Source organism: Neoarius graeffei, chromosome 4, assembly GCF_027579695.1.
Source record: "Neoarius graeffei isolate fNeoGra1 chromosome 4, fNeoGra1.pri, whole genome shotgun sequence".
Lineage (NCBI taxonomy): Eukaryota > Metazoa > Chordata > Actinopteri > Siluriformes > Ariidae > Neoarius > Neoarius graeffei.
In genome coordinates, this window is record NC_083572.1 from 51,710,270 (window position 1) to 51,998,627 (window position 288,358).

The 288,358-nt window shown below is 42.2% G+C and overlaps 7 protein-coding genes and 1 non-coding gene across 13 annotated transcripts in view; 4 read left to right on the forward strand and 4 right to left on the reverse strand.

Annotated features, from left to right (window-relative positions):
* The first annotated feature begins 7,096 nt into the window (after window positions 1-7,096).
* Window positions 7,097-145,378, forward strand: LOC132884404 (synaptotagmin-2-like). Of its 5 annotated transcripts, none has more exons than XM_060918247.1 (9): window positions 7,097-7,477; window positions 102,225-102,455; window positions 105,961-106,121; window positions 108,720-108,851; window positions 115,295-115,462; window positions 127,924-128,091; window positions 128,367-128,484; window positions 128,833-128,966; window positions 143,312-145,378. In XM_060918247.1, exons 2-9 carry the CDS (start codon window positions 102,251-102,253, stop codon window positions 143,525-143,527), a joined length of 1,302 nt encoding a protein of 433 aa, XP_060774230.1. In that variant the 5' UTR covers window positions 7,097-7,477; window positions 102,225-102,250; the 3' UTR covers window positions 143,528-145,378. The 5 variants fall into 5 exon arrangements, with proteins under 5 accessions (XP_060774230.1, XP_060774228.1, XP_060774231.1 ...); XM_060918245.1 differs by having other exon boundaries at window positions 7,097-7,436; XM_060918248.1 differs by lacking the exon at window positions 7,097-7,477 and adding an exon at window positions 62,465-62,597.
* A 45,648-nt stretch (window positions 145,379-191,026) lies between these two features.
* Window positions 191,027-203,660, forward strand: manbal (mannosidase beta like). Its single transcript, XM_060919345.1, has 3 exons — window positions 191,027-191,131; window positions 191,409-191,573; window positions 203,234-203,660. The coding sequence occupies exons 1-3, from the start codon at window positions 191,066-191,068 to the stop codon at window positions 203,345-203,347; spliced, it is 345 nt and encodes a 114-aa protein (XP_060775328.1). The 5' UTR covers window positions 191,027-191,065; the 3' UTR covers window positions 203,348-203,660.
* Window positions 203,661-215,831: 12,171 nt separating this feature from the next.
* On the reverse strand, window positions 215,832-230,062 carry LOC132885070 (nuclear factor of activated T-cells, cytoplasmic 2). Of its 2 annotated transcripts, none has more exons than XM_060919346.1 (10): window positions 229,662-230,062; window positions 228,323-229,241; window positions 227,871-228,039; window positions 225,047-225,249; window positions 224,545-224,717; window positions 223,213-223,353; window positions 222,043-222,098; window positions 221,817-221,949; window positions 218,369-218,941; window positions 215,832-217,236 (listed from the first exon to the last, which is right to left on the reverse strand). In XM_060919346.1, the coding sequence occupies exons 1-10, from the start codon at window positions 229,786-229,788 to the stop codon at window positions 217,187-217,189; spliced, it is 2,544 nt and encodes an 847-aa protein (XP_060775329.1). In that variant the 5' UTR covers window positions 229,789-230,062; the 3' UTR covers window positions 215,832-217,186. The 2 variants fall into 2 exon arrangements, with proteins under 2 accessions (XP_060775329.1, XP_060775330.1); XM_060919347.1 differs by having other exon boundaries at window positions 228,323-229,238; window positions 229,662-230,061.
* Window positions 230,063-260,811: 30,749 nt separating this feature from the next.
* Window positions 260,812-261,632, forward strand: LOC132884405 (E3 ubiquitin-protein ligase RNF182). The gene has a single exon (XM_060918249.1). The coding sequence runs from the start codon at window positions 260,812-260,814 to the stop codon at window positions 261,571-261,573; it is 762 nt and encodes a 253-aa protein (XP_060774232.1). The 3' UTR covers window positions 261,574-261,632.
* Window positions 261,633-266,674: 5,042 nt separating this feature from the next.
* On the forward strand, window positions 266,675-270,371 carry zgc:109913 (regulator of G-protein signaling 9-binding protein). The gene is made up of 2 exons (XM_060918250.1): window positions 266,675-266,876; window positions 269,845-270,371. The coding sequence occupies exons 1-2, from the start codon at window positions 266,675-266,677 to the stop codon at window positions 270,369-270,371; spliced, it is 729 nt and encodes a 242-aa protein (XP_060774233.1).
* A 3,925-nt stretch (window positions 270,372-274,296) lies between these two features.
* ube2c (ubiquitin-conjugating enzyme E2C) lies at window positions 274,297-287,186 on the reverse strand. Its single transcript, XM_060918251.1, has 7 exons — window positions 287,110-287,186; window positions 284,654-284,764; window positions 276,070-276,097; window positions 275,881-275,967; window positions 275,173-275,377; window positions 274,609-274,668; window positions 274,297-274,477 (listed from the first exon to the last, which is right to left on the reverse strand). The coding sequence occupies exons 2-7, from the start codon at window positions 284,752-284,754 to the stop codon at window positions 274,440-274,442; spliced, it is 519 nt and encodes a 172-aa protein (XP_060774234.1). The 5' UTR covers window positions 284,755-284,764; window positions 287,110-287,186; the 3' UTR covers window positions 274,297-274,439.
* Window positions 283,282-283,472, reverse strand: LOC132885561 (U2 spliceosomal RNA). Its single transcript, XR_009654610.1, has one exon. It is a non-coding gene; the product is annotated as a U2 spliceosomal RNA (small nuclear RNA).
* A 320-nt stretch (window positions 287,187-287,506) lies between the features above and the next one.
* Window positions 287,507-288,358, reverse strand: part of LOC132885071 (deoxynucleotidyltransferase terminal-interacting protein 1) — a 44,470-nt gene continuing 43,618 nt past the window's right edge. The window contains exon 13 of the mRNA XM_060919348.1: window positions 287,507-288,358. This exon is cut by the window's right edge and continues 1,301 nt beyond it. The gene's annotated coding sequence lies outside the window, so the exon portion shown is untranslated.

Here is a 288,358-nt window from a genome sequence, read left to right on the forward strand (position 1 = left end):
GGCTAGTGTTATAATGCACAGCAGGTTTCACTGCTATTACACCAGCAAATTAGACTTCTTGCAGCTACTCATTTGTTTCTTAGCAGTTTTAGTAGTTAGTCACAAATACCAGTGTCTCCCTTAGCTTTTTCTTTCGTGATCAGCATAGGATCATGTCAGTTGAATTACTACTGCCTACGTCATTTTTACTCTTTATATATGTTTACATCTGGAAATGTATCAGTGGGCTCTATGAAGTATCTCAAACCAGACTATTTTTAAGTGTATGTATTTTGTCAGAGGTGGCACGGTGGTGTAGTGGTTAGCACTGTCACCTCACAGCAAGAAGGTCCTGGGTTCGAGCCCAGCGGCCGGCGAGGGCCTTTCTGTGCGGAGTTTGCATGTTCTCCCCGTGTCTGTGTGGGTTTCCTCCGGGTGCTCCGGTTTGCCCCACAGTCCAAAAACATGCAGGTGAGGCTAATTGGTGGCTCTAAATTGACCGTAGGTGTGAATGTGAGTGTGAATGGTTGTTGGTCTCTTTGTGTCAGCCCTGAGATGACTTGGCGACTTGTCCAGGGTGTACCCCGCCTCTTGCCCATAGTCAGCTGGGATAGGCTCCAGCTTGTCCATGAGCCTGTATAGGATTAGCGGTTATGGATAATGGATGGATGGATGGATTTTGTGAGCTGACATCTACATAAAAATGCAAATGGAAAAAAACTGCTCATTGACATTTCCCGACAGTTTAAATGCAATTTAAATGAGCCAATTAAGCTCTGTTTATATTTAATATGATGTGATTTAATATTTGTGACAGGACATTAACAGAAAAGGTTACACCTAGAGAAAAATAGAACTGATGAAGAGAGCTGATGCACTGTAGGTCCTGCTCAGACTGGAACTACGGCTCCCTCTGCTGTGTGCAATTACAAGGACAAGTAATTAGAAACATTCAGGAGACAGTTTATGTACAACAACAGCAAGAAACAAGAAGACAGAGACAGCTATATCCCCCACCCTATATACCAACTATATACCAAGTTTCAAGATATTATTTGTCACATTTTTCAAGTTCTACTGCAGGAAACCAACCCTACCTCTTTACACTGACCTCAGCAGCCCATGGCATAAGCCCACCAGACCGTCGGTCCAGGTGAGCTAAAAATTTAAATTTCTCACATTTCTTGGTATCAAAAGTCACATATACATTACTTAATCAACACATGTACCAACTTTCAAGACCATACCACTCATAGTTTTCAAGTTCTGCTCCGGAAACAAAACCTACCCCTAAGACTAATCTGAGAGACTAAGTCTGAAATTGTTTCCATGGAAACATTAAAAATTTAAATTTCTCAAATGTCTTAGTATGAAAAGGCACATCTACATCACCTTGTTAACATGTATACCAAGTTTCAAATCCGTATCACGAATAGTTTTGGATATATGCTCTGGAAACAAACATTGCTCTTAGAAACTAAATCAAAAATCTATTTTTTATGTAAAAATTTGAAAAATCCTTTTTTTCCCAAAATCCAAAATAACAAAAGACACCAGTTCACATGTTGCTTGATATGTATACAAAGTTTCATGAAGATACCTTCAGTAGTTTTAAAGATATGGCCCAGAAATGAAAATGTGACCGGACGGACAGAACCCGTTTCTATATCCCCCACCAAACTTTGTTTGGGCGGGGGATAAAAAAAACCTCACATGACAATAGGCCTACTGGACTATATGGTCAAAAGTTTGTGGACATCTGACCATTACAGTCATGAACATCCCATTCCAGATTTAGTCCCCTATTACAGCCAAATGTATGTGTCCTGTGTTTTATTTGCACATTTATCCCTATTTTATATACCCCACCCTTGGGTGGCCTGATGGGGCACATCACACTCCACCACTGACCCAAATATACCACACAAAAGCATCATTAAAACAATCAAATCCATGGGCTTTATTAACAAAAAGACATACAAACAACCACAACACAAAACCAAATCCCAGGCTTAAGAGGCAGCATGACCAGAGGTTCCCGGCTAACAGCCTCTCTCTGCAACCTCATCCACCAATCAGGTGTAGCACAACCTGGGCGGAGTTACAGAAAGAGGGAAGAAAGCACAATGAAAACACAGGACACATATTTGGCCGGGGGCGGCACGGTGGTGTAGTGGTTAGCGCTGTCGCCTCACAGCAAGAAGGAAAGGGTTCGAGCCCCATGGCCAGCGAGAGCCTTTCTGTGTGGAGTTTGCATGTTCTCCCCGTGTCCGTGTGGGTTTCCTCCGGGTGCTCCGGTTTCCCCACAGTCCAAAGACATGCAGGTTAGGTTAACTGGTGACTCTAAATTGACCGTAGGTGTGAATATGAGTGTGAATGGTTGTCTGTGTCTATGTGTCAGCCCTGTGATGACCTGGCAACTTGTCCAGGGTGTACCCCGCCTTTCGCCCATAGTCGGCTGGGATAGGCTCCAGCTTGCCTGCAACCCTGTAGAACAAGATAAAGCGGCTAGAGATAATGAGATGAGATGAGACATATTTGGCCATATCATTCCGCTTTGCTGTTTTAATAACATCCACTCTTCTGAGAAAGCTTTATACTAGATCTTGGATCGTGACCGTGGGGATTTGTGCTCATTCAGCCACAAGAGCATTAATGAAGTCAGGTACTGATGTCAGGTGAGGAGGCCTGGGGTGCAGTCGGTGTTCCAGTTCATCCTAAAGGTGTTGAGTGGGGTTGAGATCAGGGCTCCGTGCAGGATACTCGAGTTCTTCCACTCCAACCTTGGTGAATCATGTCTTCATGGGTCTCACTTGGTCATGCTGGAACAGGTTTGGGCCCCGTAGGTACAGTGACGGAACTAAGGCATCATATACAAATGTGTGCTTCCAATTTTGTGGCACCAGTTTGAGGAAGGCCTACATATGGATGTGATGTGTCCACATAGCAGGTGTCCAGTCATACTTTTGTGTGTGGCTTTCTGTTTTGACATCCTCTATTTTGAATTTCAGTGAAATGATAGCTGGTTCAGTGATAAAATGATTAAATGAATTTATCACTTGAGTTCTTTTTTATATGTCCATACACACTGGGTTTGTTGATGGTGAAGTAGCTGGCTGCTTTATTTCCCAGGGCTCCCTTATGTCTGTGTCACCTTCTGGCTCTCTCTTTTAGTTATGCTGTCATAGTTAGTTTTACCAGAGTCCCTGCTTGCACTCAGTGCAAAATGTATACTGTTCTTAACCATTAAGTGACACTGGGCATACCTAACAACCTTCTATCTCTCTTGTCTCTCACTCTGTCTGTCTCTCTCTGTCGAGTTACATGTCGATCCTGAGACATCACTGATGCTGACCTCTTTTGCTCTTCAGACCTGCCTGATCCATCCTGATGCCCTACTTCTGGCTGGAGTCTCATTACGTCACTCCTATGAAAGATGGCCCCATATGGGCAGTCTAAAGACGCACTTGAAAGACGGCTCTGGACACTTACAGTTTTGCTATGATGGCTGAGGGCTACATTAGTCATGATAACTTTAGGACTGCAGTTGTCATGAACAGCTTTGCACTCAAGTCTCCATCAACGAACAGTTGATAACTTCAACAAAATAGACTTCATGTTAAAACTATAATACATTTCCTGGTTACACAGTTATACTTTGTGACTCTATAGGACACTGTTATAGAAGGGAGTTATTTATAATCATGTTGTCTGTTATCACCCAGACGAGGATGGGTTCCCTTTTGAGTCTGGTTCCTCTCAAGGTTTCTATCTCATGGTGTCTGAGGGAGTTTTTCCTTGCTAACGTAGCCTCAGGCTTACTCCATCCATCATCTGTAGCCGCTTATCCTGTTCTACAGGGTCGCAGGCAAGCTGGAGCCTATCCCAGCTGACTACGGGCGAAAGGCGGGGTACACCCTGGACAAGTCGCCAGATCATCGCAGGGCTGACACATAGACACAAACAACCATTCACACCTACGGTCAATTTAGAGTCACCAGTTAACCTAACCTGCACATCTTTGGACTGTGGAGGAAACCAGAGCACCCGGAGGAAACCCACACAGACACGGGGAGAACATGCAAACTCCACACAGAAAGGCCCTCGCCGGCCACAGGGCTCGAACCTGGACCTTCTTGCTGTGAGGCGACAGGGCTAACCACTACACCATCGTGCTGCCCACTCAGGCTTACTCATTAAGGATAAATCAATTTATTAGGGATAAAATGAGTTTATATGTTTAAAGTCTTTATTTTCCTGTAAAGCTGCTTTGCAACAATGTCTGCTGCTAAATCTGCTATATAAATAAACTGACTTGACAGTGCATACCAGTGATGAGTTGTGAAGTGCATGTAGAGTTTACAAGTACACAGATTGAAATAATTTTGCTGCACTGGAAGGGAAGGGGGAAAAAACCAAGAAGCTGAGTGGACTAGAATATCCAACATTCTAATATCTGACACTTCTTTTTTTTTTTATTATAACAATAATTAGGCTTACCATCAGCTCAGTTGTGGAGACCCATGAGACCAGCACAGTTTGAAGTTTGCCATGCTACTTATCATACCTGATCAGCTAATTATCAATGATAATAAGCCATGCATATGATAGAACAAGTGTGTTAGCAGGATGGAGTTAATGCCTGCGTTAAAGTGTAAGCCAGGGAAGTCCAACTTTATCCATGAAGGGCCTGTGTAGATGTCGGTTTTAATTCAAATCAGGCAGGAGCTTTCCACTTTCACTGCATCAGCTGTTTTCTGTTTTGAGACAGATGATGAGTTATATCAGGGATGTTCTTGGTAAACCTGCAGGCACTGACCTTTTGCGGATAATACTAGACATCCCAGGAGTAGGCATCCCAGGAGGTAGCTAATGGAGTACAAACATCCCGAACCAGAATTTCATTGTCATTCCATTAGCAAACAATTACTTTTTATTGTTTGCATCAGTTAGGACATTGTGGAAGGATGAAATAGATCTGATCAGGTTTTGGGTGCATGTCATTCGTTGCTATTGTGTCAAGCCAGCTGAGCAAACAAATGACGCTCTGTGTCACATACACCTGAAAGCAAGTACAGGATTCGAAAGCTTAATACGAGATAAGGAAATGCATTTATATTTGCTGCACCAAAATGGCCACAGAAACTATCCACTGTTTGCTGAGTTGGTGTGGTGTGGTGTGTGTTTTATTGTTTATAAGGCACATTCATTGAGCCTGGGAGGAAAAATAACTGCCAAAACTATGTCCGAGTGGCGCCCCCCCCAACTTACATCCTGCTTGAATTTCACCTTTAAATTATAAGATGTCTGCCTAAAGCCAAAACCTGCAGTGCCAAAAATTTCTCCACATGCAGAGGAACAACACCATTTGGATGTCTGTTTCTCTCTAAAAGGCTTTTTTTTTTTTTTTACTGCTGCCTCACTCTCTGATCAATCTAATCATAGACTCACTTTTGGGTTTGTGTGTCCATTTGACATTCAGAGACACAAGTCGTATCCCAGATGTTATTAGAGCATTGATTTCCCAACAGACGTCCTCCCATCACACAGTGGTGTAGTGGTTAGTCACAGTCGCCTCACAAAAAGAAGGTCCGGGTTTGAGCCCCATGGCCGGCGAGGGCCTTTCTGTGTGGAGTTTGCATGTTCTCCCCGTGTCCGCGTGGGTTTCCTCCGGGTGCTCCGGTTTCCCCCACAGTCCAAAGACATGCAGGTTAGGTTAACTGGTGACTCTAAATTGGCCGTAGGTGTGAATGTGAGTGTGAATGGTTGTCTGTGTCTATGTGTCAGCCCTGTGATGACCTGGCGACTTGTCCAGGGTGTACCCCGCCTTTCGCCCGTAGTCAGCTGGGATAGGCTCCAGCTTGCCTGCGACCCTGTAGAACAGGATAAAGCGGCTGGAGATAATGAGATGAGATGAGTCCTCCCATCAGTTACAAATACTGAAATAGCTGCTTCTGTGTTACGGCTTTACAACCCTTTCAAGAAAGAACACGTGTGTTAATTCTTTGAAATCAAGAATGATCAGCAAAGAGCAAAATAAATGTTATCGGTATTAATCAGGTGTAGGCTCTAGTTAGTGCGTCACAGGGAATTTCTACTCCATAAACTCATTTGTAGCTCGGTCCAGGAAGTTCTGCCTTTATTTGATTGATTTCAGATGCAGATCAAGTACATTTCATTAGAGCTGAGGCACCACACAGCAAATCAGAAGAAAGGAGCTGAGAAACATCCCTGGATTTTTATCCGACTAAGAGAAACGAAACGTATCCGAGCCTTACAGACAAATTTTATATATGCCCTTCAACAAATACATATACTGTACACACATGCTGGGAACAGACTCTTGTACCAAGGCTGATGAAAGAGAGCAGAAAGCGCATTATGGTGCAGTGGCTGTGCTGTAGTGAGAGAGAGAGAATGAGAGAGAGAGAGAGAGAGAGAGAGAGAGAGAGAGAGAGTGACAGTGAGTAATGAGGTTGCTGATGAAGCCAATTGGTAGTGTTATTCTGGAGTTTCTGACTGCAAACCCTTGAAGTCTACGGGCTGTTCTTGTGAGTTCACTACAGTGTTGAATAATTTACACATGGCACATTACCTACATGCTGCTCTCAACAAAAAGCACAGGCAGACTGGGCTAGTGGTACTGCAGAACTACTGAAAAACACCTTCTTCTCCATCTCCCTCCCTCCCTGTCTCACACTACACACTACACACTGGGATGCTGAGTGAGCAAGGGAATCTGCAGCCAGTCTCCCAGCAGCCCCCACCTCCTACACACACACACACACACACACACTGCTCACTTCCAGCTGGAGTCTAATCTGATATGTCTCAAAAACCCCACAGTAGCATTCTAATTAGTGTGTCTGAACAGTATGCTTTAATAATGGCGCAGTTTATGATATAGTGTTTACTATGGTAGCTACCCTGCGGTTTGGGATGTGACCCAAGCTCCATATTGACTAATATAGTATGCATATGAACTACTGTATAAGAAGAAAAGGGGCGGGGCCACTTCGGAGCGCGTGCGGCGGAAAAAAAAGATCGGAGAGGCCAATCAGAGGCAAGGATAGTTTTGGTTGGCCAATCAGAGCGCGCTGCCGCGAAATACAGCAGCGAAACACCGGAGGCTGAGACGCTAAGAGAAGATTGCGGTGTGTGTGTGCAGAGAGAGTGAAAATGTGTGTATCTGAGCATCCGCCGGTCCCAACACTGAACACCGTGAGGCCACTGCTTTCCGGAGTGTGTGAATATGTGTGAGAGAACGTGGGGGACCTTAAGAGAAGAAACATCTTGAAGAAGAGGAAGAAAAAACACTACAACAAGCTATTCTTTCTTTATTTCTTTCTTGTTTTAAATAAGGAACATAAAGAAGACAAAGTGCTCAGCATCCTGCGGCATTTGGTGAAGTTTTCTGTCCGCACTGCCTCCTGGTGCAGAGTCCGCCTCAGCCCGGGGTGAGCTCCGTCCAACCCTGATCACTACTGTGTCTTATACAGTATGTTCTGTTCTATTTTGTTTTTCTTTCAAGGTGATGCTTTGAGCTGTTCAGGTTTTATTGCGGTTCATTAGAGAAATCGTTATTAGTTGTTGTCTTTTCCTCTTTCTGTTTTTAAGTTAATAATAAACAGTGAAAACACTCTGTACAGGATGAAGTGGTGCAGGGATGCGGGTGATGTGGGGAAACGGAAGGGGCGGGGCTTCGCTACAGTCCAACTTTGTGGCCCCGCCCAGGTGAAGTCTGCTCTCTGCAGTGTCTGATTACATAAGAGCGGCCGGTGTGTGGAGGGAATGTAAAATAAGGCTTGGACTGAGTGGAAGTGCTCAGTAACTACTGAACCAACCCTTCAGTTAGACATAATATAATATAATATAATATAATATAATATAATATAATATAATATAATATAATATGAGGTTAGGAGGCACACATGGCAGGCTGCATTATAGCCGCATTGTCGGTGAGGGCCTGAGAGTGTAGCCTGTTCATGTTTATTATTTACCTCAGGATTAGCATAACACTACTGAAACTATTCGCCTCTCCAAAATATAAAGTTACCTCATCAAATATACTGAACTCCAACTGATACCTGATTATATACAACAGAAAGTCTATATCTATCTATCTATCTATCTATCTATCTATCTATCTATCTATCTATCAACTATTCGCCTCTCCAAAATATAGTTACCTCATCAAATATACTGAACTTCAACTGATACCTGATTATATACAGCAGAAAGTCTATCTATCTATCTATCTATCTATCTATCTATCTATCTATCTATCTATCTATCTATCAACTATTCGCCTCTCCAAAATATAGTTACCTCATCAAATATACTGAACTTCAACTGATACCTGATTATATACAGCAGAAAGTCTATCTATCTATCTATCTATCTATCTATCTATCTATCTATCTATCTATCTATCTATCTATCTATCTATCATGCAACTATTCGCCTCTCCAAAATATACTAGCTACCTCATCAAATATACTGAACTCCAACTGATACCTGATTATATACAGCAGAAAGTCTATCTATCTATCTATCTATCTATCTATCTATCTATCTATCTATCTATCTATCTATCTATCTATCTATCTATCTATCTAGCAACTATTCGCCTCTCCAAAATATAGTTACCTCATCAAATATACTGAACTCCAACTGATACCTGATTATATACAGCAGAAAGTCTATCTATCTATCTATCTATCTATCTATCTATCTATCTATCTATCTATCTATCTATCTATCTATCTATCTATCTATCTATCTATCTATCATGCAACTATTCGCCTCTCCAAAATATAGTTACCTCATCAAATATACTGAACTTCAACTGATACCTGATTATATACAACAGAAAGTCTATCTATCTATCTATCTATCTATCTATCTATCTATCTATCTATCTATCTATCTATCTATCTATCTATCTATCTATCTATCATGCAACTATTCGCCTCTCCAAAATATACTAGCTACCTCATCAAATATACTGAACTCCAACTGATACCTGATTATATACAGCAGAAAGTCTATCTATCTATCTATCTATCTATCTATCTATCTATCTATCTATCTATCTATCTATCTATCTATCTAGCAACTATTCGCCTCTCCAAAATATAGTTACCTCATCAAATATACTGAACTTCAACTGATACCTGATTATATACAGCAGAAAGTCTATCTATCTATCTATCTATCTATCTATCTATCTATCTATCTATCTATCTATCTATCTATCTATCTATCTATCATGCAACTATTCGCCTCTCCAAAATATAGTTACCTCATCAAATATACTGAACTTCAACTGATACCTGATTATATACAACAGAAAGTCTATCTATCTATCTATCTATCTATCTATCTATCTATCTATCTATCTATCTATCTATCTATCTATCTATCTATCATGCAACTATTCGCCTCTCCAAAATATACTAGCTACCTCATCAAATATACTGAACTCCAACTGATACCTGATTATATACAGCAGAAAATCTATCTATCTATCTATCTATCTATCTATCTATCTATCTATCTATCTATCTATCTATCTATCTATCTATCTATCTATCATGAAGATGAAGCTAGCTTAGCCCTTTTTGCTGAGACAGCTCTTCTGAGCAGCACTCGCACAGATGAGCTTCAGTTTCCCATCAGTCTTCTTCCACTGAAATGTGCCTCTCAGTGAGAAAATGTGGTGTGAAAGAAGCGAAAAATCTTTCAATTCTGAATATAAATGTGTATATATATATATATATATATATATATATATATATATATATATATATATATATATATATATACATTATCTTGTATGTGTGGTGGGAGTTGTTGATTGAGCTGCTCTTGTTGAACGCTGGTGAAAGCACACTGGTCTGAGGTGAACGATAAGCAGTCACCAGCATTGTGCATCCGATTCAATAAATCTCTCGGCGCTGCCACATGTAGAAATTCCCTCCCAGCACAATGGGATCTGCAGTGGTGTGATGAAAAAAGGAAAGCAATTCAGCAGGTAATCTCATCGATTGCAGGGGATCAGGGAGAACAGAGTGAGGCAAGGTATCGGGCCGGGGGTGCGAGGGGCGCGTATGTATTGTATGTTTCAGTTCTATCCTTGTGGGCAAAGCGTAATGAAGGAACTTGCTGAGATATAAAGCAGAGCCCCTTTAGAGAGGCATCACAGACATATATATATAATCTACTGGAATCTGAATAGAGCTGGCCAGATGGTATTCTGTGTGTGTGCATGCGCAGGACACTGAGGGGAAACAGCTCATCCACAGTATGTCTTAAAAGTGAAAAGTGAATATCTAGTTGATGGCTCATGAAATTGAATCGGGTATCCCTGCTGTAATAATGCTGCATTTCACACTGTGTATCAGGGTCTTTCATGTGTGTCATTCACAATTACCACAGAGAGAATAAATACTGTTATACAAAAAAAAAATCATTATAGAACGGTAACATAAGGATGGCATGTTGGTGCAGTGGGTAGCATTGTCACTTCACAGCTCCAGGTTCCCTGGATCGATACCGAGCTCGGGTTACTGTCTGTGCGGCATTTCAGACGTTCTCTCGTGACTGTAGTATGCGTTTCTTTTGGGTTCTCCGGTTTCCTCCCACCTCACATCCAGCATGCTTTTCTGACTCATGTCTGGCGTAGCCAGGATCTGAATCCACCATCACTGTGAACAAGATAAAGAAAGAATGATAAAGGAAAAGGAAATGAAAACGGACACCGATCAGCCATAAGGTAAAGTGAATTACATTGATTTTGCTGTTATAATGGCACCTGTCAAGGGGGTGGGATATATCAGGCAGCAAGAGAACAGTCAGTTCTTGAAGTTGATGTGTTGGAAGCATGAAAAATGGGCAAAAGTAAGGATCTGAGTGACTTTGACAAGGGCCAAATTGTGATTGCTAGATGACTGGGTCTGAGCATCTCCAAAGTGGCACATCTTGTAGGATGTTTCTGGTATGCAGTGGTTAATACAGACCAAAAGTGGTCCAAGGAAGGATAACTGGTGAACCAAAGACAGGGTCATGGGTGTCGAAGGCTCATTGATTCGCATGGGGCAGGAAGGCTAGCCCACATGGTCCAATCCCACAGAAGAGTGACTGTAGCACAGACTGCTGAAAAAGTTAATGCTGGCTAAAACAGAAAGGTGTCAGCATTAACTTTTTCAGATAAATCAATAAGTGTGGACAATTTTTGTTTCGTTTCCCATAATTGCATTTTTGCGGATGTCATGGTTGGAGGTGGAGTAGCTGCTTCATTCTTTACCTGAAATATCAACTTGATTAGCCAGCATTACTCCAAATGTAGACGAATTGTCAGTTTGACAATGGCAATAAAATACAACTTGACATTAAGCGATTTTAATTTGCACCCAGTATCTAATATAATGCAGTATAATCAAGCTTTGAATTATACCAGCTTTTGTTGTAGTTTGGGGAAATAGTGCTTTGATATTAAAATGTCACGAGGAGCCGGGTTTCCATTGCAGTGTTGTGCAAAATAGAAGCAATTAAAGAAAGAAAAACAAATGATATGTGTTTCTCCCCTCACTATAGTCATGCGGATCTGACATTTGGAACGGGATTTTGATCGCGTCCACCATAGTAGCCAGGTTAGTGTTGATTTGAATGCGAAATCTGTGTTTTCATTTCAGTTTTGTGAAATGTTGCTTTGTTGGATCATCGGAAAAACCACTTAAGGCGAGCGTATAAACTTCATGTGACATTTGAGAGTTTTTTTTTTTTTTGAAAACTCACGTGCTTCCATTACGCTTTTTTTAGTTCCCAGTTTTAGATTGTGTATTAAGCAGGTTAATGGAAACCTGGCTACTGACTAATTGTTGCAAGCTTAAAAGAAATTATGGTTCATGACGTGTTATATGGGCGGCATGGTGGTGTAGTGGTTAGCGCTGTCACCTCACAGCAAGAAGGTCCTGGGTTTGAGCCCAGTGGCCGACGAGGGCCTTTCTGTGCGGAGTTTGCATGTTCTCCCCGTATCCACGTTAGCCTGGGAAATCCCATGCTGCTTTGCACAATCGTTCCGATCTGAAAAGACAGCATGGAAACTATGGTCTAAAGGCTCGCCTGAGTTAGGGAGCCAATCAGAGAGTGGGGAGGGGTGGAAAGACGGTGACGCGTACTACTAGACAAACGGAAGCTAGTAGTTTATTTGGGACTGTTTACGGATCACATTTAACATGGCGGCGAGCGATACGAACCAAACTTTCGATCAAGCTTTAGACACTGTTCTGAATAGTTTAGAGCAAAAGTTTGTTTTAAAAAAAGAACAGCGTTTGGCGTTACAGTCTTTCTTCGCCTCTTCGTCTTCTTCATCGCTCTAACTACGTCACCGGGTACAACTGCCATGATTGGCCATGGGCTACGTATACGCCAAATGATAGACATTCGCAACGTCCAATAAACGGCCGTTGACAATCGTAAACCACACCTCCTCTACGAGAAATTCAATAGGCGGATTCCAGACCATATTTCACTTGTGATATGGTCTGGTGTTAACCAGACTATATCCGCGTGGGTTTCCTCTGGGTGCTCCGGTTTCCCCCACAGTCCAAAGACATGCAGGTTAGGTTAACTGGTGACTCTAAATTGACCGTAGGTGTGAATGTGAGTGTGAATGGTTGTCTGTGTCTATGTGTCAGCCCTGTGATGACCTGGCGACTTGTCCAGGGTGTACCCCGCCTTTCGCCCATAGTCAGCTGGGATAGGATCCAGGTTGCAGGTAGGACAGGATAAGCGGCTACAGATAATGGATGGATGGACGTGTTATATTTATGGAATATATATATTTGTGTCCTTGATTCAGCTTTATATTTCACTCTGCATGCTGATGTTGTTCACTGCCGTTCCATGTAGGACGTTTAATTCCTGTCCTTTCTTCAAGTCTCTCTGTTGTCACTCTAACAACGCTTTCACGTCCCCATGTCTTCTGTCTCATCGATCAGCTCCTCACGTCACAGCGTCCTAAACTCAGTAGCTCTGTGATGCACCATGCCAGAGTTTCCATATTCCTAATAACTGCACTAAAACAGCACTGGCTTGAAATCCAGAAGGCCTTTTATGATATTTACTGCTCGATCACTTTCACTCATGATTATTTGTAGATGTCCGTGACGTGAAGGCTGTAAGGAAGGCGGGGCTGTGGCACGTCATTTACTGATTGTTTATTGCCTGGAGGCTGGAGGAATTTTCTGCTGACCAACAGAAAATTGGTGTGTGTGTATGTCAGTGTGTGTGTGTGCTCCTGAATCTGTTGATGATCGTAGTCTACAGCAGCTCAGCCTGGCACAGGCACCTTGTTACACACGGCTGTTGGTGCAGTGTGTACCCGCTGAGTAGGTGCAACACACACACACACACACATACAGGCACACTGCACTGGCAGAACCTCCTTGCACTGCTGCCAGATGCCTCAGCGGAATCATACATTTAATTGACTGGTTTTGAATTATACCACGTTACTGTGTGTGTGCGAGAGGCACGGAGGGAGGAAAAACACGAATGCTGCTGTGTGGTGATTATAAACGAGGGTGGAAGGAGAAATGAATCAATGCTGTAGAGAACGAACGAAACCAGGCTCGACGAAACGGGTCCATTTACAGCCTGAAGACATTTATTTTTTTTCCTCCCCAGTCTCATTTCCTTCTGCTCCCCTTTAACCGCTCGAAAACTAGTCGGTGTGCTTTTCGATCTCTAAACTAGTACCGTACCCGTAGCCATGTTTTGTGCAAAATGTGTGAACATTGTGGAGCTGATATTAGTATGCATTGCTGAAACAGTTGAACTAAAGGAGAATTAGATCAGCATAAAAAAATGCCGTAGCGTTTGCGGGGGGGGAATGAGTCGGCGTCGAAGGAGCTGGCCATATGCTACTAAACTGCAGAGATCATGAGGAATCAGTAAAGGAATAATCAACGCAGGAGCTTTAGTGCTGCGTGAAAAGCTGAGGAAATGTATTTATAGCCAATGTGCTGTGTTTTCTTTTTACATTCAAGGCTTTAAAAGTGCTGTGGTGGAATTGTGAAGCTAACAAGAGATAACCGGAATCAGGCTACGTTATTGCCCATTAAACGTGCATAAAATGGAAAATTGTCTTTGGCATGGAAAATTGGCATGGAAGACAAAAACAAATACATTTGACAAAACAATAGACAATAAGGACAGTACATTACAATAAAATACTGTGAAATAAGCAGTCAGCTCCAGTTTAGTCGAAAAAGCAATAAATAAATAGGAATAAAAGAGATAAAATAACAATAAGGCCAATAATGACATGGATAAACTGGACAGCTATTAAGGGAAGATTTGCCACTATTATTTGCCACTTTGTTTAGATTTTCCTTTGCTGCACATTAATGAGCGTGCAAAATGGTGTAAGAGTAAGCCTTTTAAAAGTATTAGCAGCAAGTAATTAAAAAGAAAACAAACAAGGAAGGACAGAAGGAAGACGCTATAACCGTGGAGGGAACATGGCGCAAAGCTATAGAACTCCAGCTGATTCTCATTCGAACTAACTTGTGTTTTTGAATGTGTAGCTATTCACTGACATACTACTGCCACATTAAAACATACACACACACACAAGGATATAAGACTTATTCATCCATCCATCCACCCATTATCTGTAGCCGCTTTATCCTGTTCTACAGGGTCGCAGGCAAGCTGGAGCCTATCCCAGCTGACTACGGGCGAAAGGCGGGGTACACCCTGGACAAGTCGCCAGGTCATCACAGGGCTGACACATAGACACAGACAACCATTCACACTCACATTCACACCTACGCTCAATTTAGAGTCACCAGTTAACCTAACCTGCATGTCTTTGGACTGTGGGGGAAACCGGAGCACCCGGAGGAAACCCACGCGGACACGGGGAGAACATGCAAACTCTGCACAGAAAGGCCCTCGTTGGCTGCTGGGCTCGAACCCGGACCTTCTTGCTGTGAGGCAACAGTACTAACCACTACACCACCCCTATAAGGCTTATTCTTTTGGCATATTTTTCCTGCTGCGTTCTTAGTGGACTCCTTCCATGTCTAATTTTGACTTTTCTGCTGTGAGAACATCTGTGAGATCACATTCTGAACCCAATTTGAATTATTGACAACGTCTGAAAAAAATGTTTAGGCCGGATCAAAATATGGAAAAGCAGGAACATTAAGGGCAAAACAAAATATCGTATCATTCCATCACAGGAAGTTTGCCCGAGTAAAATTTACTCAAATTGAAGAAAGTTTTACTCTACGCCGGATAACGTTTGGTCGCTCTCGAAAAAGAGTGAAAGTTACTCTTTTGATAGAGCTGGGCTTTTTTCCCCCAGAGTCAATTCTCAATTCTGTGTTAATATTTTACTCTTTGTGGTGGTATTTGATTTTGTTCAGTGTGTCTTGAAATGAACTCTCGAACTATTTTACTCGACCGCGAGTTGGCCTCATGGTTAACGTGTCCGCCTCTCGACCGGGAGATCGCGAGTTCTACTTGCAGTCGGGTCATACCAAAGACCATCATAAAAATGGTACCTACTACCGTCTGGCAAGGCACGCTGGAATACAGATGCGAGTAGGGAGTCAAACTCTCGCAGTTACCAGAGGACTAGCCCCCCACTGTAACCCTAGCCGTATAGAGTATCGAAACGGAGATCGGCACCGCCCCCATACGCCTTAAAGAGTTGGTTAGTACTGGGACAGGAGACTGCCTGGGAAGACCAGATTCTGGCGTGAGAGGGACTTTGACTCGACTATTTTACTCAGTTCAGAGCCACAACCTACTCTGTTACACAGTTCCTCTGTAATTTTGCTCCCACTCCAACTTTTACTCTCTAAACTCCGAATAGAGCAAAATTAACTATCCATCCATCATCCGTAGCCGCTTTATCCTGTTCTACAGGGTCGCAGGCAAGCTGGAGCCTATCCCAGCTGACTACGGGCGAAAGGCGGGGTACACCCTGGACAAGTCGCCAGGTCATCACAGGGCTGACACATAGACACAGACAACCATTCACACTCACATTCACACCTACGGTCAATTTAGAGTCACCAGTTAACCTAACCTGCATGTCTTTGGACTGTGGGGGAAACCGGAGCACCCGGAGGAAACCCACGCGGACACGGGGAGAACATGCAAACTCCGCACAGAAAGGCCCTTGCCGGCCATGGGGCTCGAACCCGGACCTTCTTGCTGTGAAGCGACTGCGCTAACCACTACACCACCGTGCCACCAAGGAAATAAGCAATACTTTTTATTAAAATACATTTTAGACATAAACTGGATTAAAACTTAGGAATGGACAATCATGGCTCATACAATAGTCTTTACTGATTACAGTCATTCATTCATTCATGTTCAGTAAGCACTTTATCCTGGTCAGAGTGGTGGCGGCTCCGAAGCCTATCCCGCTAACACTGGGTGTGGGAAACCCTGGATGCCAGTCCATCACAAGGCATCACACTAGGGCTGTGCTCACAACTTGCGATACTCGATCATGCACGATTTTCGGGGGTACGATCCGATATCGTTTACTCACTTGAAAATCGAAAATCCCATATATGACATATTTCATGCATATCTCCCGGTTCTGTAGCAGGTTGTCATCAATTTTCACTTGATTTAAAGCATGTTTCATACCAGAAATCGACAGAAACTCATGCTTGCAACCTGTTCCAACCAAAAACGTTTTTATTTACAAATGGCACTTCCAGTTACTCAGGGCATGCGCACTAGAAATTAGGCGCTCTGCTTCAATGCGCTCTGCTACAGACGCTGCAAGCCGCTAATTACGTCCCCCATGTCTCCATGGCCTCGTCTCGAGACTCATTGATTGAATAATTTTGGCGCCAAACGTATTCGCGCCCTCTGCTTACGATACATTAAAGACATTGTTTAACTCAATATATCGCGATATATATGGTACGATATCGTGAGCAACTGATGGCAAACGAGCACAGCCCTACATCACACACACACACTCTGGTTGAAGCAAATTAGTCACTGCTGTATTCAACTAAAGGTTGTAAGTCTTATTTTATGTCCGACTACAAAACTGTGGCCTTCAACTCAAGCTTCCTACTTGGGAATTAGGGATGGACTCCTCAACTCCAAGTTCAGCAAGTGATGTCAACTCAAAAGAGTTTAAATGAGTTATACTGTATATGCAAGTATTTACTTTAGATTAATCAACCTACACCGATCAGCCATAGCATTAAAAACACTGACGAGTGAAGTGAATAACATTGATTATCTCATTACAGTGGCACCTGTCAAGGGGTGGGATATTAGGCAGCAAGAGAACAGTCAGTTCTTGAAGTTGGTGTCCTGGAAGCAGGAAAAATGGGCGAGTGTAAGGATCTGAGGGCCAAACTGTGATGGCTAGATGACTGGGTCTGAGCGTCTCCAAAATGGCGCATCTTGTGGGGTGTTCCTGGTATGCAGTGGTCAGTACTGACCAAAAGTGGTCCAAGGAAGGAGACCCAGTGACAGGGTCATGGGGGTTGAAGTCTCAAACAGAAAGGTGTCAGCATTCACTTTTTCAGCAGTTTGTGCTACAGTAACTCTTCCGTGGGATTGGACCCTATGGACTAGCCTTCGTGCCCCATGTGAATCAGTGAGCCTTTGACACCCATGACCCTGTTGCTGGTTCACTGGTTCTCCTTCCTTGGACCACTTTTGGTAGGTACGAACCACCACGTACCAGGAACACCCCACAAGATGTGCCATTTTGGAGACGCTCAGACCCAGTCATCTCGCCATCACAATTTGGCCTTCAGATCCTTGCGCTTGCCCATTTTTCCTGCTTCCAACACATCAACTTCAAGAACTGACTGTTCTCTTGCTGTCTGATATATCCCACCCCTTGACAGGTGCCACTGTAATGAGATAATCAATGTCATGTCAGTGTTTTTAACTTTAAGGCTGATCGGTGTATATCAGCTCGTTAAATCTAAAAAATTGCCTATACAGTTGTCTGTAATGCTATACATCACTCATTACAGTTAGCTGGCTACGTTGCTGCTAAGAAAACACGAACACGGAGGCGTCTAAGGTTTCGATTCCCACAAGCCTCTCAGACACGAAGAGGACATGCAAAACTCCACACAGATAATAACCTTTATTTGCATCATTTACATTATAAAGCATCAACGGTCTTATTTCTATCAGATTCGTTAAACAAAGAAGGACGGACGGACGGATGGCATAACAGTATGCGTCCATCCAGACTGAATCGATAATGATCAATAAGCCACGTCAGCCAATGAAGTTGACCAACATCTCAGTAGATTACGTTCAATTAATTAAAATAGATTAATTACACGTCTCTATATTCCTTTAAATGCAATAACGAGAAGCAAAATGGCCCATGTCCGAGTAGTTTCCTAAATGAGTCTAATTTAAGAAACAAATGAATATCAGCTTAGCAGAATCACTCAGGTATGTTCTCTGCCAGTCTTAGCTGCATTTCACCTACAAACAGGGAACATAAACAGTAAGAAAGTTAAATAACATAGTTAACACACAAAGCTAGTTCAGATAGGTTCGGTGATTTCGGGACAAAAGACAAACCTCTCCCATAACTCTCTATACGTTCTCTTTTTCTAGTTTCATGCCAAGACGTAATGCATTATTCAGCGATTTAATAATTTTTATGATTATGTTGTTTTGCCTTGAATGGCAGCCTGGAAGCCATATCCATAAATACCCCACTACAATTTGTGTTACTGTTTATGCAGATCATTTGCATATTTGTCCTTATTTATAACCTCTGGGGTATTTAAAAAAAAAAAAAGCATTGTGGATTTTACCACGCAATTCTCTTTCATATTAAATAATTCATCCCCAAAGCACTGAGCGCAAGACGGGTTCAGTATGCCTACAATAAATTCAAAATAAATCTGAACCACCTACAGGACTCGCTTCAATAATGTATAACTTCCTCTATAAGCTTCCCGTCTGCGTGCGTGCCAGTCCCCGTGCCTCTGCAGAGAAGCGCTGCTCTGCATTCTGATTCAGCCATTTGGCATTTGCTTCTGTTGTCGACTCATTAACGTGTGATTGATGATGCGTGCGAACACCACAATCAAATTACCAGCTCAAACCATGAGCCAATAAAGTCAGGAGACCAGCTGCAGGAGTCTATAAGTTGCTGAACGGTCAGTCATACAAGCCTGCTGCCCTCTTCTGGTATTTCGCTATTAAAAGACAAGCGAATGCTGAGAAACGCCTTGAGCGTCCTTTCTCAATCTGCTGATTCTGAAACATTTTCCTTTTTTTTTTTTTCCCTCTCGGCTTAAAAGCTGCTCACAGGACATGTGAATTTCATAACTAAGAATAGCTCTGATAACCGTAGAGGTATTATTCTTGCATAACGCTCTGAATGTGTAGTCGCGGGTTTGGTTCTCTGCTGCAGATGAAAAACCTGCTCTTTTTTTAAACTTCCAGCTAAATAGGTATGAAATGGTCTTTCTGTGGCCCCAGCCTTTTGCAGGGCGTTCAGTCAAACCGACCCAGATCTAGATACTCTAGACGCTCTGACTCGGGGGTTGATAAAGTGTCTCCTACCTTCCTACCTACAGTATCCCCAGACCACCTGAGTATACTATTTTGGGTGTCTGAAAAGGTACCAGAGTAAGTGTGTGTGACAGAGCATGTGTGTGTGTGTGTGTGTGTGTGTGTGTGTGTGTGTGTGTGTGTGTGTGTGTGTGTGTGTGTCACAGAGCCATGTAGAGTGTTCGAAAGAGTACATGTGGGCCAGGGTGCCTGACTGGCCTAATTTGTTCGACCTTCGTGCAAAAGGGAAAAAAAAAAGAAAAAAAAACGCACTGCAGAGGAGAACGCAGCCTAATTTGTGATACACCCTTCTGCCACTAAGAGGCCACGACTCTTCCAGAACAATCCTAACAACTCCCTGGCCTCTCCAATCAGCTCCAGCCAAGGTGATCTGTGCAGCTACTCGTGAAATAACACAACTCCATCACACCTTAACTGCAGTGCTGGTATTGATTGGCGTTACTTTTAAGGGGGGGGGTGAGGCACTTTTCTTTGCAAGGGCTGATGAGTGCTTTCAAGGACCAGCGATGTCTCAGGCTTTAGTCATTTCTGGGGGTTTTTTTCTTACACGACTAGGCCTGTTAGAGTGATTTCATGTTTGCCGATTAGATCACACAATGCTGACTGCATTTTCGCAGAATAATTACCTGCTTTCTGTTGCAACAAACATACACTCACCGGCCACTTTATTAGGAGCACCCATCCACCCGCCTGCTGTCTGATGCAGTTCAGTAATCAGCCAATCCCTCGACAGCAGCACAACGCATAAAATCATCTCATCTCATCTCATCTCATTATCTGTAGCCACTTTATCCTGTTCTACAGGGTCGCAGGCAAGCTGGAGCCTATCCCAGCTGACTACGGGCGAAAGGCGGGGTACACCCTGGACAAGTCGCCAGGTCATCACAGGGCTGACACATAGACACAGACAACCATTCACACTCACATTCACACCTACGGTCAATTTAGAGTCACCAGTTAACCTAACCTGCATGTCTTTGGACTGTGGGGGAAACCGGAGCACCCGGAGGAAACCTACGCGGACACGGGGAGAACATGCAAACTCCGCACAGAAAGGCCCTCGCCGGCCACGGGGCTCGAACCCGGACCTTCTTGCGACAGCGCTAACCACTACACCACCGTGCCACCCGCATAAAATCATGCAGATACAAATCAAGAGCTTCAGCTAACATTCACTTCGAACACCAGAACGGGAAAAGTTGTGATCTCAAAGTGTGACTTTCACTGTGGCATGGGTGTTGGTGCCAGATGGACTGGTTGGAGTATTTCAGAAACTGCTGATCTCCCGGGGTTTTCACACACAGCAGTCTCTCGTCGTCGTCGTCATCATCGGCGGCGGCTGTCCATCAGTAGCGATGATGACTGCTTCATTAGGATGCGCAGAAACGTAGATGGGCCGTGCGTAATTCTCCTCTCCTAACGAAGCGCCTTGCACAGTAAGGTAAGACAAATGATGTTGTGCCCCCATCGTGTTGTCTCTTTGGACCTCCAGACCTGATCCCAAGTGATACACAAAAGTGCCACAGACCTGACGGGTATGGAAGTTGCCCTGCAGTGACAACTGGCTTGCCGAGTGATGCCATCTGTTGGCCATTTGAGTGGCTCTTCCGCATGCCATCTGGTGGTGTGCCATTGACCCTGTTGGGTTCATCTGCCACATTGCACCGAAAAGCGGCCTGCTGCCAGCACCTTATTGGTGATGTAATATTTAACCCCATAGCTGGAACCCAGGCAGGTGCTACCACTCCGGGTCAGAGCGGACCTGGGAGCAATGGTGATTAAGGGGTAACTCCACTTTCCCCAATACTCAAGTCCTCCCGGACCTGAGACACAACCATTTGCAGTTTAAAGTCCTACCCAGGACTAAGAATGACCGTATAATGCATTATGGATAGAAATAGAGAATAGAATAGGATAGAGTAGGATAACGTAGGCGAGAACAGAATAGAATATGACAAATTAGTATATATTAAGATAGAACAGAGAATGGAATGCATGTGCACAGAACAGAAGAGAACACAACAATAAAAAAAAATATAGAATAGGATGGATATTAGGACAGTATAATAGAGTTATATTAAGATACAGAACAGAACACTCATTATGAAGACACAGAACACACATTATGAAGATACAGAACACGACAGTCTCTAGAGTTTACACAGAATGGTGTGAAAACCAAAAAAACCATTGAGTGAGTGACAGTTCTGTGGGTGGAAATGCCTTGTTGATAAGAGAGGTCAAAGGGAAACGGCCAGATTGGTTCGAGCTGCCAGGAAGGATATAGCAACTCTTTACAACCGTGCTGAGCAGAAAAGCATCTCAGCACGCAACAGCAGAAGAGCACATTGGGTTCCACTCCTGCAGCTAAGAACAGGGATCTTAGGATCAAGAACAAGTTCCTATTAAAGTGGCCGGTGAGTGAAATGTTCATTGAGAGCATTTCCATTAGTAAAGCAGGAGCATATTATCTGTCTTCCTCATGCAAGCTTGCTGCACTCTGCCTTACTGCTGTCGGGTATGCTCTTTTATTTTTTTCATTCATTCATCTTCAGTAAGGGTGAAGGTAAATCCTGTCCTGCACTTACAGTGGTGCTTGAAAGTTTGTGAACCCTTTAGAATTTTCTATATTTCTGCATAAATATGAACTAAAACATCATCAGATTTTCACACAAGTCCTAAAAGTAGATAAAGAGAACCCAGTTAAACAAATGAGACAAAAAATATTATACTTGGTCATTTATTTATTGAGGAAAATGATCCAATATTACATATCTGGGGCGGTAAGGTGGTGTAGTGGTTAGCGCTGTCGCCTCACAGCAAGAAGGTCCAAGTTCGAGCCCCGTGGCCGGCGAGGGCCTTTCTGTGTGGAGTTTGCATGTTCTCCCCGTGTCCGCGTGTGTTTCCTCCAGGTGCTCCGGTTTCCCCCACAGTCCAAAGACATGCAGGTTAGGTTAACTGGTGACTCTAAATTGACCGTAGGTGTGAATGTGAGTGTGAATGGTTGTCTGTGTCTATGTGTCGGCCCTGTGATGACCTGGCGACTTGTCCAGGGTGTACCCCGCCTTTCGCCCGTAGTCAGCTGGGATAGGCTCCAGCTTGCCTGCGACCCTGTAGAACAGGATAAAGCGGCTAGAGATAATGAGATGAGATTACATATCTGTGAGTGGCAAAAGTATGTGAACCTCTAGAATTAACAGTTAATTTGAAGATGAAATTAGAGTCGGGTGTTTTCAATCAATGGGATGACAATCAGGTGTGAGTGGGCACCCTGTTTTATTTAAAGAACAGGGATCTATCAAAGTCTGATCTTCACAACACATGTTTGTGGAAGTGTATCATGGCACAAACAAAGGAGATTTCTGAGGACCTCAGAAAAAGCATTGTTGATGCTCATCAGGCTGGAAAAGGTTACAAAACCATCTCTAAAGAGTTTGAACTCCACCAATCCACAGTCAGACAGATTGTGTACAAATGGAGGAAATTCAAGACCATTGTTACCCTCCCCAGGAGTGGTCGACCAACAAAGATCACTCCAAGAGCAAGGCGTGTAGTAGTCGGCGAGGTTACAAAGGACCCCAGGGTAACTTCTAAGCAACTGAAAGCCTCTCTCACATTGGCTAATGTTCATGAGTCCACCATCAGGAGAACACTGAACAACAATGGTGTGCATGGCAGGGTTGCAAGGAGAAAGCCACTGCTCTCCAAAAAGAACATTGCTGCTCATCTGCAGTTTGCTAAAGATCACGTGGACAAGCCAGAAGGCTACTGGAAAAATGTTTTGTGGACGGACGAGACCAAACTAGAACTTTTAGGTTTAAATGAGAAGCGTTATGTTTGGAGAAAGGAACACACTGCATTCCAGCATAAGAACCTTATCCCATCTGTGAAACATGGTGGTGGTAGTATCATGGTTTGGGCCTGTTTTGCTGCGTCTGTGCCAGGACGGCTTGCCATCATTGATGGAACAATAAATTCTGAATTGTACCAGCGGATTCTAAAGGAAAATGTCAGGACATCTGTCCATGAACTGAATCTCAAGAGAAGGTGGGTCATGCAGCAAGACAACGACCCTAAGCACACAAGTCATTCTACCAAAGAATGGTTAAAGAAGAATAAAGTTAATGTTTTGGAATGGCCAAGTCAAAGTCCTGACCTTAATCCAATGGAAATGTTGTGGAAGGACCTGAAGTGAGCAGTTCATGTGAGGAAACCCACCAACATCCCAGAGTTGAAGCTGTTCTGTACGGAGGAATGGGCTAAAATTCCTCCAAGCCGGTGTGCAGGACTGATCAACAGTTACCGGAAACGTTTAGTTGCAGTTATTGCTGCACAAGGGGGTCACACCAGATACTGAAAGCAAAGGTTCACATACTTTTGCCACTCACAGGTATGTAATATTGGCTCATTTTCCTCAATAAATAAATGAACAAGTATAATATTTTTGTCTCATTTGTTTAACTGGGTTCTCTTTATCTACTTTTAGGACTTGTGTGAAAATCTGATGATGTTTTAGATCATATTTATGCAGAAATACAGAAAATTCTGAAGGGTTCACAAACTTTCAAGCACCACTGTACAGATATACACTAGGGATGGTAAGATTCACCAGTTTGCATCGGTGCACCAGGAGAAAAGTTCATGATGCGATTGCCCCAATTAAAAAACTGTGCACCGGATACGATTTGGTATGAACTCGGAATGCATCGTTTCTAACATCTTTTCATCTGTAACACCTGTTTTTTTAGTTAATTTGCGATTGGCTGTCTGCTTAAAAAGAACCAAATAAATAAAATCAAACTATATGTACCATATTGAATTGCATAGCATCATATTCCTTTGCACCACATCGTATCATGTCGAATCACACTGAATCATCAGTTGCTTCATCTGTATTTTTAGTGTATCGTCTCGTTTTACAATGCATCAAGATGTGCATCGCATCGGCCTCCGTGATGGAGAGGCACGTCCCTAATGCCCAGTTATTCACATTTCGGGGTAATCTATCTTTGTCATTCCACCGACCCATGATTTTGGGAGGTGTGATGAACGCAGAGAACCTGGAGGAAACCCACACAGACAGAAAGCACTAACCTGAGTTTAGGATCTTACCAGGGACACGAGCTGTGATGCAGTAACACTACTCACTCAACCATCATGCTTCCCATGTCAGATCATATAGTAATATACCGTCGTGTCCATTGCACATGGACAGAGTTATTGTTATCTTAGTTGTCTCCTACAGTATTAAGTAACGAAGATGAAATCCTTTGCAGTCAATGAGTGCCTGAAATCTGAAATCCATAGACATCACCAGATGCTGGCTTTCTTTTCTGGTGATGCTGTTCTGCCTGGCCTTTATAGGGTGGTGTGGTGGTTAGCACGGTCGCTTCACAGCAAGAAGGTTCCGGGTTCGATCCCCGTGGCCGGCGAGGGCCTTTCTGTGTGGAGTTTGCATGTTCTCCCCATATCTGCGTGGGTTTCCTCTTGGTGCTCCGGTTTCCCCCACAGTCCAAAGACATGCAGTTCTCCATAATTTAGTCATGGCCAATTCCTACCCACCAGACGTGGGGTGGCCTTGGGCTGAGGTGCCCTTGAGCAAGGTACCTGACCCCTGACTGCTCCCCGGTCGCTCTAGTGTGGCTGCCCACTGCTCTGGGTGTGTGCCCGCGTGTGTTCACTGCTTCAGATGGGTTAAATGCAGAGGATGAATTTCACTGTGCTTGTAGTGTGCATGTGACAAATAAAGGTTTCTTCTTCTTCTTTACTGCAGCTCTCCTCGGTTTCAGCTTGTTTTTCAGGCATTTAGCCTTCAGCAAGTGAAATGCATCCTCGATTGGATTCAGGTCAGGTGACTGATTTTCATTATTTCATTTCAACTCTATTGTGTCACAGAGAGCTTAAATAACAATAACTTTTCACTGTCCAAATGTATGTATTTCTTGCTGATGGCGTTGAGACACAAGCAGGCCACTGTAATGCCTTAATAACTAGTAGAAACTCTTTTAGAAGCAGAAGCTGCTACATTCAACCCATATGAAGCGGTGAACACACACATAGATACCCAGAGCCAGAGCAGTGGGCAGCTATGCTACAACACCCAGGGAGCAGTTGAGGGTTAGGAGCCTTCCTCAAGGGCACTTCAGCCATGATACAGAGGGAGGGGAACGTGCTGTTTATTCACTCAACTCCCCTCACATTTTTCCTGCCAGGAATCAAACCAGCAACCCTTTGGGCCCAAGGCTGCTTCTCTAACCTTCAGGCCACGGCTGCCCCCATCCTTTACAAAGGCAAAAGTGTGTTTAACAGAAACCCATTTCAAAGAAACTAGATCAGGCAATTTCAGTGGCTTTCCTGTAGGAAAAGCTTTCAACACACCCACCTGACCCACTGTTTTGTCCCCCCCCCCCCCAGTTTTCTCCATAATTTAGTCATGGCCAATTCCCACCCACCAGACAGGTCTCCCCTGTCACATGAGACCTACCAACCAGGGAGGGTGAGGATCATCACGTGCTTCCTCTGTGACATGATGCCAGCCGACCGCATCTTTTCAAACTACAGTGCCTTGAAAAAGTATTCATACCCCTTGAACTTTTTCACATTTTTCCACCTTACAACCACAAACTTAAAAGTTTTTTATTGAGATTTTATGTGATAGACCAACACAGAGTAGCACATCATTGTGAAGTGAAACGAAAATGATAAATGGTCTTCAAAATTTTAAACAGATAAAAATCTGAAAAATGTGGTGTGCATTAGTATTCAGCCCCCTGTACTCTGATACCTCTAAATATAATCCAGTGCAATCAATTGCCTTCAGAAGTCATCTAATTAGTTAATAGAGTCCTACTGTGTGTAATTTACTCTCAGCATAAATACACTTGTTCTGTGAAGGCCTCAGTGGTTTGTTAGAGAACACTGAAGAACAAACAGCATCATGAAGACCAAAGAACTCACCAGACAGGTCAGGGATAAAGTTCTGGAGAAGTTTAAAGCAGGGTTAGGTTATAAAAAAATATCCCAAGCTCTGAACATCTCAAGAAGCACTGTTCAATCCATCATTCAAAAATGGAAAAAGTATGGCACAACCGCAAACCTACCAAGACATGGCCGTCCACCTAAACTGACAGAGCGAGCAAGGAGAGCACTGGTCAGAGAAGCAGCCAAGAGGCCCATGATCACTCTGGAGGAGCTGCAGAAATCCACAGCTCAGGTGGGAGAATCTGTGCACAGGACAACTAGAAGTCGTACACTCCACAAATCTGGCCTTTTTGGAAGAGTGGCAAGAAGGAAGCCATTGTTGAAAGACAGGCATAAGAAACCATGTAGGGGACACAGCAAACATGTGGAAGAAGGTGCTTTGGTCAGATGAGACCAAAGTTGAACTTTTTGGCCTAAATGCAAAGCGCTATATGTGGCAGAAAACTAACACTGCTCATCACCCTGCACATACCATCCCCACTGTGAAACATGGTGGTGGCAGCATCATGCTATGGGGATGCTTTTCTTCAGCAGGGACAGGGAAGCTGGTCAGAGTTGATGGGAAGATGGATGGAGCTAAATACAGGGCAATCCTGGAAGAAAACCTGTTGGAGGCTGCAAGACTTGACACTGGGAAGGAGATTCACCTTCCAGCAAGACAATGACCCTAAACATACAGCCAGAGCTCCAATGGAATGGTTTAGATCAAAGAATATTCATGTGTTAGAATTGCCCAGTCAAAGTCCAGACCTAAATCCCATTGAGCATCTGTGGCAAGACTTGAAATTTGCTGTTCACAGACGCTCTCCATCCAATCTGGCTGAGCTTGAGCTATTTTGCAAAGAAGAATGGGCAAAAATTTCAGTGTCTAGATGTGCAAAGCTGGTAGAGACATACCACAAAAGACTTGCAGCTGTAATTGCAGCAAAAGGTGGCTGTACAAAGTATTGACGCAGGGGAGCTGAATACTAATGCATGCCAAATTTTTAAGATTTTTATTTGTTTAAAATTTTGAAGACCATTTATCATTTTCGTTTCACTTCACAATTATGTGCTACTCTGTGTTCGTCTATCACATAAAATCTCAATAAAAAACTTTTAAGTTCGTGGTTGTAAGGTGGAAAAATGTGAAAAAGTTCAAGGGGTATGAATACTTTTTCAAGGCACTGTACTGCCCATGCAACGTTGGGGCGGAATACACACTCAGGGAAAAAGTGATATCCACCCATTTCTGTGTGTATGAGTTCACAGACGCCCATGATTGGTTAGTGTCACTGTAATTGACAGGGGAGAGTATGCCACCCCTCCCTTCCTGAGAACATAAGCCAGTTTCGCTCTATTAGGCTCACGGCCACGGATGAAATTTTGCTATTTTGAAGTTTGGTTCACATTCAAATAAGTCACATTGACTGGAAGTAAAGCGTGTACATGCTATTTTAGTCTTTTTTTGATATCCTGACACGCAGCATTACTGTGGGAATTCAGCAATAAAAAATGGAAACATTAATCCATCCATCTATCTCGGGGGTTCCTTAATGACACTTTTTAAAAAAGTCTCATTCATATATACACTATATTGCCAAAAGTATTTGCTCACCCATCCAAATTATCGGAATCAGGTGTTCCAATCACTTCCATGGCCACAGGTGTATAAAATCAAGCACCTAGGCATGCAGACTGTTTTTACAGTTTGGAGCTGGCCCCTTCCTCTTCCAACATGACTGCACCAGTGCACAAAGCAAGGTCCATAAAGACATGGATGACAGAGTCTGGTGTGGATGAACTTGACTGGCCTGCACAGAGTCCTGACCTCAACCCGATAGAACACCTTTGGGATGAATTAGAGCGGAGACTGAGAGCCAGGCCTTCTCGTCCAACATCAGGGTATGACCTCACAAATGCGCTTCTGGAAGAATGGTCAAAAATTCCCATAAACACACTCCTAAACCTTGTGGACAGCCTTCCCAGAAGAGTTGAAGCTGTTCTAGCTACAAAGGGTGGACCGACGTCATATTGAACCCTATGGATTAGGAATGGGATGTCACTTAAGCTCATATGTGAGTCAAGGCAGGTGAGCGAATACTTTTGGCAATATAGTGTGTGTGTGTGTGTGTGTGTATATATATATATATATACACATACACACACACACACACACACACAGTTTGGTCAGAAGTTTACATACAGTGCATGAATGTCATCTTGGATATGAAGGTCATGGCAATATTTGGGCTTTCAGTAATTTCTTTGAACTGTTCTTTTTCTGTGGCGGAATGATTGTACAGCATACATCTTTAATTAAAAAAACACTAGAATTTGGTGCACAAGTTTTAATTTTCTTTGGGTTTTCTGAAATCAACACAAGCTCAAAATTATACATACAGGGTCAAAAATTTACATACGGTCACTTAGATTATTAATTCAGAGGTGCTGAAACTTCCAAAATGTCTCTTATCTTGCCAAGGCCGAGGTCTCTTAACTTCCTGTTAGTGATCATGATTGACTACAGCTGGTAGCTTCTCTGTGCCTTCATAAAAAGGGTTTGTTTACAGCACTCATTGGATTGACCAACACAGTAAAATGGGAAAGTCCAAGGAGCTCAGTGCAGATCTGAGAAAGAGGATCGCAGATATACACAACTCCGGAATGTCTCTTGGAGCCATTTCTGAACAACTGCAAATTCCAAGATCAGTTCAAACAATTGTATGCAAGTTATTGTGAGGTGTAGTCACTTTGCCAAGCCACTTTGCTTCAAGAAAACCCAAACTGTCACCCTCAGCTGAAAGGAAATTGGTTTGGACGGTCAGAAACAACCTGGGAACCACCATGGCACAGCCCTGCCATGAACTGGAAGCTGATGGATCACTGTCTACAGTTCAGATCACCATGGACTCATCATCATCATCGTTCTTCCCTCATGGCACACAATTAGGGGCCTTGGGGCGCTTCTGCTGGATTGAATTGAATGTCCAACAGTCGCATTAATTTTGCTTTATCCATCATCGTTCTTTTGATCTGATTTTCGTCCATTCCCAGAACTTTTTCCACTTTACTCCAGATCTTTTTGGGAGTTTTGAGGTCGAATAGGACTTGCTTTTGAAGTGTGTCATTTCTGAGTCTGCATATATGTCCAAGGTATTTCATGTTTTGGGAGTGGCAGAAATTTCGGATCGGTGTAGTTTTGGTCCGCTTCTGAAGTTCTTCATTTGAATTTATACCTCCAGTCTGCCTCTCCTACCACACTCTGACCTTTTGTTGGTGCATTCACACATTCGAACCCTCCTTTCACCATTTTCCTAAGAAATCCATGCCATATAACTTCAATTTTGTCAAGCTCTTTCTCCGTTAGTGACCACCCTTGAAAGGAGGCAAGATGTAAAGGAGGCGGGATCTCACACATGACGTAAGAAACATTACACGAGTTGGAAGCTTAATCCGGTTGTCAGTTAAGATATGTTTGAGTTCATTCCATTTTTGGTAAGCCGCTCCAATTCTAGCATATAGAAAATAAGATGGATTTGTGTCTACATTTGAAATTGTATATCCCAGATATTTAAATGATCATACATTCTTGATTTTGTTACTGTTGATGGTTATTAGGCTTTCCTGGTTTTTTATGTCATCATCAGTATTGAAAACCATCGTTTCTGTTTTACTGTATGACATTTTCAAGCCAAAGCATGAAAAGGTGTAGTCGTATATTTCCAGGATACTCCTTAGTTCTTCTACAGAGTTGGCAAATATAGCCTCGTCATCAGACTATAACAATTCTGTGATATATGTGGTTCCACGTGTTGTAGCCTTCATAAGGTATTCCCGTGGCGATACCTCATTTGGGATGCAGTACTCAACTTTTATTCCTGCCTCTGGATGTTTTTCCGATATTTCATGTCGAGCAACTCGCACAACAAAGTCCATGTAGATATTAAACAGGACGGGGGACTCTAACACACCCTGACGACAGCTTACTACAGTTACGCATCACACAAGTTGCAGACTAAGAGGCTGCTATCCAAGAAATAACCCCTTGCTCCAAAATTGACACCTTCAAACTTAACTAAAGTTTGAAACTGACCACACGGACAAAGAAAAAAGCCTTCTGGAGGAAAGCTTTATGGTCAGATGAGATAAAGATGGAGTTGTTTGGTCATATTGATCACCATGTACAGAGGGACACTGTACCAGCTGGTGTGGTGGTAGGATCATCATGCTCTGGGGCTGTTTTGCTGCCAGTGGAACTGGTTCATTGCACAAAGTGGATGGAATAATGAAGAAGGAGGACTACCTCAGAATTCTTCAGCATAAACCATCAGAAACTTGAACACGACTTGGGAGTTACAACAGGACAATGAACCCAAACACACATCAGAGCTGGTTGTGGAGGATAAAGCAGGCTAACATTAAGCTTAAAACAAGTCCTGACTTCAACCCTATTGAAAATATATGGACCGTGCTTATAAGTCGAGTCCATGCCAAGAAAAAAATAAAATAAAATTTAATCGAACTCTACCAATTCTACCATGAAGAGTCGTGAAATATCCAACCAGAATTCTGCCAGAAGCTTGTTCATGGTAAACAGAAATGTTTGGTCAAGGTGAATCTTCTAAAGAGAGATTTTACCCAAATATTAGGTGTGCTGTATGTATATTTTTGAGCCTGTGTTGATTTCAGAAAACCCAAAGAAAATTAAGACTTGTGCACCAAATTCTAGTGGTTTTTTTAATTAAAGATTTACGCTGTACAATCATTCTGCTGCAGAAAAAGAACAGTTCAAAGAAATTACTGAAAGCCCAAATATTGCCATGACGTTCATATCCAGGATGACATTCATGCCACTGTATGTAAACTTCTGACCACAACTCTGTGTATATATATATATATATATATATATATATATATATATATATATATATATATATATATATATATATTTGAGTGATTCCACGCTTATGGGTACTGAAATGGGGACATGAACTTATTTTTAAAAATTCACTTAAAACCATTTCTTTTTTTACCATCAGGTCACAAAACATGTAATCTTTAATGAATGATATGTTAAAAGATAACTTTAATTTTCTGAGATGTAATAAAAACATATTTATATGCCAAAGTCAGAACGTAACAGAAGTGTTGTGGACATATATATTCTCAATTTTAACAATGTAGAATTACTTTTTGAAACATAGGAAGGTGATGTTTTAGCAAATATAATTAATAAACATGTGTAGTAGAATAAACATGCACATTCTTTCAATAAGATTAACATGGTATATAGCTAGATTGTAATTAATTTGTAACAGACGCGAGATGGACAATCGTAACAGACATCATTTTGGAACTCATAGGCTTGACTTTGGCATATAAATATGTTTTTATTACATCTCAGAAAATTAAAGTTATCTTTTAACATATCATTCATTAAAGATTACATGTTTTGTGACCTGATGGTAAAAAAAGAAATGGCTTTAGGTGAATTTTTAAAAATAAGCTCATGTCCCCATTTCAGTACCCATAAGCGTGGAATCACTCAAATATATATATATATATATATTAGGGCTGGGAATATTAACGCGTTAATCGCGATTACATTAATGTAAATTGTGATCGCGAATATTTTTTTTAATCCCGATCAGAGTTTACCAGCATTTTCCGCACTTCTACCATCCACATGCAGCTCCTCTGGTTGTATTAATTAAACTCATTTTCGGTTAAACGCGCTATTTCGAGTTTGCTAGTCTTTTGTTCCTTCTACGCATCCGTAGGCAGCTCGAGCGGAAGCGTGTGGCTTCCATCGAGTCGTTGGCATTGGCATGGAAGGACACGCTGTTGTCTTCAGTTTAGTCCTCTTTTGTGATGGATAAGCAACGGTTTTCTGGACCTCTGCATGGTTTGTTTGAATTTAAGTTATGAAGTGCTTTGTATGGTTATTTATTTTTTTATGGTGACATTTTATTTTTGAAGAAGAGAGTGGCCTGACATTACATTGTTCATAGTCAAATCTGAAGTAGAGACAAGTGGGTCTACATGGCACTTTTTCTGATTTTTTTCTTGTGTTCATTTATTTACAATTTCTCCAAAGTAGCCAGTCATTCATTCTTAATACTTGTTTTCCTTTCTCTACACTCTTTTTGAAATAAAAAAGGCCAAAAGATAAATTCTGCTTTTGTCTCTGTCTTCATTTTATTCCAATTTAAGACACAATGCTCAGAAATACTTTGCATTGTGGGTTTAACTTTAGATTCGAACGGTCTTACTGCAAAATATCAATTTTACACATGCAAAGTAAATCAAGATTAATCGCGATTAACTATGAAATTTCTGAGATTAGTTGCGATCAAGAAAATTAATCTTTTGACAGCCCTAATATATATATATATATATATATATATATATATATATATATATATATATATATATATATATATATATATACACACACACAGGTGCTGGTCATATAATTAGAATATCATGAAAAAGTTGATTTATTTCAGTAATTCCATTCAAAAAGTGAAACTTGTACTGTATATTATATTCATTCATTCCACACAGACTGATATATTTCAAATGTTTATTTCTTTTAATTTTGATGATTATAACTGACAACTAATGAAAATCCCAAATTCAGTATCTCAGAAAATTAGAATATTGTGAAAAGGTTCAATATTGAAGACGCCTGGTGCCACACTCTAATCAGCTAATTAACTCAAAACCCTTGCAAAGGCCTTTAAATGGTCTCTCAGTCTAGTTCTGTAGGCGACACAATCATGGGGAAGACGGCTGACTTGACAGTTGTCCAAAAGACGACCACTGACACCTTGCACAAGGAGGGCAAGACACAAAAGGTCATTGCTAAAGAGGCTGGCTGTTCACAGAGCTCTGTGTCCAAGCACATTAATAGAGAGGCGAAGGGAAGGAAAAGATGTGGTAGAAAAAAGTGTACAGGCAATAGGGATAAGCACACCCTGGAGAGGATTGTGAAACAAAACCCATTCAAAAATGTGGGGGAGATTCACAAAGAGTGGACTGCAGCTGGAGTCAGTGCTTCAAGAACGCACAGATGTATGCAAGACATGGGTTTCAGCTGTCGCATTCCTTGTGTCAAGCCACTCTTGAACGAGAGACAGCGTCAGAAGCGTCTCGCCTGGGCTAAAGACAAAAACGACTGGACTGCTGCTGAGTGGTCCAAAGTTATGTTCTCTGATGAAAGTAAATTTTGCATTTCCTTTGGAAATCAAGGTCCCAGAGTCTGGAAGAAGAGAGGAGAGGCACAGAATCCACGTTGCTTGAGGTCCAGTGTAAAGTTTCCACAGTCAGTGATGGTTTGGGGTGCCATGTCATCTGCTGGTGTTGGTCCACTGTATTTTCTGAGGTCCAAGGTCAACACAGCCGTCTACTAGCAAGTTTTAGAGCACTTCATGCTTCCTGCTGGTGACCAACTTTATGGAGATGCAGATTTCATTTTCCAACAGGACTTGGCACCTGCATACAGTGCCAAAGCTACCAGTACCTGGTTTAAGGACCATGGTATCCCTGTTCTTAATTGGCCAGCAAACTCACCTGACCTTAACCCCATAGAAAATCTATAGGGTATTGTGAAGAGGAAGATGCGATACGCCAGACCCAACAATGCAGAAGAGCTGAAGGCCACTATCTGAGCAACCTGGGCTCTCATAACACCTGAACAGTGCCACAGACTGATCGACTCCATGCCACGCCGCATTGCTGCAGTAATTCAGGCAAAAGGAGCCCCAACTAAGTATTGAGTGCTGTACATGCTCATACTTTTCATGTTCATACTTTTCAGTTGGCCAACATTTCTAAAAATCCTTTTTTTGTATTGGTCTTAAGTAATATTCTAATTTTCTGAGATACTGAATTTGGGATTTTCATTAGTTGTCAGTTATAATCATCAAAATTAAAAGAAATTAAACACTTGAAATTTATCAGTCTGTGTGTAATGAATGAATATAATATACAAGTTTCACTTCTTGAATGGACTTACTGAAATAAATCAACTTTTTCATGATATTCTAATTATATGACCAGCACCTGTATGTGTTCCACGAAATCGAGTCGTACATGAGCTGACAGCTGTAAGCCATGTACTGTATGATGAGATTGACTGGAATAATTGTTCTATCCACACTCACTGGATTTTGAGAAACAGGGCATTTTTATTTTTTGCCAATTCGATAAATAAAAACTTTATACAAAACATCTGACCAAATAATTTCCACTTAGGCGGCGGACTATTTAAAAACCTATCAATGGCTGCACGAATTGACTTTAGTGTTGTTTTTTTGTAGAAAGTGCCGTCTTGCTGTCGTGCCAAGGTACAGAATAGTTTTAGACGTTTATTTAATTCTTCCTTGGACATTTCAGTTCTGTAATGTTCAAACTTCTTTGAGCTTTTGAACCGGTCTAAAAAAATTCAACAAATGTTAATGCTTAAAGATGAAGAATGTAAACAAACCGTTGAAATGACAGGAGCAATTTGTGAAAAACGCTATAATAATAATAATAATTCTTGAAAAATAGAAAAAGATATGTTCTTACCATCAAATACTTTCATTTCATATTTTGTTGCTTTTTTGTATTTTTTGGGCTTTTGTTTTCGAGTAGAGTTTTTATTTCTTCCTCGGCTGGTTCAGCAACACGCTCCACCATTTTGTTTTTCTGTACTCACAGTATATGAGCTGATAGACTAGTCATAGAGTAGCCAGTCAGAGCACGCGATTGCTCATAATTATAATTATATCCGTCCACGATTATCAGCCCTTGTGATTATCCACCTTTTGGTGAAGTAGCTTCATCGTACACTGGAAAAATAAGAAAACTCCAACCTTTAATTGAAATAAATGTATTCAGAGACAAACCGAATCCTTCATCAAGAAATAATTATTTTCAACAAAAACACATCAAAAATAAAGTGCCTTTTTGTGGTGATTTAGACCTCGCACATTAACCGGTGTTGGTTTTTAAAGTATAATAAATGTCTTATGGAATATCATCTTTTAATATGACTTTAATTAAAGTGTATAGTCACAGGAGGGACAGTGAATCTAGTTTGGTCTCCATTCCTCAGGGTATCAAAAATGTTTCAAGCAAATTAATAAAAGCCATCTTTATTGCTTCGAATTGAACCTGTCAGTTGTATCCTCTGAGCTATGGGAATCGGATATCTCATTCTCATCTCATTATCTCTAGCCGCTTTATCCTTCTACAGGGTCGCAGGCAAGCTGGAGCCTATCCCAGCTGACTACGGGCGAAAGGCGGGGTACACCCTGGACAAGTCGCCAGGTCATCACAGGGCTGACACATAGACACAGACAACCATTCACACTCACATTCACACCTACGCTCAATTTAGAGTCACCAGTTAACCTAACCTGCATGTCTTTGGACTGTGGGGGAAACCGGAGCACCCGGAGGAAACCCACGCGGACACGGGGAGAACATGCAAACTCCACACAGAAAGGCCCTCGCCGGCCACGGGGCTCGAACCCAGACCTTCTTGCTGTGAGGCAACAGCGCTAACCACTACACCACCGTGCCGCCGGAATCGGATATGATATGTTTATTTGGACTGTGTGTCGAGGTGTTTTGCTCACCTCGGCATGGAAAGCAAGCGTATATTCTTTCACCAGATAAACGTTGGTGGTTTTGGACAGAAGGTCATCGTCAAAAGCTAGTGAAAAGAATGAACATCTTTTGTGAAGATGCAAATGAAAAGCCGTCTGTTGTCAAGTTAAAAGTGTTTGTCGACGTTTGTGTGGCAGGTTTCCGCATATGACATTGAAACTGCTTTGTCACAGTTTAGAAATGCAGGTGTCCGTGTCTCACTAATATCCTCCAGACAACTGCTTCTACACAATGTTTCTTTAAACAACTGTGTAACTGTGTTTCTAAAAAGGATCTTGTGCTCTAAAGGGGACTCTGACCACTTCCTCATTATCTCTACATTCCCTTGGACATGATGTTCCCCTTTCGGCAAACTCCACGCCAGGTTACCTCCTACACACTATCTCATCTATACTACTGTCTGTTTTATCTGATCGTATCCTTATCTGAAGCCCAGAGCATTTCATCTTTTATATTTTGCAACCGCTGCTGCAGTCCCTGCTTATTTCACCATTATCCTCACTACCAGTCCAGCAAAGCAAGCAGGACAGAACCTTCTCGAAGAAACATTTCTGATACTGTCTCAATCCATACAAACTCTTGAGCCACACACTTTTCGAAAGGATGTGTTAAAACGGACACAAACTGTGTTAAATTCATGCACATCAATGGATGGGTTTGGGGACAGCACACTGTGTTAATGAGTTTCACACAGGGAACGTGTCAGGAAGGTTAACACGGAGATGTGTGTAAACGTGTAATGTGCTATATAAAGCAAATCACTCAACACATATTGCGTTGCATGTTGCAAACCAATACACTGTATGTGGTAATTTTAAAACCACACTTACCTATGTGGGCGGCACGGTGGTGTAGTGGGTCGCAAGAAGGTCCTGGATTCGAGCCCAGCAGCCGACAGGGCTCGAATCCAGGTAAAGGTAAAAAGCTGTACCTGTAAAAAAAAAAACAGGTAAAGGTAAAAAGCTTTTACATGTCTGAAACAAAAGAAAACTAATTATTTTGAGCCAACAGGGCCTTTCTGTGCGGAGTTCGCATGTTCTCCGGGTGCTCCGGTTTCCCCCACAGTCCAAAGACATGCAGGTTAGGTTAACTGGTGACTCTAAATTGAGCGTAGGTGTGAATGTGAGTGTGAATGGTTGTCTGTGTCTATGTGTCAGCCCTGTGATGACCTGGCGACTTGTCCAGGGTGTACCCCGCCTTTCGCCCGTAGTCAGCTGGGATAGGCTCCAGCTTGCCTGCGACCCTGTAGTACAGGATAAAGCGGCTAGAGATAATGAGATGAGATGACAAAGTGTGTCAACCAGTGTACTAGAGGCGGCAGCAGGAAGTTTTGGATGGAGGGGCGATGTGTCGCGCACCAAAGTCGCACCAAATCTAGGGGGGGTTCAGGGACATGCCCCCCCCCGGGGAAATTTTGGAACGTTTAACCCTCTAAAACGCTATTTCCCGCATTTTGAGAGGCAAATTTTGGTGGAGTAAAGCTAAGATTAATGTCTCTATTAGAGTACGTTTCATCCATGTATTTTTTCTATATGAAACAGAACCAATGATACTATAACGTAATTGCGTCTACTTAGTATCGTTGAGAGGATAACACCCTCTTACCGTGGGTTTGGTACTTTCTACTGTGTTTATATGTGAGTAAATACACATACAACGTTCAAATGTACCTTGCTTAATTGAAGGAACCAACGTAACGCATTCTCTCGTCATTGAAAGACGAGAAGGCAGCAGCAATAGGGGTCAAGTCCATGTTGCCCACGATATCTTTATGTACATGTAGCAGTGTACAGTTGTTAAATCGTTGTTTGGTCATCGAAGACCGAAGGTACGTCAACACCCTTTTCAAAATGGAAAAAGCTCTTTCAGATGCTGCGGAATGCCACCAGGATGAAGGGATGCAACGGGATTTCATAAGGGAAAACAAAGGCGTGCAGCAGGCTGTTTATTCACACTACTCTTTCTGTTTCTTCCTTGTAAATAGTCAAAGGACTCCCATCGTAACTGTGCCCCCCCAACATAATTTTAGGGGGGTCAGTCCCCCCGCTGCCGTTGCCACTGTACATATAATTTGTGTAATTTTTCTATACCTTCCCTCTAAGAGTGTGGCAACCACATTCCTTCAGATCCATTATTCCTCGAATTCTGTAATGTCTTATTAACTTTAAAAATCTCCATGATTACCGATCAGCAACAGTGTCTTGCAAAAGTATTCATCCCCCTTGGTGTTTGTCCTGTTTTGTTGCATTACAAGCTGGAATTAAAATGGATTTTTGGAGGCTAAGCACCATTTGATTTACGCAGCATGCCTACCACTTTAAAGGTGCAAATTGTTGTTTTATTGTGACACAAAAAATAATTAAGATGAAAAAACAGAAATCTGGAGTGTGCATAGGTATTCACCCCCCCAAGTCAATACTTTGTAGAGCCACCTTTTGCTGCAATTCCAGCTGCAAGTCTCTTGGGGTATGTCTCTATTAGTTTAGCACATCTAGCCACTGGGATTTTTGTCCATTCCTCAAGGCAAAACTGCTCCAACTCCTTCAAGTTAGATGGGTTGTGTTGGTGTACAGCAATCTTCAAGTTATGCCACAGATTCTCAATTGGATTGAGGTCTGGGCTTTGACTAGGCCATTCCAAGATATTTAAATGTTTCCCTTTAAACCACTCCAGTGTAGCTTTAGCAGTATGTTTAGGGTCATTGTCCTGCTAGAATGTGAACCTTCATCCCAGTCTCAAACCTCTGGCCGACTCAAACAGGTTTTCCTCCAGAATTGCCCTGTATTTAGTGCCATCCATCTTTCCTTCAGTCCTGACCAGCTTTCCTGTCCCTGCAGATGAAAAACATCCCCACAGCATGATGCTGCCACCACCATGCTTCACTGTAGGGATGGTGTTCTCAGGGTGTTGGGTTTGCGCCACACATGGCATTCCCTGTGATAGTCAAAAAGTTCAATTTTAGTCTCATTTGACCAGACAATCTTCTTCCATGTGTTTGGGGAGTCTGCCACACGCTGTTGGGCAAACTCCAAACGTGTTTTCTTAAGCAATGGCTTTTTTTCCTGGCCACTCTTCCATAAAGCCCCACTCTGTGGAGTGTACGGCTTAAAGTGGTCCTATGGACAGATACTCCCATCTCCGCTGTGGATTTTTGCAGCTCCTTCACTGCTATCTTTGGTGTCTTTGTTGCTTCTCTGATTAATGCCCTCCTTGCCCGGTCTGTGAGTTTTGGTGGGTGGCCTTCTCTTGTCAGGTTTGTAGTGGTGCCATATTCTTTCATTTTGCTATAATGAATTTAATGGTGCTCCCTGGGATATTCAAAGTTTGGGATATTTTTTTATAACCCAATCCTGATCCATACTTCTCCACAACTCTGTCTCTGACCTGTTTGGAGGCTCCTTGGTTTTCATGTTGCTTGCTTAGTAGTGTTGCAGAGTCAGGGTCCTTCCAGAACAGGTTGATTTATACAGACATCATGTGACAGATCATGTGACACTTTGATTGCACACAGGTGGATCTTAATCAACTAATTATGTGACTTATGAAGTGAATTGGTTGGACCAGCTCTTATTTAGGGGTTTCATATGAAAGGGGGTGAATACCTATGCACACTCCAGATTTCTGTTTTTTCATCTTAATTATTGTTTGTGTCGCAATAAAACAACAATTTGCACCTTTAAAGTGGGAGGCATGTTGTGTAAATCAAATGGTGCTAACCCTCCAAAAATCCGTTTTAATTCCAGCTTGTAATGAGCAATTCCAGCGTTATGGACGTGACACTTGAACTCAAAATGGCAACAAATGACCCAGTGCATGTTTTATTGTCTCCCAGTATTTAAACAGGTGTTGCATATTTTAAGGCTGTACCATACTGGAGAAGTGATAGAACAAGAACAATTCCCATAGTACATCTAGGGCATGCCAGAAAATGCCAATAAAAGATGCGTTATGGATGTGACAGAAAAAGTATCACTTTTCTTGGGGGACTGTACATTTTTATCAAACTCTGTGAAATTGTAAACCTAATGTCGAAATGGAGATATCCATTTGATAGAGGGGTCCAAGGTGAATATTAAAAAATCTTTGTTTAAAATATTTTATATTTCATGCAGAGTTTCGGAAGGAAAAGTCAGCGTTATGGATGTGACGAAATTCCGTTATGGATGTGACGCGTCTGAAATAGACATGGCATATGTTTAGAAAATCAGCAATTTAACCACCATAACCCTTTGAAAAACTCTTTAAATATCAGCTAAAACTATCAAAGTTCTTAAATAATATTTAGGATGGCTATTATATATATATATATATATATATATATATATATATATATATATATATATATATATATATATATATACACTTTATTGTTACAGACTCAAAGGTCCAAATAATACATATAAAAATACACACTTACAAAAAAAAAAAAAAAAAAACATTTAAGATAGGCCAACATAAAGTTGGCTTTTCCAATGTTTCCACATGTCAGAAATATATAAAATATCACTCTCCTTTATATTACACAAACTCATGATGATAACATTTCTAGATTCATATAACCTACACATAAATTTGTGCATAAGTTTCCTCATCAGAGCCTGAAATGTAGGAACCTTAGCATTTACAAACAAAGCACTTGCACTTTCCCACCTCGGGGCTTTAAGCAATATTCTCAGTGCATCATTATAAGCCACCTTAATCTTATTTATCTTTGCTTTGCTATAATTATACCAAAGCTGAGCTGTATCTATTGTTTTGCTGTTTTGTGGATTTTAGCATACATTTCTGTGGCTTGTGGCAATAATATAGAATTGTACATGATCAAAGTTGATTTTAGCTTGGGTTTTACATTATAAGAAAGAAAGACTGACGGTGACATATTAGGTGATCAAAATGTGACAAATTGGTTCAACTTATTCACATCTGTAAAATACAGGCCTAGGTGATATATCTGGGAGTGGTTTTGATGTATTACATGTTGCTTTATTTTTGCATGGTGAGGTTGACATTTACATGGAATTGCCCTAATGCAACAAATCAGGAAAAACACCAAGGGGGATGAATACTTTTGCAAGATACTGTAATTGCTGATCAATGAAGAGAGAGCACGTCACTATACTAATACTTGGTCGCACCTCCCTTTGCTTTCAAAACAGCCTCAGTTCTTCATGGCATGGACTCCACAAGATGTTGGAAACATTCCTTTGAGATTCTGGTCCATGTTAACATCAAGCAATTCCTTCAGATTTTTCAGATGTTCTTCTGGATTCCGATCCAGTGACTTGGAAGGAGCCCTGCGATGACCTGGTGACTTGTCCAGGGTGTACCCTGCCTCTTGCCCATAGTCAGCTGGGATAGGCTCCAGCTTGCCTGCGACCCTGTAGGACAGGATAAGCGGCTACAGATAATGGATGGATGGATGACTGGGAAGGCCAGTGAAGAACACCAAACTCATTGTCATGTTCATGTAACCAGTTTGATACAAATTTTTCTTTGTGGCATGGTGCATTATCGTGCTGGATGCAGCCATTAGAAGATGGTAAATCGTGACCATGAAGGGATGCACATGATCAGCAACAATACTCAAATGGTCTGTGGTATACAAGAGATAATTAATTGTTATTAACAGGTCCAAAGTGGGTGGCACGGTGGTGTAGTGGTTAGCGCTGTCGCCTCACAGCAAGAAGGTCCGGGTTCGAGCCCCGTGGCCAACGAGGGCCTTTCTGTGCAGAGTTTGCATGACACATGATTGGCTGATTGAATGAATGAGTCAGCATACATGTGTCCCTAACAAAGTGTTCATGAATGGATAAACCATGCCATCTGAATTTTAAGGTGCTCACAATCTCAAGTATGCGATTGCTTTGTTTTTGATAATTCATTTTGATTCCTGTCCATCAAATGGTTGCTTCATGCTTTTTCAGGAGATGTACATCCATCAATCCATCCATTATCTGTAGCCGCTTATCCTGTCCTACAGGGTCGCAGGCAAGCTGGAGCCTATCCCAGCTGACTACGGGCGAGAGGCGGGGTACACCCTGGACAAGTCGCCAGGTCATCACAGGGCTGACACATAGACACAGACAACCATTCACACTCACATTCACACCTACCGTCAATTTAGAGTCACCAGTTAACCTAACCTGCATGTCTTTGGACTGTGGTGGAAACCGGAGCACCCGGAGGAAACCCACGCGGACACGGGGAGAACATGCAAACTCCACACAGAAAGGCCCTCGTTGGCCGCTGGGCTCGAACCCAGGACCTTCTTGCTGTGAGGCAACAGTGCTAACCACTACACCATCGTGCCGCCCCTGTACATACATTAATTAGTGTTACGGAGTGGAAATTTTACACCACTCACCCATAAAATTAAAAACACTGACAGGTGAAGTGAGTTACATTGATTATGTTCTTCCAATGGCACCTGTCAAGGGGTGGGATATATTAGACAGCAAGACAACAGTCAGTTCTTGAAGTTGATGTGTTGGAAGCAGGAAAAATGGGCAAGCGTACGGATCTGAGCGACTTTGACAAGGCCCAAATTGTGATGGCTAGAAGACTGGGTCTGAGCATCTCCAAAATGGCACATCCTGTGGGGTGTTCCCAGTATGCAGGAGTTAGTACCGACCAAAAGTGGTCCAAGGAAGGACAACCGGTGAACCGGCGACAGGGTCATGGGGGTCGAAGGCTCATTGATTCACATCAGGCACAAAGGCTAGCCCATATGGTCCAATCCCACAGAAGAGTTACTGTAGCACAAACTGCTGAAAAAAGTGAATGCTGACACCTTTCTGTTTGAGCCTTCAACACCCTTAACCCTGTCACCGGTTTACCGGTTGTCCTTCCTTGGACCACTTTTGGTCGGTACTAACCACTGTATACACCCCACAAAATGCGCCATTTTTGAGACGCTCAGACCCAGTCATGTAGCATCACAATTTGGCCCTCAGATCCTTACACTTGCCCATTTTTCCTGCTTCCAACACATCAATGGTAATGAAATAATCAATGTAATTCACTTAACTTGTCAGTGTTTTTTAATTTTTTAATTGTAGCTCACAGATGAGCCAACATGTACACCTTCAAAACCTACAATCTGCATTGCTGTGACTCACTGATTGGTTGAACAGGGAGGAGGTTTGGACAGTGCTGGATTTATGACAAGATCCAAACAATGTTTTACCCAAACCAGGACTAACAGCAAAATAGAACCAGGACTTGACATTAAATTCGTGATGTGATCTGGGAAAGGGGGCAATGATTTGGAATCGTGCTTCCTGCCATTTTCATAATCTCTCTCTCTCCTTCGCCATTGTGCCTAGGTGGCACATAGTGCCTCCACCAAGATTTTCCAGTCTTCTCTGTTCTTTGCTTTCTTTTCAATCTCTCTCTCCAGGTATTTTGGATGCTCTTGAATTCTTTCTCGATGGTACACCTCCAGGTCTCTTTTGGTCTTCCTCTTTTCCTCTTTCCGTCATCAGGTGTCCACTTCAAAGCTTGTCTTGTTATATTCTCTGGATCTTTGCATATCACATGCCCTAACCATTTCCATCTTTTCCTTTTAACTTGTCATGATGATCAAGTTTTATTTATTTTCATAATGGCAGTGAAAAAAAATCCATTTTAAAAATGAATTAAACCTCCTGTAAAAATGTTACAGCTAGTGATTTAAGGAGGTTAAATGAGAAATGTACTGTACTTTGCAGTAAAACTGTTCTCAGCGCTTTTCAACTGTAATTTTCTGACTAAGAGGCTAAAAGGAAGCACTGTGCTAAAGGCTCATCCATTTGGAGCTCACAGTCTCTCAGGATAGCTATAAGAGGATGCATTCTGTTTCCTTTTCATCTGAATTCAAAATTTTTTAAAAATGTTTTGTTCTGTAAATCCATCAGCATTGGCGCTGACACATAAATGACAATGAGAACTATACTGATTTCAGGTTGGGCGGGGCCTGTGGTGCAGCGGCTAGTGTTATTGCCTCAGAGCTCCAGGATCCCTGATTTGGTGCTGAGATGTTTTGGTCACTTTCTGTATGGAGTTTTGCATGTTCTAACATATTTGCGGGGGGATTCCTCCAGAGCTTTTGGTTTCCTCCCACAAGCATGTACTGGAGGTGGATTGGCAACTCTAAACTGGTGTGCATAACTTTGTGTGGGTGTGTGTGGTGCACTGTGATAGACTGGTATTCCATCCAGTTCATAGGATAGGCTGTAGATTCATCGTGACCCTGTCAAAGATAAAGCAGTTAATGGAAACAAATGAATGAATGAATGAATGAAGGAGAAGTTTGCAATTTTAGAGTCTGTGAGCTGAAACATAGCATGAAGATGTGAGCGGTTATGCTTGGGCTAGGGGCGGGGCTTATTTTCAGGCTGGAGAATATAAACAGAAGTCTGAAAAGAGGCTGGTTTCAAAATGGCTGCTATTAACTGTTTGCTTGTTTTGTGCTTTTTAGTTAGTTTGGTGTTTTTTTAGCTATGTGAAGCTATGCAGTTTCACCTTTTTCAGTCTCAGAAACCACAAGATCAGACTTAAGTCCAGTGTTGTAGTCGAGTCACTCAACCTCGAGTCTGACTCCAGTCTCGAGTCCCCACTGTTCAAGTCCAAGTCATTAAAAAAAAATTTCGAGTCGAGTCTACTATTGCTCCGAGTCGAGTCCTAGAACAAGACTCCAACCGCACCGTTTGACGGTGGCGGTTTTGGCGCCATTAACATTATTTTGTTCCTGAACATGACGTATGAACAGGTGAATGTGCGTTCTGTTTGTCAGGGAGTGTGAAGTATTCTATCAGAGATGGTTGGGAGACGGATGTAAGTGCAGAAGGTGTGTTTATTAATACAAGTGAAGACATAAACAATCCAGAACGGCAGGCAAAATCGGAAAACAGTGAAACAGGCAGTAGGTCGAGAAACAGGAAACCAGGGATCAGGAAATCAAACAAGGAAGTAAGGCTCAGTAACGTGTCAGCAGCGCAACTCAATACTTCGCAAAGTAAGTGTGTTTTCACAGTTTTTATTTAGGCGTGCTGATTGTGCCTTAATCCTATGCCAGTGCAAGTCGTTTACGGCGTGCCAAGGCGCGTGGGTGTGACACTCTTGCACGAAATTATTGCAAAAACTAATATAGATATAAATATCTTATACCAAATTATTATGGAATGTTACAAAAAATAAAGAAAAAAATCCGAGTCCTCGTCTCCAATTTACGAGTCCCAGTGCAGTTAATGCACGAGTCCGAGTCATCAGCGCTCAAGTCCAAGTCAAGTCACGAGTCCTTCAAATCAGGGCATGAGTCGGACTCGAGTACTACAAGCCTGGCGAAGTCCGATTGAGATTATTATCTTCTGCACATTTGTGTGGTGATGTATGCAGGTTGCACAATGCTGGACTGGTCATAAGCTTTCTGAAATCATGAGCAACATTTGCATAATTGGAACTCAGGAATCAAGCAGAACACACCAAGATGCCATGATTGAAGAACCGCTTGCGTTCTCTTCAATGATAAAAGGAGGTTGAAAGAGTTTACTGCTTCAATTAGTAACGCTTTTCCTTTTACTCCAGTGTTCGATGCCAGTCACTGAAATGGTGCACTAAACCTGTGCATTATCACATTACACTCCTACTATAAGGAAGAATGCATCGTGTTTGCCCTCTGCGAGCAAGCACAAAAGAGAAAGTGCTGCCTGCGCCCTCTAGCTTCACATTTTCTTGTTAAACCCCTGCATTGCAGCAGTGCTTGCAGAAGGAGAGAGAGAGGGAGAGAGAGAGAGAGCAGCTTTTATCTCTCCTCCCCACACTCAGAGAGAAAATGAAGTGTGGCACAAATAACATCCATGAGAAGCTCAGGACACAAATGGCCTTCACCATGGCAAATTTCACTGTATCCCTTTAACCTCCATGTTTGTTCTGTGGCTGTTCTACACTCCGTCAAACAACAGCAGGATTTTGTGGACTTACCACTTAATACTCATATTAAATAGCAAAGCCACGACAAGGAATTTGCTCCTACAAATTTGGGTCTCAGAAACCCTGTGTGTGTGAGAGGAAGAGAGAGACAGAGCGACTTAGAATTGTGAATAATTCAGTGACCTTTCTGATTCAGACCCCTTCCATATGATCAAACACTGCAGCCTTTTACAGATTTCTCCACACGCTCAGTTACAGCACGTATCACCGACAGTCAACAGGAGACGACTGGTCAAGACAATGCATAATGCCAATGCCATAACAGACATTCTGATTTTGACCTCGGGAATTTCATATCGTGAAGAGAAACTCATGAAATCCCTGACAGTATCAGTGTAGAAAAGAAAATGGCTGTCATTTGGTTTTCAAGCGGGTTTCGAATAGCCCGGAATAAAATCTTACATATATTTAATCTCCGTCATGTTACAGTTTGGCTATGCCATTAGCCAGAGGCAGGAAAACCAGCTTGCTTTCAAAGGAAAATGTCAACAGAGCTTTAAAAAACAGGGAAATAAATCACGAGAGTATAACAGAAAGGTGTGACATTGTGTATTACACATATTACCGAGCAAATTGCATGGCATATAGTATTTGTATTACAACCCCGATTCCAAAAACGTTGGGACAAAGTACAAATTGTAAATAAAAACGGAATGCAATAATTTACAAATCTCAAAAACTGATATTGTATTCACAATAGAACATAGACAACATATCAAATGTCAAAAGTGAGACATTTTGAAATTTCATGCCAAATATTGGCTCATTTGAAATTTCATGACAGCAACACATCTCAAAAAAGTTGGGACAGGGGCAATAAGAGGCTGGAAAAGTTAAAGGTACAAAAAAGGAACAGCTGGAGGACCAAATTGCAACTCATTAGGTCAATTGGCAATAGGTCATTAACATGACTGGGTATAAAAAGAGCATCTTGGAGTGGCAGCGGCTCTCAGAAGTAAAGATGGGAAGAGGATCAACAATGCCCCTAATTCTGCGCCGACAAATAGTGGAGCAATATCAGAAAGGAGTTCGACAGTGTAAAATTGCAAAGAGTTTGAACATATCATCATCTACAGTGCATAATATCATCAAAAGATTCAGAGAATCTGGAAGAATCCCTGTGCGTAAGGGTCAAGGCCGGAAAACCATACTGGGTGCCCGTGATCTTCGGGCCCTTAGACGGCACTGCATCACATACAGGCATGCTTCTGTATTGGAAATCACAAAATGGGCTCAGGAATATTTCCAGAGAACATCAGCGCCACACAATGGATTCCTATTGCCACACAATCAGACTCGCGATTTTGAAAAAAAAAAAATCCGTTGCGTATCGTTCTGTTCATTCATATCCAGACCCTCCAGGATTTTGCGATGTTGCGATTTGCAACTTCAATGCAAATTCAACCAATCCCCGCGAATTCAGGGCGGTGCTGCAATTATATCCAATCACCACAACTTTCCCGCAAATTTGACCAATCGTTGGCGTCGTCTTGAGGTGACGTCGACAAACTACCTTCCGCCTTAGCAGCATGTGCGAGCAATGTTGCCAGATTGGGCGGTTTTAAGTGCATTTTGGCGGGTTTTGAACATATTTTGGGCTGGAAAACGTCAGCAGTATCTGGCAACACTGTGTGCGAGTCAGTGTTTATATAGGCTTAAATTCCCGGACTGCAAGTAGGCCATCCCTCCCCGTCTCTCTCCCGCTCATTTCCTGTCTCCACACTGTCCTATCCAATTAAAAGGTGAAAAAAGCCCCCAAAAAATAAAAATAACGCAGCCTTCCCGATTCGCCTTCTGACCCCTTATTTTAAAAGGTAGCCTACGTCGTGCTCGTGATGAGCTTTATCATAGCCTTCTTGGCTTACAGGAAACGGACATGCCTGAGTCAGGCTATAAACCAATTTTGATGCATACAGTAGCAGCTTGACGCGAGGAACCGGCCTTATTGCATTATCCCGTTTATCCCGCTTCAGCATTCATGCAAGTTATTAATAATGGCTTGATATTTGCAATAAATAAGGATTTCCCCCTAGCCTAAATAAAATGTTATACTCGCAGGGATGCCTAGTTGATGCTATCTGAAGCATAAAATCTGAATATTTTAAGAAACAATGCGGTAGTTGAGAGAGGCTACTGTAGGATGCCCATAGGCTAATAATAACTTCGTATTTATTTGACTATTATAATTTCATTGACTTTCAATGTTTGCTGCTTTTCTCAGCTGGGATTTCTCAGCTATGAATAGCGTAAGCACATAGAAATTCAGTATTCCTTTGTATATTTTTTTGATGTAATGGAAATTTTTAGTGTTTTGATGATGAAGAAAATGTACTTTTTTATCCATTGATTAAAACAGACCTCAGGAATAGGCTCCAAGGGGAACACCTGGCAGCCTGCTTACGAATCTCCATAAATGGTCCCGAACCCAATGACTTCCCTTACGATAGGGCACTTGAGTTTTTTTTTTTTTTTCAGGAAGCCATGCAGAATTAAATGTTCTGATAGGGCATGCAGGCTTTGCACCAATTAGGGTAATGCTTTTTCATTATTGTTAGTTGCCTTGGTGTTACCTTAAGTGGTTTCTTACATCTAATTATGATAATATTTTATTATTTTGTTGTTACATTATACTATTTATTTCATTTTAGTATTGGTTGAGGTAAGTGTTGAGTTCAATATTTAAAATAAAAACCTCCAGCTTGTTTTTTGCAATTTATTCCTTGAATGTCAACTAAAGAATGATTGCCACCAAAAAGGCAAAAAACTAAGGTAAAAAACTTCAATTTTGGTGAGTAATTTTCATAAATTTAAAGACAGGTTTTCCACCAACATCAAGCCCAGCAAACTGTAATGTAAAGTTTGGTCGAGGAATGAAACCAGGCAGGGTTTTGGTAAAAATTGTTTTAGCTGTCTTCTCTTAAAGAATTTAAAAGAATTTAGATTGAACTGAATAATCTCAAATGCTTCTTGTAGCTTTAAAATAGTCCCAGCAGGTGACTCTGAAGAAAAATACTGTGTGTTTGAACACCGCCCACTGTAAACACTTTGCATACACCCCAATGACCGACTCCACCGACCGCCACGACACCACCGCGCACGATTCCCTCATCGGCACAGTGGAGCACCACAAATTGCTACCTGGTCTGTGTGAAACACTGAACATTATCTGTGAACACAATTCACCGTGCCATCCGCCATTGCCAGCTAAAACTCTATAGTTCAAAGAAGAAGCCATAGCTAAACATGATCCAGAAGCGCAGACGTCTTCTCTGGGCCAAGGCTCATTTAAAATGGACTGCGGCAAAGTGGAAAACTGTTCTGTGGTCAGACGAATCAAAATTTGAAGTTCTTTATGGAAATCAGGGACGCCGTGTCATTCGGACTAAAGAGGAGAAGGACGACCCAAGTTGTTATCAGCGCTCAGTTCAGAAGCCTGCATCTCTGATGGTATGGGGTTGCATTAGTGCATGTGGCATGGGCAGCTTACACATCTGGAAAGACACCATCAATGCTGAAAGGTATATCCAGGTTCTAGAGCAACATATGCTTCCATCCAGATGACGTCTCTTTCAGGGAAGACCTTGCATTTTCCAACATGACAATGCCAAACCACATACTGCATCAATTACAGCATCATGGCTGCGTAGAAGAAGGGTCCGGGTACTGAACAGGCCAGCCTGCAGTCCAGATCTTTCACCCATAGAAAACATTTGGCGCATCATAAAACGGAAGATACGACAAAAAAGACCCAAGACAGTTGAGCAACTAGAATCCTACATTAGACAAGAATGGGTTAACATTCCTATCCCTAAACTTGAGCAACTTGTCTCCTCAGTCCCCAGACGTTTACAGACTGTTGTAAAGAGAAAAGGGGATGTCTCACAGTGGTAAACATGGCCTTGTCCCAACTTTTTTGAGATGTGTTGTTGTCATGAAATTTAAAATCACCTAATTTTTCTCTTTAAATGATACATTTTCTCAGTTTGAACATTTGATATGTCATCTATGTTCTATTCTGAATAAAATATGGAATTTTGAAACGTCCACATCATTGCATTCCATTTTTATTTACAATTTGTACTTTGTCCCAACTTTTTTGGAATCGTGGTTGTATATACATGTATATATTTGATATGTACATGCAATATGGATAAGTTCACTATGTTCCAGCATATATAACAAACTTGTCTTACTGTCATCTCACTTTCTTTTAACAATTAAAAGGTGTATGTTTGTGCGTACGCGCGCGCGTGTGTGTGTGTGTGTGTGTGTGTGTGTGTGTGTGTGTGTGAGAGAGAGAAAAAGATTTCGCAAACTGGGTCTAGACTCTATTTCCACAGTGAGACAATACGCCTGAAGCAGAGAAACATGCTCCCCGAAGACTCCTGCTTGAAACAAATGGTATCAATTAAGCTGACTTTGTGAAATATAATTGTCTTTCTGATTATGCTAGAGCATTAAGATTTCTTATTGGCCATTGAATAATAATAATAATAATAATAATAATAATAATGTGGGAAATAAGGAATTTTAAGCAGACTGTTACAGCACTGACAAGTCTGTCCGTCCAAATTTCAGCCTGTCCAAATGACAGACCAAAGGCCCGGAACAATGCAGCCAGGGGTCCGGGGCCCGCCTTAGGGACCTGAAAGCTGAAGGGCTTTAGATGCCTGGAGATGACTTCTCAGTTATTTCCAGGCACATTTTTGTGATCAAATTACACTAGACATTAGTTGCTAATTAGTCTACAAACTGAATATAATTTACAAGAAAATGTCAGAAGATTCAAGAAAAACATGCTTAAAGTTCAGCCCAAGAAAACAGGAGCACACACGGGTCAGTTCCAGGTCTAGAAAAAAATATGGAGGAGCAAGGATGTTCCAGTTGGTCATGACTTACTGGTCCTCATATACAGGTACTATAATAACTCATCTCATCTCATTATCTCTAGCTGCTTTATCCTGTTCTACAGGGTCGCAGGCAAGCTGGAGCCTATCCCAGCTGACTACGGGCGAAAGGCGGGGTACACCCTGGACAAGTCGCCAGGTCATCACAGGGCTGACACATAGACACAGACAACCATTCACACTCACATTCACACCTACGGTCAATTTAGAATCACCAGTTAACCTAACCTGCATGTCTTTGGACTGTGGGGGAAACCGGAGCACCCAGAGGAAACCCACACAGACATGGGGAGAACATGCAAACTCCACACAGAAAGGCCCTCGCCGGCCACCGGGCTCGAACCCGGACCTTCTTGCTGTGAGGCGACAGCGCTAACCACTTCACCACCGTGCCGCCCTCTATAATAACTCATGAAACATTATATCAGCAATGACTATTTTATACCATGTTTATAATAAGTCTATAAGGAATTTAGTAATTAACAATACAACTATTCTTACGTAACAGAGTTAAAAATTTTGATTACGAGTGTCCAAGTAACTTTGCAACAAAATGACTTTTAAAATGACTCAAAACTAGACATGGGAATATCACTTGGCCTTCAGACTAAAATCTGCTGAACTTATTGTTGGCATCCGTCAGTCAGCGATGACTGTGGGGTTGCGCTTTAGGAGGTACAACCTCTACTGTGGCTGTAGAGGCCGATCCTTGATCGGCACTGTCAATTGCAACGAGGATACATGAATGTTGCATTATTGATGGGCTGCTGTTGGAATTGCCTGTCCTTTCTTCTTTGGCGTTGTTCCGCTGCCTTGGCTCTCACGTTCCCCTCACTTTCAGTCAATCCGTGGCGCACCAGAGACCTCCAGACTGACCTGTCTGTTGCACGGGTCTCCCAGTTGTTGGTGTCGATGCCATACGCCTTCATGTTGCGTTTGCAGACGTCTGAGAAGCGAAGGAAGGGCCTGCCTGCCTTGCGCTTACCACTTGACAATTCCCCGTATAACAGGTCTTTGGGGATTCGCCTGTCGTCCATCCTGTGAACGTGGCCCAACCAGCGAAGACGTCGCTTGCGAAGCAAGGTGTACATGCTCGGTATGTCTGCTTTAGCTAGCACTTCGTTGTTGGTTACTTTGTCTTTCCAAGTGATGCCGAGAAGCCTACACAGACATCTCATGTGAAAAACATGAAGTTTCTTTTTGTGCCATGCATAAATGGTCCAGGACTCGCTACCGTAGAGCAGAGTACTTATGACGCAAGCTTGATAAACTTTGCTTTTGGTGGAGACAGTGAGGTGTTTGTTTTCCCAGACACGCTTTGATAATTTAGCCATCGTTGTTGAAGCTTTTCCGATACGTTTGTTGATTTCAACGTCCAACGAGAGTGTGTCGGTTGTAGTAGACCCAAGATATTGGAATTGGTGGACGACTTCTAAGTTTTCCCCATGAACTGTGATATTTGGTGGCGCTGGTGTTGCTTGGCCCATGATCTGCGTTTTCTTCTGGCTGATTCATAGACTGAACAGGTCACATGCACTAGAGAAATCATCCATTAGCCTCTGAAGACCTTCTTGAGAATGAGAGACGATGGCAGCAGCATCGGCAAACAAAATGTCTCTGATAGTGACTTTTCGCACCTTCGACTTGGCGTGCAAACGAGCAATGTTGTAGAGTTGGCCGTCTGATCTTGTGTGGAGAAAAACGCCATCGTTTGATGTATCGAAAGCATGTTTCAACAGAAGAGCAAAGAAAATGCCAAAGAGGGTTGGTGCTAGTACGCATCCTTGTTTCACCCCGCTTCTTACCCCAAACTCTTTGGAGATGCTGCCGTCGAACTGCACGGTACTCATCATGCCATCATGGAAGGATCGAATAAGACTGAGAAGTCTAGGCGGACAGCCAATAAGAGGCAGCATCTTGAACAGGCTGTCTCTACTCACTAGGTCAAAGGCCTTGGTCAGATCAATGAAGGCCAGATAGAGGGGTTGATTCTGCTCTCTACATTTTTCTTGGAGTTGACGTAGGGAAAAGATCATATCAACAGTAGATCTATTTGAGCGAAATCCGCACTGTGACTCGGGATATATTCTCTCTGCTAAGACTTGAAGTCTCACCAGAATGACGTGTGCGAACAATTTACCAACAATACTCAGAAATGAGATGCCTCTATAGTTGTTGCAGTCACTGCGGTCACCTTTGTTTTTGTAGAGTGTGATGATGTTGGCATCCCTCATATCTTGGGGGCACCTTCCTCCCAGCATTTAAGTAGTAGTTTGTGTAGCGGTTCTAGGAGGCAAGCTTTGCCGCTTTTGATGACTTCTCCAGGTATGCAGTCTTTGCCAGGAGCTTTTCCCGATGGAAGTTTATCTATTGCTTTGGAGACATCTTCTAACGATAGAGGTTCGTCTAGTTCGGTCAATGTAGGTAAGCGTTCTATGGCGTCAAGGGCGGTTTGACTAACTGTGTTTTCTGCCGAATAAAGTTCTGAGTAGTGTTCGACCCATCTTTCGAGTTGCTTTGTTTTGTCGGAAATCGCTTCACCTGATTTAGTTTTAAGGGGAGCTGTTTTGGCTATGGTGGGACCGATTGCTTTTTTAATTCCATCGTACATCGCTTTTATATTTCCTGTGTCTGATGCTTGTTGAACTGTGCTACTAAGGTTGATCCAGAACTTGTTCACACATTTTCTCACTGTGTGTTTAATGGTGTTCCTAGCTGATCTTAAAGATGCTAGTGTTGCTTGACTTGGATGATCTTTATAAGATTTCAGGGCATTACGTTTCGCTACAATGAAGGGTTTGAGTTTTCCTGAATTTTCCTCATACCAGTCATTTGTTTGCCTACTTTTTTTCTTTCCAAAAGCTGTGATAGCTGCGGAGTATGTAGCTGTCTTAAGACTGTTCCACAATGGATCTGAGGTCTGGTTGTCTGTGTTCTTGAATAGAGAGGTAAAGGTGGAAGTGAATTCTGCGACTTTGTCTGGATTTCCAGTTTTACTGACATCGACTTTTGATTTCCCTGGTTGCTTGGTACGATAAAATTTCTTCGGTCGAAGTTTGACTTTGCAGCACACTAGTGAATGATCTGTGTCACAGTCGGCGCTGTGGTACGTTCTGGTGATGGTGAAGCTGGGGAGGAAGTTTCTCCTAGTGAGGATAAGGTCTAGCTGGCGCCAGTGTTTCGATCTTGGGTGTCTCCACGAACCACGATGGTGATATTTTGTACAGAAGAAGGTGTTCATTATGCATAGATCGTGGAAGGCGCACAGTTCTAATAGCCGTTGTCCGTTGTCTTTGCATTTACCTATTCCAAATTGACCAAGGCAGTTTGGCCAAGCTTCGTTGCCGTTGCCTACCCGAGCATTAAAATCGCCTAAAATGATGAGATTTTCTTGTCTTCTGATGCCCTGGATGAATAATTCTAAGTCGCTATAGAATGTATCTTTCATTTCGTCGGATGCTATAAGTGTTGGTGCATATACGCATAGGAGATTGATTGGGCCATCGATAGTGTTTAAGATTATAGACATGAGGCGGTCTGTCGCTGAATGATCCAGCTGTACTTTGTCGAGTAGAGTGTTGCGCACGGTGAAACCAACACCATGCTGTCTTGGTTCGTCTTCTTTTTTACCCTGCCAGAAGAATGTGTAGTCGGACTCTTTAAGGCTACCTGAGTCCGCTAAACGGGTCTCTTGTAGTGCTGCTATATCTATTCCTAGACGTGAGAGCTCGCTGTTGATAATGGCAGTTTTTCGTAAGTCTGATACAGCTTGAACGTTGTCTGAAAGGCCTGTCAGCATTGTCCTGACATTCCAACACCCTAGCTTGAGTGTTGGTTTCTTTGAGTTGATAGTTCTGTCGCTTGGTGCAAATGTTACTGACCACTTTTCGGGGGAAACCTAAGTCCTACGCACCCAGTAAGACAAGTGACCAGTGGCGGGACAACACCCTATTGGCTGAGGGCTGCTCAGCTTAAGGCGGGCGGTAGCTGTCCAATGAAGTTAAATAACCTCTCCCACCGTCTGGATCGACCCCTGGCACCTAGCTCTACGCCAATTGAGCTGTGACTTAAAACCGGTAACTGCCGTTCCCCGCTTTGATTCTACAGTGTAGTTGTAGCTGAAGTTTGCCTCTCCAGGGCGCAAGCCTGGGCAGAATTGTGGAGAAACTGAGTTGCCCAAGCAGCAGAATCCCCCTCTCGGTCTTGCTGGTAGGAACCAGAGGAATGGACGGGCCGATACATCTGGGACCAGGTTGACTGCAGCAGATGCCAGAACAAGACTGAGTTCAGCTCTTGACTGCATGTGGGACTGCACTCCAGATTTTCTTACGGGGTTGACTCCCTTAGGTCAGTTTCCTTTGCTGGGATGAAGAGCCTGGCCTGCCCTTATGTTTTCTGTCAGGGTTGTCTCCCTTAGCCTTTGGCTCAAAAGCCTACCCGCAAGGCAGCGGACCCGGGGTTGGTGAGTAGCAGGGCGTGTCCATACGCCGATGGGCCTTACATACTGCACCTCTGGGGTCCCCGAGTACACCGAGATCCCTCACTGACTAGCCTGGGGCCGCTGGGTACCCAGTTACCATGTGTCACCACGAGGAGGTCCAGTGAGAGTCTTGATGTTGGAGAGGCTATGTACTGGCAGGGAAGACTTACGCACTCGGCTTCCTTTTCGGCTTGGGACCAAACCTAGCCAGCGGCGAGGACAGGTATGGACAGTACAAGACATACACATATGCTCAGTACACTCACACTTGCGCATCACAACACCCTGTGGCATAAGCCACACAACACACTGCTGAACTAGAACTTAGAAAATAGAAGAAAACAGCAAAAGAGAAACCAGTCAAATCCAAAAGAGTGAAAGTGATGATCATGCCGTTACCACGGGAACAGTCTTTAATGAATGCATAAGTGGGTGCTCAGCGCTCCGACTCTGGTGTGACTGAGTAAAGTGACAAGTTTTATGTTTCATCTAATTTAGGTAATTTAAAAAAATTTAATATTATTTGGGGGTGGCACGGTGGTGTAGTGGTTAGCACTGTCACCTCACAGCAAGAAGGTTTTGGGTTCGAGCTCAGCAGCCGACGGGAGCCTTTCTGTGCAGAGTTTGCACGTTCTCCCCGTGTCTGCGTGGGTTTCCTCCAGGTGCTCCAGTTTCCCCCACAGTCCAAAGACATGCAGGTTAGGTTAACTGGTGGCTCTAAATTGAGCGTAGGTGTGAATGTGAGTGTGAATGGTTGTCTGTGTCTATGTGTCAGCCCTGTGATGACCTGGCGACTTGTCCAGGGTGTACCCCGCCTTTCACCCGTAGTCAGCTGGGATAGGCTCCAGCTTGCCTGCGACCCTGTAGAACAGGATAAGCGGCTACAGATAATGAATGGTTGGATGTGATATTATTTGGCAGTGGGCACAGAGGAGAGTTTAAAGGTTCTGTCAATATGTTTATCATGCTTGTATGATAAAAACTCACAAAGATATTTATCCAAATACCTACTCATTCCAAACCTACCGAGCTTCGCCAGGGAAGCTCTTGACCCCAGAGGGTTCAAATGTGATGGAAAAAACGCTTTGTCACGGTCCAAAACCTGCAGTAGTCTATTTTCTTTTAACGTTCGTGGTAAACCTACCCAGCTGATGCCAGAGTGCACTCCTACTCGCTGATGAGAGGCGACTTGTCATTCATCGACAGCGTCTGCAATCAGCCAATCACAGGCTGTGTTACAACATGATGTATTCGCCCAGTGTAACATTTGGAAGAAAATTAGAAGTAGATTAGTCCCATAGCTTTACCATTTTTCATGGGACATCCGGTCTGATGCTTTTGAAATACAGACGGACAAATGCAGAAATTACCGGTCACTGTCTGCCAGTCCAGCCTGATTTCCCACACTGTAATAATAATAATAATAATAATAATAATGTATGAGGGTACTTCAAAAATTTCTCGGCCTCACACAGAAAACGTCACAGGAGAAGGATTGTTCTTGCATTATTTTTCAACATAGTCTCCTTTAACTTCGGTGCACTTGGTCCACCAATGTTCATGTTTCATTATCTCTTATCAGAACAAGGTCACATCTTGAGCCTCCAGATCCTCCTCAGCAGCATAGATGACTTCATCATCACTCTGCAAATGGCGACCACGCGAGTGGGATTTCAGTTTGGGAAACAGATAGAAGTCAGATGGTGCCAGGTCGGATGAGTAAGGTGCACAAGGCAACAGTTCAAAGCCACATTTGGCTGCTTCTGCCCCTGCCACCTGTGCTGTGTGGACGGGAGCATTGTCCTGGAGCAACAGCACGCCAGCTTGAAGCGTTCCTCTCTTTTCTTCTTTGATTGCTTCTTTCGTTTGGGTTTTTGTGGACTGTGATATAAGGCTTTGTCGTATACAGTTACGCCCCACCCCTTGTTTCCGGGTGAGGCCGAGAACTTTTTGAAGTATCCTTGTATTGCTGGTTATATCTTGTGTGGAGTTTCTTGTGTGGGTTCCTCTGTGTTGTGCCAGTCGGTGGATCGGTGACTAAACTGCCTTGAGGAACGAGTGAGTAAGTGTGTGAATGTCGGTGTATGGTGCCCCGTATAGGGGTGTAAGTCTCAGGCTTCCACACAGTCCAGTTTCAGTTCATAAGTTAACCTAAGTCGGCCTACCAGTGATTGATGAATGACGGTGTTGTGGAGAAGAACTATTCTAAAGCGTGTCATATTCATTGGCAAATTACTTTGCTAGTCTTTTTTACACATCTGTTTGAAAAGATCAGTTATGTTCAGCTCTAATCTACGTCTCAATCGTTTTCTTGAAAATCAGTTGTGTGATTGTTACACTCTCAGTGCTCTATGATAGACTGCAGTCCAATCCAGGTTGTATTCCTGTCTCCAGTGTTCCTGGGATTGGTTCTACAGGAACAGGTCATTTCTATTCTCACCCAGGTGATACTGTAGATAATGCACGGCAACAATATACACTCACCGGCCACTTCATTAGGAGCACCCATCCATCCACCTGCTGTTTGATGCAGTTCTCTAATCAACCAATCCCTCCACAGCAGCACAACGCATAAAATCATGCAGATACAAATCAGGAGCTTCAGTTAGCGTTCACTTCGAACATCAGAATGGGAAAATTTGTGATCTCACTTTCACTGTGGCATGGGTGTTGGTGCCAGGTGGCAGTGTTGTAGTCAAGTCACTAAACCTCAAGTCGGAATCCAGTCTCGAGTCCCCAGTGTTCAAGTCCAAATCATTAAAAAAAAAAAAATCGAATCGAGTCCAAGACTCCAACCGCACCGTTTGACGGTGGCTGTTTTGGCGCCATTAACATTTTGTTCCTGAACATGACGCATGAACAGGTGAATGTGTGTTCTGTTTGTCAGGGAGCGCGAAGTATTCTGTCAGAGATGGTTGGGAGACGGATGTACAGAAGGTGTGTTTATTAATACAAGTGAAGACATGAACAATCCAGAACGGCAGGCAAAATCGTAAAACAGTGAAACAGGCAATAGGTCGAGCAAGGCACAAACAGGCTACCCAGCAGGATCAAAGACGAGAAACAGGAAACCAAACAAGGAAGGAAATAAGGCTCAGAAATGTGTCAGCAACGCAACTCAATACTTCGCAAAGTACCGTGTGTTTTCACAGTTTTCATATAGGTGCGCTGATTACGCCTTAATCCTGTGCAGGTGCGAGTCATTTATGGCACGTGCACGAGAGTCCACTTGCTGTCTGGAAGACAGCACACGCTGTCTGGAGAGCAGCCTGAGAGTCTATCTGATGCACGAGCCAAGGCGCGCAGGTGTGACACTCTTGTACGAAATTAGTACAAAAATTAATGTAGATATAAACATCTTATGCCAAATTATTATGGCACGTTACAAAAAATAAAGAAAAATCCGAGTCCTCGTCTCCAATTTGCAAGTCTGAATGCAGTTAATGCACGAGTCCGAGCCCAAGTCCGAGTCAAGTCACGAGTCCTTAAAATGAGGGCACAAGTCCTGGACACGAGTACTACAAGCCTGCCAGGTGGACTGGTTTGAGTGTTTCAGAAACTGCTAATCTCCTGGGGTTTTCACACACAACAGTCTCTAGAGTTTACACAGAATGGTGCGAAAAACAAAAAACAGTGAGCGACAGTTCTGTGGGTGGAAACAAACGCCTTGTAGATAAGAGAGGGTCAGAGGGAAACGGCCAGATTGGTTCGAGCTGCCAGGAAGGATATACAGTTAGGTCCATATATATTTGGACACTGACACAAATTTTGTTTTTTTTACCTGTTTACTGAAACATATTCAGGTTATAGTTATATAATGGACATGGACATAAAGTCCAGACTTTCAGCTTTCATTTGAGGGTATCCACATTAAAACTGGATGAAGGGTTTACAGGGGCTTCAAAGTTTGGGAGAATAGCAGGGTACAAATAATTTACAGCAGGGTGCAAAATGGTAAAATGTCTGCCAGCGGCAGACATAATGCACGCAAAGCGTGCAGGGATGGATGGATAGATAGATAGATAGATAGATAGATAGATAGATAGATAGATAGATGCAAGTACGAATTTTTCATGGGGCGGGATGGTTTGGAACAGGCCATCTAAAATTGGGATAACATTTACCCGGGACGGGTATTTGAGGCGGGTCGTCTAGCTTAAGCTTGATTAGCGTTGTTATGCACGCCAGTGTTTCCCACAGAAATTTTGGAGACTATGGGGGCAAGCCATGGGGGAGGCGCGGGGGTTGTTTAAAATTGAGTGATATGTTAAATATTAAGTTATTACTGAAAAACTATTAATTAAAAAAACAGACACTGAGAAATGGTCTTATAAACAACTTTACCAATATAAAAGATTACCAGGACTACAAAAATGCAGAAAAATAGGCTTTACTTATCCAAATGCTCCTGTTGGTTCAAAAGTTAAAGTGCATAGAACCTCACAGCACAACATGAAGTTACCTTAAAATATAATATAAATGCCTCAGCTTTCATGTAAGAAAAAAAAAACTATTAATACTAGTACTGTGTGCAGTCAGTCTCTCCTGAAGACTAAATTAAACAATAATTATAAACTAATAAAATAAATGGCTCAGGCTTCATAGAAGAAAAAAACAATTTGAACAGAATCTCACAGTATGATGCTGAAGCTGCCTAAACAATGGAAAATAAAATACCATTTTGGCAAAAACATTGGCATCCATTAATTTCTTGTATTAAAGGAACAGTCCACCGTATTTCCATAATGAAATATGCTCTTATCTGAATTGAGAGGAGCTGCTCCGTACCTATCCGAGCTTTGCGCGACCTCCCAGTCAGTCAGACGCAGTCAGACGCGCTGTCACTCCTGTTAGCAATGTAGCTAGGCTCAGTATGGCCAACGGTATTTTTTGGGGCTGTAGTTAGATGCGACCAAACTCTTCCGCGTTTTTCCTGTTTACATAGGTTTATATGACCAGTGATATGAAACAAGTTCAGTTACACAAATTGAAATGTAGCGATTTTCTATGCTATGGAAAGTCCGCACTATAATGACAGGCGTACTAACACCTTCTGCGCGCTTCGGCAGCGCATTGGCGCGCAGAAGGTGTTAGTACGCCTGTCATTATAGTGCGGACTTTCCATAGCATAGAAAATCGCTACATTTCAATATATAAACACAATATATAAACACAATCTGGCAACACAGGGCAGTAATGGCTGCACTCGTGTCGAGGATGTAAACACAGTTGACGTGGCAACGGACATACATGACATAGTGGATGTAATTTACGTTCACAACTTTTTTTGCTGTCAGAAATATTTAATATTAAATTTTGTGACTCGGCTGACAATAGCCGGCGGCATAACAAGCCATAGCCGGCGATTTGCCGCTGGTGACCGGCTACTTTTGAGACCACTGGGTTTAGGAGTTTCAGCTCCTTAACATGTGCCACCCTGTTTTTAAAGGGACCAAAAGTAATTGGACAATTGACTCAAAGGCTATTTCATGGGCAGGTGTGGGCAATTCCTTCGTTATGTCATTCCCAATTAAGCAGATAAAAGGCCTGGAGTTGATTTGAGGTGTGGTGCTTGCATTTGGAAGATTTTGCTGTGAAGAAAACATGCGGTCAAAGGAGCTCTCCATGCAGGTGAAACAAGCCATCCTTAAGCTGCGAAAACAGAAAAAACCCATCCGAGAAATTGCTACAATATTAGGAGTGGCAAAATCTACAGTTTGGTACATCCTGAGAAAAAAAGAAAGCACTGGTGAACTCATCAATGCAAAAAGACCTGGACGCCCACAGAAGAGAACAGTGGTGGATGATCGCAGAATAATTTCCATTGTGAAGAGAAACCCCTTCACAACAGCCAACCAAGTGAACAACACTCTCCAGGAGGTAGGCGTATCAATATCCAAATCTACCATAAAGAGAAGACTGCATGAAAGTAAATACAGAGGGTTCACTGCACGGTGCAAGCCACTCATAAGCCTCAAGAATAAAAAGGCCAGATTGGACTTTGCTAAAAAACATCTAAAAAAGCCAGCACAGTTCTGGAAGAACATTCTTTGGACAGATGAAACCAAGATCAACCTCTACCAGAATGATGGCAAGAAAAAAGTATGGCGAAGGTGTGGTACAGCTCATGATCCAAAGCATACCACATCTGTAAAACACGGCGGAGGCAGTGTGATGGCTTGGGCATGCATGGCTGCCAATGGCACTGGGTCACTAGTGTTTATTGATGATGTGACACAGGACAGAAGCAGCTGGATGAATTCTGAGGTATTCAGAGACATACTGTGTGCTCAAATCCAGCCAAACTGATTGGTCGGTGTTTCATAATACAGATGGACAATGACCCAAAACATAAAGCCAAAGCAACCCAGGAGTTTATTAAAGCAAAGAAGTGGAATATTCTTGAATGGCCAAGTCAGTCACCTGATCTCAATCCAATTGAGCATGCATTTCACTTGTTAAAGACTAAACTTCAGACAGAAAGGCCCAAAAACAAACAGCAACTGAAAACCGCTGCAGTAAAGGCCTGGCAGAGCATTAAAAAGGAGGAAACACAGCGTCTGGTGATGTCCATGAGTTCAAGACTTCAGGCAGTCATTGCCAACAAAGGGTTTTCAACCAAGTATTAGAAATGAACATTTTATTTACAATTATTTAATTTGTCCAATTACTTTTGAGCCCCTGAAATGAAGGGATTGTGTTTTTAAAAAATGCTTTAGTTTCTCACATTTTTATGCAATCATTTTGTTCAATCCACTGAATTAAAGCTGAAAGTCTGAACTTCAACTGCATCTGAATTGTTTTGTTCACAATTCATTGTGGTAATGTACAGAACCAAAATTAGAAAAATGTTGTCTCTGTCCAAATATTTATGGACCTAACTGTAGCAACTCTGCAACCGTGGTGAGCAGAAAAGCATCTCAGCACGCAACAGCAGAAGACCACATTGGGTTCCACTCCTGCCAGCCAAGAACAGGAATCTTAGAATCAAGAATAAGTTCCTATTAAAGTGGCCGGTGAGTGTATTTCCTTGTTAGCTGTTTTTCTGTTAAAGCAAAAAGCAAAAAAGTAAAGCCTGTGCTTCATAGACTACTAGCTGTTTTTATTTGGATCTATAGTGTATATGTATACAGGCCCATCACACACCCAGGCACAGGCATAGACATAGACATACGTCTGGCTAAATAAAGAAGGCGCCCCATTTTGTGTAGAATAAATCATATACCAATCAATGAAAGAGTCTCGGTGCTGAGAGCTTTGGGCCTTGCTCATGATCGCAAATGTGATTGTGTCAGTGCTTCACAGCCCGGAGTCAAATGACTTCTCATCGAGAGGATGGAATATGTCTGAACATATAGTGCACGATAGAAGATATCATAATATCATTTCCTATAGATAGATAGATAGATAGATAGATAGATAGATAGATAGATAGATAGATAGATAGATAGATAGATAGATAGATAGATAGATAGTAAGTAATTAGGAAATGAAAGAATACATCAGATGTCTGCACACTCGATGTTAATTAATCAGTACACAAGTCTTTTCGTCAGAGAAAAAAAGTGGTCATGCCTCATAATTTCTGATGATTATTTATTCATAAAGATGTCTTACTACCAGACTACTCACGTTAATCCTGTTCCAAAATTAGACCTTTTCGCAGAGTTTTGGGTTAATTAGATGGAAGTGAGCACACACATTTATGCATTATACTCTATATAGGGCAAATGCAGATGTGGGTTATATTATCGTCCTTTTTGGTAGTGACTCAGAGCACGAAAGGATCGCATGCCACCGACTGAACATAATAAAGCGATACTCGATCACTATTCTTGACTTTCCTCACGTTTACCTCACCGATAGATCGTTGCATGATTCGGGAGCGTCGCCTCGTGTAAATTACAGTCGGAGAAGCAACACGGGAATAAGTGCGGCATATGAGCTGATGATTAACGTTGCCACTTTTGTTATTTTTGCCTTGTGTTCAGATCGGCTAATTGAATCAGGAGTGGCAAGCTCCACGTGGTGAAAGGTGATCCAGCTGAGTGGGCACCTTACGGCACAGTGCCAGCATAGCACTCTGCGTCTTTCCACCCTCCGACACACACACTGAGTTATCTCCTCAGCACTAGAGACAGACAAAGCTGTAACGTCACCCTGTGTAGCTTTTTAAGAGTGATTTCAAGTCTTGTACGCCACACTGATGAGTTCATATCCATGTGGATGTGAATTCTCTCTCCCTCTCTCTGTCTATCTGTCTTGTGTCTGCATCTTGTGCCTGAAGTTCTCCACTCCTCTAATAAATCATACACACTGTACTCTGCATAAATAAAACACTCCCTTTCACCATTATTTCCATTCACAAGGCAAGAAAATATATAGAGCACCAGTCAAAAGTTTGGACACACCGACGCATTCATAGATTTTTGTGTTTCTACACTGTAGAACAATACTGAAGTCATCAAAACTATGAAATAACATATGGATCATATATACTGTATATAGATTATTCAACGGTTGCGTGGAGATATGACGTTTATCTTCAAGCAGCGAATGTATATTTCACGAGTGAGTAAAGTGAACAAGTGAAATATTTTTCAACACGAGAACATAAACTTCATATCTTCGCACCACCGTGTAATGCTCTTTATATTATACGGACACAGCCACAAAAAATATATATATGCAAGTTAACCAAAAGAATTTTAATTTTGAACCGGTTCGCCATTTTAACAACACGCGTCTAGTCAGTGGGAAAACACTGGGAGTGACGTCATCGGAGTGAAATATCGGGAATTATTATCCATACAGGACACTTTTTCAATGGAATAAAAACAGGTGTTCTATTCCCTTCTAGTGGGTTTCATTCATTTGGTTTGATAGCATGCAATATTGTTAGCATGTCGCTTATCCTACATGTATTACGTCACTCTATCCAATGGAGAATGAGCGCTAAATATGGTTTGCGATATTGCATGGTTGTCAAGACAACATGACGTCACACGTCGGAGACGTAAAACTTCCGTGCTAGCGAGCGACTGTGACAATTTGTAAACAAACATGGCCGCCAGGTTTGCTTTGTTAAATACGGAAGATTTTGAGAGAATTTTGAAAGAGAAAGACGCGTTGAACACCCGAAAGGAATGTGTACATATTATAATAATAATAATAATAATAACGGCTTTTTTGTGGTATATCAGAGATATTCCATTCAGCGAGCATGATATTGAACGAGTTGAAGAATGGAATATATCTGATATACCACTTAACGCCAGCCAATATTATTTAATTTTTTTTTGCGGTGCGTTTTCCATCAAATCCTGTGCTCTGTTTGGATGGCGAGCGGGTCCGTATCCTACGCTACGGACCCCGGTTACGGACCTCTGGCGACTCTCTCATTCACAACAACAACAAACATAGTAGAATTTTTTGTCAACATTTATCTTTTTTTTAATAAGATTTATTTATAAGATTATCAAAAACCTTATAAATTTTTGCCAGCATTTCTCAGGAGAATAGCATTAATTTTACAGCATGGATAGCGATAACGATAGTGTTCACAGCGAAAGCGAGTTTTACTACCCTGAAGAAGAAATAAAAGACATTTCAGGAGAAAGCTAAAAACCTGTAGCTTGCTAACAGTTTGATCTCATTAGTTAATGAGGCCCATTTTGGACCATGTTATCCTAATACATAATATTACATTAGGTAAAAACTTGCAACCAGTACAATCTCTTCTTCAAAGTTTCACCAAATGGCTTTATTTATGCAATATAAAGGTCATAATAATGTATAACTTTGGTCGAGCAAAAACATGGTTGAATCCTGAATGACTAATTTTGTATAAATAGGGGACTACATAGGTGGCAAAATGTAGTTTTTTTTTTTTTTTTTTCCTGCCATGGAAGTGCACTTGTATACCGAGGAGGAAGCCATTTGCATTACAGCCGTGAATGAGGATTCAAAATGGCGGCTCGGCTCGGTTTTCCCTTTCGGGCGCTCTCGTTTTCTGTTAGAATTTGGTAAAGAAAAAAATAAATATATTATTTACCAGCTTAAGGTCGGTCCGTATGGTGAAATACAGTGACCTCGGCTTTGAATACTGACCTCGGCCCAGAGGGCCTCGCTCAGTACTTTCAAGACCTCGGTCACGGTATTTCACCATACGGACCTCCCAGATGGTAAATAACATATATACACATGTCACTCAGATCCGTGATGTATTTCATATGAAAAATGTGATTTTTCAACACGATAAACTGCATATCTTCAAGCCAACATGCCATTTTCTTTTTATTATATAAACACATTCACAAACAAGAAGCACCCAAATTTATCAAAACAATTAATCGATTTCCTCATGAGTGATATATAGAGATTTATGTCAAGGTTTTGGTTCTCCATGTCCCGGATGTAGCTCGTATGAAGAATACAAGTGGTGTATTTTCCAGTAAAACACTCATGTCAATATAATATATGGAATTACGTGGGAAACAAAAAAGTGTAAAGAAAACAAAGTATGTTTGATATTATAGATTCTTATAGATCAATCTTATAGATTAAATAACCGTATTCCACAACTGTAGTAATCCATATTATGTCAAGAAGCGCTCAACTAAGTAAAGAGAAACGACATCCATCATTACTTTAAGACATGAAGTGACTTTTAATGAATAAAAATCAAGAAAAAATATTGAGTTAGAGGCTGTGTCCAAACTTTTCACTGGCCCTGTGTTTACTTGATGGCTTATCTCGAATCTACATCCACTCCAGATGTTTTATACGCACTCTCAGTACTCACATTGCAAAGTTTAATTTTCAAAATTGCAATATGACCAACACATTTTACCACAAAAATCTGAGTGTACGTGGGCTGATATAATGTGCTCATTAATCCACCGCTTCTTGTAAAGCGTTCATTTTGATAAATGTCGACTCCCTGTGACTGCTTTGTCGCCTGCTTCTTCCTCTTGTATTATTAACAGCTCCATATCCTGAAATGACTGTTTTGGTCACTATTAAGAATATTTTCTGCAACACATGGAAAAAAAAATGAAATGTGTTTGTCCTGAACTAATTAGATGTTGGGATTTTATGACAGGCATAAATCTTATCGTTTCAGGCGAATGACTGTGGCAAGGAAACAAATGGGCTTTGAGATGGGCTGTGTAGTTTCAATTCCTCATAACATGGGGGTGTGCAGGGTTTTAATATATGCAGTGCAGATGGATTGTAACTCCCGTTTTTGATGGACATGTTCTGTTACTTTGTGTGCTTGAGGCCTGCCTGAAACCCAATTTAGTTGACAAGACGACGCAAGTAAACTGCACCACTTGGACATTTATACAACACCTGTCCCAAACTTTCGAATAGGAGTCATCTCATCTCATTATCTCTAGCCACTTTATCCTTCTACAGGGTTGCAGGCAAGCTGGACCCTATCCCAGCTGACTACGGGCGAAAGGCGGGGTACACCCTGGACAAGTCGCCAGGTCATCACAGGGCTGACACATAGACACAGACAACCATTCACACTCACATTCACACCTACGGTCAATTTAGAGTCACCAGTTAACCTAACCTGCATGTCTTTGGACTGTGGGGGAAACCGGAGCACCCGGAGGAAACCCATGCGGACACGGGGAGAATATGCAAACTCCACACAGAAAGGCCCTCGCCGGCCGCTGGGCTCAAACCTGGACCTTCTTGCTGTGAGGCGACAGCGCTAACCACTACACCAATGGGAGTCATAAGAAGAAAAAAAAATACACTTCAGCAGGAACACATGCTTGTCAGCCTGAACTAAAACAAAGCACTTGTCCCTCATCTGTTTCTCGTCGTACAATGGTTCAGGCTTTCACAAAAAAAACCTCCGTTTCATTTTGATCATAATTTTAAAACGAACCATTCAGACTTAAATACTTGGATCTAGAAGGTCAGTGTATGTGCTTTTAATGTAGCAGCTGTCTTTTTTTTTTCCCCAAATGTCTGTTCCTACAGACTCATTACCGTATATGCCCTATACTCACTGGCCAATCTATTAGAAACACCTGCACATTTATGCAATTAATGCAGAAAAAATGATACGTTTTTGTGATATTTTTCAACACGAGAAGGTAAACTTCTTATCTTCACGCCACTCCTTCTTCTTCTTCTTCTTCTGGCTGCTCCCGATTAGGGGTCGCCACAGCGGATCTTTTGTCTCCATTGCTCCCTGTCTTCCGCATCCTTCTCTACCACACCTGCCACTTTCATGTCGTCTCTCACCACATCCATGTATCTCCTCTTTGGCCTTCCTCATTTTCGCTTGCCTGGCAGCTCCATCCTCAACATTCTCCTTCCAACATGCTCTGCATCTCTTCTCAGGATGTGCCCATACCATCTCCGTCTCATCTCTCTTAGCTTAATTCCCAAGCTCTCCACATGTGCTGTTCCTCTGATGTGCTCGTTCCTTATCCTGTTTAACCTTGTTACTCCTATCATAAACCTTAACATCCTCCAACTTTGCCTCCTGTCTCTTCGTTAAGGGGACGGTCTCCAATCCATACATCACAGCTGGTCTCACTACTGTCTTATACATCTTACCTTTCACTTTTGCTGGGACTTTCCTATCACAAATGACTCTCGAAATCCTTCTCCAACTGCTCCACCCTGCCTGCGCTCTCTTTCTCACCTCACTATCGCAGCCCCCATTTTCCTGCACAGTTGACCCCAGGTACTTGAATTCACCAACTTTCTTTACGTCTACTCCTTGCATCTTCACTACACTCTCATCCCCATTCTCATTGATGCACAATCTTCACGCCACTCTGTAATATTATTTATATTATATGGATACATACACAAAAAATACACAAGTTAATCAAAAGAATTTAAATTTCGAACCGGTTCGCCATTGGGCGGCACGATGGTGTAGTGGTTAGCACTGTTGCCTCACAGCAAGAAGGTCCTGGGTTTGAGCCCAGTGGCCAGCGAGGGCCTTTCTGTGTGGAGTTTGCATGTTCTCCCCGTGTCCGCATGGGTTTCCTCTGAAGACATGCAGGTTAGGCTAATTGGTGGCTCTAAATTGACCGTAGGTGTGAATGGTTGTTTGTCTCTGTGTCAGCTTTGCGATGACCTGGCAACTTGTCCAGGGTGTACCCTGCCTTTCGCTTGTAGTCAGCTGGGATAGGCTCCAGCTTGCCTGTGACCCTGTAGAACAGGATAAGCGGCTACGAATGATGGATGGATGGTTCACCATTTTGACAACACTCGTCTAGTCAGCAAGAACACACTGGGAGTGACGACATCAGAGTGAAATATCGGGAATTATTATACATACAGGACACTTTTTCCATGGAATAAAAACATGTGTTGTATTCCCTTTTAGTTGGTTTATTGGTGGCAGGCAATATTGTTATCATATCGCTTATCCTCCGTGTATTACGCCACTCTGCCCAATGGAGAATGAGCGTGCAGTATTGTTACAATATTGCATGTTGTCTTGACATACATCGGAGTTCATGTGAAGATCCAATGACAAAACTTTTCCGCTGTGCATGCACAGAATCATTTCTTTGTCCACCAGGAAAGAGAGTAGATGGGGTTAATTCAGCGCTACTGCTCGGATTAAGCACCATATAAACTGAAAGCTGAAACTGAAAACGTGCTGAACACCCGAAAAGCTGCAAAATCTTCTTCGCGCATATTTACAAAAGAAAAACATACCAGCGGACATCGAAAAACTGGAAAAGAGACACGTCGGAGATGTAAAACTTCCGTGCCAGCGAATGACTGTGACAGTGTGTAAACAAACATGGCTGCCAGGTTTGCTTCACTAAAAGCAGAAGATTTTGAGAGAATTTTGGCTGCCAGGTCGCTTTGTTGTGTGTAGTTGTCGATATTGATTTTAAAAGTAACTAAGTAAATTACACAGGGAAAATAATAATAATATTCGTCTTGACTGCGATAGCATTGACCTTCGCTAAAGCTACTGCTACACCGGCTGGAAGGTAACGGGACTGCCATGCTAACAGCACTGAATCGCAGGTAAGCTAGCGTTGACCTTTGAGAATACTGATATGAAGAGTGTGTATGTCTCATCTCATTATCTGTAGCCACTTTATCCTGTTCTACAGGGTCGCAGGCAAGCTGGAGCCCATCCCAGCTGACTATGGGCGAAAGGCGGGGTACACCCTGGACAAGTCACCAGGTCATCACAGGGCTGACACATAGACACAGACAACCATTCACACTCACATTCACACCTACGGTCAATTTAGAGTCACCAGTTAACCTAACCTGCATGCCTTTGGACTGTGGGGGAAACCGGAGCACCCGGAGGAAACCCACACGGACACAGGGAGAACATGCAAACTCCACACAGAAAGGCCCTCGCCGGCCAGGGGGCTCGAACCCGGACTTTCTTGCTGTGAGGTGACAGCGCTAACCACTACACCACCGTGCCGCCGAGTGTGTACTGTATGTATAATAATAATAATAATATTGGCTGGCTTTTTTTCATGGTATATCAGATGTATTTCACTCAGGTAACATGATATTAAACAAGTTAAAGTTCAAAGTTACTTTCGTTCGTAGTTAATTGTTACATTGCCGTTGTTCCAGACAAAAGGGCTTTGCTGAGTGAAGTCCACGAGTGAAGTCCTCTTGTAAAAGTCTCCGTCACTTTTCCTCACCTCCAAGTAGAACTTTGACAATATTTCCGCTATTGCTCTCTTTTCCAGTTTTTCGGTGTCCGTTGGTCTGTTTTTCTCTTGTAAATACACGTGAAGAATATCCAGCGAAGTTTTGGGAGCCTTTCGGGTGTTCAGCGCGTCTTTCTCTTTAAATCTTCCGCTTTTAATGAAGTAAACCTCGCGGCCATATTTGTGTACAAACCGTCAGTCATTCACTAGTGCAGAAGTTTTACATCTCCGACGTGTCTCTTTTCCAGTTTTTTGATGTCCATTGGTATGTTTTTCTCCTTTAAATATGTGTGAAGAATATCCAGTGAAGTTTTGGGAGCCTTTCAGGTGTTCAGCGCGTCTTCAGTTTCAGTTTTCAGTTTATTCATTTCGTGCTCAAACCGAGCACCAAATTAACCCCATCTTCTCTCTCTCCCGGCCGACAAAGAAATGATGTGCGCATGCGCAGCAGCAAAGTTTCGTCATTGGATCTTCGCATGAGCTCCGGCGTGTGACGTCGTGTTGTCTTGACAACATGCAATATTATAACAATATTGCATGCTCAGTCTCCATTGGGCAGAGTGGCGTAATACATGAAGGATAAGCGATATGATAACAATGTTGCCTGCCATCAATAAACCCACTAGAAGGGAACAGAACACATGTTTTTATTCCATGGAAAAAGTGGCCCGTATGTATAATAATTGCACGTACAGTAGGAGTAGGCCTGCAGTAGGTGTTCAGTGTAAAGTGGCTAGTGGGTATACATTGCTGCATTACCGTATAACCGATGCATTTTTCAACAATCTATATTTATACAGTCGGGCCGAGTGAATAGTTTGCTTCGGAATGGTATCTGTCCTCTCCAGTGTTGGTGTGAGCACCCCGTCTGTCACCGCTGCTTCATTTCACTGGCTAAAACAGTACGGTCCCAAAGGGAGGAGGATTTTACATATTTATAATTTAAGATTGTCCTCCAGTACCCGTTTGGGCGTAGCTTTCTGCATGCAGCAGTGTGTGAGCAGCATCCTAAATGAGGAGAGAGAGAGAGGCAGAGACATGGGAAGTAAATGAGTATTAGAAAGGAATCAAGGGAGAGCATGTGTATATGTCAGCGTGATGGAGAGAATTGAGGATAGGTAATGAGACGGAGAGAGAGAGAGAGAGAGAGATGTGTGATAAAGGGTCTGGGTGGTGTGACAACATTGAGCGAGCTCTTGTGTGTGAGAGAGATGGGGGTTACTGTGTGCGCGCGCGTGTGTGTGTGTGTGTCAGCGAGCTCTGCTGCAGTAGAGGGAAGTGAGGGGCGCTGCAGTTTGCTCTGATGGAAGAGTCATTGGGGGATGTTACCTCACCAGTGAGGCATTAAGTCCACCACTTGTTTTGGATGGGTGGCTCAGACTGGAAGGATAGAACCATTGCCTGGTAAGGGATTTCCCCTTTTTTTCTTTCCTTCTCTCTCTCTCTCTCTCTCTCTCTCTCTCTCTCTCTCTCTCTCTCTCTTTCCAAACTCTAAGCTTGAATGCCACAGTTCCTTTGCATACTTCATACAAGATTTGCTTTATTCGCTTCTCAGATTATTTCATTTCGGACCAATACAGCATTGATTCTTTTTTCAAACTTGTGAATGAAATCATTGAATATTTGAAGCTCGAGTAGAATCGAAGCAATAAAGCTGTCACAGCTGATGCAGTAACACTGACAATGACAGTAATTAATTATGCAATTCACTAACGTAGCCGCAGTGCCATATCTCTAATAATGAGCCTGGTGCAAGTTGGGAGGATGTACTCACCACTACAAACTGTGCTGTCGGGACTGCACGTAAGTTATAAGTATTTTTTTCCCACGTACATTTCTCTTATATATGCACCAGGGCTCTGCATTAGAGTCAGTGAACAGTCTGAGCCTCAGTGTATAACCTCATAACATCACCCTGCTCTGGACGCTTTATGCCAATAGATTCCCCGTCTTCTTCTCTCAGTACTGGACAGTGCATTATAGGGGACACATATTGTACTATACGTGCTGTACTCTGAGAACACAGACGATCAGTGATGAAGCTGCATGTGAGGTCAGACCAAGACAAGCAGTCATACAGCCTTTAAAGTAACCTTAGTGCACATCCATATATACGCCAAACCATGTTTCTGAAAGTAACTCGAATGTAGTATGTGTTGATCATGTTTAATGGTTTTAGCAAAACCACTGCGATTGTGTCACGTACAATCATTTCAACTGTTAGGAATAAATGATTCTAACAATATATCTCCATTCATGACATCATCCCAACACCATGATTTTGCTGAAAGGTCTAATAATTGTTTCGGATGACTCATATCACCTGGATTAGTAACAAGATTAATAATAACTAATGCTACTAATAGATATTTAACAGCTATTCCACGAAACCGAGTCCTACCTGAGCTAGCGGCTCTAAGCCATGTACGACGAGATTGAGTGAGTGGAATAACGGTTTTATTCTGTTCACTGGATTTTGAGAAACAGAGCATTTTTCTCATCTCATCTCATTATCTCTAGCCGCTTTGTCCTTCTACAGGGTCGTAGGCAAGCTGGAGCCTATCCCAGCTGACTACAGGCGAAAGGCGGGGTACACCCTGGACAAGTCGCCAGGTCATCACAGGGCCGACACATAGACACAGACAACCATTCACACTCACATTCACACCTACGGTCAATTTAGAGTCACCAGTTAACCTAACCTGCATGTTTTTGGACTGTGGGGGAAACCGGAGCACCCGGAGGAAACCCACGCGGACACGGGGAGAACATGCAAACTCCACACAGAAAGGCCCTTGCCGGCCATGGGGCTCGAACCCGGACCTTCTTGCTGTGAGGCGACAGCGCTAACCACTACACCACCGTGCCGCCCAGAGCGTTTTTATTTTCATTTTTTTGCAAACTCGATAAACAAAAGCTTTATACAAAACGTCCAACAAAATCATTTCTGCTGAGAATGTAAACAAGCCGGCGAAATGACAGGAGCAATTTGTGAAAAATGCTCTAATAATAATTCTTGAAAATTTTTTAAAAAGGATACGTTCTTACCGTCAAACACTTTCATTCCGTACTTTGTCGCTTTTTTGTATTTTGGGGGTTTTGTTTTCAGGTAGAGTTATTATTTCATCCTTGGTTGGTTCAGCAACACGCTCTGCTATTTTCTTCTTCTTTAGGTTTTTTTTTTTGGTGGTTGGGAAACCAACTTAAAGGTACGTTACCGCCACTGACTGGGCTGGAGTGTGGAACAGGAGATATGGGGGTGCAAAAAAAAAACTATATTCTTTTAGCTATTTCTCCAGCCATTATCTGTAACCACTTATCCTGTGCAGGGTCACAGGCAAGCTGGAGCCTATCCCAGCTGACTATGGATGAGAGGTGGGGTACAACCTGGACAAGTTGCCAGATCATCACAGGGCTGACACACAGAGACAAACAACCAGCCACACTCACGGTCAATTTTGAGCCACCAATTAATCTTACCTGCATGTCTTTGGACTGTGGGGGAAACCCACGTAGACACGGGGAGAACATGCAAACTCCACACAGAAAGGCCCCTGTCAGCCACTGGGCTCGAACCCAGAACCTTCTTGCTGTGAGGCGACAGCGCTAACCACTACACCACCGTGCTGCCCTTAGCTACTTCTGTTTCTTTTAAATATTTGATAACAAAGTGATATATCTGACTTGATGCATTCCACCATTTTGGTTTTCTCTACTCACGGTATATGAGCTGATAGCCTAGTAGTAGAGTAGCCAATCGGAGTGCACGATTGCTCATATCCAGTGAATGTGAATAGAATAATATATCTTATGCTGTATTTGATGATAATTTCTTATTGATCCTACTATGGATATTGTATTTGTTAGTTTGTTGGGCAGCACGGTGGTGTAGTGGTTAGCACGGTCGCCTCACAACAAGAAGGTTCTGGGTTTGAACCCAGCAGTTGTCGAGGGCCTTTCTGTGTGGAGTTTGCATGTTCTCCCTGTGTCTGCGTGGGTTTCCTCCGGGTGCTCCGGTTTCCCCCACAGTCCAAAGACATGCAGGTTAGGTTAATACGGGACGGCCTTAGGCTGAGGTGCCTTTGAGCGAGGCACCTAACTCCCAACTGCTCCCCGGGTGCTGTTCGCATGGCTGCCCACTGCTCTGGGTATGTGTGTGTGCTCATTGCTCACGTATGTGTTCACTGCTTCAGACGGGTTAAATGCAGAGAGGAAATTTCACAAGTGTGTGATGAATAAAGTTGTTCTTCTTTTCTTTCTAAAGCACTGTTTTGTTTTGTTTGTCTTTTTTTTTTTTAAAGTATTTTTATGTATAGCGTAGAAGCTTTATCCATTTCACCGGTCTCTATTTTAACACGTAACAGATGATTTTATAACTTCCCCAATGTCCGTAGGACCCTCACTTATGTGTCACCTCTAGTGGTCATGTGCAAAACCTGAGCAAAAAACACTGCATTCTTCTGAATGGGGTCCATGTGAGCTGCATTGTGAGGCCTGCCGAATCGTCCAGTCATTATTATCTCCATTTTTTCCACTGTTCCACAGTCCCATCTCTGCAGCCATGGAAAACGGATTACTTAAATAGTGCACACTTAATTTACTGGAATAGTTTTACTTAAGCCTTTAGGTGACATGAAGTACAGTAAGTAATGAGCTCAGGCTTTGCCTACTCTTAAATACTACTTTTACAGAAAATGAGTTTCTTCACAAAAGCCTTTGTTTAGATCAGGGGTCATCAAACTACGGCCCGCGGGCCGACTCCGGCCCGCCACCCCCCTTTGACCGGCCCCCAGCCCCTCTGCCCCCCACCACTTGAACCGGCCCTATGAGGCAATCCCCAAAAGTGGTCATGGCCTATTTTTTTAAATTGCTTTTTGGCAAATAATAACATGTCTGCATCTTGTATTTTGTTGATTTTATCAATTAAAATTGATATTTCGTTATAAAATTAACTATTCATATTTTCCGAATTTTCATCATATGCTCGCGATCAAGCAGCGACAGGCAGCGCACGCGCAGAGAACTGTCAGTGTCCAGGACAGCAAAATGGCTAGCGGTAAACTAAAAGCTGACAGAGAGTGCAGAGTTTTTAAAGAACAGTGGACCACCGATTATTTTTTCGTTCAGTGTAAGGACTGTGCAGTTTGTCTTGTATGTAAAGAAAGTGTGTCGGTTTTCAAAGAATATAATCTGCATCGTCACTATGAAACCCGCCACAAACAGTATGCTAGTTTGCGAGGGCAAACAAGAGAAGACAGGATTCGGAGGATGAAACGCGGACTGGCTGCACAACAGAATGTATTCCTTTGCCAAACCCAGATCAACCAGGCTGCTGTCCGAGCTAGCTATAAGGTAGCTCACCTACTAGCTACCCATGGAAAGCCGTTTACTGATGGGGACTTTGTTAAAGTATGCATGCTTGCTAAGGCCGAGGAGGTGCGTCCCGACAAGAAGGATGCGCTCAACGCGGTGAGTCTCTCCGCACCTACTATGACCAGGCGAACCGAAGATTTGGGGGACAACGTGTATGGCCAGCTGAATGAGAGAGCGTCAGAATTTGAGTTTTTTGCTTTGGCCATGGATGAGAGCAATGACGTGCAGGACACAGCACAACTGCTGTGATCTATTGATCTATTGCTTATATTATTATAATTTCACTGTTTTTTAAAAATATATTTATTTTATAGGCCTATTTATTTGACCTTTATTAAGTGCTGCACACAATTATTATTAATATCAACAGGCCTACCTACAATTTATAATTTTTCACTCACCTTGGCCAGTGTCAATCACCTCAACTAGGCAGATGTTTCTTACCTTGACAGCTTTGATGTTATTTTTATTAGAAAATAAATAAATGGAATATCTGTGGTATTTCAAATTAAAATAGTGTGAAGACTCGATTACTACTTTTGCAAACCACTAGTAAAGATAAACAAAAATGTGCCAGGAATCAAGTGTTGATATAGTAGTATGGATATAGTAGTGGGGATGGCTGTGCCAGGCTAGTAATCTCTACTACACAATGAGGCCTGCTGGTGGTCATATTTGTCTGGGTCATACAATTCTATGTTATATAGCTGACCCAACCCCGGCCCCCCATCACAGTCAGGAACGACAATGTGGCCCCCAGAGAAAAAAGTTTGGTGACCCCTGGTTTAGATAGAGGACAGCATTGGACTTTTTTTTTTTTACCTCCCAATTTCCTCATCGAAAATTCCTACCCCCTAGCGCACAACAGCTACCAGACTTGGAGGGTGCAAGCTAGAAAGTGGTTTCTCCAACACATAAAGACAGATGATGTGTCTTTTTGAACTGCTTGTCATGTAACAGGAAGAGAGAAAAGACATCCTTCTCACGCGGACAGCTGGACCAATTATGCTCTCGTTTGCACTCCAGGCCATGGTTGGCTGTAATATCATCAGGATTTGAGCCTGCAATCTCCCAACGATCAGCCAAAAGCTTATCTGCGTCAATCCAAAACCTTTCATTAGGTTTTCATTTTGGTTTATTCCTTCACTTACAGACATTACTACATATACATGCATTTCCAATTGCTTTGTTTCTCCTTGTGCTTTAAGGTTCTTCTTGCAGTACTAGCCTGATGCTTAAAAACATCAAGAACAGTTATAACTGTTACAGACATACCTGCTGGATTAGGTAACCATGGAACAGAGATTATTAAAGACGGATTATTTAATTCCCTAACTCTTCAGCCACCTCTTCTCCCTCAAAAAAGCTAGAGCTTATTTATTTATTTATTTATTATTACCAAACTGACCCTGCATTGGAGTGAGTTCCTGAGAACCTCTGCCTTCAACAGAGAGTCTGGTACATTTTGTCAATAAACATGTCCAAGAACAACCTACTTTCACAGAAAGAGGCAACTGACCAACCACGAAGCATTTCCTAAATCCTGCTGGGAAACACACAAGATTACATGTCGCCAACAAAACTCTTTTATAGTTCAGCGACTATATCTGGTTCTGAACAGCTCATTGTGTGGCAATGTTCAGAAGTCTGGAAATTTCGTGAGCGCTTTAAAATTCTGGAACTCATAGCCATAAGTGTACAAAAGACATCAGACACTCAGTGGGCATTAGAGTGATGCTACTATTTCCATTACATCATGAATGTAAAATGTTGCCATGTCTACTCCCAATGAATGCAACATAAATTCAAATGATCCACACCTTACATGGAATTTCTTGCCTCACATAGATAGACAACTTTTACTCATAACCACACATCATCATCTTCCTTCTTTTTCCCATAGCCCGCAAGGGCACCACTGATGACATTTTAACATCCATCACTGGTATGTCTAGGGCATTTTAAACTTGGCAGAGTCCATCCCTCTCCAATGGACAGTTTAGAGTAGCCAGTTAACCTAACTGCATGTCTTTGGACCATGATGGAAACCAGAGCACCCGGAGGAAACTCACGCAGACATGCCGAGAACATGCAAACTCCACACAGAAAGGCCCCTTGTCGGCCATGAGATTCGAACCTGGCACCTTCTTGCTGTGACAGTGCTAACCACTGCACCACGGTGCTGCCCAGCCACACATGTAAGCCCCAAAAAAACAAATCAAAAGCAAGACTCTGCTGCAAATTTAAGAAGTCGAGTCTTTACAAGGTTAGCTTATCATATACCGGTATCCTTGCTTGATTGCTCTTTGCTGGCATATACACGTCTCACAAACATGCTCATGTGGAAAGTTTACTTACTCGCTGTGATGTGGGTATATGGACACCTGACCACATGTCCTTTTTGAACATCTCATTCCAGATTTAGTCCCCTGTAGCAAGTGTTCTAGGTGGGTGGAGCACAGAAGCACGACAGGCCAGAACTGAGTTCTCAAAACTCTTTTATTTTAGCTTTTCAGCTTTTAACTATACACGCACGCACACACACAGGTATCCAGGTCGGGAGTAGCCCCCTTCGTCCGCGCTCCCTGTCCTCTTATCGGGCACGGTCACTGGGGAAGACACACAAACACAGGTTAATTCCCGTCAGGTGCAGTGATTCCGCCACTTACCTTCCCTGACTCCGCCCTCCATTCACAGACCGACGCTTGACCATGCCCCCGCTGCCACATACCCCCACCGCCCGACTCAGGCCGGGCAGCCGTCCGGCCTGCAGCCGATTCCCCCCCCTTGACGGGAGAGGAAGTCCGCCACAACCATTTGCGCCCCCGGCCTGTGGACCACCTTGAACTTAAACGGCTGGAGTGCCAGATGCCAACGGGTGATCCGCGCGTTGGCATCCGTCATGTGGTGGAACCACTGCAGGGGCGCGTGGTCCAACCAGAGGGTGAAAGGGCGCCCCAGCAGATAGTAGCGGAGGGCGAGAACCGCCCACTTGATGGTGAGGCATTCCTTCTCTATGGTGCTGTACCTGCCCTCGCGCACCGACAGCTTGCGGCTGATGTACAGCACTGGACGGTCCTCCCCCTCCACCTTCTGGGACAGAACAGCCCCCAGCCCTCTGTCTGATGCGTCTGTCTGTAAAACAAAGGGGAGAGAAAAGTCAGGGGAGTGTAACAGTGGCCGCCCACACAGTGCAGCCTTTACCTTAGAGAAAGCCCGCTGGCATTGCTCCATCCACTGGACCGGATCTGGTGCCCCCTTTTTAGTGAGATCAGTCAGCGGGCTGGTGACATCCGAATAATTAGGTATAAACCTACGATAATAGCCAGCCAGCCCCAGGAACTGCCTCACCCCCTTTTTGGTCTTGGGCCTCGGGCAGGCCGCAATTGCTGCCGTCTTATTGATTTGGGGACGTAGTGGGCGCCCCAAACAGCCCAAACGGAAATGTGACGAACTAATGTAAGCCAAACGGTGTGGAAAAGGCCGTTTTCTCTCAGGATAGTGGAGTCAAGGGGATCTGCCAATATCCCTTTTTTAAATCCAGTGTCGAATAAAAACGAGCCGTGCCTAGTCGATCGAGCAACTCGTCAATACAAGGCATTGGGTATGTGTCAAATTTAGACACCGCCTTGACTTTTCTATAGTCCACACAGAACCGGACCGACCCGTCGGCCTTGGGAACCAAGACCACCAGACTGCTCCAGTCACTGTGGGACTCCTCGACAATGGCCATTTCGAGTATGGTCTCGAGTTCTTCCCGAACCACCTTTTTCTTGTGTTCGGGCAGTCTGTAAGGGCGGCTGCTCACTACCACCCCCGGGGGCGTCTCAATGTGGTGTTCTATGAGGTGGGTGAGGCCGGGCAGGGGCGAAAACACGTCAGAAAATTCTGTTTGCAACCGGGCGACCTCCACAAGGTGGGCTCCACAGGGGACCAGAGCGGTGGGTGATGCCAATTTTCCCTTTTGAACCTCCGGCCCTAGCTCCGCCTTCTCGGGAACCACCGACACCAGCGCCATGGGGACCTCCTCGCTCCAATGTTTTAACAGATTGAGGTGGTATACCTGTAACGCCCCACCCCTGTCCATTCGCCTCACCTCATAGTCGACGTCCCTGACTCGCCGTGTGACCTCAAAGGGTCCTTGCCACCTGGCAATTAATTTAGAGCTCGACGTGGGCAGTAACACGAGTACTTTGTCTCCTGGTGTGAATTCCCTAAGGCGCGTGCCCCTGTTGTACAGGCGGACTTGACGCTCTTGAGCCTGCCGCAAATTCTCCTGGGTTAGGTGTGTGAGTGTGTGGAGTTTTGCGCGCAGGTCAATAACGTATTGAATTTCGTTTTTGCACAGGGAAGGTCCCTCCTCCCAGTTTTCCCGCAGCACATCTAGGATGCCACACGGCTTACGCCCATATAATAATTCAAATGGGGAGAACCCCGTGGAGGCTTGTGGGACCTCTCGCACTGCGAAAAGCAGGGGTTCGAGCCATTTATCCCAGTTACGTGCGTCCTCGCTTACAAATTTTTTAATTATGTTTTTGAGGGTGCAATTAAACCGTTTGACTAAGCCGTCCGTTTGTGGGTGATAAACGCTGGTGCGGATCGGCTTGATTCCCAATAACCCATACAGTTCGCGCAGTGTGCGTGACATGAACGTAGTGCCTTGATCAGTCAGAATCTCTTTGGGGATTCCCACTCGGGAGATAACGTGGAAGAGCGCTTCCGCAATACTACGTGCGGAGATATTGCGGAGCAGCACCGCTTCCGGATATCGCGTTGCATAGTCCACCAGAACTAAAATAAAGCGATACCCTTGTGTTGACCGATCTAATGGCCCGACGAGATCCATCCCAATTCTTTCGAATGGGGTCTCGATTAATGGTAGAGGGTGCAAAGGCGCGTTTGGGATGGCCACTGGATTTACTAACTGGCATTCGCGGCATGCCGTACACCACCTATGGACATCGCCGCGAATCCCTAGCCAATAGAACCGGGCCATTATTCGGGCTAGTGTCTTATCCTGCCCTAAGTGTCCAGCCATGGGATTAAAGTGAGCCGCCTGGAATACCAATTCCCGGCAGCTCTTTGGGATCAAAAGTTGGGTTATTTGTTCCTTAGTTTGAGTGTTCTGCATCACTCGGTATAACCTATCCTTAATAATGGAAAAATAGGGGAAGGACGGGGTGGCGTTTGGCTGGAGCGTTTGACCATCGATTACTCTCACTTGGTCAAACGCATGCCGCAGAGACTCGTCTCGCAATTGCTCTAACGGAAAATCCGTGAGGGATTCCCTGAGAGAGGGAGGAGGAACCTGCTGCTCCTCACTCTGACGCGGTGATGACGTAGAAGGCTCTGTGATAGCTGCTCCTGCCAACGCCACTCTGGGACCTCCCCCCGCTAAACTACGGCAGGACCCACTCTTCACTAAGTGCGTCATTAAATCCTGAAATCCCGGCCAATCAGTCCCCAAAATTATAGAGTGGGTGAGGCGAGGATTAACCGCCGCCTGAACTCTAAATTTCTCCCCTCGAAACAGAATGTGGATCGACACTAAAGGATAGTTGTGAACATCCCCGTGCACAGACAACACCTTCACCAACTGTGCTCTCCCCAATGCCTCGTTTTGCACCAGGCTTTGGTGGATTGAGGTCTGATTACAGCCGGAATCTACCAAAGCCTGATACGTATCCCCTTCGATACTCACCAGTATGCGATACGCTCCGGCCCGATCGAGGGCGGTTCCTGGCGCGTCGGGGATCCGGACCCCCGTGCCCACCTCCATCGCCGAGCACTGATGCTGGTGGTGCCCCGGCTCCCCGCAGCACCAGCACACCGGCCCGGGCTCTCTCTCTGCACCGGTGTTCCGGATATCACTCACCTGGGGGGGGAAGACACAGACACGGAAGTAGGAAACGGTAGAACACCGCGGGTGCAGTGGGCCGGCTGGGGTGGAGCCAGCCCCCGCCTCCGTGGTGGGGGAATGGGGCGAGGGAGAGGAACAGAAGGGGAGAGGGAGAGGGGAGGCGAGAAAGGGAGACACGCTGTCCTGCTGTTGGAACAGCCGCCATATGGTCCTCCACCAGCTCAATGGCCTGATCCAGCGACGCCAGGCGATGGCACTGGACCCACTCCGCGGTTCCTTCTGGAAGTCGAGCGACGAACTGCTCCAGTGCCACCAGATCGATGATCTCCTCGGCGTCGCGGTTGTCGGCCCTCAGCCACCGGCGACAGGCGTCCCGGAGTTGCTGGCCCAACGCGAACGGCTGACCTCCTCCAGGCGCAGCGTGTGGAAGCGCTGCCGCTGCTGCTCCGGAGTGCGACCCACGCGCTGGAGGACGGCCCTGCGGAGGTCCGCGTAGACCAGCCGGCTGTCGGCGGGGAGCTGTAGCCCGGCCAGCTGTGCATCGCCCGTGAGCAGGGGGAGGAGGTGCGCCGCACGCTGTTCCACCGGCCAACCCCACGCCTCTGCTGCCTGCTCAAAGAGAGTGAGAAAGGCCTCGGGGTCATCGTGCGGGCCCATCTTCGTCAGGGTGAGGTGGGAAGGGCCCGCGGCGGTGGAGGTGGTGGACCCCGCCGACGCAAGTAGGTGCCGGAACGCCTGGCAATCTTCCTGCTGCGCCAGCACCAGGGCCTCAAACCTTTGCTCCTGTTCTTCCCAGAGGGCAACCAGCACCTGGTGCTGGCTCTGTTGGGCCGTGGCGAGGGCATGAATCAGGTCCTTGAAAGGGGAGGACTCCATGGGGCTGTTCTCTCCTGCGCTCCATCCCTGGTTACGGCACCACTGTAGCAAGTGTTCTAGGTGGGTGGAGCACAGAAGCACGACAGGCCAGAACTGAGTTCTCAAAACTCGTTTATTTTAGCTTTTCAGCTTTTAACTATACACGCACGCACACACACAGGTATCCAGGTCGGGAGTAGCCCCCTTCCTCCGCGCTCCCTCTCCTCTTATCGGGCACGGTCACTGGGGAAGACACACAAACACAGGTTAATTCCCGTCAGGTGCAGTGATTCCGCCACTTACCTTCCCTGACTCCGCCCTCCATTCACAGACCGACGCTTGACCACGCCCCCGCTGCCACATCCCCCTTTTGTGTTATAATAACCTCCAATAAGCCTACCACTTCTGGGAAGGCTTCCCACTAGATTTTGGAATGTGGCTGTGGGGATTTGCCCATTTAGCCACAAGAACATCAGCCGGCGTTCCAGTTCATCCCAAAGGTGTTCAGGCGTGTTGAGATCAGGGCTACTCAGGTTCTTCCTCTCCAACCTTGGTAAGCCATGTCTTTATGGAGCTCACTTTGTGTACAGGAACACTGTCATGCCGGAACATGTTTGGGCCTCTTAGTTCCAGTCAGGCTCGTAGTACTTGAGTCCGACTCGTGCCCTAATTTTAAGGACTTGTGACTCGACTTGGACTTGAGCACTGATGACTCGGACTTTGACTCAGACTCATGCATTAATTGCATTCAGACTTGTAAATTGGAGACAAGGACTCGGATTTTTTCTTTATTTTTTGTAACACGCCATAATAATTTGGCATATTTATATATACTTTAATTTTGTACTAATTTCGTGCAAGAGTGTCACACATGCGCCTTTGCGCATGCATCAGACAGACTCTCGGGCACGCGCACCAAGAGGATTCTCGCGTGCATGGCGTAAACGATTCGCACCTGCACAATCAGTGCGCCGATATAAAAACTGTGAAAACACACTTACTTTGCAAAGTATTGAGTTGCTGGCACGTTACTGGGCCTTATTTCCTTGTTTGCTTTCCTGATCCCTGATTTGCTGTTTCTCGTCTTTGATTCTGCCTCGTCTACGAAAGCCTGTTTGTGCCTCTCTCGACCTATTGCCTGTTTCACTGTTTTACGATTTTGCCTGCCGTTCTGGATTGTTTATGTCTTCACTTGTATTAATAAACACACCTTCTGGACTGACATCCGTCTCCCAACCATCTCTGACAGAATACTTCACACTCCCTGACAAACAGAATGCACATTCACCTGTTCATACGTCACGTTCAGGAACAAACTAATGTTAATGGCGCTAAAACAGCCACCGTCAAAAGGTGCGGTTGGAGTCTTGTTCTAGGACTCGACTCGGATCAATAGTGGACTTGACTCAAAATTTTTTAATGACTTGGACTTGACTCGGACTTCAAACAGCACCGGGGACTCGAGACTGGACTCGGACTCGAGGTTTAGTGACTCGACTGACACTGGTTCCAGTGAAGGGAAATTGTAATGTTACAGCACACAAAGACATTGTATGCAATTGCGTGTTTCCAACTTTGTGACAGTTTGGGGAAGACCTGCATATAGGTGTGATTGTCAGGTGTCCACAAACCTTTGGCCATATAGTGTCTCAGTCATTTTTGCTCAGGTGATGAAAGGAGCAGGTTGAGGGGAAATCGCAAGATGTTTTCTGTATCACAAAATAGTGAGAATATTCAGAGTGCAATATGTTGTCTTTGAAACAGAATATCCATCCATCCAGTCACCTGTCCATTTTCTACGCCGCTTAACCATCAGGGTTGTGGGTTAAGCTGGAGCCAATCTCAGCTGACTTCGGGCGAGGTGTGGGGTACACCCTGGACAGGTAGAAACAGAGTGTATTGTACATTTTAATATATATTTTCAGTATATTACAATATATTTGTATGACCACAAATCGAAGATATTGTCTACCATAAGCTTGTACAGACAAGTATAATAAAAGTCAGTAATTTTTCAGCAGAACAGTCTCGAGCAGGATTAAACACATTTGACTTTGAAAGACCAAAGCAGAGCTGCGAGCCAGAAAGGTAATTAGGAACAGCATGTCCTCTCTCCACTTGGTTTATGGTGGCCTTGCGTTTAAGAATTCTGTCTCGAAAGCTATCCCTGTTTTATATTGCTGCCAACTTTGGCTTTGTATCCTCTACTATGTTCTTCAGAGGAAAAAAGGACACTAGCTCAATTGTGTCTAGAACATGCTCTTGCTTTGGATAAGACAGAGTTTCTCAGTCAGAATGCCAGGGCCCCGCATACTGCACATATTTTGCTACCCCGATTTTAAAACATGATTCAACTGATTAATTTGAGTGCTTACGAATTCTTCCAAGAGTTACCATGTACAGTATGTGTAGATATGTAGATCAGGGACAAAAATAAAAACGTGCAATGCATGAAGTACGAAAACTGAGACTAGACTATTGGCATGGCATTTTATGAATTTCCAGGATGTTTCAAAGCCATGTTTTCCTTAAGCAGTTCCATAACAAGATTTAGTCATCCCATTTCATTTGAAAAATTGTTGTAGCGTGTATGCAATAACATGTTGTAGGTTTTGCAGGTAGACCTAGATGTAATCTTGTTGTGGAAATTGTGCTGTAGGCAGGAGGGAGTGTAGAGGTTCAGAAGACTCTCCGTATTACTGACTCCAGCTTGCTTTCTTATATAGTTTTCACAAAGGCTCATCTACCCCATGTGGAGAGGTTTTTTTTGGCAGCCCACAATTGTTATTGCCCAAAGACTTGATTGAAAATGTTTTTTTTTTTTTACAAAGTTTAGAAAGTATACTGTGCACTACATCAACAAAGAGATTTTCAGTATCCCATCTGTTCCACCAGAGCATAAAGGTTTGCTTTTCAAATGGAAAATGGAAAATTTGGTTGAATATGCATGACAAATTATATAATGAATATATTCACTAATTTTAGCTAAAATAATCAAACAGTTTTTGATTTCAGATTACTCATACACCTGGTCTGTCATGATTCAGACAAATATAAGGCAGTGAAATGTGCATCTCCTATCGAGAGATGTCAGGGTTAATGCCAGTGAGTTTGGCAGCCACATGGATCGGTTCTTTCCAATTGTCTTGCTTGATCATTTATCCGAGGCTGTGAAATTGCCTGTCTCCTAAATTCAGACAAATCACTTCTTCATCTCCCTGTCTCTCTGAGGGAGATTGAGAAACCAAGTGAAAGCTACATATGTTGCACACAGACTGTTGAGAGTACAGCTCAGAGCTGAGCTTTTCAGTATTGCTGGAGACAAAATTTAAGCAGAATGGTGCTTTTGTATTTGTAATGTAAGTTCTAATGCATGAGTCAGCCAGTTGAAACAGAAACATGGTCGACAGTAGGAAAGTAAATTTTTGTCTATATACAACCCCGATTCCAAAAACGTTGGGACAAAGTACAAAGTGTAAATAAAAACGGAATGCAATAATTTACAAATCTCAAAAACTGATATTGTATTCACAATAGAACATAGACAACATATCAAATATCAAAAGTGAGACATTTTGAAATTTCATGCCAAATATTGGCTCATTTGAAATTTCATGACAGCAACAAATTTCAAAAAAGTTGGGACAGGGGCAATAAGAGGCTGGAAAAGTTAAAGGTACAAAAAAGGAACAGCTGGAGGACCAAATTGCAACTCATTAGGTCAATTGGCAATAGGTCATTAACATGACTGGGTATAAAAAGAGCATCTTGGAGTGGCAGCGGCTCTCAGAAGTAAAGATGGGAAGAGGATCACCAATCCCCCTAATTCTGCGCCGACAAATAGAAGAGGATCACCAATCCCCCTAATTCTGCGCCGACAAATAGTGGAGCAATATCAGAAAGGAGTTCGACAGTGTAAAATTGCAAAGAGTTTGAACATATCATCTACAGTGCATAATATCATCAAAAGATTCAGAGAATCTGGAAGAATCTCTGTGCGTAAGGGTCAAGGCCGGAAAACCATACCGGGTGCCCGTGATCTTCGGGCCCTTAGACGGCACTGCATCACATACAGGCATGCTTCTGTATTGGAAATCACAAAATGGGCTCAGGAATATTTCCAGAGAACATTATCTGTGAACACAATTCACCATGCCATCCGCCGTTGCCAGCTAAAACTCTGTAGTTCAAAGAAGATGCCGTATCTAAACACGATCCAGAAGCGCAGACGTCTTCTCTGGGCCAAGGCTCATTTAAAATGGACTGTGGCAAAGTGGAAAACTGTTCTGTGGTCAGACGAATCAAAATTTGAAGTTCTTTATGGAAATCAGGGACGCCGTGTCATTCGGACTAAAAAGGAGAAGGACGACCCAAGTTGTTATTAGCGCTCAGTTCAGAAGTCTGCATCTCTGATGGTATGGGGTTGCATTAGTGCGTGTGGCATGGGCAGCTTACACATCTCACATCAACGCTGAAAGGTACATCCAGGTTCTAGAGCAACATATGCTCCCATCCAGATGATGTCTCTTTCAGGGAAGACCTTGCATTTTCCAACATGACAATGCCAAACCACATACTGCATCAATTACAGCGTCATGGCTGCGTAGAAGAAGGGTCCGGGTACTGAACTGGCCAGCCTGCAGTCCAGATCTTTCACCCATAGAAAACATTTGGCGCATCATAAAACGGAAGATACAACAAAAAAGACCTAAGACAGTTGAGCAACTAGAATCCTACATTAGACAATAATGGGTTAACATTCCTATCCCTAAACTTGAGCAACTTGTCTCCTCAGTCCCCAGACGTTTACAGACTGTTGTAAAGAGAAAAGGGGATGTCTCACAGTGGTAAACATGGCCTTGTCCCAACTTTTTTGAGATGTGTTGTTGGCATGAAATTTAAAATCACCTAATTTTTCTCTTTAAATGATACATTTTCTCAGTTTAAACATTTGATATGTCATCTACCCTTACAGAAAAACTACATGAACTTCACATGTGATTTCTCACATGTGAAATATGTGGAAAATGTGTTTTGCACATGGGAAACATGTGGTTTTGGCCCAATTTTATGTGAATCACATGTGGGAATGTTTTACACATGTGGTAACGTTTTCCACATGTGCTCTACATGGCAGAGATGGGACCAAGTCACACATGTGCAAGTCTCAAGTAAGTCTCAAGTCTTAACCTTCAAGTCCCAAGTAAGTCCCAAGTCTTCTTTGTCTTGGGCAAGTCAAGTCAAGTCACAGGCTATGTCAAGTCAAGTCAAGTCCTATAATAAGTCAAGTCAAGTCCAAGTCAAGTCACCTTAGGCATATTGGCGTAATTTTAGCAGCAGAATATGAATTTAATACATTGAAAAGGCAATACATAAGTAAATGTCAGTAAACATCCCTGGCACATGTGCCCAACCTGTTAAATATTTGCATTTTAAATACTCATGTTCTGTAAAATACATAAAACAAAGCAGTAATAATGTCACAAAGTTATTTATTGATGGCAAAATTGATTGCAAGATTGAAAGCCAACTAAGTTTCTCACATTGTCATCAGCCAACAAGAAAAATAAACAGAGAATTGGCATTCTGTTATGTGCGTAGTTAAAAGAGGGTAGGAAGACACCTTGGGTTAACAGTGGCATGAGCTCCAATCTCTAATCACGTCAGATGAGATGATTATTATTAATATGATACACGTGGAGAAACCTGAAGTGACTTCGATGTATGTTTGCGCCAGTAAAAAAAAAACCCCAAAGGATAGAGAAATGTGTCAGACATAATTTAGGTCTCAAAAAGAAGACCTGTTCGCCCGTGCAAAAGTGACATCATCTTACCCCATATGACAAGCTACAGAGGTGTGTGCAAAAGCGCTCTCTCTCTCGCTTTCTCCCTCTCCGAGGCTGCCTCAGCCTGTGTGGAGCGGGGACATATAGAACGACTTTGGCCCGGGAGTCTTGGTTCCCGCTATAATAGATTGTTACGAAAATAAATGTTAAATGAAATATGCATCCCGCGCATTCCTTTCCACAGGAACTTTGCTCACAACGTTTCGGTCGTGGCTAACGCACTGTACTCCTTACCATAAGTGCAACATTTCGGGAACAATACGGAAAGGACAGTGCGCAGGATTCATCTTTCCTTGAACAATTACCCAGAGACTTTTTAAATTACCTCACTGGGAAATATCCAATGCACCTGTTCAGTTACAGAGTTGTGCTCTCTAAATTGTAGTCATTCAAACCATTGTTTTGGCGGCCTGGTAGCCTGATATACTAAATGTAAATTCATGGTTTAAATGACTGCACAATTTATTTTCGTAACACTGTGTTACAGCGGGAACCAAGACTCCCGCGCACAGTCAGCCTATTTTGCAGAGTTTAGTATTGCTGCTATTCAAACAGCGAGTGGCATGCTGGTGAATCCAAATCGTGGCGCTTTTTTCAATAGTGCATGATAGGCAGTGGGACGGAGTTTTCTTTTCTTTTTTGATCGGGTAGTGTGACGGAAAAAAATGTGCAGGTTGCTGCACTGCTATTTCAAACGGCTCTGATAAACTCCCCTGCCTCTATGCCCTATGGACAGTCTGGCTAATGTACACGAACACACTTACACGAATTTGTACTGCTCATGAACGTGTACATGTTCACAAGCTGACCATTAGCTTAACCCTGAAACAGAACAACAGGGTAGGAAGCTGCTTATGTTATTCAGCATCACGACTGCAAAGTGCACAATCAACTTACTACTACTGATATACAATATCATTAAACTTGACGTAACTACATTGCTTACCAGCATTCACATAAGAATTTCACAATAATAAACTGAATCCCTAGCTACATCTGCAACGGCTAAAATCCTCCTACCGCTCACTCTCGTGGCTAACATTGGCTAACGAGGAGTTTAGCTGCTATCACCAAATAACAACACATTAATAAACTTACTGGGCAGAATGGATCTTCAAATGCCGGATGAAATTGGAGGTCGTGGTCTGGCTGTCAGAAATCGTCACGTTGCAAATCTTGCACTGCGCCGTTCGTCGTTTACCTTCTAGGCAGTAGCCCTTGAAGCCGAAAGTGATTACTGTTGGGATGGCTGACATGATGATATGATGTGAAATCTGTGAACACATCGTGGCATGGGGCGTGGTATATAGCCCACGCAGAGAGCGTGCCTGATGGACAGGGTGGTGACAATCCAACGGCAGTGCAATCAAAATTACTGAAGTATGTGCATATTACATTTTATTTTCACAATAAAAACACGATGGAAATAACACTCAAGTCACTCAAGTCATCGTGTGTCAAGTCAAGTCAAGTCCCGAGTCTTAAACTTCCAAGTCCGAGTCAAGTCTCAAGTATTTTCATGTTTTGTCAAGTCAAGTCACAAGTCATGAAAACAGTGACTCGAGTCAACTCGAGTCCAGGTCCCCAAGTCTCAAGTCCCCACCTCTGCTACATGGTAACACATGTTATAAAATCTGATACCATGTATTGCACATGTGGTTTTGCACATGGGAAACATGTTATTTGCACATGGGAAACATGTGGTTTTGGCCCAATTTTATGTGAATCACATGTGGGAATATTTTACACATGTCGTAACATGTTTTCCACATGTTACAAAATCTGATACCATGTAATCCACATGTGGTAACATGTGATCACATGTGAAATACATGGGAAATTCATGTGATTTTTTTCTGTAAAGGTATGTTCTATTCTGAATAAAATATGGAATTTTGAAACTTCCACATCATTGCATTCCATTTTTATTTACAATTTGTACTTTGTCCCAACTTTTTTGGAATCAGGGTTGTATATATTACATTACATTACATTTAGCAGATGCTCTTATCCAGAGCGACATACAAGGAGTGCACAAGTCAGGTACACAAAGTGCTGAACTTCAAGACAAGGAAGTTCTAGTGCCAACTGAAGAAGTGGCAGAATAATACTAAGTGTAATATCCTGTTGAAGTACCAATACTCAGCAAACAGCCAAGGAAACAAACCAACCATACAAAGTACAACTAAGTAGAGAACTCAAACAGCTAACCCCAGGCTAGACAGTACACAGCCTGGGTTGATCTAGACCGATACGCAGTTACATAGTGGGCAGGGGAGAGGTGCAGCCTGAAGAGGTGAGTCCTCAGTCTGCGCTTGAAGGTGTTCAGGGAGTCGGCAGTTCTGACCTCAATGGGAAGGTCATTCCACCAACGAGGAACCAGGACAGACAGCAGTCTTGAGGGTACTGGGCAGGAGCAGAGAGGAGGAAGGGCCACGCAACCAGTAGTCACAGAGCAGAGGGATCTGGCTGGTGTGTAGGAGTGGATCAGACTCTGGAGGTATGCTGACCCTAACCCTTTGACAGCCTGGTAGCTACATAGCACCAGTGTCTTAAATTTGATGCAAGCTGCAATAGGTAGCCAGGGCAGGTCGGCAAGCAGAGGGGTGACATGGGAAGAATGAAGGAGGTTGTAGACCAGGCGAGCTGCATTCTGGATGAGCTGCAGGGGTCTGATGGCAGATGCTGGAAGGCCAGCAAAGAGAGAGTTGCAGTAGTCCAAGTGGGAGAGGATCAGTGCTTGGACCAGGAGCTGAGTAGAGTAGGTGGTGAGAAAAAGGCAGATCCATTGGATGTTGTGGAGGAAGAATCTACATGTCTGGGTCACTGCGATGATGTTTGCTGAGGAAGAGAGTTTGTCGTCGAACACGACCCCGAAGTCCTTCACACTGGGTGAAGGTGACCTAGAGATGTCCCCCAGAGAGATGATGATGTCCAGGGGTGGAGAGGATGGAGCAGGAATGTAGAGTACCTCCGTCTTGCCTGGGTTGAGCTTCAGGTGATGGTTGTCCATCCAGCTCTGGATGTCGCACAGGAGATCTGTGTGTCAGAAGGAGGAAAAGACAGAAACAGTCGAGTCTCATCAGCATAGCAGTGGTAGGATAGACCATGAGCAGAGATAATCGTGCCGAGAGACTGGGTGTAGAGGGAGAAGAGAAGCGGACCAAAGACTGAACCTTGAGGGACACCAGTGGTAAGTGGGCATGGTGCTGATACAGGACCGGATCAGGTAACCTGGAAGAAGTGACCAGAGAGGTAGGACTTGAAACAGTCTAGGACTGTCCCACAGATCCCCATAGCTGATAAGGATGATGGCAGGATGGGGTGATCAACAGTGTCAGATGCAGCAGAAAGGTCAAGGAGAATCAGGACAGAGGAGAGGGAGGTGGCATGTGCTGTATGAAGTGCCTCACTGACGGAGAGAAGCGCAGTCTCAGTTGAGTGTCCAGCTCGGAAGCCGGACTGGTGAGGATCTAGGAGGTTGTTCCGTGAGAGAAAAGAGAAGAGTTGGTTAGCAACAGCACATTCAAGCGTCTTTGATAGGAAGTGGGGGGGAAGAGAAACGGGGCAGTAGTTCTGGATGACAGAGGGGTCTAGGGTGGGTTTTTTCAGCAGAGTCGAGATGTTGGCCCATTTGAAGCTGGAGGGAAAGTATCCACAGGACGAGGAGGAGTTGTTAAGGGAGGTGATAAATGGGAGGATGTCAGGAGTAATGGTCTGGAGGAGAGATGAGGGGAAAGGGTCAAGGGCACAGGTGGTTGGACATTGAGAGAGCAGGAGCTAGGAGACATCAGATGTGGAAAGAGGGGAAAAAGCAGAGTGCACGGGGGAAGAGACAGGGAGGGTGGGGAGGGGAATGCAGGCATGGTGAAGTAGTTGCGGATGGCCATGAGCTCATCTCATCTCATTATCTCTAGCCGCTTTATCCTGTTCTACAGGGTCGCAGGCAAGCTGGAGCCTATCCCAGCTGACTATGGGCGAAAGGCGGGGTACACCCTGGACAAGTCGCCAGGTCATCACAGGGCTGACACATAGACACAGGCAACCATTCACACTCACACCTACGCTCAATTTAGAGTCACCAGTTAACCTAACCTGCATGTCTTTGGACTGTGGGGGAAACCACGTGGACATGGGGAGAACATGCAAACTCCACACAGAAAGGCCCTCGCCGGCCACGGGGCTCGAACCCGGACCTTCTTGCTGTGAGGCAACAGCACTAACCATTACACCACCGTGCTGCCCTGGCCATGATCTTTTCCTCAAAAAAGACTGTGAAGTCCTCTGCAGTGATGGAGGACTGAGGTGCAGCTGGTGGTGAATTGAGGAGAGAAAAGAAAACAGAAAACAATTGAAGAGGGTTGGAGATGGCTGTGTGAATTTTGGAGTGATAAAACTTGATCTTGGCTGATTTGAGTGAAACTGTGAACTCGGCAAGGAAGGACTGGTAGTGAAACAGGTCAGTAGGGGCCCTGGATTTTCTCCACTTCCTTTCTGCTGTATATATATATATATATATATATATATATATATATATATATATATATATATATATATATATATATATAGCTGTATATATATACCTGCCTACTATACATTACAATCTTTTGGCCCATTTTTCGAATGCAGGGCAATAGATAAAAGCCAAACCCCTGGTCTGTCAGAAACACTTATATATGGGTCCGTCTCAGAAACTGGTCTCTCATTTGGGACATTATGGTCAAAAAATAAATTTTCTAATATTACTTTTTTTTTTTTTTGCATTTACCCAACACTCAATGTTTCTTTTGTCATGTTTAATAAGAATAAAGATAGTATCTTGCTTTATCTGGCCTCCACTGTGGAAAAATTTTTTGACTACAATTCAAATGCTTCTGTAAAATTGATTTACATATAAAATAACGGCGGCACGGTGGTGTAGTGGTTAGCGCTGTCGCCTCACAGCAAGAAGGTCCTGGGTTCGAGCCCTGGGGCCGGCGAGGGCCTTTCTGTGTGGAGTTTGCATGTTCTCCCCGTGTCCACGTGGGTTTCCTCCGGGTGCTCCGGTTTCCCCCACAGTCCAAAGACATGCAGGTTAGGTTAACTGGTGACTCTAAATTGACCGTAGGTGTGAGTGTGAATGGTTGTCTGTGTCTATGTGTCAGCCCTGTGATGACCTGGCGACTTGTCCAGGGTGTACCCCGCCTTTCGCCCGTAGTCAGCTGGGATAGGCTCCAGCTTGCCTGCGACCCTGTAGAAGGATAAAGCGGCTAGAGATAATGAGATGAGATGAGATATAAAATAACTACATCATGAAGAATTAAAGCCCCTCCTTCACAGATGAGTGAAAATATTGAATAAATTTCCTCCTTTTGATTGCTTGGGTTAAAAATGCCAAGTTATGATGACTGAATTGATTATTCACTTAAATATGAATAATATGATACATTTTGGGTATTTGATATGGCGAAATAGGACACAATGGAAAAATCAAGAACACACCGGAAAGATGAGAATAACGGCAGTGGTAAAAGAACAGCAACTGTGCCGGCTGAAGTTCGCGCGGGTCTCTGCTGCGGCACGTGAGCAACGGGACATCACTACCACACCGGACGGAGCGCAAGGCGGGGGGCGGGGCAAAATGACTGGCCGTAGATTCTATCAAAAGTTTGATCTAAATTGACCATGGTTGCAAAATATTGGCCAAAAATACACAAACACTACAAAATATGAAAGTAAGAATGAAAAGAAACATTCTATTGCCTTATACTGCAAGACTAAAACAAAATAAAACTGTCAAAACTTACCTTTTCAGTGATAACGTCCGAACAGATCACCCGCGTAACAGAGAGACCGCAAATGGAAGCGCGGTCAACTTCTAACTGTTGGAGTGGAAAATTCCATTCTTCACATGCAAATTGTTAATGTGTGTCCTTCCCCGCACACAAATAACACGCTATGGTAAAAAATAGACCACAACTCATTTTATAGCTCAGAAATTCATACAAGACCAGCTACCATCGTAGCATATTCTGTAAGAAACATATTCTATACCTAACTTTCAGCTTTCGTTTTAAAAAATAAAATCGCAGATTTATAACTAAATTTCTATATGGCGTAGTGATTTTAAGTTACTACTTTTGGTGAGGTAGTGACCTCGACCCTGAGGCTTTCCGTTTAGATCAAAACACACGATCGTATTGGTTTTGGGTCTGCGGAAAATGGAGTTACAACGGTGATCAAATATTTTGCATGATGTTTTATTACGGTTATGATTATTCTGTGAGCGCACCAATCCTTAGGTGTATAAAATTACAACTTAAAATACAATTAGTGATAACTGTAGACTGTTCAGTGGACTACAACCTTTTTAAGGGAATGCGATGTAGTCAACCATTTATCATGTTCCAGGTCAAGCCACCATTTTTCCACAAATTTGCAGAATTTTTGCCAAATTCTGAAGAGTATTCACATCAAAGATTTGTTTTATCTGTATTATTTCTTGCATTTTATTTCAAATTAAAACCAACATCACCATTGAAAACTGTATAGTTTATTGACTGCGAGTATATTTAGTGGGGTACCCCCACAGTACCCAGTTTCTGAGACAGAACCATATATATATATATATATATATATATATATATATATATATATATATATATCTCACAAGTCCAATCCAGTGAGAAGCATTCTAATAAGAATCTGAAGTGGCTGATGGGATGTGTGAGTGAAAAGGGCAGACTCATCATATTCCCTGTGCAGGCAGAATGGTTAAAATGATAGGACGTTGTCAATCAATACCTCAGCTAGAGAGCAAATATCAGTCTAATATGGCAAGGATGCCCTGGAACAGTGGTGAGTAAATAACAAGATCCTCAGTACATAGAAATGAGCAAGGGCCTTGTAAATATGATAAACGGAAACAGTTTAAAAAAAAAAAGTCTTACATTTTAAAATGGAAGCTTGTGCACTGTGCTTAGTGCATACATGTCCTGAATAAGGATCTTATGTTCTCATCTCATCTTATTATCTCTAGCCGCTTGAAGTTCATGTGAAGTTCATGTGGTTTTTCTGTAAGGGTAGATGACATATCAAATGTTTAAACTGAGAAAATGTATCATTTAAAGAGAAAAATTAGGTGATTTTAAATTTCATGCCAACAACACATCTCAAAAAAGTTGGGACAAGGCCATGTTTACCACTGTGAGACATCCCCTTTTCTCTTTACAACAGTCTGTAGACGTCTGGGGACTGAGGAGACAAGTTGCTCAATTTTAGGGATGGGAATGTTAACCCATTCTTGTCTAACGTAAGATTCTAGCTGCTCAACTGTCTTAGGTCTTTTTTGTCGTATCTTCCGTTTTATGATGCGCCAAATGTTTTCTATGGGTGAAAGATCTGGACTGCAGGCTGGCCAGTCCAGTACCCGGACCCTTCTTCTACGCAGCCATGATGCTGTAATTGATGCAGTATGTGGTTTGGCATTGTCATGTTGGAAAATGCAAGGTCTTCCCTGAAAGAGACGTCGTCTGGATGGGAGCATATGTTGCTCTAGAACCTGGATATACCTTTCAGTATTGATGGTGTCTTTCCAGATGTGTAAGCTGCCCATGCCACACGCACTAATGCAACCCCATACCATCAGAGATGCAGGCTTCTGAACTGAGCGCTGATAACAACTTGGGTCGTCCTTCTCCTCTTTAGTCCGAATGACACGGCGTCCCTGATTTCCATAAAGAACTTCAAATTTTGATTCGTCTGACCACAGAACAGTTTTCCACTTTGCCACAGTCCATTTTAAATGAGCCTTGGCCCAGAGAAGACTGCGCTTCTGGATCATGTTTAGATACGGTTTCTTCTTTGAACTATAGAGTTTTAGCTGGCAACAGCGGATGGCACGGTGAATTGTGTTCACAGATAATGTTCTCTGGAAATATTCCTGAGCCCATTTTGTGATTTCCAATACAGAAGCATGCCTGTATGTGATGCAGTGCCGTCTAAGGGCCCGAAGATCACGGGCACCCGGTATGGTTTTCCGGCCTTGACCCTTACGCACAGAGATTCTTCCAGATTCTCTGAATCTTTTGATGATATTATGCACTGTAGATGATGATATGTTCAAACTCTTTGCAATTTTACACTGTCGAACTCCTTTCTGATATTGCTCCACTATTTGTCAGCGCAGAATTAGGGGGATTGGTGATCCTCTTCCCATCTTTACTTCTGAGAGCCGCTGCCACTCCAAGATGCTCTTTTTATACCCAGTCATGTTAATGACCTATTGCCAATTGACCTAATGAGTTGCAATTTGGTCCTCCAACTGTTCCTTTTTTGTACCTTTAACTTTTCCAGCCTCTTATTGCCCCGTCCCAACTTTTTTGAAATGTTTTGTTGTCATGAAATTTCAAATGAGCCAATATTTGGCATGAAATTTCAAAATGTCTCACTTTTGACATTTGATATGTTGTCTATGTTCTATTGTGAATACAATATCGGTTTTTGAGATTTGTAAATTATTGCATTCCGTTTTTATTTACAATTTGTACGTTGTCCCAACTTTTTTGGAATCGGGTTTTTATACCTCTCTCCCTCTCTACTTTTTTCTTTTTATTATTATAATTTTTTACCTTTTTGTGCTTTTTATACTTTGGCTTAGCTGCTTTTTTTTGTGGCCGGCAGTGTTTAATATACACAGACCTGATTTGTACTGCTTAATATGTGCCCGCTTCACTTGAAATTTATACAGAAATAAATTGAGCTTATTAAAGCTATCTAAGTCTAGCAAGAAAGAGTGACTCATTAGGATTTAGCCATTGGCAATGTAGTAATAACACACTTATTCAATTATGTCAGTGTTGCAGCCAGCCTGTAACTTTGCCAGTTCTTCTTTTTACTTTGTGTATGTTAATATACACCGATCAGCCATAACATTAAAGCCACTGAGAGGTAAAGGGAATTACATTGATTTATGTTGTTTAACTGACACCTGTCAAGGGGTGGGATATATTAGGCAGCAAGCGAACAGTCTCGAAGTTGATGTGTTGGAAGCAGGAAAAATGGGCGAGCGTAATGATCTCAGCAACTTTGACAAGGGCCAACTTGTGATGGCTAGATGACTGGGTCTGCGCATCTCCAAAATGGCACATCCTGTGGGGTGTTCCCAGTATGCAGTGGTTCATACTTACCCTTTGATAAATGTGCAGTATTTTAACTGTGCAATAACCCCACATAACTTTCATTCCCCTCCCAAAATGTGCAATATTTCCATATAACTTTCCCCTCTTTTAATAATCCAGGAACAGCACTCAGGACTAGCCTTTTATTTTATTAATGTTATTTAACATTTGCCCTCTCCTTATGTTTAATACTTGTATTTAAAATTTTGAGCATATAACTCCCCCCCCCCCCCCACATATTGTATAGTGTTTCTATATTTTTATTATAGTGTTTTTATTTTCTAATCTGTTGACTGAGAGAGCCCTGCACAAAAATTCCAATGTGTCTGAACTGTTGGTTTATGCACAAATGGCAAATAAAAAAACCTTGAACCAATCATGGTCAAGGAAGAACAACCAGTGAACTGGCGACAGGGTCATGGGTGTCGAAGAGCATGGTTACCTTTTGCTGCTGCTGTGGTTCCATTTGAACTTTTCCAGTTTCCTGCAAACCATTTCATTAAGGTAAGTGAATTGGGGTTCCGTGTTTTTATTAAGTGCCCCTCGCAATAATATAGGCATATATTTTGTGTGACAGTATTGATATGTGCTTTGACACACGAGACGTGTCAAATAACACATACACTCACCGGCCACTTTAATAGGAACTTGTTCTTGATTCTAAGACTCCTGTTCTTGGCTGCAGGAGTGGAACCCAATGTGGTCTTTTGCTGTTGTGTGCTGAGATGCTTTTCTGCTCACCACGGTTGTAAAGAGTTGCTATGAGTTGCTATATCCTTCCTGGCAGCTCGAACCAATCTGGCCGTTTTCCTCTGACCCTCTCTTACATGGGTGCAAGTTTTCCGGCATGTGCCAGAAGCTCCGTTTTTTTTGGGTCTGAAAAAGTCATTTTTCCAAATCGTGTAAATCCGTTGAGATTTTCGGGGGCGGGGTGGCCCTCTCATACCCCTTTTCCACCAAATCAGTTCCAGGGCTGGTTCGGGGCCAGTGCTGGTGCTGGTTCACAACTCGTTCAACTTGCGAGCCATCTGAGAACCAGTTTGCTTTTCCATAGCTCGCAGTGCTAAGGGGAGCCACGTCAGTTACGTCGCTGTATACGTCAGTTACGTCGCTGTATACGTCAGTTACGTCGCTGTGTTTGCATAAACCTTGGTGCGAACATCGAAGCAACAACATGGAGAAGAAGAAGCAGCAGCAACAACAATAATAATGGATGACTTCGCGTTTGTACAGCTGCTGCTTCTCGTTGCTTAAAAATGGCGACCTTTCGCGGTCTTGCGATTGTTGTTGGTCTTAACAACTCTGCCCCCCTGCTGACGTAAGCGGTTCTTTCCTCTGGCCCAGCAGAGAGTTGGTGCTAGCCTGGAACCGGTTTTTCTGGCCCCAGAGCCAGTTCTTTGTCAGTGGAAACAGAAAACCCGGTTCCAAACTAAGCACTGGCCCCGAACCAGCCCTGGAACTGCTTTGGTGGAAAAGGGGCATCACTGTCTCACTCTCAGCGTATTACTGGGTTACCACGGTACAGTCTCTGCACGAGACAAATCTTTTCATCTCATCTTCGCCACAAACCTCATTCAATGTATACACCGCTCACCGACGAGCGGTCCTGACTAGCCCATTGTTTCACGGTGTTATACATGTGTGATATGTTTCACGCACATAGCACGTTGTTCGACCAAATCAACACAGCTATTCCCATGAGTCGCCGTTTCTTTTGGTGCAAGTTAGAACGGTGCTTTTGATTGGCTCACTGTTCACTGCCGTCCAATGAAACTTCAGCTTTTATAATAAGCCTTATTTCGCTTCCCTCCCTTGCGACAGATCCACGTGCTTTGCCTCTGGTTGCTGATCAAAATATGTCAAAATGAAGTTTTTATCGGAAGGCTCCAATACAAAAGAATTAGAAAAGACGTCTAGAAATAAATGGAGATGGGAATGGTTAAGCGAGTGTGACAAAAACGGTGACAAATGGGGAATATGGCTGAGAAAACCGGACGTCCCGGGAGTTGCGTATTGTGACTGCTGTTCAAAGACTGTCAAGTCCGGCTCCAGCGGGAAGAAGGGACTTAAAAGTCACGCCGATGAGACTAATCACTTTTTTTGTGCTATGTACCGTAGTAATAAGTGAATTCAAAACATTTATTGGTGATTTTAAATTGTCATCTGATATTGTGTGATGTGCAAATGCAATGTGCTTTCTTCTAGAATTGAAATTATTCATCACAAGTATCTGCTTTTATAAACGTTTTTTATTTTTTTTTTACATTTGATTACCTTTCAATTATTAAATAAAAGTAAGGTAGGTCTTGAAATAAGTTTGTTAGCTTTTTTATCATCTTTTCTAATGTGGTTGTTCGGTTGAAAACTCATTTGTAGTCAGTAATGGATTATGAAATATAGATATTTTTGTATATGGAAAAAGCTGAATCTTGTTATTTGCTAAAATCCAGGAGTTTCTGAGGACATCAAGACATGTGGCACCTTATTTTAACTCGAGCTGTGTATATATTATAAAAAAGGTATCACAGCAAAAGCATATTAAAAATGGTTGTTTCAACATTTAAATTAGTAGTTGCTAGATGTTTTGAAATATCAAGCCTTGTACTTGAAATATTATTTCAGATGAATTGATGAAATGTATTAAACATTTGATGTGAATATGCAAATCATAAAACTACAGTATTAATATTATAAATGATTGCATGAGAGACAACCATTTTAACTTGTAATTTAAATTTTTTTCGAGCCCTAAGGGGGGCTCACCCCCCCCCCCCCCCCCCTTTGTAACCCCCCCCCCCCCGCATGGCTGTGCCATGCACGTCTGACTTTGTCAGACTTTTCAGGTTTTTGAAAATTTTATACTTGCACCCATGCTCTTATCAACAAGGCGTTTCCACCCACAGCACTGTCGCTCACTCAGTGTTTTTTTGTTTTTCGTACCATTCTGTGTAAACTCTAGAGACTGTTGTGCGTGAAAACCCCAGGAGATCAGCAGTTTCTGAAATACTCAAACCAGTATTCATACCCATGCCACAGTGAAAGTCACACTTTGAGGTCACAGCTTTTCCCGTTCTGATGTGTGACGTGAACATTAACTGAGGATTTGTATCTGCATGATTTTATACATTGTGCTGCTGTCAAGGGATCGGCTGATTAGAGAACTGCATCAACCAGCAGGTGGTTGGGTGTTCCTAATAAAGTGACAGATGAGTGTAGTCATGGAAGTGGTAGCAGATTCTCATCTCATCTCATTATCCCTAGCCGCTTTATCCTTCTACAGGGTCGCAGGCAAGCTGGACCCTATCCCAGCTGACTACGGGCGAAAGGCGGGGTACACCCTGGACAAGTCGCCAGGTCATCACAGGGCTGACACATAGACACAGACAACCATTTACACCTACGGTCAATTTAGAGTCACCAGTTAACCTAACCTGCATGTCTTTGGACTGTGGGGGAAACCGGAGCACCCGGAGGAAACCCACGCGGACACGGGGAGAACATGCAAACTCCACACGGAAAGGCCCTCGCCGGCCACGGGGCTTGAACCCAGGACCTTCTTGCTGTGAGGCGACAGCGCTAACCACTACACCACCGTGCCGCCGGTAGCAGATTCTCCTGGACATAATTATACTAGTTGTATTGTACATAATAATAACTATAGATGACCTAATTTTTTTTTTTTTAATTAGCGTGAGAATATATCTTTTAGGGGTGGCACGGTGGTGTAGTGGTTAGCGCTGTCGCCTCACAGCAAGAAGGTCCTGGGTTCGAGCCCCGTGGCCGGCGAGGGCCATTCTGTGTGGAGTTTGCATGTTCTCCCCGTGTCCGCGTGGGTTTCCTCCGGGTGCTCCGGTTTCCCCCACAGTCCAAAGACATGCAGGTTAGGTTAACTGGTGGCTCTAAATTGACCGTAGGTGTGAATGTGAGTGTGAATGGTTGTCTGTGTCTATGTGTCAGCCCTGTGATGACCTGGTGACTTGTCCAGGGTGTACCCCGCCTTTCGCCCGTAGTCAGCTGGGATAGGCTCCAGCTTGCCAGCTTCCCTGTAGAACAGGATAAAGCGGCTAGAGATGAATGAGATGTAACTGTTTTCCCCCCTAAACTAATCTATTTAACATCCTGTGCGGCCAGATTTTGTAGTTTAAAGGATCAATTTCAGTGCATTGAAACCGAGGAAAGTTTAAAATGGAAATATTAAAGATGGAAGCCACTAACTGACGTATCCGCTAAAGTTTTTGGTATTGTCAAAAGAATCTCTTCAGATCAGATTCATGGATGAAAATTGTCAATCTCGAAATGGTAACTTAATAATGCACAGCTATTAAACAAGACAAGCCCTTTTAAGACAAATGTCTCTTGGCATTTGTGGTTGGAAAGCATCGTCCTGTTCGGCCTCTCTGTGGTTTTCAGCATCACCGTGTCCGTGTCACTGCTCTTGCATGGCTGCTTTGATACACATAGCCCAAAGCTCTGTCGCTGCACTTGTTTTTTGTTTCTCTTATCCCATTGTTTATATGCAGGCTCCACATTTAGTGATTAAAAAAAGAACCTTTGCCAGAAAGCACACTGTTGCCTGACTGTATATTTCGTTCTGCATTCTCAGTATTATTGATTCCAATGTCTTACTCGAGGCTTCCTGTAATATTATATCGCTAATCAATATGTTCCCCCCTACAGCCCATCCCCAAGCAGTAGGCCTCTTAGCTCTATAACAGCATATACTTTGTTAGAAGTGTCAATGTACCACGTTGATTCTTACAAGGCAGCCATTTGTGCTCCTGAATTTTCTAATTTTCCATCACATTAGTTTCTCATCATTTGTCGGTCCTTAATGATTGCGCTGTGTGTTTCTGTTCTCTCACAGGAACGCTGAGTGCCTAGCTGGAGATCATGAAGTGGAATCTCTTCAGGAAGAAACCAGAAGCCATGGTGGGTCCTGAGCCCACGGGTTTGGGGGGAACCCACCCACCCAGCACCATGACGATGGCCCCTGTTCTCTCCACTGCAGCAGACAACTCCACAGAGCCAGGAGGCTCGTCCATCTTTGAGAAGATCAAGAACAAATTCCTTAATGAGATTAACGATACAATCCCATGTAAGTTTATGAAGATGTATTTTTGCTGAGGTACGCACCATCTTATCTTTCAGTTAACTGAACCTGCTTACCGAATCCAATGTGCTGACCAAACTGTCTCGTTTCCAAAATACAAAGAAATGAATCGAAATCATGTGAAATGAAATCATCATTTTTCTTTTAGTAAAACAGGACAGAGATATGCCTTTTAACGGGAAGTTACTGTGACTGGACATACAGCGTCATCTTTAGGACTCACCTCAAGGGTGAGGGCTTTATTAGTTGATGGGAAATTTGCCTGGCATTTTTTAAATCTTATTGCTTAATTCATACCGAGTAGTCCACTGTGAAAGTGGCAGGGTTGGGATGGCTGATGAGTGGTGTCACATATGTACATCCTCATCGCTCACTGTTCTGAAACGGATTGTTTGCTTATATAATTACAAGACTGGGCCAATACTAATCATATTTTATATGTATGGAAACAAGTGTTTTACTGGGAAATACACCACTTATATTTTTCATACGCGCTACATCCGGGACATAACTCTGTATATGTCACTCATGAGGAAATCGATGAATTGTTTTGACAAATTTGGGTACTTTTTGTTTGTGAATGTGTTTATATAATAAAAAGAACATCACACGTTGGCTTGAAGATATGAAATTTATCTTCTCGTGTTGAAAAATCGCATTTTTCATACAAAATACATCACGGATCTGAGTGACATACTGTATTTAAATAATATTGGCTGGTCTGTCAGATATATTCCATTCAGCTAGAACGATATTGGACGAGTCAAAGACGAGTTGAATATCATGATCGCTGAATGGAATATCTCTGATATACTGTACCATGAAAAAAGACATTATTATTATTATTATTATTATTATACATACGCATTCCTTTCGGGTGTTCAACGCATCTTTGTCTTTCAAAATTCTCTCAAAATCTTCTGTATTTAACAAAGCAAACCTGACAGCCATGTTTGTTGACAAATTGTCACAGTCACTCGCTAGCACGGAAGTTTTACGTCTCCAACGTGTGACGTCATGTTGTCTTGACAACCATGCGATATCATAAACCATATTCAACACTCATCTCCACTGGGTAGAGTGACGTAATACACGTAGGATAAGCGACATGCTAACAATATTGCATGCTATCAAACCAAATGAATGAAAGCCGCTAGAAGGGAATAGAATACGTTTTTATTCCATTGAAAAAGTGTCCTGTATGGATAATAATTAAATAATATTGACTGGCATTGAGTGGTATATCAGATATATTCCATTCAGCTAGCATGATATTGAGTGAGTCGAAGACGAGTAGCTGAATGGAATATATCTGATATACCATGAAAAACCCAGCCAATATTATTATTATTATTATTATTATTATTATTATTATACATACGCGTTCGATGGAACAATGATAGATTTTACAAAAAGTTAAGAACAGGAGGGTAACTTACCAATATTGAATGCTGATTCTGATCGAATGTAATTCAATGTTCTGTCAACCCAATGTACTGTACAAAGTCAAAGTTCTAACAATAAAAATGGTACAAGTCCAAAAAGGCTGAACAACAACCCAACTTATATGCAAGCTATATACAGGTAGACAGTTCTAATTCAAAGTTACTTTCGGTCGTAGTTAATTGTTACATTGCCGTTGTTCCAGACAAAAGGGCTTTGCTGAGTGAAGTCCTCCTGTAAAAGTCTCTGTCACTTTTCCTCACCTCCAAGTAGAACTTTGACAGTATTTCCGCTATTGCTCTCTTTTCCAGTTTTTCAGTGTCCGTTGGTCTGTTTTTCTCTTGTAAATATGCGTGAAGAATATATAATGAAGTTTTGGGAGCCTTTTGGGTGTTCAGTCTTTAGTTTCAGTTTATTTATTTCGTGCTTAAACCTAGCACCGAATTAACCCCATCTTCTCTCTCTCCCAGCCGACAAAGAAATGATTGTGTGCATGCGCAGCAGCAAAGTTTCGTCATTGGATCTTCGCATGAGCTCCGACGTGTGACAACATGTTGTCTTGACAACTTGCAATATTATAACAATACTGCATGCTCATTCTCCATTGGGCAGAGTGGCGTAATACATGAAGGATAAGCGATATGATAACAATATTGCATGCTATCAATAAACCCACTAGAAGGGAATAGAACACGTTTTTATTCCATGGAAAAAGTGGCCCTTGTGCATAATAATTCCCGATATTTCACTCCGATGACGTCACTCCCAGTGTTTTCCCGCTGACTAGACCTGCTTTGACAAAATGGCGATCCGGTTCGAAATTAAATTTCTTTTGATTAACTTGCGTGTCGTTTTTTTTTTTTTGTGGATGTGAAGATATGAAGTTTTTCTTCTCATGCTGAAAATATTTTCACTTGTTCACTTGTGATATACTGTATACATTCACCACTCGAAAATAAACTTCATATCTTCACACAGCCATGTAATATCCTCTATTTATTTTTTTCGTGGTCCAGTTTCCATCAAATCCTGCGCTCTGATTGGCTGGCGAGCGGGTCCGTATCCTACGATACAGACCCTGGTTACGGACCTCTGGCGACTCGTTCGTTCACAACAACAACAAACATCGTAGCAATTTTTGTCAGCATTTATTTTCGCATTTCTCAGGAGAACAGCATTAATTTTACAGCATGGATAGCGATAACGACAGTGTTCACAGCGAAAGCGAGTTTTACTACCCTGAGGAAGACAAAATAAAAGAAAACATTTCAGGAGAAAGCTAAAAACCTGTAACTGTTGCGAACGCCGAGCAAAAACATGGCTGAATCCTGAATGACTCAATTTTGTATAAATAGGAGACGACATAGGCGGCAAAATATAGGTTTTTTTTCCCTGCCATGGAAGTGCACTTGTATACCGAGGAGGAAGCCATTTGCATTACAGCCGTGAATGAGGATTCAAAATGATGGCTCACCTCAGTTTTCCCTTTCAGGCGCTCTCGTTTTCTGTTAGAATTTGATAAAGAAAAAAATAAATATATTATTTACCAGCTTAAGGTCGGTCCGTATGGTGAAATACAGTGACCTCGGCCTTGAATACTGACCTCGGCCCAGAGGGCCTCGCTCAGTACTTTCAAGACCTCGGTCACGGTATTTCACCATATGGACCTCCCAGCTGTTAAATAACATATACGTATATATTCATTTATACCTACATTAAGAGCATTTGGGAGACACCTTGATCCAGAGCAACTTACAGAAGTGCTTTGTAGTCTCCTTCAAAAACATATCCCCATGCTAGTACAAATAGGTCAGGATCTAAGAATACTTTCAAACTAAAACACTGTTAGAGAGGAGTTAGTACAGCAATAAAAAAAAAACAGCATGGGTTGAGTTTTTGTTTCTTGTTTTTACATTAGTGTCCATGTAATGCTTAGCGAAAAGGTAAGTCTGTGCTCGCAGTTATATTTTTGTTGTCATTAATAACTACCTCTCTCTCTCTCTCTCTCTCTCTCTCTCTCTCTCTCCTTTGGTGTGATGCGTTTCAGTGCCTCCCTGGGCACTGATCGCGATCGCCGTAGTGGCGGCTCTTCTCATCGTCACTTGCTGCTTTTGCATCATCAAGAAATGCTGCTGCAAGAAAAAGAAGAACAAGAAAGGAAAGAAGGGCAAGGATGGCTTCAACATGAAGAATATGCAGGGTGGAGATGTATGTAAAACGAACTCGACTTAATGGATCCAACCACCAAACAGGCCACAATAAAGCTGCAATGTCTGTATGATGTGCTGGACAAGGAGCAACTACTTCTGCTCAAGTCCTGTTTCTGTATTCACAGAGCTTTACAGTGAATTGTACGAAAGTACACCAGTCTAGCTCAGTAGTTCTGCCCACATAAAAGCCTGATGTGAATGAAAATGATTTACAAATACTGCTGAGTTGACAGGAAATAAAGACAGATGTGTGTGAAAGAAAAAGTCCATCCAGTCATGTTTTTTTGCCGTTTCATTTCCCGTGTTTGTGAGTAACGTGGGTGTTGTATCTCATTGTGTTCTCTGACGAGGAAAGACACGCTGACAAAGCAGCAAAAGAGCGCCAAGTGATGCGATGGGAAAAATTCATTAAACACGTCTCGAACTTTTTGTCGGAACGAAAGCAATCGGGCTGAGTCGTCTAGTCCAGTGCTCAGCCTGAGGAACGTAACCAGAGTTCCTTTTGCGTAGCGTGTCTTTTCTCAAACTGGTGTTCTCGGTGTTGATGTGGCTCTCTCTACTGTCTCTCATTCTCTTCCTGGTGTGTCTCTTGAGTTCATCCTCTCCCTCTCTCTCCCTCTCTCTGCTCCCTTTCCTCCCGCTTTGTGTCTTGTGTGTGCGTGCCACTTTGCGTGGCGCTCATGGCTGGCGGCACTACGGTAGGTGAACGGACGAACGGCTCAGCTTTTTGGCCGCCGAGCGCTAAGCATATGCCGTGCGGGGCAGGGGCCGAATACCAAATGGCTCCCTGTTGAGCATTTAGTGCACTACGTGGTGCAGGTGCAGAAGCCCTGGCTGTGTACAAAGCTTCATACTACATGGTTTTGGACATAGCAAATAATTTCTGTAGTGTACTTTATTTCGAATAAGGAGCCATTTGGGATTTGGTCAGGGTTTGGCAGAATGGCCATTGTAAGTTCCTTGTTGTTGTTTTTTTTTTTTTTTTGCTGTCATTGCTTGACAAGAAAGCAAAGCAAGAAGAAAAAAAAAACACAGGAAAGTTACAATGCAAATGATTCCATGAACTGGACAATAATGACCAGAGTAACCTTTTGATATGCGAATGAAATAACTCACTAATACTGACAGGTTATGGATTCTTGAGTCAGGGGCAACCCATAATACTTCCAGTGGATGCATGTGTTAAAGGGCATAGCTGTTGTATGGGGAAATTATAAGCCTAACATTTGTTTGAGAATAACAGGCTGAAGAGGCTTCTTTTAAAGTCAGGATAAGGGGGGGGAGACAACAAGCAAATAAACAACATTACAATGTTTGAGGAAATTCAGCACGATGCTGTGCCCTTTAATTTGCTGCTATAGGGAGATTGTTAGGAATGGGCTTGAGACTTACAATTTTTTTTGGTGGCACTCTACTAGGAGCGCTCATCAACAGCAACAACAATCCTCTTCTGCTCAATTCACAGAGCACTCATATTCCCACGAAGAAATATCGAGATTTCATAACAGGTTCCTGATGGTTCCTTTTTGATTTTACACCTAAAATCCACACACGCACAACGTATGAATAATTTCCGATGGCGGGCCATTTAAGCGGACTTTCCACAATAGCCCGACCTACTCTTTCAAAAAAAGACGAGCTGATTTTGCTAGTAAAATGCTTTACGATATAAATCGACTAAATCTGCTTCAATTAAATAAAGATTTAAAATGTAACGATTAATTCACAGTATTTTAAAAAAAAGTTATTCATGTTCTTTTTCTGTATACGGTCACTGTATAAAAGATGAAAGGAAAAAAAAAGAAATAATAAAGAAAGAAAATCTCAAGTCAGCACTTTAAACATCCAGAAATAGCACGACTGCATCTATTTCACTAAAAAGCATTTTTGCTCACTGGTTTTTCCCGTGAGTATTACTGCATATCAGTGAATTAGATCATGCTCATGAGAAAATGGGCCAGGCAGGACTAAATTATACACAGCAATTTTGAACAGCACTTTCTGGACCTATTACCTTTAATTCGGTCTTGAAAACGTAATGATGTTGATGAATAATGAACATGAATATGAACAACAGCAACAAAAAACATCTTTCAGCATTGGCCGTAGGATTCGGCGAGTTTATAAATGGTGTAGAAGAATAAAACTGCATTGGCCGACCGATGGACATGATTACATGGATGAAATACATGTTTCAAAGTGTCAGTGATACAAATAAAATCTTAATACATCAACTGTGCTTATAATACATAAAAGCTCAGTGCTGTGCATGGTGAGCTGGAATTTGGATTCCTTAAACACTGAAGTGTGAAACGTCTGTGCGATTTCTACTGAACGTCCATGAAAAACGTGTCACCAAAAGAAATTGTGAGCTGAAGTCATTTGCAACACCCAGCCCTGAATGACTGCATTGGTACGAGGCTGCTGTGACAGGTGTATGGTTAGGTGTATAGAGGCCGGTAGGAGCACACTTACACCCTACTGCACTAAGAGGCTAACAGGAACCTTGAGCTTGTGGCATGCTGCAGACAGGAAGCATAAACATCTCCATCCAAAATCTTCCTCTGACACCATGTCTGTACACTTCCTCCTCCAGAAACACCAGGACGACGATGATGAAGATGGAGAAACAGGTTTGACTGAGGAAGAGAAAGAAGAAGAGGAAAAGGAACAGGAGAAACTGGGCAAGCTACAGTATTCTTTGGATTACGACTTTCAGGACAACAAGGTGCATTTGCTTCTCTCTTTCTTCACTAATGTTTTCACTTTTAAGTATCTCTTATTTGGCTTTTTCTTTAAGTCTTATCACACATTGAATTTTTGTACTGTATAACGCACATCTATAACAATTTTATATAGTTATACATCACCGATGAGGGGGCGGCACGGTGGTGTAGTGATTAGCGCTGTTGCCTCACAGCAAGAAGGTCCGGGTTCGAGCCCCGTGGCCGGCGAGGGCCTTTCTGTGCGGAGTTTGCATGTTCTCCCCGTGTCCGCGTGGGTTTCCCCCACAGTCCAAAGACATGCAGGTTAGGTTAACTGGTGACTCTAAATTGACCGTAGGTGTGAATGTGAGTGTGAATGTCTGTGTCAGCCCTGTGATGACCTGGCGACTTGTCCAGGGTGTACCCCGCCTTTCGCCCGTAGTCAGCTGGGATAGGCTCCAGCTTGCCTGCGACCCTGTAGAAGGATAAAGCGGCTAGAGATAATGAGATGAGATGAGATGAGATGAGATTTCCATCCATGCATCCTGGGAAGGGTGCTCAGCTCCTGAATTCAACTCCTCTCACAATTTGTGGAGGAATTTCACGAAACTTGACAAGAGGCATTGTTATATGTCGGTACTACGCATATTGTAATTTCGTTAAATTCGGTCACATTTTACCAGAGTTACAGCCCTTGGTTATTAACAAAATTATAATTTGGCAATTTCATGAGAGTGTGTTTTCCTTCTGAAATCAACTCCTCTCACAATTTGTGGAGGAATTTCACCAAACGTGGCAAAAGGCATTGTTACATGACAGTTATACGCATATTGAAATTTTATTTAATTTGGGCAGATTTTACCAGAGTTATGCCCTTGATTGTACTGCAAGTTGGCCTAGTGGTTAGCGTGTCCGCCTCTCGATCGGGAGATCGCAAGTTCTACTCGCGGTCAGGTCATACCAAAGACCATCATAAAAATGGTACCTACTGCCGTCTGGCAAGGCACGCTGTAATACAGATGCAAGTGGGGAGTCAAACTCTCACAGTTACCAGAGGACTAGCCCCCTACTGTAACCCTAGCGATGCGAGAGGCCGAGGGCTACAGAAACGGAGATCAGCACCGCCCTATGCGCCATATGGCATGGGAAGGGACTTTGATACCCTTGATTATTAACAAACTTGTACTTTGGCAATTTCATCAAGGTGTGCTTGCTTTCTGAAATCAACTTCCCTCACAATTTTTATTATCTCCCTCTGGCCGAAAGGGGGATTATGTCGTAGCAACGTCCGTCCGTCCATCTGTCCGTCCATCCCGGGAAGGGTACTCACCTTCTGAAATCAACTCCTCTCACAATTTGTGGATGAATTTCACAAAACTTGACAGGATTCTTTGTAAAATGTCGGTAATACGCATATTGCAATTTTGTTCAATTCAGTCGCATTTTACCAGAGTTATGGCCTAGTTGCCAGCGGGGGGTATTGTGCTCTCAGAGCACTCTCGTCTGTATTTGGACTCTTTTCTACACTGTAGAACAATACTGAAGACATCAAAACTATGAAATAATATATAGAACATAGATGGAATTATGTGGTAAACAAAAAAGTGTTTAAAATATATATATATATATATATATATATATATATATATATATATATATATATATATATATATATATTTCATATTTTAGATCCTTCAAAGTAGCCACCGTTTACCTTGATGACGCTTTGCACACTATCTGAATGCATATCAGGTGAAAATTCATGTTCAACCCGAATTGCTTGAAACTGCTCTCACTGAATTCAGAATTGAATACTGAACAATGTACTTTTTACAAAATTGAAATATGCTTATCCATTCTTGAAATATTATAAATCAAAGATTGAAGAAATGGCTTAATTTTTAGAAAACTGCCATAATATTCCGTATGAGGATCACATGGTCCAAAATGGGCCTCATTAGCAAATAAGATCAAATGTTTTTTCTTAATAACTTTTTTATTTTTCAAGATATTTACATGGAAATTGGCAGGCCCATAGATGGTTGTATACTGAATACAAAGTTTGAAAACTTAGTAAAAACTAATTATGCAAATTAGTATTTCATTAGTATTAATTATGCTAATCAGGTAAATATGTTAAATCGGTACACTCAGTAAAAAAGTAATAAAATAATATTTCTAATACCCTTTTTGTGCTCTGTAGGCCTTCATATTTCTCAAAAGTAGGGCCTACTAGTGTTTACATTAAAGAATATAAATGATAACATTCACAGCTTTCAAGACTAACCTTGAAAAAACTGTGTGATCCACATCCAGTAAACAATTCCAATTAATTGAACTGAAATTGGCACTCACGTTTCTGACTTCCGTTTTTTAAAATCTCATTCTAACCACTAAGATCTCAGTATTTTTCATCAAAGCAACTACATTTAAATTCTAAAATATTTATTTACATGAATCAGTTTGATTTGAAAAAAATAAGTAGGTAAAGCTATGAAAACTCACTTCAAAGCCTCCCGTGAATCATAACATCAAAACTAGCTGACGGAAAATTTTGCCGAATACTTCATCAAAAACTGAGAGCTAGAGAACTTCCTATAAAAGTTATCTGATTGATATTCATGAGTAATCCAGTTGGAAACCGATCAGAAGAGAGAGAGAGAGAGCCTGACCGCTTTCCCGTGACTCAAAAATCACCGGCAGTTTCCCGATGTCACGCGAGCAGAGAGTGAACTCTGTTGTAACAACTTCAATCTGCTGTTACTCCCAAAGTACTGAACAGACGAGATACATTTCTTTGGAAAGCAGAAATTATAAGTTTTGTTAATGATAGCATTTACGATAGACAATATTCAAGAGTTAAGCAATGACAGCTCTGGAAACTTAGATGAGCGTCTGCATGCAGAATTTTCACAGCACGACCAGCGAGCATCTGATATGCCTGATTCATGAGGTAGTCATCTGGAATGCTTTTCAATTAACAGGTGCCTCGTCAAAAGTTAATTAGTGCAATTTCTTGCCTTCTTAATGTGTTTGAGATCAAACAGTAAATAGTGAATAATAAAAATACCGTAAATAACCCTTTTCCACAACTGTAGTAATCCATATTATGTCAAGAAGCGCTCAACTAAGTAAAGAGAAACGACATCCATCATTACTTTAAGACATGAAGTGACTTTTAATTCATAAAATTAAAGAAAAAACATTGAATTAGAAGCTGTGTCCAAACTTTTCACTGGTACTGCACATACTGGCGAGTTTCAGAGGAACACCTGCTCATTCATGTAATTATCCAGTCAAGCCAGTCACTTGGCAACAGCACAATGCATAAAGCCTCACTCACAACCTGCCGTACGGGCTGCTACGGGCGAGCTACGGTAAAAAATTTGGCAAAACCGTGCTTAAGACTTGCGCGACACTTGCGTGTGTTCAGCGCCGTAGAAGGTCACAGACTGGCCATGGAGAATTTTGGTCCTGCACATGCAAATGCTACGGGTCTTGCGACAAATCAAGAACGCATACACTACGTACGGGACCTGTACTCCTTTTGTACGCCTGAACCAAGTCAGCAGCGCGGCTAGTAGGGGCTTTGCAATGACAGTAAGATGCACGAGTGACGCACGGTCATTGTACGAGTGACGTGCCTCGGAAGTACTACACAAGTACTCTACACTTGCTATTTGTGCGGCGCGCAAGACAGAAGTACATCTCACTTTCTACCCCTGTGTGTGGCGTGAATGCAGCACACGTGACATGAGGGGCAGGACTCTGGGTGTGTATATATATATATATATATATATATTGGGGAGAAACCAAGGAATCGATCATGTAGCGTGTAGCATTGTAGAAGGGAAGAAGATGGCTGTCGCCATACCGCCGCAACGACTGAGGGAGTTGGACCCTTATAGGCAGATGATAGAAGCTGAGGAGCAGCACGAAGTGATATTGTTCTTCAGCCAAAAGTTCTTCAGCTGAAAGCCTTTATTTGTCAAGCAGTGAACACACACACACAGAGCAGTGGGCAGCCACACTAGAACGCCCGGCGAGCAGTCAGGGGTTCACTACCTCACTCAAGGGCACTTCAGCCCAAGGCCACCCCACATTAACCTAACTGTATGTCTTTGGACTGTGGAGGAAACCCACACAGACATGGGGAGAACATGCAAACTCCACACAGAAAGGCCCTCGCCAGCAGCTGGGCTTGAACCCGGAACCTTCTTGCTGCGAGGCGACCGTGCTAACCACTATGCCGCCGTGAAAGACAGATGCAGAATGCTGCAGACACACTGGTTTTATACCCACTCCTGGCTTGCATCACATGCAAGTCATGAATGATTGTCATGTGCTAATCACGTGCGTCACACATGCTTCACAAGTGCGGCCCGAACTTGTAGCGCAGGAAACTGGTAAAATGCAAGTCATACACACTCACATGCATCAGATATATATTTTAAAGATATTTTTGGGGGCTTTTTATTGGATAGGACAGTGTAGAGACAGGAAATGGGGAGAGATCAGGAAATGACCTCGGGCCGGGTTCAAACCCAGGTCCCTGGATTTATGGTATGGCGCCTTATCCACCTGAGCCACATATACGCTTTCCATGGGCGAACGGTGCAATTCTTCCCACGCCTCAAGGAAGTTAGGCATGCAACTTGTACTTGACAAGTACTTTGCCCGTACTCCTCCCCCAAACTTTCCCCCGGGTTCACCACGACCCTGCAGCACAGCTGCAAGCTATCAAACCCTGCGACCCGTGTGTGTCCAAAACACTTACAGCGGGTTATGAGTGTGGCATAAGGTCATGCACAAACAGGTCAAAGTTCAAATCAAATATCATCCATCCATCCATTTTCTATACTGATTCATATGTCAGGGTTGCAGTGTAAGCTGGAGCCAATCCCAGCTGGCTCTAGGTGAGAGGTGGGGTACAACCTGGGCAAGTCATCAATCTATTGCAGGGTTACACAGAGATAAACATTCACACTCACATTCACATCTATGGGCAATTTAGAGTAAGCAGGTGATCTAATTGGCATGTGTTTGGACTGTGGGAGTATATCAGAACAGGGATTAATATCAGAAAAGGAAAAAAAAAAATCACCAAACCTCACAGTTTTTTCCAATTTTCAGCTGTCCAGTTTCAAGTTCCTGTGCCCACTATAGAATCTGATTCTTGTTCTTTGCTGACAGAAGTAGATCCTGATGTGGTCTTGATTTGACAATGATTTTCTGCTATCTATGGTTGTAAAGAGTGATGATGTGAGTACTTTAGCCTCCTAGTGAGCTTGGCCATTCTTCTCTGACCTCTCTCCTCAACAAGGTGCTTTCGCCCACAGAGCTTCTCTACACTGGATGGAGTTTTATTGTTGTTGTTTTTTTGCAACTTTTATGTGCACTTACTGGTCACTTACAAGTGCTGTTTCACGCAGTTATCTAATCAGCCAATCCGGGCGGCACGGTGGTGTAGTGGTTAGCACTGTCGCCTCACAGCAAGAAGGTTCTGGGTTCTGGGTTCGAGCCCAGCGGCCAATGGGATCTTTCTGTGTGGAGTTTGCATGTTCTCCCCGTGTCTGCGTGGGTTTCCTCCGGGTGCGCCGGTTTCCCCCAAAGACATGCAGGTTAGGTTAATCGGTGGCTCTAAATTGACCGTAGGTGTGAATGTGAGTGTGAATGGTTGTTTGTGTCTATGATGACGCGGTGACTTGTCCAGGGTGTATTCTGCCTCTCGCCCATAGTCAGCTGAGATAGGCTCCACCTTGCCCGTGACCCTGCACAGGATAAGCGGCTAGAGATAATGGATGGATGGATTTAATCAGCCAATCCATCAACAGCAGCACAATGCATAAAATCATGCAAATGCAAATCAAGAGCTTCAGTTCATGTTCACTTCAAACATCAGAACGGGAAAATTTGTGATTTCTGTGACATAGGTGTTGGTTTAAGCCAGATGGACTGGTTTGAATATTTCAGAAACTGCTGATCTCCTGGGGTTTTGCACCTTTATTGGATAGGACAGTGTAGAGACAGGAAATGAGCAGGGGAGAGACTGGGAAATGACCTCGGGCCGGAATCTAACCCGGGTCCCTGGATTTATGGTATGGCGCCTTATCCACCTGAGCCACGACGCCCCAGATCAGCAGTTTCTGAAATACTTACACCTGCCTGTCTGAAACCAACAACCATGCCATGGTCAAATTAATTGAGATCTGATGTTTGATATGAACATGAACTGAAACTCTTTGTGCATATCTGCATTATTTTATCCATTACACTGCTGCCACATGATTGGCTGATTAGACAACTAGATGAATGAGCAAATGTACAGGTGTTCCTAATAAAGTGAATATATATTGATGATCAATTTTATGTGTTGTGAAAGTATAGCAAACGGATCTGGGACTGTCCTTTCAACTCTGTCTCACAGTCTTGCTCTCTCTTTCTCTCTAACTGATTCATTTTCCAGCTGACAGTGGGGATCTTGCAGTGCGCTGACCTGATTTCCATGGACTCTGGAGGAACTTCAGACCCTTACGTTAAAGTCTTTCTCCTCCCTGACAAAAAGAAAAAGTTTGACACCAAGGTGCACAAAAAGACACTGAATCCTGTCTTCAACGAGACTTTTGTTTTCAAGGTATGTTCTTCTGAAACTTTTTTCCTAACAGTGAAAATCAACGTAAATTCTGCATTGGCTTGCTGCTCAAGGAATTTTTAATTTTTTTTCTAGAATCATAACATATAGACGTTAAGTCATGAAAAAACGCCATTGCACGTCGACATGTCCCAATTTCACCTTCATGACGTGTAATTACTAAATACGTATCATAAAATATAAGATTTGGGCAGACTAAGAGTAGATTTGCATGACTTTATAGCTATTATTGAATGGTGCTAAAGCAGTGAATTTAGCACCTGGAGAGCTTCCCATGCTCCTGAATGTCCTACAATAGAGGAGAACAGAAGCCTATAGACTTACTATGTATAGTGTGGAGTGCTTAAATTAGATGTGAATTTCCCAAAGCACCCTCCTATGAACATTCTGCAGATATACTGTATGTGTGGCAGCCTGGGAAATCCTTCCCGTAGTAAAAATTTCGACAGATTCTATAGACATGTATTGTTCTGAAAACTACAATATTTCCTGAAATGGAATAATGTTTCTTTTTTGCACATACAGTACCTTGCAAAAGTATTCATGCCCCTTGAACTTTTTCACATTTTTCCACCTTACAACCACGAACTTAAAAGTTTTTTATTGAGATTTTATGTGATAGACCAACACAGAGTAGCACATAATTGTGAAGTGAAACGAAAATGATAAATGGTCTTCAAAATTTTAAACAAATAAAAATCTGAAAAATGTGGTGTGCATTAGTATTCACCCCCCTGTACTCTGATACCTCTAAATACAATCCAGTGCAATCAATTGCCTTCAGAAGTCATCTAATTAGTTAATAGAGTCCTACTGTGTGTAATTTACTCTCAGCATAAATACACTTGTTCTGTGAAGGCCTCAGTGGTTTGTTAGAGAACACTAAAGAACATCATGAAGACCAAAGAACTCACCAGACAAGTCAGGGATAAAGTTCTGGAGAAGTTTAAAGCAGGGTTAGGTTATAAAAAAATATCCCAAGCTCTGAACATCTCAGGAAGCACTGTTCAATCCATCATTCAAAAATGGAAAAAGTATGGCACAACTGCAAACCTACCAAGACATGGCTGTCCACCTAAACTGACAGAGTGAGCAAGGAGAGCACTGGTCAGAGAAGCAGCCAAGAGGCCCATGATCACTCTGGAGGAGCTGCAGAAATCCACAGCTCAGGTGGGAGAATCTGTGCACAGGACAACTAGAAGTCGTACACTCCACAAATCTGGCCTTTTTGGAAGAGTGGCAAGAAGAAAGCCATTGTTGAAAGACAGGCATAAGAAGCCATGTAGGGGACACAGCAAACGTGGAAGAAGGTGCTTTGGTTAGATGAGACCAAAGTTGAACTTTTTGGCCTAAATGCAAAGCACTATGTGTGGCAGAAAACTAACACTGCTCATCACCCTGCACACACCATCCCCACTGTGAAACATGGTGGTGGCAGCATCATGCTATGGGGATGCTTTTCTTCAGCGGGGACAGGGAAGCTGGTCAGAGTTGATGGGAAGATGGATGGAGCTAAATACAGGGCAATCCTGGAAGAAAACCTGTTGGAGGCTGCAAAAGACTTGAGACTGGGAAGGAGATTCACCTTCCAGCAAGACAATGACCCTAAATATACAGCCAGAGCTCCAATGGAATGGTTTAGATCAAAGAATATTCATGTGTTAGAATGGCCCAGTCAAAGTCCAGACCTAAATCCCATTGACCATCTGTGGCAAGACTTGAAAATTGCTGTTCACAGACGCTCTCCATCCAATCTGGCTGAGCTTGAGCTATTTTGCAAAGAAGAATGGGCAAAAATTTCAGTGTCTAGATGTGCAAAGCTGGTAGAGACATACCACAAAAGACTTGCAGCTGTAATTGCAGCAAAAGGTGGCTGTACAAAGTATTGACGCAGGGGGGCTGAATACTAATGCACATCACATTTTTCAGATTTTTATTTGTTTAAAATTTTGAAGACCATGTATCATTTTCGTTTCACTTCACAATTATGTGCTACTCTGTGTTGGTCTATCACATAAAATCTCAATAAAAAGTTTGTGGTTGTAAGGTGGAAAAATGTGAAAAAGTTCAAGGGGTATGAATACTTTTGCAAGGCACTGTATCTCATCCAGAAATGACAAAAAAAATTGCCCCACCTACAGTGGTGCATGAAAGTTTGTGAACTGTTTAGAATTTTCTATATTTCTGCATAAATATGACCTAAAACATTATCAGATTTTCACACAAGTCCTAAAAGTAGATAAAGAGAACCCAGTTAAACAAATGAGACAAAAATATTATAATTGGTCATTTATTTATTGAGGAAAATGATCCAATATTACATATCTGTGAGTGGCAAAAGTATGTGAACCTCGAGAATTAGCAGTTAATTTGAAGGTGAAATTAGAGTCAGGTGTTTTTAATCAATGGGATGACAATCAGGTGTGAGTGGGCACCCTGTTTTATTTAAAGAACAGGGATCTATCAAAGTCTGATCTTCACAACACATGTTTGTGGAAGTGTATCATGGCATGAACAAAGGAGATTTCTGACGACCTCAGAAAAAGCGTTGTTGATGCTCATCAGGCTGGAAAAGGTTACAAAACCATCTCTAAAGAGTTTGGACTCCAGCAATCCACAGTCAGACAGATTGTGTACAAATGGAGGAAATTCAAGTCCATTGTTACCCTCCCCAGGATTGGTCGACCAACAAGGATCACTCCAAGAGCAAGGCGTGTAATAGTCGGCGAGGTCACAAAGGACCCCAGGGTAACTTCTAAGCAACTGAAGGCCTCGCTCACATTGGCTAATGTTAATGTTCATGAGTCCACCATCAGGAGAACACTGAACAACCATGGTGTGCATGGCAGGGTTACAAGGAGAAAGCCACTGCTCTCCAAAAAGAACATTGCTGCTCGTCTACAGTTTGCTAAAGACCACGTGGACAAGCCAGAAGGCTATTGGAAAAACATTTTGTGGACGGATGAGACCAAACTAGAATATACTGTCAGACTGCTGTTCCCGTTTACATTGTTCATTCTGTTTATATTGTCATTGGTCACATTTAAATTTATACTGTTAATTCTGTTCACACTGCCACATTTACCATATTTATACTTTCTGGATTGCCACTGTCTTTTCTTAGATAGCTTTAGCTTGTGTGTGTAAATAAACCCACCCCACCCCCTTTTTTTTTTAAGTTTATATCTCATCTCATCTCATTATCTCTAGCCGCTTTATCCTTCTACAGGGTCGCAGGCAAGCTGGAGCCCATCCCAGCTGACTACGGGCGAAAGGCGGGGCACACCCTGGACAAGTCGCCAGGTCATCACAGGGCTGACACATAGACACAGACAACCATTCACACTCACATTCACACCTACGGTCAATTTAGAGTCACCAGTTAACCTAACCTGCATGTCTTTGGACTGTGGGGGAAACCGGAGCACCCGGAGGAAACCCACGCGGACACGGGGAGAACATGCAAACTCCACACAGAAAGGCCCTCGCCGGACCCGGGGTTCGAACCCAGGACCTTCTTGCTGTGAGGCGACAGCGCTAACCACTACACCACCGTGCCGCCCTAAGTTTATATCGTGTACCTATATTTTATATTTCATGTTTATTACTGCGCTGTCGTCTCACAGCAAGAAGGTCTGGGTTCAAGCCCTGTGGCCGACGAGGGCCTTTCTGTGCGGAGTTTGCATGTTCTCCCCGTGTCTGCGTGGGTTTCCTCCAGGTGCGCCGGTTTCCCCCACAGTCCAAAGACATGCAGGTTAGGTTAACTGGTGACTCTAAATTGACCATAGGTGTGAATGTGAGTGTGAATGGTTGTCTGTGTCTATGTGTCAGCCCTGTGATGACCTGGTGACTTGTCCAGGGTGTACCCCGCCTTTCGCCCGTAGTCAGCTGGGATAGGCTCCAGCTTGCCTGCGACCCTGTAGAACAGGATAAAGCGGCTAGAGATGATGAGATGAGATGAGATGTTTATTACTGTTTGCACCACGGATAAGAGGGAAATGCAATTTCAATTCCTCGTATGTCCTGCACATATGGGATTAATGACAATAAAGTTGACTTGAACTTGAACTTTTTGGTTTAAATGAGAAGCGCTATGTTTGGAGAAAGGAAAACACTGCATTCCAGCATAAGAACCTTATCCCATCTGTGAAACATGGTGGTGGTAGTATCATGGTTTGGGCCTGTTTTGCTGTATCTGGGCCAGGATGGCTTGCCATTATTGATGGAACAATGAATTCTGAATTATACCAGCGAATTCTAAAGGAAAATGTCAGGAGATGGGTCATGGAGCAAGACAACAACTCTAAGCACACAAGTCGTTCTACCAAAGAATGGTTAAAGAAGAATAAAGTTAATGTTTTGGAATGGCCAAGTCAAAGTCCTGACCTTAATCCAATGGAAATGTTGTGGAAGGACCTGAAGCGAGCAGTTCATGTGAGGAAACCCACCAACATCCCAGAGTTGAAGCTGTTCCGTACGGAGGAATGGGCTAAAATTCCTCCAAGCCGGTGTACAGGACTGATCAACAGTCACCGGAAATGTTTAGTTGCAGTTATTGCTGCACAAGGGGGTCACACCAGATACTGAAAGCAACTGCATTCAGACTCATAAATTGGAGACGAGGACTCAGATTTTTTCTTTATTTTTTGTAACACACTATAATAATTTGGCATAAGATATTTATATCTACATTAATTTTGCACTAATTTCGTACAAGAGTGTCACACCTGCGCGCCTTGGCTCGTGCATCAGATCGACTCTCGGGTGCTCTCTGGACAGCACGCATGCCAAGTGGACTCTCTCGTGCACGCCGTAAATGACTCACACCTGCACAGGATTAAGGCGCAATCAGCACGCCAATATAAAAACTGTGAAAACACATTTACTTTGCGAAGTATTGAGTTGCATTGCTGACACATTACTGAGCCTTATTTCCTTCCTTGTTTGATTTCCTGTTTCTCGTCTTTCATTCTGCCTCATCTACGATAGCCTGTTTGTGCCTCGCTTGACCTATTGCTTGTTTCACTGTTTTATGATTTTGCCTGCCGTTCTGGATTGTTTATGTCTTCACTTGTATTAATAAACGCACCTTCTGCACTTACATCCGTCTCCCAACCATCTCTGACAGAATACTTCGCTCTCGCTGACAAAGAGAATGCACATTCACCTGGTCGTACGTCATGTTCAGGAACAAACTAATGTTAATAGCGCCAAAACAGCCACCGTCAAACGGTGCAGTTGGAGTCTCGGACTCGAATCGGATCAATAGTGGACTCGACTTGAAATTCTTTTTAATGACTTGGACTTGACTCGGACTTCAACACTGGGGACTCAAGACTGGACTCGGACTCGAGGTTTAGTGACTCGATTACAACACTGGTAGAAATACAGAGGTAACAAGTGTTGCCAGGCAAAACAAACCTCATCTGGTAGCATGTATGATGAATATGAAGGAAGATATTGTGAAAATACGATTTTGACCTTGATTTTGACCTTGTGTGTGAACATACTTGGCCAATAAACATGGTTCTGATTCTACCGCCTCTCTATGAACCAGTAGCCACAAAAACTTTGACCTTGACCTGATGTCCCCCAAAATTTTAGAGGTTCTATTTGAGACCAATGCCCATCTATCCTGAAAGTTTAATGAAGATTGGTCCAGCCGTTTCCCCGTAATATCATTAACAAAGAAACAAACAAACAAACCCGACCGAAAACAGTACCTCGCCCCCTGGTAGACTCTGTCCCGGGTGAGGTAATTATAGGAAATCACACTTGCTAATTGGTCGAGAAATTCAGACCATTTCAAAATAATCACCTTGAGTCACTCGGTAAAATGGCGGCCAAACATTTCGTCACCGTAAGTGAGGAAAAATTACAAATTATGAAAGAAAATGCTGTTCCTAAAAGCACTAAAGATGTTACGAAGTTTGATCTAAAACTTCCAAGGTAAGTTGGAATTGTGATTTGTTTTATCTATTTCAAAACAAAAGTATTTTATGTGACTCGACATAGATAAATGACACAAGTCTGCGCACGTTACATTTGCATGTTTGAAATAATCATTTATTTTTAATAAGATTTTTTAAAAATAATCACCCGTGTATTTACACTAAAACATTTATCCACCTCAGGCTCAGTTCATATCCCAAATTCACTTCGCCTTCAGCAAATAATTGTTAATTAGAATATCACTTTTAATATTATTATTAAATAGTATCATTTGTAGGCGGCACGGTGGTGTAGTGGTTAGCGCTGTCGCCTCACAGCAAGAAGGTCCGGGTTCGAGCCCCAGGGCTGGCGAGGGCCTTTCTGTGCGGAGTTTGCATGTTGTCCGCGTGGGTTTCCTCCGGGTGCTCCGGTTTCCCCCACAGTCCAAAGACATGCAGGTTAGGTTAACTGGTGACTCTAAATTGACCGTAGGTGTGAGTGTGAATGGTTGTCTGTGTCTATGTGTCAGCCCTGTGATGACCTGGCGACTTGTCCAGGGTGTACCCTGCCTTTCGCCCATAGTCAGCTGGGATAGGCTCCAGCTTGCCTGCGACCCTGTAGAAGGATAAAGCGGCTAGAGATAATGAGATGAGATGAGTATTATTTGTACATGCCTGTGATTTTTTTTTTTTCCACACAGGACCAAACTTTTACTAATGATGAGCAAATAAGCGCTGTAAATGCAATTGCATGTTAATGAACATGGTCTTTGTTTCTCCCACAAGCTCATGTACACCTATATGAAAGTAAGAACGTTCTGCTCCGGTAACTTTATTGTGTTCCACAGGACCCTAGTCCCGACAACCATATGTTAACCATATGCCCTTGTATTTGTATCTGTTTAGAATCCACTGTTCAATTCAAATAATGAACTTTATTGATCTGTTAGTGCTTACATCTACCTAGAAAGATTTTTAGACACCTTTAGGCAGACTAATTGCATTTGATAAACCGTCGCCTTACCTGACTTGAATTTTGCACACAGACGTCCATGGCGAGGATATTTAAAAAAAATTCCACGTCATTTTGGTTAAAAAAAAAAAACAAACAAACCAAAAAAAAAACCTAAATTTTTTTTGTCAAAACCAATGTTTTATATAGAAATTGATAAATCAGCAGCAAATACATGAAAGTGGTTATGCTGCATGCATGCATACATATTGTTCGTTTTCTTTTCTTTTTTACTTTTAAATCACATTGGTAAAACAAACCTAAAAATACCCTTGTGCCGATACAGTTCTCTGACTTTTTCAGCGCTACTGGCATTTGTCAACTTGGCTCAAAAAATGAGCTGTAGCTGCCTGTAGACACTAATTAGCTACACAGGGAACAGACGGGCCTCTGGTGATTGGCTGTGCAGCTCAAACTCACTGCCTCGCTTTGGGAGAATTGATCTGGGACAGCAACGATTCCGTCATCTTCTAAGCATTATTGAACAGCGAGAAAAGCTGACTGAACATATTAAAATACTCACATCCCAGCCTTGCATGTATGGCTGAAAGACAGAAAGCAAGAGAGAGAAAAATAAGAGTGTATGTGTAAAAAGACAGAGAGATTGGCTTCATTCGTTCACGTTAATATTTACAGTTCATGTACAGTATACATACAGTACAAGTCTTCATGGATGTTTTCTGTTCTCAGTGTTGCCCACCATCCATTACCTGTAGCCGCTTATCTTGTACAGGGTCGCAGGCAAGCTGGAGCCTATCCCAGCTGACTACGGGCGAAAGGCATGGTACACCCTGGACAAGTTGCCAGGTCATCACAGGGCTGACACATAGACACAGACAACCATTCACACTCACATTCACACCTACGGTCAATTTAGAGTCACCAGTTAACCTAACCTGCATGTCTTTGGACTGTGGGGGAAACCGGAGCACCCGGAGGAAACCCACACAGACATGGGGAGAACATGCAAACTCCGCACAGAAAGGCCCTCGCCGGCCACGGGGCTCGAACCCGGACCTTCTTGCTCTGAGGCAACAGTGCTAACCACTACACCACCGTGCCGCCCCACTATAAAGTCTCATCTCATCTCATCTCATTATCTCTAGCCGCTTTATGGATGGATTGTGGGGGAAACCAGAGCACCCGGAGGAAACCCATGCAGACACAGGGAGAACATGCAAACTCCACACAGGAAGGTCCTTGTCGGTTGCTGGGCTCAAACCCAGGACCTTCTTGCTGTGAGGCGACAGTGCTAACCACTACACCACCGTGCCACCCGAATATGCAGTCTTGATAGCAAAATACATTTTCTCCAGCCAAACAGGATAATAAGTTTAGGCTGAGTGAAGTTTAGTTGTATTTTTTTTGCCACAAAACAAACAATATCTAAATATCTGTAATTGCTTCTAAATGTAAGTGAAGCTTGTGAGTAGGAAATGGTAATAGTGTGCATCATTGAAGGAAAATAATCCCGAGTAAAATAAGCATTCAATTTCACTACTTCAAATACGCCAAAATATTAAAGGTGACATATTATACCCCTTTCCCCCAAGTTGACACCAGTTCCCTGAGATTTTAATTTGTGACGTTCTTTGGTCAAAATCCCACAAGAATAAAGCACCACAGTACACTTCTCACCCTAAGCCCTCAGCCTTGTTCAAGATGGCCGATTTGAGAGCCTGTTCCTTTAAATGATGATGAGACACTGCTCACCCCACCCCCTTTTCTGCCAGCCAGTCAGGTAGCACTTTACTCATGAATATTCATTCGCAAAGGCAGTTCTCAAGCTATGAGTGAAGATACTCAGATGAGGGGGCGGGATAATTCTAATCAGCTCCCCTTGTGACATAGAAGTGGGAGCCAACTCTGAACATGTTTTCTGAAACTGGCAACCCAAAATAAACTTACTGGGTTGTCTTATTTCAGAGTTTGTGGGTTGGTAGGCACTCCAAATACTCAAATGTGTGTGCACAAGCAATGAAAGAGTGAGTTTTTTATAATATGTCCTCCTTAAGCAAGCCATGAAGAAGAAGCCTTTATTTGTCACACATACACTCAAGCACAGACTCAAGCACACAGTAAAATGCCTCCTCTGCATTTAACCCATCTGAAGCAGCGAACCCACACATGCACACACAAGTGAGCCATGAGCACACACACGTACCCAAAGAAGTGGGCAGCTATGCTACAGTGTTCAGGTAGGAGTTGGGGGTTACGTGCCTCATTCAAGGGTACTTCAGCCCAAAGCTCATCTCATCTCATTATCTCTAGCCGCTTTATCCTTCTACAGGGTCGCAGGCAAGCTGGAGCCTATCCCAGCTGACTATGGGCGAAAGGCGGGGTACACCCTGGACAAGTCGCCAGGTCGTCACAGGGCCGACACATAGACACAGACAACCATTCACACTCACATTCATACCTACGGTCAATTTAGAGTCACCAGTTAACCTAACCTGCATGTCTTTGGACTGTGGGGGAAACCGGAGCACCCGGAGGAAACCCACGCGGACACAGGGAGAACATGCAAACTCCGCACAGAAAGGCCCTCGCCGGCCCCGGGGCTCGAACCCAGGACCTTCTTGCTGTGAGGCAACAGCACTAACCACTACACCACCGTGCCGCCCCACTTCAGCCCAAAGCTGCCCCATGTTAACCTAACCGCATGTCTTTGCACTGTGGGGGAAAATGGAGCACCCGGAGGAAACCCACATTGACAACATGCAAACTCCACACAGAAAGGCCCCTGTAGGCCACTGGGCTCGAACCCAGAACCTTCTTGCTGTGAGGTGACGGTGCTAACCACTACACCACCATGCTGCCCAACTACACTACTGAATGTAATATTCATTGGCCTAAAGCATAACATTCTCTGCAAAATGTAGTTTTTATTCATGTTTTAATAAATGATCATTGCCAAGGAATTCACTGGAGGTAAGGAAGAAAAATTGAACTAAAAGCCTGGCCTTGTGGTGCACCTGTGCAGATAATGAGAAAAGGTGACAGATAGAGGCCTGGAAAGCCCACGCAGATCCTGTTTTTCACACACAAGATTTGCTGAGCCATTTACAGATTGATGTGGTTATGACTTTTCTTCAGAAATAGTCGTGTATAATAGCAGTTAATATGGCCATTTGAAGGCATAACACCCTGACCTGCTGATCTAGCCTACAAGGTGAAAAGTGTCATGGACAGTTGAAAGGCATTAAATTTCACACAGGAAATTATTTTTCATTCAAACATTTTCGGTGATGATGATATTAATGGAAAGGACATAATTGTGAAGGCCAGTGGAGGAGATGTTACCAAAGTTTTGCAATTTTTATTTATTTATTTATTTATTTTTTACAACCCCAATTCCAAAAAAAAAGTTGGGACACTGTCTCATCTCATTATCTCTAGCCGCTTTATCCTGTACTACAGGGTCGCAGGCAAGCTGGAGCCTATCCCAGCTGACTATGGGCAAAAGGTGGGGTACACCCTGGACAAGTTGCCAGGTCATCACAGGGCTGACACATAGACACAGACAACCATTCACACCTACGGTCAATTTAGAGTCACCAGTTAACCTGCATGTCTTTGGGGGAAACCGGAGCAAACCCACACGGACAGAACATGCAAACTCCGCACAGAAAGGCCCTCGCCGGCCACAGGGCTCGAACCCGGACCTTCTTGCTGTGAGGCGACAGCGCTAACCACTACACCACCATGCTGCCCGTTGGGACACTGTGTAAAACATAAATAAAAACAATGTGAAGATTTGCAAATCATGGAAACCTTATATTTCATTAAAAATAGTATAAAGACAACATATCAGATGTTGAAACTGAGAAATGTTATTGTTTTTTGAAAAATATAAGCTCATTTTGAATTTGATGTCAGTAACATGTTTCAGAAAAGTTGGGACGGGGCAACAAAACACTGAAAAAGTTGTGTAGTGCGAACATAAAACTTATTTGGTTAATTGGCAGCAGGTCAGTAACATGATTGGGTATAATCAGAGCATCCCAGAGAGGCAGAGTCTCTCAGAAGTAAAGATGGGGAGGGGTTTACCGCTCTGTGAAAGACTGCATGGGCAAACAGTGCAACAATTTAAAAATAACATTCCTCAATATAAAATTGCAAAGAATTTGGGGATCAGATCATCTGTGGTACATAATATCATTAAAAGCTTCAGAGAATCTGGAGAAATCTCTGTATGCAAGAGACAAGGCTGAAAATAGATATTGGATGCCTGTGATCTTCAGGCCCTCAGGTGACACTGCATTAAAAGCAGACACGTGTCTGTAGTGGAAATCACTGTATGGGCTCAGGAACACTTCAGAAAACCATCGTCTGTGAAAACAGTTCATTACTGCATCCACAAATGCAAGTTAAAACCAGATATAAACAATATCCAGAAACACCACCACCTTCTCTGGGCCTGAGCTCTTTTACGATGGACTGAGGGAGAGTGGAAAACTGTCCCGAGGTCTGACGAATCAAGAGTAGAAATTCTTTTTAGAAATCATGGACACCACGTCCTCCAGGCTCAAGAGGAGAGGGGCCATCCGGCTTGTTATCAGTGCACAGTTCAAAAGCCAGCATCTGTGATGGTATGAGGGTGCATTAGTGCACATGACATGGGTAGCTTGTACATCTGGGAAGGCATCATTAATGCTGAATGATGTATACACGTTTCAGAGCAATATGCTGCCATCCAGACAAAATCTTTTTCAGGGAAGGCCTTCCTTCTTTCAGCAAGACAAACTGCTTTCTGCACATATTAAAACTGCATGGCTCCGTAGTAAAAGAGTCCAGGTGCTAAACTGGCCTGCCTGCAGTCCAGACCTGTCTCCCATTTAAAACATTTGGCACATTATGAAGCGCAAAATACAACAAAGGAGACCCCGAACTGTTGAGCAACCGAAATTGTATATCAGGCAAGAATGGGACAATATTTCTCTTTCAAAACTACAGCAACTGGTCTCCTCAGTTCCCAAACGTTGACAGTGTGTTGTTAAAAGTAGAGGTGATGCAACACAGTGGTAAACATGCTCCTGTCCCAACTTTTCTGAAACGTGTTGCTGACATCAAATTCAAAATGAGCATGCATTTTTCAAAAAACAAGAAAATTTCTCAGTTTCAACATTTGATGTGTTGTCTTTGTACGATTTTCAATGAAATATAGTGTTTCCCTGATTTGCAAATTATCGCATTCTGTTTTTATTTACAGTTTACACAACGTCCCAACTTTTTTTGAAACTGGGGGTGTGCATATTAACCCCAGACTTGAGTAAAACGTTGTCTGTCTAATGCATAAGTACATACACAAAAGGTTTATCATTACATTTCAAATTCTTGTTGCCTGCAGTATGTGAGCAATGAACTAACTGTTTGGTTTTGTTTGGCATTCAAGTTTGGTAATTTGGTACATATTTTGGTTCAGTTTGGCATAATTCCCTATGATTCTACTTGTCATGGGTTGAAATATATGGCCTTTTCTTGCTGGTTTTCCTCTTTAGGTCCCCTACCAGGAGCTGGGAGGAAAGACGCTGGTTATGTCTGTTTATGACTACGATCGCTTCTCCAAGCACGACATCATCGGTGAAGTCAAACTGCCCATGAACACAGTGGACTTGGGACAGCCCATTGAGGAATGGAGAGACCTGGAAAGTGCTGAGAAGGAAGAGGTGAATTGTCTAATCTGATGAAATGCTACTATGACCTTCTTTTGACATAAATTGAATTTCATACATTGAAAGTGAAATGAAGCTTCGATATTACTTTTATTCTACTACTTTTGTATTTTTGTTCATTCAGTTTCATTTACATCCATCATCTTTTACAAAGTTAGTGATTATATGTATCTAACAGCCCAGAAAGATAAGGATTAAAGACCCTCCTCCTTTCTTTAGTGTGTGTGTGCGCATCAAATATTCTTTTTCCTTCCCTTTTGTCTGTCTAGCCGGAGAAGCTTGGTGATATCTGCATTTCACTGCGGTATGTCCCCACTGCTGGTAAACTGACTGTCTGCATTCTGGAGGCCAAAAACCTGAAGAAAATGGATGTGGGTGGACTGTCTGGTAAGAAAAACCACCTAATCAGGAAAACTGACGGTAGACTGAAGGACATTACTTATATTGCCTTTATACAGATGCTGACTGGTCATTGTACGAGGAGTTTGTAATTACAGTTGTGAAGATAATTTCAAAATCGGCCTTCTGTTAAAGATTACTGATTGACTGGTGAAAACGTAATCATTAAAGAGCACTCGAATGGTTTCAGTAAATCGATGAAACTTTCTAATCACAGTTTATTACTTTCCAATTACTTTCCATTTGAAGGTAAGACAGTAAGTGGAAACGAATTCTAAAAAAAAAAATCAGACAATGCATTTAGTTAATAACGGTTTTGGATGAATCTCTGGGCAGATCCGTATGTGAAGATCCAACTGCTACAGAATGGCAAGCGTCTAAAGAAGAAGAAGACCACAGTGAAGAAGAATACACTGAACCCATACTACAACGAGTCCTTCAGCTTTGAGATCCCACTGGAGCAGATGCAGGTATGATCTTACAGTAAACTTTGTCTAAAGCACGCAGTACATTCATCTGTGGAATGAAATAGTCACTGTTTACTGATGGTTTTGATTAGCCCTGTCCACAATGATGCACTGCTCCTCTTAAAACATATGTACCACGTCACCAAGAACTGATGAAGTATAATAATAATAATAAGACTGTCAGTGATGGCGTAGCTCATTCCAGCCTCGTCTAGTCCAGAAGGAACGATCTAAAGTGGGCCACCTTGTGCAATAAATGTTGCAAGCTATATACACTATATACACCCTAGGAATACCGACCTATTTGCCAGAAAGAATCCAAAACAGCGAGGAATTGACTGAGAAGAAGCAATTTTTGTTGAACTGCTCATTAAAGCTTAATTAGTCCATGACTTCATGAATAATTGTAATGAAGCAAATCTGGGTAGAAGTTATATGCACCCTCGGTACCCCTACCTTCATGCCAGAAAGAATCAAAATCGGAAAAGAATTGAGGGAGAAGAAGCGATTTGTGTGGAAACTGTTCGTTAGGGCTTAATTACCCCATATCTTCATTATTAATTGCAATTATGCAAATTTGGGTAGAAGCCATATGCACCCCAGGCAGACCTACCTTCCTGCCAAAAGGAATAAAAATTGGTGAAGTGAGAGAGAAGAAATGATTTTCGTGAAATGTGGATGACGCCAGACGGACAACAGACGACACGTTGGCATAAGCTCATCGTCTGTCGGCCGGATGAGATGATGATAATAATAATAATAATAATAATAATTTGTTAAATTCACAAAGAATGATTCACAAACCTGAGTTGCTTTACAACAAACAGAAAAAAAACTGATGTTTAGAATAAGAACATAGGATTATTTTAAAAAAGAATAAATAAATAAATAATTTATAAATAAATCTCATCTCATCTCATTATCTCTAGCCGCTTTATCCTTCTACAGGGTCGCAGGCAAGCTGGAGCCTATCCCAGCTGACTATGGGTGAAAGGCGGGGTACACCCTGGACAAGTCGCCAGGTCTATTTAATTTATTGTTTAAAATAATATATACATTTAAAAATGAATAGATAGATGGACAGATGGATGGATGATGGGTGAAAGTGTTGAGAGAATAGAAACATGGCTGTATTCATAGTCCAAAAGATCTTGATTACAGATTTTCAATATTTAAGCATATTCAGAGTACAATTACACAGCTGATTATGTTGATTTTCTGGTTGCACCATCCAAATAATAAAAATTTTCTGCATGTATTTCAGGTCTGTGACATTTCTTTTTTTGAATCAGTGGTGTTTGGGATTGTTTTTGCAGTAGTGTCCAGATCACGGGTTCTCTGTGGTGTGCTGTAAGGCAAAGTGTCACTTATTTTATTTTTTTTTAACTTTTACAAGAATTTTTGAATATCTAAATCATCTTTCGTCCCATTTTCAGATTGATTTCAAAAATAAATTTAGGTCCGCTGAGAAGGATTATTATTGTAGTAACCGGAAAAGGCAAGTCGCTCTAATTGTGGTGAGCACAAAGGCTCATGGGACTGTTAATGTTTAAGTTTAGAGAGCATTCGGGGCTAAATAGCAGCCACCATGGCTGAGACTCCTGCAGTAATTAATCACCTCCAGCCAGCATTCATAATAGGCATGCATCATGTAATAAAATAAAACAACTTCTCCTAGATCAGGGCGATGTACAGAGCACAGGAGATTTCAGAAGAAGCTGAGCTCTCTGTCTCATGGCTCGTTTTTCGATGCATGCTTGCCACATTAGCACACTACCCATCAACACGGTTGCTAGAATATGTTACATAATCACAGTCACAGAATAATCAATAACTTCCTGATAATCAATAACCAGATTTATTGGTGTGTCTTGGCATTCTAGTTAGACATTAATCTGCCTTCGCCACAAAAAGGTTGAAAACCTCAGGTCTAGATCACAACCATTTGCCTTTAAGCCTGAAACATAAAATAAGGATTGAAGAAAGAAATATGATGAAATAAGTGATGAATAAACATCTAATAGGAGTCTGGAATATTACCAAAATATTGCTGCATGAATAGTCCTGATTGGAATGATCACAATACTCACATTATTAAAACGCAGGTTTGCTTTAGAGCTCAGGAAGGTCATTGTGGAGAAACCAGCAAGAGTACGCTAGATTTTGAAAGTCTCCAACCCAAAAAAAATCCCACCATCACCCTTCAGCCCTCCCTCCAAGGCCACTTCTCCAAAAGACATGAACATGCACTGCCAGTAGTTTTTTTTTTTTTATTGTCAGAGCATTTGATTTATTCATTGCTGTCGGGATTTAAAGAGAATTTCAAGAAATATAACAAATGCTCTTTTTTTTTAACTCTAGCTTTAATTTAGCAAAATGGCTTCCACCGTCTTTATTCAGCAGCTTATAAAATAGCACTTAATCCAGCACATCCTGTTATTTTATAGTCTTGGAGAGATTGAGGTAGTGTGTTTGAAGACGTTAGTTATCAGAAGGCTTGAGTGTATGTTTAGGGGTGTAGGGATGGAGCAGTTCAGAAAGGTAAGATGGAGCATGTCATGAGCAGGGATTTCGAATGGACGTTGGCTGAAATCAGTATCCAGTGTATGAGGGTGGGCTGAAAAGTTCATAGCCTGACTATGATGCAATGGTTGAATTTGACCAAATGTGGTTTATTTTTCAACATAGTCTCCCCTGCGTTCCACACACCTCCTCCATCGGTGTTGCAGCGCTTGGATCCCCATGGTATCTGATGCTCAAAAAAGTCCTCAACAGCAAATATGACCTCATCATCGGTCCGATACTGCTTCCCAGCCAAGTGTTTTTTCATGTTTGGGAACAGAAAATAGTCAGATGGGGCCAAATCAGGAGAATATGGAGGGTGATCCAGCAGTTCAAAGCCATAGTCATGCACAGCAGCCATTGCAACCACAGACTTGTGAGCAGGTGCATTGTCCTGGTGAAACAAGACCCCCTTTGTCAGTTTTCCAGGCCGTTTTGACTTGATTGCCTTTCGCAGCTGCCTCAGCAAGTTGGCATAATATTCTCCACTGATAGTTTGGCCTTTCTGAAAGTAGTCAATGAACACAATGCCCTTTGCATCCCAGAAGACGGAGGTCATCACCTTCCCTGCCGACGACACAACCTTGGCCTTCTTTGGAGGGGGAGAAGACGGGGTTTTCCACTGCATGGACTGCCATTTGGTCTCTGGCTCGAAGTGGTGGACCCAGCACTCATCTTGGGTGAGGAAACGTTCAAGAAAACTGGCTGGATCTGCTTCAAAAAGTGCCAAGTTTGCCTGCAACATGGCCAGTCTGGTGTGCTTTTGATCAGGCGTGAAAAGCTGTGACACCCACCGAGCGGAAACCTTCGACATCCCAAGTTCGTTATGCAAAATGTTCTCTACTCGTTCACAGGAGATGCCTACAGTATTAGCTAAATGATTAACAGTTAAACGTCTGTCATCCGTCACCATGTGCTGAACACAGTCGATGTTTCCTTGGGTGGTGGCTGTGGCAGGACGTCCGGACCTTGGATCATCTTCAAGGCTCTCCCTACCCCTCTTGAATTCAGCTGCCCACTTTTTCACAGTTGATAAAGCTGGAGCATCATCCCCTAATGTAGCAACCACGTCAGCATGAATGTCCTTGGGGGCTAACCCCTTTTTCTGCAGATATTTGATAACACCACAGTGCCAAATTTTATCCATATTCACAAAATGTCTCTTGTACTACTTTTCAAAGTCCTGAATTACTTGTCCAGTGTGGGTTTATCTGAAAATAAACAAAACAGTTAGTATCAGGAAAGGTTTATTTTAATGCATGCCAAGTTTCATTTCTAGAGCATAACTCCTTCTTCATCAGGCTATGAACTTTTCAGCCCTCCTTGTAGTTTATAGATTATAGGAGTGATATAAGCAGATTTTGCAGTATGGGAGAGTAAGCTGCTACAGTATATCTTCTAGCCAGGACACCAATAAAAACAGGAATTGCAATATTCAAAAGAAGTGGTAATGAAAGCAAGGATAAAGGTTTTAGCATGTTTTGCATTTTTAGTGAGTGCTCAAATGTCAAAACTAAGAGCGGGATCAAACGTAATGCCTAGAATCCACATTACAGATTAACGGTTAATAAGGATCCCGTCACTGTTAGAGACGAGGTCCAGATATTTGGCAGTAAGGATTTAGAACCAAAAATGATTCTCAGTGTTAAGCTTTAGAAGATTGGCGTTCATCCATAGTTCCATTTCTGGAGTACAATATACACTCACCTTCCACTTTATTACAAACACCCATCCACCTGCTGGTTGATGCAGTTCTCTAATCAGCCAATCCCTCGACAGCAGCACAATGCATAAAATCATGCAGATACAAATCAAGAGCTTCAGTTCATGTTCACTTCAAACATCAGAATGGGAAAAGTTGTGATCTCAATGTGTGACTTTCTCTGTGGTATGGGTGTTGGTGCCAGATGGACTGGTTTGAGTATTTCCGAAACTGCTGATCTCCCGGGGTTTTCACACACAACAGTCTCTAGAGTTTACACAGAATGGTGCGAAAAACAAAAAACATTGAGTGAGTGACAGTTCTGTGGGTGGAAATGTCTTGTTGATAAGAGAGGTCAGAGGGAAATGGCCAGATTGGTCCGAGTTGCCAGGAAGGATATACAGTTGTGGTCAGACGTTTACATACAGTGACATGAATGTCATCTTGGATATGAATGTCAATGGCAATATTTGGGCTTTCAGTAATTTCTTTGAACTGTTCTTTTACTGTGGCAGAATGATTGTACAGCATAAATCTGTAATTTAAAAAAACACTAGTATTTGGTGCACAAGTTTTAATTTTCTTTGGGTTTTCTGAAATCAACACAGGGTCAAAATTATACATACAGGGTCAAAAATATACATACAGCACACCTAATATTTGGGTAAAATGTCTCTTCATAGATTCGCCTTGACCAAACATTTTTGTTTACCATGAACAAGCTTCTGGCAGAATTCTGGTTGGATATTTCACGACTCTTCATGGTAGAATTGGTAGAGTTCAATTAAATTTGCTTTTGTTCTTGGCATGGACTCGACTTATAAGCACGGTCCATATATTTTCAATAGAGTTGAAGTCAGGACTTGGTTTAAGCTTAATGTTAGCCTGCTTTATCCTCCACAACCAGCTCTGATGTGTGTTTTGGGTTCATTGTCCTGTTGTAACTCCCAAGTCGTGTTCAAGTTTCTGATGGTTTATGCTGAAGAATTCTGAGGTAGTCCTCCTTCTTCATTATTCCATCCACTTTGTGCAATGAACCAGTTCCACTGACAGCAAAACAGCCCGAGAGCATGATGATCCTACCACCACACCAGCTGGTACAGTGTCCCTCTGTACATGGTGGTCATTGTGGCCAAACAACTCAATCTTTCTCATCTGACCACACAGCTATCCTCCAGAAGGCTTTTTCTTTGTCCGTGTGGTCAGCTTCAAACTTTAGTTAAACTTGAAGGTGTCAATTTTGGAGCAGGGGGTTATTTCTTGGATAGCAGCCTCTTAGTCCATGGTGATCTGAACTGTAGACAGTGATCCATCAGCTTCCAGTTCATGGCAGAGCTGTGCCATGGTGGTTCCCAGGTTGTTCCTGACCATCCAAGCCAATTTCCTTTCAGCTGAGGATGACAGTTTGGGTTTTCTTGAAGCAAAGTGGCTTGGCAATGTGACTACACCTCACAATAACTTGGATACAGTTGTTTGAACTGATCTTGGAATTTGCAGTTGTTTAGAAATGGCTCCAAGAGACATTCTGGAGTTGTGTATATCTGCAATCCTATTTCTCAAATCTGCACTGAGCTCCTTGGACTTTCCCATTTTACTGTGTGTTGGTCAATCCAATGAGTGCTGTAAACAAACCCTTTTTATGAAGGCACAGAGAAGCTACCAGCTGTAGTCAATCATGATCACTAACAGGAAGTGAAGAAGCCTTGGCCTTGGCAAGATAAGAGACATTTTGGAAGTTTCAGCACCTCTGAATTAATAATCTAAGTGAGCATATATAAATTTTTTACCCTGTGTTGATTTCAGAAACCCCAAAGAAAATTAAAACTTGTGCACCAAATTCTAGTGGGTTTTTTTTTTATTAAAGATGTATGCTGTACAATCATTCTGCCACAGAAAAAGAACAGTTCAGAGAAATTACTGAAAGCCCAAATATTGCCATGACATTCATATCCAAGATGACATTCATGTCACTGTATGTAAACTTCTGACCACAACTGTAGCAACTCGTAGCAACTCTTTACAACTGTGGTGAGCAGAAAAGCATCTCAGCATGGAGGAACAATGGGTTCCAGTCCTGCCAGCCAAGAACAGGAATCTTAGAATCAAGAACAAGTTCCTATTAAAGTGGTTGGCGAGTGTCTGTGGATGTGATGGATTAGAGAGACATAAATCTGTGTATCATCAGCAAAACACTAAAAACAGATTGTGACACTGTATAGCTAATGCTGTCCGTGTGTAACAAGTAAATAATGAAAAGGCCAAGGACTGATCCCTGGGGAACACCCTGACCTACAGTAGCAGTAACAGATTTGTGTTTGCTGATGGGAACAAAAAGTTGTTTGTTAATAAGACAAGATTTGAACCAGGCAAGAGCTATGTCTATAACACCAACAGCTGAGAGATGGGGGATGAGTGGGAAATGATGTGATGTACTGGACTAAAAACAGCACAGAGGTCATAAAGGTCCAGAATATTGATGACTTCAGAGTCGGCGGAGAAAAAGAGCAGTCCCAGTACTGTGTAATATCTGGAAGGCAGAGTGAAATGTTTCAGAAAGATTATTAGCATTTAGGAAGATTTGTGACTGTGAGGCTATAACCAGTTCCCACACTTTAGCCAGGAAAGGTCTATGGGGTGATAGCTTTCAAGTAAGGCAGAGTCAAGATGAAATTTCTTAATAATGGTTTTGACATTTGTGATTTTAATAGCAGTAGGGACATGCCCTGTTAATGAGATGACAGACGGATGTGGAGATGACAGAAACACTTCTGAAGGAATGGAGTGGGGGCAGGATCAAGTGGGCAGGAAGATGCATTAGGTGTAGTGATAAGATCGGAGATGGTGCTTGGCTCAGTAAAAGAAAAAAGCTATTAAGAGTTTATCTGGGGTTTTAAGCAGCATATCACTGTTTCTATGTGAAGTTGAGACTCCATGGAGACACTGATGAATATTGCTAATTCATTAAAGCTGAGAAAAGTGTCACAGTGCTCAGTTGAACTAGAGATTGCAGCTGGTGGAGGTTGAAGGAGTTTTTTTTTTTTTTAATGACAGCAAACAAGTTTTTGGTATTATTAAAAAAGAGTTTTGGGTGTGCGTCCAGTTCCACTGATTACAGAGGCAAAATTCAGCTTATACACTGATCAGCCATGTCATTATGATCACTGAGAGGTGAAGTGAATAACATCGATTATTTCAGTATACTGACACCTGTCAAGGGGTGGGATATATTAAGCAGCAAGAGAACAGTCAGTTCTTGAAGTTGGTGTGTTGGAAGCAGGAAAAATGAGCAAGCGTAAGGATCCGAGTGACTTTGACAAGGGCTAAATTGTGATGGCTAGATGACTGGGTCTGAGCATCTCCAAAATGGTACATCTTGTGGGGTGTTCCCAGTATGCAGTGGTTCATACCTACCAAAAGTGGTCCAAGGAAGGACAACTGGTGAACCAGCGACAGGGTCATGGGTGTCAAAGGCTCAGTGATTCGCACAGGGCATGAAGGCTAGCCCATATGGTCCAAACCCACAGAACAGCTACTGTAGCACAAACTGCTAAAAAAAGTTAAGACTGACACCTTTCTGTTTTAGCCAGCATTAACTTTTTCAGCAGTTTGTGCTACAGTAGCTCTTCTATGTTATTGGACCATATGGGCTAGCCTTCCTGTCCCATGTGAATCAAATAGCTATGGCCACCCATTCCCCTGTTGCTGGTTCACCGGTTGTCCTTCCTTGGACCATTTTTGGTTGGTACTAACCACTGCATACCGGGAACACCCCACAGGATGTGCCATTTTGGAGATGCTCAGACCCAGTCATCTAGCCATCACAATTTGGCCCTTGTTAAAGTTGCTCAGGCCTGAGTTTCCCAAAAGCATCGCCGCACAAAGATCATTGTTAAATAGTAGAGCGAGCAGCACAATGAACGCTCTGTCTCCAAGGTAAGCTGCTCTTAGTGTAAAGAGGCTTTTGGGAAACCCACCCCAGATCCTTACGCTTGCCCATTTTTCCTGCTTCCAGCACATCAACGTCAAGAATTGACTGTTCGCTTGCTGCCTAATATATCCCACCCCTTAACAGGTGCCATTGTAATGAGATAATCAATGTAATTCACTTTACCTGTCAGTGGTCATAATGTTATGGTTGATTGGTGTATAATTCAGGAGTACACTGTCACGGTATTGCAATAAGAAATTGAAATTTTCTTGGCAGCCTTGGTAATAAGAACACTGAAAAAAAGCAATGACTTTGATCAGAAACCTCAATTACAGAAGCAGAGACACAAACCAGTGAAGCATATTAAATGGAGTGTCTGAATGTGAGTCGGGAAATTAACATGCTGCATCACATTAAAACATAAATGGACATTATTTTTGGTTGACAAGTAATAGTTTGTATCAGAATTGATGTTAAATTCCTCGAGCACAAAGAGCAGTTTGCGAAATTCAGACTGAAGTTTTTGGGGTCGTCTTAGCAGTAGCAGTGAGTAGAAGAACAATATTTAGTGCCATTATTCAAATAAAACACACAGTGACTATTATTAAAGGAAAATTCTGGGATTTTTTTAAAACCTGAGCCCTATTTGGGTCCAGGTATTTACTAGGGACAAAAACGATTGCAATCAGTCCAGTACTGAGTTAGAACATTATAATCAGCAGCCACAAAACGGCTATACAATGTAATCCTACAGGGCAGTCATCCGCATCAAAGTAAACAGCTTGTTTTCTCCACTGACAGGGTCATAAGGTTATTATATGTGTCTGACAACATGGAAAAGATTCCTACAGAGATACACCTGTGTCTATTTACTTCAGTAACTGGAGTGTGTTTACAAACGGGATCCTTTCCATGTTGTCAGACACTCGTTCTTATTGTTGTAATCAGCTAAATATTCAGGCATTACTTTGGACATGGACTTCCTCACAAATTCTGCATGACTTCTCTTTTTGTAAACATCAATAATCAGCTACAGGCACTGAATGGGGTGCTGTGTCAGAGACCGGAAGAAGAGAAAGGTAAAACAATATCTGCAGAAACAGTAATCTATTTTCTATAGTTTCTGTACAGTTATTGAGCAAACAGGCACAGGTGTAGCTCTGTAGGGATCCTTTCCATGATGTTTACTTTGACACGGATGTTTGCCCAGTAGGATTACATTGGATAACAGTTTTGTAGTTGCAGGTTATAGTGTTCTAACACAGTACTGGGCCAGTTTCAATCGTTTTTGCCCCTGGTAAATAGTTGGACCCAAACAGATGGGAAAATAAGGCCCAGGTTAAAAAAAAAAAACTGGAATTTTCCTTTAAGGCCATTATTATAAATGACACTGAGTCTACTACCTGTTCCCTTCAACCTGAGTCTGGGTAGCTATCTGGACAGAGATGTGTATATTACATTACATTACATTACATTGCATGGTATTTAGCAGAAGCTGTTATCCAGAGCAACGTACAACAAGTGCAGAAGTCAGTTACATGAAGTGCTGAACTTGTAGGCAAGAAAGTTCTAGTACCAACTGAACAAATGACAACAATACATAGTGTAATATTCTGTTGAAGTATCAATACTCAAACAGCCAAGGAAATAAATCAATCATATAAAGTACAGCTAAATGGAGAACTCAAACGGCTAACCCCAGGCTAGACAGTATACAGCCTGTGTTGGTCTACACTGAAATGCAGTTACACAGTGGGCAGGGAAACAGGGGAGAGGTGCAGCCTGGAGAGGTGAGTCTTCAGTCTACGCTTGAAGATGGTCATGGAGTTGGCAGCTCTGACCTCAATGGGAAAGTCATTCCGCCAACAGGGAACCAGGACAGACAGCAGTCTTAAGCGAGCTGGGGAGGGGCCAGGTGAGCAGTAGTCACGGAGCATAGGGATCTGGCTGGCATGTAGGGGTGGATCAGACTCTAGAGGTATGCTGGCCATAACCCTTTGACAGCTTGGTAAGTTAGCACCAATGTCTTAAATTTGATATGGGCTGTGATAGGTAGCCAGTGCAGGTCAGCAAGCAGAGGGGTGACATGAGAACAACAAGAGATGTTGTAGACCAAGCAAGCTGCAGCATTCTGGAGGAGCTGCAGGGGTCTGATGGCAGATGTTGGAAGGCCAACAAGGAGAGAGTTGCAGTAGTCCAAGCAGGAGAGGATCAGTGCTTGGAGCAGGAGCTGAGTAGAGTAGGTGGTGAGAAAAGGGCAGGTCCTTCAGATGTTGCAGAGGAGGAACCTACACATCCGGGTTGCTGCAACGATGTTCACTGAGGAGGAGAGTTTGTCGCCAAACACGACCCCATGATTCTTTGCATGGGTAAAGATGACCTAGAGATGTCCCCCAGGGAGATGACGATGTCCAGGGGTGAAGATGACAGAGCAGGAATGTAGAATACCTCCATCTTGCCTGAGTTGAGCTTCAGGTGATGGTCGTCCATCCAGCTCTGGATGTCACGTAGGCAAGCAGAGATGCAAGTGGAGATTTGTGTGTCAGAAGGAGGAAAAGAGAGAAACAGTTGGGTGTCATCAGCATAGCAGTGGTAGGATAGACCATGAGCAGAGATAATCGGGCTGAGAGATTCTGGGTGTAGAGGGAGAAGAGAAGCGGGCCAAGGACTGAACCTTGAGGGACACCAGTGGTAAGTGGGCATGGTGCTGATACAGTACCAGACCAGGTAACCTGGAAGGAGCGACCGGAGAGGTAGGACTTGAACCAGTATAGGGCTGTCCCACAGATCCCTAGAGCTGATAAGGATGACAGGAGGATGAGGTGATCAACAGTGTCAAATACAGCAGAAAGGTCAAGTCATCTATGTGTATAGTCATCTCAGTGAGGGAAAAAAAACACATGCAGGGTTTTCTGTACCACCAATTTATTAAGTGGTGCTTTAGCTGAAAGAAAGTGACAGCTTAAGTGTCTTTGCAGTAGGTGCAGAAATGGTTAGGTGCTTTTGGGTAGGTTCCTGTGATGCGAATGGTTTAATTACAATGGGAATTTTAACAATGTCAAATAATGGGAATAGTCAAGTCAAAATCAGAAAATGCTACATACCTGCGAGTACAAGTATTAAATTTAGTATTTGACAACAAATACCAAGTATTCTCAGGCACTAAATTTTGTGATTGTACTTGTATGTATGTAGCATTGTCTGATTTTGACAAGATGGGTCCATTATCTGTAGCCGCTTATCCTGTTTTACAGGGTCGCAGGCAAGCTGGAGCCTATCCCAGCTGACTATGGGCGAGAGGTGGGGTACACCCTGGACAAGTCGCCAGGTCATCGCAGGGCTGACACACAGAGACAAACAACCATTCACACTCACAGTCACACTTACGGTCAATTTAGAGCCACCAATTAACCTAACCTGCATGTCTTTGGACTGTGGGGGAAACCCATGCAGACGCGGGGAGAACATGCAAACTCCACACAGAAAGGCCCTCGCTGGCCGCTGGGCTCGAACCCAGGACCTTCTTGCTGCGAGGCAACAGTGCTAACCACTACACCACCGTGCTGCCCACAAGATGGGTCAAGTACAGCTAATTCCTTGCATAAAGGGGGGAAAAAGAAGCACTGTTAGTCAGAGAATTACTGGATAAGAAAAACCCTAGACCACAACACCACACAGCACCATCTAACCTAGTGCCAGACTGCATGAGCCACACAGTAGCCACTCTCTAAACCTAGCAGCAAAACTGAGTGAAAGGGAAGCCAATAAACAACCACACAGCAATTAACTTTGGCAACAATAATTTATCAAGAGAACAACAGCTCACTCACTGCAAATGAGGTCGAAACGGTGAGGGTGGTAATGAGACAGCTTGGACAGGTAGGCAATAATAAGATCAGTCTGAGCTATGAGTTTAAGGATTATGATGAAACCGAGCAGACTTCTTCAGACTTTTGCAAAAATGTGAAAATATGCGTCTGGCTTTCATTCATCAACAACGCTTATCCATGAATGTGTGTGTATGGTAAATTGCATATGAACTTATTAACTTAAAGTGTGGGATTTATCAAACAGAGTGATTCTTCAGCTTTGACGATGTTGACCCAAAGCTCACATCAGTGAAAAACAATGCTGCGAGTGTCATGTGTTCAATCTGGAACTCTTTATATTGGAGCTTGTCAAATCCTGAGCCTGTACTGCTAAGACATTGAATTACCTTTGGAAGTTAGAGTGTTAAATACAAACAAGTCTGCATCATGACTTATCTCACTTTGTTGAAGGTTGTTGTTGCTCTTCATGAATTTTGGTGAGAGCACATTTTCAGGCTGGGGAATTTTATTTATTTATTTTTTTTTTCTGAAATCGCCCAGTGGCTTATCAGCAGAAGCTGATTCTCGAAACCAATACTGATAGATTTGTGCTATCTGCCAGGACGTAAACTGGAGAGGGAAATGATGCGCACAAATGCAATACCTGTGAAAGTCCTTTCAGCTATATGATTTTTGGCTACAGGCACATTTCAGAGTGATGCTTTGGATATAGCAGGTATGGCACAACCATCATTGAGAGGATTATACCTACAGCGTTGGATGCCATCATTTTTCTTGGCCCATCCTTTATCCATTTCCTGTACACCAGTGCACTGCAGACACATGTGAAACTACTTCCATGCAATCGCTGGCTTACTCAGCATCAGATGATTGAGGGATAGAAGTATTCTAATCACCACATGAATTCAGTTACAGCACCAGTCAAAATTTTGGACCCATTCATAGGTTTTTCTGTATTTTGACTCCTTTCTACACTGTAGAGCAATATTGAAGTCATCAAAACTATGAAATAACAAATGGAACATATATGAAATTATGTGGTAAACAAAAAAGTGTTAATAAACAAAATGTGTTCCATATTTTAGATTCTTCACTGTAGCCACCGTTTACCTTGATGACGCTTTTGCACACCATTAGCATTATCTTAACCAGCTTCATGAGGTAGTCACCTGGAATGCTTTTCAATTAACAGATGTGCCTCATCAAAAGTTAATTAGTGCAATTTCTTGCCTTTCTAATGCGTTCGAGACCAAACAGTAAATAGTAAATAATATAAATACAGCAAATAGCCCTATTCCACAACTGTAGCAATCTATATTATGTCAAGAAGTGCTCAACTAAGTAAAGAGAAACGACATCCATCATTACTTTAAGACATGAAGTGACTTTTAATGAATAAAAATCAAGAAAAAATATTGAGTTAGAAGCTGTGTCCAAACTTTTTAACTGGTACGGTCGATAAATCCCAGTGGTTTCTATTCTGTGAATCTCCAGCGTACACGTGTCATGTATTTGTTAATACTCAATCATTTTATTTAAAATTACAAACACACAGAAATATTAACTAGCACAACTCTCTGTTGAGCAAAAATCTAAATCTCTGCTTCAGAAAAAAAAAATTGATTTTGTTTGTCTGTTTCTACACGGCATGACAAAATACTTTCTTTTTTCGATACTATTAAAGTTACGCCTACACAACCCTGTACTGGTAATTGTCGTGTGTCTATTTAAATGAGCAGTGACTTGCACTTTTGTGTTCGAAACACATTAAATCCCAATTCCCCCAACCCCCCTCCCATTTTAAGCTCTCGCTCTCATATGAAAGCTACCAACTGAGAAGGGTGAAAGCTAACACATGCTTCCTCTCAGACACATCAATCCAGCCAGCTGCGTCTTTTTTGAACTGCATCACACACTTTTTGAGGAAAGCGCTGTCCATCGTCTGCTGCATACATGACCTCACAAATGCCCACGATTGGTTAGTGTCACTGTGATTGGCAGGGGAGAGAGAATAATACCATCGCTCCCATCCAGAAATCACAGGCAATCTTGTTCCCTTGGATCCTGGTCACAGACAGCTGTGGCATCATGTGGATTTGAACTCGTGAGCTCCTGACAATAAGGCGAATGTTTTTCTGTTGCACAATTTGAGAGCCATGAATCCCACTTTTATCGTGTTGTACATTTTGTGCATAAAAAGACATTTATAACCTTTTCTGTGGCATGTTGATAAAGCAAACATCTCACATCTTGCCTTGTTGTAAACAGACCACAAAACTGAACATTCTTGAATTACTTTTAATGTTGTCTTTGTCTTGCTACCTAGAAAATCCTTGTGGTGGTCACCGTCTTCGACTACGACAAGATTGGTAAGAATGACGCCATCGGAAAGATCTTTATTGGCAGCAAGGCCTCGGGCACAGAGCTGAAGCACTGGTCCGACATGCTGGCCAACCCACGCCGCCCTATCGCTCAATGGCACACCCTGAAAGAGGAAGAGGACATAGACGCCACGCTGGCTGCTCTCCATGCCAAGAAGTAACTCCATCTCTCTACAAATTCAACTAATCGACTAACCTCCCTCCTCAACCCATCCAACCCAGCCACCACTGCATGAAAGCCAACCAACCACCGCCCACGCCTACTCCAAATAATGTTCAGATTCATGTACTTGAAAGAGTCAACATTGCTGAATGTGAAAACTCCATGTGTCCCCAAAAACACCGTAGTTCATCCTGTAGTGTACACTGAGTGGAAGCGTGGTTGAAGAAGACACGTTTTGTCGTCCCAAAGCATTTTTCAAATTGTCATCCCATGCTCCTGCAACAGAAGGATATTTGCACATGGAGTCGTATAGCTTTCCTAACACAAACCTGTCATCTTCATCCTCGATGGTCAGTTACCATCAACATACCAAATTGATTCAATGAAATAATATCATTGCGTGTATATAAGAGAAAGAAAGTACTAAAAAAATTGGACTACCTGATAAAATATATTTAAATAGCACAGGAATATTATATGAACAATTCAATTCAATTATATTAAATTATATGGTATATTTTTCACACCCTATGTAACAACATTTACAGGTTTCAGGAAATGATGGCTATCCAACATGGTCGCATTTATCGACACAGCTCGAAAGTTGAAAAGCTTTCTACTGGTTCTGTGCACTGGGATTTGAAGCAAAATATAACTAATTCACAATTTACACAATCTAGCGATACACCTGGTACAAGTTATCAGCACCAACACGTCGCTCATGAATAGTAAGGCAAGTCTACGTGAAATACTTTACAAATGAAATTGTTTACAAACTGTACGTAAATCTTTAAGGCTGCTCGATATGAGTTGAGCTTTTAGAAATGTCAGTCTAAAGGTTAAATGCACTTTCGAGACGAAAGAAGAATCAGGGCTACAGTTTTTTGGAGCGGTTTACAGCGCTTTGTTAAAAAGGCAAAATTAGTCATAGTAGAAGACACTATCTGTAAACCCTTCAATCTGATCTCAATGCTACAGATGTTTATTTGTCAGAGGTTTCTGGAAGGGTTTAAAAAGATTATCCTGGTGGGATTGCCTTATGAAATACGGACTGAATTCGTTAATCTAAACCTACCATTTGTACCACACTTCAACTGACCATGACCGAGAATACTTTGTGAGAACAAATCGATCACCATTGATTAATTCGTAAGGCTATTAATTCACAGAAGCTTCCGAGCCATTTTCCATTCTCTCGATTCGTGTACATGTATAATATACAGTTCAAGCCTCTGGTTAGTTCACTGCCTTTGTTTGTTTGAAGGAACTTTGCCTACAACCACAAACAAACCCATTAAACACGATTCAATCAGAAGACATTTGAAATGCCAAAGTAATAATGCAGGTTTCATGGGAAGCAATGCAGTTCACTGGAGATGCGACAAACGTTGTCTCATCTCCATTCTTTTATGTTAGAAGGGACAAAAACGAGGCGATAGGCCAAACTTAGTTGAGTCCATCGAAGGGCACCTTCGCTCTTTCCCTCAGCTTTCCTCTAATCGTGCTGTACATATGCATTGATAAACTTTGTTTAATACAGCATGTGTCTATACCTTGATGTACATAGAAGCATGTTTTGAAGATAGAGCCTATATTGTGTATGTGTGGCATTTGTCATTTTGATAATAAAACGTAGAGGAAAAATACAATGACTGCACATTTTATTAAATTCCCCAGAGCGGGTGTTAGGAATTAACGTAAATCTTTAGCTGAAGATTTAAAGCCTATCAGGTTACTTTCTTTTCCTTTCGATCTGAGGAGTGCTACTCTGAGCTGTGTGTAAATTGTTTTCTTCAAATGTACCATATTATTATTATTATTGTGCTTACGTTTGTGACTTCTTTGTTTCTTTACGAGCTTATCATGCGTATCGTTTTTTTAATGCTCGTTTTATGTCCAGTCGATATTTCTTTGTTAACTTTTCTGTATTTGTTCTGTCTGTTGCTAATGTTATGTTTGTGAATACAATATTCTGATTTTTTTTTCTGGTTAAAAAAAATGTGTGTATTTACAGTAAGGAAAGCTAAGTCAGAAGCCATATGTGTGGTCCCTTTTCCACAAAAACTTCTAACCGTAGGACAAGAACGTGTACCTCAGTGACAAAAAAACCCAACAGATCACACACTCTTTGTATATCCCTCTGATTCAAAAGATGTGAAAGGAAACGTGAGTTTAAAAAAAAATAAGTAGCTGTCTGTTGAAAGGCAGTGTATTGTTTTATTTCTTTTAACGAACAGATCACAAAGAGGCAGGACTCGATTCATGCTCAAGCCAGTTCATGCACACATGTTGTTAGTCATAGAGTATTCGTATGTTAGTGATAGCGATCTCTGCATCAATGTAATCCAAAACAAGTTGATTTGGTGTTTCACATTAATCAGTACACAAATGCTTGCAAAAGTAGAACCAGTACAGTTCTAGTGATCCACATGTAACTGTGGCATGATTTTATTACGCACTGTGTGTCTATGTTAGTGTATGCCTGCGTGTGAGTGTGTGTGTTCGAAGTATTTACATTAATCAAGATTTGAAGTTTTGCCAGATGGCCAAAAGACGTTAATGAGTGTCTTATAATTGATGAGAAGAAAACCTGTCATTATAGATTATTAAAACAAAAATGTTGCTGTACAAGCCTGTAATTTAATGTGACGTGTGATCCTTTGTTTTGTTTGGTTTTGTTTTTCCTAACATCCAATGATTTGGTTCATGTAGGAGTTCTACCATGATGTGTGGGCTGTTTTACACGTTTAAAATGAGGACAGATTCCTGTCTGTCATTGGAGGGAAAGCTATGACTAGCTTACTGTGAATAAGCGTTTTCTTTTATTCCCAACTTGTGTGTATGAAGTGAGTACAAAACCTTGGACAGGTCTTGTCTTTGGTATCACACTTACATTATGAAAAGTCAAGCAATGGATTCCCCCCCATCTTGAATGTCTTGTTTTTCCAACGTTCTATCAAAGATGTGTTTTGTCTCTGGAACATTTGCTTGAGAGTGCTGTGTGCTTTTTAAGTCATGTCCAGCTGCCATGGACTTCTGTGCTGCTGCTTAGGACGTTGCAATAGGACCAATGAAGAAAAAAATTATGTCTTCATGGTTTTTTTTTTTTTTTTTTTCGTGTGTGACCAAGATTGAAAAGCTACAGGGGATGCTTACACCCCTGCCAAGCAGACAACAAAATCCCAGTCTTCCCTGGGACACTGGATGCCAGATGACTGGCCCCTTGCCCATGCTGAGATATTTAATTTCACCACCTGTCCAGCCCATACTAACGGCAAACACTTTGCCTACGCCATAAAGTCGACACATGCTTACTAACATGATCTAACACACTCGTTCTCTGTATTCATTTCATGGTGAAACCATGTAAAGACCTTTCCAAAGACCTGCTCGTCCTCGTCCACTGTGTCTCGTGTAGAGGTACCTGTGTCAGTGATTCCTTTTGTGGATGCTTTGGCATGCTTTTAGTCTCTTACAGAGGATCCCATTTACTATCAGAAGATAAGCCTTTGCTACTCCTGTAGGTTATTGTCATTCTGTAAACCAATAATGTCAGTACTTGAAGACATACCAGCCATTTAAAAAAAGGTCTACATGCAGATTCATCCATTGGTTATCAACTTAGCTAATCATATGAAATAAAGCCTTTTAAATATCTTTGCGTGGAGTAGTATGTCAGTTCTCAACTACAGTGCCTGCAAAAAGATCAATAACATTGGGAATTGTATTACATTACATTACATTTGGGTAATTTGAGGTCTATGAGGGTTTTAGGATTGGAACAGTCAGGAATGTCACATCATGCTAGAGCAATGCAGGAATGAATCACATACTCAAGAAATTTCTCCATCAACTAGCATAATACAATTTCCAATACATTAATTTAACAGCATAGTTTTAGTAATAATAATTAGGATTTCATTATTGAAACTTTTTTTTTTTTGAAGCGCAATTGACGAGCGAAATAAGAAACTACGATATGTTGAAAAATCAGTGTATTCCAGAGAACAGGACTGCTGAATTAACAAAGACTTTAGATTTAGGACTCATGAAAATCTGTCATTTCACATACAAGGATTAGCATTACAGTTCAGTCGGCTTGTCAATTTATGGTCTTGCAAATTCCACGATTGTTTCTGTTAATCCTCAGATTTCACTTGAATGCAGAAGGATTTCACGGACTGTATATTTACGACCTGGTTGTTATATTAATCTACAAGTTAGTATGATGGACTGCAGAAACATGCAAAAGTGTAAAAGTTTCCATGCACCTCAGTTTTACAGTTTAACTCCAAAGCAGTTAATTTATTGGTATTTTATTATTTAAAATGCCTTTTTAACATGATGTAAATATTACAGGATTTCAGACTCGATCCGATGTTATCATTGTTAGCAAGCTTAAACATTTGCCTCATTAAAATATCGAATGACTTAAAACTGACCAAAAAAAACATTACTTTGTTACTTTCTTGTTTAAAGCGTGAACAGGGTTCAACTCTTAAAAACAAGATTTGAAAATAAGTGGAATAAAGGTCCACATTTATGACACATTTTAATATAAACATCTGTAAAGCTTCATTCATTATCAAAATTGCATGTTTTGTTGTTTTCATCGTTTTCAAATATGGTGATGCAAACATTTGCATTCAACTGTACTAGCAACAGCTGTAACTGTTATTGCAGTGATCATTTCTTTGGGACTTAACATAGTTGACAAAACATGATACATAATTTCTTGTACACAAATATTTTGTCAGTCAAAAGGCGACATCTAATAACCTATTTCCACTTCTCTTCCAATGAAGAAAACACACACATAAAAGGCTCAATTTTTGGTATCCATATCATATGTGATGTTAACAAATGGCTTAAAGTGGATTACTGGTGCATCTCAAAATACGGGAATATTGTGAAAAAGTTAATTTTTTTCTAATTTAATTCAAATCAGTAAACTTTCATATATTCTATATTCATTACGTGTAAAGTGAAATATGTCCAGGCTTTTTTTGCTTGTTTGTTTGTTTGTTTGTTTGTTTGTTTGTTTGTTTGTTTGTTTGTTTTAATTTTGATGATTATGGCTTATAGCTCATGAAAATAAGAAATCCAGTATCTCAAATAATTAGAGTATTTCATTTAAAGTTTGAGTAAAACAGTATAAATACTGTGTATCTCTCGGTCTAGTTCAGTGCACACAACCACAGTCATGGGGAAGACTGCTGACGTGACAGTTGTCCAGAAGACAATCAATCATCGACACTCTCTACAAGTAGAGTAAGCCACAGAATGTCATTGCTGAAAAGGCTGGTTGGAAAAGGTGCACAAGCAACAGGGATGACCGCAGTCTTGAGAGGATTGTCAAGAAAAGTCTATTCAAGCACTTGGGAGAGCTTCACAAGGAGTGGACTGAGGCTGGTGTCAGTGCATTAAGAGCCACCATGCACAGAAGTCTTCAGGAAAAGGGCTACAACTGTCGCATTCCTAATATCAAGCCACTCCTGAACCTGAGACAATGTCAGAAGCGTCTTACCTGGGTGAAGGAGAGGAAGAACTCGACTGTTGTTCAGTGGACTTGATAAAATACAGTGGACCAACACCAGCAGATGACATGGCATCCCAAATCATCACGGACTGTGGAAACTTCGCACTGGATTCAAACACCTGGGATTCTGTGCTTCTCCACTCCTTCTCCAGACTCTAGGACCTTGATTTCCAAATGAAATGCAAAATTTACTTTCATCTGAAAAGAGGACTTTGGACCACTGAGCACCAGTCCAGTTCTTTCCCTCCTTAGCCCAGGTAAGCACTGACCCCAGCCTCAGTCCACTCCTTATGAAGCTCTCCTAAGTTCTTGAATAGACTTTTCTTGATAGTCCTCTCAAGGCTGCGGTCATCCCTGTTGCTTGTGCACCTTTTCCAGCCAGCCTTTTCAGCAATGACCTTCTGTGGCTTACCTTCCTTGTGGAGGGTGTCAATGATCATCTTCTGGACAACTGTCAAGTCAGCAGTCTCCCCATGATTGTGGTTCTGTGTACCGAACTAGACCGAGAGATACACGGTATTTATACTGTTTTACTCAAACCCAGAACAAAATACTCCAATATTTTGAGATACTGGATTTCTGATTTTCATGAGCTTTAAGCCATAATCATAAAAATGAAAACAGAATAAGGCTTGAAATATTTCAATGTATATGTAATGAATCTAGAATATACAAAAATTTACCTTTTTAAATTAAATTATTAAAAAATGAACTTTTTCACAATATTCCAATATTTTGAGATGCACTGGTATTTTTTGCTTGTGTGGAAGACCATTGTAGGTTAGAAAAAAAACTGAATTAGGAGGAAATATTCTGAGGAAAAAAAACTGAATTTCTGAGATTAAAGTCTTTAAAGATTATAAACTCAGTGTAAAACTTTGAGCGGGTGGGTGGAGCACAGAAGTACGGCAGGCCAGAACTGAGTTTCCAAAAACTCTTTATTGTCACACTTTTCAGCGTTTACACTCTCCCAGACACTCAGACCCCGTCCACACGTAGCCGGGTATCTGCTAAATCGAAGATATTTTTCTACGTTTTGGCCTGTCATCCACATGAAAACACATCAAAAACGAATATTTAAAAAAAACTCCGGGCAAAGTGAAGATTTTTGAAAACTCCGTGTATGCCTTTTCGTGTAGACAGAGATAACCGGAGTTTTGCGTTTTAGAACGTCACAATCTGCGCCAAAAAAATGACAACAAATCTGCCCTGATGTCAAACGTGCGACCTTTGTTTACTGCAGAAGCCAGATTAAGCATGGACAAAGAGTAATGGATCGGAGTAGTGCCTTGAAAGCGTTAATTATTGTGCAGGTGCTATTTACATGTTTAATTTTAGAAGCCCAACTACTGACAAGATTCCCAGTCAACGTTTTCTTGCGTCTTTTGAAGTTTATACTCCAAAATTGTATTTTGAAGCAATTCTGTCTCCGAGTCTGTCCAGACGAACGAGCTTGGCGCCATGTTTTATGTTTAGGCGGAAGTGACACCAACAGAGGGCTATTCTGATGTGATTAGGGGGTAGGATTTGGGGAAATAATGCCATCTACAGGTTTGGAATGCTTATGAATGTGATTGAAAATGCAGATGTTCGGTTATGTGTGGAAGGGATTTTTTTCAAAGATGAGGTGGTGTGGATGAAACATTTTTATAAACGGAGGGGGGGGAAATGTTCGGTTTTAAAAATACCCGGCTACGTGTGTACATGGCCTCAGACATGCACACACATATCAGTCGTCTGGTTGGGGAGAGAGCTCCCTTCCTCCGCTCTCTCCCTCCTTATATAGGGCACGGTCACTGGGGAAGACACACAAACACAGGTTAATTGACATCAGGTGCAGTGATTCTGCCACTTACCTTCCCTGACTCTGCCCTCTGGTCACAGACCGACGCTTGGCCACGCCCCTGCTGCCACACTCAGATTTGCAAGGAAAAAAAACCTCAGAGATTAAAATGTCACAAACTGAAGAGAAATAGATTAGATTAGATAGAACTTTATTGATCCCTTTGGGTGGGTTCCCTCATATGGAATCAACTTTGTGCCAAAATGTTCATACAATACTTTTGAAATATCAAACAAAAACGACAAATCAAAATACAAAAAAAAGAAAAAAAAGTCAATTTTTTTAGACTGGCAAACAAATTATTCGTGTAATCATGCAAAATATCAGTCTATTACTCTTCAGAAACCTTTTTTATTTTTGTTCCGCGTCTTTCTCAGTTTTGTTTGACGTAATTTATTTTGGTTGCAATTCCAGCTTTCTCGTTTGCGCTCCCTGACTTTTTGCTTGCAGTTTTGGCACAAACTTCACGTGTGGGTGGGCTGTCCAGGAATGCATTCCCATTGGGTAACTTGTGTTTGACTGACAGCTAAGCTCAGCGATTCCCCCGGAGACTGTTGCGGCCATTTCCTACTCTGATTCTGGCGGACTGTTTGACAAGTGACCGATCCATTGACGGTAAACAAGGATCGAGTGGACTTCAGTGGCGACTATGATATTGAATTAATTCAACAAAGTGTAAATTCAATATCATAATCGCCACTGAAGTCCACTCGATCCTTGTTTACCATCAATGGATCGGTCACTCGTCAAACAGTCCGCCAGAATCCGAGTAGGGAATGGCCGCAACAGCCTCCGGAGAATGGCTGAGCATAGCTGTCAGTCAAACACAAGTTACCCAATGGGAATGCATTCCTGGACAGCCCACCCACACGTGAAGTTTGTGCCAAAACTACAAGCAAAAAGTCAGGGAGCGCAAACGAGAAAGCTGGAATCGCAACCAAAATAAATTATGTCAAGCAAAACTGAGAAAGACGCGGAACAAAAATAAAAGGTTTCTGAAGAGTAATAGACTGATATTTTGCACGATTACACGAATAATTTGTTTGCCAGTCTAAAAAAATTTACTTTTTTTTCTTTTTTTGTATTTTGATTTGTAGTTTTTGTTTGATATTTCAAAAGTATTGTATGAACATTTTGGCACAAAATTGATTCCATACCCTCAGGGAAATTAAAATTCCAGTAGCATCATTACAGGATAAACAGAGAATAGAAATAGAGAAAAACTTCTAGATAAATTAAATTAGGTATTTACATATACAAATATAAAAAAGAATAAGAATAAGATATGGGCAAGAGGAAGAAAAAAAAAGAGTCCAACAGAAGAGATATTGCACATTATATTGCACATTGTCCAGTATTGCTTATTGTCAGGCTAGGCTACTGCTCCTTCCCGTCCTCTCTCCTCCATCCTCCTGTTACCCCTCCCCCCATTTCTGAGTTTATTTCTGAGAAATAAACTCAGAAATTCCTGGATTAAAAAGTCACAAATTTATGAGAACAAAACTTGGAAAAATAATATTTAAAGGAACCAGACTGCTTCACTTTGCAAGCTTGGATCAACATCATCACAGCAAAGGCACCATGGCTGAGCCAAGTGTTATACGAAACGCAGTATTTCCTCCTCGGTTGTGCAACATTAAAAGAACAAAGTGCGAAGAGATTTTCAACAGCACTTCCCAGAATACACTGAAGCCAGGAAATGTTGAGATAGTTTCCCAGTTGTTTTTTTTTCTTTTTTGAGACTTCTTACGCTTTGAATTTCTGACAGTCTTTTTTTCTCTCAAATTTTTTACTTTATAATCTCAGAAGATTTCTGTTTTTTTTTTCTTATAATTTCGACTTTAATCTTGGAAATTCTGAGTTTTTTCTCTGACTATCACCCCCTCCCTCGGCTCCATTTTGTCAGTAATGCTGTCGAGAGTGCCAGTCCCAACCCAACTACAAACATGGCCGCTCAGAACTACAACACCCACAAACCACAATGCCCTCTATTACCTGTTTATTAAATACACCTGTCACTCATTTTCTGCTTCATCAGCCCCTGCTATGTAAACACCTCTCCCACTCTCACTCGATGTGAAGTATCATTCAGTGGTCATTCCTGTCATACCAAGCCTTAATTCTACTGCCTGCTTTACTGTGTTCTCGACCCTCGCTCTCGTATCTTTCTTGTTATTCTCTAGCCCTGTCCGCATTGCCCTGTCTACCGATCGATCGACCCTCGCCTATTCCACAACCTTGATTCTAGTCTCACGTTTTGTTTCCAGTTTGATTTCCCTGCTCTCCCCTGCACATACATCCGTAAGTGCCTGCACCCTGACAGGATACTTCACCGCAATGGATGCAGCAGAGGAGGTGAGGCAAACTGCTCTGAGCGCTCGGGGCGCCTCTTGGGGGAACATCAGCAGATGCTCACTGATCTCAACACCAAGATGGCTCAGCTAGCTGCCGTGATGTCGCAGGCCCTCCCAATGCACCCTAAAATCCCCCCCAAGTTCAGTGCTTTTGCTTCCATGCTCGGAGAAATACACCGGGGATGCACACAGCTGTAAGGGATTTTTGCTTCAGTGCTCCATGTACTTCTCTACGATCCAGCACAATGCCGACGAATGTAAGATTGCAAGGTTTCTTTCATTCTTGACCAACAAGGCAATGCAGTGGGCCAGCGCAGTGTGGAGGAGTGGAGGGGAGCACACAACCTTGTATGATCATTTCTTTGCACTATTCAAGCATGTGTTTGATCATGAACCTGAGGGAATTGAGGTTAGTGAGAGCCTATTGACCATCACACAGGACTCCAGGAGAGTTGCCAACTATGCCCTAGATTTCCGAATTCTCGCAGCAGCCAGCAGATGGAACAAGCCGGCTCTAAAAGCCGTTTTCTGCCAGGGGCTCTGCCCTGCTGTATTGAGTGAGCTGGCGTGCCGTGATGAACATCTCACCTTAGACACCCTGATTGATCTCGTGATTCAGCTGCACTATCTATTATCCAGTTGCCTGTCACTCAAGGAGGAGGCCATGCCCACTGCTACCACTGACACTCCCACACCCACGGAGGTCTCACAAACTCATCTGAAATGCGCCAAACGTGATCAGAGGAGGAGAGAGGACCTGTGTTTCTACTGCAGGAGTGCCAACCATCAGATTATTCAGTGTCCAGTCCGCCCACCGCACACCAACTCTGTGGAGACCGAGGCTGACCCGGTGAGTCCAGTGAGACCATTTAGAGCTCAGTCTTTCAAGGTTCCTGTATTGCTGAAACTGCCTTCCTCAACCCATGTGCTGTCTGCTTTTGTTGACTTGGGGTGGAGGGGAAGTTCATCAACAGCTCAGTCATCCAGAAGTTCAGTTTGCCCACAAACCCTCTGCAGAGCCCACTTAGCATCAAGACAATTGATGGATAGCCTCATCACCACACGAGCCGCTCCTGTGCTAATTCAGGTGGGAGCTCTCCATTCAGAGCTAGTCTCACTCCTAGTTACCACTACCATACATCATGACATCATTTTGGGTTATCCTTGGCTGCAGCTTCATGACCCGCTCATCTCCTGGCAGAATAAGGAGATTCTGCAATGGTCCCCGACCTGTATTCAGAACTGTCTTCAGCATCTTCATCTAAGTCTCTCCTCCACCTCTGTAGACAGTCCCCAGCCTGACTCCCTAGAAGGGGTCCCAGAATGTTACCTGGACCTAAGGGAGGTCTTCAGTAAGGGTAAGGCATGCAGCCTACCACCACACCACCCCTACGACTGTGCCATTGACCTCCTACCAGGCACTTCTCCACCACACAGTCACATCTACCCTCTGTCCCAGATGGAACAAGCGGCGATGGAGGAGTACATACAAGAAGCCCTCAAGCAGGGGTACATATGCCTGTCTACGTCACCTGCATTGGTGGGATTCTTCTTCGTGGAGAAGAGAGGGGGCAGCCTCCACCCATGTATAGACTTTTGAGGACTCAATCAGATCTCAGTGAAGTACCCATACCCTTTTCCTTTGGTGCCCTCGGCTTTAAAACAGCTCCATAGCACCAAGGTGTTTTCTAAGCTAGACCTACACAGTGCCTACAACTCAGTCCATATCCGAGAAGGAGATGAGTGGAAGACGGCCTTCAGCACTAACGCTGGCCATTTTGAGTACCAGGTGATGTCATATTGCCTCTCTTTGGCCAAGCGTGTTCCAGTGTCTCATCAATTATGTACTTCGGGACATGTGGTAGCACACATCGATAATATCCTAATCTACTCCCCAGATGAAGAGAGCCATCTCCAACATGTCCGATCAGTGCTCAACCGCCTGTTAGAAAACCACCTTTATGTCAAAGCCAAGAAGTGCAAGTTCCACATACATCAGGTCTCCTTTCTGGGGTACATCATCAGTGCAGAGGGGGTCAGTATGGACCCCTCCAAGGTCTCTGTGGTGACTTCCTGGCCGGTGCCCACTTCAGTTAAAGAGCTCCAACGCTTCCTTGATTTCGCAAATTTCTATTGCCATTTCATTAGAAATTTCAGTACTCACATGGTGCCCTTGACCTCCCTGTTAAAGAAGGGAATAAAGTGCCTCCACTGGACCCCTGCAGCCAAAGAGGCCTTCAACAAACTCAAGACCGCCTTGACCACAGCCCCGATCATCCAACACCCTGACCCTACCCGACCTTTCACGGTAGAGGTGGACACCTCCGAGACAGGTGTAGGAGGGGTTCTCTCACAGTGCTTTAGTGAGAAGCCCAAGCTCCACCCAGTCGCATTCTTCTTGAAGAAACTCACCTCAGCGGAGAGGAACTATAACATTGGGAACAGAGAACTACTTGCTATCAAGCTTGCTCTGGAAGAATGGAGACACTGGCTGGAGGGAACCACTTACCTCTTTGTCATACTTACGGATCATAAAAACTTGGAATATCTCAAGAAGGCCAAGAGACTTAGCCCATGCTAAGCCCGATTGGCTCTGTTTTTCACCTGCTTCAACTTCACAATATCCTATCATCCAGGCTCCATGAACACTAAGGTGGATGTTCTGTCACATGTCTTCAGCCCATCTCCTCACAACCCTGAACCTCACTCCATCCTCATGCCCGAATGCTTCATCTAAGCGATTTTTCATGGGACCCAGACAAGGAAATAAGGGAGTCGCAACCACAGACTCCTCCAGCTAACTGCCCACCTGGCCACCTGTACATTCCCAACCATCTCCAAGGTAAAATCATCACTTGGGCACATGCATCTCCTGCCACTGGTCACCTAAGCAGTCATTGTACTCCCCAACTGCTACAGAACAAGTACTGGTGGGAGAATATGCTGACTGAGATCATCCATTTCATCTCCTCATGCGTGGAGTGCACACAAGCCAAGGTACTTCAAACACCTCCCACTGGTAAACTATGCCCTCTCCCTGTACCACAGAGACTCTGGTCTCACCTGGCCGTCGACTTTATCACCAACTTACCTCCATCCCAGGGCAACACTATCATCCTGGTCATCATCGACAGGTTCTCCAAGGCACTGAGACTCGTCCCATTATCCAGCTCCCCACAGCTTTCCACACCACCGAACTGTTATTTCAGTATGTATTCAGATACTTTGGCATCCCAGAGGACATAGTCAGTGACTGTGACCCTCAGTTCATCTCAAGTCTATAGGCCAGTTTCATGGAGCGGTTAGGTGTCTCAGTGAGCCTCACGTCTGGATATCACCCCCAGTCCAATGGCGAGGTAGAGAGGGCTAACCAGGAGCTAGGATGTTTCCTCAGAATCTTCTGCATGTGGAACCAGGGGGACTGGGCCTGTTTCATCCCATTCGCCGAGTATACACAGAACTCTCTGAAGCACTCTGCTACACAACTAACACCCTTTCAGTGCATGCTCAGCTACCAACCCCCCCCCCCATTCCCATGGGACAACTCACCAGCATGGGTACAGGCAGTGGAGGAGTGGTTCTCGCACAGCCAGCCAGTTTGGGAGGAGGTTCATCAACACATTGAGTCTGTCAATGCCAAATATAAGGAATACACCGACAATCACAGGAGCAGCAACCCTGAGTTTTCTCCTGGTGATCGGGTATGGGTGTCAACTAAGGACCTCAAGGAACCCAATACTTGTAGGAAGCTACAGGCACACTACATCGGACCTTACAAGGTGCTCCGATGCATCAACAAGGTGCTCCGATGCATCAACAAAGTCTCCTACAGGCTTGAGCTCCCACCGCACAGTCGCTTGTCACCCATGAATCATGTCTCCTGCCTAAAACCTGCCATCCAAGGTCCTCTGTCCACAGACACGCTCACCCCAGACCACCAGTCACCTTGTCCAGAAGGGGACCCCATCTACCAGGTAAACAGAATCCTAGACTCTAGGTGCAGAAGAGGTCAGCTTGAGTGCCTGGTAGATTGGGAGGGCTATGGACCTGAAGAGCAAAGCTGGGTAGGAGCAAAGGACATTCTGGACCCTCTCCTGACTCAGGAGTTCCACAGCCAACACCCCGACAAGCCTGTACCCAGAGGGAGAGGGCATCCTAGGAAGAATGTAGCTCCTGGAGAGGGGGGTGTTCTGTCAGTAATGCTGTCGAGAGCGCCAGTCCAAACCCAACTACAAACATGGCTGCTCAGAACTACAACACCCATGAACCACAACACCCTCTATCACCTGTTTATTAAATACACCTGTCACTCATTTCCTGGTTCATCAGCCCCTGCTATATAAACACCTCTCCCACTGTCACTCGATGTGAAGTATCATTCAGTGTTCATTCCTGTCATACCGAGCCTTAATTATACTGCCTGCTTTATTGTGTTCTCGACCCTCACTCTTGTATCTTTCTTGTTATTCTCTGGCCCTGTCCATATTGCCTCATTTACCAATCGATCGACCCTCGCCTGTCCTACGACCTTGATTCTAGTCTTGCATATTTGCTTTGTTTCCAGTTTGCTTTCCTTGCTCTCCCCTGCACATACATCCATAAGTGCCTGAACCCTGACATGTTTGTTTTTTTACCTACAATAGCCATAATACTGTACTCTATCATACAAAAGCACCACCAACAGTCCTATGTTTAAAAAAAAAGTTATGATATGATGGTATGAAGCAAAGGCAGGGGCTAATTTCTTTCTAGCCCAAACCAGACTGTAGATCCATGCAGTCTATCACTGACAGTCATGTTAAGTGCTTACATACAGTGAAACAATCCCAAGGTTTTGTGTCCATTTGGACTCATATATTTGTTCCTGCTTCACTGACACATCCATAACATGTCATCAGTAGTGATAGAGAAGGTGCACTTGAAATGCAAACAGATTAATCAAAGATTCCATGATCAAAGTCAACAAAGGTACAAATGACAGAACCATAAACTTTGTGTTCTTAGTTTGAACTAAAGAGCTTTTCTGTTTTCTGTACCTGCTATACAGAAGAGACATGAGATAATTACAGACCCAAGCTGAAAAAAAAATCACAATCACCTCTGGTGTTACATTACAGGCATTTAGCAGATGCTCTTATCCAGAGTGACATACAGTACAACATACCCAGAGCAGAGTGCGGAGCAGTTTGGGGCTAGGTGCCTCGCTCAAGGGCACTTCAGCCATTCCTGCTGGTCCTGGGACTCAAACTAGCACCCTTTCAGTCCCAAAGCTGCTTCTCTAACCATTAGGCCATGGTTGCCTGTCTGTCTTTCAGTGAGTGTGTTAATATGGGCATGAATATCATTGTGGCAGTGGGGGCGTGGCCAAGCAGCAGTCTGTGAATGGAGGGTGGGGTCAGGGAAGGTAAGTGGCTAAAGCTGGGCATACACTGTGCGATTTTTTCAACTGCAGTATTCAGCTGCTGCTCACACTGTATGAGTGAATCGCAGGGGTAAACAGCACACAGCTTACGATTCCTGTTCTCACACTATATGATCCGATGCTCGGATGCGATGCTTGGATCCGATGCTCAGGATTTCAAACAGGTTTGATTTTCATCCGATCGATCAGGAGGAGGTCGTGAGGTGTTAATCGCTTGTCGTTACCCCATGTATACTACACGATCCGAGACGCAAGATTGAGCCAAAACTCGGCCCGATCTCCAAAATAGTCGCACGAGTGAAAATCGTGTCAAAATCGGGCCAAAAATCGCACAGTGTATGCCCAGCATAAGTCATTCCACCTGCTGTCAATTAATGTGTGTGTGTGTGTGTGTGTGTGTGTGTGTGTGTGTGTGTGTTAGTTACAGGGATGGAGCATAAAAGGAGAGAGAGAGCAGAGAAAGGGCGCTCTCTCCCCAACCACAATGCATGTGTGAGTGAGTGAGTGAGTGAGTGAGTGAGTGAGTGAGTGAGTGAGTGAGTGAGTGAAAGAAAGAAAGAAAGAAAGAAAGAAAGAAAGAAAGAGTGAGTGAGTGAGTGAGTGATGAAAGAAAGCTGAAAAGCCAAAATAAAAGTATTTGTGTAAACATCAACTCTCGCCTGCCATGCTTCTGTGCTCCACGCACATCAGGAAGTGCTACAGTGGTGCTGAAACCCGGGAGCACAGAAAGGAATCACCCCATGGAGTCCTCGCCATTCGAAGAGCTCATCCTTGCCCTCGCTACTGCCCAGCAGAACCAGCATCAAGTGCTGATCACCATCCGAAAGGAGCAGGAGCAATACTTCGGAGCCTTGATGCTGGCCCAGCAGGAAGATCACCAGGCGTTCTGGCACCTGCTCGCATCAGCAGGGGCGTCGACCACCGCTGTCGCCACCCTCACGAACATGGGACCGCAGGACGATCCAGAAGCATTTCTTGCTCTCTTCAAGCAAGCAGCCGAGGTGTGGGGGTGGCCATTGGAGCAGCGTGTGGTATGCCTCCTCCCGCTCCTGACTGGCGAGGTGCAGCTAGCAGCGCAGCAGCTCCCTGCTGACAGCCGGCTGGTCTACACGGACCTAAAGAAAGCTATCCTGCAGCGGCTCGGCCGCTCCCCGGAGCAACATCACCAGCACTTCCAGGCATTGGAGGAAGTCGGCCGGCTGTTTGCATTCAGCCAGCAACTCTGGGACACCTGCCGGTGGTGGCTGAGGGCGGAAGACCGTGACGCAGACGAGATCATCGATCTGGTGGCACTGAAGCAGTTTGTCTCTCAACTTCCGGAAGGAATGGTGGAATGGGTCCAGTGTCATCACCCAGCGTCCCTGGAGCGAGCCGTCAAGCTGGCGGAGGACCATCTGGAGGCGGCTCCGACGGCAGGCAGACGAGGCGTCTCACCTCGCTTCTCTTCCCTCTCTCTTTTCTCCCCCGTCTCTCGTCCCCCTCTCCACCCCATTCCCCTGCCACGGAGGCGGCGGCTGGCTCCTCCCCAGCCATCCCGTTGCACCCGTGGTGTCCTCCCCTCTCCCTCTCATGTGTCTGTGTTGTCTCCCCCTCAGGTGAGTGACACCCATAACACCAGTGCAGAGGGAAAGCCTGGGCCAGTGTGCTGGCGCGGCGGGGAATCAGAGCATCTCCAGGGTCAGAGCTCTGCAAGGGAGGTGGGTGCTGTAATCTGGATCCCCGATGCACCAGAAACCGCCCCCAATTGGGCCGGAATGTATCACATACCGGTGAGTATTCAAGGGGCTACATTTCACGCTTTGGTGGATTCCGGTTGTAATCAGACCTCAATTTACCAACGCCTGGTGCAAGGTGAGGCATTGGGGGGAGCACAAGTGGTGAAAGTGTTGTGTGTGCATGGGGATGTTCGCCATTACCCTCTAGTGTCTGTCCAAATTCTATTCCGGGGCCAAATGCATAGAATAAAGGCAGCGGTTAGTCCCTGTCTCACCCACTTGTTGATTTTGGGTACTGATTGGCCGGGATTTAAAAACCTAATGGAATATTTAACATGCAGTGGGTCCTGCACTAGTAGGTCATGGGAAGATCCCGGTGTGGTGTTGACTGGAGTAGCTGTCACAGAGCCGTTTATGTCAACACCGCGTCAGAGTGAGGAGCAGCCTGCTCCTCCTCCCTCTCTTGGGGATTCCCTTGGGGATTTCCCATTAAAGTAGTCACGAGACGAGACTCTGCGGCATGCATTTGATCAAGTGAGAATAATCGATGGTCAACCTCTTCAGCCAAGTGCAGCACCGACCTTCCCCTATTTTGCCATTATTAAAGATAGATTGTACTGAGTGACGCAGGACACTCAAACCAAGGAACGAATAACCCAGTTGTTAATCCCAAAGAGCCGTAGGGAACTCATGTTCCATGCAGCTCACTTTAATCACATGGCTGGACACTTGGGGCAAGATAAAACACTAGCCCGAATAATGGCCTGGAATTCACAGGGATGTCCATCGGTGGTGTGCAGCATGCTGTGAATGCCAATTAGTAAATCCGGCGGCCACTCCAAAAGTGCCTTTGCGCCCTCTTCCTCTAATTGAGACCCCGTTTGAGCAAATTGGGATGGATCTCATTGGGCCATTAGATCAGTCAGCATGGGGATATCGCTTTATTTTAGTTCTGGTGGACTATGCAACATGATATCCAGAAGCAGTGCCTCTCCGCAATATCTCAGCATGCAGTTGTTAGGGTTTTGCTGGGATTCAAACCTGGTTCGCTGGTGTGGTAATCCAGCAAACCCCCACTAGGATGACTCAAGTGCAGAGGCATGAGGCGGAAGTAGAAAAGTATCAAAAAGTTTATTTACAATATGTACAATCCAAGGGAAAAAAAACAAAAAGAATAATCCAAAGCTCAGAAGATAAACAGAAATAAAATATCCCAAGGTTCAAAGTCCAAAATCCAAATGAGAAAAGAAGAGGCAAAAACTCAAATGCACAGAAGATCCAAAGGTCAAAACAAAATCCACAAAGTCCAAAAGAAAGAAGCAAAAACCAAGAATACAAAGACACAGGCAAGGTACTTGGGACAGAGGGAACTAGCACTAACAGCATAGCATAGGAAAAAGACTCAGTGACAAGGGAACAAACAGAGGGGTATTTATACATACACTAATTAAGGAACAGGGCAGGGCAGGAAACAGGCAAAGAAGACAAACACAAAAACACAGTGGTGGCCTCTAGAGGCCAAAACAAACATGACAAGATGGAAATAACAGCGGCCTCTAGAGGCCAAAACAGTCCCAGTCCTAACAGCAGTATTGCGGAAGCGCTCTTTCACTTTATCTCCTGGGTCGGGATTCCGAAAGAAATCCTGACAGACCAAGGCACTTCGTTTATGTCACGCACACTGCGCAAGTTGTATGGGTTACTGGAGATTGTCTATCCACACCAGTGTCTATCAATCACAAACGGATGGCTTAGTAGAGCGATTTAACCAAACACTCAAAAACATAATCCATAAATTCATAAGTAAAGATGCGCGTAATTGGGATAAGTGGCTCGAGTCCCTGTTATTCGCAGTACGAGAGGTCCCGCAAGCCTCCACGGGGTTTTCTCCCTTTGAATTATTATATGGGCGTAAGCCGCGTGGCACTCTGGATGTGCTACGGGAAAATTGGGAGGAGGGACCTTCACCGAGTAAAAATGAAATCCAGTACGTTCTTGATCTGCGCGCAAAACTCCACACCCTCATGCACCTAACCCAGGAGAATTTGCAGCAGGCACAAGAACGTCAAAGCCGGCTGTATGACAGGGGCACGCGCCTTAGAGAGTTCACACCAGGAGACAAAGTGCTCGTATTATTGCCCATGTCGAGTTCTAAATTAGTCGCCAAGTAGCAAGGGCCCTTTGAGGTCACACGGCGAGTTGGGGACATCAACTATGAAGTGAAGTGAACGGATAGGGGCGGGGCACTGCAAATCTACCACCTCAACCTTTTAAAATGCTGGAATGAGGGGGTCCCCATGGCGTTGGTGTCCGTAGTCCCAGAGAAGGCGGAGCTGGGGCCAGAGGTAAAAAAAGATAACATCTTGGACCACTCCAGTCCCTTGTGTAGACCACCTCTCACCGGCCCAACTCACGGAGGTAGTCAAGTTGCAGAAGGAATTTTCCGACATGTTCTCGCCCCTTCCTGGTCATACCTGCCTCATAGAACACAACATTGAAACAACCCCAGGGGTGGTAGTGCATAGCCACCCGAACACAAGAAAAAGGTGGTTTGGGACGAACTCAAGACCATGCTCGAAATGGGCATAGTCGAGGAGTCCCACAGTGACTGGAGCAGCCCAGTGGTCCTGGTTCCCAAGACCGACGGGTCGGTCCGGTTCCGTGTGGACTATAGAAAGGTCAATGCGGTGTCTAAATTTGACACATACCCAATGCCTCGCATTGATGAGTTGCTTGATCAGTTAGGCGCTGCTCGCTTTTACTTGACACTGGATCTAACAAAGGGATATTGGCAGATCCTCTTGACTCCTCTATCCCGTGAGAAAACGGCCTTTTCCACACCATTTGGATTACACCAATTTGTCATGCTCCCTTTTGGGTTGTTTGGGGCACCCGCTACGTTCCAGTGGCTTATGGACAGAGTCCTCCACCCTCACGCTGCCGCCTATCTAGACAACATCGTAATTTACAGTAATGATTGGCCGCGGCACTTAGAACACCTGAGGGTTGTTCTAACCTTCCTCTAGTGTTAGGGTCGGCACTGACCCGTTTTTAGGTTTAGCATGCATAAAAGTACTACATAAATTTGTTTATTGCATCAAGACTTTTTGACTTTGTCAGGAACTTCTATTTAAACAAAATAAAATCCAAAAAAATAATTTTACTAAATTATAAAATGCTCTGGTGAAAATTGTGACCTTTGTGTTGTTAGGGTCAATTTCGACCCAGTTAAAATATAAGATTATAAAACAATAATAAATGCCAAAACTGAAATCATAAACACACAATCAGCCAACAGCCAGCTCTTCCTCCAACCACTTGAGCTTCGGTCAGGGGCTTTTCTCTTTGCCTGTTTGACAGAACAAACAAAGACAGACATGTCCAGGCATGTAAGGCCAATTGAGTTTAGAGTTGGTGACTTGCAGAGTACACATCTCCAATTTACAGCATGCAACAATGAGAAGAGGACTGAATGTAAGCCAAGCTCTGGATCATATCTTTGCTGATAATGAGGCAGAGGACACAGAGCAGTATAGCGATGGAGATGAGCAGGTCTCTGAGGAGGAAGATGATGTGGCGTATCAACCGGAAGACACAGACACATCTGATCAGTCTGATGAGGAGGTCACCGGTGCTGAAGCTGCTCCTGCTGAAACATTCAGATCCAAAAGTGGCAACATCTGTTGGAGCTCAGTACCTCCTGACAGTACATGGCAGGACAGCTGCTGCAAATGTCATCAAAATGACCCCTGGGATCACAAGGTTTGCTGTGACGAGAGTAAGTGACATCAAGTCATGTTTTGATCTGTTTATGCCATTGTCACTAAAAAAAGTCATAATTGCTATGACAAACCTTGAAGGAAAAAAAGTCCATGGCAACATGTGGAATGACATTGATGAGGAATGCCTGGATGCCTACATTGGTGTTCTTCTCCTTGCTGGAGTGTACAGATCCAGCAATGAGGCCACTGATAGTCTCTGGGACGCATCGACAGGCAGGAATATTTTTTGAAAAAAAAAGATTTGTTTTTTGCCCTTTTCTTGAAGTAAATATATATGGGTTGAAATTGACCCGAAACACCATAGATGTTACTATAGACCCTTTTCAGTCACGTGACCTTCGTAAATGCGACCACCATTTTGGACATGTAGCGGACTTCGGCTCGAATTGGTTTGAATGCAAGGAAGGCGACAAACGGAGAACATACAAGAAAAAGGAGCGAGATGCATAAAACACCTTCGCTATCCAGCGACGTAGGGCATTTACAGGGCGAGCAGAGGGAGAGGTATTTTCAAAAATTGAGGTTAGCAGGCTTAGAGAACGACGTTTATCTGCTTCCGCCTGGATTGTTTACAGACGTATGGAAGTACACAAAGCCACGAAGACTGCAACAATAATACCTAACACACATTTAAGTATCCGTCATAAAGACGTGAAACTCATCGAGTGACGAGTGTGTTCATTGATAAGCTAACATAATCTAAAAGTAGACATACCATCACACTGCCCTGGCGCTGTGTACAGTTTCCCTTCTATGGTTTGTGCACTCATTATTTGCCATTACGTTCTCCAACCGTTGTTACAGATTACAGGGAACGGCCTGGATTTAAGAGACAAATACATGCTCCTCTTGTTTTGAACACTTATTTGTAGGCAGTGCTTAATTTGTAAAGTGGGAGGTCCCGGAGCGCAGAGGATGAGCGGCTCCGGTGCGGAAAAAAAGGGGGGGGGGCGCGGCGCTGCGCTTCTGGGCATGTTTTGTAATAACACTGCAAATTAAGTTCATCTGCAGATATTTTGTGGATGTCGTTTCATGAGAGAAATCACCAACAAGACAGATATCAAAATCAGACATTAACACTAAATAAACTTGCATTTTTTTATTTAATTATTTGGTTTTTTTTTTTTGTTACATAGTCAAAAGAGGTGTCGGATCACCGGATCCAGTGTAAATAGCTGCCGGAGCCAACGCCCGAGGTTCCGGAGCGCGCTCCGGCTTGCTCCCCCTCAAATTAAGCGCTGTTTGTAGGACACTGCCTCTGATCTGTCCTACAGTCTACCAACAGCAAAGGAACACAACGCTAGCTAATGTCGTTAGCTAATAGCTACTACAGAAGAACAAAGAGGTTACAGTGGGTTATTTTAGCCTATTTGGTTACACACTCGCCGCCACAGAATGTTAACAGCAATGTAATGCCTTTTCTGGCTAATTTTATTCGTCTTACCTCCAACAAAGTGGTCACTACACAAGCGCTGGTATGCCGAGGGCTGCCAATCTTTCCTGTTTATGGCCGCTATCCATCTTCTCCGTCGGTCAGCATCTACCGGGATCCGATAAAATGATAACCCTTGCCTTGTTTGTTGATGGTTACTACATCCAGGTGCACAACAATATAGTGGCATGATGGAAGGCTTGCTGAAAATAAACACTTTCTTTGCTGCCGTTCCTCAGTGCTGGCTGTGGTAAACTACTGGTAGTACACGTCCAAAATGGCGGCCACGTTTGTCGTGACGTCACGTGAAAAGGGTCTATAGTTGATAATATTAAAATTAATTTTTTTTTTTTTAACATTTAAGAGATGTGATCTAATACCCCTCAGTAATAGTCAGGTAACAGAACAACCTTTTATTTGTTTACATTATTCTCTTGAGGTTCATTTGACCACTTTTTTTATATTGAAAACGAGGGGTATGCTGTTAAAAGAAAGGCCCAGGGGGACACAACAAAAATATTAAAACCAATCTTTTCATGGATAAGGGAGCCTAACAAGGTAACCAAGAGGTAAGAAACAAATTGGATGATAAATAATTGTTTTTAGGGTATTTTATGGCTGATTTGAGACACGGGTCAAAACCGACCAATTAACATAAGAGATAGTAACAGAAAGCTAACACCAGAGCAAGGCTAAAGTCGCTGAGGCAAGCAGGCCTCACAGCTAACCCAAAAAAGTGTGCGATTGGGCGGGTGGAAGTATGGTATCTGGGGTTCCACTTGGGTCATGGGCAGGTGCATCCCCAAATTAACAAGACCACAACAATTGCGGCCTGCCCGAGGCCCAAGACCAAAAAGGAGGTGAGACGGTTCTTGGGGCTGGCTGGCTATTATCGTAGGTTTCTACCTAATTATTCGGACGTCACCAGCCTGCTAACCGATCTCACTAAAAAGGGGGCTCCAGATCCGGTCCAGTGGACGGAGCAATGCCAACAGACCTTCTCTGAGGTCAAATCTGCACTGTGTGGGGGGCCAACTTTTACATTCCCCTGACTTTTCTCTCCCCTTTATTTTGCAGACTAATGCATTGGACAGAGGGCTGGGAGCCATTTTGTCCCAGGAGGTGGAGGGGGAGGAGCACCCCATGCTGTACATCAGCCGGAAACTCTCAATGCGTGAAAGCAAGTACAGCACAATTGAGAAGGAGTGTCTCGCCATCAAGTGGGCAGTCCTCGCCCTCTGATACTACCTGCTGGGGCGCCCTTTCACTCTCTGTTCGGACCACGCGCCCCTCCAGTGGCTCCACCGTATGAAGGATGCCAATGTGCGGATCACCCGTTGGTATCTCGCCCTCCAGCCATTTAAGTTTGAGGTGATCCACAGGCCGGGGGCGCAGATGGTGGTGGCGGACTTCCTGTCCCGTCGGGGGGGGAAGTCAGCTTCAGGCCGGACGGCTCCCGCCCTGAGTCGGGCGGTGGGGGTATGTGGCAGCAGGGGCGTGGCCAAGCAGCAGTCTGTGAATGGAGGGTGGGGTCGGGGAAGGTAAGTGGCTAAGTCATTCCACCTGCTGTCAATTAATGTGTGTGTGTGTGTTTGTTACAGGGATGGAGCATAAAAGGAGAGAGAGAGCAGAGAAAGGGAGCTCTCTCCCCAACCACAATGCATGTGTGAGTGAGTGAGTGAGTGAGTGAGTGAGTGAGTGAGTGAGTGAGTGAGTGATGAAAGAAAGCTGAAAAGCCAAAATAAAAGTATTTGTGTAAACATTAACTCTCGCCTGCCATGCTTCTGTGCTCCACCCACATCAGGAAGTGCTACAATCATGCTCAACCATAATAGTTTCATAATGTTGTAGTAACACCAGCTTACTGATAGGTAGCAGAATTTTTTCTTGTACTCCCATTCAATATCATGGCCATACTTTTTTTCACACAGAACTCAGCTTCGTCTCTGCTTATATAATTTCAGCAGAATGATGTGCAGTCAATGAAGCAAAAGGCAAAAGTCTTTTTCATTGTTTTCACTGCAATTGCAATTCACAATATATAGACAGCGTAGGGCTTTAAAACGTACATACAGTACTGTGCAAAAGTCTTAGGCACCCTATTTTTTTCATATAAATGTTGCTATAGATTTCTATTTTATGATTTCTTCATTATCAAGTCAGTACAAAAACATTTTAGATTCCAAACGTTCGTTTTCCAGCACAAAATTAAATGCTACAGAAAAAAAAATGTTTGTATCTGAGTAGCATATTACATAAGAGAGCACTTTTCAGATTAAAAAAGAAAACGTACTGAAGGCTGCTGGGCTTTGCTGCAAAATTAAAGAGCAAGTGTGACAGTCAAAGTGTCCAGAAGAACTGTAGCTGGTTCTGTAAGATGCTCAGTAAAACCTACAGCTCATTTCCTTATAAAACTGCACTCACTGTACCTGAGACTACTATTATTTTTAAAGCAAAGGGTCGTCTCACACCAAATATTGACTTTGTTTCATTTATTATGGCTTACTGCTGTTTATAGTATTTTTTAATGTTGAAACATTTCATTTAATTATTTTTAAGCCATTTTTGGTCGACAGCATTTCTTTACATGTGCCTAAGACTTTTAAACAGGACTGTGTACTGATTTTTTAAAGAGTTAAATCTAGCGACCACTGATGGATTTAAGGAGCAGAGAATTCCTGCATGTGTTTAATCTGTGTCTGGAACGTTATGCCTGTTCACTGAACATCCTATTCAACTGAAGAATTTGAATAATTCGTTGAGCATTATGCCAGTAATGAATTAGACCTTGAACAGAGGGCTATTTATCTTTCTCAGAGGCAGACATGTGAACAGATAAAGCCTGTGGTTATTTTTATTCATCGATTCCCCTTCACCAGGCTACAAAAATGATTTCATCCCTTCTTCCTTCTGCATCATGATGATGGTTTATTGGCAGCAGCAGCTCTCTGTACAGTTTTACTGATGATGATGATGAAAATACTGGACACTCTACAATACACAATGTGCTCTGAAGTTGTTGTTGAGTGTTTTTCTTTTTCTTTTTTTTGTACAAATGCATTGTTTTCCAGAGACACATCTGTTAGTGTCAAAGAGGAACTCAACCATCCCAGGATTTCCAAATATAATTGGCTGCGTGGGTAGAATACAGATTCCCATCAAATCACCACAGGAAACCAAATGCAACTATGTAAATAAACAAATACTTTTTTTTCACAGCATCAACGTGCAGGTAATGACGGAGGTTTAAGTCAAATTTTCATTTCAGCTCTGATTGTAGCCTTTTCTCTGTTACTAAAATCATACTGGATTTGAGGCCTGGCTCTTTAACTGATCCAAAGGTGTTTGTCCAGCTTCTACAACACGTTTAAAACTCTTACCGCTGACTGAACTTCCATGTGATTTTAGCAACTAACAAATTACTCAATCAGTCATAGCAGCTGCACAACGCAAACAATTTTAGTGGATTAAAACTGCTATGGGAAGTGTTGGAATGCATTGTAATGGATGACAAAGTGAATTTATATGTGAGCAACCTCAAATTTATACCTCAGAGAAGGACAGTATCTCATCTCATTATCTCTAGCCGCTTTATCCTGTTCTACAGGGTCGCAGGCAAGCTGGAGCCTATCCCAGCTGACTACGGGCGAAAGGCGGGGTACACCCTGGACAAGTCGCCAGGTCATCACAGGGCTGACACATAGACACAGACAACCATTCACACTCACATTCACACCTACGGTCAATTTAGAGTCACCAGTTAACCTAACCTGCATGTCTTTGGACTGTGGGGGAAACCGGAGCACCCGGAGGAAACCCACGCGGACACGGGGAGAACATGCAAACTCCGCACAGAAAGACCCTCGCCGGCCATGGGGCTCGAACCCGGACCTTCTTGCTGTGAGGCAACAGCGCTAACCACTACACCACCATGCCTCCCGGACAATATCTCATGAAAAATCAACATGGGTTACTGTTGCTAATCATCGTTTTACTTCATGATATAATGTTTACATGTACGGTATACAAGGCATGTATACAAATGTACACTAATATGGCCAAATGTTTATGGGTTTGTGGACACCTGACCATTACACCCATATGTAGGTCTTCTTCAAACTGTTTAAAGCACACAGTTGTACACTGTAAAACATTTCAGCCTTGTTTAGTTACATCCACCTACTGTACTTTTTCTCTTTAACTCAATGAGCTCTGAAAAGTGTTTTAAGAACTAATCTGCAGAGGTGGACAAAGTACCCAACTTCATTACTTAAGTCAAAGTACAGATCCCACTGGTCAAATGTTACTCCGATACAAGTGAAAGTTGTCCAGTCACATTTTTTACTTAAGTTAAAGTACTGAAGTACTTGCTTTTAAAAATACTTAAGTATTAGAAGTACATTTTCTGTCAACGCATTGTTGTATTATTGCCACAACGCTTACAAAACCTAACGCCTCTGAAGCAACCGATTAGATTTGCTGACTTGCTTGTAGAACCTGTAGAATAAACACCTTTAAACACAGATTTCTACATTCTGTTTATTTGGCAAGATTATGCTGAAGCATATTTCTGAAAGGACTTCAGATAAGTTAATGTTATTCATGTTAGCGTAACTCCATTTTTACATGCTAACAGTGTCCAAGTTAACTAGCTATGTGTTAACGTTAGCCGTGGACAAGGCGATGGCAACTTGGCAGGAAAATCCATAGAGAAAGTCATTTGACTAACCAGACCGCATAGCTATTGCAACATTATTGCTAGCTCTAAAAGTACAGACAACTTCATTACAAGCTTTCTCTTGGAATAAAACGTTTATATAGATCAATATGCTTCCACAGGTTGGGTGGTGAGTTTTTGTAGACTATGATGTGCTCTGTTTTAAGCAAACAATTAAAATGAAATGAATCTTTAGTCCGTACAGAAAACTGAAACATGGGTTCTAGGTATGGCCATGGGTGCATGCCCAGAAGAACCGCCTCCTTCCATTCTGCCATCAACTGATTGAGTTCAAATAACGCTGCGGAGAAATCATTGAACTTGATTTTATACAGTCTATGGACATGGCATGACCTTAGTGATAACTGACAGGCTGTCTCAGTGTCACATGCGGGAAAAAAAAACAATCACATTCTAGAAAAGAAAAGAAAAAAAATCCACTTTCAAAGCTGCTTCATAGTAACAAGGACCTTGATAGAAATGTAGTGGAGTGAAAAGTGTGATATTTGTCTTTCAAATGTAATGAAGTTAGTCATAAGTTTCCAAAAAAAATAATAAAAAATACTCGAGTAAAGTACAGATACTCAAAAAGTGTACTTAAGTACAGTACTCAAGTAAATGTACTTCGTTATGACTTTTTCTGAGTTGAAACAAAGATAACTGTCAAATTGAGTTAACTTGCATTTTCAAGGCAGCAGATGAACTTGCATTTCCAAGTTAAACAAATTTGAAATGTTTTACAGTGTACTGAATGTCTTTGTATGCTGTAGCAAAATGTAGTTCAGATCAGTGTGGAACAATTTGAGGTCAGGTCCTGAACAGCCCTGACCTCCACCCCACTGAATAGGGGAGACTTGGGGCAGTTTAGATTCTCATAAATTAATTTCAACCAACCTGGTTTTAGATGACATCAGAAGTTAGATGTTGTCCCTTACAATAACCGACTTGCTTTGGAGCCATGAAGCTGGACACTGCAGTAAGGTTTGTGCAGTTCAATATTTTTCTCAACCAAAACTTGTATTTTCTACTTCGCCTCCACCTCCATTCTATGGTGTAACATCTTCTGGTGAATTCAGGATTTGTTAGGAATTAAAGTATGTAGCAGATACTTACCATATACTGTATAGTATTATTTATTACACTTAAATTCTGGGGGTAAAAAAAACATTTAAGGATTTATATATATATATATATATATATATATATATATATATATATATATATATATATATATATATATATATTCAGATAGGGAGAGTTGGGACAGTTCATGTTACAGTTTTTTTTTCATGTGGTTTACAAATATAAAAGTGTTTAAGTGTTTGTTTAAAATGTGAGCATGTACCTGCATGAGGATTAAAGCTTGTTTCATTCCTTCTTGAGAATGGAACTGTTTTGTCTCATCAGGTTTTGAGTAAACTGACATTTTTCTCTTGCTGTACAGCATTGTTTGTTCATACAGTTCATATATTACAGGTTTTGATAAATAAAAGTTAAACCTATAGGCCTGGGTATTTTGTTTTTATTCCATGTCTCCCCACTATGTCCCAAGTCTCCCAACATAATGTCCCATGTCTCGTCTCATGTCTCCCTGCAAAAAATATTATAATAATAATAATAATAATAATAACAGAAAAAGTGAAGCCTGAAGGCCAGTATATATGGCAAGCTGAGAAACTAATGTTGTGGTAAGAGGGTAGAGTAAATCCTCCCTAATGCAATATGAATGTGACGCTACCTGCAAAGAACTTGACAGAATATACAAAACTGCTGAAAACTTGTCCCAAGTCTCCCCTACCTTTGGGGTGAACTGGAACACTGACTGCACCCACCCCAGGCCTCTTCAACTTACATCAGTGCTTGACCACAAATCTCCACAGCCACACTCCAAAATTTGTTGGAAAGCCTTCCCAGAAGAGTGGAGGTTTTATATATATATCAGAGGTGTGGACTCGAGTTACATGACTTGGACTCGAGGATGACTTTAGGCTCGACTCAACAAAATGTAAAGAAACTTGCAACTCGACTTGGACTTTAACATCAATGACTCGTGACTTCATTTGGACTTGAGCCTTTTGACTTGACAAGACTCGCTGCTTTCCCCAAAACCCAAAGATTAAAAAGTATATTATTAATGTATCTTTCATTGTGGGCGGCACGGTGGTGTAGCGGTTAGCGCTGTCGCCTCACAGCAAGAAGGTCCGGGTTCGAGTCCCATGGCCGGCGAGGGCTTTTCTGTGTGGAGTTTGCATGTTCTGTCTGTGTGGGTTTCCTCCGGGTGCTCCGGTTTCCCCCACAGTCCAAAGACATGCAGGTTAGGTTAACTGGTGGCTCTAAATTGACCGTAGGTGTGAGTGTGAATGGTTGTCTGTGTCTATGTGTCAGCCCTGTGATGACCTGGCGACTTGTTCAGGGTGTACCCCGCCTTTCGCCCGTAGTCAGCTGGGATAGGCTCCAGCTTGCCTGCGACCCTGTAGAACAGGATAAAGCAGCTAGAGATAATGAGATGAGATCTTTCATTGTGTGTATGTGTGCGTCTGTGTGTGTATTTGCTGTCGGCACAACATCCAATCAAATTAGATCCACGTTGTTTTGATCCGACAGCATCCATCCAATCAAATTGCAGGACAACCAAAGAAGAGGAACTGTCAAACAACGCGCCAGTTAGAAAAAATGATACCAAAGATAGTTTCGTTCAGGTATCAAAACTATGAGGTGGTCAACAAAAAACGAATTGCAGTATGCAAAACATGCGGGTTGAAGATTACAGACAGAGACGCAACAACTTCCAACTTCGTTCGACATTTGAAGTTGCACAAAGAACAGTAAGTTCTGAATGAAAGCTAACGTTTATTGGCTAACTTTTCTTTGCTGTGTAGTTAAATCAATGAGGCTGTAAACTCACTGTTAACGTTACACTGCAAACACGGTAATCTGTTGCGTCCACTGCGAGTTCACTCCCTTATTCATACATTTGTTAAGTGATTTTTTTTAAGCTGGGTTGTATGAGGTACTTATACATAATGTTAGTCAATGTACAGTATCACACACAGTAGATGGTGGACAGCAGCAACGTGTATTTTAGCTACCTACTGTTAGGACTGGGAATGTTTTGGCCTCTAGAGGCCACTGTTATGTTTATCTTGTCATGGTTGTTTTGGCCTCTAGAGGCCGCCACTGTGTTTTGTGTTTGTCTTGATTGCCTGTTTCCTGCCCCACCCTGTTCCTTAATGAGTCTGTGTATAAATACCCCTCTGTTTGTTCCCCTAGTCACGGAGTCTTTATGCTATGTTGTCTAGTGCTAGTTTCCTCTGTCCCACGTATCTTGCCTGTGCCCTTGTGTTTTTGATGTTTTTGCTTTCTTTGGACTTTGTATTTTTGATCTTCTGAGCGTTCTGCATTTTTGCCTTTCCTTTTGTTTTTTGGGACTTTGAACCTTTGGATATTTTTATTTTTGGTCATCTTCTGAGCTTTTGGATTTTCTTTTTGTTTTTTCCATCGGATTGTATATATTGTAAATAAACTGTTTTTTGATACTCTACCTACGCCTCACGCCTCTGCACTTGAGTCATCCCCCTGGTGGCCTAGTGGGGGTTTGCTGGATTATCACACCAGTGACCCGGGTTTGAATCCCAGCAAAACCCTAACAGAAAGACTCTGTCATGACCGACTCAGTAGAGGCTTCTTCAACTGTCTACCTGGCTAACCTTCAGGGAATGATGGCCGTGTTAACATGCCTCAGATCCACCATGGACACTCATGGACGGACTCTTGCAAGCCAACATGAGACCCTTGCTTGCCACAAGGTACTGCTTCAGCAAATTGGGAAAACCCTGGCACAGCTGACTTCTCTGATTCTGCTCCTGTTCCACCATCCGCTCCTGCCATGCTGCCTCCTTCACCTCGTGAACCCAGCCTTCCTGCACCACAGAGGTATGATGGCAAACACAGTGAGTGTCGGGAGTTCCTTACCCAGTGCCAACTCACCTTTGAGCTCCAGCCTACCACCTACACTATGGATCGCCGCAAGATTGCCTTTGTGATAACCTTGTTAGCTGGTAAGCAGTGTTGTGCATGAACGCGTTCACTGAACATGCTCGTTTTTCCATGAACTTTGAACTGAACGCAACAACTTTGTAATGAAAGAACTTGAACGTGAATTCGTTCAAATTATGCGACATGAACGACAAACATGAAGATGAACGAAACATGAAACCTGATGAATCGAGTGGCACGTCTACTTGCAAGATATTTTACGTTCTACTACTTCACTGTCAGTCTGATGTTGTTGTCACTCACTGCCCTGCGGTGCCGCGTGTGTGCAATGCATCATGGATAACGTAGTGTGAAGCCGGAGATAGTGGATGGCTCTATGATTTGGCTCCATACTACGTTACCCATGATGCAGCAGAGCAGAGTAGGCGTAACCCAGCGTTCCCTAGCTACAGGCAGCAGACAGCGCGCACACCACAGCCGGCGCACACTCACAGCAACATGGCCAGTGAAAGTTCAAGTAGCGGCACGGAGAACACAGATGAGTACAATGCCAAATAATTTTAGAAATTTGATTGTTGTGTGCATACACAGATGTGTACTGAAGAATGAGGCTATCTGAAGTTTTCCTGTTTTGTATTTTGAGAAATAAAAAGCCCTTGAGCATGCACCCCTCTGTCTGATCAATATGGTTGATATGGTCAATGCTGTTGATATGGATCTTAAAATAGCACTCCTTCAGTGTATATACATATTGGCAGTCATCTTTTTAGAAACACACACATTTATGAGGAAGTCTAGTTGTCGTTTATTAGAAGTTACTGTTAGTTGAAACTGAAAGCATTTGTTTGAAGTCACGTGTAACGTTTTGGTAGCAGTGGTTGAGTCAGTGAAGAAATCAAAATATTTTGTCCTTTTTTCCATATATAGTATGTACAATAACTTCCATTTTGTGTGAAAGAATATAATATCTATAATATGTGAGTAGTTTTGAGCTAGAATGTAGCATATGATTTTAGTCTTTATTTTCATATCCCACCTAAAAGTAAAATGAACTGAACTTTGAACTAGTTCAGAATTAAAACTGTGAACTATGAACGTGAACAGTTCACTTTTAACATGTTTGAACTGAACTTGAACTAGTTCAAAAAAAGTGTGAACTTGCACAACACTGCTGGTAAGGCACAAGCTTGGGCAACAGCCATCTGGCAGAGACAGGGACCCGAGTGCTCTGATTTCCAGCTGTTTACAGAAGAGATGCTTCGTGTCTTCGATCAAGCAGACATCAGCAAAGACGCAGCCAGAAAGCTCATGTCCATCCGGCAAGGAGGAAGCATCGCAGACTACGCCATCTTGTTCCGGACGCTCGCAGCAGTAAGTGGATGGAACGAGACTGCCCTGGTTTCAGCCTTTCACCATGGTCTGTCTGACCTCATCAAAGACGGTCTGGCCTCTATCGGATGCCCAAGTGACCTCGAAACACTGATTTCTCATGCCATTCGTCTGGACAACAGGATTAGAGAACGCCGCCAAGTCCTGAGTCTCCCCGGCCTCACTGCCTCAACATGGAGCCCGTCTACCTCTTCCAGTGACTGTCCAGAACCCATGCAAGTGGGCCGTACTCGCCTCTCTGCATCTGAGAGGGAGCGCAGAAGGAGGGACAAGTGCTGCATCTACTGTGGCAAGCCTGGTCACTTCTGAGCATCATGTCCCGAGCTCTTGGGAAAAGGACCGCCCCGTCCAGCCGAGGGAGGGTTGTGACGGGGCCTACCCTCTCTCCTGGACTTCCTGGCCAAGGAATCTACATCCCGGTTTCCATCTCCTGGGGTGAGTCCGTCCACTCTTGCCAGGCCTTGTTAGACTCAGGGGCAGCTGGAAACTTTATGGATATCCACTTCGGCCAAAGTATCAATGTCCCGACTATGCCTCTTGAAGTCCCACTGTCTGTGTCTGCCCTGGATGGCCAAGCTTTAGGTGATGGAAGAGTCACCCAAGTTACTTCTCCAGTCTTTCTCCAGTCTCAAGGTCACAAAGAAGAAATATCCCTGCACCTTATTCATTCACCTGAGTTCCCAGTTATTCTAGGCCTTCCTTGGCTTACTCGCCACAACCCTCGCATAGACTGGGTAACAAGCCAGGTTGTGGAATGGGATCCTGCATGCCATTGCCTCTTGTCTGCTCTCTAGCTCTTCTGTGTCTCCTGCCAAGCCTCCTGATCTCACCGAGTTATCTCAAGTTCCCACAGAGTACTGGGATCTGAAAGAGGTTTTTAGCAAGAGCAGGGCCGCCGTTCTTCCTCCGCACCGCGCCTATGACTGTGCCATCGACTTGCTCCCTGGGACTACTCCTCCTCGGGGCCGACTGTTCTCCCTCTCTCAGCCAGAACGCAAGGCCATGGAGGAATACATCAAGGAAGCCCTGGTCTCTGGGTTCATTCAACCCTCCACTTCACCTGCTGGTGCCGGCTTCTTCTTTGTCGGCAAGAAGGCTGGGGGGCTCCGACCGTGTATTGACTATAGGGGCCTGAACAAGATCACCGTGCGCAACCGCTATCCCCTTCCGCTGATGTCCACAGCATTCGACCTGCTCCAAGGCGCCACCGTCTTCACCAAGTTGGACTTACAGAACGCATACCACCTTGTCCGTATCCGACAAGGAGAAGAGTGGAAGACCGCCTTTAACACCCCGTCAGGGCACTACAAGTACCAGGTGATGCCCTTCGGACTCACCAACGCACCAGCTATTTTTCAGGCCCTAATCAACGATGTCTTGAGGGACATGATTAACCTGTACGTTTTTGTCTACCTCGACGACATCCTAATCTTTTCCAAGACCATGCAGGAGCACCGCCACCATGTCCGCCAGGTTCTCCAGAGGCTGCTACAGAACAATCTGTTTGCTAAGGCCCAGAAATGTGAATTTCATGTTCCTGAGGTCTCCTTTCTGGGTTTTATTGTATGGACAGGCCAACTCCAGATGGATCCAGCCAAGACCCTGGCCGTCCGGGACTGGCCCACCCCCAAGTCCGTCAAAGAGGTTCAGCGGTTCTTAGGATTTGCTAACTTCTACTGCAAGTTCATCAGGAACTTTAGTTCTGTAGCAGCGCCCATATCGGACCTCACCAAAGGGACAGGTGGATCATATGTCTGGTATCCTCAGGCGGAAAAGGCGTTCAAAGACCTCAAGCACCGCTTCTGCACGGCACCCATTCTGGTCCTCCCGGACCCTTCGCAACCCTTCATCGTCGAGGTGGACGCCTCGGACAGCGGCGTCGGCGCGGTCCTCTCTCAATGCTCGGAAGGAAGGTTGCACCCCTGCGCATACTTCTCCCACTGCCTGAGTTCTGCGGAGTCCCAGTATGACGTGGGGGATCAAGAACTGCTAGCAGTTAAACTGGCCCTTGAGGAGTGGAGGCACTGGCTGGAGGGAGCGCAACACCCATTTTTGGTCTGAACAGACCACAAGAACCTGGAGTACCTCCAGCAAGCAAAGAGACTCAATCCACGACAGGCTAGGTGGGCCTTATTTTTCAGTCGGTTCGACTTTACCCTATCATACTGCCCCGGACTCTGAGGATCAACCCCACATTCCATGTTTCCCTGTTGCGGCCCATACTGACGTCCACGTATGCCCCTGCCCCTAGGAATCCCCCACCCCCCCGCATCTTCCAGGGTCAGACTGTGTTCACCGTGCATCGCCTGCTTGACTCCCGCCGGGTCCGCAGCGGGCTTCAATACCTGGTAGATTGGGAGGGCTATGGCCCTGAGGAACGCTGTTGGGTCCCTGCCCGGGACATTTTAGATAAATGACTGTGCCGGGACTTCCATTCGGCCCATCCGGATTGCCCTGGGAATGTCAGGAGACGCTCCTGGGGGGGGTCCTGTTAGGACTGGGACTGTTTTGGCCTCTAGAGGCCGCTGTTATGTTTATCTTGTCATGGTTGTTTTGGCTTCTAGAGGCCGCCACTGTGTTTTGTGTTTGTCTTGATTGCCTGTTTCCTGCCCCGCCCTGTTCCTTAATGAGTCTGTGTATAAATACCCCTCTGTTTGTTCCCCTAGTCACGGAGTCTTTATGCTATGTTGTCTAGTGCTAGTTTCCTCTGTCCCACGTATCTTGCCTGTGCCCTTGTGTTTTTGATGTTTTTGCTTTCTTTGGACTTTGTATTTTTGATCTTCTGAGCATTCTGCATTTTTGCCTTTCCTTTTGTTTTTTGGGACTTTGAACCTTTGGATATTTTTATTTTTGGTCATCTTCTGAGCTTTTGGATTTTCTTTTTGTTTTTTCCATCGCATTGTATATATTGTAAATAAACTGTTTTTTGATACTCTACCTATGCCTCACGCCTCTGCACTTGAGTCATCCCCCTGGTGGCCTAGTGGGGGTTTGCTAGATTATCACACCAGTGACCTGGGTTCAAATCCCAGCAAAACCCTAATCCCTACAAACACATACAATTCATAGCACAATGTTAAGATTGATGTTAATAATATGAGTAATAAAGAGTAGTTTCAATTCATTTGTGGCTATAAGGGATTTTCTGACATCTGTTTAATATGCTTACTTCTTACAGATTTGAAGAATACTAGATGAACAAAAGCATCACAAATGAACCACAACAGCCTTCAACCTTGCAATTCCTGGACAACTGTGTTGGGCATTACAGCATGAGTCATCCACAGCAGAAAGCTATCACCAATGCAATACTGTCCGACCTGATTATTGATTGCAACTTGCCCCTGTCTATTATGGAAAACAAGAGTTTTAGGCACTTTCTGACAGTACTTGACAGCAAGTACACCCCAGTGTGTCGCAGAACACTGACATCAAAAACAGAGAACCTCACTGAAGAGAGATGTTCAAAATTAAAAACCCAATTGAGCAACACTGACCATGTTTCAGTCACTGTGGACATTTGGTCTGACCGAAAGATGAGGGGATTCCTGGGTGTCACTGTGCACTGGATAGAGAAAGAGGCAGAGAGGATGCAGCTGAAGTCAATTTCTTGGTCTGTGAGCGCTTCAAAGGCTCACACGCAGCTGAAAGAATCTGTGACCAATTTGAGTCAATATGTGATGAATACAACATTAAAGATAAACTGGACTACATTATTAGTGATAATGCTGCTAACATGCTAAAAGTGTTCACTGTGTGCTTCCCCAGTGAACAAGAGGATGACGATGATGGAGATCATCTTGATGACCCTGAGCTCTGGTGTGACTTAACCCTGGAAGATCAGCAAACAGTAGATGTTGTTATGGCAAAGAAACAGCGCTTGCAGTGTTTTGCGCACGCTCTTCAGCTGGTGGTGGGAGACGGTTTGAAAGAAACAAAAGTGGTATCTCCTTCTCTTTCAAAGTTATCAAAACTCAGCTCACTGCTGCACACAAGCACAACATTCAAAGATGTGTTTGATGCTGAATTTGGGGAACAGAAAGGCATCCCTGCTGCAGTTAACACAAGATGGAACTCAACACTGAGGCAAGTGAAGGCAGTTCTCCAGTGCAATCATCTAAAGCTCTGTGATGTTCTAGAAAAGGCTGGGCACAGGGAGTTGTCATTCACAGCACGGGAGTGGAATCTGTTGAAGGAGTTGGTGGACATCTTGAAGCCATTTGGAGAAGCAACTGATCTGACACAGGGAGAGAAGGTCATCACAATCAGTGCTGTTGTTCCATCTGTCTTGTCCCTCAACCACCACCTTGAAAAGCTGAAGCCTCAAGTCTGTTTCCTGAGCAGCCTGGTCAGAAGTCTCCAGTCATCCCTGAACAGAAGATTTCTTGGAATCTTCATCAACGTGAAAATGGCCAGGACACAAGATGGGATCAGTGCTCCCTTTTCAGATCCAGTCTATCTCAAAGCAGCTGCCTTGGATCCAGCCTTTTCTCTGTTGTGGGTGGAGCCCCATGTGCTGGTCAGTCGTGGCATCAACGCAGAGGTGGCACAACAAGTTAAAGGTAAATGTTACTGAGTCTAATGTAACTTTTTCCCTCATAATCTGATCTAATTGACTACAACAATAATTAAGTGTTCTGCAGTATTTCAGTCTAACACACTGCATCACCAACACAAATGGTAATAAGGACTATTGTTTCTGCTATTGTTTTTACATGTTTTGCCAGAATTGATCCTGCAAGATGCTGCAGAGACTGAGCAACCTGTGCCTTTTGTTGATGAAGAAGAACAAGAGGATCTCAGAGAAGGAGAAGGGCTGTTTGCTGCATACCATAAGAGGCAGAAGAAGGATGTTGGGACTACTCCATCACTACAGCTAAGTCACTACCTTGACATAGCCGAAGGACAGAACGCCCTTTTGTTCTGGGCATTGAACATGAAGACTCTTCCTTCACTGTTCTGAGTGGCCATCAGAGTCTTGGCAGTGCCTGCCTCCAGTGCTCCAATGGAGGGAGTTTTCAGCCATGGTGGCATCATACTACGTCCCCATCATGCACAAATGACTGACAGACTTTTGGCCAATTTGGTCTTTTGCAAATGCAATGCAGCATAGGGCTCTGACATATAAAAAGCACAACCCTGTTCATTGTTATGTTCATGTATTTGTTATGTTTCTCACATGTGTACACACACACACACACACACACACACACAGAGACAATATGAGATGAGATAAATGAGATGAGATAAGTACAGAACAGAACAAACTGCTGTGGAACTAGTTGAAATGCAATATGCCATGGAAATACAATGTTCACTTTTATACAAATAATTACAGTCGGACTTGTTTTTTCAAATGTGTTTATTCTGTAAAGGAGTGGTTTCAAATGAAGAATATTCTAACAAAATATGAGTTAAATGTTAAAAATGACTGGTTAATAGTGCAATGTCAGCACTATTTTTTTTTTGCAATTTCAATTGCACTTCTCATCTCATCTCATTATCTCTAGCTACTTTATCCTGTTCCACAGGGTCGCAGGCAAGCTGGAGCCTATCCCAGCTTACTACAGGCGAAAGGCGGGGTACACCCTGGACAAGTCACCAGGTCATCACAGGGCTGACACATAGACACAGAAAACCATTCACACTCACATTCTCACCTACGGTCAATGTAGAGTCACCAGTTAACCTAACCTGCATGTCTTTGGACTGTGGGGGAAACCAGAGCACCCGGAGGAAACCCATGCGGACACGGGGAGAACATGCAAACTTCACACAGAAAGGCCCTCACCGGCCACGGGGCTCGAACCCAGGACCTTCTTGCTTTGAGGCGACAGCGCTATCCACTACACCACCATGCCGCCCTCAATTGCACTTGTTTTAATAAATAAATACAGATTTTAAAAGCATACATGATCTGTATAAATATATTATTACTCTGTGGTTAAAAGGACTCGAAACTCAAACTGCAGGACTTAGGACTTGACTTGAGACTTGTCAGTCTTGACTTTGGACTTGACTCGGGACTTGAGAGCAAAGACTTGAGACTTACTTGTGACTTGCAAAGCAATGACTTGGTCCCACCTCTGAATTATATATATATATGACAGTGCCTTTTCTCCATTTTGGATCTGTTTAGTGTTTATCAGATATGTTTCCTTGCACTTACAGTCGGGTTCCCTGTGGTGGTACACAGACATTGTACGATCGCAAAAGCCATCAGAAATCAGGTCGATGCATCACTATTAAGTATGGAGCGCCGGAGGAGTTCCACTGTTATAACAGTAATGAGGGACGACCTTTGGAATGGGAAATTCAACAAGCACATATGGGTGTGATGGTCAGGTGTCCACAAACTTCTGCCCATATAGTGTACACATGCTCATTACCTTCATTACATACATTTGTCTTACAAACCAATTTCAACCATAAGCATTTATTAATATATGTTAATTATAGATTCAATCTTCAAAATAGCACAATCATGGCTTCATTAAGTGAAAGGCAGTTATGTGTTTTGATAGCTCTCTTGTACAATAACTAATGGTACACAACTGGCCAAGAAATCACTGAGCAGCCCGTTGTCTTGTTTATTTTGTTCACCAAAAGGCAGAACTATGAAGCTATCACACGAGTGATTTCTATAACAGCTCATCCTCTATGGTCATGTACATACACATGCATTAAACATGTAACATTACACACACAAGGGTCACTACTTTGCTCTATCCTGTGTGTCCAGAAACACTCGTGCGTGCACACATACATGCTTAAGCATGACATATGGATAAAGAGCATGCCTCAGCCCTTAGCAGCCAGAAAGCGGGTAAGAATTACAACCCCAATTCCAAAAAAGTTGGGACACTGTGTAAAACATAAATAAAAATCAGAATGTGAAGATTTTCAAATCATGGAAACCTTCACTGAAAATAGTACAAAGACAACATATCAAACGTTGAAACTGAGAAATGTTATTGTTTTTTGAAAAATATATGCTCATTTTGAATTTAATGTCAGCAACACATTTCAAAAAAGTTGGGACAGGGGCATCAAAAGACTGAAAAAGTTGTGTAATGCTAAAAAAAAAAACTAATTTGGTTAATTGGCAACAGGTCAGTAACATGATTGGGTATAAAAAGAGCATCCCAGAGAGGCGGAGTCTCTCAGAAGTAAAGATGGGGAGGGGTTCACTGCTCTGAGAAAGACTGCATGGGCAAACAGTGCAACAATTTAAAAATAATGTTTCTCAATGTAAAATTGCAAAGAATTTGGGGATCACGTCATCTGTGGTACATAATATCATTAAAAGATTCAGAGAATCTGGAGAAATCTCTGTATGCAAGAGACAAGGCTGAAAACTGATATTGGATGCCTGTGATCTTCAGGCCCTCAGGAGACACTGCATTAAAAGCAGACAGGTGTCTGTAGTGGAAATCACTGTATGGACTCAGGAACACTTCAGAAAACCATTGTCTGTGAAAACAGTTCATTACTGCATCCACAAATGCAAGTTAAAACCAGATATAAAGAATATCCAGAAACACTGTCACCTTCTCTGGGCCCGAGCTCTTTTACGATGGACTGAGGCGAAGTGGAAAATTGTCCCGAGGTCTGACGAATCAAAAGTAGAAATTCTTTTTAGAAATCATGGACAGGGGCGGCACGGTGGTGTAGTGGTTAGCGCTGTCGCCTCACAGCAAGAAGGTCCTGGGTTCGAGCCCCGGGGCCGGCGAGGGCCTTTCTGTGTGGAGTTTGCATGTTCTCCCCGTGTCCACGTGGGTTTCCTCCGGGTGCTCCGGTTTCCCCCACAGTCCAAAGACATGCAGGTTAGGTTAACTGGTGACTCTAAATTGACCATAGGTGTGAGTGTGAATGGTTGTTTGTGTCTATGTGTCGGCCCTGTGATGACCTGGCGACTTGTCCAGGGTGTACCCCGCCTTTCGCCCGTAGTCAGCTGGGATAGGCTCCAGCTTGCCTGCGACCCTGTAGAAGGATAAAGCGGCTACAGATAATGAGAGAGAGAGAGAGAGAGAAATCATGGACACCACGTCCTCCAGGCTAAAGAGGAGAGGGACCATCTGGCTTGTTATCAGTGCACAGTTCAAAAGCCAACATCTGTGATGGCATGAGGGTGCATTAGTGCACATGACATGGGTAGCTTGTACATCTGGGAAGGCATCATTAATGCTGAATGATATAGACACGTTTCAGAGCAACATGCTGCCATCCAGACAAAATCTTTTTCAGGGAAGGCCTTCCTTCTTTCAGCAAGACAAACTGCTTTCTGCACATATTAAAACTGCATGGCTCTGTAGTAAAAGAGTCAGGGTGATAAACTGGCCTGCCTGCAGTCCAGACCTGTCTGCCATTTAAAACATTTGGTGCATTATTAAGCACAAAATATGATAAAGGAGACCCCAAACTGTTGAGCAACCAAAATTGTATATTAGGCAAGAATGGGACAACATTTCTCTTTCAAAACTACAGCAATTGGTCTCCTCAGTTCCCAAACGTGTACAGAGTGTTGTTAAAAGTAGAGGTGATGCAACACAGTGGTAAACATGTCCCTGCCCCAACTTTTCTGAAACGTGTTGCTGACATCAAATTCAAAATGAGCATGTATTTTTCAAAAAACAACAACATTTCTCAGTTTCAACATCTGACATGTTGTCTTTGTACTATTTTCAATGAAATACAGGGTTTCCATAATTTGCAAATCATCACATTCTGTTTTTATTTATGTTTCCCACAGTGTCCCAACTTTTTTGGAATTAGGGTTCTAGATGTTCTCTGTCATTACAGCTTAACTTTTTTTTATTTTTATCATCAGCATTTTTAAACAGCAGCACCCCATGATGTACCAGACATTTTTATTATGCCAGATATGACTGCTGTAACAACCACCCACTTTCTCCCATACTTAAATTATCAGACTCACTGAGTTGCAGCACAGTTCAGAGTTGATGTTCTGAGTTTTATTGTAATTCAGGTTGTGTTACCCCACTTACATTTAACAGCTTATCAAATCAGTGATTAAAGCCCCAAATTTTAATGAAACCAGAAGATACTGTTTCCCTTCTCTTCAGAGTGAAGGCAAGCAGAAACTATTTCTCTGAGGAACTATTTCTTGTTTGTTTGCTCCAGTCCATCTCATATCACCTGTCATTCTGGAAACGTAACTCACCTTAACTGCAAGATTAAAATTTGTGAGATCAATGCATGAGATTTTGTGTATGCTGTTTAATAGATCATTAAAAAAACCATTTAAATCTATCACTGAAACATATTTTAAAATACAGTAATGTTATTCAGAATCTCATCTCATTATCTCTAGCCACTTTATCCTGTTCTACAGGGTCGCAGGCAAGCTGGAGCCTATCCCAGCTGACGACGGGCGAAAGGCGGGGTACACTCTGGACAAGTCGCCAGGTCATCACAGGGCTGACACATAGACACAGACAACCATTCACACTCACATTCACACCTACGCTCAATTTAGAGTCACCAGTTAACCTAACCTGCATGTCTTTGGGGGAAAACGGAGCACCCGGAGGAAACCCACGTGGACACGGGGAGAACATGCAAACTCCACACAGAAAGGCCCTCGCCGGCCATGGGGCTCGAACCCGGACCTTCTTGCTGTGAGGCGACAGCGCTAATCACTACACCATCGTGCCGCCCCTATTCAGAACCTAAAATGCAGAATCATTTTAATTTGTTGAACACTTTTCTTCATCACTGTAAATTCTAACACAATGTGGAGACATTTGTAGTCAAGCTATTATGTTTATGATAGACAGACAGACTTTATTGATCCCAAGCTGGGAAATTGTTATGTTACAGCAGCAAGCTATCAGACATCTCATCTCATCTCATTATCTCTAGCTGCTTTATCCTGTTCTACAGGGTCGCAGGCAAGCTGGAGCCTATCCCAGCTGACTATGGGCGAAAGGCGGGGTACACCCTGGACAAGTCGCCAGGTCATCACAGGGCTGACACATAGACACAGACAACCATTCACACCTACGGTCAATTTAGAGTCACCAGTTAACCTAACCTGCATGTCTTTGGACTGTGGGGGAAACCGGAGCACCCGGAGGAAACCCATGTGGACACGGGGAGAACGTGCAAACTCCGCACAGAAAGGCCCTCGCCGGCCACGGGGCTCGAACCCGGACCTTCTTGCTGTGAGGCGACAGCGCTAACCACTACACCACCGTGCCGCCCCGCTATCAGACATGCAAAAAGAAAAAGACACACTGTACAACATTAAATAATTTTTTTATTTAAATCCCAAGAACAAGCTGACTAGACAATATACAGATAAAAATATATGTATATATATGCATATGCTTTGTACAGGTGAATGTGCATTAATGGTGCTAAAAACAAGAACTGTAAAGAATGAAAATAAGAAAACTGTGCAAAAGTGGCAGTACTGAATGGAAGATAAATACATAAATGAAAACAAATAAGCTCCGACGGTGCAAAGTTCCAGGAGGACCAGGGTTATAAACAGACTATAAAGCAGAGAGGTCAGAGTTCTCTCTGTATTGTACAGGATGATGGTTTGGGGCAGGAAAGATTTCCTGTATCGGTCCCTACGACAGTGAAGCTCTAATAGTCTGTTGGAGAAGATGCTCCGCTGTCTGTCCAGTGTGAGGTGGAGAGGATGGTCAGGATTATCCATGATCAATAACAATTTACTCATCCTGGATAACAGGATTACATTATGATTAAAATGCATACCTGATTAAACAAAGCTTTAAAGTTAGGTGTGAACTGATTAATAAACATTTTGATCCATGTTAGAGCTCATCCAGTTCCAGACTTGAGCTTGAGCTTGTTTTAGGGACGCTCCCACTCAAAATGATTTGGCGTCCGAACTGCTAGTTCACATATTGTGACCACACACACACACACACACACACACACACATTAAATACGAGTTTCTTTTTTTTTTTCAAAATCAAATTTTTATTTATTTTTCAATAATAAATGTATAAATGTCATCAAAAATTTCTTTATGTAAAAGTACATTTTTAATATTAATTTCTAATTGTTTATTTCTCATTTTTTGAATCATTTTATCATGAGAGGCGGCACGGTGGTGTAGTGGTTAGCGCTGTTGCCTCACAGCAAGAAGGTCCGGGTTCGAGCCCCGTGGCCGATGAGGGCCTTTCTGTGTGGAGTTTGCATGTTCTCCCCGTGTCCGCGTGGGTTTCCTCCGGGTGCTCCGGTTTCCCCCACAGTCCAAAGACATGCAGGTTAGGTTAACTGGTGACTCTAAATTGACTAAATTATTCATATATTTATGGATGCATATAACTCTGGGAATATTAAAGGACTTATAAGCAAGCTATACCACAGCATCATCTCATTGAAGAAGGACTCTACAGACTATGTGAAACAACGATGGGAAAAAGAGCTGAACATTGTGATTACAGAGGACCTGTGGCTGAATGCCTGGAAAATACAGTCATCCTCCACCAACTCTTGGACTTGGAGAGACTTCTGTTGGAAAAGCTTAATTTGTTTTTTTATAACTCCCAAGCAGAAGTCCAAACAGACTGGTACACAACTGGCCTGCTGGAGAGAATGTGGAGAGGTCCTTGCTGATTATGCTCATATTTTTTGGTCCTGCCCCTCCATCCAGTTTTTCTGGAGGGAAGTGGCAAAAATTATTTCAAAGGTTCTATGTTTTAATATGAATGTATCATTCACAACTCTCTACCTTGGGAATATGCCAGATGGCTTGAGTAGAGCTGATGTATACCTACTTAGGGTCTTGCTGGCCGCAAGTAAAAAGGCCATCACAAAATGCTGGCTCCAGAAAAATGCCCCCACTACAGATTATTTTGTTAATATTGTAAAACAACTACATGTATTAGAGCAAATGACTTATTCATTCAGACTCCAAAAAGATCTAAGGGAAAAACGATGGCAGAAATGGCAAGCCTATTTAGGGCCCGTTTACACGAGGACGCTGTCAGGTAAAAACGACTAAATATTTTATCGGAAGTGCCTTTCGTCTACACAGGGACGGCGTTTCTGAGGCTGAAAAATGGAAAAAATTGAAAACGCCTTCCAGAGTGGATAAGTTAAAAACAGCCCCCGTTGCATATCCGTCTAAACTACCCAATACGCGAAATTCTGCTCGGATCTGCTCACGTCGGGTACGCGTTTACGTCATACATATGTCATATACTGTACATGCCAGCCCGGGAAGTAAGAAAGTAAGTAAAAAAGTAAGAGCATGTCTGATTACATCGATCCAACGGACCTTCAAGCTGCTCTGGCAGCTTTAATAAACGTCCAGGAGTCCTTCGAACATCTATACCGAATCTGCACATATACCGTTAATGAACAGAGGCGGGTATAGTATGCTCTTACTTTTTTACTTACTTTCTTACTTACCATAGCCAGAGTAGTCAAAGTTATCACGGCGCAGATGTGCAGATCAGACAAGACGGAAGACATTGCGCATGCGTGCAGACATAGCGGAGGTCTTTCACAGCACTACCTAGCCGCCTGGCATGCACATCCAATTGAATTCCACACATTTATGCGTCACCGTATAGACGCAGATTTCCTCCTTGAAAACGGTCATGTAGACAGGGAAAAAAGTGAGAACGAAAATGGACTTTTGCGTTTTTGTTTCAGACCGTCCCCGTGTAAAGTGGGCCTTAGCTAATGAATGAGACTGTATGCATGTAATGGGTATGATACTTTGTCTTTTGGATTTACTGATCAGCCCCGGACCTTGAATATGGGTAATTGTTCAATGTTTTGTTTTTGTCTTTTATTTTAACTTCCTGTATTAAAAGATGAAAATGATCTATAAATAAAGAGTTTTAAAAAAAAAGAAAGGCCCTCGCTGGTCACTGGGCTCGAACCCGGAAACTTCTTGCTGTGAGGCGACCGTGCTAAGCACTACACCACCATGCCGAAAAGTAGACATTTTCCAAATCTAAGTCTTGTAATTATCCTTTGTTTGTTTCTGTTTTTGTCAGAATATGTGGTATGTCCAGTCCCAGGCACAACTGTAGGCTCTACATATACAGGATATGTACCAGATGCGCTTACGCTCCTGTACACCAGGGGGCGGTGTGGCGCTTTTATTCCACCAACGCTTCACTGTACAACTACAGAGCAAGAGTGAAACAACGGGGCAGTGTAATGAAAATAATTGACTCTGTGAACAGTTGATGCGAGATTCTCGTAGGCTCAAGCATTCACTGTAATCATTCAGATCTGGCTTTGGAATCTGATTTGATTCTTCATCTCAAATTTAACCAGCATTTTAAAGCAGTTGGCGTCACTGCTTTCAGTTAAACATTACAAAAACGTACTTAATCCATCATCTGTTGGTTGAAAATAAACTGACTGAAGTTAGTGAGGTTTCCTTCACTGATACTTGCTGATGGAAAGAAAGAAAGCACAACTTTATTCATCACCTCTCTGCATTTAACCCATCTGAAGCAGTGAACACACACGCAGCAGTGGGCAGCCATGCTAACAGCGCCCGGGCACCTCAGCCCAAGGCCGTCCCATATTAACCTAACCTGCATGTCTTTGGACTGTGGGGGAAACCAGAGCACCCGGAGGAAACCCACGCAGACATGGGGAGAACATGCAAACTCTCCACAGAAAAGCCACCATCGGCCACTGGGCTCAAACCCAGGACCTTCCTGCTGTGAGGCGACCGTGCTAACCACTACACCACCGTGCCGCCTACTCCTGAGTCTACTGTTCTGGGACAAGCAATCAGTTATCAGGATAAATGTTCGAATACTAAAAAATTCGCTAAGGTTTAGGATAAAACAATAAACCCAGCCGAGTAAGCTGAGCCAAATACATGCAGGAGACTGAATGTGACTTGGTACCATTGCCTGGAATGAGTTACCTAGTCACATTCAGTCTATTGAGTCAAAAGGTGTTTTCAACAATAGGGTTAAAAGTTTTTTATTTGATCAACAGTCACAAAATCCTTTTATTATGTCTTAGCTTATTTGTTTTGAATCCAGCCACTGGGGGTGCATGAGTGTACTCTTGGTGCTGGTCCCAAGCCCGGATAAATTGGAGAGGGTTGTGTCAGGAAGGGCATCCGGCGTAAAACTGTGCCAAATCTAACATGTGGAATGAAAAGAGATCATTTGTGATCGGAAAGTCCCAGCAAAAGTGAAAGGTAAGATGTATAAGACAGTAGTGAGACCAGCTGTGATGTATGGATTGGAGACCTTAACGAAGAGACAGGAGGCAAAGTTGGAGGTGGCGGAGCTAAAGATGTTAAGGTTTGCAATGGGAGTGATGAGGTTGGACAGGATAAGGAGCGAGCACATCAGAGGAACAGCATGTGGAAAGCTTGGGAATTAAGCTAAGAGAGATGAGACTGAGATGGTATGGGCACATTGTGAGAAGAGATGCAGAGGATGTTGGAAGGAGAACGCTGAGGATGGAGCTGCCAGGCAAACGAAAACGAGGAAGGCCAAAGAGGAGATACATGGATGTGGTGAGAGACGACATGAAAGTGGCAGGTGTGGTAGAGAAGGATGTGGAAGACAGGGAGCAATGGAGATGAAAGATCCGCTGTGGCGACCCCTAATTGGGAGCAGCCAGAAGAAGAAGTCTTTTTTGTTTTTAAATCTCATTATCTCTAGCCGCTTTATCCTGTTCTACAGGGTCGCAGGCAAGCTGGAGCCTATCCCAGCTGACTACGGGCGAGAGGCGGGGTACACCCTGGACAAGTCGCCAGGTCATCGCAGGGCTGACACATAGACACAGACAACCATTCACATTCACACCTACGGTCAATTTAGAGCAGCCAGTTAACCTAACCTGCATGTCTTTGGACTGTGGGGGAAACCGGAGCACCCGGAGGAAACCCACGCGGACACGGGGAGAACATGCAAACTCCGCACAGAAAGGCCCTCGCCGGCCACGGGGCTCAAACCCGGACCTTCTTGCTGTGAGGCGACAGCGCTAACCACTACACCACCATGCCGCCCTGTTCAAAATTATTATCATTATTATTTTCATAACTATTATTATTATTTAAATATAATTATTGTTGTTGTTTACATACTATAATTATGTATTTACTATTTACCCCTATTTTTGCCATTTGATTCTTGCCGGACCACAATGGAAATAAGTGTTATACATTTTCTTGTGTTATCCGTGTATCTTAATGTGCACTATATTTCTGTATTTTGTGCATTATTTTACTAAATAAAATCAATCAGGGACGTCCATGTCAATTTTCCAACGCGCATGCGCTTAATTTTGCGCATGCGTGTTTGTGTGAAAGTCAAATTTCACAACGTCAGCTATGTCTATTACACCGGATGTTGAACCATAAATACGGGATACAGAAGCTGCTTGGATACGAATTACTGTATTTCACTTCGAGAGTAAGTGATGGGATGTTTTGTTTTGGGATGGAGGTGATGAGTTATTACATTAACGTTTGGTTGTTATATTTATTAGAGTCATGAAGTGGGTCAGACTCGGGCGCGTCCCAAACCACAGTGTTCAGCACTCAGTAGTACTGAAATGTTTGGGCACTTGGCTGTATTGTGTTGTGGCTAGTAAGATCATATTGCTATCCCATAATATGAAGCTGTGCGGTTTTGGACGCGACCCCAGTCTGTAGCGTTGAGCCTGTCTGTGTTAACATGCTGTGTTTAGTCACAGGTGAGCGCCATGTCCGGAGATTTGGACCTCTCACCGCCGGAGGTTCCTGAGCCCACCTTTTTCGAGAGTGTTTTACGTTATGGTCTCTTTCTTGGAGCAATTTTCCAGCTCGTCTGCATTTTAGCCATAATTCTACCCACCTCCAAGAGCCATGAACAGGTAACACCTACGTCTGCAGGGGCGTGGCTAGAGGGGAGGGGGTGGGGTGGTCCTGGGGTGCCCGTGACACCCCTTTGTCGGACCATACATTTTTTCAATAGCCGCATAAGAATCTTAAAGTGCATATTCTGGACCGATTTCGTTTGGATTAATGATAAAGTTAATGAGAAGTCCTACTGTGCCTATCCCAGCTGTTCCACCATGGGTTTTTAACCCTTTGATGCAAAACATGGGTCAAAAGTGACCCGGCTGAGTTTTTATCTTCTATCTTTGCAATAAATTAATTCCATCATTCAGTATTCAAGGTATTCCTCAATTAACTTGTTTTTGATCATCATACATCCTTATTTTATTTTTTCCTTTCTTACTTTCTGAATAAAAACCCTTTTTGCATCACTACCCTTCTAATGCACAACATGGGTCAAAAACGACCCGCATTCATTTTCCAGGTTATTTCATCTATGGCTGAGTGTTTCTATGATATACTTTTGAAATAAATTCATTTTGTCATTTACTTTTCCAAATATGCAGTAAATATCTTGTTTTTGTTTAGCACAAATCATCATTTTTATTTTTCCTTTCTTAAGTTATGAACAAGCACAGCTTTTGTAATTCTACATCAAGTTTACACACATGGGTCAGAACCGACCCGCATGCATTTACTCCAGCGTTTGGTGGGAACTGTGAATTGTGCTTGTGTCAGACATTTCACAGCTCAGCACAGCGCCCTTTGCCCATCTCATACATGCAAGGAATGTTTCTCAATTGTTCTAACATTACCTTAGAAAAAAATTGATGATGTTTAGGTTACCTTGAGAGTGAGTAGATTACTCGTCAGAAAGTTACAAGTAATTACTATTAGCTACCGAGCTGTTGACATATTCTACTTTAGTTAGCTAATTTTATTGTAGTTGGCTTAGCTAACTATATAGTTAATAAATAAATAACTGGCCCCATTCACTGCTAAAGTAATTACTTGAAACAAATTATTATTATTATAGTATTAAGACATTTAATTTAAATCACACTTGGATGACCCATGTGTCATAATATAAAAAGTATTTTTGTTCATAAAGTAGGAAAGAAAAAATTAAATTAATGATTTGTGGTAATTAAAAACAAGATATTTAAAGAATACTTGGAATATTCAATCATAAAATAAATTGATTTCAAAAGATAGAGCAAAGAAACTCAGTCAGCATGAAATAACCTGGAAAATGAATGCGGGTCATTTTTGACCCATGTTGTGCATTAGAAGGGGTGTGCATATGTTTTGCATCAAAGGGTTAAAGAGATATCCATTGACCTGGCGTTATTAGAGGAGATGCAAGAGAGTAACATGGACAAATTAAGGGTTCAGAGCTATCTTATGGAGACGTATAAAGAGGATATAACTCTATATACAGATACCTCTAAAATGGCTGGTAAAAGAGTTGGGGTTGCTTTTGTTATCCCAAAGTTAAAAGTCAAAGTAGGAAAAAGAATCAATGATGATCTAGCAGTTTATACAGCGGAGTTGGTTGCTGTGTGGCTAGCCCTGCTATGGGTGGAAGTTAATAGGCCAAGGAAGGCAGTAATTGTTTCAGACTCCAGCTCAGCTTTGATTAGCATTAGAACGTCCCAGTCAAAATCAAGGCAGGACGTTTTGTTTGAAATATTACAAGTTGCAAATAATCTGTTAAAGACAGGAGTTAAGATGACTCTTGTATGGGTACCAGCTCATATAGGAGTTGTAGGGAATGAGATGGCAGATAAGTGCGCTAAACAAGCAGCTGGAAATCCCAGCATGGATATTGAAGTCGCTTACAGCAAGGCAGAAATTAAAAGTATGGTTAAAAACATAGTTAAGGGAAAATGGCAAACATTATGGGACAATGGCCAGACTGGGAGACAGTTTTATAATATCCAGAACAAAGTGGGAAAGAGTAGAAACACCAACAGAAGTAAGGAAGAGGAGGATGCTTTTTCGAGAATGAGGTTTGGACACACAAGATTAAATAGTTCTTTGGTGATGATAAAAAAGCATGCAGATGGAAACTCTGATTTCTGTTGCAGCCCAGAGTCTACAGAGCATGTTATTTTGCAATGTCCTAAATACCAGGAAGAAAGACAAAGATATTAATTTTACAGTTGCAAGGGAAACAATTAGTGTTAAACTTGGAGGACATTCTGCAAAGAAGTACAGGTGAAATCTGCTTCAAATATGTATTTAGCTTCTTAAGGAACACAGGTCTAATTAAAATAATTTAGGTTTGTTTTTAAACTCAAGTATCACACCCCAGTCCAGCTGGTGGCGGTAATGCACCATTGAAGCTAGTTGCCAACTGCCATAAAACCGAAAGAAGAAGAATTTTGTTTTTTTTTTTGTTTTTTTTTATGAAAGTATGTCCCTTTGCACACTCATCCAGAAGGGTAATTTTGCACAAAGCCATCTGTCTACAGCAGAAAAAAATAAAATAACAAAACGCGTCTGGAAAAATCCCAAGGGAGTCTGGAGCCAGATTCGTGACGTCACCTGCGGAAGCGCCAGCAGGCTGCGAGAGCTTTGCACGGTTTCAGTGCACAGCCTGTGTAGACCAAGCGCTCCCATTTCTCTCTCATTGTCCGGTCTTTTGGAAAACGATGAGCACTAATCCCATCAAGATTGGTGTTGCTACAACCTCCGACGATACATCTGTTAAACATTTTAATAATTACGCGATAACGTTGAAGAAATTTGCAGAAAACCACCAGGTCGTTTTCTCATAAACAAACCAGCACTGACGTAGGATTCAGAGGGAGGCATCCCGCACGCGACATCACGAAAATCAATGTTTGCCGGGAAGTCCAAATGCCAAGTCTTTTCAGAGGCGGACCAATTCGCCTCAAATGGCTTGATTTCAACTGAATTTTTCTGGTATTGCGCAAGGTAAAAAAAATTGCACAAAATGCAAAATGTGACAGATATTTGACCAAAGTTTAATATAAAATAGGAGAATTACATTGATCTTGCTCCTGAATTTACCCGTGAGATGCACTTTAAGCCAGTATCTCACTTGGCTGCGACAGCCTGCAACTAGTTGGAGACACAACAATTGCGATAAAATATGCGAATTCAGTTCTCGCACTTCAGCCAGCATCTCACTTCACGGAAACTGACTTGAGAAGGGTTCGTGACGGCTTTGCGACACCAGCGACGCATTTGCGGCTATTTTGAGAGAGAATTTGTCGCGCAAATTTTTTGAACGCGGTCAAAATTTCAGCGACGAAGGAGCGACACTTTGTGACTCGCGTGAGGAAATTGAGAAGCCCCGTGAATGTTTCAAGACACTTTTGAAACTCTCTTGCGAATGACATTCGCAATTTGTCGCAAGCTGTCGCAGCCCAGTGAGATACTGGCTTTAGAAAAGCGCCCACTGCAATTTTTCTAACATTTTATTTATTTTTAAACTAGATTGTCACCTCGGGGCGGCACAGTGCTGTAGCGGTTAGCACTGTCACCTCACAGCAAGAAGGTTCTGGGTTCGAGCCCAGCAGCCGGTGAGGGCCTTTCTGTGTGGAGTTTGCATGTTCTCCCCGTGTCCGCGTGGGTTTCCTCCGGGTGCTCCGGTTTCCCCCACAGTCCAAAGACATGCAGGTTAGGTTAACTGGTGACTCTAAATTGACTGTAGGTGTGAATCTGAGTGTGAATGGTTGTCTGTGTCTACGGGTAGTATCTCACTGGGCTGCGACAGCCTGCGACTAGTTGGAGACACAATTGTGATAAAATATGCGAATTAGAGACAATTTTCACTTGGAATCACACTGAATTGATATTCGCATATTTTATCACAATTGTTGTGTCTCCAGCTAGTCGCAGACTGTCGCAGCCCAGTGAGATACTGGCTTATGTGTCAGCCCTGCGATGACCTGGCGACTTGTCCAGGGTGTACCCCACCTCTCACCCGTAGTCAGCTGGGATAGGCTCCAGCTTGCCTGCAACCCTGTAGAACAGGATAAGCAGCTACAGATAATGCATGGATGGATGGATTGTCACCTCAGCCTCATTAGGGTTTCTACAACCCCGATTCCAAAAAATTTGGGACAAAGTACAAATTGTAAATAAAAACGGAATGCAATGATATGGAAGCTTCAAAATTCCATATTTTATTCAGAATAGAACATAGATGACAAATCAAATGTTTAAACTGAGAAAATGTATCATTTAAAGAGAAAAATTAGGTGATTTTAAATTTCATGACAACAACACATCTCAAAAAAGTTGGGACAAGGCCATGTTTACCACTGTGAGACATCCCCTTTTCTCTTTACAACAGTCTGTAAACATCTGGGGACTGAGGAGACAAGTTGCTCAAGTTTAGGGATAGGAATGTTAACCCATTCTTGTCTAATGTAGGATTCTAGTTGCTCAACTGTCTTAGGTCTTTTTTGTCATGTCTTCTGTTTATGATGCGCCAAATGTTTTCTATGGGTGAAAGATCTGGACTGCAGGCTGGCCAGTTCAGTACCCGGACCCTTCTTCTACGCAGCCATGATGCTGTAATTGATGCAGTATGTGGTTTGGCATTGTCATGTTGGAAAACGCAAGGTCTTCCCTGAAAGAGACGTCGTCTGGATGGGAGCATATGTTGCTCTAGAACCTGGATATACCTTTCAGCATTGATGGTGTCTTTCCAGATGTGTAAGCTGCCCATGCCACACGCACTAATGCAACCCCATACCATCAGAGATGCAGGCTTCTGAACTGAGCGCTGATAACAACTTGGGTCGTCCTTCTCCTCTTTAGTCCGAATGACACGGCGTCCCTGATTTCCATAAAGAACTTCAAATTTTGATTCGTCTGACCACAGAACAGTTTTCCACTTTGCCACAGTCCATTTTAAATGAGCCTTGGCCCAGAGAAGACGTCTGCGCTTCTGGATCATGTTTAGATACGGCTTCTTCTTTGAACTACAGAGTTTTAGCTGGCAACGGCGGATGGCATGGTGAATTGTGTTCACAGATAATGTTCTCTGGAAATATTCCTGAGCCCATTTTGTGATTTCCAATACAGAAGCATGCCTGTATGTGATGCAGTGCCGTCTAAGGGCCCGAAGATCACGGGCACCCAGTATGGTTTTCCGGCCTTGACCCTTACGCACAGAGATTCTTCCAGATTCTCTGAATCTTTTGATGATATTATGCACTGTAGATGATATGTTCAAACTCTTTGCAATTTTACACTGTCGAACTCCTTTCTGATATTGCTCCACTATTTGTCGGCGCAGAATTAGGGGGATTGGTGATCCTCTTCCCATCTTTACTTCTGAGAGCCGCTGCCACTCCAAGATGCTCTTTTTATACCCAGTCATGTTAATGACCTATTGCCAATTGACCTAATGAGTTACAATTTGGTCCTCCAGCTGTTCCTTTTTTGTACCTTTTAACTTTTCCAGCCTCTTATTGCCCCTGTCCCAACTTTTTTGAGATGTGTTGCTGTCATGAAATTTCAAATGAGCCAATATTTGGCATGAAATTTCAAAATGTCTCACTTTCGACATTTGATATGTTGTCTGTGTTCTATTGTGAATACAATATCAGTTTTTGAGATTTGTAAATTATTGCATTCCGTTTTTATTTACAATTTGTACTTTGTCCCAGCTTTTTTTGGAATCGGGGTTGTATAACCTTGTATGGACTTCCTGTGGTTTGGGCGCGAAGACCCAGTTCTGCACAAGTGCAACATGATCGCACTAGAAAGCATGGTCAAGCTGCCAGTGTAGCTGCAGTCTTTTTAGTTGCGAATTACAAGTATTTCCTCGTGTTAATTCATGTCAAAACAAGCGTAACTTTCCTCCTTCTTTCGACATGGAGAGACAAGCAATTTATTATATATTTTTTCCATCAAAGTTGCGTTTTGTGGTTTCGAAGCTAAGTTTTAGTGCCGTTTCTACAACACAATATCAAGAAAATGTGGAAGAAACAGCAATAATGGAAGAGCCGGTTTCTAAGCTACATAAAACTAGCAGTGGTGGTTATTTTTTTGTTACATAATGTACTCGGGCTGCCAGTCAGTGTGTGCCCCGCCGAAAAATCCTAGTCTGTGTTTAATGTAACACACAGCTGTTTGAGGGTTTAGACCCAGAGTGGGCGTGGCATATAGCCAGCTGTCTTCACAGGAATTTCTTTATCGTGACTGAACAATCCTGAAGACATCAAAACTATTAAATAACATATATCTGGAATCATGTTCTAAAAAAAAAAGTGTTAAAGTATGTTTGATATTTTAGATTCTTCAAAGTCGCCAGCATTTACCCCCATGACTCTTTTTACACACTATTGGCATTCTCTTAACCAGCTTCATGAGGTAGTCACCTGGAATGCTTTTTAATTAACAGGTGCCTCGTCAAAAGTTAATGAGTGCCATTTCTTGCCTTCTTAATGTGTTTGTGATCAAACAGTAAACAGCCCTATTCCACATCTGTAGTAAAGAAAGCACACCTTTATTCATCACACACTTGTGAAATTCCTGTCTGCATTTAACCTATCTGAACACGTGAGCAATGAGCACACACACATACCCAGAGCAGTGGGCAGCCATGCTAACAGCGCCTGGGGAGCAGTTGGGAGTTAGGTGCCTTGCTCAAGGGCACCTCAGCCCAAGGCCGTCCCATATTAACCTAACCCCATATCTTTGGACTGTGGGGGAAACCGGAGCACCCGGAGGAAACCCACGCAGACACGGGGAGAACATGCAAACTCCACACAGAAAGGCCCTTGCCAGCCACTGGGCTCGAACCCAGAACCTTCTTGCTGTGAGGCGACAGTGCTAACCACTACACCACTGTGTCGTAATCCATATTATGTTAAGAAGCACTCAACTAAGTAAAGAGAAACGACATCCATCATTACTTTAAGACATGACGTGTCTTTTAATTAATAAAAATAAAGAAAAAACATTGAATTAGAGGCTGTGTCCAAACTTTTGACTGGTACTGTATGTAGAATCAGTGGCCGTAATTACACAGAAGTAGATGTCCTACAGGTCCAATGACGTTGGAGGACAGGCAGTGTTTGATCTTTAAGCTTACTCAGCTTTTAGCTTGGAAGGCCATCATCAGTGTAATATGGACATCAATCAGCCATAATATCATGACTACTGAGAGGTGAAGTGAATAATATTGATTATCTCATTACACTGGCACCTGTCAAGGGGTGGGATATATTAGGCAGCAAGAGAACAGTCAGTTCTTGATGCATTGGAAGCATGAAAAATGGGCAAGCGTAAGGATCTGAGCGACTTGGACAAGGGCCAAACTGTGATTGCAAGATGACTGGGTCTGAGCATCTCCAAAATGGTACATCTTGTGGGGTGTTCCTGGTATGTAGTGGTTAATACAGGCCAAAAGTGGTCCAAGGAATGAGAACCGGTGAACCGGCAGCAGGGTCATGGGGGTCAAAGGCTCATTGATTCACATCAGGCACAAAGGCTAGCCCATATGGTCGAATCCCACAGAAGAGTTACTGTAGCACAAACTGCTGAAAAAGTTGATGCTGGCTGAAACAGAAAGGTGTCAGCATGAACTTTTTCAGCAGTTTGTGCTAGAGTAGCTGTTATGTTGAACAAAATATAAACAAACTAGTTGCCTAATTTAAACCATGGAATTGCACCTCTTATCTGTATCTTTATATCTATTTAACACGCATTATCTGTTCAGACTGAATAATGTATTAGTCCAGTTACGAGCAATTCCAGCGTTATGGACGTGACACTTGAACTCAAAATGGCAACAAATGACCCAGTGCATGTTTTATTGTCTCCCAGTATTTAAACAGGTGTTGCATATTTTAAGGCTGTTACCATACTGGAGAAGTGATAGAACAAGAACAATTCCCATAGTACATCTAGGGCATGCCAGAAAATGCCAATAAAAGATGCGTTATGGATGTGACAGAAAAAGTATCACTTTTCTTGGGTGACTGTACATTTTTATCAAACTCCGTGAAATTGTAAACCTAATGTCGAAATGGAGATATCCATTTGATAGAGGGGTCCAAGGTGAATATTAAAAAATCTTTGTTTAAAATATTTTGTATTTCATGCAGAGTTTCGGAAGGAAAAGTCAGCGTTATGGATGTGACGAAATTCCGTTATGGATGTGACGCGTCTGAAATAGACATGGCATATGTTTAGAAAAATCAGCAATTTAACCACTATAACCCTTTGAAAAACTCTAAATATCAGCTAAAACTATCAAAGTTCTTAAATAATATTTAGGATGGCTATTGTTTTGCTGTTTTGTGGATTTTAGCATACATTTCTGTGGCTTGTGGCAATAATATAGAATTGTACATGATCAAAGTTGATTTTAGCTTGGGTTTTACATTATAAGAAAGAAAGACTGACAGTGACATATTAGGTTGGTTACAAATTGGTTCAACTTATTCACATCTGTAAAATACAGGCCTAGGTGATCTCTCTGGGAGTGGTTTTGATGTATTACATGTTGCTTTATTTTTGCATGGTGAGGTTGACATTTACATGGAATTGCCCTTACCTTAAAGGAGATATGCAGAACCTTTTATTTTTTTTTTAAAAATTTCTGAGTGGATAGTATCTTCATCCTTGACTCTTGTATGCTGCATAAATGGGAATAAAATATATATATTTTTGAGAGTTAAAATCGACCGCAAAGTTGGCATTCGAGCTGCCCCGCTGAGCCAGCCAGCCCTGAGTGCGTGACGTCACAGCGGTAACCGGTTTTAAGGCCGAGGCCTTTGACAGCTATAGACCAAAGTCATATAAATAAAAATTTACGGTGAAAGTAAGAAATACCGTTACCGACTTGCTCAACTAAGACTGATTTGACTTCATTGATTGTGGGTTGACTCTCATTAAAACAGGATAGGTGTTATAACTTGTGCAACATAAATATACATGCATGCATTTTCATTGATAAAACATAAAAGGCTAATTAAATAATCAGATGAACTGAGACAATCACATTCTGAAGCAAATTAAATAATCTTATACCGGTAACTTAAACACACAATACAAGTTACATGTAGTAATCTAAATGCAGGTAAACCAGTGAGTGTTGTTTTATATCCAAATGAGAGTCGGAGCTGACCCGTCTCTATTCTCACTTCTTGAAGGCCGATCTTGTGGCCGATTGTTTTGTTTTGAAACAATCTGACTTTTTCAGTTATTCGTTCAGTTCTCCGTTCATTCATTTCTTCCACATAAGGGCGAAATGGCAGCAATATCCAGTTTAGAAATAAGACAGCTGCTCAACTCTTTCTCTATTTTCTCCATACTGTGTACTCCGCCATTACTGCTGGGCTCAGGCAATTACTAAAACCTGGGATGGAACGGGATGTCACTGGTTTTAGCAACAACTGCGGGGAGGTCACTGCCCGAGCGATATGTCCCGTCCCGTTCTGTCCTGGGTTTTAGCAACAACCCTCGGCTCACGCTCCAGGAGGACTGGTGCAAGTGAACTCGCTTTAAAAAAAAAAACTTTTCTTGTGGTTTTCTTTTCCTTTAATTGTTGGTACTGCACCCTCTTTCAATACGGGCTTATAGCCAACGCTCCTCAACAGATCAGAGGTCTCGTACGAGTCCCCAGTAAAATGTGCAGAGCAGAGGAGAGACCACTTCATACCCGTCCAATGTGCCCGTGAACTTCTCGCAAAACGCGTCCAAATCTTTGCAGTTTGAACATTCTTAGGCCATGAATGCAACGTAAATCCACCTTCTGTCATGTTGCTAGCGGGTGCAGCAACACATCTACGGGCATGGTGATAAATTAGCTCAAAATGGAGGATCAGAGTTGCAGTCAGCTCTGTGTTTTAGTATAGCGGAAATGACAATGAGACCGATCGACTTCCTGCTGTGACGTTACGGACATCAAGGTCATTCACTCAGACCGCTACCTATATAAATCATTTTAATCGTAAAAATGACTGTATTAGATTTATTGTTAACGCTTAAAACTATTCCTGTGCCATTCTTGAGGTCTCAAGGTATTTGGGTCTGTCTCAGAAACTGGGTACTGTGGGGGTACCCCACTAAATATACTCAGTCAATAAACTATACGGTTTTGAATGGTGATGTTGGTTTTAATTTGAAATAAAATGAAAGAAATAATACAGATAAAAGGAAATCTTTGATGTGAATATTCAGAATTTGGCAAAAATTCTGCAAATTTGTGGAAAAATGGCGGCTTGATCTGGGACATGATAAATGGTTGACTACATCGCATTCCCTTAAAAAGGTTGTAGTCCACTGAACAGTCTACAGTTATCACTAATTGTATTTTAAGTCGTAACTTCATACACCTAAGGATTGGTGCGCTCACAGAATAATCATAACCGTAATAAAACATCATGCAAAATATTTGATCACCGTTGTAACTCCATTTTCCGCAGACCCAAAACCAATACGATCGTGTGTTTTGACCTAAACGGAAAGCCTCAGGGTCGAGGTCACTACCTCACCAAAAGTAGTAACTTAAAATCACTCCGCCATATAAATATTTAGTTATAAATCTGTGATTTTGTTTTTTAAAAAGAAAGCTGAAAGTTAGGTATAGAATATGTTTCTTACAGAATATGTTACGATGGTAGCTGGTCTTGTATGAATTTCTGAGCTATAAAATGAGTTGTGGTCTATTTTTTACCGTAGCGTGTTATTTGTGTGCGGGGAACGACACACATTAACAATTTGCATGTGTAGAATGGAATTTTCCACTCCAACAGTTAGAAGTTGATCGTGCTTCCATTTGCGGTCTTTCTATTACGCGGGTGATCTATTCAGACGTTATCGCTGAAAAGGTGAGTTTTGACAGTTTTATTTTGTTTTAGTCTTGCAGTATAAGGCAATAGAATGTTTCTTTTTCATCTTACTTTCATATTTCGGAGTGTTTGCGTATTTTTGGCCAATATTTTGCAACCATGGTCAATTTAGATTGAACTTTGGATATAATCTACGGGCAGTCATTTTGCCCCGCCCCCACCTCGCGCTCCGTCCGGTGCGGTAGTGATGTCCCATTGCTCGCGCGCCGCAGCAGAGACCCGCGTGACCTTCAGCCGGTACAGTCACTGTTCTTTTATCACCGCCGTTATTCTCATCTTTCCGGTGTGTTCTTGATTTTTCCATTGTGTCCTATTTTGCCATATCACATACCCAAAATGTATCATCATATTCATATTTAAGTGAATAATCAATTCAGTCATCATAACTTGGCATTTTTAACCCAAGCAATCAAAAAGAGGAAATTTATCCAATATTTTCACTCATCTGTGAAGGAGGGGCTTTAATTCTTCATGCTGTAGTTATTTTATATGTAAATCAATTTTACAAAAGCATTTGAATTGTAATCAAAAAAAATTTCCACAGTGGAGGCCAGATAAAGCAAGATACTATCTTTATTCTTCTTAAACATGGCAAAAGAAACATTGAGTGTTCGGTAGATGCAAAAAAAATAGTAAAATTAGAAAATTAAATTTTTGACCATAATGTCCCAAATGAGAGACCAGTTTCTGAGACGGACCCATTTATAAACGAAAGTGAGGCCATGGCTCTGCATATGTGCTTTAAAGACTATTTTTATCAAGTATTATTAATACTACAATACAATTTGAAAGATAAATCTAGGCTAGTCTACTTTTGCATGAAAACGGTCTCCTTTTGATTACAGGAAGAGACATCGGAGCCAGCTGAGCCGAAAACCTCTGAGCCAAACAGAAAGCCCAAAGCACCTGCGCAGCAAGTCCGGCAAAAACTTAAAAAGGAGAGCAAGAAGAAAAGATAAAGACTGTGAAATGAGTGTGTGAGCAAATCTGAAATTTTGGTTGTTTTCTGACAAAAAAAATAAAACAACTGAAGTAAATTTTCATTGTGGACCATCCAAACTAAACACTAAACCCATATTGCAACTGCATACAGTTTATTTACAGCAGTAGATCTCCATGAGTGATGATATTTACAATACCTACTTTACTCATTCACTAGGTGACTGTCATAAGGCTGGTGGTTAAAACTTTTTACTTTCTATTGACACATTTTAAGCTATCATTTTTGTAATTCTCTTGTAATAATAAACTGGACTGTTTTGGACCATTCTGGTTGCTCTCCTGTAGTCGGATCATTGCAGGGTTCTGTGATATTTTTTTTTTCTTTGTCGTCTTGGACCCAGTATGTTCCATCAGGGGAAAGTTCAAGAACAGAACTCTTGATGGCTAGTATCATTTGATTTCCTCTCCTCTGCCTGTGACTTATATGCTCATCCCATAGTTCACTCGCTGCCTTTAAACCAGCATGCAGATTTACTTGAAATAATTCGCTTATTTAAAGCGAAGAACATTATACATGATATAAATAGCCAATGCCTGCATGCTTGGTTAAAGGTTAGCCCACACAGAACATTACTACCAAGCATCTTCCTGACTAATGTTTGGTCTTTGACACACAAAATGGATGAGATCCAACTCAACCAGCCAAAGACTGCAATGGCACTGTTTTTGCTGAAACGTGGCTCAATTGTGAACGTGGTGATTGAGCCGGTTGGGCACTGTGTCTTCAGAGCAGACACACAAGCAGAGGACACTGGAAAGAGAAAAGCTGGAAGTGTGTGCATCCATGTATACAAATAAAACAAAGTGTAGACCTTTTTACATGCTTAGGGAATTTACATCAACCATTATAACTGTAGTTTACATGTATTCCATCAGATGCTAATGCTAAGCTTGCATTGAAAGAACTCTGTGTTGCCGTCAATAATTGCTAACCACACACCCAGAGGGAGTTTTCATCATTGCTGGGGAGTTTAATCACTGCAACCTGAGAACTGTGCTCCTTAGATTTCACCAGAATGTCTCCTGTCCCACCCAAGGGGATAATACATTATACCATGTTTATACAAATGTTACAAAGTCATCAACCTGAGACAATCTGACCACCTTTCTTTTGTTTCTGCTCCCTAAGTACACCCCTTTCATCAGAGGTGTGAAACCAATAACAAATATGGTTAAAGTGTGGCAAGAAACTCCTAACATTATAGCAGCGGTTTGAACACGCTGGGGTTCGTTTGCCACACAGGCCACCACAAGCTCACACACTGATGCTGAGGCGTATACTACTTCTCTTTTGGACTATGTTAGTATGTGTTGATAATGTCACCACTCAAAAGGTAAGTAAAATTTTGCTGAATCAAAAACCCTGGATGAACAACGAGGTTCACTAGATGCTGAGGGCATGTGGTGATGCTTCCAGATCAGGTCATGAAGAGGCTTACTGCTCTTCTAGGGCCAAACATCAGTGCAAACTACACATCGAGGACCATTTCATCAATGCAGATCCCTGTCGAAAGTGGCAATGGATTCAAGAGGTTACAGACTACAAACCTAAATCTACAACTACACCAACTAATAATGCTAACTCAGCCAATGAACTGAACAGTTTCTATGCCCAGTTTGACCTTCACAACAAGGAGCCAACAACCAAAATTGTACCCCTTCCCCCAATGAGAAGCCTTACATTAGATTGCAGACACTTATCCAGAGCAATGTATGACATACCCAGAGCAGTTGAAGGTTAGGTGCCTTGCTCAAGGGCACTTCAGCCATTCGTGTGAGTCCAGGGAATTGAACCAGCAACCTTTTGGCCCTAAAGCTGCTTCTCTAACCATTAGGCCATGACTTCCCTGTTATTTCCTTGTCAAAAGCATCTCCACTTCTCTAGCACTGACACGCTCGCCACACTCAAGAGGGTAAACCTGTGGAAATCCTGATGGCATCCCTGGCAGTGTGCTATGGTCCTGTGCCAAACAACTAGCTGGAGTACTTACTAACATTTACAACCTGTCATTAGCCCAGTCAATTGTTTCAAAATGTCTGAAAACAGCTACCATTGTTCCTGTACCAAAGCATTCTGTGGTAAGAAGTCTGAATGATTTCAGGCCTTCTGCACTCACCATCATCACCAAGTGCTTTGAGTGGTTGGTTCTGGGTCATTTGAAAGCCTCTTTCCACCCCCTCATTGAACCCCTTTCAGTTCACCAATTGTTCACATAGATCAACAGAGGATGCACTCACCACTGCATTGGACCCTGCTTTGACACACATGGACTCAACACCTATGTGAGGATTTTGTTTGTTGACTTTAGTTCAGCTTAAAACACTGTCTGTCCATCCATGCTACTCACGAAACTCTGTGACCTTAGTTTCAGTCCCTCCACATGCTCCTGGACTTCCTGACCAACAGGTCACAACTGGTCAGGTTGGATAATCAAACCTCTGCCATCCTAACTCTGTGCACCAGGGTCCCACAAGGCCCTTTTCACCTACAACTGCAAAGCTTTACATGATAATAACATCATCATCATCAAAATTGCAGATGACACCACGGCTATAGGCCAAATAGCTGACAATGATAAGTCCGCCTACAGGGAGGAGGTTGATTGTCTGGTGACCTGGTGCAAAAAGAAGCATCTGGACTTGAAAACCAAAGAGCTTGTTATGAACTACAGGAAAACTAGAGCCAGCACACTCACACCCATCTGTAGCTACGGATCCAAGGTGGAGTGTGTTTCCAGCTTGAAGTTCCTGGGTGTCCTCATCAAGAAGATACAACAGAGGTTGTACTTTCTGAGCACACAAAAGAAAGCTCATTTTTGTCAGCGATCTTGTGAGCTTCTATTGGTGCTCTATCAAGAGCATACCGACCTACTGCATTACTGTGTGGTATGGGAATTTGTCTCTGATAGGCCCTTCAGCGTGTAGTGAAAACCATGAAATACATCGCTGACACCCTGGTCCCCCACTTTGAGGACATCCATCGGAAACGATGCTTGCAGAAGATGCATGTCACACCCTAATAATAGTTCAGAAAACTACCCTCAGGGAGGCGATACAGAAAACTCTGCACTCACACTAGTAGGCTGAGGAACAGGTTATTTCCTACAGCTGTTTCTCTACTGAACACACAAAAAAATGTTACATTAATTCCCGTTATCCACATACACACTGCATATTGTATTACATGTTGTACCGTATCTGCATATGTATACATATAGAGGAGCAGTCAAAAGTTTGGACACATCTCAATCATAGTTTTTTCTGTATTTGGACTATTTTCTATACTGTAGAACAATATTGAAGACATCAAATTATGAAATAACACATGGAGCATATATGGAATGATGTGACAAACAAACAAGTGTTAATAAAACAAAATACGTTTCATATTTTAGATTCTTCAAAGTACAGTGGTGCTTGAAAGTTTGTGAACCCTTTAGAATTTTCTAGATTTCTGCATAAATATGACCCTAAAACAACATCAGACTTTCACACAAGTCCTAAAAGTAGATAAAGAGAACCCAGTTAAACAAATGAGAGAAGAATATTATACTTGGTCATTTATTTATTGAGGAACATGATCCAATATTACATATCTGTGAGTGGCAAAAGTACGTGAACTTCTAGGATAAGCAGTTCATTTGAAGGTGAAATTAGAGTCAGGTGTTTTCAATCAATGGGATGACAATCAGGTGTGAGTGGGCACCCTGTTTTATTTAAAGAACAGGGATCTATCAAAGTCTGACCTTCACAACACATGTTTGTGGAAGTGTATCATGGCACGAACAAAGGAGATTTCTGAGGACCTCAGAAAAAGCGTTGTTGATGCTCATCAGGCTGGAAAAGGTTACAAAACCATCTCTAAAGAGTTTGGACTCCACCAATCCACAGTCAGACAGATTGTGTGCAAATGGAGGAAATTCAAGACCATTGTTACCCTCCCCAGGAGTGGTCGACCAACAAAGACCACTCCAAGAGCAAGGCGTGTAATAGTCGGCGAGGTCACAAAGGACCCCAGGGTAACTTCTAAGCAACTGAAGGCCTCTCTCACATTGGCTAATATTAATGTTCATAAGTCCACCATCAGGAAAGCATTGAACAACAATGGTGTGCATGGCAGGGTTGCAAGGAGAAAGCCACTGCTCTCCAAAAAGAACATTGCTGCTCATCTGCAGTTTGCTAAAGATCACATGGACACGCCAGAAGGCTATTGGAAAAATGTTTTGTGGACAGACGAGATCAAAATAGAACTTTTTGGTTTAAATGAGAAGCGTTATGTTTGGAGAAAGGAAAACACTGCATTCCAGCATAAGAACCTTATCCCATCTGTGAAACATGGTGGTGGTAGTATCATGGTTTGGTCCTGTTTTGTTGCATCTGGGCCAGGACGGCTTGCCATCATTGATGGAACAATGAATTCTGAATTATACCAGCGAATTCTAAAAGAAAATGTCAGGACATCTGTCCATGAACTGAATCTCAAGAGAAGGTGGGTCATGCACCAAGACAACGACCCTAAGCACACAAGTCATTCTACCAAAGAATGGTTAAAGAAGAATAAAGTTAATGTTTTGGAATGGCCAAGTCAAAGTCCTGACCTTAATCCAATTGAAATGTTGTGGAAGGACCTGAAGCGAGCAGTTCATGTGAGGAAACCCACCAACATCCCAGAGTTGAAGCTGTTCTGTACGGAGGAATGGACTAAAATTCCTCCAAGCCGGTGTGCAGGACTGATCAACAGTTACCGGAAACGTTTAGTTGCAGTTATTGCCGCACAAGCAGGTCACACCAGATACTGAAAGCAAAGGTTCACATACTTTTGCCACTCACAGATATGTAATATTGGATCATTTTCCTCAATAAATAAATGACCAAGTGTGATATTTTTGTCTCATTTGTTTAACTGGGTTCTCTTTATCTACTTTTAGGACTTGTGTGAAAATCTGATGATGTTTTAGGTCCTATTTATGCAGAAATATAGAAAATTCTAAAGGGTTCACAAACTTTCAAGCACCACTGTAACCAGCGTTTACCTTGATGATGCTTTGCACACTATTGACATACTCTTTTTTTTTTCTTTTTTTTTTTATTGAAGAAAAGTTTGGTAGTACAGAGCCATTATGGTACATATTCTTCTTGTTTTATAGATTTTTTAACAAACAGAGAGTAAACAGACCCATCCAATGCCCACCCCTACTTCCCATACACACTGCCTTGTGATGACTGAAATAAAAAAAAAAAGTGCACATAAAATGTATTAAGGTAGAAAATATATAAAAAAATAAAATAAATAAGTAAATAAATTAATAAAACTTAAAATCACAATAAGATATAGCACGTCTCGCTCCTAATGAAGATGTCTGAGGACATTGTGCATACACTCATGTATATGTGCAGTTACATGTGCAGTACATTAACTTATCTTATACACAGATGTATGTATAATTTTTATAGATGCTAATGCCGGGTCGCAACATGTGGTCTTAGGGGAGAGTGGAAAGGGTTTGAAAGTATGAGATCAATGGGTCCCATAGTTTATGAAATGATTTTTTGATCCTCTGATGAAGTATTTGATTTTTTCTAATTTTAGAAAAAGCATTAAGTCACTGAGCCAAGTTGATGCTTTTGGAGGGTGAGGGGATTTCCACTGTAAGACAAGCCTTCTACGAGCCAAAAGAGAGCCAAAAGCAAAAGCATTTACTTGCTTGGATGTCATTGGGATCTCAGGATCCACTATTCCAAAAATGGCAAGTTCTGCAGTGGGTTGTATATTGGTATCAAACGCCTCATTCAAAGTTTTGCAGACATCTGACCAAAAGTCTATTAACTTTGGGCAGGACCAAAATGCATGAGTCATGTTAGCTGAAGGTGAATTACAGCGATCACACCTATCTTCAATGTCTGGATATATCTTGGACAACTTTGATTTGGTGTAGTATGTCCTGTGTAAAACTTTGAATTGTATTAAACTCAGGCGTGCACAAGATGTTGTGCCGTTGACTGTATTTTGAGCATATTCCCAAATAGTGTCTGAAATTTCTGTTCCCAGTTCTTCCTCCCAGTCATTTTTGAATTTATCTAGTGTTACACATTGAATGGAAGAGATTAAATTGTAGATGGATGAAATTTGACCTTTGTGTACCATGTTGATCCCCAGAACCTTCTCCAGCCCTGATTCCACTGGCAAGTGTGGGAAAGTTGGGCTTAGTGTCCGCATGAAATGTCGAACCTGGAGGTATCTAAAATAATCTGAACGTTGCAATTGGTATTTGCCAGCTATTTCAGTAAAACTACCAAAAATACCATCTATATAGAAATCAATACACCTATCCAAACCCTTCCTTTGCCATTCAGTAAATGTATGGTCTAGCTGGGCAGCTGGAAAGAGGTGGTTTTTACAGATTGGACTGTATAAGGAAAATTCTATGAGTTTAAAATGTTGTCTAAACTGTGCCCATATTTTGAGAGTTGAGGTTACTATTGGGCTGGACGTAAAATGTGAGGGTGATAGTGGTAGTTTAGCCGTTATCAAAACAGAGAGTGAAGTGGATAGACAAGAATTTGCCTCGATTTGGCACCAATCTGCGTCTGGGGTTTGAAACCAGTATATAACTTTGTGTATGTTACAAGCCCAGTAATAATATTTCAAGTTGGGAAGTGCTAGGCCGCCTACATCTCTGGGCCTTTCCAGAAGTTCTCTGCGAATTCTGGGGTTTTTACAGTCCCATAGAAATGAAGAGAGTAGCTTGTTCAGTGATTGAAAGAATGACTTAGGAAGGAAGATAGGAAGACACTGAAACAAATATAAGAATCTAGGAAGCACATTCATTTTTATGCAGTTCGCTCTACCTGCAAGTGATAATTGGAGTGCAGACCATCTTTTAATATCAGATTCTAGATTATTAATAAGAGGGGTAATGTTTTTGTTGAAGAGATCAGAAAAAGAACGGGTGATATTTATACCAAGGTATCTAAAGCCAGATTTTGATATGCGGAATGGAAGTTCACTGTCTGAAAGTTGAAGTGCCAAAGTATTGATGGGAAAACATTCACTTTTAGCTAGGTTTAATTTGTAACCAGAAAACACACCAAACTCTTTTAAAGAATTGATAATAAAAGGAACACATCTGACTGGATCTGAAATGTACAGCAAAAGGTCGTCAGCATAGAGAGATAACCTATGCTCAGTTCCCATTCTATGGATGCCCTGTATGTTAGTAGAAGATCTTAGCTTAATGGACAGGGGTTCAATCGCTAGTGCAAACAACAGAGGGCTAAGGGGGCACCCTTGTCGGGTGCCCCTTGACAAATGAAAGAATTGAGAGGCTACCCTGTTAGTCAGCACTGATGCTTTGGGTGAAGCGTATAACAGGTTGATCCAAGAGATAAATGTAGTACCAAAGCCAAATCTCTCTAATACAGCAAATAAGTAAGGCATTTCTATTCTATCAAAAGCTTTCTCTGCGTCCAGGGAGACAACCACCTCTGGCACCCCCCTGGACGCTGGGGAGTGAATAACATTAAGCAATTTCCTGATATTTACAAAAGGATGTCGGTTCCTCATAAAACCAGTCTGGTCCATTGAGATAATAGGAGATATGACTTTGTCTAATCTTAAAGCTAGGAGCTTAGCTAATATTTTAACGTCTGTATTTAAAAGAGAGATTGGTCGGTAGGAACCACACTCAAGTGGATCCTTACCTGGTTTTAGAATGAGTGAGATGGAGGCCTCAGTAAGACTATGTGGAAGAGTGTTTTGTTCTAAAGAGTAATTATACATTTCTGACAAGATTGGAGCTAGCTTTGCACTAAACTTTTTATAAAATTCGACAGGGTAGCCGTCAGGACCTGGAGTTTTATTATTCTGCATGTTCTTAATGGCATCTGCAATTTCCTGTAATTGTAGAGGTTTATCTAACTCGTCTCTCGCAGCGTCTTCTAGAGAGGGGAATTCAAGGTCATCTAAAAACTCTTTCATATTTGAGGTGTCTTGTGGGAATGTAGATGTATACAATTCTGAGTAGAATTCTTTGAAGGTGGCATTTATCTCCCTTGGGTCTATGGTTAATACTTGTGAAGATGTACGAATCTGTGGGATCAGGCGTGAGGCAGCTCTACTTTTTAACTGATAGGCCAAAAGACGGCTAGCTTTGTCACCATGTAATGTCCTTTGGACCATAGCAGGTGCTTCTCAGTTCTTTCCAGGGATAACAAGTCATACTGAGTTTTCAGTTCAATTCTAACTTTGTTTAGCTCCGGTGTGGGGGTTATAGAATATTGGTGGTCTATTTTTTTAATTGCTGAAATAAGCTCTTTCTCCTTCCGCTTCTTTTCCTTATTACGTGATGTGGAGTATGAAATGATCTCACCTCTTATGACAACTTTTAGTGTCTCCCACAGAGTAGATGGAGAAATTGAGTCACTTCTGTTGAATTCTAGAAACTCATCTATGGCCCCTGAAATGTGTTTGCAGAATTTATTATCAGCTAGTAGGGCAGTGTTTAATCTCCAGGTATTATGTTGTGTAAGATTTTGTGAAAATGTTATATCAAGGATTACAGGCACGTGGTCGGACTCTACAATGGCCATATATTCAACTTTCTCAACAGCAGGGAGAAATGTTTTGTCAATAAAGAAATAGTCTATCCTGCTGTATGTGTGATGTACATTAGAATAAAAGGAAAAATCCTTTTTCTGGGGATATAAAAATCTCCATGGGTCCACACAACCAATCTTGTGCGTTAAGTCAGAAAGTATTTGAGACATTTTAGATCGGGTAAGGGTTTTAGGACATGAGCGGTCCATAGACGGGTCAATTACAGTATTAAAATCACCAGCTAGGATAAGCCTGTGTGTGTCCAAGTCTGGTATGAGGGAGAAAAGTTTAGAAATAAAGCTGCTGTCATCCCAGTTTGGGGCATACGCATTTACAAGTATTATGGGGATGTTGAAGAGAGAACCTGGCACAATTAGAAATCTGCCTTGAGGATCACAGATTACTTTGGATGGAGCAAATAATATGCTTTTATGGATTAATATTGATACCCCGCGCGCTTTAGTAGTGAAGCTGGAGTGAAAGCTTTGACCAACCCAATTCTTCTTGAGTCTAATCTGATCTGCAGTTGTAATATGGGTCTCTTGCAAAAACGCGAGACCCACCTTTAACTTTTTTAAATGGGAAAAGACACGTGCTCTTTTAATTGGCCCATTGAGCCCTTTAACGTTCCAACTTATAAATCGTATTGGTGAAGAGGAAACATTACGCCCGACATTATGTGTATTACCATCAGACATATCCAAATAAGACATACAGGAGAAAAAATGGGAGGTAATGAGACGAGTCTATAACTAAATAAAATGTTTTCATGTATTTAAATGCACATAAGAAAAAATAAATCCCTTTGGCAGTGTGTCCCCTTTTAATAAAACAAAAACCTATCCAAGCCCCTGAAAGTGCCCTCCCCATCTTAAACAAACTATATACAATACCTATGTCTGTCATCTGAACAGAGACAAACTGCAGGCGTTGTTCTAATAATATCAGAGTCTTCCGATACATTCCAAACCGTCTTATAGGCTGTGGAGCAATGACCGTTAAACTGTCATTGAGTTGGAGTGGAGATTAATGACCATGGTTAACAAAGTAGTCGTAGAGTTCACCAAAATTATCGTGAAAGAAGAAAAAAAAAAAAAAGGAGTGAAAAGGAGAGAGAGAGAGAGAGAGAGAGAAGGCCAACTAAAGTGCACCAACCCCACTGTCACATTAAGGCTGTTGAGTAGGTGGGCACACGTCATTAGAATTAAATTACAGTTACAAAAAAAAAAAATTATAGAGAGAATAGAAGGACCGGTAAGGCCTGATGTGTACCAAATACGTCATTACAGTCAGTAGGGTAGACATAAGCATGGCGAGTTTAAGTCAGAGTTCAAGCACTGCAGGTTACTGACCCTCGACAGGCTGTAAACCAGAGCCTGGGTGTTGTCATTCTGTGGTACCTGGCGCCATAACCCTACGGTGATAGAATGTCTGTGCCTCCTCCGGTGTGTCGAAGTCCAAGGTGTCCCCTTTGAAGAACACACGTAGTGTGGCTGGAAACCGGAGTCGGAACTTTATCCCCTTTGAGTAAAGTGCGTGCTTGATGTCGTTGAATCCCTTCCGTTTCTTCGATACACTCGTGCTGAAGTCTGGGTAAATCCGAACAGTGACGTTCTTGTATTGCAAGGTGTTCTGCCTGGCAAAATTTAAGAGACGTTCCTTATCTTGAAACCGGTTAAAGCATACCAGGAATGTTCGTGGGTTTTGCGCAGCAGTCGCTGGGGCATTCCCTACTCGATGCGCTCTCTCCAAGACTGGCGCCGAGTCGAATAGGTTTTCACCTGTGAGCTCCATCAGCATTTTGGACATAAATGCCACAGTGTCTTGGTTGCCTTCACTGCCTTCTAAAACATTTACGATTCTCAAATTGTGACGGCGTGAACGGTTTTCAAGACCTTCAATGCGATCGAGCAGTGCTGCATTCTGCTTTTGTAGAGAGTCAATGGCTAGCTCCGCTGCAGTGACTTTCTCGAAATTATCACCTGCTAAAGTTTCTACGTCGGTCAGGCGAGTTTGAAAACCATTCACCATTTCTCGCAAGGCGTCGACAGAAGCTTGTAGAGGTCCGATAGATTCCTGGATGAGACTGGAAATGTCCTCCTTTATGCTGACACGTTGTTTAGACAGTTCTTGCACTAACTGGGTCATTGATATTCCTTCTTCTTGGGAGGGACGGTTAGCAGGAGACGCCATTGCAGCTAACTTGTTGGCGATTGTATTTCTTGTGTTCGGTGGGGCAGAATTCGGCTTCTGTCTTGAAGATTTGCTCATCATCTGTTTGTAACTAAAACGTATATACTCCTTTCCCCGTTAATAAAATTGGGTTTTATTGGCCACTGGACAGTTAATTTAAAAGTTACTTTCAAGCGTGGTCAGAGCTCCTCACCCTTGCTGCCTATCTATCCATGGCACCGGAAGCGATCCCCTATTGGCATACTCTTAACCAGCTTTATGAGGTAGTCACCTGGAATGCTTTTTAATTAACAGGTGCTTCGTCAAAAGTTAATTAATGCAATTTATTGCCTTCTTAATGTGTTTGAGATCAAACAGTACATAATAAAAATACAGTAAATAGCCCTATTCCACAACTGTAGTAATCCATATTATGTCAAGAAGTGCTCAACTAAGTAAAGAGAAACGACATCCTCAAATCAGAAAAAAATCGGGACGGTACTGAAAATGCAAATAAAAAAGAAAGCGGTAATTTCTAAGTTTACTTTGACTTGTATTTCATTGCATTTCTATCTATACCTCTTTATTGCATATTCATATTCCAATAGGCCTGTTAACTTTTACATGCATTGCACTTTTACACTAATTTGCACTTCTGTTTAGATGCCAGCTGCATTTTGTTAAGTACTTATTCAGTGGCAGTAAAGTTGAATCTTATCTTATTGAATCTAAAAAAGAAAGTGGTCAGTGTCTCGTCTAAAATTGGCCATACTGTTTTGCACTTGCTTTGGAATGAATGGTGTTAATGTTTTGAATATTTCCTATGACTGTCTTTCTGAGAAAGAAGATTCTTCTCGGGAGTTTTTTGGATGTTTGAAAAAAAAATTAATGAACGTTACCAAAGTAAAACTGAAAGAGAGGTGTGTTCAGTCAGCTTCATACACCCTTGGGAATTCCTGCAAGATGCACAGCAGAACAGCTCTGAAAATTCCCCTAAAACGCATTCAGTTGGAAGATGATGTATGCTGGAATTTTGGTAACGGAGGTGTTTTTGATGGTTTATTTCAAAGTAAAGATCTTTGAAATGTTAATTCATGTTAAAGTCCTCATTAAATCTTTTTTTTAATTTAAGCTACAGTCTATATGTTTGCCAAAACATAGAGATGTTTGGGGTGGTGTAGTGGTTAGCACTGTCACCTCACAGCAAGAAGGTTCTGGGTTCGAGCCCAGTGGCTGACAGGGGCCTTTCTGTGTGGAGTTTGCATGTTCTCCCCGTGTCTGCATGGGTTTCCTCTGGGTGCTCTGGTTTCCCCTACAGTCCAAAGGCATGTGGTATGGTTAACATGAAGTGCTCTTGAGCAAGGCACCTAACTCCCAACTGCTCCCTGGGTGCTGTAGTATAGCTGTCCACTGCTCTGGGTATGTGTGTGTGCTCATTGTTCACTCGTGTGTGTGTGTGTGTGTGTGCATGCATGTGTTTACTGCTTCAGATGGGTTAAATGCAGTGGATGAATTTAACTGTCACAAATAAAAGCTGCTTCTTCTTCTTCAAAACTTCTGAAAGGCAGCATTGCTGAGGGCAGATCTACCACTTACAAGGTGTGTTTGGACATATTCCTATTGTTACTGTTAACAAATGAGCTAATACTAACTGTACATCAGTAAGCATAGTATTTATATAATACAGAGAATTTTATTTGTATTCAATGTACAATCATAAATACATATTCATAAAATGCTCATCCTAAGCATTGCAAAATAACATCTGTGAAATAAGATACCAGGGTAAAATTTTAACTGATCGATATTTCATCGTTGTACTTTCTCTTGCAAGTTAGAAATTCAAATCAAACTAAATGACATATTCACGGAAAATAACTGCTGACTAAAAGAGCATTCCGGCATTGTCATATTGTCGTGGTTTGTAGTATTTTCTAGGATGGTATTGCACCTCAATTTTCTATCATGTATTTTATGATTTTTTTTAATGTCCATCAATTTTCTGCCAACACCCAGGATGTGTTACACTTACATGACGTACAATCAACAGGAAATCTCATGGCAAGCACTTGATCCTGACTAGTAGCTAGCATTAGTCATATAGTGCTTGCACCTCATACTGTTCATTTCATTTCAATACTAGCAGAGTGCAGCGTACCTGAGAACTAATTAAGGTGCCGTTTTCTACAACTTTCTACAGAAAGGACTTTGAAAGGACTAAAATTGTTAGCAGCTAAAGGAAACGTTAACACGGTCGAGGAAAAATTATGGATATTTACATCGATAGATCTGTAGCAAAAACTTCAGCAGACTGAGAAACTGAATCTAAAAAGCTTTTGGGATATCCACCATGTAAAATTCTGGAGAACTACATTTCCATCTATATTCCAGACAAAAAAGGGCAAGTTACTGATTCTCTCAGCGTCAAGACAAATGAGAAGTCAAACTGAGGTAAAATAGCAAACTAACCTAACTGTATCTGCCAAGCTAACTTGTTGTAGTTAGGTCTAGGGCTTTAACATTATCACTTGTTAAATGTACCCACTACAAATCATCGTTTTCTCTGTGGGGGTTCTTGTTTGAGCTAGCGCTCCATCTTGAACATGTACATCTGCATGTCGCTATGCAACGGGAACTAAAAAGAAAGCTCATCTGACGAATTTCTGTCGAATAAGTAATTCGGGTTTGCTATTGCTAACGATGGCCAGATATTTGGATTCTTAGCAGAAGCCTTTATTCGCTCTGCGTTAGCTAAGGAAGCTAGTGCCTTTCCCCAAATTCAAAACTGGCTGTAGATACTAACTTGCAAGATAATATATTTTGTTAGCAATCCTTTAAATTTAAAGGTAATATCTTTCTCCTAACTTCTTACTAGTTATATGATCGTCAGAAATCATTATTGTAACTAACAATCACCACCCCTTTAAAACACACTGATATGATGTAAAGAATCCGTGGAGGCTGATGAGTTGTCCAGAGGTTATGTCTGCCTCTTGGAAGAAGATTTGCTGATTGTCAGATCTAGTCGTCACTGATCACCGGGATGAACTGTAAGATCTTTTCTGATCACTTCATTCACTGAGAAAACATAAGAGAGAGGGGAAAAAAAACAACAACATATATGTGGATGTCTGGAAATATTCAACACATGGATCACGGCGTTGCTTAGAAGAATTGAAAATTCTGGCTTCACTGTGATCCACAGGCTTTATAATACTGATGATGATCCTTCAGCAGGGAGCAGCACTGAGTCATAGTCATGTTTAACACCCTGCAACCACCTGAGGCTTTGTTTTCTGTTGCTGAACAGAGATGTTAGTGGGCTAAAATTGGAAACTTTTCTACCTCTTCAGTCTAAAATTAGAACAAAGTCTGGCTCTAACAGGTACCACAGGGCCTTAAATAGAAGGCAAAGTGCTGACACTTCCACTCCCACGACAGCCAGTACAAGACTCTTACTGTCTTCTACAAAATGCTAAATATAATACCGATACTACCGATGCTCACCATACTACTGCTGGTTAAAGGCTTTTTCGAAATAAGCACATACACTTGGAGATCATAATCATTTGGCATGTCTATACTATACGTCTCAACGGGATGATAGTGTAACAGTGGATCGTGGTAAATCATAAACCACAAAAACAATGAAAAAAATGTCCTTTTTCACTCGGGGTTTGCTGGATTTTTTTTTTTCCCATGAAAAATCAATAGTCCTCTCATGCCTGCTCTGATCATTACACTGACAGAACTCGAGGCTGAACTAGCTTTAGCAGTAACTATTTAAAGCACTGACCTACATGGCGCAGGCTGTGAAGGGGGTCACGGTTTACACTAAGCTTTAGGACGTACTATAGAAAGGAATTATCAATAAACAAGGCATCAGCTGCGACAGCAGTTTTGCCATGTGACTCTGTGCAGGAAATAAGTTTTCATCGTGGTATCTTTTTATCGTGTATGGGTTACAGCGGATTTTGAAAAACATAATATTTTTTTCTTGTATATACCTGGCACAACAACTATCCATTTCCCGTGCTACCAGATTAACTTATTCACAATCGTGCAACAATTTGAAGCCCAGCACTAGCATTCTGGGAGCTAAACCCATAACCCTTTTTATTACTAGAATACCGGAGGAGCTTAACTTCTGAAGTTTACACTATACCCGCCATAATGACGAGTGTTAAAATAACCAAATTAACCTCCTCACCATCATCCAGGTAAGCTTGGTCCAGATTCTCCTGCTTGACTCGTACAGGACTGCTAGTTCTCTGATGCTCCACAGGCTGCTGCTGATTGTAGCTCTGCACTGGAGGAGCTGCTTTCTGCCCAAAGCTTCTCTGATTGGCCACATCCAGGCCTGGAAACACAGAGACCCCAGCCTGGTAGTTGTGCCCAGCTATGATGTGCTGGTAACTGTTGGGTTTCAGATGAGAACCTGGATTTGGCCCAATGGCAGGTACCTGACCTGAGCAGATGGGCTGCACTGCAGATGCAGCCGGGTGATCCATGAGAGGCTGGTAGTGGGCAGGGCTGCTGCTGAGGCCTTCCACCTGGCTCTGGTAGAGGGCTGATGGCTGATGGAGCTGGTACTCCGAGGCTGGTGGGTACAGGGTAGGGCTGCTGGTCCTCTGGGAAACCTGGCATGGTATAGCAGAGCAGCTGCTAGGGAGCTGGGCAGTGTGATGGCATGATTGTGGAGACACACCTAAGACCTGGGAGACACCACAGCCAAGCTGTCCATACTGATACTCATCCACCGGCTCGGCCTTGATCAGTGGAACTGGAAGAAAAACAATATGGGTTTAACATTAAAAAAACCAAGAGCTGTATTAATATGTCATTGTTAGTGATATTTATTACATGCTACTTAGATAATAATCAGAACACACAACCCCTTCTAGAAAAATTCAACTCCAGGGGCTATGATTGGTGCAGGTACAAGTATAAAATTAGCTGGACAGTCCAGGGGTATTGTTAATTTAACTGAGCATAAACCCAGGCACACGTTCTCATCCAGTTTCAGGGCCAGAATGAACACATACTGCATACAGACACTGGCTGAGTGGCGGAACAGCGTCATCAAAATCTGCCACAAAGTGGTACCAACTTTGTACTCTTCAAACAGCCTCTTAACAAGACATGGTTAGACGGCCAACTTTCTTGAAGCCATCTTAAGCCCTGTCCTCATTCTTACAACCCTTCCACTCGCCACACTTCGACATGAATAGGAGACTTCACCCATTTAACTTGTACAACTGACTGAAATAGTTTCTGCAACAAATAAGAACAAACAGTTCTAGCACATGTGGTTACTCCATGTTAATGCAGAATTTAGGCTGGTAAAGTACACACGGACACTGTATATTTATTGGAATATCAATAAAATGTCTATAATGAATTTAATCATGTGCGTGTAAGGAAATACCCACAAAAGTGCATGAAAAGACAGAAAACACATTTGTTGTGTCAGCAACATGGTTATTTCTATCAGTGCATGTGACTGGATATTATCAGTAAAATGGTGCTGAGCTAAGCTGCAGTACACTGGGATGAGCAGATCAGACTTGATTAGAACAGCACAACTAACCTCAGTTGGTAATGTTTGTATCTGGGTAATGCGTTTCTTCTAATCCCACCCTTTTTTTTTTTAAATAATTACAGCAATTACAGTTCTTGAACTATTCCTGAACTATAGGGTTTCCAAAAGCCTCTTAAGGCCAAGAGAGTCTTTAATTACCTCTTAAGATCCATCGTCAAGCTAATGTGGTTTTCCCGAGCAACATCGTAGCCAAAGTAGTCCTTTAGTTTGCTCGGAATTTACGAGAGACCCGGACCACTCGTTCAAAACAAAGAGCGACTCGCTCACAGCCGAATACACGGAATGCGCTGCGCCGCAGAGGGACTCTCAGTCAATCTGCTGCTGGTGTTAAACTACTTTTCTTGTGCATTGCAAGCATATCGAGTTAATTATTAAATAAATATTTTAAAAACATTATGAATATATTTCAATATGTTATGGAATCACGTATGGATCTCGGAATGTCACATTGATATCGGCACATTTTAATCAAATGTAACTCCATTAGGTGAGTGATTAACTAATTTAGTGTCATAAATGAGACATATTTCTGCACCTCTAACATTGTGGGGGTGTGTGAGAGAGAGGTTTTGATCTGTGTGTACCTAAGGAGGTTGAATTGACCTCCTTTTATATATATATATATATATATATATATATATATATATATATATATATATATTCCCCAACGTATGTGCAGTATTTACTTTCACCATTAGGTTAGTTTCTTACATAACTTACCTTATTTCTACTGTTAGAATGCGAACCATCAAGGCACTGGCTTTTGCTTTTTCTATTCCCCTGATGTAACTTACAGTATGTCTATTGTTTTATTAGGCACTGTTTTTTTGGCATTTATTTCTTGCACAGTTCTTATTACGTACTTTTTTCCCCTCCCCTCCAGCTTGTATTGTTGTATTTTAACTTGTACTGTATTGTTATGGGCGGCACGGTGGTGTAGTGGTTAGCACTGTCGCCTCACAGCAAGAAGGTCCTGGGTTCGAGCCCAGTGGCCGACGAGGGCCTTTCTGTGTGGAGTTTCCCTGTGTTTGCATGGGTTTCCTCCGGGTGCTCCGGTTTCCCCCACAGTTCAAAGGCATGCAGGTTAGGTTAACCGGTGGGTCGAAATTGACCATAGGTGTGAATGTAAGTGTGGCTGGTTGTGTGTCTCTGTGTCTCAGCCCTGCGATGACCTGGCGACTTGTCCAGGGTGTACCCCGCCCTTCACCCATAGTCAGCCGGGATAGGCACAGGATAAGTGGTTATGGATAATGGGTGGAGATGAGGTCAATTCAACCTCCTTAGGTACACACAGATTAAAACCTACCTCTCTCTCTTTTTTGCCCGCTTGGTATTGTGGATAACAGTTGAAATAATCCTGACTGTATGTTTGAGTAACAGTGAAATGATCGGGCACGGGGAACACATTTACTTAGTTATTTAGTTTATTATTTGTTCATTCTTTCGTGTGACCGTTTATTCATTTAATTAAAAAAAAAGCCACACTCTTGGAATAAAAAATAAATATTGCCCAAAAATGTAAAATAGTTTCAATTATTAATTACCACATTATATATGTAATGTTTAACGACAATACGATATTTTAACATATTTGAAACACTTTATATTTCATTGTTTTTTGGTAAAAAACGAACGCCATGTGACCTCCTTGATTGGATTTAACAACTACTCATGCCTATATCGGGGACGCGCATTGCAAAGAAGCTCTTCGTAATGTTGCTATTAAGACTCCTTCTGACGAGTGAGTTCGGGAAAACCGTGTACAGAGATAACGTTCGTTGCTGAAGAGAGTCTCTCAACTCGCTCTTTAGCCCTAAAGGGCAACGTTATTGGGAAACCTACGCCAGTTCTTGAACACGGCTGTTCAAGAAAATTCCAGGACTATATGCCTGCCACAACAAATTCCATGATATCTGCAATGACCATTGTTGTTTTCTCCAAACATGGCAACCTTTTTTTGTTTGTTTGTTTTTTTAACTGAACCAAATAACTTTTTTGCTATTATGTGCTCCGTGTTGAGTTTTGAGGACACTGGGCAATAGAGAAAAGCAGTTACCTGGGAGAGGCATGTAGGTGAAGTGTTGTGGCTGACTATGCTTACTCTTCCCGTTCACCACATAGAAGTTGACTTTGGCTGGGTGGTAGATGTTGGGGTCTCGATATGGAGGAATTTCCACATACAGCATGTTCTATGAAGGACACAATATCCATTCAGCTTTAAAAATGGCTTTCCAGCCCAAAATCAGTCTATATGCTATTTAATTCACCACACAACGCCTTACTGCTTGACTTTTTTCTCTGTTGACTGTAGCTTCCATTTCCCATACTTCCAAGCCATCTGTCAGAAGAAATAACAAAGGCTTTAGAAAACGCTTTGTAATTTAGAGTAACAGCATGTTTTCGACACATGACTCACAACACTGAATGCTTTACTGTAATTTTTCCATTGCTGCTCCTCCGGTGCAAACCACATCACTTTTCTCGGACATCTTTCTCACTAATAAACATGTTCAATGGTTGATTTTTTTTTTTTTCAGCACTGCAACAAACTCGACTCCCACTGCATTTCCATGACTCTGGTGCACAGGCAAGTAAGCAGCGAGTCCCTTTCAAGTTCGGTTTGTAAAGCATGCCCTCCCCTCACACCTCTGTTGGCTGCCTACGCACTCTGAGTAGAGGAAAGGAAAGAGAAGACTGCTTGTAGATTGTATCGTTGCAAAGCTTAACCACATCCGCTCGCTCCACACTGCACACCTCAATGGAAAATATTTCTACATTTACCAATAAGTTAAAAACTTCGTGGTGTGTTGGTAACATGTCAGTAAGGCTCTTTACACCGTCTGTCTTTGTGGTCTGAAATAACAGTTGGCCTGCTGTTAAATTTACAATGTGGTGTACAGTATATGCCTATTATTTATCGTATTTTACAAAAGAGCATGCCGTCACTTTTTAATATTATTTGGTGAGGAGTAGAAAAACAAAATGAGAGAGAAATGTCTCGACTTACTAATAGTAAAGAACTGACTTGGTTCAGTGCAAGAGGAATTACAGACTTTTACAGCTTGTTTGATCGAATAAAAAGAAAGTTTGGAAGGTCTGCTTCTTTGGATTGAATAACAGCGTGTGGAAACTGAAGTTTCTCTATAAACACTGACAAACTGACTTGTGGTGTGCGTGTGCACGCTGCTGCTTTGCAAGCTTGTTATCTATTTCCCGTTCTTACTCTGATGCACCAGAACTGTGCTGACCAGACCAGACTACAGTATAAAATGCAAACTCACAGACTGTCTCCTCATATGCAAACCAAGTCAATACACCTCCAAAACCAAATCACATGCTAATGTTACCTGCCAGCAGAGTACACTGCCCTGGAGGCTGAAACATTTAAACAACCCTGGTACGACTAATGACTTATGAGTAACGAGGAGTTGTTTTGTAACTAAATTATACACCTTGGGTTTTCTCAGTGAACACCACCCTGGACTCAGAGGTGAAGTTTTGACCAGTCAGGATCATCTGCAGTCCTCCCAGCACCGAGCAATGGTCCAAATCCTGCCTCTCCACGCCTGGAGATTCCCGGACAGATCTCTGAGCTACAATGGCAAAAAGAAAGAAGAAAAAAACCCCAACAACGACACATACACCTTGTAACCATAGCTTCCTGTCACCTGCTTACTCATTATGATCTATCTGGATCAAAATGAATCATGTAATTTCAATCTAATGTGAAACAAAAATGAGAAGGGTCCCCCCTCCAACATAAAACTATGCATTGGCTCAGCTTCCATAATAAATATTATATTGTAAAAATGATCCTGATCTGTACAGTGAATCAAATCATGATAATGGACGACTAACTAGTGAATTGAATCAAGTACCATGGAGAAAATCAAATAAAGCTCACAATAATCAGAAACAGAACTCATTAACTGAATAACTGTATTTAATAACTGGATAAAAAATAAATATATACATACATATATATAACTTTTATGTTACAGGCTACTGACATAACAGCATTTTTACAATCCACATTTTGTTGGATTTGTTGGATGTCCACATATTAAAGGTGCAGTATGTAATGTTTCAATGGGTTTCAGGGCCTGTAATAGGCATAGTATTTTAGTGATACCATAGAAAAAAAATTAAATACACTAGTTTCTCAGGTTTTTTTTTTTGGCCCAAACAGAGTTGTTTTGTGGCAGCACGGTGGTGTAGTGGTTAGCGCTGTCGCCTCACAGCAAGAAGGTCCGGGTTCGAGCCCCGTGGCCGGCGAGGGCCTTTCTGTGTGGAGTTTGCATGTTCTCCCCGTGTCCGCGTGGGTTTCCTCCGGGTGCTCCGGTTTCCCCCACAGTCCAAAGACATGCAGGTTAGGTTAACTGGTGACTCTAAATTGACCGTAGGTGTGAATGTGAGTGTGAATGGTTGTCTGTGTCTATGTGTCAGCCCTGTGATGACCTGGCGACTTGTCCAGGGTGTACCCCGCATTTCGCCCGTAGTCAGCTGGGATAGGCTCCAGCTTGCCTGCGACCCTGTAGAACAGGATAAAGCGGCTAGAGATAATGAGATGAGATGAGAGCTGTTTTGTCCCTTTCCTTTTACAGCTAACCAGAGGAGAAAAAAAAGTCCGTCAGTGTTTATTTCAGTTCACCTCTCAGGCAGCAGAGGGCTCTAAAATTACAAACGGCTTCTCAAAGATTCCTCTTATAATTAGTCAAAAGGAAAGTCGTAAGCTAAAAAGTGCGTCCTGTCATTGTTGCGGCAGATTAAGCAATGGTACTTACAGCACTCGATGGGATGTGAGGCCGCTTGGAGAGAAAGCCACTGGCCTCCAGGCTGAGGCACGTGGACACGAAAGACCAGCCGCACACGCGTGTTCTTCCGCCCCACGTCTGTCTCACCTTTCCGCAGTTCGATATCGGCGTTCTTCAGCTTCAGGATCCCAGCACAGTCCACACTGAGAGTGAAGGACCGGTTACACATGCATACAAACAATACTAAGCAATAAAGTAACATGATGATCGTTATTTTGACTGCATTTTATCATAAGATCTTTAAAATGCTCATTATAAACAGTTTGTTAGATTAAATACTACATGGTGCAGTGATCTGGCTCTCGAATGATATCGGTTTGCCAGTCAAGATTCAAGATTAATCCAAGCATAATACTTTCTCCCTGTAAGAAATCTTTCTTTTTTTTCTTTTTTACAAAAACATCCAAACATGCCATTTTAGCAAAATAGCGTCAACATAGGTTTTTTTTTTTTGATTAGCCGGTTTTCTCACACTGCCCGCATGTTGTCTTTAGGTTCCAGTGGCAGCTCCAGAACCTTGGTTCCGTTCACCATTCTCTCATGGCTGCTGGTGGTGACGGTTTTGCCGGTGATACGATGGACCTGGTAAAAGGCATGCGGCCTCACGGCTCTCTCGTCAGCTGTTCCGATGAAGACCTGCAGTGCCAGAGCTTCTCGCCCACTGTACCCGTGCAACTGCGCCCACAAATTGGGTAAATGTTATACTTTGCAGTTCAGATCATCACTTGGTTGATTACAAAGCATTTGTCAGTGAATTAATAAATGGACAAATCAATGTATGAAATGATCGAGATTGAACTTTTTTTTTACGTTAAACTAAAATGAATGCATTTAATGATTCATAAAAATGACAACATTTAAAGCTACTTGATAATATAAGAACAAAGCTATTGATTATTACATTTTTCATTTGTTGCTTGCTTTTTGTAAACACTGATTTATCCACTGCACCAGGGGATGAGAGATCTGCTGTCGATCATTTCACTGACTGATACAGAAGTTGTTATTGGTCAATGCTGGCAGACTTTCATTACCCATAATGCCATAGGTGAGTCTAAATAATGAACAAGACACATTGTGGTGATAATAATATCTAACTCGTCTTAGCCAGCTGTCTAGTGCTAACTTGTACTAGCCTGCATTATTAATTTCCTTCCCATTTGACCGCACCCACTTTTAGGATGACTGGTTACTACCGTATCTACCGCACCATCTTGCATCTCCATAGCGCTTGAAATGTTTTTTTTGTTTTGTTTTTGAAACCGGTAGGAAACTAGCCAGCTTGTGCTTTAAGGACACACTGCAATAACAAAATATGCCGCATAATCTCTCTGAATTCATTCTGAATTATTAATATTTCTGATCCTCACATTTCTTTAGATTGAAACACCAATTCTGTGTGTTTATTGTCTGGTGAGATATACTATGGAGCCCTTGTGATGCCAAGCAGAAGAAAATTAAACTGTTGTAGTGTATAATCGTGCATGATAAGACATTCCTCTTCTTCACAAGAATACTCAAATGAAAAGAAGGGAACGCATGTGCTGCAACTCTGCTCTGCAACGACAGGAAGATAACGTTTGGGAGTTCATGAGGCAAGGGTTCCAAAAAGCCCGGAAGTGTCGCTTAGAAATTTTCATTTCATTTAAAAACTAATGAAACAGCTTTCAAAGACAGTATATATTTTGAATGTCTGTATGTGCGGATTCTTACTCTAGAAATCACAGCAATATTCTCTTCCTTATGTAAACAGGAAGACTTTTAAAAGTATCGTAGATGAGTATCTGGTACTAATCTTCAAATTATTTTCCAAAAATGTGTGACATGCCCCGTCCATACTCTCTGATTATGTGTTCGGCGAGCACTAGTTTGTGTAAAGCCATTCTTCAGGCTGGATTTTAGGACGATCGTTTGCTTCTCTGAGTAACTCGGACATTTTCATACTCCGTTGTTTCGGTATGATGATGGTAATGATAATACACTACCGTTCAAAAGTTTGTGGTCACCCAGACAATTTTGTGTTTTCCATGAAAAGTCACACTTTTATTTACCACCATAAGTTGTGAAATGAATAGAAAATATAGTCGAGACATTTTTCTGGCCATTTTGAGCATTTAATCGACCCCACAAATGTGATGCTCCAGAAACTCAATCTGCTCAAAGGAAGGTCAGTTTTATAGCTTCTCTAAAGAGCTCAACTGTTTTCAGCAGTGCTAACATGATTGTACAAGGGTTTTCTAATCATCCATTAGCCTTCTGAGGCAATGAGCAAACACATTGTACCATTAGAACACTGGAGTGATAGTTGCTGGAAATGGGCCTCTATACACCTATGGAGATATTGCACCAAAAACCAGACATTTGCAGCTAGAATAGTCATTTACCACATTAGCAATGTATAGAGTGGATTTCTGATTAGTTTAAAGTGATCTTCATTGAAAAGAACAGTGCTTTTCTTTCAAAAATAAGGAAATTTCAAAGTGACCCCAAACTTTTGAACGGTAGTGTATGATTCTGCAACTTGTGTAACTTCAGCTAGCTTTTTTCAATGACAGCCACGATAACAATTTTTGGAATTACTGGCTACAGTTTTGGTCCATCTTCCCAGTACAGTGAAATAATAGATAAATAACAATGCAATCATTACATCAAGAAAAAATGATCATTTTCAGTCGTAGGCGTGCTGTTTGATTTAATATCATCTCAATAACCTCATTAGTTTTGGGTTTCGTGTATAAATATCAACTTGCTCATTGTTTATCTACAGCTTTCTCCGCTTAGTCAGTGTGCATATTTTTAATTACTGGTTCATTAACTGATTGATTACAATTTAATAATTAATTAGTCCTACATGGCCATTCCCTGAATCTACTCTACTCTACGTTCACTTGCAGGAAACAGTGAAAGAATGTGTTCTTCACACTCTACCGATAAGCACACATGCTACTGACTGACCTGTAAAGATCAGCGTAACTGCTAAATCCATTTTATTGAACAAATTACTTGGTGGATAAAGTGATGGTGAACTGAGGGACTGTTTTATGGGAAAGGAAACAGAGCGTGCTCAGTTATATAGCAGGAAGCTTCATTTCCATAAATGTGAGCAACAACAGAAAGAGAACACTGTCCCTTTCTTTGCTGTCTTGCATCATCTCATAAATCTTGACTCGCTCATCCTTCAGTCTTACAATTAATTTTTCTAAAATTCATTCGCGCCCACTCTAATTCCCCCGCACGTACACCTACGTAAACAGGTCAAAACTCACGCCCACTTGCAAAACACGTGCCCTCTTTACCTGAACCACAGGATGTCCTCCTGACACTGCTTTAACCGCTCCTCTGCTGCCTTCAGTCTCATAGTGGGCTCTGTGATGCTGTCTGGGCTGAACCACTATACTCAGCTCGTATTGCTCTGTGCTGCTGGGAAGCATCCACTCCAGAGCAGGCAGGGATGCCAACGACATGCTAAGAACCAACACACAGAAACTGTTACATTTGTAGATCTCAGAGATCATGGTATAGTAACAGGAAACAGCACACTAACATTCTTCAGGTTTGGAGTTTTCTACAACATAGTTATGTCAGTGGGTTTGTTTTTTTTTTTTTTTTTTTTTTCATAACATAATTGATTCAAGCATGAAGGTTCAATTTTCTGGATCAGTTTTACCCAACCAGAACATAAAGGTTGACGCTAATGCTTCTTTTAATCATTAATGCTCTAACAGACTCTGGTAATTGATTAATTTACCTGCGCATGGCTGTGGGCATCTGATTGGGCCAACCAATGGATGGCAAGACATATAGTGGTTCCATTACGGGTTCCCTCTTCACTTCAGGGAACACGGCATGCTCCGTTTGGCTGTAGACCAAGTACTCCTGATTAGGTCGTCCAATCTTTGTGGGCACTAGTTTAGCCAGGGGCCTGTTGAGGCTGTCTACAAATTCATCGAGGTTACTTGTTGGTCTACAAGGCTCAAGCAACTCTTCTCGCACTGCATGAGGAGATGGGCTTCGAGAGCGTGGGACAACCAGGGCAGGGTTCTGGTATTGCTCGTAAGTGCGTTTTCCCTGAGGAGAAGTGGAGCGCGAACCTGGCCGTGAGGAGGAGGAAGATGAAGGCCTGCAGTTCAGGAAAGTCTCCTCTGTGATGCTGGTGCGTGGAGATGTAGTTGGGGAAGTACGGGGCGAACCAGATGCATGGATGGCCTGGAGCCTCGGGCACAACTCAGCCACGGTCATTGCAGCTAAACCTGCACCTCCTGAAGCACTGGGAGAAACACAGGGCGAGGGCTGGGGTGAATACACCTCCGAGTGCCAGCTGGAGGAAGTGCTGCTTGCTGGGCTGAGGTTCTCCCGATACAGGATGTTCTGATACGGAGGCACAGCTAGACGCCGATTGATATCCACTGGTGCGGTTTGGACGTGCTCACGGTGCTGGTGGTGGAGCTCGGAGCAGGTGATCTCAATGCGAGGGCTAGCCTGGGATGAGAGTGAATGACTGAGAAGATCTCGCAGATCAGGGTGATGACAGGTCAGGAGGTCCTCAGAAGATGGAGGATTATAGGAAGGCTGATGGAGGGACAGCTCGCTGTATATGGCGTGGGCCTGGTCACTATTGGACGTGCTTGGATGAGCATCGAGGTGTGACAGAGCGCCAAGCTCATCTGCTAAGGAAAAGGAGCGACATGGAAATGAAATGGGTTCGTGTTGCAAGACGGAGAGAAGGAAAAGCAGGTCACCGTTGTTAAGAAGGCAAACTTTGGTCGCGCCATTTTAAAGCAAGCGCATGCTCTGTTCAGTTTTACGGCAACGAAAATAACAAGTCCCTCAAAATAATTCGAGATCTTTCAGACCAGTTTAGTGTTGGTGTGGTTTTATGATTACCTTCTGAATTCATCCATATTTGAACGCAAACAAATAGGACTAATATCAAATAATATTGATAATTCTAGAGTAAGATGAATTAAAGCACAACACAAACACAAATATAGTGAACAACAAAACCAGCTTCCAAACAAGATATGCACTGCCTGGTTTTAATGGTCCATTATTATTGTAAACAGGAGATGCAGAGGAAGTTTACTGACCCTGGTCATCGTGTGGAGTGTCATTTCCAGTTTGTCCATAAAGAAACAGAGGGAAAGGAAAGTCCAGCTCGTCCTGGCCGCCTGCAGCAGCGAAGACCACAGAATTATTTTCACAATCACTATTCATTGAGGAACAGGTTTCGTCCTTTTTAACCCGGTTGAAATGCTCCTAAACCTAACTATAACGGAAATAATAATAACAATAATAATAACAATAATAATTAAAAATAAAAAGACAGGAAAAGTTCCGCACTGGTTACAGAATCAGCCGACAGGTCTTAACTATAACCTTTCACAAGTGAAGAATAACAGACAGACAGATGTGGGTCGGTGACACGCAGATGTGAATGAGTGCACGCAAAGAGCGCGAGCTGTTCAGAGACACCGGGGACTTCCTGTTTTAGAAGAAACCCCTCAGAAAACGAGTGAACTGTTTCACAACCAGCTTTTAGTGAAGTCGCTTCATCTCACACTGAGAAGGCACAGAGAGACAACCTGGAACTGAAATAAATTTGTTCGGAGAAAAACATCCCTCATCATATTTTATTCAAAAACCCACGTGCCACTATTATTATTATTATTATTAGCACCTCTGCATGTGGTGCTTGAAAGTTTGTGAACCCTTTAAAATTTTTCTAGATTTTCACACAAGTCCTAAAGAGAACCCAGTTAAACAAATCTCATCTCATCTCATTATCTGTAGCCGCTTTATCCTGTTCTACAGGGTCGCAGGCAAGCTGGAGCCTATCCCAGCTGACTACAGGCGAAAGGCGGGGTACACCCTGGACAAGTCGCCAGGTCATCACAGGGCTGACACATAGACACACACAACCATTCACACCTACGGTCAATTTAGAGTCACCAGTTAACCTAACCTGCATGTCTTTGGACTGTGGGGGAAACCGGAGCACCCGGAGGAAACCCACGCGGACACGGGGAGAACATGCAAACTCCACACAGAAAGGCCCTCGCCGGCCCCGGGGCTCGAACCCAGGACCTTCTTGCTGTGAGGCGACAGCGCTAACCACTACACCACCGTGCCGCCCAGTTAAACAAATGAGACAAAAAAAATTATACTTGGTCATTTATTTTTACTGAGGAAAATGATCCAATATTACATATCTCTGAGTGGCAAAAGTATGTGAACTTTTGCTTTCAGTATCTGGAATAGGGTGCATCAGTTGCCCTCACTTTCATAAAATCTGATGCATTTTTGTTTGGGGGTTCGAGCCCCGTGGCCGGCGAGGGCCTTTCTGTGTGGAGTTTGCATGTTCTCCCCATGTCCGCACGGGTTTCCTCCGGGTGCTCCGGTTTCCCCCACAGTCCAAAGACATGCAGGTTAGGCTAACTGGTGACTCTAAATTGACCGTAGGTGTGAATGTGAGTGTGAATGGTTGTCTGTGTCTATGTGTCAGCCCTGTGATGACCTGGCGACTTGTCCAGGGTGTACCCCGCCTTTCGCCCGTAGTCAGCTGGGATAGGCTGTAGCTTGCCTGCGACCCTGTAGAACAGGATAAAGCAGCTAGAGATAATGAGATAAGATGAGATTTTTGTTTGGGTGTTCCTTTTCACCAATAAAGACATCCTGTAAAATGTTTTGACCATATTCAAAGGTCTAATGGTGGCACCATGAGGTTCATTTTTTGCCCAAAAACGCTTATTTTATGTTTTCGCGTAAGGTTTGAATCACAATGTTGGACTTGTCTGTGAAGATTCTCAATCATCCAGGTCATAGTAAACTGTGGGTGGTAGAAATGGGCAACTGGACTTGCTTGAAGATTCTTGAAAACGTTTCTGATACTCCCTATTAGTCAGACAGAACTGACGAAGCCTTTCGGACGAGAGGTGAAACGTTTTCAAGAATCTTCAAGCAAGTCCAGTTGCCCATTTCTACCACCTACAGTTTACAATGTTGGACTCCATTTATCGATTTCTTGTGACCCAGAGATCATGTTAAGAACCTTTGCAAGGGATTGAGAAGCATTAATGTGATTCATAATGCATTTGTATTGTTTAAAAGTAGTTGAACAATGATTCAATGAACAGCTAAAACTCAAACTTGTGCTTGATCATATATTTAGAATATGTACTAAAAATGTGTATCTAAGATATTTGGTATACTCTATAAGGTGCCATAATGTTTCATGAAAAGTGATCAAAATTTTGTCATAAAAGTCATAAAATAGCAGCTTTTTCCATAACTTTGAGCTCCTGGTGCCACCATTAAACTTTTGAATTTTGTCAAAATATTTCACCCAGTGTGTTTTCTTACCAAAAGGAACATAAAAACAAAAATGCATCATGATCGGAGGAACTTTTCATTTTTAGGGGGCAACTGATGCACCCTAGTATCTGGTGTGACCCGCTTGTGCAGCAACTAAACGTTTCTGGTAACTGTTGATCAGTCCTGCACACCGGCTTGGAGGAATTTTAGCCCATTCCTCCGTACAGAACAGCTTCAACTCTGGGATGTTGGTGGGTTTCATGACATGAACTGCTCGCTTCAGGTCCTTCCACAACATTTCGATTGGATTAAGGTCAGGACTTTGACTTGGCCATTCCAAAACATTAACTTTATTCTTCTTTAACCATTCTTTGGTAGAACGACTTGTGTGCTTAGGGTCGTCATCTTGGTGCATGACCCACCTTCTCTTGAGATTCCGTTCATGGACAGATGTCCTGACATTTTCCTTTAGAATTCGCTGGTATAATTCAGAATTCATTGTTCCATCAATGATGGCAAGCCGTCCTGGCCCAGATGCAGCAAAACAAACCCAAACCGTGATACTACCACCACCCTGTTTCACAGATGGGATAAGGTTCTTATGCTGGAATGCAGTGTGTTCCTTTCTCCAAACATAACGCTTCACATTTAAACCAAAAAGCTCTATTTTGGTCTCATCCATCCACAAAACATTTTTCCAATAGCCTTCTGGTTTGTCCATGTGATCTTTAGCAAACTGCAGACGAGCAGCAATGTTCTTTTTGGAGAGCAGTGGCTTTCTCCTTGCAATCCTGCCATGCACACCATTGTTGTTCAGTGTTCTCCTGATGGTGGACTCATGAACATTAACATTAGCCAATGTGAGAGAGGCCTTCAGTTGCTTAGAAGTTACCCTGGGGTCCTTTGTGACCTCGCCGACTATTGCACGCCTTGCTCTTGGAGTGATCTTTGTTGGTCGACCACTCCTGGGGAGGGTAACAATGGTCTTGAATTTCCTCCATTTGTACACAATCTGTCTGACTGTGGATTGGTGGAGTCCAAACTCTTTAGAGATGGTTTTGTAACCTTTTCCAGCCTGATGAGCATCAACAACGCTTTTTCTGAGGTCCTCAGAAATCTCCTTTGTTCATGCCATGGTACACTTCCACAAACATGTGTCGTGAAGATCAGACTTTGATAGATCCCTGTTCTTTAAATAAAACAGGGTGCTCACTCACACCTGATTGTCATCCCATTGACTGAAAACACCTGACTCTAATTTCACCTTCAAATTAACTGCTAATCCTAGAAGTTCATGCACTTTTGCCACTCACAGATATGTAATATTGGATCATGTTCCTCAATAAATAAATGACTAAGTATAATATTTTTCTCTCATTTGTTTAACTGGGTTCTCTTTATCTACTTTTAGGACTTGTGTGAAAATCTGATGTTTTAGGGTCATATTTATGAAGAAATCTAGAAAATTCTAAAGGGTTCACAAACTTTCAAGCACCACTGTACTTTGAAGAATCTAAAATATGAAACATATTTTGTTTTATTAACACTTGTTTGTCACATAATTCCATATATGCTGGATGTCGATAATTGTGGAACAGTGTCGATAACTGTGGACAAAGGTGTCAATAATTGTGGAATAGTGTCACATGATCTGATACGCTAAGTAATTGGGAATCAACTCATTTTTTCCAGTAGCAATTTGAGGAATTATTCATGCACAATTTACGTATTGAAAGTCTTTTCTACATTTGCAATGGCCAAAAGATCTTTAAGGTGTCAATAATTGTAGCTGCCACTCTAGTAGGCATAGCAGACACTCGCTGGCCGTGCTGTGAAAATTGTGCATGCAGATGCTCATCTAAGTTTCCAAATCTGTCATTGCTTAACTCTTGAATATTTTTTATCGTGATTACTATCATTAAAAAGCTTATAATCTCTGCTTTCCAAAGAAATTTATCTCATTAAGATCTGTTCAGTACTTTGGGAGTAACAGCAGGTTGAATTTGGTACAACAGAGTTCACTCTCTGCTCATGTGATGTCGGGAAACTGCCGGTGCTTTTTGAGTCACGGGAAAGTGGTCAGGCTCTCTCTCTTCTGATCGGTTTCCAACTGGATTACTCATGAATATCAGTCAGATAACTTTTATAGAGATGTTCTCTAGCTCTCACTGTTTCTGATGAAGTATTCAGCAAAATTTTCCGTCAGTTAATTTTGATGTTATGATTCACAGGAGACTTTGAAGTGAATTTTCATCGCTTTACCTACTTTTTTTTTTTTCCAAATCAAACTGATTCATGTAAATGCATAACTATTTTAGAATATAGCTGTAGTTGTTTTGATGAAAAATATTGAGATCTTAGTGGTCAGAATGATATTTTAAAATACCCAAAATCAGAAATGCAAGTTTCAATTTCAGTTCACTTCATCACTGAATTGCTTATTGGATGTGGATCACACAGTGTTTTCAGGGTTAGCCTTGAAAGCTGTGAATATTAATCTAAAGAAGAATGATTTATATTCTTTAATATAAACACTAGTAGGCCCTACTTTTGAGAAATACAAAGGCCTACAGAGCACAACAAGGGTATTAGAAATATTATTTTATTACTTTTTTATTTTGATAGAGAATGGTAGATGTGAATGACATTCCTGACTGGGGTGCATTCATCCTTCATGCTAATTAAATACTAATTTGCATAATTGGTTTTTACTAAGTTTTCAAACTTTGTATTCCATATAGAACCATCTATGGGCCTGCCAATTTCCATGTAAATATCTACAAAAATAAAAAAGTTATTAAGAAAAAACATTTGATCTAATTTGTTAATGAGGCCCATTTTGGACCATGTTATCCTCATACAGAATGGTGGTGTAGTGGTTAGCACTTTCGCCTCACAGCAAGAAGGTCTGGGTTTGAGCCCCGTGGCCGGCGAGGGCCTTTCTGTGCGGAGTTTGCATGTTCTCCCCGTGTCCACATGGGTTTCCTCCGGGTGCTCCGGTTTCCCCCACGGTCCAAAGACATGCAGGTTAAGTTAACTGGTGGCTCTAAATTGACCATAGGTGTGAATATGAGTGTGAATGGTTGTTTGTCTCTCTGGATAGGCTCCAGCTTGCCTGCGACCCTGTACAGGATAAGCGATAATGGATGGATGCCTAAAATAGATATTTCAGGCGAGTAGCTTTTTTTTTTAATAACCATTCCCTCACTTATGAAGGTCAACACACTTCTCCGTCATTTGGTCTCTTATCTTTCCTATGTTGATGGATGATAAAGGGAATTTGACCTCTGTGTCACCTCATATTTGTTCCCCAGTTAATCAGGAAGTCATGGATTACAGCTTGAAAGTTCCTACACACTCCAATCAACTCAGACATGTACAATTTAAATGGGAATATGCTTCAGTTAGATTGTGTTCACTATCATTTCCAGAGGTGCCAGTAATAGTGGCACATGTGTTTTTGTTGAAAGTAATTATTTCTTGCTGAGGGATTTGGTTTTCTCTGAATACATTTATTTCAATTAAAGGTTGGGTTTTTCTAATTTTTTTTTTTCCAGTGTGAGATGAAGCTGTGTGAGATGAAAGGGGGATTTTTTTTTTCGAATCCTTTTTTACTAATCTTTACAAGGGGGCAATAATCATGGAGGGCACTGTGTATGGTTGGTTACTTATACAAAACCTACCATAAGAGTCTGTTTGAATTACTCTTAAGTTTCAGGAGAAAAAAACCCTCTAACAGTTGAGTTTAAACAGTCTTAAAATGATCTTCCAAGGCCTAGTGCAGGAAACACAGAACACAGCCATCAGATGGCGACATTGCATTGTACCATGGTCTGTATAAAACAAAGCATTGATGAATAGCTGTGTATTGAACAGGTGTGAATGACTCATACAGTTTGTTTCCAGGATGACCGCTGCCATTTTCATCTGTTCCTCAATCAGGCTTCCTCCACTTATATCCAAGTGAGGGCTATTTTCAACCTCACCACAGTGCGCCTGTGAAGTACTTCATTATTGTGCCGAGAACAAGTGTGTTGTACAAGGACACATACTGTCAAAATGGACAAATAAGCTTCCCTACTCCACTCTATGTGACTTGAAATGATTATTTTTTTTTACCTCTTTGTATAATTTTGTGCACTCATTTACTGGATGGTATTTGTTTAGCTACAGGCCTGTGGCTCGACTAGCAAACTAGAGCGGTGGCTACAATTATCGACAGTCCATAATTATCGACACCTTTTCAGATTTGCCAATAAAAAACTATTTTACAAAGGTCAGTTTCAGTTACAGCAGTTATTATTGGTTAATTAATCAACCGGAAGACCCGCCTCACCCTTTGATCTTGTCGTCTGATGACAGCTCGTTACCTGAGATGGAATTTTTTTCAGCACAATCAGCAATCTGAGGAAAACCCGGATGTTACCATCGCAGGTAAGCATGGTGGAAAGATCATGGACATGTTTTTACTGATCAAATTCACCGATATTTCATGATCTCCTTGTCGAAACCTACTTTGTTTCTGACTCTTTCATTTGACAGTCGCCATTTTGTATCTAAACGCGCATTTGAGAATCACGTGAGGTGTCGATAATAGCGATTACTTTCACCGGTGTCCACCATTATCGACAGCCTGTGGAATTAAACGACATTTACAACTGTTATGGATCGATCTTTGTGTAACATTGTTGAAGTAGATGAAGTACTTTAAAAAAATAAAAGTGCTGTGATTTATATTTTTTTTTCTGATCCATAACAGAATGGAATGTTTATAGAGTATTTGGAATCTGATTGCAATAAATAGAATTAGACCAGAATTAAATTCCTAGCATATAAGAAATTGCATGCGTGAAGTATTCAGATTTTTCTATTCCATTCAGAAATTTTATTTTGCAGTTTGTTGTAAATATCTACCACATATTGTAATATCAGTAGACATTTTATAGTTTGGTTCGAGGAATGACATGCGACCTTTGACCTGGACTTTCATGTGGTTACAATGTGAATTGCCTGTTGACAACAAAACTAGAAATGAATACAAACAACAACAAATGATTTACAAAATGTGATCTACGAACATACTTAGAAAGTGGAACAAAAAGATTTTCTGACAGATTAAACATTATCAGTTCATTTGTTTACAAACATTAGAATTACTTCCTCATGTACGTTCAGCACCGACATCCATATATTTATATAAAAGATATTTTGTACTAAATATAAGTCTATGTCAAACACATTTTAAATAAAAACTATGTTTTGTTTGTAACTTAATACCACATACCGGTTTTTAAAAATATAAATAATCATTTGGTTGTCGATAATTGTGGAACGGTGTCGATAACTGTGGACAAAGGTGTCTAATTGTGGAACAGTGTCACGTGATCTGATACACTAAGTAATCAGGAATCAACTCTTTTTTTTTTTCCAGTAGAAGTTTGAGTAGTTATTCATGCACAATTTACATATTGAAAGTCTTTTCTACTTTTGCAATGGCCAAAAGATCTTTAAAGTGTCGATAATTGTAGCCGCCACTCTTTTTCTAAGCTACCTTTTGATGTATGACTTTGCAATAGGCTTAATCAAAATGAGATATGAAATATGACATGTTGAAATTCCACATAGTTGTGGTGATTCAGCACTGTAGGTCCAGTATTACACATTTTTATACATGTATGTGTTAATTCAGATGAATAAATATTAATGCAGCAGTGTAGGCTATGTGCTAATTCAGCAGTTTTGGCTCGATACATGTTAATGCAGCAGTGTTGTGTGTGAACGTTGCTTCATAAATATTAATGCACCAGTGTGTTCATTTGTCTCTGTAAATGGGAATGCGTTAATACAGATTAGCAAATGTTAATTCAGCTGTGTATGTGTTACAAAAGAATTTCAAAACATATAGATGTACCATGGAACAGTGTGAAGGCCATTGTCCACAATGAAAAAACAAAAAACGGGGCACTACAGCGACATTACCAGGAACAGGACATCCCTCCAAAACTGATGAAAGGGCAAGACAAAAATGTATCAGGGAGGCTGCCAAGAGATCTACAGCAACATTAAAAAAGCTGCATAAATATCTGGCGAGCACTGATCACTCCCTGTGTGTGAGGACAATCCCTAGTGTATGGGTTATGGGGTAGTGTGACTAGATGAAAGCCCCTTCTCAGAACAAAACAAAAACATCCAAAACCACACAAATGTTGCCAAATCATACATAAAGTCACCCCACAGGTGATGGAACCAAGATAGAGCTTTTGGGGCATAATTCTAAAAGATATATTTGGCATAAAGGTTCTGGCTTGGAACCTTGCAGCTGAATGGGGCCTTCTGTGTGGAGTTTGCATGCTCTCCTTGTACTTGTGTGGGTTTCCTCTGGGTTCTTACCACCTTAAGAACACCACACCCATGGTGAAGCATGGTGATGGCAGCATTGTGCTTTGGTGCTGCTTCTCTTCAGCTGGGACTGGAGCTCTAATGAAGACAGAGGGAATCATGGATAGCTCCAAATACTGTACCAATCTATTTTGTCACAAAATCTTCAAGCCATTGTTTGACAGCTGAAGATGAACAAAAATGTCACCTTCCAGTATAATAATGACCCGAAGCACAAATCCAAGTCAGTAAAGGAATAATGTCAGAAGAACACAGTCCAAGTTTCAGAATGGCCCAGTCAGAGCCCAAACCAAAACGCTAAAGAAAATCATTTTATGTATCAGTTAAATCAAGCCGGTAAATGTGTATATATAGAGTAGGGTTCTGTGTGAATTCTGCTCTAGAACTAATATGAGCACTGCCAAAAAGAAGAGTTCCTGATGAGTGGATGAGCAAAATATTTACAAGGTCACAAACTCAACCTGAACAGAATAATAATATTATAGCTTATGAACCATCGAATTGCATTCTGTAGTGTGTTTCACATCAGTAAAGTGCTGCATTGTCTTGTGACAGTGATACCAATAATGAGATACACGTCGCAGTTATGAATACATCATTTACATCATTACTATGTTGTTATGATCGAATATCAAACTTGATATGTAAAACAGTTGTCTGGTTACATCTGTCACATCCACATGTGTTTGCAGGCACAGCACCATTAGAACTAATTACCATGCACCTGTTCCTGATTAGAGCTCAATCATGGCGAATATATATACTACCGTTCAAAAGTTTGGGGTCACTTTGAAATTTCCTTATTTTTGAAAGAAAAGCACTGTTCTTTTCAATGAAGATCACTTTAAACTAATCAGAAATACACCCTATACATTGCTAATGTGGTAAATTCTAGCTGCAAATGTCTGGTTTTTGGTGCAATATCTCCATAGGTGTATAGAGGCCCATTTCCAGCAACTCTCACTCCAGTGTTCTAATGGTACAATGTGTTTGCTCATTGCCTCAGAAGGCTAATGGATGATTAGAAAACCCTTGTACAATCATGTTAGCACAGCTGAAAACAGTTGAGCTCTTTAGAGAAGCTATAAAACTGACCTTCCTTTGAGCAGATTGAGTTTCTGGAGCATCACATTTGTGGGGTTGATTAAATGCTCAAAATGGCCAGAAAAATGTCTTGACTATATTTTCTATTCATTTTACAACTTATGGTGGGAAATAAAAGTGTGACTTTTCATGGAAAACACAAAATTGTCTGGGTGACCCCAAACTTTTGAATGGTAGTGTATAAGGACTCTCCACACAGATTTTGTGAAGTATACGCTCTTTACCCTGCGTCTGACATTACCAAGCTTTGTATTCTGTATCACTTTTCTGGTTTTGACCCTGTTTATGTTTTTGGACTGAGTATTGTATTACCTCTGATATCCTGCCTGTGCCTCACTGGACCACTGCCTGTTCTTTGACTCTACCTTTGTCTATGTTTTGGATCTGTTTGCTAGCATGTTTTCATTAAAATTCTTCCTGCACTTACATCTGTCTATCAGCCTTACAGGACAGAAACCGTCAACTGTCCAAAAAGTTAGTGGACTCATAAAACTGTTTTAACTATGAAACTGTCATGAATATTTTCCATAAATGTGTTTGTAAATAATCCCATGTTATTTTTTTAAAAAGCAAATGAAAAATAAGTGCTATGAAACCCCATCTACCTTATGTGAATAAAGATATACATTTTGTTGTCCAGTGGTCGTATTTATGTGTTGCATTTAAAATCAGGTTCCCTGTGGTGGAACACGTAAATTGTTGATACATACATGTTATGGTCAAGCCATCAGAAATCAGGTCGATGCATTTCTATATTCTCTTAAGTATACTGCTATTAATGCAATAGTGTGTGTGTGTGTGTGTTAATTCCTCTCTGTAAATGTTAATGCAGTAGTGTGTGTGTGTGTGTGTGTGTGTGTGTGTGTGTGTGTGTGTGTGTGTGTTAATTCCTCTCTGTAAATGTTAATGCAGTAGTGTGTGTGTGTGTGTGTGTGTGTGTGTTAATTCCTCTCTGTAAATATTAATGCAGTAGTGTGTGTGTGTGTGTGTGTGTGTGTGTGTGTGTGTGTGTGTGTGTGTGTGTGTGTGTGTTAATTCCTCTCTGTAAATGTTAATGCAGTAGTGTGTGTGTGTGTGTGTGTGTGTGTGTGTGTGTGTGTGTGTGTGTGTGTGTGTGTGTTAATTCCTCTCTGTAAATGTTAATGCAGTCTGTGTGTGTGTGTGTGTGTGTGTGTGTGTGTGTGTGTGTGTGTGTGTGTGTGTTAATTCCTCTCTGTAAATGTTAATGCAGTAGTGTGTGTGTGTGTGTGTGTGTGTGTGTGTGTGTGTGTGTGTGTGTTAATTCCTCTCTGTAAATGTTAATGCAGTAGTGTGTGTGTTAATTCCTCTCTGTAAATGTTAATGCAGTAGTGTGTGTGTGTGTGTGTGTGTGTGTGTGTGTGTGTGTGTGTGGTGTGTGTTAATTCCTCTCTGTAAATGTTAATGCAGTAGTGTGTGTGTGTGTGTGTGTGTGTGTGTGTGTGTGTGTGTTAATTCCTCTCTGTGAATGTTAATGCAGTAGTGTGTGTGTGTGTGTGTGTGTGTGTGTGTGTGTGTGTGTGTGTGTGTGTGTTAATTCCTCTCTGTAAATGTTAATGCAGTAGTGTGTGTGTGTGTGTTAATTCCTCTCTGTAAATGTTAATGCAGTAGTGTGTGTGTGTGTGTGTGTTAATTCCTCTCTGTAAATGTTAATGCAGTAGTGTGTGTGTGTGTGTGTGTGTGTGTGTGTGTGTGTGTGTGTGTGTGTGTGTTAATTCGTCTCTGTAAATGTTAATGCAGTAGTGTGTGTGTGTGTGTGAATTCCTCTCTGTAAATGTTAATGCAGTAGTGTGTGTGTGTGTGTGTGTGTGTGTGTGTGTGTGTGTGTGTGTGTTAATTCCTCTCTGTGAATGTTAATGCAGTAGTGTGTATGTGTGTGTGTGTGTGTTAATTCCTCTCTGTGAATGTTAATGCAGTAGTGTGTGTGTGTGTGTGTGTGAGTGAATTCCTCTGTGTAAATGTTAATGCAGTAGTGTGTGTGTGTGTGTGTGTGTGTGTGTGTGTGTGTGTGTGTGTGTGTGTGTGTGTGTTAATTCCTCTCTGTAAATGTTAATGCAGTAGTGTGTGTGTGTGTGTGTGTGTGTGTGTGTGTGTGTGTGTGTGTGTGTGTGTGTGTTAATTCCTCTCTGTGAATGTTAATGCAGTGGTGTGTGTGTGTGTGTGTGTGTGTGTGTGTGTGTGTGTGTGTGTGTGTGTGTGTGTGTGTTAATTCCTCTCTGTAAATGTTAATGCAGTAGTGTGTGTGTGTGAATTCCTCTCTGTAAATGTTAATGCAGTAGTGTGTGTGTGTGTGTGTGTGTGTGTTAATTCCTCTCTGTGAATGTTAATGCAGTAGTGTGTGTGTGTGTGTGTGTGTGTGTGTGTGTGTGTGTGTGTGTGTGTGTTAATTCCTCTCTGTGAATGTTAATGCAGTAGTGTGTGTGTGTGTGTGTGTGTGTGTGTTAATTCCTCTCTGTGAATGTTAATGCAGTAGTGTGTGTGTGTGTGTGTGTGTGTGTGTGTGTGTGTGTGTGTGTGAGTGAATTCCTCTGTGTAAATGTTAATGCAGTAGTGTGTGTGTGTGTGTGTGTGTGTGTGTGTGTGTGTGTGTGTGTGTGTGTGTGTTAATTCCTCTCTGTAAATGTTAATGCAGTAGTGTGTGTGTGTGTGTGTGTGTTAATTCCTCTCTGTAAATGTTAATGCAGTAGTGTGTGTGTGTGTGTGTGTGTGTGTGTGTGTGTGTGTGTGTTAATTCCTCTCTGTGAATGTTAATGCAGTAGTGTGTGTGTGTGTGTGTGTGTGTGTTAATTCGTCTCTGTAAATGTTAATGCAGTAGTGTGTGTGTGTGTGTGTGTGTGTGTTAATTCCTCTCTGTGAATGTTAATGCAGTAGTGTGTGTGTGTGTGTGTGTGTGTGTGTGTGTGTGTGTGTGTGTGTGTGTGTGTGTTAATTCCTCTCTGTGAATGTTAATGCAGTAGTGTGTGTGTGTGTGTGTGTGTGTGTGTGTGTGTGTGTGTGTGTGTGTGTGTTAATTCCTCTCTGTGAATGTTAATGCAGTAGTGTGTGTGTGTGTGTGTGTGTGTGTGTGTGTGTGTGTGTGTGAGTGAATTCCTCTGTGTAAATGTTAATGCAGTAGTGTGTGTGTGTGTGTGTGTGTGTGTGTGTGTGTGTGTGTGTGTGTTAATTCCTCTCTGTAAATGTTAATGCAGTAGTGTGTGTGTGTGTGTGTGTGTGTGTTAATTCCTCTCTGTAAATGTTAATGCAGTAGTGTGTGTGTGTGTGTGTGTGTGTGTGTGTGTGTGTGTGTGTGTGTGTGTGTGTGTTAATTCCTCTCTGTGAATGTTAATGCAGTAGTGTGTGTGTGTGTGTGTGTGTGTGTTAATTCGTCTCTGTAAATGTTAATGCAGTAGTGTGTGTGTGTGTGTGAATTCCTCTCTGTAAATGTTAATGCAGTAGTGTGTGTGTGTGTGTGTGTGTGTGTGTGTGTGTGTGTGTGTGTGTGTGTTAATTCCTCTCTGTGAATGTTAATGCAGTAGTGTGTATGTGTGTGTGTGTGTGTTAATTCCTCTCTGTGAATGTTAATGCAGTAGTGTGTGTGTGTGTGTGTGTGTGTGTGTGTGTGTGTGAGTGAATTCCTCTGTGTAAATGTTAATGCAGTAGTGTGTGTGTGTGTGTGTGTGTGTGTGTGTGTGTGTGTGTTAATTCCTCTCTGTAAATGTTAATGCAGTAGTGTGTGTGTGTGTGTGTGTGTGTGTGTTAATTCCTCTCTGTGAATGTTAATGCAGTAGTGTGTGTGTGTTAATTCCTCTCTGTAAATGTTAATGCAGTAGTGTGTGTGTGTGTGTGTGTTAATTCCTCTCTGTAAATGTTAATGCAGTAGTGTGTGTGTGTGTGTGTGTGTGTGTGTGTGTGTGTGTGTGTTAATTCCTCTCTGTAAATGTTAATGCAGTAGTGTGTGTGTGAATTCCTCTCTGTAAATGTTAATGCAGTAGTGTGTGTGTGTGTGTGTGTGTGTGTGTGTGTGTGTGTGTGTGTGTGTTAATTCCTCTCTGTGAATGTTAATGCAGTAGTGTGTGTGTGTGTGTGTGTGTGTTAATTCCTCTCTGTGAATGTTAATGCAGTAGTGTGTGTGTGTGTGTGTGTGTGTGTGTGTGTGTGTGTGTGTGTGAGTGAATTCCTCTGTGTAAATGTTAATGCAGTAGTGTGTGTGTGTGTGTGTGTGTGTGTGTGTGTGTGTGTGTGTTAATTCCTCTCTGTAAATGTTAATGCAGTAGTGTGTGTGTGTGTGTGTGTGTGTGTGTGTGTGTTAATTCCTCTCTGTAAATGTTAATGCAGTAGTGTGTGTGTGTGTGTGTGTGTGTGTGTGTGTTAATTCCTCTCTGTGAATGTTAATGCAGTAGTGTGTGTGTGTGTGTGTGTGTGTGTGTGTGTGTGTGTGTGTGTGAGTGAATTCCTCTGTGTAAATGTTAATGCAGTAGTGTGTGTGTGTGTGTGTGTGTGTGTGTGTGTGTGTGTGTGTGTGTGTTAATTCCTCTCTGTAAATGTTAATGCAGTAGTGTGTGTGTGTGTGTGTGTGTTAATTCCTCTCTGTAAATGTTAATGCAGTAGTGTGTGTGTGTGTGTGTGTGTGTGTGTGTGTGTGTGTGTGTGTGTGTGTGTTAATTCCTCTCTGTGAATGTTAATGCAGTAGTGTGTGTGTGTGTGTGTGTGTGTGTTAATTCGTCTCTGTAAATGTTAATGCAGTAGTGTGTGTGTGTGTGTGTGTGTGTGTTAATTCCTCTCTGTGAATGTTAATGCAGTAGTGTGTGTGTGTGTGTGTGTGTGTGTGTGTGTGTGTGTGTGTGTGTGTGTGTGTGTGTTAATTCCTCTCTGTGAATGTTAATGCAGTAGTGTGTGTGTGTGTGTGTGTGTGTGTGTGTGTGTGTGTGTGTGTGTGTGTTAATTCCTCTCTGTGAATGTTAATGCAGTAGTGTGTGTGTGTGTGTGTGTGTGTGTGTGTGTGTGTGAGTGAATTCCTCTGTGTAAATGTTAATGCAGTAGTGTGTGTGTGTGTGTGTGTGTGTGTGTGTGTGTGTGTGTGTGTGTGTTAATTCCTCTCTGTAAATGTTAATGCAGTAGTGTGTGTGTGTGTGTGTGTGTGTGTTAATTCCTCTCTGTAAATGTTAATGCAGTAGTGTGTGTGTGTGTGTGTGTGTGTGTGTGTGTGTGTGTGTGTTAATTCCTCTCTGTGAATGTTAATGCAGTAGTGTGTGTGTGTGTGTGTGTGTGTGTTAATTCGTCTCTGTAAATGTTAATGCAGTAGTGTGTGTGTGTGTGTGTGAATTCCTCTCTGTAAATGTTAATGCAGTAGTGTGTGTGTGTGTGTGTGTGTGTGTGTGTGTGTGTGTGTGTGTGTGTGTTAATTCCTCTCTGTGAATGTTAATGCAGTAGTGTGTATGTGTGTGTGTGTGTGTTAATTCCTCTCTGTGAATGTTAATGCAGTAGTGTGTGTGTGTGTGTGTGTGTGTGTGTGTGTGTGTGTGTGTGTGAGTGAATTCCTCTGTGTAAATGTTAATGCAGTAGTGTGTGTGTGTGTGTGTGTGTGTGTGTGTGTGTGTGTGTTAATTCCTCTCTGTAAATGTTAATGCAGTAGTGTGTGTGTGTGTGTGTGTGTGTGTGTTAATTCCTCTCTGTGAATGTTAATGCAGTAGTGTGTGTGTGTGTTAATTCCTCTCTGTAAATGTTAATGCAGTAGTGTGTGTGTGTGTGTGTGTTAATTCCTCTCTGTAAATGTTAATGCAGTAGTGTGTGTGTGTGTGTGTGTGTGTGTGTGTGTGTGTGTTAATTCCTCTCTGTAAATGTTAATGCAGTAGTGTGTGTGTGAATTCCTCTCTGTAAATGTTAATGCAGTAGTGTGTGTGTGTGTGTGTGTGTGTGTGTGTGTGTGTGTGTGTGTGTGTGTGTGTGTGTTAATTCCTCTCTGTGAATGTTAATGCAGTAGTGTGTGTGTGTGTGTGTGTGTGTTAATTCCTCTCTGTGAATGTTAATGCAGTAGTGTGTGTGTGTGTGTGTGTGTGTGTGTGTGTGTGTGTGTGTGTGTGTGAGTGAATTCCTCTGTGTAAATGTTAATGCAGTAGTGTGTGTGTGTGTGTGTGTGTGTGTGTGTGTGTGTGTTAATTCCTCTCTGTAAATGTTAATGCAGTAGTGTGTGTGTGTGTGTGTGTGTGTGTGTGTGTGTGTGTGTGTGTGTGTGTGTTAATTCCTCTCTGTAAATGTTAATGCAGTAGTGTGTGTGTGTGTGTGTGTGTGTGTGTGTGTTAATTCCTCTCTGTGAATGTTAATGCAGTAGTGTGTGTGTGTGTGTGTGTGTGTGTGTGTGTGTGTGTGTGTGTTAATTCCTCTCTGTGAATGTTAATGCAGTAGTGTGTGTGTGTGTGTGTGTGTGTGTGTGTGTGTGTGTGTTAATTCCTCTCTGTGAATGTTAATGCAGTAGTGTGTGTGTGTGTGTGTGTGTGTGTGTGTATGTGTGTGTGTGTGTGTGTGTGAGTGAATTCCTCTGTGTAAATGTTAATGCAGTAGTGTGTGTGTGTGTGTGTGTGTGTGTGTGTGTGTGTGTGTGTGTGTGTGTGTGTGTTAATTCCTCTCTGTAAATGTTAATGCAGTAGTGTGTGTGTGTGTGTGTGTGTGTGTTAATTCCTCACTGTAAATGTTAATGCAGTAGTGTGTGTGTGTGTGTGTGTGTGTGTGTGTGTGTGTGTGTTAATTCCTCTCTGTAAATGCTAATGTAGTAGTGTGTGTGTGTGTGTGTGTTAATTCGTCTCTGTAAATGTTAATGCAGTAGTGTGTGTGTGTGTGTGTGTGTGAATTCCTCTCTGTAAATGTTAATGCAGTAGTGTGTGTGTGTGTGTGTGTGTGTGTGTTAATTCCTCTCTGTGAATGTTAATGCAGTAGTGTGTATGTGTGTGTGTGTGTGTGTTAATTCCTCTCTGTGAATGTTAATGCAGTAGTGTGTGTGTGTGTGTGTGTGTGTGTGTGTGTGTGTGTGTGTGTGTGTGTGTGTGTGTGAGTGAATTCCTCTGTGTAAATGTTAATGCAGTAGTGTGTGTGTGTGTGTGTGTGTGTGTGTGTGTGTGTGTGTGTGTGTGTGTGTTAATTCCTCTCTGTAAATGTTAATGCAGTAGTGTGTGTGTGTGTGTGTGTGTGTGTGTGTGTGTGTGTGTGTGTGTGTTAATTCCTCTCTGTGAATGTTAATGCAGTAGTGTGTGTGTGTGTGTGTGTTAATTCCTCTCTGTAAATGTTAATGCAGTAGTGTGTGTGTGTGTGTGTGAATTCCTCTCTGTAAATGTTAATGCAGTAGTGTGTGTGTGTGTGTGTGTGTGTGTTAATTCCTCTCTGTAAATGTTAATGCAGTAGTGTGTGTGTGAATTCCTCTCTGTAAATGTTAATGCAGTAGTGTGTGTGTGTGTGTGTGTGTGTGTGTGTGTGTGTGTGTGTGTTAATTCCTCTCTGTGAATGTTAATGCAGTAGTGTGTGTGTGTGTGTGTGTGTGTGTGTGTGTGTGTTAATTCCTCTCTGTGAATGTTAATGCAGTAGTGTGTGTGTGTGTGTGTGTGTGTGTGTGTGTGTGTGTGTGTGTGTTAATTCCTCTCTGTGAATGTTAATGCAGTAGTGTGTGTGTGTGTGTGTGTGTGTGTGTGTGTGTGTGAGTGAATTCCTCTGTGTAAATGTTAATGCAGTAGTGTGTGTGTGTGTGTGTGTGTGTGTGTGTGTGTGTGTGTGTGTGTGTGTGTTAATTCCTCTCTGTAAATGTTAATGCAGTAGTGTGTGTGTGTGTGTGTGTGTGTGTGTGTGTTAATTCCTCTCTGTAAATGTTAATGCAGTAGTGTGTGTGTGTGTGTGTGTGTGTGTGTGTGTGTGTGTGTGTGTGTTAATTCCTCTCTGTAAATGTTAATGCAGTAGTGTGTGTGTGTGTGTGTGTGTGTGTGTGTGTTAATTCCTCTCTGTAAATGCTAATGCAGTAGTGTGTGTGTGTGTGTGTGTGTGTTAATTCCTCTCTGTAAATGCTAATGCAGTAGTGTGTGTGTGTGTGTGTGTGTGTTAATTCCTCTCTGTAAATGCTAATGCAGTAGTGTGTGTGTGTGTGTGTGTGTGTTAATTCCTCTCTGTAAATGCTAATGCAGTAGTGTGTGTGTGTGTGTGTGTGTGTGTTAATTCCTCTCTGTAAATGCTAATGCAGTAGTGTGTGTGTGTGTGTGTGTGTGTGTGAACCCTGGTGCTCTCTCTCTCTCTGTAGGTTGCCGTTCTGGCCGCCGGCTCGTGTTGCCACAGTAACCGGTGAGTGAGTTGGAATGCTGTAGCGCCGCAGTGATCAGTGGGGGGGATGTGTGTGTGTGTGTTTGTGTGTGTGTGTGTGTGTGTGTGTAAGGGTGGGGGGGGGATGTGGGGTGTGTGTGTGTGTTGCGCGATTCCGCTCGGCCTCGTCCGACATCGGCATGAGGATCGGTCTGACTGAGTCACTCCAGCACGCTGGACAGGGACATGTTGCTCGCGCGCGCTCCTGATCCTGATGCGGACAGCACGCGCGCTTCTCCCACAGCATCCGCTGATGAGGCGCGCGGGGGTAAGTCCACTCACCACCACCACCACCACCACCACCCCTCACCCAGCGGAACACCACGCCGAGCTCTCACACACACGACCTTAAAGCGGCTGAGGATCAGAGCAGCACTCTGGCTTTGATGTGCACATTCTCACCACGACGGCAGCCGACGCGCCTGGTCTGTCTCTGTCAGTCGGTCCATGATGGTGGACATTTAACGCGCTGCGATTCGTGTGAGGGTCCGGAGTTTGCTGAAGCAACAGGGACGCACCTTGTTTTCCTGATTCCTCCTGTCGGCTGATGACTGACGCCAGTGACTGTGTTAGTGTGCGCATTCTGCCTGTCCCTGTGTGTGAGCTGGGATGCGGCTCTCACCAACACACCATCAGGCTTAGGATTATTATTATTATTATTATTATTATTATTATTATTATTAAACAATGGCGTGATTCAGATCCATCACTCTGTAGTTTTGTGGTGGGGAATCTGTGTAGTGCAGTTTAAACACCATGTCGGCTACCTGTTGGACTGTGGGGCAACACGTGAAGTGAAATCGGAACTTTTCATCATTCTGATCATCCACTGTGTTAATTAATTGGACAGTCTTGCAAGAGTGAGAAGGGAGTGTCGGCTACTGACGCCTCTGAAAGCCTTTCAGTGAAAAACAAAACAAAACAACAACACCGGCAAAATATGGACATACAGAACTTCTAAAGGTGATGATTTTTTAAAAATATTTACTGATAATTATCTCCTGCACACAGAATTAAAAAATATATATCATCTTTTCGAGACTCCATAGTGAAAACCTTTTAGCGATCCTTCAGCTGATCTCTTCTGGAGACTCAAACCTCAAGCTAGATCATTCCTAGCACATTTCCTTCCAGGAGAAATATGACTAATTAGCTACACCAAGCCAGTGTTTTGATTTGCATGAAAAGTATCACAGTTTTAGGCAGCACAGTGGTGTAGTGGTTAGCACTGCCGCCTCACAGCAAGAAGGTTCTGGGTTCGAGCCCAGCAGCTCTAAACGAGGGCCTTTCTGTGTTTTGTTTGCATGTTCTCCCCGTGTCCGTGTGGGTTTCCTCTGGGTGCTCTGGTTTCCCCCACAGTCCAAAGACATGCGGTTAGGTTAACTGGCTACTCAAAATTGTCCATAGGTGTGAATGTGTGTGTGTGGTTGTTTCCCAAGCCCAGAAATGGGAGGGTTGCAGCAGGAAGAGCATCCAGCATAAAACTGTGCTCCAATTAATATGACATGTGGATCAATAGGGTCCACTTGGACCCCGACCTGGCAACAGTGCTGGACAAGGGAAAGGATGATGATGATGATATCGGAATCGTTTGTTCATTTGTTGAAAGTCTGCTGGAAATGACATTAAATGCTGTTTGTTCACACAGAGCTTACACAGTATTTTGTTTGTTGGCTTGTTTGTTTGTTTAAACATGTTCAGCTTTGAATCCCCTCGGAAAGGGAAAGACGAGCTAGCTCAGCAACAATATCTTGTTGAGAACAAGAGGTTTTTGCGATTTTCACCTACTACTCAATAAATGTGGGTGGCGCGGTGGTGTAGTGGTTAACGCTGTCGCCTCACAGCAAGAAGGTCCGGGTTCGAGCCCCGTGGCCGGCGAGGGCCTTTCTGTGTGGAGTTTGCATGTTCTCCCCATGTCTGCGTGGGTTTCCTCCGGGTGCTCCGGTTTCCCCCACAGTCCAAAGACATGCAGGTTAGGTTAACTGGTGACTCTAAATTGACCGTAGGTGTGAATGTGAGTGTGAATGGTTGTCTGTGTCTATGTGTCAGCCCTGTGATGACCTGGCGACTTGTCCAGGGTGTACCCCGCCTTTCTCCCGTAGTCAGCTGGGATAGGCTCCAGCTTGCCTGCGACCCTGTGGAACAGGATAAAGCGGCTAGAGATAATGAGATGAGACTCAATAAATGTGACGGTCACCTTTATGGACAAGGTGTTTTTTTCTTTCCAAACTATGTTCTCTCATTGCCCTCTCTCTTAAAAAATGTTCTTTGGATAGTTAACTGTTCTATTCTTAAATTTCTGAAAGCTTTCGAATAGTAAACCTGTTATAGGCTCCTGGAAAGGGGACAAAGTGAAGAGCCTTTCAGAGGGTTCGGTTTCACCTTTTTTTTTTTACACAAGCATGATACTCAGTGTGAAGACCATTAGCTCAAATGCTGATCATGGTCATACTGTGTAATAAAGACAGAATGTCAGAAAGATACTGATTAACTGAATGGATGAGAAGGTCAGGAACACATCTAAGGGAAACGACACATTCACAGATTTTATTCGAGACATGCAGAGAGTTTGAACGAGTCTTCTGGGAACATATGTACCATTCCTATCATTTATAGACACACAAAGAGCTACACACTGTAGGTCTGGATTTAAAGACACATTTCTTTCCCTCGAGCCCTAAAAAAGGGAGTGGTATCAAAACTAGGCCACTAATGACCTTTCAGTCAGTGTGACAGCTCTGAGCTGACAGTGGGGTGGAGGAGAGCGGATTTATCAAGCACTTCCTGTCCCATGTGAGAGTGCCACCAAGCTGTCGCGTCAAATCGCAATGCAAAGAGAGAAGAGTCGTCCTCTCACTGCAGGTTGTTCTTTAGAGAGACAGGAGATAAATTTAGAATGTGGCATAGACCCAAAACTTGTGAGCAGACCTGCAGGTAGACTGGTTATATTTGCCAATAGTAATTGTGTCTGAGTGAAAATAGTGCAAAAAAAAAAAACAACACTTTGAGTTTGTTGTTCTTGGGATATGACATTACATTACAGGCATTTAGCAAACACTCTTATCCAGAGTGACGTACAACAGGACCCTGACATTCCCACAGCAGTGAGTAGCCAGGGGTTAGATGCCTTGCTCAAGGGCACTTCAGCCCTTCCTGCTGGTCCAGGGAATCGAACCGGCAACCTTTTGGTCCTAAAGCTGTTCGCTAATCTTTAGGCCATGGCTTGCCCCATATGCTAAATGATCCTGTGCTGCAGAAGGTTTTATGGAGTGTTGAATGGTGCTTGTTTTGATTTGGCAATTGTTCCATTGTAGTCAATCCATTAGTCCTTCATTGATTGGCCCACACTTTTATCCAAAGCGACTAACAAATGAGGAAGAATCCACTCCAAGTACATAACCTGGCTGTTTAGCTTGAACAACAGTCCTCACTAGCAGAGAACCTTAACTTGTGAGAGGAGTTGAGTGAATGAACAGCACTTTCCCCTCCCTCTGTATCATGGCTGAAGTGCCCCTGAGCAAGGCACCGAACCCCCAACTGCTCCCTGGGTGTTGTAGCACAGCTGCCCACTGCTCTGGGTATGTGTGTGTGTGCTCACTGCTCACTTATGTGTTCACTGCTTCAGATGGGTTAAATGCAGAGGTTAAATTTCACTATGCTTGAGTGTACATGTGACAAAATAAAGGCTTCTTCTTCTTAACTACTAAATCAAACATTATTACTGTGTATTATGTCATTATGCTATATTGCGGCAGCACAATGGTGTAGTGGTTAGCACTGCTGCCTCACAGCAAGAAGGTTCTGGGTTCGAGCCCAGCGGCCAACGGAGGCCTTTCTGTGTGGAGTTTGCATGTTCTCCCCGTGTCTGCGTGGGTTTCCTCCAGGTGCTCCAGTTTCCCCCACAGACATGCAGTTTAGGCTAATTGGTGGCTCTAAATTGACCATAGGTGTGAATCGTTGTGTGTCTCTCTGTGCCAGTCCTGCGATGACCTGGTGACTTGTCCAGGGTGTACCCCGCCTCTCGCCCATAGTCAGCTGGAATAGGCTCCAGCTTGCCTGCGACCCTGTAGAACAGGATAAGTGGCTACAGATGATGGATGGATGCTATATTGCCAAAATATTTTAAGCACATTCTATAATATTAAAAATAGTCATTAGTATCATCTTTCTTCCTTCTCAGAATTCAGAAAGGAAGCGTATTTGCTTGTCAAAAATGCAATGCAGTCAATCGAGTTCTTCTGGGAAATATGACAAGAGGGAGACGGTACAAATTAAACGCATCATTAAAACCGAGTGTTCCAGATCTTCATTGATCAATTTTTCATAAACCCATTTTGTAGTCTGTCAGAGGTCTTGATAGATGGATCAACCACTTTATTGCAGTGGGGTTTTTTTCCCCTCCAAGGGTCTAAATGTAATAATAAAGCAATAAATATGACTGTTAATAAATGTAACAATAAATATTATTACTGTTATGCACAAATGCAAAATTAAATTAGGCAATTTGTAAATATAAGAGGTTGTAATATAAAATATATAGATGGTTAAATTGGATTATTATTATTATTATTGCTAAAAACTATTGTGAACAATTTGTTTCCATTTACTTTATGCACTTATTATGAGAGAGAAAAAAGTACAGATTCTGAAAGAAAGATTAAGCAAAGATTGAGAAATTTGGCCAGAATTTGGGAAAGTAAATGCCATTAGTACTTTATGGAAAATTAAGTTTAACGTTTTCCCACCAGTCAGAGGTACTGTACTCTGTCTGGCTGATATTACAGTATGTCTGTGTCCGACCACAAAATCTTCTTTAAACCTCCAATGTCCTTGGTTGATTAGAATGTAGATGATGATCATTGGATTTGTCAGAACACTCCTTTAACAAAGAAGCATATTATTATAACATTATACACCATATGTGTTTTAAATCACGTTTTAAATATTTATTTTAAAAAAGAAAAAAAAATTAAATTTGAACCCCTTTAGAAATGTAAGAACTCCAGAGTGTGGGGCAATGCGTCATCAGAGACAGCTCATAAGATTCAAATAAAAAAAGTGAATTTTTCTGCGTGATGCAGGCCATTTTATTGCCAATTTTATTAATGTGGCTGCTTAAGGGTTCAAACTCATTCAGAAACTAGGACTAATTGAAATACATTAAACAACCGCCTGGGACTGAACGTCTTATTCAGCTGATTATTGAATATATGTTTCTCAGGATTTGCAAGACTGCACACAAAGGAAATAACCCGCCAAGGATTTTAGATATCCATTTACTCCACAGTCTCTCTCTCTCTCTCTCTCTCTCTCACAGGTATTTATAGTCCTTAAGAATCTATTACATTGTTGCCTTAATTGATGGCGCTGGGTTTTATTGAATTGTCTGTGTTTTTTTCTCCCCTTGTTTGTTTACTCAATATCATGTTGAATCAAATTGGTTTAAATAAAAAAATTATGGCATTTAAAAGCCACTAGAATTTCATCCTCTACTGCAAGCTACAGATTGTTTTTCTGTAGGTTGTGTGAGGATTAATCTCACAGCTGAAAGTGCCAAGTAAACTTATTCAGAGAGAATTCTACAACCCCAATTCCAAAAAAAAAGTTGGGACGCTGTGTAAGCTGTCAATAAAAATAGAATGTGATCATTTGCAATTCATGGAAACCCTATATTTCATTGAAAATAGTACAAAGACAACATATCAAATGTTGAAACTGAGAAATTTTGTTGTTTTTTTGAAAAATATATGCTCATTTTGAATTTGATGTCAGCAACACATTTCAGAAAAGCTGAGAGAGGGGCATGTTTACCACTGTGTTGCATCAGCTCTACTTTTAACAACACTGTAAATATTTGGGAACTGAGGAGACCAATTGCTGTAGTTTTGAAAGAGAAATGTTGTCCCATTCTTGCCTGATATACAGTTTCAGTTACTCAACAGTTCGGGGTCTCCTTTGTCGTATTTTACGCTTCATAATGCACCAAATGTTTTAAATGGGAGACAGGTCTGGACTGCAGGCAGGCCAGTTTAGCACCTGGACTCTTTTACTATGCAGCTATGCAGTTTTAATATATGCAGAAAGTGGTTTGTCTTGCTGAAAGAAGGAAGGCCTTCCCTGAAAAAGATTTTGTTTGGATGGCAGCATATTGCTCTGAAACGTGTATATATCATTCAGCATTAATGATGCCTTCCACAGATGTACAAGCTACCCATGTCATGTGCACTAATGCACCCTCATACCATCACAGATGTTGGTTTTTGAACTGTGCACTGATAACAAGCCGGATGGTCCCTCTCCTCTTTAGCCTGGAGGACGTGGTGTCCATGATTTCTAAAAAGAATTTCTACTTTTGATTCGTCAGACCTCGGGACAGTTTTCCACTCTCCCTCAGTCTATCGTAAAAGAGCTCAGGCCCAGAGAAGGTGGCGGTGTTTCTGGATATTGTTTATATCTGGTTTTAACTTGCATTTGTGGATGCAGTAATGAACTGTTTTCAGAGACGATGGTTTTCTGAAGTGTTCCTGAACCCATACAGTGATTTCCACTACAGACACGTGTCTGCTTTTAATGCAGTGTCGCCTGAGGGCCTGAACATCACAGGCATCCAATGTCAGTTTTCAGCCTTGTCTCTTGCATACAGAGATTTCTCCAGATTCTCTGAAGCTTTTAATGATATTCTGTACTATAGATGATGTGATCCCCAAATTCTTTGCAGTTTTACATTGAGGAAAGTTATTCTTAAATTGTTGCACTGTTTGCCCACGCAGTCTTTCACAGAGCGGTGAACCCCTCCCCATCTTTACTTCTGAGAGACTCCGCCTCTCTGGGGGATGCTCTTATTATACCCAATCATGTTACTGACCTGCTGCCAATAAACCAAATTAGGGTTTGTTTTTTTTTTAGCTTTACACAACTCTGTCAGTCTTTTGTCGCCCTGTCCCAATTTTTTTGAAACATGTTGCTGACATCAAATTCAAAATGAGCTTATATTTTTCAAAAAACAAAATTTCTCAGTTTCAATATTTGATATGTTGTCTTTGTACTATTTTCAATGAATTATAGAGTTTCCATGATTTACAAATCTTCCCATTCTGTTTTTATGTTTTACACAGTGTCCCAACTTTTTTGGAATTGACGTTGTATGTTTCATCCCAATCTGCATACTGTGTACTAAAGAGGATATCTAAATAGTAGTTACATTCGGGTTCTGACAAATTATTGTGGTTTGCCATATGGCCCAAGGACACTAAATGGCCATCACACCTATATGTAGGTCTTCTCCATACTGTTGCCACTATTTGGAAAAACACAATTGTATAGCTTGCCTTTGTGTGGTGGAGCATTAAAATTTCCCTTCACTGGAACTATGAGCCCAAATCTGTTCTAGCATGACAGTGCCCCTGTACACAAAGTGAGCTCCATAAAGACATGGTCTGCAAAGGCTGACGTGGAAGAACTCGAATGTCTTGCACAGAGTCCTGATCTCAACTCTGTTGAACACCTTTGGGATGAACTGGAACCCTGACTGCACCCCCCAGGTCTCCTCATCCTGACCTCACCATTACTTTTGTGACAGAATGGACAAATCCCCACAGCCACTTATCAAAAATCAGTGTAGTATAAAGCCTTCCCAGAAGAGTAACGGGGGACTAAGTCTCAAATGGGACATATATGTCAAGTATCTGCAAACTTTTCGCCATGCATTGTATAACTGTCTGCTTTCATGAACAGGTTTCCTCAATATTACAAGTATTTTGAGAATGATACATGGATGATACTGTACCATGCACATAAACATCTCATCTCATCTCATTATCTGTAGCCGCTTTATCCTGTTCTACAGGGTCGCAGGCAAGCTGGAGCCTATCCCAGCTGACTACGGGCGAAAGGCGGGGTACACCCTGGACAAGTCGCCAGGTCATCGCAGGGCCAATACATACAGACAAACAACCATTCACATTCACACCTACGGTCAATTTAGAGCCACCAGTTAGCCTAACCTGCATGTCTTTGGACTGTGGGGGAAACCAGAGCACCTGGAGGAAACCCACACGGACACAGGGAGAACATGCAAACTCCGTACAGAAAGGCCCTCGCCGGCCACGGGGCTCGAACCCAGAACCTTCTTGCTCTGAGGCGACAGTGCTAACCACTACACCACCGTGCCGCCCCACTATAAAGTCTCATCTCATTATCTCCAGCCACTTTATCCTGTTCTATAGGGTTGCAGGCAAGCTGGAGCCTATCCCAGCTGAGTACGGGTGAAAGGCGGGGTACACCCTGGACAAGTCGCCAGGTCATCACAGGGCTGACACATAGACACAGACAACCATTCACGCTCACATTCACACCTACGGTCAATTTAGAGTCACCAGTTAACCTAACCTGTATGTCTTTGGACTGTGGGGGAAACCGGAGCACCCGGAGGAAACCCACGAGGAGAACATGCAAACTCCACACAGAAAGGCCCTCGCCAGCCACAGGGCTCGAACCCGGACCTTCTTGCTGTGAGACAACAGCGCTAACCACTACACCACCGCGCCGCCCCACTATAAAGTCATTTTTAGTAATTTTATTAGCTTCGAGTTTAGGAAATGACAGTAAATAAAAAACCTAAAGTCTTTTTTTTTTAACCTCACCACTCTGTACTCAGTTTTTGTATTGTTGTATTTTTTGACTCATCAAATACCTTATTATTGCCTTGTGTTGTTTTGAGGATAATATACTAAACTGTTATTCAGGTTCATGGGCAGAAAGGCATTTGTGGAAATCACACATGTATCCCTTTAAATGAAAGTTTTTTTGTGCGTTTTTTTTTTTTTAAGAAACATGCTCCCAAAGGGAGGTATAGATGTTGGCGCAGATTGGTAGGTTTGTATCATTTTTGACCACAGGACAGGAACACAGATGGTGTTTGTTACAATGCTGGCATCTCTACCTGTACCTCTCTGCCACTTTCACTCATTAAATCACACTCAATGAACACCCATGAAAAACAAGAGATCTTATGCAATGTTTGGTCTTCTCTTTAATTTGATGTGATTTGTAAAGAGTCGTGATAATTGTGATAAGTTGTCTTCGCGAGTGAGATTTCAGCGTCGGACCGAGATAGTCTGAGCTCTCAGGAATGTCTTATTATAGACCTTTGAGCTGTGTGCCTGCTGGGTTATGTTGCATGACAGGACGGAGGTCAGGCTGGGATGTTGACGTCCTTGAATTTCGGATAAAGCTCCTGAACAAAGATGGCCACATACGATGGAAATTCAGAAACGAAAGCACACACAGTTGTTGTTTTTTTTAATCATTGGCACCATTAAAGTAGCCTTTTTTTTTGGAAGTAGGTTAAATTTCTGTACAACCCAGTTAACATGTAGCACTGAAGAATCAGCTACATTGATTACTAAGCTAAAAGTAGACGTGCCCTCAGGCATGTATTGGCGTGTTGCATTTTTAATCGGTAGTGAATTCAGGCTGACAAAACTACATCTTTTACCCACTGCATCTCTACGTCCCAGACATCAGGACAAAGCCCATTGGCTTGTGTTCAGTTAATCACATACTGCAATTTACGTAAGCTTTTTGCATCATGTTCCCTGGAGACAAGCTGCCATGCAAAGGCACAGTCATAATTTCTGTCTCTTCTCTCCTTAAGGGCTTGGATGTGTGTGTTTTGTGTGACACCAAGATGGAGTAGGATACTCTTTGCCATAGTCATCAAGGGTATTTGGTGGTGCTGATGGGGGGCCGTGTGTTATATTCGGCTCACTGTTTCCTCCAGCATGCGATTGCTATTTATAGTTAGCTCAAATTCTAACAACGTACACTCTGAAATAGAGAGATTGTTTGTGTGTGTGTGTGTGTGTGTGTGTGTGTGTGTGTGTGTGTGTGTGTGTGTGTGTGTGTGTGTGTGTGTGAGAGAGAGAGAGAGGTGAAAAAAAAGAAATGGTAAAGGAGATGTTTGTGTAGTCGAGTTATATCTATAGGTTTCTATAGACCTGTGGAAAGCATTTTCTGTTCTTCAGGAATCAAAAAGACAATTTACACAACCTGCGCGAGCTCCTTAACCTGGACCGTGTCACACTATACCTGCTGCATCCATGAGCTCTTATTTGTCTCTTGACGAGCCTGCACACTTTTTCAGTCCTTTAGTTAAGTTAAAAAATGAGACGTACGATACCACCACCACAATAATTCTGTCCGTTCCTAAATCATAAATGATGAAAACGGCACATGCGCAAACACAGTTACGGAGTAAGTGACAGCTTTATATTTCTGACAGTATAAGCCTGATGAAAGTGGAGGACATAAATAAAAAGGGCTCGAGGCAAACTCTATGCTTTTTCTCCATGAAGGACAAGTTAAGGATTCCTCTTATGTGGGTAGCAAAACTCAAGAACAAAAAGTCCAGTAAGGCTCCTTTTCTCCTCTCGAGTCTCTCATGGGAATATCAGGAGCATTTACAGTGAGAGGATAATAAGGACAGCAGAATAACTGTCAGTGACACTAAATACTGTGTATATATTATGTATTATAGATACAGTGTTTTGCAAAAGTATCCCCCCCCCCTGGTGTTTGTTCTGTTTTGTTGCATTACAAGCTGGAATTAAAATGGATTTTTGGAGGGTTTGGAGAGTCACATAATTAGTTGATTAAGATCCACTTATGTGCAATCAAAGTGTCACATGATCTGTCACATGATGTCTGTATAAATCAACCTGTTCTGGAAGGACCCTGACTCTGCAACACTACTAAACAAGCAACATGAAAACCAAGGAGCCTCCGAACAGGTCAGAGACAAAGTTGTGGAGAAGTATAGATCAGGGTTGGGTTATAAAAAAAATATCCCAAACTTTGAATATCCCACAGAGCACCATTAAATCCATCCATCCATTATCTATAGCCGCTTTATCCTGTTCTACAGGGTCGCAGGCAAGCTGGAGCCTATCCCAGCTGACTATGGGCGAGAGGCGGGGTACACCCTGGACAAGTTGCCAGGTCATCACAGGGCCGACACATAGACACAGACAACCATTCACATTCACACCTACGGTCAATTTAGAGCCACCAGTTAACCTAACCTGCATGTCTTTGGACTGTGGGGGAAACTGGAGCACCCGGAGGAAACCCATGCAGACACGGGGAGAACATGCAAACAACACACAGAAAGGCCTTCGCCGGCCACTGACTGGGCTCGAACCCGGACCTTCTTGCTGTGAGGCGACAGTGCCGCCCCCACCATTAAGTCCATGATAGCAAAATGAAAGAATATGGCAGCACTCCAAACCTGACGAGAAGGCCGCCCACCAAAACTCACAGACCGGGAAAGGAAGGCACTAATTAGAAATGCAACAAAGACACCAAAGATAACACTGAATGAGCTGCAAAGATCCACAGAGGGGATGGGAGTATCTGTCCATCGGACCACTTTAAGCTGTACACTCCACAGAGTGAGGTTTTATGGAAGAGTGGCCAGAAAAAAGTAATTGCTTAAGAAAACACGTTTGGAGTTTACCCAACAGCATGTGGCAGACTCCCCAAACACATAGAAGATTCTTTGGTCAAATGAGACTAAAATTTATCTTTTTGGCCATCATGGGAAACGCCATGTGTGGTACAAACCCAACACCCTGAGAACACCATTCCTACAGTGAAGCATGGTGGTGGCAGCATCATGCTGTGGGGATATTTTTCATCTGCAGGGACAGGAAAGCTGGTCAGGACTGAAGGAAAGATGGATGGCACTAAATACAGGGCAATTCTGGAGGAAAACCTGTTTGAGTCGGCCAGAGGTCTGAGACTGGGACGAAGGTTTACAGTCTAGCAGGACAATGACCCTAAACATACTGCTAAAGCTACACTGGAGTGGTTTAAAGGGAAACATTTAAATGTCTTGGAATGGCCTAGTCAAACCCCAGACCTCAATCTAATTGAGAATCTGTGGCATAACTTGAAGATTGCTGTACACCAACGCAACCCATCTAACTTGAAGGAGTTGGAGCAGTTTTGCCTTGAGGAATGGGCAAAAATCCCAGTGGCTCTACAAAGTTTTGACTTTGGGGGTGAATACCAATGCACACTCCAGATTTCTGGGTTTTTTTTTCATCTTCATTACTGTTTGTGTCACAATAAAACAATTTTCACCTTTAAAGTGGTAGACGTGTTGTGTAAATCGAATGGTGCTAACCCCCCCAAAATCAACATTAATTCCAGCTTGTAATGCGACAAAACAGGACAAACACCAAGGGGAATGAATACTTTTGCAAGACACTGTATATTCTATGCATTTAACCATTAATACAGTATCCTTACTAGTATATATTATTATAATATACTATAATTATGACATTTGTTCATTGTATGCCACTGTTTTGTCTGTTCTTGTTTCAGAACGAAGCAAAGTGCTGCATCTCGTTGTCCTCTGAATAGTCGCAGTTCATACTTGATGGACACAAAATGTGTTTTGTCAATCCTCTTTAACTGTTGCCAAAAGCAGACACGTTCCAGGATGCTTTTACCTCGACTACAGTTCATTTCTGACAATTCCCATGTGACTCCTGGATGACCAATGAGCAGCAGCAGTGTTTTCTCAGGATTCTGAACTAGAATGAATTTACAGCAGCAATTAAGCAAAGGCCCATGAATATTTCATTAGCATCTCTTCCATAACAAGTATTTCATTTACTGCTCGTCATTATGTTCATGACTCCCAGGAACTCTAAAAACAAAGCACCTCAGTATATATCTATATATATATATATATATCTATATAACTATTGTGCACGGAAAGTCTGTGCATGTACTCCTGTGAATATGTGTCATTATAATACTGGTTTTCAGGCCATCGGTGTTTAATTGATTTATAGGTTCCACTGCTTACAACGAACTATTGTCCTGTCTATGGCTGTCAACATCGGAGCAGCATGAATGCTGTATTACAAATGTGGCCCTGCTGTTAATGCACTATCTGACCAAATAAAAGAGACAAAATATCAATTAGAAAAAGACAAAACAACACTTTGCTGGGAAGCTAGATACTGCTCTGTTGTTACGTTTTGAAAATTCCCATTGCATTCCCCACTTCCAGCTCTCAGGATGAGTAACAAGTCGGACTCAGAAGGCGTGGTCTATACGGTGGAAGAGCTAGAATGCAAGATATGCTATAGCCGCTATGATGCACGCGCTCGCAAGCCTAAGTTACTGGCGTGCCTGCACCGTGTCTGTGCTCGGTGCCTCAAGAAGATGGCCGAGATGGAATCGTCACCTGGTACCGTCAGCTGCCCATTCTGCCGCCATCAGACGCACGTGCCTGATGAGGAAATCTGGCTCCTGCAGGATGACAGTAACATCCTGGCCATCCTCTCCTACCAGGAGCGAGTGAGGAAGAGTGGCTCAATGCCTGTAGGTGAGGTTCTGCTCACCCCAAACAGTCTAAGTGGGGGAGAAATAGGTGCAAGTGGAGAAGCAGGAGGAGGAGGAGAGCAGGCTCATAGTTCCTCAGATTGCCTGGTCATCACCATCATGGAGGTTCCAGGCGAGTCAGCTTCACCCGACTCCACCGGCATGCTGAACATGGTGCGTCTGTATCGACCGGCTAGCTTGGACTCGCTGCCATGCCATGTGCCTGTGCAGAAATGGCGCGCGTGGACGTCGCACTCTGTGCCGCGTTTTGTCATGGGCTTCCTCTGCCTGCTGTACTTCAGCTCGCTGCCCCTGGGCATCTATCTGCTCATGATTCAGCACCTCACACTGGGAGTGATCCTGGTCAGCCTGGTCCCCTCTACCCTCGTCCTCTGCGTGTTCTACGGCTTCTGTCAGTGCCTGTGCCATGAGATCATGGAGGCCATTGCCACATAGACACTGCATAGTTGGTGTGTGATTTGTCAGTCTTTAGACAGTGTGAACCAAGCCAAAATCACAGATCTGTTCATTCTGCTCTGTTGCACTGGAATATACCAGCATTTAGAAGTGAACTTTCAACCATCTTCAGTTCATACAAAGGGCAATACATACATTCGAATGAGCAGTTACATCCTGACATCCGGTGCAGGTTGTTCGTATTGAGCTATGGCTGCCTCAATTTGCTGTTGATTTGTTTGTTTGTTTGTTTTTATTCTGTACCTGTTAGCTCAGGCTTAATATGACTGTGATCCTTTTGCATACCACTAATAAGGGAATGAGATTCATATCTAACATGAAAATGATGGACTCTGTTACGTAATGTAAAATGTGTCCTTCCTTCTTTTGACAATCCATTTGTTGTCTCACTTTAAAATATAGACTCTGTGTACTTGTCGAAGTTCCTAGTTGCCTTTGTAAGGCATGCAAATTCCCAAGCTATATTTTAATGTTGTATACTGTATATGAAAATAACGTGTTTGTCATTGCTATGAGAATTAACAAATGCCTTCAGATCATCCAAACTGTTATAGATATTCAATAAAGACTGGAAACACAATCTAACGGATATCAATTGTCAATTATCAGTCGTCAACTGGCGAGACACAGACCGGATGCAAAGTATTTCAGGGAACTGAACTGAGTTCTTGAACGTATACTGCAGCTGTTCTAGATTTCCAAAGAACGAACCAGCTCAGATTGTAGAGAACTTTCTGGAGAAGTCCTCTGTTGCAGCTTATCCAATGACGCACCATATATTTATGTCAGTTATTTAGTTGAAGAAAGCTGATCAGGACAGAGACTAGCCACAGGGTTAGATATATTACCCTGGAAAGTGGAGAGTTGTCAACAAACGCATTTCCTTTTTTGGAAATGAAGTATATATGTGTTTATTCCCCTGGGTTCAATTCAAAACTGATGTCTCATCTGTTCAGAGTTTTCACACTGGTCAAAAGTGGTAATGTGAAGCACCGCAAAGAAACATAACCACTTCAAACTCTGATTTATGGCTATAAACTACACTCTTCAGCCACTTTATTAGGGACACCCGTCCACCTGCTGTTTGATGCAGTTCTCTAATCAGCCAATCTCTCGACAGTGGCACGATGCATAAAATCATGCAGATACAAATCAACAGCGCCAGTTAACGTTCACAATGTTCAAACATCAGAACGGGAAAAGTTGTGATCTCAAAGTGTGACTTTCACTGCGGCATGGGTGTTGGTTTGAGCCAGATGGACTGGTTCGAGTGTTTCAGAAACTGCTGATCTCCTGGGGTTTTCACACACAACAGTCTCTAGAGTTTACACAGAATGGTGCGAAAAACAAAAAACACTGAGCGAGCGACAGTTCTGTGGGTGGAAACATCTTGTTGCTAAGAGAAGTCAGAGGGAAATGGCCAGATTGGTTCGAGCTCCCAGGAAGGATATACAGTGGGGCAAAAAAGTATTTAGTCAGTCACCAATTGTGCAAGTTCTCCCACTTAAAAAGATGAGAGAGGCCTGTAATTTTCATCATAGGTATACGTCAACTCTGAGCAACAAAATGAGAAAAAAAAATCCAGAAAATCACATTGTCTGATTTTTAAAGAATTTATTTGCAAATTATGGTGGAAAATAAGTATTTGGTCAATAACAAAAGTTCATCTCAATACTTTGTTATATACCCTTTGTTGGCAATGACAGAGGTCAAACGTTTTCTGTAAGTCTTCACAAGGTTTTCACACACTGTTGCTGGTATTTTGGCCCATTCCTCCATGCAGATCTCCTCTAGAGCAGTGATGTTTTGGGGCTGTCGCTGGGCAACACGGACTTTCAACTCCCTCCAAAGATTTTCTATGGGGTTGAGATCTGGAGACTGGCTAGGCCACTCCAGGACCTTGAAATGCTTCTTACGAAGTCACTCCTTCGTTGCCCGGGCGGTGTGTTTGGGATCATTGTCATGCTGAAAGACCCAGCCACGTTTCATCTTCAATGCCCTTGCTGATGGAAGGAGGTTTTCACTCAAAATCCCATGATACATGGCCCCATTCATTCTTTCCTTTACACGGATCAGTCGTCCCGGTCCCTTTGCAGAAAAACAGCCCCAAAGCATGATGTTTCCACCCCCATGCTTCACAGTAGGTATGGTGTTCTTTGGATGCAACTCAGCATTCTTTCTCCTCCAAACACGACAAGTTGAGTTTTTACCAAAAAGTTCCATTTTGGTTTCATCTGACCATATGACATTCTCCCAGTCCTCTTCTGGATCATCCAAATGCTCTCTAGCAAACTTCAGACGGGCCTGGACATGTACTGGCTTAAGCAGGGGGACACGTCTGGCACTGCAGGATTTGAGTCCCTGGCGGCGTAGTGTGTTACTGATGGTAGCCTTTGTTACTTTGGTCCCAGCTCTCTGCAGGTCATTCACTAGGTCCCCCCATGTGGTTCTGGGATTTTTGCTCACCATTCTTGTGATCATTTTGACCCCACGGGGTGAGATCTTGCGTGGAGCCCCAGATCGAGGGAGATTATCAGTGGTCTTGTATGTCTTCCATTTTCTAATAATTGCTCCCACAGTTGATTTCTTCACACCAAGCTGCTTACCTATTGCAGATTCAGTCTTCCCAGCCTGGTGCAGGTCTACAATATTGTTTCTGGTGTCCTTTGACAGCTCTTTGGTCTTGGCCATAGTGGAGTTTGGAGTGTGACTGTTTGAGGTTGTGGACAGGTGTCTTTTATACTGATAACGAGTTCAAACAGGTGCCATTAATACAGGTAACGAGTGGAGGACAGAGGAGCCTCTTAAAGAAGAAGTTACAGGTCTGTGAGAGCCAGAAATCTTGCTTGTTTGTAGGTGACCAAATACTTATTTTACCGAGGAATTTACCAATTAATTTGTTAAAAATCCTACAATGTGATGTCCTGGATTCTTTCCCCCCATTCTGTCTCTCATATTTGAAGTGTACCTATGATGAAAATTACAGGCCTCTCTCATCTTTTTAAGTGGGAGAACTTGCACAATTGGTGGCTGACTAAATACTTTTTTGCCCCACTGTAACAACTCTTTACAACCATGGTGAGCAGAAAAGCATCTCAGCATGCAACAGCAGAAGACCACATTGGGTTCCAGTCCTGCAGCCAAGAACAGGGATCTTAGACTCAAGAACAAGTTCCTATTAAAGAGGAACTGAAGTAATTTTTAAACTTGCTTTATTTCTTAATTAACCTGTTATTCAATTACATTTTCGGTTTTAGTAACCTTATGTCGTGACTAATTGCAACTAAATTGCAATTAAATATTATACTTATCGCCCTATTCGGTTTTTAGCCGTGTTGAATTTAGTTCGTTTAGTCCATGGCAGGCGTCGCTTATCTGCGCGATCTTCACGAGACTTGTCCGAGCCGTCGAAACGTTAGGTGTCAGCGCCACTATTTTGAAAACTTTTTTCCAAACGAAATATTGCACAAAAACGAGTTTAAATGACGATTACTGCCTACTTTTTTCAAACTTTCCTGATTGCTATCAAAACAAACAAAACTTCCAGCTTGATTACATCAGCATTTGAAAGAGGGCGTGCGCGTCATTTGACGACGTCGGCAGACGTCGGTCACTTTGATTTCCGCTGTACATTTTACTTCCGTCCTATGATGTCTCGCACAGGTCTCAACAAATCTCATTTACGGCCATCGCTTTGACATATGGACCGATATATTACAGAGCATATTTCAAAACACCCATCACTTGCTGTAGCAGTGACAAAATAGCTATCAAAAATGCATTCTGATATTTAATAAAAGGGGATAAATAGAATTTTGATGAGAAAAAAAATTGCCTTGAGTTCTCCTTTAAAGTGGCCGGTGAGTGTAAACATCAATACTCAAGCATTAACATCTGAGGGTCGCTGCTATTCAGTCAGGTTCGTTGCTTATCTAAACTTTTCTAAGCAGGAATTTTTACGTAAAGGGGCCTTTACAAATTTTATTTGAGCTCTCCTGTCTTAACAGATGAAAAGAAACTCTGAATGAGTGAAATGTTTTTGCTGCGATGTTTTGCTAACTGAATGAGCTAATATGAGCAAGGTTGCTGAGGATACTACACCTGCGGGATAGCGTGAGCGTCAAGGGCCCTCCTCATCGACATACTGCGTTCAAACAAGCCTGAAGAGCCACAGGGGGGTCATCAAAGAATCCCGGTCTGTTCCCCTGCAGTCCCACGCTGTTCTCCCAGATGGCAATTAACTGCGCCTAAAGCACACATACAAAACACAGGAACAAAGGAAAGCCAAACATGGATTTAACCTCGTTCAATATAAAGAGTACTCCTCTTTCCATGGTTGTGTTTATTTTAAGACGAGGTCCCCCTCAGATGTATGACGTTTACAGTCGTTTGGTTAGGAGAGCATCAGCTGCGCTGCTCGGGCCTAATTGAAGAAAGTCTCCCTGAAGGCCAACAGCTTCCATGAAGCCATCGGAAAGGAAGTGATGTGCTGGGTGATAACAGAGTGTTTGGTTGCAGTCAGCTCAGATATAGACAAGCTGAGAACACAATGGTGAAGACGAGAAGAAATTATGGCATCCTGAATGAGATTAAGGTAATGGTTCGAGGTTTTTTTTTTTTTAGCACACAACTATACTGGTTGACTTATGATATATTAGATAATAATTGAATGGATCTTTAGTAATCCTGTAGAAAATTTAAAGCAGTTGTTTATGTTGATTCCTTACTGTATCATATTTATGTGATTTATGAAGAATAGCTTACTCATGAATTCTCTAATGTAGCCAATCATTTTTTTCAAATTTATCTTCAAAAAGTTGAAGACATCAACGTTGTACAATCTATACCAAAGTACTGGGATCGTCAAGATAATTTATAAAATATAGCAACATGAGGTGCTTAGCACTGATGTAATACACTCCAGTGGAAAGACGTATCAAAACGAGTTGTCTTCTAAAGCTGGGAGCTTGCACTTTATGGAAAGAGTCTTCACCCAAAGTTGTTTTTGGAAGACAATCAGGCTGACCAAGAACCCAGGTCCAGATGTGCTAAAACTTTAACCAGTTGTGGTCAGTGGAGCATGAATCGGTGGCGGAGGTCGGTGGGAGAGATCCAGGCCAGGAAGAGGCTAGTGAACGAGTGTGAGCAGGCACAGGCCGCCTTCAACAAACTCGCCGCCTGCTTCCAGCAAATGGCCACCTGCTTAGGGAGTAACACAGACAGCAGCCTTCTGCGAGACGAGCTGGAGGAAACCAGGGGACAGGCGCATAAAATATGTACAGGTAGGAGAGCAGAGCCACGATACAAACCTTTTCTTATGAAACATCAAACAAATACACAGTGGAAAAGAATATCTACTTTAACCACAGTTCCATGCTATTATTAAGGTTCTTTTAGTTTATTTTATTTATATATACACATCACACTGTGCGCAAGTCCTCAATGTACTTCACAGTAAAAATAATCCAGTCTCATGGTGCATGTGGTTTTAACAATAAAGATGACGGAGCTCCATTGAATCACAATATTCTCATATTCATGATATTTTCAAAAAGGTCACTCGAGGGAAAAAATGAGCACAGGATCAGATATATTAATGGAAATAACTTGACTCATGGGATATTAGTTCTAGTCCTGGAGCCACGTTTATTAACTCATGAGTTGAATCAGTTATCTTTAATTATGCAAATCATCAAACTGTGTTGTCCATGACTTCTATTTTATAACACAGTTTAATATAAATACAGAGGTGATTACGGAAAATTGTGTGCGCTGATTGGTCGAGAAATTCAGACTATTTCTCGATAATCACTTCAAGCGACTCGGCAAAATGGCAGCCGATTGCTTTGTCATTTGTGTTATTATTATTATAAATTTCTTGTATTACTTATTATTGTTTATATTTTTGGTATTTATTTAGTATAGTAACCAATGCTGTCTGTGATAAGTCTCTGGGACCACAATAGAAACAAGTGTTCACACTTTTTTGTGTAATCCTCGTTTTTATGCCATGTTCACACTGTATTTTGTATGTACTGCATTTTAACCAAATAAATCAAATAAAAAAAAATCAAATCAAACTCTAATTGAGGAAGAATTATGAAATGATGAAAGAAAATGCTGTTTCTAAAAGCACTAAAGATGCTATGAAGTTTAGTCTAAAGCTATCCAAAGGTAAGGTGGAATTATGATTTATTTTATCAATTTCAAAATAATTATTTTATGTGAGTCAGCAGAGATAAGTGACAAGCCTGCACTGCGCCGTTATTACATTTGCATGCTGGTTTTGAAGACTAAAATAATTCTTTTTTTGTTTTGGAATATAAAAACTAATCACCTGTGTATTTATATGAAAATAATTATCTGCCTCAGGCTCAGTGAATATCGATAAATAATAACCTTGACTTCATCTCAGTTAGTATTCACAGATATTCACATTGCCTTCAGCAAATACTTGTTAAATAGAGCAGCGGCGACAGTTATTGACAGTCCATAATTATCGACCTTTTCAGATTTACCAATAAAAAACTATTTTACAAAGGTGAGTTTCAGTTACAGCAGTTATTATTGGTTAATTAATCAACCGGAAGACCCGCCCTCACCCTTTGTTCTTGTCACCTGAAGACAGCTCATTACCTGAGATGGATTTTTTTTCAGCACGATCAGCAATCTGAGGAAAACCCGGACGTTATCATCGCTGGTAAGCATGGTGGAAAGATCATGGACATGTTTTTACTGATCAAATTCACCAATATTTCATGATCTCCTTGTCGAAATCTACTTTGTTTCTGACTCTTTCATTTGACAGTCGCCATTTTGTATCTAAACGCGCGTTTGAGAATCACGTGAGGTGTCGATAATAGCGATCACTTTCACCGGTGTCCATCATTACCGACACCCTGTGGAATTAAGCGACATTTACAACTGTTATGGATCGATCTTTGTGTAACATTGTTGAAGTAGATGAAGTACTTAAAAAAATAAAAGTGCTGTGATTTATATATTTTTTTCTGATCCATAACAGAATGGAATGTTTATAGAGTATCTGGAATCTGATTGCAATAAATAGAATTAGACCAGAATTAAATTCCTAGTATATAAAAAATTACATGCTTGAAATATTAAAATTTTTCTATTCCATTCAGAATTTTTTTTTGCAGTTTGTTGTAAATATCTACCACATATTACAATATCAGCAGACATTTTATATTTTGGTTTGAGGAATGACATGCGACCTTTGACCTGGACTTTCATGTGGTTACGATGTCAATTCCCTGTTGATATTTATTGGTAAATTACAAAACTAGAAATGAATACAAACAACAACGAATGATTAACAAAATGTGATCTACGAAAATACTTAGAAAATGGGTAGAAAGTGGAATAAGATTTTCAGACAGGTTAAACATCAGTTAATTTGTTTACAAACATTAGAATTACTTCCTCATTTACATAAGCACTGATATCGATATATTTATATAAAAGATATTTTGTACTAAATATGTCTATAAAAATTTAAATAAAAGCTATGTTTTGTTAATACCACATACTGATATATTTTTTACAAATAATCATCCGAGTGTTGATAACTGTGGACAAAGGTGTCAATAATTGTGGAACGGTGTCACGTGATCTGATACGCCAAGTAATCGGGAATCGACTCATTTTTTTTCCAGTGGAAGTTTGAGTAATTATTCATGCACAATTTACATATTTAAAGTCTTTTCTACTTTTGCAGTGGCCAAAAGATCGATAAGGTGTCGATAATTGTAGCCGCCGCTCTATTACAGTATATGTACTGTATATGTTATATATTAAAAATTACTATTTAAAAAAAAGCACAAACTTCCATTTACATTAAATCAGACGAGATGATTTATCTGCTGATTTAAAAAGACAATTTATACAATAGCAGCGTTAATAATTCAGCACAGTTCCATCATTACTGCTACACGTGTCGTCGTCAAAATAATAATGTCCTGGCATTTTTTGTTCACCCTGAATTATGCTCATTATTCAGCAGCCTGCTATATTGTACATCAGTTTAAATTAAAATGCCATTGTTGTGATGTAGAGACTCGGTATATCACGTGTATCATCTCATCCCACATAGGTTAAACATGTACGTAAACTTTCCATTTCTAACTCTAACTCAGACCGAGGTCTACTTAAAGCAAAGACTGATTAAATATTAAAGAAAAAAACGAGAAGAGTTCTGTTTGCCTTTTGTTTATCACGCTCATGTTACAGGGCTGCACCGGAGGCTGCTGGGGCTGATGGTTGAGACCGAGCAAGGCCAGGACGACCGTGAGCAGGTCGAGCGCCTCTGGGTGCTGCTCCTGTTGGCCTTGGAGAACTTCCAGCAGGACCTCAAGAGGGTCACCGCACTCCAGGAGCTCTTTCCTGTCACTCTGCAGAAGGACAGACAGGCTCTGGTTAATACAGGTGCCTTTGGAGCAGGCACTGAGGTGGCGGGTCGTGCTGCCACGGTTCAGAGCCCCTGGGTGGTGACAGAGCACTTGGAGAAGCCAGACCTGAAAGGTCACGTGCTGGAGATCGAGACCCTGCTCCAGGAAATGCTGCAGAGGGTAAACGTGCCACTATGGTCAGTGAAGCCAATGCAGAAAGCCTGGGCTGAGGGAACGCAGTTAGAGGAGGAGGAGGAGGATGTCTTGGAGGAGATGATGGAGGTAGAGGTGGTGTCACAGGACGGAAAATCAGGCTGCTGCAGTCATTTCAACAGCAGACTAAGATGTATATTCTGTTTACTCAACTAGAGCCATTTCGGACCCCGTAGCTAGTAAGAAATCAGTCTTCAATCCCTAATCAACCTGTTACGCCTTGTTTTTTTTGTAACAAAATCAAGGATTCATCCGGGAACCACTAAGCTTTCATGATGTAGATTTCATACTGCACAGTAGCATGGGTGAATTTTCAGACAATACTGCCCCCCATCAGCAAGTGTTCCTTAACGAAATAGAAAACCGCAGGACACACAAAAAGGATCATATGCTAAAGAAAAGGGAAAATACAGGTATTGTGGTTGGAAAAAAAAAAAGCCATAATATACTGAATTTCTTCCAACCATTCTTCACAACTCATTCGACGATGTGAAGCTTAGACGGAGTCGTAAAACCTTCAGTAATATCTGGTTTTAACCATCAACATGGGGTTCGCAAACATTTTGACCCCTTTAACTATTTAAAAAAAACTTCCACAAAGTGCATAATTATTTCATGAATATTATTTAAACTTGCACAGTGATATTTTGTCAGAGAGATTTCTATTCCTGAACTTTCCACCAACAAAATATATTAGGCGCAGTATGTATAGATACAAATTAACGGGTTATCGGCTTGCTTGTTTTTGAGGTTTGGGTTAAACCCGTTCAAATGGAACCCAGTCAAAAACAAACCTAACTCAATAATAAATCCAAGAATCGCTCATACGAACAGGGTTGGGTTTTCCAAAAACAAACATCGTAGGCACAATGAACACTCACACTCTAAGATGCTCTTAGTGTTAAGAGGCTTTTGGGAAACCCAGCGCAGATTTGTTCTTAACTGTCTTGTACAAGGAAGAACTTACCGCATTCACCCACCTTCTCGTATATTGAATTTTCTCTTGGAACACGCTCCAGAGCCGTTGTACGAGTCATGTGCAATTAGTTTGCTGTTATATAAACTTCTCACTAACATGTTGCAGATTTCATTAGTTGGAAGCAATGAGGAGTTTCAAAATCTTATACACACACGTCATAATTTTGTTTACAACTATAATTCTAAAATGTGTTCGTATAGTCTAAACATTAATTTAAATTGTTTACTGATGCTATTGTATATGGGTTGTTTTACAATCAGGGTACAAAGTTTGTCTCACAGGGGTCCAAAATTCAAATTGATTCCAACTGGTTCTTGTACCAGTTTAAGTGAAGGACGAGTTAAAGAACAGATTTCAGGTAACTTTTTGACGCGTGTATGGTAGTTTTGTGTCATCTGCTATAAGATGGGAGAAATAAATGAAGTGATTCTCGGAGAGGACATTTTTTTTTTTGACAATTCAGAATCCACTACTGACAGTGCTTTTAAATATAAGGCTGTAAGCTTTGTGTTAGTTGTCTCTGATATTTTTGTCCCAATATCTTGACCACATTTTAGGACGAAAATAATCATTTTAGATATGTTATTTTATATTGAAAAATTAGCTGTCTCGGAGAGGACATTTTTTTTTTTGACACAAATACTAATTTGGTGGGCAGCACGGTGGTGTAGTGGTTAGCGCTGTCGCCTCACAGCAAGAAGGTCCGGGTTCGAGCCCCGTGGCCGGCGAGGGCCTTTCTGTGTGGAGTTTGCATGTTCTCCCCGTGGGTTTCCTCCAGGTGCTCCGGTTTCCCCCACAGTCCAAAGACATGCAGGTTAGGTTAACTGGTGACTCTAAATTGACCGTAGGTGTGAATGTGAGTGTGAATGGTTGTCTGTGTCTATTGCCGCTTTTCCACTACAAACGCGGCTGAGCCGTGCCGTGCTGAGTCGAGCTGAGTGGGGCTGTTGGAGTTGCATTTCGACTACAACCGCGCTGAACCGTGCTGGCTGGAAGTGGGTGGACACATTGGGTGGAGTTAGCGAAAGTGGGTGGACGTCACGTGATGTCGTTAAGCAGCGCAAACAGTGACATCAGTGACAGTGGAGGAACAAGTCAGAGCCGGGCCGGGGGCGGGGCAAATGACCGGGCCCTTTATTAAAGCTTATCATAACATCATTTTAGGCTACAAAATGTCCGCAACTGCGGTGTTTACCAATTTCAACACTACCGGGTGCAACTATGTTATTTAGTACATCAAGTCCTTCAAACGAACATGTAACTCAGAAACAAAAAACATTAGGATACTGTACATGGCTCATAATAAAACATCAATAGCCTATACTGCGCACATTATTTGAAGGGCATACGAATGAGCGCTCAGAGGTTGCAACGGTGACAGGAAGAGTCAGAAATAAAAGGAGGGCGGTGCAAACCTCACTGAATGCGCTGTGTTTACCAATTTCAACACTACGGGGTGCAACTATGTTATTTTGTACATTAAGTCCTTCAAACGAACATGTAACTCAGAAACAAAAAACATTAGGTGACATACTGTACATGGCTCATAATAAAACATCAATAGCCTACTGCGCGCATTATTTGAAGGGCATACGACGAGCCTTGCGCTCCGCGAACTCGTCCACGATGCTCTGTATGTCACTGATTCAGTGAGCTTTTAAGCGGTAGTCTCACGACCCGAATAGTAAACAATAAACATGGAGGACATGGAGTCGTTAGTGTTGCTGGCCTTGGTGCTGTGGCTTGTTGTCACCGACAACGCCAACAGATACTGGCAAGAGCGTATAGATGAGGTGAGGCGCATAAGGCTCCAGAAATTCTCGTAATTCGTAATTATTATTCTTCCGGGTTTGCGGTGTTTACAGATCCCAGCGTGCTCGCGGGGCGTGTGTGGGCATGTGAGGACACTCCTCCTCACCAATCAGTGCACAGGGGAGTGTCTGCTCACGCCCCCAACCTCACTCGGCACGGCTTGGCTCGCTTCAGCCCCACTCCAAAACGGTGCGAGTTTTAGGGGCTAAGCAGGGCTGAAGCGAGCTGAGTCGTGCTGGTTTTTGGTAGTCGAAACGCGAGCCGTGTCGGGCTGAAGTGAGCTGAAAAAGGGTAGTGGAAAAGGGCCATATGTGTCAGCCCTGTGATGACCTGGTGACTTGTCCAGGGTGTACCCCGCCTTTCGCCCGTAGTCAGCTGGGATAGGCTCCAGCTTGCCTGCGACCCTGTAGAACAGGATAAAGCGGCTAGAGATAAAGAGATGAGATGAGACATACTAATGTGATCAAAATAGTCTGAAAACTTACTGGCATTCAACATTAAAACTTAACTATGTTTCCAATGATATGGAACCAAATATTTGTTTTATGGTATAAAGAATGATTTAAGTGCATCCCTTTTGGAGCTACCTGTGGTCAAAAAAAGCACTTTTTCTAAATTACACAAGTAATTTTGCTAAATATGACATATTGCCATACATTCACCAAAAATAACGTTATCACCAAATTTTTTTTTGCATGGTAAATAGAGCTATCACAGGGCTACAATAAACAACCAAGTTTTAGTCAAGCCTTTTGATATTGAAGATAAGTGTTAAATGTGATTTTTAGCTCGCGTACGCTGATTGTAAAACAACCCATATCAGTATGACCACGAACTGTAAAACAACTTGAATTATGCACTAATGTTAACGTGATCACCGGAAGCAGAACTTAAATCTCCGAACTCACAAAAAGCTCATGTTATTCTTTGATGCCATCTTCATGAATGAACGAACACTCCCTGACATATGGGGCAGAATGTTTGCCTTGTATGGTATTATTGGGGCATTTTGGAGAATTTACAGTTCTCATAAAAACACATGCTGAATTACACACAAGGGGAATTCATTAAGTTTACACAATCATTTACACAGTTACCTGAAGTTAAGAGTGTTTGCTGAATCTGAGGTTTCATGAGGCATTGTGATTATCACATTCTCCTAGCCATGCTTCCATTTTGAAAACTACTGCTTTAGACTAATGGGATTATTAAAAAGGTCTTAACACTGATATATACACATGGCTTTATTGGAATTAAGTGAAAAAATAAAAGCCCGACTACCGAACGGCATTTTATTGAGACAGGTTTATTCAACATACAAATATTGTACAGAAACAGACTCGGCGTTTAAATTTACATTAGGCATGGACGAAAAGAAATGAGGTCACACAGTGAGATAAAAGAGGAGAGGCAGTCATGCCCAAATTTGCCAGTCAATTTTTGTAGGTTGCGTGCAAATGGGCTTTGAAGGCTGCAAAAAAAAGAAAAACACAGAAAAATACTGACTTGCAACTTATGAAATAACAGATGCATACAAATTGAAGACTAGTTCACTGCACTGAAAGGCTAAAACGGTTTGGCCTGCACATTATAAATGCTTACCTTCTTGGTTATCCCATAATTCTGCAGCTGCAGAGTTCATAGGGCTATCATTGTTGGGTTCTTTAATAAAAAGGAAGGGAGGGGAAAGGAGCAGACAATGAGTCATCAGATATACTACTAAAATTATTATTCAAGCCACGTTCACTGGATATGAGCAATCGCACGCTCTGATCGGCTACTCTACTACAAGGCTATCAGCTCATATGTGAGTCGAGAAAAACAAAATGGCGGAGCGTGTTGCTGAACCAGCCAAGGAGGAAATAAAATCTACTAAACAACCCCCCCCAAAAAAAGAATACAAGTATTTGACAGCAAGAACGCACTTTATTTTTCAAGAATTACCATTATAGCATTTTTCACAAACTGCTCCGTCATTTCTCAAGTAAAAATGCTCTGTTTCTCAAAATCCAGTGAACGTGGATAGAATAAAACAGTTATTCCGCTCAATCTAGTCGTACATGGCTTAGAGCCGACTCGATGGCTATCAGCTCACAGACGACTCGATTTCGTGGAGTAGCTTTATCATCGTACACATTTGGAGTGCTGAAGTTGTAGAAACATTACCTCCAAGTAAACTCTGAATGGACAGCAGAATGGATCGAACGTCATACAGAGCAGACCATTTCTCTTTCAGAATGTCTAAGCAAATAAACCCGTTCTCGTCGACATTTGGATGAAAGCAAGGAGTGATGAATTTAACGCGAGGAGCGTTGTATGGGTATCCGCTAGGAAACTCCAATGACAGCTTATACCTCAAACCGTCGTACACCTTCACAGGAAAAACAACAACATTATGGTGTGTGGGGGGGAAAAAAAAAAAAAAAGTCTGTAAGCAAAACTGCATTTAACCAACACGTATTTACTTTTTCTACACGCGGCTTCAGAATGGTTCTGTTACATAGCTCAAACAAACGCAGTAAAGTTGAGAGAAAAAAAAAAAAAAATTATGGAACAGTCTCCCTAGTTATATAAAGCAGTCTACGTCAGTTCCTGAGTTCAAAAAACTACTTCGTAGCCATTATAATTCAAGATTGTACTCATACCAGGCACCATGACCTATATTTATTTAACTTGGATATTTTTGTTACTTAATCAATTGATTATTTTTTATATTTATTGTTTTTCTTGTTTTTAATCATTTAAATGTGTTTTATAAATGTCTTGTATTTTGTTAAGGGGTTGAATGTTAATTGGGGCTTTGCCCTGTATTCTTCTTCTGCCACTTTTGCTATTTATGTATTTATTGTGGCAAACCTCAAGAGTAAAACTTACCGTTCCCTGAGCACCATCTATTGTGCCAATCCATTTGAAGAGATTGTCCGACTCGGGGAACGCCGAAATTCCCTTGTCTCCTGACACCTGCAATACATCGAACATTTCAAGGCAAATAAATTACTCGTTAATTAGAGTGGATACTGAATAAAGTGTGAAGAGTAAAACAGGGGGGTTTTGAGGACTCACCATGAGCGTCATCAGCTCTTGCTGAAGCCTGGAAGGCAAAAAACAGCATTCAGGAATTTGCACATATTCAGTACCAAGACTAAAATTAACCCTCTTCAAAACAAGGGGTTTACACTCTCTTAATACTTAAAGCATGCACTATCCTTGTTGCCGAGATGAAGAATCATGGCTTCTGCCAAGGACCAGGATACTGCACTCCAAAACCAGGCTGCCTCTGCCAGGAGGTTCTGACTTGGCCATAGATTGATTGATTTATTGCCATTTTAGCGTCTGTGGCCATTTTATGGCCAAAGCAGGTAAAAATAAACCTCTCATCTCATTATCTCTAGCCGCTTTATCCTGTTCTACAGGGTCGCAGGCAAGCTGGAGCCTATCCCAGCTGACTACGGGCGAAAGGCGGGGTACACCCTGGACAAGTCGCCAGGTCATCACAGGGCTGACACACAGACAACCATTCACACTCACACCTACGGTCAATTTAGAGTCACCAGTTAACCTAACCTGCATGTCTTTGGACTGTGGGGGAAACCGGAGCACCCGGAGGAAACCCACGCAGACACGGGGAGAACATGCAAACTCTACACAGAAAGGCCCTCGCCGGCCCCGGGGCTCGAACCCAGGACCTTCTTGCTGTGAGGCGACAGTGCTAACCACTACACCACCGTGCCACCCGTAAAAATAAATACTACACAATTTCTTTTTTAAAAACAAAAATAATTTAAGGGTTTTTTTTTTTTTTTACACACACACACACATCAATACAAGTTAGAAAGTTTAAAACTTTTAAAGGTGGGACCTTAGAAAAGAGGTTGACAGCATTATCTTCTTTATAAAACTGCTGCCTTTTAATTCTCAGGACAGAACATGATAAAATGTGCTTAATTGATAAAGGCCTGTTGCAAAAATGACAGTGGAAGTTCACCTCCAGTCAACAAAAAAAAAAAAAAAGTGTCCGAGTCTAGAATGTCCAATTGTACATCTAGTATAGACTACTTGATCATGTCTAGATGAAAGAAAATATTAGTCTCTTCTTAACAGTGTGACATGTCAATTTGTCATCAAGACATTCATCCCATTCAGATTGCCATTTATCAGAGATATAAGAACACAATAAAAGGTTTAATATCTGAAGCAGGGATTTGACATTCAGTAACTTCACTCAAGGTTCTTTCGGCAGCACTGTCTGCCATCTCATTGCCACTCAGCCAAGGACGCGTTATCCTAATGGGCTTCATGGGCAGCTGCCCAGGGCCTCGGCCACTAGGGGGCCTCGGAGGTAGCGAGATCGGAAAATATGAAACGATATTTTCAGAAGTTTTGATCATATTGATAACATTTTTGATGCATTTCGCCACCCGTAAGGAAGCCCACCTTGTCCCGTCACATAAATCACCCGTCATTGTCAATATGATCACTGTCCATGTCTTCACACACTATGCCAGCTTGAGTTCAATGATTTAATTAATGACTTCGCTTTCCAGAAAAGTAGGAAAGTGCCCTTGTAAGTTGACCCATGGCTGTCAAACTGAATGCGCAAAGCTGTGTGCCACTGCCGTTTGGGACATTACATGTGTGAAAGGATGAAATGTTTCACACAGCCTAACATTTTGAGATTTATTTCTGAGAAGCAAGATATTTTTCTGTTATCACTCTGTTTAAGTTAAAGTCGCCTGGATTCCAAAATGAAAACGAACGGTTATATACCAAATGAATGTTCTTGTTCTGAATACTAAAGAAACTGTTGTAGGCCTGGGTTATGTTCTTGACATGTTGTTCATTGACTCACTCATTCAAAGGCTTCTTGAGGCTAAACTTTAGTTAACCAGACTTGTTAACCGTGATGTCTGATGGATTTTTTTGAACACAATGAACACAATTCATTGTGCCATCCGCCGTTGCCAGCTAAAACTCTATAGTTCAAAGAAAAAGCCGTATCTAAACGTGATCCAGAAGTGCAGACGTCTTCTCTGGGCCAAGGCTCATTTAAAATGGACTGTGGCAAAGTGGAAAACTGTTCTGTGGTCAGACGAATCAAAATTTGAAGTTCCTTATGGAAATCAGGGACGCAGTGTCATTCGGACTAAAGAGGAGAAGGACGACCCAAGTTATCATCAGCGCTCAGTTCAGAAGCCTGCATCTCTGATGGTATGGGGTTGCATTAGTGCGTGTGGCATGGGCAGCTTACACATCTGGAAAGACACCATCAATGCTGAAAGGTATATCCAGGTTCTAGAGCAACATATGCTCCCATTCAGACGTCGTCTCTTTCAGGGAAGACCTTGCATTTTCCAACATGACAATGCCAAACCACATACTGCATCAATTACAGCATCATGGCTGCGTAGAAGAAGGGTCCAGGTACTGAACTGGCCAGCCTGCAGTCCAGATCTTTCACCCATAGAAAACATTTGGCGCATCATAAAACAGAAGATATGACAAAAAAAGACCCAAGACAGTTGAGCAACTAGAATCCTACATTAGACAAGAATGGGTTAACATTCCTATCCCTAAACTTGAGCAACTTGTCTCCTCAGTCCCCAGACGTTTACAGACTGTTGTAAAGAGAAAAGGGGATGTCTCACAGTGGTAAACATGGCCTTGTCCCAACTTTGAGATGTGTTATGAAATTTAAAATCACCTAATTTTTCTCTTTAAATGATACATTTTCTCAGTTTAAACATTTGATATGTAATCTATGTTCTATTCTGAATTAAATATGGAATTTTGAAACTTCCACATCATTGCATTCCGTTTTTATTTACAATTTGTACTTTGTCCCAACTTTTTTGGAATCAGGATTGTACTCAAAGTGTGAGATTAGAATAAGCTAAATGTATTAACCTTCTGAAAATTAAAAAAAAGTCTTTAAAGGAGAACTGTCATTTTTAAACTTGCTTTATTTCTTAATTTACGTGTTATTCAATTGCGTTTTCGGTTTTAGTAACCTTACATCGTGACTCGTATTGGCAACTAACTGCAATTAATATTCTACTTCTCGGCCTAATCGATTTTTAGCCATGTTGAATTTAGTTCGTTTGGTCCATGGCAGGGGTAGCTTATCCGCGCAATCTTCACGAGACTTGTGCGAGACTTCACAACATGAAGTGTCAGCGCCGCCATTTTGAAAACTGCTTTCCAGACAAAATATTGCACAAAAACAAGTTTAAATGACGATTACTGCCTACTTTTCTTTTTTTTCCAAACTTTCCTGATTGCTATCAACACAAACAACTTCCGGCATGACATCAGCATTCGAAAGAAGGCGCGGGCATCTTTTGACTACCCCATGTCCAAAATCGCTCCCTACTCACTATATCAGGCACTGTATAGTTGCTTCGCCATTTTGTAGCGCTGTCCGAAACTTTAGCGAGGATTATTTACACCCTATAGTGTACTCAAAGTATCCTACAGTGCATCACGAAAAGCAGTGTACAATGATGGTCACTAACCAAAGCAATATATCCCATCATGCATTGCGGTCGCACTGAAAAGCAAATTAAAAGTCTTAAATTTGATTTCATAAAAGGCAGCAGCAAAGAAGAAAGTATTCAGCCTTGATTTAAAAGAACTGAAAGACGCAGGTACTTTGTAGTGATTAATGTGGGAAATGCGCTCAGTATAATAAGGATTCATCACAAAAATACACGTATGTGTTTATTATTTTGAAAACCCACCAGCCAACTGATCCGGCACGTTTAATTGTGCGACAGTAATGACGTCAATACCGGCGCGACGGACTAGTGTCCGAAAGTGGGGTTTCCCCCCCCATTTTACCAACGAACTCACTATATAGTCCTCTATCTAGTAATTAGTGAGTGAGTGATCTCGGACACAGGGAACGCTGGCAGATGTTGGCCACTTTGATTTCCGTTGTCCGTTTTCTTCAATCCTACAAAGTCTCGTACAGGTCTCAACAAATCTCATTTACAGCCGTTTCTTTGACATATGGACTGATATTACAGAGCATATTTCAAACACTCATAACTTGCTATAGCAGTGACAAAAAAGCTATCAAAAATGCATTCCGATATTTAATAAAATGAGAAATAGAATTCTGATTTTTTTTTTTTTTTTGGGGGGGGGGGGGGGGGGGGGGGGGGATTAAAAATCTGCCTTTGGTTCTCCTTTGATATTGTCAGAAGGCACAGATACACTTGTGATCGACAGCCTTGGCGACGCACTGGATCTTGATACTGGGAGAACAGGGCTGGAGGGCCGCCCTACCAGAATGAGTACACGTACCCGACTCCAAATTTGAGGAATTTTGGCTTCATTTCTATAGAACGATATGACATGATGCCACACTGTCCATTTTTTTTTTTTTTTAAAAGTCTTTGGAATGATCAATTCGTTTTCTGAGATGTTTTGGAAATGCAGAGGTGGACAGTAACATTTACCTGAGTGCTGTACTTAAGTACACCGAGTATCTGTACTTTAGGCGACTCATTTTAGATTTTTTGGATCATGGATCCGCCGATGGCGGTTAAATACTACCGCTAGAAAAAAAAAAAAGCCTGTGCTTATTTTTACCGCCGAAACATACAAGATGTTAAAAAAAAAAAAAAAAAAAAAAAACATTTTTCTTGTAACAGCATTGTATCCCTGGTACTTGGTCATATTTCTTTAAGTAAAAAGTATTAGAATCGCAAATACAAACGACAGTGTGTGTTGTATATATCCACTTCAGCAGAGTCCGAAAACGAAACCATTTACGACATTGAGTATTCACTTGAATGTTTTTATGGTATTTACGACCGCTTTACGACAGTGTCAACCTCGTGCTGACCATGGCTGACGCTGACAGCATGGATTCCGAGCTATCGCCTCAACTGTACGCAAGCATAAAGTGTGGCAAAGAAAAGTCTTTTCACCGTCTCACTAACCAAAACGTGGGCGATTTCGTCTCTCAAGCGTTGAAAATAAACAATGAAAAGATCAGCAAGGTGGTGATGTAACGAGTGCGATGCCGAATATGCCTGCCATAACTTTAGTTTGCAATTTTGGCTGCAAGTACCTGACTGTGGAATTAGAAGAGGATGGTGCTGCAGAGAGTCCTATCGAATCAAGTAGCACGAACGTATCAGCCTTCGATGTGCTCATGAGACCACATACCTTCAGAGAAGTAAGTACTGGAATGTTAGTCCATGTTATAAACTTGTACACATCACACACACACGCATTATATTATATATCTTAATCCGATATTGAAATTTTGCCATGCAAAAAAAAAAAAAAAAATTGGCCAAGGACACATTTTTATTTCGACCGACATCAAAAATGTTGAAAAAAATCCGTGAACCTAAAGATAAAAAATGGGTGGCCTTACTTGAGTAATTTTTTTTGGAAACTTATGACTTTGACTTACTATGAAGCAGTTTTGAAAGTGGATGTTTTTTCTTCTTTTCTAAAACGTGATGGGTTTTTCGAGACAGCCCATCAGTAATCACGAGTCACGTTATGTCCATAGACTGGATAAAACTATGGATCAATTTCTCAACAGCATTATTTGAACATGATCAGTTGATGGCAGAATGGAAGGAGGTGGTTCTTCTGGAGAACGCACGCACTCATGGCCCAAGAACCCATGTTTCAGTTTTCTGAAAAGATTAAAGATTCGTTTTGTTTGTGTTTTCTTTGTTTGTCAAAAATGAACCACATCACGGCCTACAAAAACTCACCATCTAACCTACGGAAGCGTATTGAGGGATGTAAACGTTTTATTCCAAGAGAAAGCTTGTAATGAAGTGGTCTGTGCTTTTAGAGCTAGTGATAACGTTGCGACAGCTATGCGGTCTGGTTAGTCAAATGACTTTCTATGGATTTGCCCACCAAGTTGCCGCAGTCTTGTCCACGGCTAACGTTTACACATAGCTAGTTAACTTGGAAGCTGTTAGTTAGCATGTAAAAACAGAGTTACGCTAACATGAATAACGTTAACTTATCTGAAGTCCTTTAGGAAATATGTTTCAGCATAATCTTGCCAAATAAACAGAATGTAGAAATCTCTCTTTTCTAGTAGTGTTAGTTTGCTAGCGTGTCAGGTGGAGCTTCACTGACCAGCTAACTTAAAGTGCACATCACGGGTAAATTCAGGAGCAAGATCAATGGCATTCTATTTTATATTAAACTTGTCAAATATCGGTCACATTTTGCGCAATTTTTTTTTTACCTTGCGCAATACCAGAAAAATTCAGTTGAAATCAAGCCATTTGAGGCGAATTGGTCCGCCTCTGAAAAAACTTGCCGTTTGGATTTCCCGGCAAACATTGATTTTCGTCATGTCGCGTGCGGGACGCCTTCTTCGGAATCCTACGTCAGCGCTGGTTTGTTTATGAGAAAACGACCTGGTGGTTTTCGTCAAATTTCTTCAACGTTATCGCGTAATTATTAAAATGGTTAACAGATGCATCATAGGAGGGTGTAGCAACACCAATCTTGATGGGATTAGTACTCATCGTTTTCCTAAAGACCGGACAATGAGAGAGAAATGGGAGCGCTTGGTCTACACAGGCTGTGCACTGAAACCGTGCAAAGCTCACGCAGCCTGCTGGCGCTTCCGCAGGTAACGTCACGAATCTGGCTCCAGACTCCTTTGGGATTTTTCCAGACACGTTTTATTTTATTTTTTTCTGCTGTAGACAGATGGCTTTGTGCAAAATTACCCTTCTGGATGAGTGTGTAAAGGGACATACTTTCATAAAAAAAAAAAAAAAAAAATGAAATTGGTCCAGAATATGCACTTTAACATTAAACCTCCATGATGCCCAGCATGCATTCATTTCGTGAATTCGCATTTCTGTCTTTGGTGTTAGGTTTTGTAAGCGTTGTGGCAATAATACAACGATGCGTTGAGAGAAAATGTACTTTTAAAAGCAAGTACTTCAGTACTTTGACTGGACAACTTAGAAGAAGAAACCTTTGTCACATGCACACTTCAAGCACAGTGAAATTCATCCTCTGCATTTAATCCATCTGGAGCAGTGAACACACACCCAGAGCAGTGAGCAGCCACACCAGAGCGCCCAGGGAGCAGTCAGGGGTCAGATACCTTGCTCAAGGGCACCTCAGCCCAAGGCCACCCCACGTTAACCTAACTGCATGTCTTTGGACTGTGGGGGGAAACCGGAGCACCCGGAGGAAACCCACGCAGACACGGGGAGAACCTTCTTACTGTGAGGCGACAGTGCTAACCACTTACACCATTGCGCCACAAACAAAGGCACCATTCCTGGAAGTACTGCAATACCAGGTTGATGCATGGAGCAGAAAGAGCAAGTCCTTATTCCAGCTCCCCGTTCTAAAAATCTGTTTAATATAACATCCTCATTTAGAGAACATATCAGATATTAAATTGATAAGAACAGATACCACACTTGATCTTAGCCAAAAGGCCACGAAGCGATACTTTCACTTGTATCGGAGTAACATTTGACAAGTGGGATCTGAACTTTGTCTACCTCTGATGGAAAGTCAGAGGAAACAGTGTTGCCAGATTGGGTGGTTTTGAATTCTACTTTGCGGGAAAAAAATGGCTTGGGCTGGTTGACAAAAATTGGGCGGGTTTGATGTTAGTTCGGCGGGTTATTAGATGTTTATAAATATTTCGCACCAACGTTCTGTGTGAGGATGCAGCCAGAGACGCTTCTATAGCCTTAGAAGGACTTTGATGCAGCGCATTCTATGTACTATGTCCACTAGTCTACATCCAATCCAAATTAAACACTTCTGTGAGGCAATCAGAGATCGCGGGCATCACATGACACAGAGTGCAGTTAGTGAATGACGGCTAGTCAAGACACCAAAGTGAGCAAAATACAAAAAAAAAAAAAAAAAAAAGTACAGACAGGAGTGGGAATGCACCAAGAATGATGCAATCCATTCTCCATTTTCTCTTCTCATGTTACATTCAGCCATGCATCGTAGCCTAACCTAACTTTTTTTTTTAACTGAAGTATATAAAACAGGTACAATCTAACAAATCCACAAAAATCAGGATAACAGATGAATACATGGATGTAGACAAATAAATTAAGCAGAATAACTCAGCCTATGAAGTTAATAAAACAGGATAAATAAAAAGATAAATAAATAAACCTCAGCAATGCAGATGTTAGATATGCATTGTAGCCTAACATAGCCTACAAAATATTCTGTGTGCGCGTCACCTACTGGTGCATGTAGGATTCAGAACACAGCAGATGATTGCGGAGTTATAATCTGATTCAGCCATACGGAGCCGAGTACCAGACAGCAGATCTGACGGGCTCATGTTGCCATTTAGAAGTTGTTTGCATTATTGTTCGATTTACAAATAGTATACTGGTCTTTAGCTGCATATTTGTACTTTACAAAATAGGCATCAAGTACATTTTGGTGGGTTTTGAACATATTTTGGGCTGGAAAACGCCAGCAGTATCTGGCAACACAGAGGAGAAACAGACAGACTGAACCCTGGAGCTGTGAGCAGCGGAGCGTCCTGGGGGTAGTGGTGGTGATGATGAATGTTCGAGCGCATGTATGGAAGTAAAAATTGAGCACTGGGTCGTGTTCAATCCCAGTTTTGGATGCATTACATGTAACACACCTTTTAGTCACAGAGCCCTTGGACACACTTCCGGCCATTTCGTTTCCTTTTAACGCGGCTGTAGAAGCAGCTGCAGCAGGATCCAGGTTCTGAGAGGCCATCTCTTCCAGCCTAAACACAACACAGGGACACACTTCACTTCCACTCCAGTCAACCTCAACAAGTGTTCAATAAACAGGAAAACTCAGGAACCAATTTTTGCAGATGCACAAAAATGTCTCCCTACAACAAACCCTGTTTTTTTTTTTGTTTTTAAACCTTACCTCTTCTTTTATTCATTCATTTAGCATTAAAAAAGGCCTAGCTTGGCTCGCTACACTGCAAAGTGATATACTGTTAAAGTGCCATTCCACCATTGGATGTATTTTTTTGGCATAAAATACAATATATTTTATGACAACATGACTAGACAGAGAAATCTTTTAGCTTCAAAATGATATATCAAACAATTTTTTGACAACGACAAGTATATTAATTTTGCGACCAAAGTCACCTACCCTTTTAATTTCCGCGTGGTAGTGAAACGTGATGTCATCGGCAGGTTCCCCTTCTTGTGTACCACGTCACGTGTGACGTGGCACAGATTATCAGCAATGGCGGATAGAACGCGATTGTCAGCTTCGGAAAAGAAGCGAAGGAAAATAGCAAGTGATGCCCAAAGGAGACGGTCGATGGTGAATATCGGCACAGCAATTGACAAGTGGAAATCGCGTTCTATCCGCCATTGCTGATAATCTGTGCCACGTCACACGTGACGTGGTACACAAGAAGGGGAACCTGCCGATGACATCACGTTTCACTACCGCACGGAAATTAAAAGGGTAGGTGACTTTGGTCGCAAAATTAATATACTTGTCGCTGTCAAAAAATGATGTTTGATATATCATTTTGAAGCTAAAAGATTCCTCTGTCTAGTCATGTTGTCATAAAATATATTGTATTTTATGCCAAAGAATACATCCAATGGTGGAATGGCACTTTAAGAGAAATCTCTTTACTATAGACGAATTTATCCAATATTTCTGATTAGAACGCAAATACAAGTTTAGGTAGCTTACTTTTATTATATTTATACATATAACTAAGACTAAGCATGTCAAATATTATCATTTCTCCACACTGCGACACTTTATTTCTGTACAGCTACATCTTCAAAAGAAAAGTTTTCACAGCCTTTTAAAGATTTTAATGTAACCAAAAACAACGCAAAATAAATTCCCTTTTTCTGTGACATGACAAATACAAAAAACCCCCATATATTCTCTACAACAAACCCTGGTTTTTTTTTTTTTTAAACCTTACCTCCTCTTTTATTCGTTCATTTAATATTAAAAAAGGCCTAGTTTGGCTCACTACACTGCAAAAAGTGATATACTGTTAAGAGAAATCTCTTTACTATAGACTAATTTATCCAATATTTCTGATTAGAACACAAATACAAGTTTATGTAGCTTACTTATTATTTTATATTTTATTATATTTATACATATAACTAAGACTACGCATGTCAAACACTATTCTCATTTCTCCACACTGCGACACTTTACTTCTGTACAGCTACATCTTCACAAGAAAAGTTTTCACAGCCTTTTAAAGATTTTAATGTAACCAAAAACATAATGCAAAATAAATTCCCTTTTTCTGTGACATGACAAATACAAAAAAAAAAAAAAAAAAAATCATATATTCTCTACAACAAACCCTGTTTTGTTTTGTTTTTAAACCTTACCTCCTCTTTTATTCATTCATTTAATACTAAAAAAGGCCTAGCTTGGCTCACTACACTGCAAAAAGTGATATACTGTTAAGAGAAATCTCTTTACTATAGACTAATTTATCCAATATTTCTGATACAAGTTTATGTAGCTTACTTTGGCTCATTTCAAGCTTTGTCTTATTCTGTTGGCAAATAATTTTGCTTCTTTCTAGAATTAAGCACTTAAATTACCTGCCACCAGGACAATTTCAAGCTGGAAATGAAGAAAAGCATCAGCTACACAAGCTTATATTTGAGTCCAGATAATCTAATAACAAGTGCGAGATAAATTCACTCATTTTAAAGATATTTTCTCTTAACGATATATTAGTGAGTTGTCTGCTTTGCTGATTTACTTCCATATCTGAGAGAGATTAACACCAGGTTGCAGCTAACAGCGTCATTTTAGCCCCTGCCGTTGTTAGCTAGCATGCAGCTAAGCAGCAACAACACCGCTATAATATCTAAGAGTTCCCTCTAAATACAAACAATTATTAAAATAAACGACTAATATTTAATACCAGTTGTAAAAATACACCAGCATCTCCATTACACACGAGGCTAATGATACAGCCGCTCTGTTTACGGCTAGCAATTTGGCTACAAGGCTAAAACCAAACAATTCTAATTCAACCTGTATTGTTTATTTTGCCGCTGTGTAAATTAATTAGCAGTGCAGCTGATTAAAAGCGGACATTACCGGCTCTGCGCGGTCCCTCACTAACAGCAGCGCTCAGTCAGATTTTAAAAATCTGATCCCGCCCCCCCAGTTTAAACTTCCTCTCTCAAACCCGTTTCCCCGCCCTCAACCACTGCGCCGACCAATCACAGCCAAGCCTACAAAACCAAACCGGACGGGCTTGATGACGCATTTCAGGGATCCTACAAACTGATTGGACGAGCCGTTCTCATGGGTGTGTCCATAACCGTTGACGACCATGCAGCAGAATCGAGTTTGATCAAATGGCTCCCTTGAGAAGGAAAACGACCTTCATTTCGCGCCTATTTTCCAAAATTTGTTCCCTTTTTTTAAATTTTGAATTTTTATTTTATACATATAACTAAGACAAAGCATGTCAAATCCAATACTATCCTCATTTCTCCACAATGCGACACTTTATTTCTGTACAGCTACATCTTCAAAAGAAAAGTTTTCACAGCCTTTTAAAGATTTTAATGAAACCAAAAACATAATGCAAAATAAATTCCCTTTTTCTGTGACATGACAAATACAAAATTAAAAAAAAAAAGTCATATATTCTCTGGTATTCTGTAAAACCTTTTACGAAGTATTTCCAGATAACTCAAAAGGTAAAGAAAGAAAAAGTACTCACTGATACACATATGCAGACATTTCACACACGACCCATGTAAGAAAATATATCTATACACATAGAGAGAATATTACACGGTGGCGCAAAGATCTTCAAGCGGTGAATGTAGAAGAAACCTTTTATTTGTCACACTTCAAGCACAGTGAAATTCATCCTCTACATTTAACCCATCTGAAGCAGTGAACACACACCCAGAGCGCCCAGGGGTTAGATACTTTGCTCAAGGGCACTTCAACCCAAGGCCACCCCACGTTAACCTAACTGCATGTCTGTGGGGGAAACCCACGCAGACACGGGGAGAACATGCAAACTCCACACAGAAAGGCCCTCGCTGGCCGCTGGGTTCGAACCCGGAACCTTCTTGCTGTGACGCGACCGTGCTAACCACTACACCACCTATAGCACAAGTGAGCAAAGTGAACTATTTTTCAACACGATAAGATAACATACCTTCACACCACCGTGTAATGCTCTTTATATTATATGGACATCCACAAAAAAAATAAAAAAATACACAAGTTAATCAAAAGAATTTTAATTCTGAACCGGTTTGCCATTTTGACAAACGTGTACCAGGTCAGCGGGAAAACACTGGGAGTGACGACACTGGAGTGA

Excerpts from the sequence above, each read along its gene's own strand:
- LOC132884404 (XM_060918247.1), top strand. The coding sequence starts at position 102,251 with ATGAAGTGGAATCTCTTCAGGAAGAAACCAGAAGCCATGGTGGGTCCT. Across the intron at positions 102,456-105,960 it reads GATTAACGATACAATCCCAT|TGCCTCCCTGGGCACTGATC; the intron begins GTAAGTTTATGA and ends GATGCGTTTCAG. Across the intron at positions 128,967-143,311 it reads TCCCACTGGAGCAGATGCAG|AAAATCCTTGTGGTGGTCAC; the intron begins GTATGATCTTAC and ends CTTGCTACCTAG.
- manbal (XM_060919345.1), top strand. The coding sequence starts at position 191,066 with ATGTTGAACCATAAATACGGGATACAGAAGCTGCTTGGATACGAATTA. Across the intron at positions 191,132-191,408 it reads TACTGTATTTCACTTCGAGA|TCACAGGTGAGCGCCATGTC; the intron begins GTAAGTGATGGG and ends TGCTGTGTTTAG. Across the intron at positions 191,574-203,233 it reads CCTCCAAGAGCCATGAACAG|GAAGAGACATCGGAGCCAGC; the intron begins GTAACACCTACG and ends TTTTGATTACAG.
- LOC132885070 (XM_060919346.1), bottom strand. The coding sequence starts at position 229,788 with ATGAATAGTGATTGTGAAAATAATTCTGTGGTCTTCGCTGCTGCAGGC. Across the intron at positions 229,242-229,661 it reads CACTCCACACGATGACCAGG|CAGATGAGCTTGGCGCTCTG; the intron begins GTCAGTAAACTT and ends CCTTTTCCTTAG. Across the intron at positions 225,250-227,870 it reads GAGGACATCCTGTGGTTCAG|TTGCACGGGTACAGTGGGCG; the intron begins GTAAAGAGGGCA and ends TTGTGGGCGCAG.
- LOC132884405 (XM_060918249.1), top strand. The coding sequence starts at position 260,812 with ATGAGTAACAAGTCGGACTCAGAAGGCGTGGTCTATACGGTGGAAGAG.
- zgc:109913 (XM_060918250.1), top strand. The coding sequence starts at position 266,675 with ATGAATCGGTGGCGGAGGTCGGTGGGAGAGATCCAGGCCAGGAAGAGG. Across the intron at positions 266,877-269,844 it reads GGCGCATAAAATATGTACAG|GGCTGCACCGGAGGCTGCTG; the intron begins GTAGGAGAGCAG and ends CTCATGTTACAG.
- ube2c (XM_060918251.1), bottom strand. The coding sequence starts at position 284,754 with ATGGCCTCTCAGAACCTGGATCCTGCTGCAGCTGCTTCTACAGCCGCG. Across the intron at positions 275,378-275,880 it reads TAGATGGTGCTCAGGGAACG|GTGTACGACGGTTTGAGGTA; the intron begins GTAAGTTTTACT and ends TTTCCTGTGAAG. Across the intron at positions 274,669-275,172 it reads CATTCAGAGTTTACTTGGAG|AACCCAACAATGATAGCCCT; the intron begins GTAATGTTTCTA and ends TTTTTATTAAAG.